The 288,358-nt window shown below is 39.0% G+C and overlaps 11 protein-coding genes, 3 long non-coding RNA genes and 1 pseudogene across 16 annotated transcripts in view; 10 read left to right on the top strand and 5 right to left on the bottom strand.

The window, feature by feature from the left end:
- Positions 1–84,545, bottom strand: part of LOC146673743 (uncharacterized) — an 88,269-nt gene extending 3,724 nt beyond the window's left edge. Inside the window, exons 1-23 of the mRNA XM_085401009.1 lie at positions 84,422–84,545; positions 75,252–75,345; positions 74,601–74,942; positions 74,172–74,465; positions 73,947–74,072; positions 73,765–73,859; positions 70,096–70,182; positions 54,152–54,247; positions 52,906–53,072; positions 52,523–52,590; positions 50,058–50,156; positions 49,670–49,782; positions 49,166–49,255; positions 48,045–48,113; positions 47,616–47,717; positions 25,725–25,799; positions 25,402–25,458; positions 23,261–23,333; positions 18,500–18,594; positions 16,904–16,996; positions 4,337–4,411; positions 3,914–4,003; positions 2,750–2,848 (exon numbers count right to left, since the gene is read on the bottom strand). Of these exons, the coding sequence (XP_085257135.1) occupies positions 2,750–2,848; positions 3,914–4,003; positions 4,337–4,411; positions 16,904–16,996; positions 18,500–18,594; positions 23,261–23,333; positions 25,402–25,458; positions 25,725–25,799; positions 47,616–47,717; positions 48,045–48,113; positions 49,166–49,255; positions 49,670–49,782; positions 50,058–50,156; positions 52,523–52,590; positions 52,906–53,072; positions 54,152–54,247; positions 70,096–70,182; positions 73,765–73,859; positions 73,947–74,072; positions 74,172–74,465; positions 74,601–74,942; positions 75,252–75,339 (2,493 nt within the window). The 5' untranslated portion in view covers positions 75,340–75,345; positions 84,422–84,545. The remainder of the gene's footprint in view (positions 1–2,749; positions 2,849–3,913; positions 4,004–4,336; positions 4,412–16,903; positions 16,997–18,499; positions 18,595–23,260; positions 23,334–25,401; positions 25,459–25,724; positions 25,800–47,615; positions 47,718–48,044; positions 48,114–49,165; positions 49,256–49,669; positions 49,783–50,057; positions 50,157–52,522; positions 52,591–52,905; positions 53,073–54,151; positions 54,248–70,095; positions 70,183–73,764; positions 73,860–73,946; positions 74,073–74,171; positions 74,466–74,600; positions 74,943–75,251; positions 75,346–84,421) is intronic.
- Positions 41,278–42,536, top strand: LOC146673744 (uncharacterized). The gene is made up of 4 exons (XM_085391476.1): positions 41,278–41,476; positions 41,792–41,880; positions 41,994–42,154; positions 42,318–42,536. Exons 1-4 carry the CDS (start codon positions 41,421–41,423, stop codon positions 42,345–42,347), a joined length of 336 nt encoding a protein of 111 aa, XP_085247602.1. The 5' UTR covers positions 41,278–41,420; the 3' UTR covers positions 42,348–42,536.
- A 5,408-nt stretch (positions 84,546–89,953) lies between the features above and the next one.
- On the top strand, positions 89,954–93,414 carry LOC146673742 (low affinity immunoglobulin gamma Fc region receptor II-like). Its single transcript, XM_085401007.1, has 4 exons — positions 89,954–90,017; positions 91,681–91,935; positions 92,370–92,615; positions 92,789–93,414. Exons 1-4 carry the CDS (start codon positions 89,954–89,956, stop codon positions 92,923–92,925), a joined length of 702 nt encoding a protein of 233 aa, XP_085257133.1. The 3' UTR covers positions 92,926–93,414.
- Positions 93,415–108,286: 14,872 nt separating this feature from the next.
- LOC146673741 (butyrophilin subfamily 3 member A2-like) lies at positions 108,287–119,790 on the bottom strand. Of its 2 annotated transcripts, XM_085391234.1 has the most exons (11): positions 119,751–119,790; positions 115,434–115,527; positions 112,320–112,661; positions 111,691–111,984; positions 111,472–111,597; positions 111,096–111,214; positions 110,017–110,112; positions 109,567–109,683; positions 108,984–109,142; positions 108,667–108,774; positions 108,287–108,573 (listed from the first exon to the last, which is right to left on the bottom strand). In XM_085391234.1, exons 2-11 carry the CDS (start codon positions 115,519–115,521, stop codon positions 108,421–108,423), a joined length of 1,602 nt encoding a protein of 533 aa, XP_085247360.1. In that variant the 5' UTR covers positions 115,522–115,527; positions 119,751–119,790; the 3' UTR covers positions 108,287–108,420. The 2 variants fall into 2 exon arrangements, with proteins under 2 accessions (XP_085247360.1, XP_085247368.1); XM_085391242.1 differs by lacking the exon at positions 110,017–110,112.
- Positions 119,791–123,982: 4,192 nt separating this feature from the next.
- LOC146673740 (low affinity immunoglobulin gamma Fc region receptor II-like) lies at positions 123,983–128,841 on the top strand. The gene is made up of 5 exons (XM_085384694.1): positions 123,983–124,040; positions 125,743–125,997; positions 126,432–126,677; positions 126,851–126,935; positions 128,772–128,841. The coding sequence occupies exons 1-5, from the start codon at positions 123,983–123,985 to the stop codon at positions 128,839–128,841; spliced, it is 714 nt and encodes a 237-aa protein (XP_085240820.1).
- Positions 128,842–132,576: 3,735 nt separating this feature from the next.
- Positions 132,577–226,663, bottom strand: LOC146673737 (uncharacterized). The gene is made up of 25 exons (XM_085384683.1): positions 226,624–226,663; positions 172,636–172,669; positions 172,066–172,168; positions 170,799–171,140; positions 170,183–170,476; positions 169,963–170,088; positions 169,781–169,875; positions 166,435–166,521; positions 164,111–164,206; positions 151,663–151,845; positions 147,065–147,127; positions 146,576–146,638; positions 146,339–146,413; positions 145,914–146,012; positions 143,012–143,080; positions 142,666–142,722; positions 142,050–142,124; positions 141,209–141,301; positions 140,068–140,160; positions 137,792–137,866; positions 137,369–137,458; positions 135,962–136,036; positions 135,584–135,673; positions 132,938–132,991; positions 132,577–132,774 (listed from the first exon to the last, which is right to left on the bottom strand). The coding sequence occupies exons 3-25, from the start codon at positions 172,157–172,159 to the stop codon at positions 132,577–132,579; spliced, it is 2,586 nt and encodes an 861-aa protein (XP_085240809.1). The 5' UTR covers positions 172,160–172,168; positions 172,636–172,669; positions 226,624–226,663.
- On the top strand, positions 188,806–191,189 carry LOC146673739 (uncharacterized). The gene is made up of 7 exons (XM_085384671.1): positions 188,806–188,836; positions 188,932–188,991; positions 189,200–189,469; positions 189,607–189,852; positions 190,048–190,185; positions 190,285–190,338; positions 190,824–191,189. The coding sequence occupies exons 1-7, from the start codon at positions 188,806–188,808 to the stop codon at positions 190,973–190,975; spliced, it is 951 nt and encodes a 316-aa protein (XP_085240797.1). The 3' UTR covers positions 190,976–191,189.
- Positions 202,350–208,659, top strand: LOC146673738 (uncharacterized). The gene is made up of 7 exons (XM_085384658.1): positions 202,350–202,393; positions 206,812–206,894; positions 206,992–207,103; positions 207,419–207,507; positions 207,620–207,792; positions 207,954–208,131; positions 208,447–208,659. Exons 1-7 carry the CDS (start codon positions 202,350–202,352, stop codon positions 208,581–208,583), a joined length of 816 nt encoding a protein of 271 aa, XP_085240784.1. The 3' UTR covers positions 208,584–208,659.
- A 10,773-nt stretch (positions 226,664–237,436) lies between the features above and the next one.
- On the bottom strand, positions 237,437–241,901 carry LOC146673736 (uncharacterized). 2 transcript variants are annotated; one of them, XR_014910606.1, is made up of 6 exons: positions 241,837–241,901; positions 241,033–241,101; positions 239,321–239,391; positions 239,165–239,202; positions 238,921–239,082; positions 237,437–238,490 (listed from the first exon to the last, which is right to left on the bottom strand). It is a non-coding gene; the product is annotated as an uncharacterized LOC146673736 (long non-coding RNA). The 2 variants fall into 2 exon arrangements; XR_014910605.1 differs by lacking the exon at positions 241,837–241,901 and adding an exon at positions 241,602–241,708.
- A 5,555-nt stretch (positions 241,902–247,456) lies between these two features.
- On the top strand, positions 247,457–251,736 carry LOC146673735 (high affinity immunoglobulin epsilon receptor subunit alpha-like). Its single transcript, XM_085384647.1, has 4 exons — positions 247,457–247,487; positions 248,442–248,705; positions 249,572–249,847; positions 251,483–251,736. The coding sequence occupies exons 1-4, from the start codon at positions 247,457–247,459 to the stop codon at positions 251,734–251,736; spliced, it is 825 nt and encodes a 274-aa protein (XP_085240773.1).
- A 2,751-nt stretch (positions 251,737–254,487) lies between these two features.
- On the bottom strand, positions 254,488–259,594 carry LOC146673734 (butyrophilin subfamily 1 member A1-like). The gene is made up of 6 exons (XM_085384637.1): positions 259,578–259,594; positions 258,034–258,152; positions 257,434–257,772; positions 256,935–257,216; positions 256,530–256,655; positions 254,488–254,531 (listed from the first exon to the last, which is right to left on the bottom strand). Exons 1-6 carry the CDS (start codon positions 259,592–259,594, stop codon positions 254,488–254,490), a joined length of 927 nt encoding a protein of 308 aa, XP_085240763.1.
- A 6,515-nt stretch (positions 259,595–266,109) lies between these two features.
- Positions 266,110–266,696, top strand: LOC146673733 (uncharacterized). The gene is made up of 3 exons (XR_014910604.1): positions 266,110–266,238; positions 266,325–266,442; positions 266,571–266,696. It is a non-coding gene; the product is annotated as an uncharacterized LOC146673733 (long non-coding RNA).
- A 2,874-nt stretch (positions 266,697–269,570) lies between these two features.
- Positions 269,571–270,821, top strand: LOC146673732 (caspase-8-like). Its single transcript, XM_085402314.1, has one exon. It carries the CDS (start codon positions 269,571–269,573, stop codon positions 270,708–270,710), a length of 1,140 nt encoding a protein of 379 aa, XP_085258440.1. The 3' UTR covers positions 270,711–270,821.
- Positions 270,822–275,224: 4,403 nt separating this feature from the next.
- LOC146673731 (uncharacterized) lies at positions 275,225–277,958 on the top strand (annotated as a pseudogene).
- Positions 277,959–277,964: 6 nt separating this feature from the next.
- Positions 277,965–287,381, top strand: LOC146673730 (uncharacterized). The gene is made up of 5 exons (XR_014908756.1): positions 277,965–278,101; positions 283,377–283,550; positions 284,516–284,663; positions 284,798–285,941; positions 286,384–287,381. It is a non-coding gene; the product is annotated as an uncharacterized LOC146673730 (long non-coding RNA).
- Positions 287,382–288,358: the final 977 nt, after the last annotated feature.

The raw sequence follows: 288,358 nt of genomic DNA, 5'->3' as shown, positions 1-288,358 counted from the left end.
CGCGGATGACACCACAGTGGTTGGACTCATCTCAAGGGGGGATGAGTCGGACTACAGAGATGAGGTCAACAGACTGACTGAGTGGTGTTCAGTTAACAACCTCCAACTGAACACCACGAAAACTAAAGAACTTATCTTGGACTTCAGGAAGGGCAGAGCAGACCCGGCCCCACTTTACATTCACGGGAGCTGTGTGGAGAGGGTACACTCCATGAGGTTTCTGGGCGTGCAGATATCTGATGACCTCTCCTGGACTGCAAATACTACAGCGGTGGTTAAAAAGGCCCAGCAGCGTCTCCACTTTCTGAGAGTGCTTAGGAGGAACAACCTGGAGGAGAGGCTGCTGGTGACATTTTACAGAGCCACCATAGAGAGCATCCTAACGTACGGCATAACAACATGGTATGCAGGGTGCTCAGCTGCGGACAGGAAAGTACTGCAGAGGGTCATCAACACAGCCCAGAAGATCACTGGCTGCTCTCTGCCCAGCCTGGAGGTCACTGCAAACTCTCGGTACCTCAGCAGAGCTGGCAATATCATCAAGGACTACTCTCACCCCAGCAACCAACTGTTTGAACTATTACCGTCAGGCCGACGGTACAGGTCACATAAAACCAGGACAAACAGATTCAGGGATAGCTTCTTTCCCAGAGCTATCACAGTAGTAAATAAGCACAAAAACAATTGAACCTATTCCATACCGTCACTGTCATTATATTATACTGCTATTCATACTGTCATTATATTAATGCTGCTATCCTGTATATATTGTACATACTATTGTTTGAGTACTTACGATTGTTTTTTTTGTTTTTTGTTTTTTTTTGTACTTTTTATATTTTACATTTATATTTATTATTGAAACTTGCACCAAGGGAGTGGCACTCCAATTTTGTTGTACTCTGTACAATGACAATAAAGGCTATTCTATTCTATTCTATTATATTCTATGACAGCAGCACCATCACACAAAGCAAAGAAATCCTGCATGTAAGTGAAACAGCAGTGCTTTTTGTCTTAATGAAAAGCTGGAACAGAGCTGATCCTCTACATCAGACATCAGGCAGAACGGGTCTGGACCCAGTGTTGAGATTTCTCTGTAAAGTTGAGACTGTTCAGTCGGGATTTAAACCGAAAAGGAACAATTCAAGCGTTTTATCTCTTTAATGAATTTTTCTGAAGTTAAGCACTTGATCTAAATGTGGGCAGTTTTCATATTTATATGGTGAGAATTTCAGCAGGCACACATACATATCTGTTCATATTGTGTCACCAAAAACTGTTTTTGAATTATTTGTTAAAAGGTTTTGAAATGAACAATCATGTGAAAACATCTGGGAACATCTCTCCCTGCATAAAAATTCACTCTTCATTCAACAAAAAGATAACAGCAGTATGTATTTCATTTCCTCCTCATTTCCTACATCTGAGTACTGGAGTGTTTCACAAACATCTATTTTTAGTGAAGCAGTATTTAGACGTACAGAATGGAGTTAGTTGTAAAAGCTGGCTGTGCAACAATTTGGGTATCGTTGTAATTTTACTGATTTGAATGCAAACTGTTCAATACTGATTACTTGCAACACTAAATCAGTTGGATTAGCTTGTTAATCCTTGAACTTTATAGGCAAGCATGTCCAATCATAAGAAAATGTATTTAAGGTGGAAACTTTCAAGTTGTGCTTCTCTTAGACACTGAACACTGACAGAACTGGATCCTCAAAGTAATTCTCAAAAAATCTGAAAACAAAGATTGTCAGTACTGTGGTTCAGGGGAAGGCTGCAAAAACATCTCTCAGAGGTTTGAACTCAGTTTCATCTAAAAGGACAGTAATCAGGAAATAGAAGAGCACAGGCACAGCTGTGGTTGAACTCAGGTCAGGCCAAGAAAATTACAGGAGCTTCATATGCAGTGGACTGTCAGAATGAATCACCTCCAAAACCCTGCAGAGCATCTTGCTGAAGATGTGTATTTGTACATATGTATGGGAGGCTAATGAAAAGAAGGCCTTTCTGCACTCACACCACAAACAGAATCGCTTGTTGTATAAAAGCTCATTTAGATGAGAAGGATTAACACTGTGCTGTGGAAGAATAACACCACATTCCCCTGACTTGGATGTCATTGAAATTTTGTGGGATGATTTGAATCAGGCTGTTGATGCTTTTCTGCTTTTTTGTATGGAAGAAGGATCAAACATGCCTTCATCTATCCAGACACTCATCAAAGGCTATCTGAGGTGTCTTGAATTATATTTGCAAATGAAGCTCAACTAAGTGTTGATGCAATATCTCTGTTGGCTCCTAAATTTATGCACCGTCTAACTTTGTTATAATTGTTGAAATTTTGTTGTTGTAATTGTTGTGATTTTTTTCTGATACATATTATCTGTAAATATAATAAACTGTCACTGTTGAAATGATACAGTTTCCATAATGACAGATCAGCCAACAATAAACCAAAATCCAAAAACTGAACTTTATCTATGACTGTGTGTTTACACTAAATAATGAGACATTATGATCATCTGGATCTTTGCATCAAGACGTTTTTTCTAACTGGACTCAATAATAATAATAATAATAAATCAGTGTGTGGTGGGATAATGTTTATTTATATTGTATAGTTTGATGTAAATACTGACACTAAATGTTCTGAATGACAATAATGTGGCTATTCTGTTCTATTCTGTATTACCAAAGAGAGTCGAGTCAGCAAATTCTGATTGTTTATAATGGAAAGACAAACCTCCCAATTTTTGGACTCCATCTGCTTCTTCAGCTTCTCTGCTGTTTCTTTGTCCTGCTGAAGCTGTTTGATGATTTTACTGTCTGTCTTACCCTGGAGCTGAAATGTTACATGAAGAAAGAGCAGAAGAAAGAAATGTTCATGTTTAAGACACAATATTAAATAACACAATAAGAGTTCAATTAAAGCTGGAAAGAAAATCTGTATTATGTAAATATAAACTGGATAATATAAATTAATATTTGTAAATAACACTAATGAAATATCTTTCAATGTAGAGTCTCTAAAACTAAAACTTACTTTTACTTCCATTACTAATAATAGATATAGAAGAATAAACATGATATAAAAATTATATAATTCCCATAACACACAGCCCATTGTTCATCAGTTCTGCTGATTTTTTTAATTAATTATATAAATCTACGGTTTATAAGGTTGGGGAAACCTGCAGTCAGCTGAAACTGAAGAAGTTGGATGAGTGACAAAACGTTTCTCCCACTGAAAACGCTACGTCCAGATGGACAGAATCAACCTTTTGGGATTATGCATGCACACCGTTTTTTCTGATATTCTTACATGTATATATCTGGGATTTATTATTTTTTTTTATAATTGAGATGCTAAGATGCTAGATTTATTGATTCATTTATACTGTATACTGATGGTGAGTAAATATTGATGTGTGCAATTACTCTGTTCATAAAGAGGCAGCCCACCCCACCTCGCCCTCCAACTCACTCCCCACACTCTCATTAACATAACGATCATGGATACATACATCTTTTATAAAAAGATAAAATAATTAAGAATGGGATACAATATAAATATAAGAAGAGAAAGAAGATAAAAAATGACCAAGAATAAAATCAATAAATATTAGGTAAAACCTAAATTAATAATATAAATAGAATAACAGGATAAATAAGCATAAAATAAATAAACGTTAAGTAAAAGCTAAATTAAAAAGCTTAATTTTTAATTTTTAAGCTAAATTTATTATATCTGGGATTTTTAAAAATAATTTAGATGCTAAGATTTTGATTTATTGATTCATTTATAATGTACAGTCTGATGGTGAGTAAATATTGATCTGTGCAATTATTCTATTCATACAGAGAGTTGGCTCAGTAAATTCAAAATGTTTATAATGGAAACACAAACCTCTTGATTTTTTTTCTCCAGCTGCTCCAGTTTCTCTGCTGTTTCTTTCACCTCCTGGAGCTGATTGATGATTTTAGTATTCTCCTTCCACTGCAGGAGAAATGTTACATGAAGAAAGAGCAGAAGGAAGAAATGTTCATGTTTAAGACACAATAATGAAAACACAACCAGTCACATTAAAGCTGCATTATGTAAATATAAGGGAGCTGATGTAGCATGATGCTAACAACATTAAGTGTTGTGGGATGATGTCAACAATCTTGCAGTGGTAGGATTTCAAAGTTGTGTTTGGTTAATGATACAGAAGCTGCTGCTGGACAAAACTGCAGGAATATAAGTGCACAGGTCTGTGATCATTGGGAGGATGACAGCATCACATGTGTCCATGTTTACCTCTGTGTGCTGAGAGATGCTTTCACTGACCTTTGAGTCCAGTGCAGGAAATGTTTTCATCAACTCCTGAATGATTTCATCCTTCTTCCTCTCAGATTTGATCATCTGTCAGAAAAAAAGACAGACATATGTTGATGTTTCTGCAGTGCTTCGTTTATAAAAGTGACAAAATTATCGAAGCTTCACACTGTGAGCAACATGTTTCCAACCATTGTGTCCTCTCACTTTAATGATACAGACTGTACATGTTTTATTTATTATTTGTCTTAAAAATGCTAACTTCCTGTTTGTATATGATCACCAAACACCCCTGGCTAAAAGATCTTCTTATTTAAAACCTGTTTATTGCAGTCGTGGATATCAGGGAACCTTCTCCCCACAATTCCTATCAGGAGTTCCAGCTGGTCTCTGTTTGAGGGGGTAATACTAATAAGTGTATATTTCTGCCTACTCCTTTTCAAACAAATGAATGGAATGGTATTTTGTGATGATTGTGAATGCACATGTATGAAATAAAAAATGAACTGAACTGTACTTCAACTGAGAGGGCGTCGCAGATGCCGTGGAAAATGCATTGGCTTATTGGCTGTCAGTTGGCTGTCATTGGCTTATCAGTTGGCTTATCAGTTGGAAAATGCATTGGCTTATTAGTGAAAATGAAGGCTACCTTGGCATGATGTGCAAAACACTTCATGCTATCCCGACTGGATTCGATTACTGGTGTTCTCTGTATATGGCTTACACCTCTTGTTGGGTTTACTACAATAACCCCATGCCAGCATCCTCCCCTTCCTCACAGGGTGAAGTAAACCCTCAGAACCTGCGGCTGATAGGTCGGGCATCCACATCAGCCGCTGAGCCACTGGTCCCACTAAGTCTCGTTAATGCTTGATCGCTAGCAAAAAAAACGTAAAAGTTTTGTTAAAAATAAATTCTTAAGGACTTCTTCACTAATCAGGAACTGGATCAAAGCTTGTGAGAGCCGGTGAGTCCAGCTGTTTTACTGAACTTTTACCTTCAGACTGTGAATATCTTAACATGCTGACAATGAGTAGATGTGGTGGTGGAGTGGCTGCTGGTTTTAGGAAGAAGCTCACCTGCAAATAACTCTTAAGTGACTCTTAATAAAGTTTTGAACTTCTGATGTTGCAGCTGTATACACACCTTCAAAATATCACAAGGATTTTATTCTACACTTTTCAACCTTTTTAGCTGCTATCGTGCCAACAATAATTGGAACAATTTTCTATTACTTAAAAAAAAAATCAATAAGATAAAAAACTGCAAGAAAACTGCAGTTCTGACATCTCAAGGATTTTTAACAGCAGTTAACTTAGTTCAGGTGTTGTGCCAGCCTGTTTTAAACAAGCTGTTGTAAAGCCTGTACTTACAAAAACTAATCTCCATTCCTCTGTCCTCGCAAATTTCAGGCCTATTTCAAAGCTTCCTTTCCTATGAAGAATTTGGGAAAGATTGTATTTGTTCAGCTCCAATCTTTTGTAAATGGACACTATGTTCTTGAGAGGTTTCAGTCTGGTTTAAATCCTCCTCACAGCACTGAAACTACAATTTTAAAAGTTCTTAATGATCTTTTATTAACCACTGACTCAGGAGACTCGGCTCTGTTTTTGCTTTTGGATCTGACCGCTGCCTTTGATACTGCTGACCACATAATCTTGATCTCACAGTTGGAGCATTGCAGCATCAAGGTCCTTCCATCAGAGTGGTTCAGGTCTTACCTGTCTGACAGGACTTTCTCTGTGAGCTTTGGAGATTTTATCTCTTCCTCAGCTCCCCTTACTTGTGGTGTTCCCCAGGCATCTACACCAAGGCCAATTTTATTATCTATTAATATGCTGCTTCCAGGTCTATTTTTTGGAAAATATAATATTGTTTCCATTCATATCTCAATGACACTCAGATCTTTCTTCAACTGAACTGAAGCTGCTCTGCCTCACTAGAACCCTTACTTCAGTTTCTCTGTGAAGTTAAAGCCTGAATGGCCTTTAACTTCCTGAATTTTAATGAAAACAAAACTGAAATCATAATTTCTGGACTATGTGGCAATCCCAGAAACTCTCCTTTTAACCTGCACAGTTTTTAGCCTTTTATTAAATCACATGCCAAAAATTTTGGGGTTGTATTTGACAGTAATTTCACCTTTGAAAACAGATCAGCTCAGTTGTACAGCAGCCTTTTTTCAAACTTAGGCTTTTATCTAAGATGAGATCATTTTTATCTTTTAAAAACTTTGAAAGGACGATCCATGCTTTTGTTAGCTGGAATAGCTGGAACTCCTTAAATGTTTGAGTTAACCAGACCTGCCATGTAAGACTGCAGTTGGTCCAGATGCTGCAGCTCGTCTTCTGACACGAACTAAAAGACTTGAACATATTTCCCCGGCGCTTGCCTCTCTTCACTTGCTCCGTGTTCACTTCAGAATTCATTTTAAAATTTGATTGTTAACTTACAAAGCCCTGAAGGGACAGGCTCTCAGGTATTTATCTGACCACCTTCTAGGTCTCTTAGATCAAATGATCTTTTGCTTTTAGCCATACAAAGGTCAAAACTGGTTCACAGAGGTGATTGAGCGTTTGGGGTCATAGCTCCTAAACTGTGGAATAATCGACGCCTACACATCAGACAGACTCCTACTGTCAATCTTTTAAATCTTATCTTAAAATACATTTATATTCACTGGCTTTTAATAGAGTATGAGAGTTATTTGGTATTTGATGTTTGGTACTAATATTACAAGTTATTTTACCAGTTATTTTGTATTTTTGTAAATCACTTTGATCAACATTGCTGTTGGGATGAAATGTGCTATAGAAATAAATAAATGATAAAATGTAAAGAATCTAAATTATGTAAAGTCACAAACTCATAAAAACTAAACTCAACTAAAACTGCTGAGGGTTGGTGCTTCAGCTTATGAGCTGCTACTCTGCTTCAACTGTAATCAGAACAATAAATAAAAACATAGTGGAAAGAAATGTTATTATTGCTGCCAATATAAAGTTTATAGAACCAAATTTCAACAACACAAAATGCTGTCAGTTTAAGAAAAACCTACATTAGACCAAATATTCAGCTCTGGTAGATTCTACATATCAAAGTTAGAAAACACTCTGATTTGATGGAAAAACATTTTCTACTTTACCGAAGAGTTGATTGTAAAGTGTTTCATCCTCTTTCATCAACATCTAAAAATCACTTTACAGGGAGGAAGGTGACTGTTCCTCATCCTGAGATCAACAGCAGCATGTATAGCTTCTAAATTTGTATTTAAAATATATTTTATACCTTTACATTTAGTTTTATTTATTTATTTATTTATTTATTTATCTAAATAGTCTGTTAGTGTGTAAATACTGATTTGGACTATTATTTTATTCATAATAATTCATCAGAGCTGAGTCAGCAATTTCAGAATATTTATGATGAAAAGACAAACCTGCTGATTTTTGGACTCCAGCTGAATCTTCAGGATCTCTGCTGCTTGTTTCAACTGCTGGAGCTGATGGATGGTTTCAGTTTTCTCCGTCCACTGCAGGTGAAATGTTACATGAAGAAAGAGAAGAAGGAAGAAATGCTCTCTACTGAGATCAACAGGAGACTTTCCAAACTGGAAAACTGAAACTTGTTGCTTCTAACACGTGAATGACAATCAGATCAGGAACGATCCTTTTACACAGCAGTGAGTCTGCTCCTCTCCATCAGCCTATGAGAGCAGCACCATCACACAAAGCCAACAAATCATGTACGTAAAGTGAAGCAGCAGCTTTAGTTTAATGAGAAGCTGAAACAGAGCTGATCCTCTACATGATCACAAACACCAGAAGTGAAGTTGCTGCTTTGACTGTCATGGTCCTGAGTCAGTGACACAGTGGTTCCAGGTCTCTGGACTTTATAATGTTTGAATATTCTATGTTGGTTTCATTTATTTTATGCTTTAGGTGTGTTTAGGTTAGAATAAGCCCTCCCTCTGTGTTCCCCGTCCTCTTGTGTCTAATTCTGTTTGTTATTTGTGTCTCAGTCTTGTCTCCATGCTTATTTGCCTTTCTGGTCCCCAGTCACGTCTCTCCGTCTCATTTGCACTCAGTGTGTCTCAGTGTGTGTTTCTCATGTTTCCTGTTTTATTTCAGTCTCCTGTCCTGTGTGCATCATGTCCAGCTGTGTTCCCCGAGTGTCTCCTCTCTGTCCTGATGTCCTCTTGTGTATATGATGTCTGTGTCTCCGTCTATTTGGTGTTGTGAGCTCGGTCTAGCTGTGTGTCTTGTCTGTTTAGAAAGTTTCTGTAGTAATATTTCAAAGAGTTAGTTCCCAGTTCATGTTCACGTCACCTGTTTTCTGGGAATTTAGCAATAAAACTATTTCCAGCACAGTTTTGCCTGAGAGTCCACAACTCTGCCTCCCACAGAAAATTTACCATGACATTGACTGAGGTTTGGTTGTAGACTGCCTCAATATCATGTATGGATGATATATTTAGACCCTTAGATTTAGATTTCTTTATTTTTCGTTTATACTGTAAAGTCTGCTGGTGAGTAAGTACTGATGGGCGTTCTTAAAGTCAGCAAAGAGGTACAGAAAAGAAGACCAGACACCAGCGAGGGAGGATAAGAAGGACAGACGCAACAACATTGTCATCCCCTATGTAGCCGGTGTATCAGAAAAACTCAGGAGAGTTTTCTCCAAGCATGACATCCCGGTGCATTTCAGACCCAGCAACACGCTCAGACAAAAACTGGTTCACCCGAAAGATAAAACGCCAAAACACAGACTTAACAATGTGGTGTATGCTGTACAGTGCAGCGAGGAATGCCCAGACCTCTACATTGGAGAGACCAAACAGCCACTTCACAAGCGCATGGCACAACATAGAAGAGCCACCTCCACAGGACAAGACTCAGCAGTCCATCTGCATCTTAAGGATAAAGGACACTCTTTCGAGGATGCCAATGTTCACATTTTGAACAGAGGACACCTTCACAGACATACTGATGTGCACTTTTATTCTATTCAATTATAGAGAAATGGAAAAACAAACCTCCTGAGTTTGGGGCTCCAGCTGTTTCTTCAGGCCTTCTGCTTTTTGTTTCACCTGGTCGAGCTGTTTGATGATATCAGTGTTCTTCTTCCACTGCAGGTGAAATGTTACATGAAGAAAGAGCAGAAACTCTCATGATTAGGAAACACTGATGAAACACAACCAGACTCACATTAAAGTTGTATTGTGTAAACATAAGGGAGTTGATGTACAGTGGGGCAAAAAAGTATTTAGTCAGCCACCGATTGTGCAAGTTCCCCCACCTAAAATGATGACAGAGGTCAGTAATTTGCACCAGAGGTACACTTCAACTGTGAGAGACAAAATGTGAAGAAAAAAATCCATGAATTCACATGGTAGGATTTGTAAAGAATTTATTCATAAATCAGGGTGGCAAATAAGTATTTGGTCAATGACAAAAATACAACTGAATACTTTGTAACATAACCTTTGTTGGCAATAACAGAGGTCAAACGTTTACTATAGGTCTTTACCAGGTTTGCACACACAGTAGCTGGTATTTTGGCCCATTCCTTCATGCAGATCTTCTCGAGAGCAGTGATGTTTTGGGGCTGTCGCCGAGCAACACGGACTTTCAACTCCCGCCACAGATTTTCTATGGGGTTGAGGTCTGGAGACTGGCTAGGCCACTCCAGGACTTTCAAATGCTTCTTACGGAGCCACTCCTTTGTTGCCCGGGCGGTGTGTTTTGGATCATTGTCATGTTGGAAGACCCAGCCTCGTTTCATCTTCAAAGTTCTCACTGATGGAAGGAGGTTTTGGCTCAAAATCTCACGATACATGGCCCCATTCATTCTGTCCTTAACACGGATCAGTCGTCCTGTCCCCTTGGCAGAAAAACAGCCCCATAGCATGATGTTTCCACCCCCATGCTTCACAGTAGGTATGGTGTTCTTGGGATGCAACTCAGTATTCTTCGTCCTCCAAACACGACGAGTTGAGTTTATACCAAAAAGTTCTACTTTGGTTTCATCTGACCACATGACATTCTCCCAATCCTCTGCTGTATCATCCATGTGCTCTCTGGCAAACTTCAGACGGGCCTGGACATGCACTGGCTTCAGCAGCGGAACACGTCTGGCACTGCGGGATTTGATTCCCTGCCGTTGTAGTGTGTTACTGATGGTGACCTTTGTTACTTTGGTCCCAGCTCTCTGCAGGTCATTCACCAGGTCCCCCCGTGTGGTTCTGGGATCTTTGCTCACCGTTCTCATGATCATTTTGACCCCACGGGATGAGATCTTGCGTGGAGCCCCAGATCGTGGGAGATTATCAGTGGTCTTGTATGTCTTCCATTTTCTGATGATTGCTCCCACAGTTGATTTTTTTCACACCAAGCTGCTTGCCTATTGTAGATTCACTCTTCCCAGTCTGGTGCAGGTCTACAATACTTTTCCTGGTGTCCTTCGAGAGCTCTTTGGTCTTGGCCATGGCAGAGTTTGGAGTCTGACTGTTTGAGGCTGTGGACAGTAGGGGTGCAACGATACACAAAATTCACGGTTCGGTTCGGTTCGATACTTTGGTGTCACGGTTCGATATTTTTTCGATACAAAAAGAAATGTTCATGCCTTTTTAATTTGTCATTTATTAAAATTATAAATATATATTTTAACTCAGAAGTACAGTTTTTAAATTTAACCCTAACCCTTGTGCGTGTTTTTTATTTTGACAGCGAATGCGCACCTGCGGACCACTTATGTGCACCCCTGGTTATATAGCTCATCATATCACAGCCACAGAAATTATTTTGTTCATGAAACCATAAAGCTGCACTTTCTTTTTGCCTTATAGTCTGATTTGTCATAACTTTTCCGTTTTGTGGTAAGCTTTTCTTTGGCTGTCACTTCTTCACCCTGACCTGTCTTATTTGGCTCAGCAGAACTAAAATATATATCCTGCTGCTTTTACACGCGGACTCACATAACGCTCAGCGATTCTCTGCGCGATCAACCTCTCACATGTTTAAGCTGCGGGAGATTTCACTTGTCATGTTTGCATAGTAAGCTAACGATTAATAAGACGATGTCAGAGGAATTGGTGCACAAATTATCACCACTCACCAATCAGTGTTGTCGCTCTCTATACACAGTTCGGGCGATTGCAAAGTGAAAGCAAAAAACAAGCGCAAATTCAAACGCGATTTCAATATGTCACATATTGACAGTTGCTCACCGATGCCAATGACATAATTACCCAGCTACATTTCCGAAAGAATGCAAAAGCATTGACATATATAGATTTTGGTAGCCCGACTGGAAAAATCGCTAGCCCCGGGACGTTGGGCTAGCGATATTGCGAGCCCTGTATCTGATTGAGGAATCACTCATCTTTGGAAAAGAGAGTTTATTACAGAGAAATGTCTCTTTCCAAAATAAAAGCTATACTATACGCTTCTTCTGGGCTATATTCTCAGCAGCATATTAAACATATCAGGTCCCCATAAGGAGAATCATGTGCTAACGGCTGTCTAAATGACTCGGGTAAAGTTTGTAGCATGCTTGTTGTTTTTGTCTTTGCACTAGGATGATGTCGGCGTAAATGTGCAGTCATATTCGTTCTGTTCCCACTAGTGCTTTCAGGTTAATCTCGTTGAAATGACCTTAACGCCACAACACGGCAAATCTCCGTTAACGAGCTACCCCTGATAGCCCTGTGCATGGGGCTAGACGGCCAACACGTTAACGAGCTAACTGCGCTAACACACTAGCTCCCACCCATGTTAATTGAGCATTGCGTGGCACATCCAACATACTGTTTTACTTTAGTCCATGACGCGCTTACCTTCAGGGTCATACGTCACATGAAAACCAAAATAATTCCAAACGCCAGATCTGAATGAGGGTGGGGGAGGTTCAATTTGACATGTTGCAAGGAGAGCTTAACTTCTGTCTCGCTAGCTTGCCCTGTGCTCTTCCTTCTGACTATGCTGTCTGTGTTGAGCGCTCAGTGGATCTGCGCTCGACAGTGCAGCCTAGGCAGAGTAGTCGAACGCAGATTAACTGAGCGCTCAACACAGACAGCATCGTCAGAAGGAAAGTTGATAAAATAAATTACAAATGTTGTATTGTTCATACATATGCGTACCAAACCGAAAGCACTGTATCGAACGGTTCAATATCGATACGAATATCGTTGCACCCCTAGTGGACAGGTGTCTTTTATACAGATGATGAGTTCAAACAGGTGCCATTCATACAGGTAACGAGTGGGGGACAGAAAAGCGTCTTACAGAAGACGTTACAGGTCTGTGAGAGCCAGAGATTTTCCATGTTTGAGGTGACCAAATACTTATTTTCCACCCTGATTTACGGATAAATTCTTTACAAATCCTACCATGTGGATTCATGGATTTTTTTTTCACATTCTGTCTCTCACAGTTGAAGTGTACCTCTGGTGCAAATTACTGACCTCTGTCATCATTTTAAGTGGGGGAACTTGCACAATCGGTGGCTGACTAAATACTTTTTTGCCCCACTGTAATGGTAAATGGTAAATGGCCTGTATTTATATAGCGCCTTACTAGTCCCTAAGGACCCCAAAGCGCTTTACATATCCAGTCATCCACCCATTCACACACACAATCACACACTGATGATGGCAAGCTACATTGTAGCCACAGCCACCCTGGGGCGCACTGACAGAGGCGAGGCTGCCGAACACTGGCGCCACCGGGCCCTCTGACCACCACCAGTAGGCAACGGGTGAAGTGTCTTGCCCAAGGACACAACGACCGAGACTGTCCAAGCCGGGGCTCGAACCGGCAACCTTCCGATTACAAGGCGAACTCCCAACTCTTGAGCCACGATCGCACTGTAGCATGATACCAGCCATTTGGCTGGAAGGCGGGTTTTAAAGGTAGAAAGGTAGAAGCCTGGCAGTGCCAGTGTTAACAACATTAAGTGTTTTTATTTATTTTTTTACTTATATATAAGGAGCCCCATTAGCTTCCACAACAGTGATTGCTAATTGCTGTATTTCATATGATACAATGTGTTGTGTTTAACAGTGATGCTTTCTTTATAAATAAAAAGAAGCCAAAGTGTAATATAGTTTGTACTGGAAGCCAAAAACGTTTATTATCTATTCGATCGTGCATTAATAACATCTTATTTAGAAGGTGCATTTCCTAACCACAGCTATGGTCTGTCTCATTTTCTTGATGACAGAGTCTCTATGCTGAGAGGTGGTGATTTATAGTAACACCAATTAGTTTAATCTGGGTGACCTGTTCTTATACTGATCCAGCTTTGGAGAGAATTCATTGTGGACTGTTGACTAAACATAGTCTACTTCCAGTTAACATAGATTTAGGTTTAGATTAACTAGAATCATGTTATTTTTACTCATCCAGTAAAACACGTTCAGCAAGTCTTGTTGTAATAAGCTGGACAATTCGAAGTTGTCACTAGATGAATTAAACATGGTGGAAACATCGATGTAGATTACAAGATGAGATTTGCCCAAGACATACGGCAGATCGTTCATGAAAACTGAATAGAGAAGTGGAACGAGGCAGCTGCCTTGGGATGGACCACAGTTCATATTGCAGCTATCTGAGAAATAATCATTATAATAAACCTTTTGGCTTCTTTCAGAGTTGTGTTTGGTTAATGACACAGAAACTGCTGCTGGACAAAACTGCAGGAATATAAGTGCACAGGTCTGTGATCATTGGGAGGATGACAGCATCACATATGTCCATGTTTACCTCTGTCTGCTGAGAGATGCTTTCACTGAGCTTTGAGTCCATTGTAGAAAATGTTTTCTTCAGCTTCTGAATGAATCCATCCTTCTCCTTCTCAGAGTTTATCATCTGTCAGAAAGAAAGACAGATGTTGATATTTCTGCAGTGCTTTGTTGATAAAAGTGACAAAATCACTGAAGCTTCACACTGTGAGCAACATGTTTTGTGGTGATCAGTGATGGACATTAGACCAACTGTAAAAAATTGGATGCGGTTGTTCGCACTAAACCAAAACAACCAGATCTTCCCTCATGCGGCTACCCCACTGGAGCCAGCTGGAGGCCTGCCAAGGTCACACAAATCTCCCATGATAACAGCACTGCTGTTGGAACTCCTTGTCCTCATCCTTGAAGGCCACCTGAGACGACTGAAGACTGTTGACTTTCTCTGAAGAGACACTTTCTTCACATGTGACAGCCTCTTTTTAAAGGGACCAAAGGGAAGTGGACAAGTGACTCAAAGGCTATTTGATGGATAGGTGTGGACAATTCCTCAGGTATGACATCATCAATTAAACAGATGAAAGCCCCCACCACCACCAGTTTAAAAAACAAACAAACTAAATATTCATTCCTATTCCTGTGGTAGATTTCTACATATATGACTAAGAAAATACTCAGATTTGATGGGAGACTTTTTTCTATTTTTCTGTTCAGCATTCAGTGTTTTATCCTCTTTTACCTAAAGAATGAGTGAAGATTTAAGACAAAAAATATAAACTGTGTTCATAATGAAGAGAAAAACTGTATTCATACAATTGCCATAAGGAGATGTTAATATTTATAAGTGCAAGTAGCTCATGTTGTATTGGTCCCTTTGCAAAGGTTTGAACTTTCTTTTCATAAATCTCAGAAATCAGTTTTACAGTCAAATTATTTTCAACAGAGAAACGTTCTGTTAACACAGCTGGTTTGGGCTGATCGCCAGAGGGCAGATGTTAACAACATTGTGGGCGGCATAAGTGACGACTTACTGGGAATGAATTCACAGTAGACACTGGATGAGATTAAGGTGAACAATATGGGGAGCTTAAAGTCCAAAACAGAAGTTTTATATTAACTAGTTCAAATCTCCAGTTTATGAAAACCAAACATGGTGAAATATTGCACTCCAAAAGACCCCGGGCTTCTGAAAAAACAACCCGGGCTTAAGCCCAGTAAGTAGCTCTGTCCCAGAATTCATAGCGCGGCCCTGCTCAGTTTCCAACAATGTCGGCAGCTAGTCAGTTTTAATATTACTCTTATTATTCTTTCTGGGTCACAAAATAAACGTTTAACATATTTTCAGGCGAGAATGTAGCTGTGTAAACCTCAAATATCTGCTCAGTTTATCAAGACACCACATATTTTCAAAAGCGCTCCGACGTTTTCGGAGACGTCTGTTACCCACTAGCTTGGTAGTTCGATAGTTAGCCGGGGTGCAAGGCTCACTAGAGCCGGTGAGAACACCGGCCTCCCGGCAAATCGTTTTCAAACCCACCGCCGTCTTTCGCTACTCAGGTTAAATATATATAAGTCACTTAGATAACTTAAAAATGTTATTGTTGGGCTTTTTTTTGGCAGTTCTATCATATGTTCTTTAGTTCTTCATATGAGCCTGTGGGCCATTCTTTGTAGAGCAGGGGTGGGGCCTGTAGACTTGTGAAATGGGACGGTCTGGCCTCCATTGCGCTGCCCAGGTTGCCTAGCAACCATGATACTAACAACTGGAAACGTTTCATACAGCTTTGTTTCACAGAAATGAATGAGAACATATTTTTTTCATTTGTTTGTTTGTTTTTACATGAGCTCTGCGTGATTTAAAGTATCTGAGGCTGAGACCACAGGACTGTAAAACATGATTGTTGGGCTTCATTTCTGTACTGAACAGTCATTTTAAGATTAGTTAGTAAATAACAAGTAGCTAATGTTGTTCATGAGGCTAAAGTCATCTAACTTTGGTAATGTAACTATAATATGGCAAATATTATATTTATTATATTAATCATTATTAGTTATTTCAGCAGTGAGTGTGAACTCTGCGTCAAATACTGAGCTTCAGTAAAGATTCAAGTTGCAGTTATTTATATTTCCTATCACCTGCACTTTTATTCTACAAATTCAGTCAACAAATTCATAATGTTTATGGAAACACAAACCTCACGATGTGCTATAGAAATAAATAAATGATAAAATGTAAAGAATCTAAATTATGTAAAGTCACAAACTCATAAAAACTAAACTCAACTAAAACTGCTGAGGGTTGGTGCTTCAGCTTATGAGCTGCTACTCTGCTTCAACTGTAATCAGAACAATAAATAAAAACATAGTGGAAAGAAATGTTATTATTGCTGCCAATATAAAGTTTATAGAACCAAATTTCAACAACACAAAATGCTGTCAGTTTAAGAAAAACCTACATTAGACCAAATATTCAGCTCTGGTAGATTCTACATATCAAAGTTAGAAAACACTCTGATTTGATGGAAAAACATTTTCTACTTTACCGAAGAGTTGATTGTAAAGTGTTTCATCCTCTTTCATCAACATCTAAAAATCACTTTACAGGGAGGAAGGTGACTGTTCCTCATCCTGAGATCAACAGCAGCATGTATAGCTTCTAAATTTGTATTTAAAATATATTTTATACCTTTACATTTAGTTTTATTTATTTATTTATTTATTTATTTATCTAAATAGTCTGTTAGTGTGTAAATACTGATTTGGACTATTATTTTATTCATAATAATTCATCAGAGCTGAGTCAGCAATTTCAGAATATTTATGATGAAAAGACAAACCTGCTGATTTTTGGACTCCAGCTGAATCTTCAGGATCTCTGCTGCTTGTTTCAACTGCTGGAGCTGATGGATGGTTTCAGTTTTCTCCGTCCACTGCAGGTGAAATGTTACATGAAGAAAGAGAAGAAGGAAGAAATGCTCTCTACTGAGATCAACAGGAGACTTTCCAAACTGGAAAACTGAAACTTGTTGCTTCTAACACGTGAATGACAATCAGATCAGGAACGATCCTTTTACACAGCAGTGAGTCTGCTCCTCTCCATCAGCCTATGAGAGCAGCACCATCACACAAAGCCAACAAATCATGTACGTAAAGTGAAGCAGCAGCTTTAGTTTAATGAGAAGCTGAAACAGAGCTGATCCTCTACATGATCACAAACACCAGAAGTGAAGTTGCTGCTTTGACTGTCATGGTCCTGAGTCAGTGACACAGTGGTTCCAGGTCTCTGGACTTTATAATGTTTGAATATTCTATGTTGGTTTCATTTATTTTATGCTTTAGGTGTGTTTAGGTTAGAATAAGCCCTCCCTCTGTGTTCCCCGTCCTCTTGTGTCTAATTCTGTTTGTTATTTGTGTCTCAGTCTTGTCTCCATGCTTATTTGCCTTTCTGGTCCCCAGTCACGTCTCTCCGTCTCATTTGCACTCAGTGTGTCTCAGTGTGTGTTTCTCATGTTTCCTGTTTTATTTCAGTCTCCTGTCCTGTGTGCATCATGTCCAGCTGTGTTCCCCGAGTGTCTCCTCTCTGTCCTGATGTCCTCTTGTGTATATGATGTCTGTGTCTCCGTCTATTTGGTGTTGTGAGCTCGGTCTAGCTGTGTGTCTTGTCTGTTTAGAAAGTTTCTGTAGTAATATTTCAAAGAGTTAGTTCCCAGTTCATGTTCACGTCACCTGTTTTCTGGGAATTTAGCAATAAAACTATTTCCAGCACAGTTTTGCCTGAGAGTCCACAACTCTGCCTCCCACAGAAAATTTACCATGACATTGACTGAGGTTTGGTTGTAGACTGCCTCAATATCATGTATGGATGATATATTTAGACCCTTAGATTTAGATTTCTTTATTTTTCGTTTATACTGTAAAGTCTGCTGGTGAGTAAGTACTGATGGGCGTTCTTAAAGTCAGCAAAGAGGTACAGAAAAGAAGACCAGACACCAGCGAGGGAGGATAAGAAGGACAGACGCAACAACATTGTCATCCCCTATGTAGCCGGTGTATCAGAAAAACTCAGGAGAGTTTTCTCCAAGCATGACATCCCGGTGCATTTCAGACCCAGCAACACGCTCAGACAAAAACTGGTTCACCCGAAAGATAAAACGCCAAAACACAGACTTAACAATGTGGTGTATGCTGTACAGTGCAGCGAGGAATGCCCAGACCTCTACATTGGAGAGACCAAACAGCCACTTCACAAGCGCATGGCACAACATAGAAGAGCCACCTCCACAGGACAAGACTCAGCAGTCCATCTGCATCTTAAGGATAAAGGACACTCTTTCGAGGATGCCAATGTTCACATTTTGAACAGAGGACACCTTCACAGACATACTGATGTGCACTTTTATTCTATTCAATTATAGAGAAATGGAAAAACAAACCTCCTGAGTTTGGGGCTCCAGCTGTTTCTTCAGGCCTTCTGCTTTTTGTTTCACCTGGTCGAGCTGTTTGATGATATCAGTGTTCTTCTTCCACTGCAGGTGAAATGTTACATGAAGAAAGAGCAGAAACTCTCATGATTAGGAAACACTGATGAAACACAACCAGACTCACATTAAAGTTGTATTGTGTAAACATAAGGGAGTTGATGTACAGTGGGGCAAAAAAGTATTTAGTCAGCCACCGATTGTGCAAGTTCCCCCACCTAAAATGATGACAGAGGTCAGTAATTTGCACCAGAGGTACACTTCAACTGTGAGAGACAAAATGTGAAGAAAAAAATCCATGAATTCACATGGTAGGATTTGTAAAGAATTTATTCATAAATCAGGGTGGCAAATAAGTATTTGGTCAATGACAAAAATACAACTGAATACTTTGTAACATAACCTTTGTTGGCAATAACAGAGGTCAAACGTTTACTATAGGTCTTTACCAGGTTTGCACACACAGTAGCTGGTATTTTGGCCCATTCCTTCATGCAGATCTTCTCGAGAGCAGTGATGTTTTGGGGCTGTCGCCGAGCAACACGGACTTTCAACTCCCGCCACAGATTTTCTATGGGGTTGAGGTCTGGAGACTGGCTAGGCCACTCCAGGACTTTCAAATGCTTCTTACGGAGCCACTCCTTTGTTGCCCGGGCGGTGTGTTTTGGATCATTGTCATGTTGGAAGACCCAGCCTCGTTTCATCTTCAAAGTTCTCACTGATGGAAGGAGGTTTTGGCTCAAAATCTCACGATACATGGCCCCATTCATTCTGTCCTTAACACGGATCAGTCGTCCTGTCCCCTTGGCAGAAAAACAGCCCCATAGCATGATGTTTCCACCCCCATGCTTCACAGTAGGTATGGTGTTCTTGGGATGCAACTCAGTATTCTTCGTCCTCCAAACACGACGAGTTGAGTTTATACCAAAAAGTTCTACTTTGGTTTCATCTGACCACATGACATTCTCCCAATCCTCTGCTGTATCATCCATGTGCTCTCTGGCAAACTTCAGACGGGCCTGGACATGCACTGGCTTCAGCAGCGGAACACGTCTGGCACTGCGGGATTTGATTCCCTGCCGTTGTAGTGTGTTACTGATGGTGACCTTTGTTACTTTGGTCCCAGCTCTCTGCAGGTCATTCACCAGGTCCCCCCGTGTGGTTCTGGGATCTTTGCTCACCGTTCTCATGATCATTTTGACCCCACGGGATGAGATCTTGCGTGGAGCCCCAGATCGTGGGAGATTATCAGTGGTCTTGTATGTCTTCCATTTTCTGATGATTGCTCCCACAGTTGATTTTTTTCACACCAAGCTGCTTGCCTATTGTAGATTCACTCTTCCCAGTCTGGTGCAGGTCTACAATACTTTTCCTGGTGTCCTTCGAGAGCTCTTTGGTCTTGGCCATGGCAGAGTTTGGAGTCTGACTGTTTGAGGCTGTGGACAGTAGGGGTGCAACGATACACAAAATTCACGGTTCGGTTCGGTTCGATACTTTGGTGTCACGGTTCGATATTTTTTCGATACAAAAAGAAATGTTCATGCCTTTTTAATTTGTCATTTATTAAAATTATAAATATATATTTTAACTCAGAAGTACAGTTTTTAAATTTAACCCTAACCCTTGTGCGTGTTTTTTATTTTGACAGCGAATGCGCACCTGCGGACCACTTATGTGCACCCCTGGTTATATAGCTCATCATATCACAGCCACAGAAATTATTTTGTTCATGAAACCATAAAGCTGCACTTTCTTTTTGCCTTATAGTCTGATTTGTCATAACTTTTCCGTTTTGTGGTAAGCTTTTCTTTGGCTGTCACTTCTTCACCCTGACCTGTCTTATTTGGCTCAGCAGAACTAAAATATATATCCTGCTGCTTTTACACGCGGACTCACATAACGCTCAGCGATTCTCTGCGCGATCAACCTCTCACATGTTTAAGCTGCGGGAGATTTCACTTGTCATGTTTGCATAGTAAGCTAACGATTAATAAGACGATGTCAGAGGAATTGGTGCACAAATTATCACCACTCACCAATCAGTGTTGTCGCTCTCTATACACAGTTCGGGCGATTGCAAAGTGAAAGCAAAAAACAAGCGCAAATTCAAACGCGATTTCAATATGTCACATATTGACAGTTGCTCACCGATGCCAATGACATAATTACCCAGCTACATTTCCGAAAGAATGCAAAAGCATTGACATATATAGATTTTGGTAGCCCGACTGGAAAAATCGCTAGCCCCGGGACGTTGGGCTAGCGATATTGCGAGCCCTGTATCTGATTGAGGAATCACTCATCTTTGGAAAAGAGAGTTTATTACAGAGAAATGTCTCTTTCCAAAATAAAAGCTATACTATACGCTTCTTCTGGGCTATATTCTCAGCAGCATATTAAACATATCAGGTCCCCATAAGGAGAATCATGTGCTAACGGCTGTCTAAATGACTCGGGTAAAGTTTGTAGCATGCTTGTTGTTTTTGTCTTTGCACTAGGATGATGTCGGCGTAAATGTGCAGTCATATTCGTTCTGTTCCCACTAGTGCTTTCAGGTTAATCTCGTTGAAATGACCTTAACGCCACAACACGGCAAATCTCCGTTAACGAGCTACCCCTGATAGCCCTGTGCATGGGGCTAGACGGCCAACACGTTAACGAGCTAACTGCGCTAACACACTAGCTCCCACCCATGTTAATTGAGCATTGCGTGGCACATCCAACATACTGTTTTACTTTAGTCCATGACGCGCTTACCTTCAGGGTCATACGTCACATGAAAACCAAAATAATTCCAAACGCCAGATCTGAATGAGGGTGGGGGAGGTTCAATTTGACATGTTGCAAGGAGAGCTTAACTTCTGTCTCGCTAGCTTGCCCTGTGCTCTTCCTTCTGACTATGCTGTCTGTGTTGAGCGCTCAGTGGATCTGCGCTCGACAGTGCAGCCTAGGCAGAGTAGTCGAACGCAGATTAACTGAGCGCTCAACACAGACAGCATCGTCAGAAGGAAAGTTGATAAAATAAATTACAAATGTTGTATTGTTCATACATATGCGTACCAAACCGAAAGCACTGTATCGAACGGTTCAATATCGATACGAATATCGTTGCACCCCTAGTGGACAGGTGTCTTTTATACAGATGATGAGTTCAAACAGGTGCCATTCATACAGGTAACGAGTGGGGGACAGAAAAGCGTCTTACAGAAGACGTTACAGGTCTGTGAGAGCCAGAGATTTTCCATGTTTGAGGTGACCAAATACTTATTTTCCACCCTGATTTACGGATAAATTCTTTACAAATCCTACCATGTGGATTCATGGATTTTTTTTTCACATTCTGTCTCTCACAGTTGAAGTGTACCTCTGGTGCAAATTACTGACCTCTGTCATCATTTTAAGTGGGGGAACTTGCACAATCGGTGGCTGACTAAATACTTTTTTGCCCCACTGTAATGGTAAATGGTAAATGGCCTGTATTTATATAGCGCCTTACTAGTCCCTAAGGACCCCAAAGCGCTTTACATATCCAGTCATCCACCCATTCACACACACAATCACACACTGATGATGGCAAGCTACATTGTAGCCACAGCCACCCTGGGGCGCACTGACAGAGGCGAGGCTGCCGAACACTGGCGCCACCGGGCCCTCTGACCACCACCAGTAGGCAACGGGTGAAGTGTCTTGCCCAAGGACACAACGACCGAGACTGTCCAAGCCGGGGCTCGAACCGGCAACCTTCCGATTACAAGGCGAACTCCCAACTCTTGAGCCACGATCGCACTGTAGCATGATACCAGCCATTTGGCTGGAAGGCGGGTTTTAAAGGTAGAAAGGTAGAAGCCTGGCAGTGCCAGTGTTAACAACATTAAGTGTTTTTATTTATTTTTTTACTTATATATAAGGAGCCCCATTAGCTTCCACAACAGTGATTGCTAATTGCTGTATTTCATATGATACAATGTGTTGTGTTTAACAGTGATGCTTTCTTTATAAATAAAAAGAAGCCAAAGTGTAATATAGTTTGTACTGGAAGCCAAAAACGTTTATTATCTATTCGATCGTGCATTAATAACATCTTATTTAGAAGGTGCATTTCCTAACCACAGCTATGGTCTGTCTCATTTTCTTGATGACAGAGTCTCTATGCTGAGAGGTGGTGATTTATAGTAACACCAATTAGTTTAATCTGGGTGACCTGTTCTTATACTGATCCAGCTTTGGAGAGAATTCATTGTGGACTGTTGACTAAACATAGTCTACTTCCAGTTAACATAGATTTAGGTTTAGATTAACTAGAATCATGTTATTTTTACTCATCCAGTAAAACACGTTCAGCAAGTCTTGTTGTAATAAGCTGGACAATTCGAAGTTGTCACTAGATGAATTAAACATGGTGGAAACATCGATGTAGATTACAAGATGAGATTTGCCCAAGACATACGGCAGATCGTTCATGAAAACTGAATAGAGAAGTGGAACGAGGCAGCTGCCTTGGGATGGACCACAGTTCATATTGCAGCTATCTGAGAAATAATCATTATAATAAACCTTTTGGCTTCTTTCAGAGTTGTGTTTGGTTAATGACACAGAAACTGCTGCTGGACAAAACTGCAGGAATATAAGTGCACAGGTCTGTGATCATTGGGAGGATGACAGCATCACATATGTCCATGTTTACCTCTGTCTGCTGAGAGATGCTTTCACTGAGCTTTGAGTCCATTGTAGAAAATGTTTTCTTCAGCTTCTGAATGAATCCATCCTTCTCCTTCTCAGAGTTTATCATCTGTCAGAAAGAAAGACAGATGTTGATATTTCTGCAGTGCTTTGTTGATAAAAGTGACAAAATCACTGAAGCTTCACACTGTGAGCAACATGTTTTGTGGTGATCAGTGATGGACATTAGACCAACTGTAAAAAATTGGATGCGGTTGTTCGCACTAAACCAAAACAACCAGATCTTCCCTCATGCGGCTACCCCACTGGAGCCAGCTGGAGGCCTGCCAAGGTCACACAAATCTCCCATGATAACAGCACTGCTGTTGGAACTCCTTGTCCTCATCCTTGAAGGCCACCTGAGACGACTGAAGACTGTTGACTTTCTCTGAAGAGACACTTTCTTCACATGTGACAGCCTCTTTTTAAAGGGACCAAAGGGAAGTGGACAAGTGACTCAAAGGCTATTTGATGGATAGGTGTGGACAATTCCTCAGGTATGACATCATCAATTAAACAGATGAAAGCCCCCACCACCACCAGTTTAAAAAACAAACAAACTAAATATTCATTCCTATTCCTGTGGTAGATTTCTACATATATGACTAAGAAAATACTCAGATTTGATGGGAGACTTTTTTCTATTTTTCTGTTCAGCATTCAGTGTTTTATCCTCTTTTACCTAAAGAATGAGTGAAGATTTAAGACAAAAAATATAAACTGTGTTCATAATGAAGAGAAAAACTGTATTCATACAATTGCCATAAGGAGATGTTAATATTTATAAGTGCAAGTAGCTCATGTTGTATTGGTCCCTTTGCAAAGGTTTGAACTTTCTTTTCATAAATCTCAGAAATCAGTTTTACAGTCAAATTATTTTCAACAGAGAAACGTTCTGTTAACACAGCTGGTTTGGGCTGATCGCCAGAGGGCAGATGTTAACAACATTGTGGGCGGCATAAGTGACGACTTACTGGGAATGAATTCACAGTAGACACTGGATGAGATTAAGGTGAACAATATGGGGAGCTTAAAGTCCAAAACAGAAGTTTTATATTAACTAGTTCAAATCTCCAGTTTATGAAAACCAAACATGGTGAAATATTGCACTCCAAAAGACCCCGGGCTTCTGAAAAAACAACCCGGGCTTAAGCCCAGTAAGTAGCTCTGTCCCAGAATTCATAGCGCGGCCCTGCTCAGTTTCCAACAATGTCGGCAGCTAGTCAGTTTTAATATTACTCTTATTATTCTTTCTGGGTCACAAAATAAACGTTTAACATATTTTCAGGCGAGAATGTAGCTGTGTAAACCTCAAATATCTGCTCAGTTTATCAAGACACCACATATTTTCAAAAGCGCTCCGACGTTTTCGGAGACGTCTGTTACCCACTAGCTTGGTAGTTCGATAGTTAGCCGGGGTGCAAGGCTCACTAGAGCCGGTGAGAACACCGGCCTCCCGGCAAATCGTTTTCAAACCCACCGCCGTCTTTCGCTACTCAGGTTAAATATATATAAGTCACTTAGATAACTTAAAAATGTTATTGTTGGGCTTTTTTTTGGCAGTTCTATCATATGTTCTTTAGTTCTTCATATGAGCCTGTGGGCCATTCTTTGTAGAGCAGGGGTGGGGCCTGTAGACTTGTGAAATGGGACGGTCTGGCCTCCATTGCGCTGCCCAGGTTGCCTAGCAACCATGATACTAACAACTGGAAACGTTTCATACAGCTTTGTTTCACAGAAATGAATGAGAACATATTTTTTTCATTTGTTTGTTTGTTTTTACATGAGCTCTGCGTGATTTAAAGTATCTGAGGCTGAGACCACAGGACTGTAAAACATGATTGTTGGGCTTCATTTCTGTACTGAACAGTCATTTTAAGATTAGTTAGTAAATAACAAGTAGCTAATGTTGTTCATGAGGCTAAAGTCATCTAACTTTGGTAATGTAACTATAATATGGCAAATATTATATTTATTATATTAATCATTATTAGTTATTTCAGCAGTGAGTGTGAACTCTGCGTCAAATACTGAGCTTCAGTAAAGATTCAAGTTGCAGTTATTTATATTTCCTATCACCTGCACTTTTATTCTACAAATTCAGTCAACAAATTCATAATGTTTATGGAAACACAAACCTCACGACTTCTGCCCTCCAGCACATCCTTCAGGTTCTCTGCTGCTTGTTTCACCCCCTGGAGTTTTTTACATTTAAGACACAATAATGAAACAAATATAAGGGAGCTGATGTAGCATGATGTTAACAACATTAAGTGTTGTGGGATGACATCAACAATCTTGCAGTGGTAGGATTTCAAAGTTGTGTTTGGTTAATGACACAGAAACTGCTGCTGGACAAAACTGCAGAAATATAAGTGCACAGGTCTGTGATCATTGGGAGGATGACAGCATCACATGTGTCCATGTTTACCTCTGTGTGCTGAGAGATGCTTTCACTGACCTTTAATTCCAGTGTAGGAAATGTCTGCAGCACCTTCTGAATGAATTTATCCAGGTCCATCTCAGATTTGATCGTCTGTCAGAAAGAAAGACAGACAGATTTTGATGTTTCTGCAGCGCTTTGTTTATAAAAGTGACAAAATTATTGAACCTTCACACTGTGAGCAACATGTTTTAACCATTGTGTGTTCTTATTCAATCTGATTGGTGCAGTTATTTTAATGATTAATATAATTATGGTCACAAACTCACTAAACTAAAGTCAATTTAATAGCACTTCCTTTAAATATAACAAATGAGAGTTGGTGCTACTCTGCTTCAGGTTATGACCTTGAAAAATAATTGCAGACTGATGCCTGAAAAAAATCTTTATTATTTCTGTCAATGTGAATTTTATAGAATAATTAAAGATTTAAACAGAACCACAGCTTTTACAAGGATACTTTAGTACACAGGTGAAACCAGATATTTACATACACTTCATAAAAAAAATTTTCTTTACTGTCAAAGATCAAACTGTTTTTTGTTCGGTTTTAGATCAATAAATATTAACATTTTTAAAAAAAATTTGTATTTGTGTAATGTCAGTATAAAGACAAAGAACATGTTTTTTTTCATTACTTTCATGCACTAAGTTTATTGTGTCTTTATCTAACAAGACTTCAGGAATACAACTGTGGACTTCCACATGTGCGGCTCATCTACTGGTGCAATTTCCAGATAACTGAAGGTCCCACATTCATCAGTTCAGACAATAATACACAAGTATAAAAACATGGGAACGTACAACCATCAAACCGCTTGGGAAGGAGACGGATTCTGAGTCCCAAAGAGGAAAATGTTTGTGTGAAATGTGCAAAACAAACCCAGGACAACAGGAAAAGACCTTGTGAAGATGTTGACTGACACTAGAAAAACAGCGTCACCATCCACAGTAAAATGAGTCCTTTACCACAGCGGTCCCCAACCTTTTTTGCGCCACGGACCGGTTTATGCCCAAAAATATTTTCATGGACTGGCCTTTAAGGTGTCGCGGATAAATACAACAAAATAAAACTAGTACCGGTACCGAAAAAAAGAAGATTTATTCATAAAGATCCAGGAAAACAGAGTTAACGATAAAAACGATAACAAAATAACACTGGAAACTGATAAAATCCCTGAAAACTATACATTTCACACCTGAGCCTCAACTCTCGCGGCCCGGCACCAAACGACTCACGGACCGGTACCGGTCCGAGATCCGGGGTTGGGGACCGCTGCTGTACCATGAGCTGAAAGGTTACTCTGGAGGAGAAAGTCATCACTTCAAAACCATCATAAAAAAGTCAGACTACAGTTTGCAACATGGGGACGAAAGTCTTAATCTTTGGCGACATGTCCTGAGGTCTGACCAAACAAAAACTGAACTGTAATGATAAACTGTATATTCGAGGAAAAAGGAGGAAGCTTTGAAGCCTCAGAACATCATCCCAACTGTGAAGTGTGGGGGCGACAGCATCATGTTGTGGAGCTGTTTTGCTGCAGAAGGGACTGTTGCATTTCACAAAATAGATGGCACGTACATGTTTAGGCAACATCTGAAGACATCAGCCACAACGTTGAAGCTTGGGTGTAAACTGGTCTTCTGAATGGTCAATAACCCCAAACATACCTGGAAATTAGTTATAAAGTGTTTTAAAGACAGCAAAGTCAGGGTGTCAGAGTGGCCATCACAAAGCCCTGATCTCAGTCCCAGAGAAAATTTGTGGGCAGCACTGAAAAGGTGAGTGACAGCAAGAAGGCCTACAAACCCGACCCAGTTAGACCAGTTCCGTCTCTCAGTGAGCCCAGATTCAAGAAAACTGTTGAGAAAGTTTGTGGAAGGAAATCTGAAACGTTTGGCTGAAGTGAAACAGTTTGACAGTAATTCTACTAAATACTAAGAAGTGCATGTACTGTATGCTTCTGACTCTGATGAAAGTAATAAAAAACCCACAACAAATATCTTTCTCTATTCGGACATTTCACAAATACAAAAATATGTTAATATTTATTGATCTGAACAAAAATGTTTACTCTGATTTGATGTTTGACAGTAAAGAAAATTTTTTTTTTTCCTGAAGTGTCTGTAAATATCTGGTTTCAGCTGTATCTTTAATAAAATGAACATGTGCAATATTCTCACTCCTGTCTTTGTCTCTTCACACACAGTTAATCACATCAAACGTAACAAGAAACAGAAGCTTTAAATCTCACTTCCAGTTTCACTATTTGATCCGGTGTGTGATAAGGTCAATATTTAATAAGGAATAAGTTCAAATTTCAACAGCACAAAATGCTGTCAGTTTAAAAAAAAAATTTAAAAATCAAACTTTCTACTTTACTGTGGAGCAGGTTTTACAGTGTTTCGTCCTCTTTTACCCTCGTTGTGCTTTTGGTATGTGGCTAAAGTTTGTTAAACAAAAAATGAGTGAAGGTTCTACATCCTGCTTCCTACAACTGAACAGATAAAGACTGTATCCACACGATGGCCATAAAGGAGCAACATGTTCTTATCCCAAAGCGTAACATATCGACACTGTGACAAATCGTCGGTATGTTGCGCTTTCGCCCACTCAACATGTCTGTATGTTACACGTTTGGAAACATGAGAACCGTGTGGAATGAATCTACACATGTACATTTATTTTACTTTCTCATCGCTTTGAAAAACACTGTCTGACACGATTAAGGCTGTGGTTCGAGTTAGGCCTGGAATAAACAGCTGGATCATGTCTTACCACCAGGAGCGTATCATAGGGACACTGAAGGTTTGTTGTAGAACGTGTTGGGATTAAGAGATTCTTTTATTGCTACCATATAATTTGCCTTATGAAGAATGTATTAATAACATGTTTCACAGTATCATTTATCAGTAATATTTCCTACAGGGTTTATATTGCATTGAATATGTCTGTCATCACATTGACCTTTCTATTCTTACAGGTTGAGTTCATTTTATACACAATGCATAAATGTGCTTGGTTAGAGTTGATGTTCCATTCTAGAAGGTTTTAAGCTTCACTGGTGAGAGTGTCCAGATGATACATGCGGAGGGGAAATGAGAACATAGCAGGTTAATTGCATGCATGCTTACAATACACATATTAATCTAGTAGCAGGTCTGAGTGGAGGCCTAAGCGTCTTCTACTTCAGTTTGAGACTGGCTGCAAAGTACTCTACTTAGTGATTAATGATGAGGGTCGATTATTAGCTCTTAGAGATGCTAAGACCTGAAGTTATTACCTTAAAAGGCAAGTAATGTAGAAAGGAGAAGTTATATGTCGGTGTAAGGTTATTAGAAGTGTACGTGATGTACCCTTGTTTGTACGGGTTGAACTTTTGCCCGTCTGTCACCATGTATTTTTGAACTGTATTGACGTAGGTGTGATATTTTATCCTATAAAACCAGAACCCAGTGTATTCTTGTCAGAGCAACACATTCCGTATGCTGATGGTTGGTTGTTCTCCTGTGATAATAAAACTCATCGTTTGATTGCACTTTTCCGGAGCCTCCGTCGTTTGTTGTCTGGTCTAAAGTTGATCGATTTCACAGTATTTGGTGGAGGATGCGGGCAACTGAAGATCAGTAGAACGAGGTTCAGGTGTTTGTTGTCGGCGGAGGTTGAGGCCGGATCAGTGGATCAGACGGCAGACGTCACGGTGATCAATTTGACTATTGGGCCCACAGAAAAAAAGGTAAGGCACAAACCTCTTAAACAGAAATTGTGCTCTATTGGAATATAATTCTAAAACAAGTAGTCAAGTGGTCATCCGTTGATCTCTGTTTTGAGTTTTGTTTAAAATAGAAATCTTTATTTGCAACGAAAGTGAAACTTGAGAGAATTGTTGCATTCACGGTTGACTAGGAAAAAGCAGTACTGAGCTAAAAGTAACTTGAGACGTCGTTGTTGAAGAAATAGAGAAGAGAGACTGATTTGTGTAAGGAATAAAAGGATTAAGAAGTGTCTAAAGTCACGGAACCGAAGGATTCCACCCCCGGGAAAGACGTTTCCTGGGTATTAAACTAGGGGTGGGGCCCCGCTGAGACTTTGTGGCCTCAGATATAGCCCTGGTGATCGCAGAGGATCATCTTGAGAGACACTTAATAAATACATGTTTTAAGAGTAAATGCCGGACAGAAGCTCTGAGGAATTGTGACATGTGTTGAGAATAAATACCGGACAAGAAGTCCGAGGAGTTGACATATGATTTAACAGACTCAAGCCAGCCGTGAGCTTGAGGGGCACAGTAAATTGAGTTTGAAGCAAGTCTTGGTTTATGTGTTGAAGTAATTTTGATAATAATGCTGCAGGGGCTGTAGTAGTTGCATCCGTACCTAGAGAAAGGCATGCTCATTTCGGGATTGTGCCAAATTGAATATTCACGTACAGGGGATCTTCTTTACATGAAATGTATATGTTGTGGTGAAACGGAAGAAACGCCTTATGGTTTTACAGTGGCTGCAGAAATAAGACGGTCAGACTTACCTAGCTTTTTGTTCCGGTGTTTCCTTATATTTAGGTGCTTGGTAATATATAGTGGGAGACCCGGAGAAGATCCGCGTGAGGCAGAGCGGGCGTTTTCTTCCTTCTGCGAGCGTGCATTTGATGAGTTTGAAATTCAGTATTATTGGACAGGGTAGATTACGCGTTCCCGCATCAGAGAACGATTAGTAGCGTCTGAGGGGAGCTCCGCCGCTCCATATCCGGATCAGCTGTAGAGATGGCACGATACCACTTTTTTATGTCCGATACCGATACCGATATCATAAATTTGGATATCTGCCGATACCGATATGAATCCGATATAGTGTTTTTTAATCAACAAAACTGTTTTTTAAAATATCTTGCTGCATTTTGCAAGTCTGCAAGTTCATACTCAAGTTTAAAACAACAACTACACTAAAGCTATTCTGTTATACCTGTATACAAAAAAAATATTTCATAGTTCAGCAATACTGATCAATCTAATAAACTTAAACCTACACCATCCTCCCTATTCTGGTATTTTAAAGAGTACTTAGCGTAAATATTAAGCAACCTAACTAATAGGGTTCCAACTCCCAGCAACAACAAAAATAAATAAATAAAAAATAGGGAACCACCCCTCACGCTCCACCTCATGATGCTTAATCGACGTAATCAACCTTAATTTGATGCAGTGTGGAAAAAATACACAGAAATCAATTATTTTTCAAGAAATATTAAATAGATTCAACATCTTTCTTCAACAAAATTGCAGACTGCACAGATGGTACCTTCCCAAAGTAAAAAGTACTATAGCTTACTAGGGTATATATATTAGACTTAATAGGCACTATATACAGTAATTGACTTCTATTCATTTTACATCAAATTAAAACTTTGGGTGTCAGATAATTATTTATTAAAAGCTCGACATTTTAAATGAGAATAAGAAAGAAAAGTATGTCTTTGTGCCCCCTTTTCCCTGTTCATGCCCTATCGGCCCCCCTGGCTAAACTTTGCTAGATCCGCCCCTGCACAGTTACCAGCCGTCAGCTACGTAGAAAAAGATCCTGGTGTAGAAAGTAATATTAAATAAATTCTAACAACAGCTTATCAAGCTTAAACGTGCTGCTGTTGTTCAGCCGCTGGTTTGCTCTTTCTGGTGCAAAGTGGACCAAAAACAAACAAGAGAGACGGACTCGCGACAGAAAAGCCGATCAGCTGATCAGTTTCACGACTGAAGTAGCAGCCGGAGAGCGAGAGGCAGTCGCTTGTTAAGCTTAACGCAGGAATGCTTTACAAACATTCAGAGATGGACTTACACACTTGCTTTACTTCTCTCGGGGATAACTTTGTCGGAGATGAAATGCCAGGTTGCTAGCGAAGCTCCAAATGCTATCCAGACCACGACAGGTCCCGCATGCCACAGCCACTGCTCCGACGTGCTAACGTTCTGAGGCGAGTTACGGTGTGTTGCAAGTTTTGTGAGGTGCTTTCGTGATATTTAATGGATCGGATTACATTTTTTATTTTTCTCCGATATCCGATCCAGTAATTTAGGTCAGTATCGGACCGATACGTAATATCGGATCGGTCCATCTCTAATCAGCTGTGATCCACGAGTTAAAGTTGAAAACAGTGACGTAAGAAACCGTCTGAAGTAATTAAAGTGCTGCTGGCTGCAGGCTGGGTGAGAGGCTTTGAAGTCTCTTTTCCTTTCTCTTTTCGGGTTGAGAAAGTGCGTAGTTAATATTTGGGTGCGGCCACTTCCCCTTTTAAGTTTAACGGAACAGGCACGTTGATCAACCAGAAACGTGTAGTAATAAATGAAGGAGTGAGTGCACAGTGAATGGAGGAAAGGTTCCCCTATCAGACGTTTGATTCTAGGACATTAACTGGTTTTACCTTCACTATTTTGCTGACACCTGTCACTCATGGGGAGCTTGGAGAGGTGTTAGTGGAGGTGTTTGTTTGTTGTGAAACATCAGATAGAGAGTTTGATTTTTCTAGAGCAGAGATTTTAACCGAACCAGAGTTTCCCAGCTTTCTGGCTGATTGTGTAGAACTACGTGAAGGCTTAGCCCAAGTTCTGGCACAGCACAGTTAGTTAGAAGAGTGAGAGTTTCCACAGTGGGTTGGCCCGCACTTCCTCTTTTTACTGAGGATCGGTCTACAAGTTGCATGAAGTATAAAAGCTCTGTGCTTGGTTTTTAGAGCAAGAGTTGCAGCTGGTGTGGTGTGTTTATTTTGTAGCGCTGATAATTGTGGCTGTTTTGAGAATTTATGAAGCAAATGTTGTTCTGACCCAGTGCTGGTTATATCAAGCAGGGTACGAAAAGAGGAAGTGACTGCTCGGGCTGCCACAGCGCTTCTGACGGAAGGAGGAAGTGACTGTTCGGTGGCTGCAGGACATCTGATAAAGAAATAGGGAAGTCGCCTCAAGGAGGAGTCATATAGCAGCCATTTTGGGGAAATCTCAGAGGAACCAAAATGAAGAGCTCAACTATGACATCTAGTGAACCAACGCTATATAAGCCACTAAATGATCAGCTGGAGGAGCTGAGCAAAGCCATCCACATGTCTTGTCCAAGAACAACTAAAGCAGCAGATAAAGAATTCAAAGCTGTAAGGAAATATGTGGAGAAATTATGTGCTGCCCAACAAAAACTTTGCAGGACAGACACCCTCTATACTTGATCTTCAAAGAGGAAGTCCGACAGAAAACACCTGGTGCTGTCAGGATGTTTAAGTGACACAGAAGTTCAGAAAATCGAGTCAGAAATGGTTCTGTGGCTCTTGGTAAACTGATTTTGAAGGAAAATCAGTCTTTATTGTGCTGAAGTAACAGATCCGGCGCGGTCTGATGGGAAGAATCAGCTGTACAATTCTGAGTGTGCAGCTTTGTTGATATTAACAGATCCGACGTGGTCTGAGGAAGAAATAAATCGGTGAATGGTTGATATACCTACATGAATTTTGGTGGATCCGCTGAGGTCCAGAAAAATAATCAAGGCAGACTGTGTTGGTTTGGATGTTGATAAATGATCCAGGAAGGATTGCCCTGGGTCTGGGTCTGTGTGTTGTTCAGTAACAACATGCGCAGTGAAAGTTGGGTGCTCTTCCTTACTCTTTTAGTTTCAAAACACGAAGGGTGTTTGTATCACTTTAAGGTTGGATTAAGAATTACTGTGTGAGGAACGGTTTCACTTTTGACTAGGGAGATAACATGCTTACTTTTGGGTCTATGAGAATTGAATTACAGTGAGAAGGGGATCTTCTGAATGCGCAGGCTGTTTGCTACTGTGAGACAGTGGAGAGAACTTACGAAGTTACCTTCTTTCACCAAGTAAGAGTGGAAGATCTCGTAACATTCTGGTGGAGATGCCGGGGTAAAAAGAGTGAGCTCAGACAAGGAAGTCTGAGAAAAGGACACCTTGAGTTGAGCAAGGTGTTTAACTGACTCAAGATTCAGAGAATCGAGTCAGCTGTGATCTTGAGTTCTAATGGTAAATTGATTTTAAAGGAAAATCAATGTTTACTATGATGAAGTAATTCTGAAGATATTACTAGATGTGCTGTGATACAAGTGAAGATTAAGTTGTGTACATGAGGATACACAATTGTGTCGATATTGCTGGATCGGCTGCGGTCCATTTGATAAGTGAATGCTGATAAGAAACTGTTTTAAATCCTCACTGGCGGCGATGAGATACATGTGCTGAAGATTACTGGACCCGGCGAGGTCCATTTGATGAAGTTCTTGGGCAGATAAATGACAAACAGTTCTTCAAGTGTGTGGAGAATTTAAAAAAGAAAAAACTGAACTTGCAGGTTTTCTGTACTGTGTGGACTCATATCAGAATTATAAGTCCAAAGGTTATGCCCTGGAGGCCAAGAGTTGTGTATAGAGAAGAACATAACTTAGAAAAGGACATTTAAGGTCACATTTTGTCTAAGATGGGGAGAATTGTCCCATATGTGTTTATTTCTCTTCTCTTTTAAGAGGACGGACGCAGTTACTGAGTGTTGTCTACTTCCTCTTTCTGATTCTTGAAAGCATGTTTGATAAAATACTCTTAGGAAAGCGTATTTTGAGTGATTCTAAGTGTGTGAATGCTGTGAGTACTCGATTTGAATGATTCTGTGTGATTTGTACAAAATAATAAATAACTAATAATAACTCATAGGCGAGTGTGTGAACAGAGGAAGTCTGAGAGAGCCAGTGTGTGCGTAGGCAAACTGCAGAGTGTGTGCGTGAAAGAGGGGGTATTGTTTTTACATCAAGATTTAGTAGAACTAAAGTAGAACGTCACAAACAAACAGATAAAGAAAAAAGTAAAATAAAGAGAGAAAATAACTGACAATTACATTAATGAATAGAAAACACACATACACAAAGTGCCATATGTGAAATTATTCTAGGAAAGAATCAGAAGTGAGATAGTTTAATATAAGATGCAATGAAGGAAGCAGCTTACACTCCTGTAATTTCCAGAGCCAGTGTGTCCCCTCCCCTCATAGCACCCCTGCTCACTTGGCCCCCGCATCAGGCGAGTATGGAAGGCTGGATAGCCCATGACGGGTAAGATCCCACCTCGAAACCCTGGGACAACCTAAGGCAGGCACAGTCACGAGTACTCGGCCTCAGTCCCTGTGAGCTCAGACTCACTGGTGAGATGAAGTGAAGAAGACGGGACTTCAAGGGTAAAGCCGCTGGGCTGAGGCAGAGGGGGAAAGGTCATTAACAATGACCAGTGATGAGCCAAAGAGAGAAAACACTCCTTCTCTTTCTGGTTGAATTGTTCACAGCGCCATGTCTCCATAAACCTGACAAGTGGAGCCCTAACTTCTGGCTGAGGACAAGGAATGCTGTTATTTAAGGTGGGAAATCAGAATTTGGGTTAGCAAATTTGGGAAGGAGAAAACTGACTGTTTAAGTGGAAAATTGTGAAGGAGTCTGAAACACTGCAAAGCAACACATGCAAAATCACACACACAAACAGAAAATGCATTAACCTTACAAAGACAAGACAAGCTCATGATGATTAATGCATAGACATTGATTAAACCTGGCTTAGAACACAAACATACGCAATGAAGAACAGCACGCTATTTGTATGAATGATAGAATGGTGTGAATGTTTAATAAAATACATTTGAGTTTGAAGTTGAGGAATAACTCAAAGAAGCTTTATGACAGAGGGAGTGAGTTATGGGAAAACGAAGAGGTGATTAAAGTAGTTTAAAAAAGTGACTTAGGAGTGCCCTGGTACTGAGTGATCAACAGTAGTGATCACTGTAGAAAGAAATAAAATAATTTAATAAGGTGGTAATGTTTGAACATGTATTTCTCTTGTCACGGCAACTTCTTGAGAGATGACTCAGTATGCAAAGTAGTTGAATGACTCGGGACAGGAAAAGAAAAAGAGGAACTTGGGTTTCCTGTCTGACTGTGTGAGTGAAGCTTGCACTGGAGGAGACACTGTGACTGTGGCGGTTAACAACACTTTCTGTGTATTGAGCAGGTGAAATTATGTCAGTTGACTTCGGAGTGACAGGACCCTGAAGAACTTGTGGTAAAATGTTCTGTGTTTAGGATTTTTGAGGTTGTTGTTGTAGTGATGGATTGATTCGGTCAGTTTGCTTTGGAATGTTCTTGTTGTTTTAATATAGGGAGTTTGATTAACCATGGACATGTCTGAGAGGGGCCCATTATTTTTGTAACAGTGCACTTAGAGAAAACCTGTCAGGTGATTTTGTTTTGTGCTTTGATGAGCTAATAATCAGCTCTCTTTTTTCTCATTTTTGTTCTAAGCAGGCCTGCAACAGTGAATAACAGCGCTGAAAATTCTCGGGAGAGCAAATATAAGGTGGGCTTTCCAGATTTCAACTGGCTGAGGAGAAGCCTACCTGTGATCAGGTCTAAGTCCCTGTCTAAAAGGATTGTAGCGATTTAATCCAGTCCAAAAGCATAAAGAACTATTTTACTGTGACAAAATGAAACAAATGAATGAGCTCATTTTGCTGAGGGTGGAGAATCTGATCACTTGCGCGGGAGGCTCCACTATTAGCAAATATATGGTGTGAATTCAGGTGAGTGAATGTGTGACTGGATGAAGGTGGGGATGAATAAATATGGACAAACAATTTGCTTTTACCAGAGAAAATTTCTGTTTTATTGACTGGGGTTAGATTATGGTATTATAGTATATTGTTGGGAGAATGCCAAATGCTAAAGGGGAAACGTTTTTTTGATGTAACTCATGTTACTATTAATTGAAGAAACACATGACTGATAACTGTTCTGTTTTAAGTTTATTTTTATGACATAGATTTATTTTTAGGATAAAGGGGAGAGATTATAAATAGAAATGATTTTTATACATATTGCATTTTGTGCCTTTAAAGGAGTTGTGGCTCAATTCGTCTCTTGAGGGTCACGAGCCTTTGGCTAGCGCTATGATTAGCCAATCTACTGTGAGGATGATATGAGTTATTAAAGGATTGCACACGCTTACAGACACAGAGTCCAGAAACACACATGACAGTATTAATTCCAGGCAAAAGGCCTCAAATTCATTTAGCTTTTAACTGAACTTAAAGAAGGACCAAAGGAAGGAAAGCATATGTTTTGATTAAGTCTGATAAACTAGAATTAGAAGGTATTGTTACATTAAAATGAGCAAAATGAAATAAAAAGGCTAAACCAAAAACAGGTTATAACATAGGAAATGTGAGGTTTTAAAATGAAGTTAGTGTTAACACACAGGAGTTGTTTCTAGGCAGCATTTAGCTATGATGAAATGTATGCAGGAGTAATTGCTCATATGCTTAAACTTAATTGATTAAAGTGGTTGTTTTCTTTTGGATCTTTTAGTAGAATAGGCATCTATAATGATTTTCTTGTTAAAAAAGGTGACTTAAGATTAGAGTGAAGGCACTTGCAGCAGCGACAGTTTGTGTACAGGATGTTGATGATCAGATAAGGGAAAATAGAGCGAGCAACCGGACGTGAAAGCAGCGCTTTAAGAGTTTTAAAGTGATGAGTAATGCTGAAGAATATATATAAATACAAGTCTATAAGTCAAGAACATAATTAGGATCAGGCCTCTGATTACAGAGTCCCAAATAGGATAAGTTAGTGTCGCGCTGACCTAGTAGGTGTGGCTGTTATTCCTCTCTTCCTCCTCCTGCCCACTACCTGTTCGGTGCTGCTGCTTGCGCATGGCCGCTGTTTAGACCTTGGGTGCAATCAACAACTAAGCGCGGCCTGGTGTGCGCCGCCCTGCCAGGTGAGCCACATTAGAGCAATCAAGGGTGGGCGTGCCTAGTAGACCTTAAAATGCATGCAGCAGTCATTTGACCCGTGTGCAACATACTGAGAGGACAGCAAACAAAGTACGATCCACTTTTCCACTGTGAGGAAGACTTTGAACAAGACGGGCTATCGGTTCTTTACCTGCTGCTACCTACCTATCTACCTGGTCAAAATAAAGTTGAGTGAAATTCAAAGTCTGGTCTTTGTCAAGTGTGGGCACCTCACAGTCAGAGAACACTTGACAGTAAAAAACCGGCCTGGCCAGTAGAGAAACCGGCCTTGACCAGTGAAGACTCCACAAAGACGGAGAAGACTCCACCTGGGGGCCTGGAGGAAATCGCAACTTGCGAACACTTGACAGTTAGGGAGGTGCAGGAAAAGGTGTTTTGTTTCCTTTGCAGAAGATCTCGGCGACCACAAGAGAGGGACTGAGAAAACCTAATCTTACGCATGGAGTGTTCTCGAGTGGGAGCTGGTGTTTATTACTGGACCAATTGGATGACATGAGGTTGTCTGATTTGCTGAGCCAGAGGATGGCTAGAGAGGGTCAGAGCGAGGACACAATGTATTGCGACCTCTGGTGTTCCAGAGGTCGAGAGAGGGAGTGTGGAGCAGGGAAATTATTTTACTGCTATTGGTAAATAATCATCATCATTACTATTGCATTAATAATATAATCTGCAGCATTGATATTGCATTCAGAGGTTTAAACAGTGTGTGTCTTTCAGAAAGACTAAGTTGCAGAGAGTGCATTAATGAAAGCAGAGTCTAAGTTATTCTGAGGAGCAGGTTAGACGAGGCTATTTGATGAGCCTCTGGTCTGGTGAAAGGTCAGAAGTGCAACGGGTGAGATGAGAGAGCATTTGAGGACGACATATACACACACACACTCAGTTAGAGAGAATCATTTATAGGTGAGAGGTTAGTTATGTTTACCTGGTGTGAATACGTATGAATGGATGTGTGTAAATGGACGGTGACTGGACGGACGAGGTGAACTAAGGTTGGACCAACTGGACACTGAGGTTTCACGCCTTACGAGCTGCTGACGGGGAGACAGTTTCCAGCACCCTGGACGGTGGTCCCGGTGGAGCAGCCCAGGACAAGCAACAGGTCTCATGCAGAATATTTTAATGAGTTGAAAGCTCTTGTGTCCAGCTTTACAAAACAGGTCACTTGTGAGAGACCCACGGGGAACGGAGAGGTCCCGGACGCAAAGGCAGTGTGGCTAAAGGTCATTAAGCAAAAGTGGAAGGAGCCACGCTGGACTGGTCCATACGAGGTCGTTGCCAGGACAACTACAGCAGTTCAACTGAAAGGGAAGGGCGACACCTGGTATCACTGGTCGCAGTGTGCACCAGCACATGAGAGCTTGGTTGAGAAAGAGGCTTCAACCAACACAGGTGTCAACAAACAGAGGCAGAATAAACCCTCTCACCTGTGCCACGGGCCATCCAGTAGTCTACCTGGAAGGCCAAAGAAAGAAGAGCAGCAGCCGAGAAGGTCGCCACGCCATCAGAAAGGGGCAGTGATAAGTTAAAGGCTCCACAAAGAGGGGAGTTCCACTCCAGAATCTAAAATTTATACAACGATTCTAGAATACAAAGTTTATATAACATGATGCAAACAAACGAATCAGAGACACGTAATGGGAAGAAACTTATTAAAAGGTTCCTTACAACTACATGTTTATTATATGCAATAATAGTAACCATGGCTCTGTTGTTTATTGTCTGTATTTTGCAAGGCACTCCGGACCCCTTGTCTGAACACGGAGGCCAGTCCAGCCCAGCAGTTCCTGAGGCTCTAGGTCCTAAAACAGGATCGCTAGAAAGACAAAAGCGCGAGGGGTCAGGTAAAGGTGATGAATGTCTCAGCAGAAATAATGGCATAGAGTTGAACTATGTTAAAGGGTCTACCAGCTCATTGATGTTTGATTTGTGTGACGTCATTAAGTGTACAGGAGCAAGTAGTAGATGGAAAGCGTCAGACAACAGTGGGACCATTTCTGCCAAAACAAGATAACATGTTTTAAGTTCTCTGCTGATAATGAAAAGTACAAGGTGGGAGAGATCGACCCAACTTGGTGTGCCGTCACACTTCAGGGACGAACCACCAACAATGTAAGTGGCCCTAGCACGGTAATTGGAACCTGGGCAAGAAGTGGGCTCTATTATTATTGTGGGGAGAATACTCTGTTGGTTCGTGTTCCTATAGGAAGCGTAGGGACATCCCAGATAGCAAGGAGACATTGAACAGATGTTGATTTTCCATCTGAACCATCAGAATCGTCAGGATTGAAATGTCAACACAAAACCAATGTTGAAACAACATTGAAATACTGATGAAACCTTACACTGACATTGAAATAACATTGATTCACTGTTGTTCTGTCATCGTTGATTGTTGATCTATTTATAGTTGACAAGGTGACAACAATCACGTTGAAAAACCATCGATTTATGGTTGAGCGGGAAATTAAAGCTGCTACCACTTGGACTATTCCGCAGCACCCCTATCACATTGGTACATCCCTCCAGGTAACCATTGTCTTGGTTGTAGAGCTTGTAGAGCGGGACATTAGATTTACTCTCAGCGGAATTGACCGGAGAAGGCATCAGTTCATGCACTGCACTGGCCTGCACCACGATTAGTATAAGGTAAGAATGAATGACTTTTGTTCTATTAGTTATTTCCACGGTTGCATTTGAATAACAGTAAAAAAAACAAAACAAACTTGTTAATGTAAAGTTTCGGATAAAATGTGGGAGCCCGAAATTGTGTCTACTTTCATCTTACAATCCGGCAACAAATAAATTGCACTGCAAACAAAGTCTATCAACAAAGAAAACATTTTCGTTTCATACTTTTCCGTTATATTCCCTTACAAAGCTAGCTTTAACGCTTCGAGGGTTCCTTTGTTCTTGCCGTCGCCTCGGCGCTTGACCCAGACTTTCGCTCTGTAGTTGCTTTTTAGCATAGTACTACAAAAAATTGTAAATCTGTGATATATGATTGATAAACGTAAAGGTAACTGTATAAATGTGTTCAATGACTTTGTTACTTTTAATGATTGGTGAGCACCCGCTTCGATTCGCACGCTCACCTAACTTTATGTTGCACGCTCACCTAACTTTATGTTGCACGCTCACCTAACTTGCGTTTGCACCTTTTGTCCACACGTAAACTGCGTTTAGCATCTACGTGTGGACGAGGAAGACGGAGAAAACGCAGCGTCAAAGGTGTGCGCCTATTTTGACGCCACACTGTGCGCCATGTTTTTGTCTCGGTGCCATGAATTCCTACAATGGCAGACTTAGACAAAATACTGTTAATTTTATTATCTTCAGTGTTTAAATGCTTACATATACGGGTTTGCTTGTAATTGTTGCCTATATACATTTTAAGCTATTATTTATTATTTAGTTCAATCAATAGATCAAGTTTTGTAGTGACTATGAAATATATTGTAATTATCTGTTTCCTGTTTATCCTAGACAGGGCAAAAAAGGACTCCAAATTAAAAAAAAGATAAAAATGAAAGACTGGTGCATTGTGCAGTTTAGCACTGGTGGTACAGAAATAGTCCCTAGATCATGGATAAATGGGGAGAAATTGTCATGGCCTCCATATCCTCCGTGAGACACATTCAGGATCCACGACACAGTAAAGAGGAGAGTTCATCCTGGTGCAACATGGCTCACCTATGCACCAGTCTGACTTCTAATAAGCCATGGTGGGTATCATCTGGATTGGTGTTGTATAAATGTAACAATAACAAGTTTTTCGTGTCCTAATTTATGTCTGGCCATACATTGTGTTTGTACTTCCAGACACATTTCACGAAGCAGAACGCAGTCTTCAGAAATATCTAAGTGAACACTGTGATATGTCTGACCTTCAGTCCGAAGCTGAAACTCAGACCAGTCATAAAAGAAAGCACAAGTAAAACTTTTTTTTTATTTCACAAACATATCTTTGATTGCTAAGAATTTATGATCTTGTCTTTTATACATATCTGTGGTGCTTGCATACTGCAATATCACCACATAATATAGTCCAAAAAGTGGAAGCTTGTAAACTTTTTATAAATGCAAAGCCGTGTACACTTGTGCACTTCAAAAATTCCTTGTATACTGTACCTTCTTGCACATCTGTTTCCTGTGTGTGTTGTTATAAATCAAACTGTAACTTTAGGAAAAAATATTCCAAAAGCACATTTGTAATTACTTATGACCGTTTTCAACTTTTTTTCTTTAGACCAAATCCCCTGTACACATATAGTGACTCAGAGGATGAGCAGCCCACCAAAAAATGGTTTCCCCAGGCCCCTCGAGTGAAAATACCAGGTAATAAAATACTGTCTAGTGTCTTTGTACATATCTGTGTGTGACACAAGGAAACGTTTGACAAGTTGTCTGTATTCTTAAATACTTAAAAAAAAATTATCTTTTTCTGTCAGACCTGACGAGAGCTGTTAATGAACTCCGTGAGGAGGTCAGAGCCATCCGCAATGAATCGGTAGATGCTGGGGTACTGCCTCTGGATTTGCCCTTGCACAACATTGAGGAGCTAAACAATGCAGAGCCAGCTCTTCAATCACAAGAGGCAAATAAGGCAATGGTAAGTATATAAAGGTTATGTACACTTTGTAACTATAAATTGTAATAGCTGTCAGATGTGATTTAAATACATAACAACGGCCTGTTGATTAAACACACAAGCACTTGCCTACACATTTAAGACATGAGACACGCTAATTCCATCTCTTAAAATGTGTCTATAGGTGAGACGCTTTGCCTTGATTGGAGCCTGACGCAGCAGTTAGGGGCAAACTCTATGTCCGAGTTTGTCTTTGCACAAGCAGTGCAGAAATGGCTCCGATACGCCCCAGATCGTTTGGGTGGGTGCAGGACGCACATCATGCAAAAAAATTACAAACTTCTGTGAATCATATAAACGTAAATAGGAAACTGTCTTTTAATAAAGTATTTAGCAAACGAAACATGCCTATTGACCTTTTTTTGTTTATTTTTTTTCTCTCTTACATCACATGCAATGCTTTCTTATTTTAGGATATTAATGTTGACATGATACATTGTGAGACATTTGGGTTTTTTTTATAAAGGGTGTCCAATTTAAGGAATAAGTACAATTATGTGTTTAGGTGGTTTAAGTATTGATGGAAACATGCAGTAGTTTAGTATTGGTTAAAATACCTATAAAGAAAGGTAGATTTCCAGTCATGATTTAACTGTTGTTTTAATAAAAAGCAACTGTGCGAAAGAGGTGGAAAATCAACACCATAGCTCAACAGTGTTTCAATATCAGAATCTGACATTGTTTCAATGTCAGCAGTATTAGAAAATATAACGTTGAAACAACGTCAGGTTTTGATGTTGAATCAATGTTGAAACCTGACGTTGTTTCAACGTTAAAAAAGGGTGCAAGAGTGACGTTAGGTCAACGTCACACTTCAACGTTGATTCAATGACACAGCCTGATATTAACTCAACATTGTTTCAATGTTTCCTTGCTATCTGGGATGTGCGATTAGGAGCTCCGCTCATGCTGATTGGGAATCAGGTAAAGGCTATTCCACAACGCAACACACGTACTCTAGCCGCCAGACGTCAGAGACATGTTTTGGTCAAAAGAGGGACCCAAGGTACACATGCTTATGATCCTCGCCTGAACTCGCCGACTTGGATAGACTCCATACGAGTGCCTAGGGGAGTTCCAGACGAGTATAAGCTGGTGAATCCGATAGCTGCAGGATTTGAGAGTATATTCCTTTGGGTAACACCTAATAAGAATGTTGACCGCATTAACTATGTTCATTACAATCTGCTGAGACTTTCTAACCTAACCAGGGACGCCATGATGGGGTTGACAGAACAATTGGGTCCAAGTTCACTGATGGGAGTCCAAAATAGGATGGCGCTTGACATGCTATTGGCAGAGAGGGGAGGTGTGTGCTCGATGTCTGGAGACATGTGCTGCACTTTTATCCCTAATAATACTGCCCCAGATGGCTCAGTTACTCGGGCTCTGGAGGGCCTGAAAACTTTGTCTAAAACCATGCATGAGCACTCAGGTATTGAAAACCCGCTGGCATCCTGGATGACATCTGTGTTTGGACAATGGAAAGGTGTGGCTATATCAGTGATGTGCTGATTGGCTGTATTTTTGGGAATATTGGTCATCGCTGGATGTTGTATCATTCCTTGTGTCAGAGGATTGTTGGTAAAGATAGTGGCGAGGGTTGCGAACCCTGGCTGGGTTGGGGGCATCTACCAGATGAACCTGGAACCCATAGAGTGGGGCAGGGAGTGATACAACATGAAGTATGGTGACATTCCTGTTGGAATGTCAAAAGAGGGAATGTTGGGATTCAGAGATTCTTTTATTGCTACCATATAATTTGCCTTATGAAGAATGTATTAATAACATGTTTCACAGTATCATTTATCAGTAATATTTCCTACAGGGTTTATATTGCATTGAATATGTCTGTCATCACATTGACCTTTCTATTCTTACAGGTTGAGTTCATTTTATACACAATGCATAAATGTGCTTGGTTAGAGTTGATGTTCCATTCTAGGAGGTTTTAAACTTCACTGGTGCGAGTGTCCAGATGATACATGTGGAGGGGAAATGAGAACATAGCAGGTTAATTGCATGCACGCTTACAATACACATATTAATCTAGTAGCAGGTCTGAGTGGAGGCCTAAGCGTCTTCTACTTCAGTTTGAGACTGGCTGCAAAGTACTCTACTTAGTGATTAATGACGAGGGTCGATTATTAGCTCTTAGAGATGCTAAGACCTGAAGTTATTACCTTAAAAGGCAAGTAATGTAGAAAGGAGAAGTTATATGTCGGTGTAAGGTTATTAGAAGTGTACGTGATGTACCCTTGTTTGTACGGGTTGAACTTTTGCCCGTCTGTCACCATGTATTTTTGAACTGTATTGACGTAGGTGTGATATTTTATCCTATAAAACCAGAACCCAGTGTATTCTTGTCAGAGCAACACATTCCGTATGCTGATGCCGACCAAATGCCCGACCAGAGAGGAGAGGACATTAGACCACTGTTACAGCACGATCAGCGGGGCCTATCGTGCGGTGCCCGCGCTTCACTTGGACTTTCTGACCACGTCATGATCCACCTGATCCCCGCGTACAGACAGAGGCTGAAGCTCTCCAAACCTGTCGTGTGGACCAAAAAACTGTGGAGCAACGAGGCTGTGGAGGAGCTTCGCACGTGTTTGGAGTCTACGGACTGGGACACAATGAAGGCTGCTTCTAACAGCTTGGACGAGTTTACGGACACTGTCACCTCCTATATCCACTTCTGTGAGGACAGCATTGTGCCATCACGCACCAGGGTGAGTTATAACAATGTCAAACCCTGGTTTACTCCTAAACTCAAAAAGCTGTGGCTGGAAAAGAGAAAGGCGTTCACAAGCGGAGACAGGGACTGCTACAGAGAGGCCAAGTACAGGTTCACTAAAGAAGTGGACATTGCTAAACATCAGCACTCTGAGAAGATGCAGCAGCAGATCTCAGAGAATGACTCGGCCTCTGTGTGGAAAGGTTTTAGGAATATCACCAACTACAAGCCTAAAACCCCCCACTCCACTGATGACTTGCTCTTGGCCAACACCCTTAACGACTTTTACTGCCGTTTTGACGAGCCATCAGGCAGCCTTCACACCTCCAACGGCCCCAACAATAGAGACACTTTGGACACTCATTCCCCCACCTCTCCCCCCCTCCATAGAGCCATCACCACCTTCAATCACTTCACCTACAACACCCCCCTCCTCACCCCACACAAAAGAGGATTTCACACCACCTCCTCCCACCACAACTCTTCATATTCATGAAGCAGATGTGAGGAAGCAGTTTATGAGTCTGAATGCTCGAAAAGCTCCCGGCCCAGACGGTGTGTCTCCTGCCACCCTCAGACACTGTGCAAATGAGCTGGCCCCAGTGTTTTTTGGCATTTTCAACTCCTCACTGCAGGCATGTCATGTGCCTGCATGCTTCAAGTCCTCTACCATAATCCCTGTCCCCAAGAAACCTAGGATCACTGGACTAAATGACTACAGACCCGTGGCTCTGACATCTGTGGTCATGAAGTCATTTGAGCGCCTGGTTCTCTCCCATCTCAAGACCCTCACGGCCCCCCTCCTGGATCCCCTGCAGTTTGCATACAGAGCCAACAGGTCTGTAGACGACGCCATCAACATGGCCCTACACTTCATCCTGCAGCATCTGGACTCCCCAGGAACCTACGCCAGGATCCTGTTTGTGGACTTCAGCTCTGCCTTCAACACCATCCTTCCAGACCATCTCCGAGGCAAGCTTTCCCAGATGAATGTGCCTGATCCCATCTGCCGGTGGATCACTGACTTCCTGACGGACAGGAAGCAGCATGTGAGGCTGGGAAAGAATGTCTCGGACTCCCGGACCATCAGCACCGGCTCCCCTCAGGGCTGTGTTCTTTCTCCTCTGCTCTTCTCCCTGTACACCAACTGCTGCACCTCCACCCACCAGTCTGTCAAGCTAATCAAGTTTGCAGATGACACCACCGTTATTGGACTCATCTCGGACGGGGATGAATCTGCCTACAGGAGGGAGGTTGAACGTCTGGTGTCCTGGTGCAGCCACAACAACCTGGTGCTGAATGCCCAGAAGACAGTGGAGATTATTGTGGACTTCAGGAAGCACACAGCTCCACTCCCCCCCCATCATCCTGTCTGACACCCCCATCACCTCTGTGGACTCATTCCGCTTCCTGGGTACCACCATCACCCAGGACCTGAAGTGGGAGCCCACCATCACTTCCGTCATCAAGAAAGCCCAGCAGAGGATGTACTTCCTGAGGCAGCTGAAGAAATTCAACCTGCCAACACGGACGATGATGCAATTCTACACTGCAATCATCGAGTCCATCCTCACCTCCTCCATCACTGTGTGGTACGCTGGAGCAACTATCAGGGACAAACAGAGACTGCAGCGTGTTGTGTGCTCTGCTGAGAAGGTGATTGGCTGCAGACTCCCATCTCTGCAGGACCTGTACACCTCCAGGACACTGGGGCGTGCAGCTTGGATCTCAGCTGACCCTTCTCACCGTGGACACAGTCTGTTTGACCTGCTCCCCTCAGGCAGGAGGCTCCGGTCCATTCGCACCAGAATCTCTCGCCATAAGAACAGTTTCTTCCCCTCTGCTGTCGGACACATGAACAATAACCGTATGACTGTTCCCACCACTAACACATGACCCTACGCTGTGTTCACTGCATCATTCCATGTTTAGCACTGATCACCACCTGCACTCATGTATATATCATGTATATATCTATCTACTTAGCACTTTTAATTCTTATTCTTATTTTATATTTTTATGACAGTATGTTTGCACTGAAGCACCGCAGCAATTTCCTAATGTTGTAAACCTGCTCAACATTTGGCAATAAACCCTTTCTGATTCTGATTCTGATGGTTGGTTGTTCTCCTGTGATAATAAAACTCATCGTTTGATTGCACTTTTCCGGAGCCTCCGTCGTTTGTTGTCTGGTCTAAAGTTGATCGATTTCGCAGCAAACGTTTCACCTCAGGATGTGACAAAACGCTGGCATGTTACTCGTTGGGAAAGAGAGCGGTCTCAAATGAGTTGTTATTATTTTGCTTCTTTGTCACTGCTTGTAAGAACCCTGTTCATGCTGTATTGATCCCTTTGCAAAGGTTTCAACTTTCTTTTAAAAAATCTCAGAAAATCACTTTGATTTATTTTTTCCACAACATCAACATCCAAAAAATCTCTGTACAGAGAAGTTTCTGCTGTGACTGATGTTTGGCTGTAGACTGCCTGAACATGCAGATCTTAAACTGAGTGGGGAGGGTTAGGACAATGAGACTCTGAGATCCAGCACATATTCTTAGATGTACACATCCTGGATTCGTTTTTTAGATTTGGCCTTCAGATTTGGTGAGTAAATATTGATGTGCATTATATTCATGAAGAGAGTTGAGTCAGAACATTTTGAATGTTTACAACTGAAAGACAAACCTCGTGAGAATTCTTCTCCAACTGATCCTTCAGTTTCTCTACTCTGTCTTTCACCTGCTGGAGCTGCTGTTTGATGATTTCAGTTTTCTTCTCTGACTGCAGGAGAAATGTTACATGAAGAAAGAGGAGAAGGAAGAAATGTTCATGTTTAAGACACAATAATGAAAACACAACCAGTCACATTAAAGCTGTATGATGTAAATATAAGGGAGCTGATGTAGCATGATGCTAACAACATTAAGTGTTGTGGGATGATGTCAACAATCTTGCAGTGGTAGGATTTCAAAGTTGTGTTTGGTTAATGACACAGAAACTGCTGCTGGACAAAACTGCAGGAATATAAGTGCACAGGTCTGTGATCATTGGGAGGATGACAGCATCACATGTGTCCATGTTTGCCTCTGTGTGCTGAGAGATGCTTTCACTGACCTTTGAGTCCAGTGCAGGAAATGTTTCCGTCAGCTTCTGAATGATTTCCTCCTTCTCAGAGTTGATCATCTGTCAGAAAGAAAGACACACAGATGTTGTTTCTGCAGCACTTTGTTGATAAAAGTGACAAAATTATTGAGGTTTCACATTGTGAGCAACATGTTTATGTATAGTGTCACGGCTGCACAGCAGTCGTGTGGTGAATTGAGTAAAGGATTCAAGATGCAGGCACTGACTGGGGTGCGAGTGAATATTTATTTGCAGAGGTGATAAGGTGACAAAAACAGGAGGAGCAGAGCGGGGAGTAAACCAACCTAAACTGGGGAAAACTAAAGAACTCAACTTAAACCAAACACGCACAGGGGGAGGAACAAAATACACAATGAAAGATGGCGGAGAGACGCAGGTTACACAGAATGATGCAGACGGACACGGAGTTAAACAGACGACACGACAGAGAGCACAGGAAAACACAGGGCTTAAATACACGGGGAGTAATCAGGGAATGGGCCACAGCTGGGAGCAATAAGGCTAACGAGACAGGGGAGAGGTAAAACTGAACACACTGACATGAGACATGAACTTTCAGAATAAAACAGGAAACTAACAGACACAGAGAATCAGACTGAACACTGAACATGACAGGCAGACTCATGAGCAGACACAATAACACCATGGACAGACAGAGGGAACACAGAGAAGTGGGAGCAGGCAGGCAAAGAACAGAAACCTAACAAATGGCAAAATCACAACAGAATACACACTCGGAATGAACAAAAGCATAAGGAAACACAAAACACTGAGTCCTCAGACTCAGGACCATGACATATAGAAATACTTTAACAGACAACAAATAAACAAAATAATTTTCCTTCCTTACTCTGCAACTGCAACAATGGAAGGCAAAACACGTGTGTGTGATTACACAATGCAATCACACATTCATTCATAAAAAGTTAATAAATTAAGTTTTATATAGAAATAAGAGAATGAGAATTAATTAGACATTTGGTGTCAAATAAACAAAATAACATCTAAAGTTTCCTTCATAACTCTTTACAATACAGAGATAAAGAGAATTTTGTCAGCATATTAAGAATGTTTACAGTGGAAGAACAAACCTCGTGACATTTGGACTTGAACTGATTCTTCAGTTTCTCTGCTGCTTGTTTCTCCTGCTCGAGCTGATTGATGGTTTCAGTTTTCTTCTTCTCTGACTGCAGCTGAAATGTTACATGAAGAAAGAGCAGAAGGAAGAAATGTTCATGTTTAAGACCCAATAATGAAAACACAACCAGTCACATTAAAGCTTTAAATAACAGCTGAATATTGGAAATATAAGTTGGTTCATATAAATAAGTAACGATGAAAATTTAATTTAAATGTTTTATTGGAATTATCTAAATAATTTAATTAAATGAAGGCCCAAAGGATATATTTGATTTTGAATGTAGTGTCTCCAAAAATAAAAGTAGATTTTACTTAAACACACTCACACACAAAATATAACATTTATAAAATTTGATTTATAAAACGAAACAACTACACTGTTTTGTGTTTGTTGGTAAAATTTAACAGCATCAGTGTCAGAATTAAATGTAAAAACATAAAAGTATCTCCTTTACTTTTTCCTTTGTTTCTTCATTCCTCTTTTCCTCATCCTTGAGTTTATTTTCCAGCTGCAGACAGGACGAAGAAACATCACCGTTTTTAACAGAGAAACAATGTTGTTTTAGTACTTTATGCTTTTCTCTTATTTCTCTTTTCTCTTATGCACAAATGACATATAGGATTTATTTATTTATTTATTTAGGAGAAAGACCTGATTGACTCTGGATAAAGCTGCTACACTGGCAACACAAACGGAATTTGCAGTTCAACAAACTAAGTCCATAGAAAGAGCACTTCAGCGATACACCACTACAACCACCTGATCTTCAACTGGTTACATACACAAAGAAAAGAATTCCTGTGTTAGGCTGAACATCACCCTTTTAGGCAACACTGTTCTACCTGCTGCTCCTACTGCTTCTGTCATGTCTACAAACACATCACCTGCTTCTTGCATCCCTGCTGCCCAGATATTGACTGTGTGCATAAAGTGAAACAACTCTGACAAACAAGACAAGGGATAGCTCAGTAGGTAAAGCGGTTGCCCCATGATCGGAAGGTCAGGGGTTCGAATCCCCTGAACGGCTACCCTGAGGTACCCTTGAGCAAGGTACCATCCCCACACGCTGCTCCCCGGGCGCTGCACTGGTGGCTGCCCACTGCTTCACTGAGTGAATGGGTTAAATGCAGAGAAGAATTTCCCCATGGGGATCAATAAAAGTGTACATCATTATTATTAAACAACTCTCATGCCTCCGAACGAGGCAAGATTTTCTTGTAAAACAAAGGGGGCCTGGCAAAAAACATTTGGGAACCACTGCTCTAGCCAAACACCAGGGTCCTCTCTGACGATGGCCGCCGCCCTCACATCTTATATACACACACAGACACAAAGATGTTCCACAACTCTTACATGTTGCCTCACCTCACAGGCCTATACCTTCCCTTCAAGGAGAGACATTTACAACTGTTTTTCACTAAGCTGTTGCCTCCCTTCTTCCACAGACGAGCAGGAGAGCCCCACTCTATCTATCTAACCCCCCCACACTCTGACTTACTGCCGCGGCCGCTGTGTGTGTCTGTGTAGAACACATGTGATAGAGCATAAGACACGTTAGTGAAGCTAACCTAAGTGACAAAATGATACAACTGTTACTAAAGTGATACGGTTAAAAAATGTGAACAATACATAAAATAAAGAAATTTCCACCACATGGCACAGAAAACCTGCAGCGTTTGCTTCCCCCAAACTGTCTGCAACAGAACAAACATGTTCTACTGTTGAAAAAGAAGCTCTTGCTGGTGTGTGGGCTGCAGAGAAAAGGAGAACATATTTGTGAGGCTGATGTTTCACTCTGCAGACAGACCACCAAGCTCTGACAATGCTGCTGAGCACCAAAGGAATTCATAGGGCGAGAATGAGTATCACCCGCTGGTCTGCTGTTATTTACCGCCCAGGGTCTCTGAGTCATGCAGCTGACTGTCTATCTCATCTGCTTCTGCCTGTTTCTTCACATCTCACTTTGGATGCAGATCTTGAAATGGTAGCTCAAATTTCTGCTGCCATGTCGTCACTTCCAGTTGCTGATTTTCATTCTGCCTGTTCGACTTGACCTGAACTGCTTGCTTTGCGCTCACAAAGTGTTTTGTCTGCCTCAATCAAATCACTTGCATCTTACTACAAAACCCATAATGAACTCTCAACTCTAATTAATTCTGTTCACAGATGCTCAAGACTCACTGCACCATGTTCAGTGAGACCTAAACTGATCGCACTAGAAAGTGAAAGTCACCAAAGGATTGTGAACACAGAGCAAAGATTAAGAGACCTCTACTGGTGGCATCGACTGACTCCTACTCCAAATGGCCTGAGCTTATTCAACTCCTCTCGTCTGTATTTAGTTGTCACGGCAACTCAGAGAACATTAATGTAACAGACAAAAGTACACAGTTTACCTCTGAAGCATTTGACCCATTCCTCCATAATACAGGCATCTCTCACAGCAGAACATCTGTCTACTACCCAGCTGCAAAATGGAGCAATTGAACGGTTTCTCCGTGACCTCTGCACCTGCATCCAGACAGCAATCCAGCCGTCACAGCCATGGAAGGAGACTGTGCTGGACTGGCTTCAAGTTTACTGTATAACACTTCCCTCTCCCTATGAACACCTTCATGGCAGAAAGATGGGTAATAAACTGGACATACTCCCTTTGCCTTCTACTGTAAGAAATATCAGCTGAAGAGGCAACATTACACTGATGCTAAGCGTCATGAATGGAAGCCTGCTTTTCTACCAGTAGAGTGAGGATGAGGAAACCACATCATTCTGTTAAAGGACCCCAGATTTACTCCTCCTGACCTGGTAGCACGCAACTCAAGTTTTTAAGTTAGATAAATAAATAAATGAAGCAAGTATGTGTGACAACAACACACACTGTCTCTGTACATTTTCGATAAACAACAACACCCTGCAATAAAAGACAGTCTTCACCCTGATGAGAAAACACTGAATCTCAGTATCACTAATGTCTGTAAAACTCTGAGGAGAGTGAATGTATGAAAGGCAGTGTGCTGAGCAGCTAGCACACGTCCTTACAGACATCTTTAACACCTCGCTGCAGCAGAACGTTGTTCCATCATGTTTCAAATCTGTCCCCATCACATGTTTTGTTGACACCTGCCCTCTGCATTAACTCCCTTAATAATGAAGTCCTTGTAGAGTCCCTTCCACGTCAGTCTTCGTACTGGCCAAACGGCTCCACAGAGCGATGTCCTCTGCTCGTTACCTGAGCTTTACGAGAACAGTCACGTATGAATGCTGTTTGTTGGTTGATCATCCCCCAGAAGCTGGTGAGAAAACTGACCCCTCCCATAGGTATCAGCACCCCCATGTGTATCTGGCTGCTGGTCTTCCTCACTGACAGAACTCACTCTGTGAGAGTGGGAAACAGAATCTTAAGCTCCACCTGTCTCTCCATTGGCTCCCATCAGGCTGTTTCCTGAGCCCACTGCTGTTCACGCTGCTGACACATGACTGCAGCGCTGAATCTGCCTCTAATCGCATGATTAGGAACGCAGATGACACAACAGTGGTGGGTCTCATTATGGACAACATAGATCTGTCCTATACAGGATGTGAAACGACTGGTGCAGTGTCAACAATCTAATCCTGAATGTCAAGAAGACCAAGAAGTTGATCATCAAGTTCAGGACAAAACAGTCCAGTTATTCACCACTAATCACTCACAACAGAGCTGTGGAGGTAGTCAGCAGTGTCAACTTTCTGGGGGTACAGATAACTAAGAAGTTAGACTGGTCACCAAACACATGAGCACTGGTTAAAAACTCAGCAGTGTCTGAGCTTCCTGCATCAGATGAGGAGAGCACACCTTTCTCCTCCAGCATCTCCACTTTCTACTGAAGCAGCATTAAAAGTGTGCTGAGCAGCTGTGTCTCCATCTGGTTTGACAGCTTTAAGGCCGCAGAGAGGAAATCACTGCAGAGAAGATCACCAGGACTTCTCCTCCATCCATCCAGGAAGTCGAGCACAGATGCTGTCTCAGCAGAGTCCATAACATCATCAGAGACTCCGCCCACCCCCATCATGCACTGTTCTACCTGCTGCCCTCTGGAAAGAGGTTTAGCAGCATCAGGACCAGGACAGCCAGATGTTACAATAGTTTCATTCTCCAACCATCAGCACACCAACCACCCACCCTGACTGCCTCCCCCCTCCCCTCTGTCCCCCATGACTGTATATTTACAGAAGTGTCATTTCATGGCTGAACGATGATTGTGCACTTTTCTGCTGCTGTTACTGCTGTTCGATATATTTAAAGATCCTGAACAGCTTTTCCTTACTAATAAAAGTATTTCATAATCCAAATAATATTTCTTTTCCTATATTCTTACACGTTTATCCTTTTTATATTTTAAACCTTTAGACTTTTTATAGATTTATTTATATTTAAAGTCTGGTGATGAGTAAATGCTTTTCATTTTGATGTGCACTAAATGTTCTGAATGAAAATAAAGTGGTGATTCTATTCTATACTATTCGCTTTACGCAAAAAGATTAAATAAAAGCTATTTTATTTTAAATATCAGGGAGCTGATGTAGCCTGATGTTAACAACATTAAGTGTTGTGGGACGATCTGAAAAATGTGTATAGAGGTGGATTTATAAGTGCTTGTGTAGTTAATGATACGGAAACTGCAACAATGGAAGGCAAAACGTGGGTGATTGCACAATACAATCACACATTCACTCAAAAAGTTAATAAATTAGGTTCTATATAGAATTAAGAGCCTGCTATGACATAAATTACAAAAGGATGATCCCAAAGAAACACATTTATTTGCATTTCATTATTAGTTCATAATTGATCAAATAAACAAAATAATATGTAAAGTTTCCTTCATAACTGTTTACAATACAGAGATAAAGAGAGTTGGGTCAGTAAATTCTGAATGTTTATAATGGAAACACAAACCTCCCAATTTTTCTCCTCCAGCTTCTTCTTCAGGTCTTCTACTGCTTTTTTCTCCTGCTGGAGCTTATTGATGATTTCAGTATTCTTCTTCTCTGACTGCAGGTGAAATGTTACATGAAGAAAGCGCAGAAGGAAGAAATGTTCATGTTTAAGACACAATAATGAAACACAACCAGAGTCACATTAAAGCTGTATTATGTAAATCAGGGGTTGCCAACTCCAGGCCTTGAGAGCCAGTGTCCTGCAGGTTTTATATGTGTCCTTGATCCATCACAGCTGATTTAAATGGCTAAATTACCTCCTCAACGGCTGTGTCCCAATTAAGATACTGCACGCTTGAAGTACGCATTTTGAGTGCGATTACGTCACCGCCACGCGACAACGATTGGATTGGATTTATATAGCGCTTTTCAAGACACCCAAAGCGCGGCGGTGGGTGTGGATAATTTTGCCGCAACATACGGCAGAAGGGAGCGGCCGAAGAGTGAACTGTCAAAAGTAAGTACTGAATATTATATCACTTATTTATGTGCAAATGTTTAATAATGAAGAACATTAAAACATGAATGTCGGCAAAGTTATGTGACATTAGTGATGTTTGTACTTTCAGCGTTAACTTGGTTTTAAAGCCTTTTCTTCTAAATATATATATATATATATATATATATATATATATATATATATATATATATATATATATAGTTGACCTTAATCTTACAGAGAATGTGATGATTTTATGGATAGTTAAAGTCAGTCATATATCCACAAACACAACAAGCTGAAAGTCAGTGATGCTGCTCGGTTCGCAGTCATGAATATCACGGCACAAGCAGGATCCACTGCACTGTTAATGTTAGCTATGTTATATTGCTGCCTCTGTTCGGTGGTGTCGAGCCAAACAGACTTTAACGTGTGTTTGAACGAGCTGACGGTTCACTCGTTAAGCTGAAAGAAAGATGCTTTAATCACAGGAGTCACACATGTGTCCACTGTACCATCTGGGAACTCTTCTTGTTTAGCACTCGTAATAACACAAACACTAAATCCTCCTGTTTGTAGCAGTGTATACACCTGAGACTGTCACCTGTCTGTCTGTCCTGCACTCTCTCTCTGTTTCTTTCTCTCTGATTGTGGAATAAAAGTATGAACATTCTGACTGAGGGACCCACTGCTGCACATCATCTGTGAGGCTGATGATCCACCAGGACAAACTCAGCAGTGTGTGAGGAAGAGGAGGAGGAAGAGCCAGCAGCAGCTCACAGATGGAGAGAATAGACAGACTGTTCCCTGTTTGTGAAGGACTGCTAGAAAAGTTTAACATAACTAATTGTCTGTCCTGAATCAGTCTTATTAGGTAATGTTCAAATAATTTTATCATTCCAGTGTTTTCAGTGTGGGAGAAAGTACTCAGGGCCTTCAAGTTACACACTATGAAAGGCAGCAACAAGTTTAATGTTCAGAAACCTAAAGTATGTATCAGCAGCAGAATGGACCTAAAAATAAATGTTTGTTTCAGTTCTATGAAGCTTTGAGTATTTTGGATTAGTAGCACTGCTGTGTTTGTTGCATCATATTGCTGTAATTGTTTATATGCTTTATATATTCTGAGCTAAGTTGATCTATAGTGTTACATCATATTCTATAAGGATGTTATGTGTTTGTAGACTTTCTGCCCAGTTTGACCCATTTAGCAGAAGTCAGCCTGTTTAAGGCTCTGATATCTATTCTGTATGACTTAAAGCAGTTATGACATGGTCTGATTTTCTCACCCAATAAAGGAATATTTAATATATCAGTCTACTCTTCATTTTAGCATTGAGCCAAATTTAGTAATGCCAACATATCAAACAAACAATATGTCTCTTATATATAATACATCTGTATATACACTGTCAAAGATACTTGAGTGTCTTTGAGTGAAGATTTAAGGTGATAGGAAATATAAATAACTGCAACTTGAATCTTTGACACAGAGTTCAAGCTCACTGCTGTAATATATATATGTGTATCATAATAATCTGACAATACATATAATATTGGCCATATTATATTTACATTACCACAGTGAGATGATTTTAGTGTCATGAACAACATTAGCTAATTGTTATTTACTAGCTAATCTTAAATGACTGTTCAGCACAGAAATGAAGCCCAACAATCATGTTTCACAGTCCCGTGGTCTCAGCCTCAGATACTCAACTAATCAAAGTGATGTCATGACAAAAATGAATGACCAACAAAACATTTTTCTCCTTCATTTCTGTCAAACAAAGCTGTATGTAACGTGTCTCGCAGTTAGTATCATGGTTGCTAGGCAACCTGAACAGCGCGACGAAGGCTAGACCGTCCCATTTCACAAGCCTCTCACTTCCGCACTTCTCGTACTTATAGTACGCACCGTACGTAGTACGCGTAGTGCGCGTACTTCAAGCGTGCGGCCTCTTAATTGGGACACAGCCAACATGTCTTGAAGTTCTCCAGAGGCCTGGTAATGAACTAATCATTTGATTCAGGTGTGGTGACCCAGGGTGAGATCTAAAACCTGCAGGACAGCGGCTCTCGAGGCCTGGGAGTTGGCCACCCCTGATGTAAATATAACTTGGCTGATACAAAAAAGCAAATAAATAAAGACCCAAAGGATATACTTGCTTTTGAATGTAGTGTCGTCCAAAATAAAAGTATTTTTTGCTTAAAAAGATCCATTAAAAAAATATAACATTTATCAAATTAGATTTATAAAACAAAGAAAAGTTCAAAATATTCACAGTTTTTTTTTGTATCTTTTACTTGAGTGCAGCTGGGTTTCAGTGTCACTAAAAGGTTTTTGGTGTCTTGTGTTGGTCAGGAAAGTTTAACAGCATCAGTGTCAGAATTAAGTGTAATGCACCTTACTCGGATCTACAATGTATTTTATATCTGTGTGTTCAATATTTTGTCAAGCTCATGTTGTCTACGTCCCCTTTTTGTCGCCCCCCCCCCCGACGTTCAGGTTCATTCAGGTTCATTTTTGTCAGCTGTGTTTTCCCCAAGTATTCTCACTTCCCTCTTTACTCTACTGCATATTTAAGTTCTCTGTCTTCCTCTGTTCAGTGTTGGGTCGTCTGTCCGTCTTACTACAAGTTCCGTGAGTCTAAGCTCTTCATGTCTTGGGTTTCCCTGATGTTCATATTCAGGCTATATTCATGTCATAGTTTTTCATGTCTTAGTTTTAGTTTTTCCCAGTTCAGGTTTCAGGTTAATTTTTCCCTATTTCACCTTGCCTGGTTTTTGTTTTTGCTCTCAGCCTAGTAAACGGCTCACTTTTTGTTAGTTTTCCTCTCCTGTGTCTGCTTTTGGTAAACACTGCAAACACACCCACCCGGGGGGCCTTAACATATCTATTTCTTTAATTCACAAGTTTCTTTTTTAAAATCCTAGATTGATTAATCTCTAATATTTGTTAGATTTATCGAATGGATTTCCTTTTAATATTCTCTATTTATGTCTTCTTACTGATCATTTTGGAGCTGACTTCCAGTATTTTGTGTGTCAGGTTTATTTCATGGTTCAGTCACACTAGGACGTCAACCTCATCTGAGAAAAATTATTCTTTGCCAGTTATTGCTTTGATTTGTTTTCACTTTTAGTAACTGAAAAATATATACCCCAGAGGATGATTAAACAATATCTAGGCAACAACATTTGATTGCAAGTGTTATGGAATAAACATATATTCTTAGTGCTTATTTTCTGAATATATTGTTTTATGTATTTTAATAATAAAGGCTTGTAAACCAAGCCCACTTTTGACTCACAAACTAAGTGCTCAGCCACACTGAAAAACAGGAAGTTACTGTAGAGCTGTACAAGCATATAAATAAAAACAGGAAACCAGACAGAAAAAAGAGGAACTAGTAACATATAAGCAGTTGTTTGTATCGAGGCTGTGTGTGTGACGTGTAAAGTACCAAAATAACACCTATATGAGACACATTTTTAGCTTCTAATGTTAGAGTTTCTGCAACTGGCTTTGGGCTGTGCAGGATTCTCTCTTCCAGAAGATGATTGAATAAAGAATTAGAAATGTTTTGACCACTCCTGAGTCGGGTTTTCTCTGTTCTATCAAGGGGATCAAAGAATCGGGTTTAATACAAGGCAGTTGCACAGATGACCTGGTAGCAGGCAATCAATCAATGGGTCGATCCAAAGTTAGCAAATCGGTCACAGATGTGCATCAAGTTTAAGCATCATGTCGGCTCAGTGACATATAATTGGAGATCAACATGTTCCTAAATAAAAAATAAATAAAGAACAAGGTGGCAACATGCTTCTGTCATTCTGCAGTTCAATTTTGTCCTACAGCAACTATGATGAAATTTGTGGACAAATTTCTGAGTTTATGTTTCAAATCTATGAGGCACCGCCTGGGAAATAAATGAAATAAACACTTTCAAGCACGAAGAATAGAAAATAACAATGATTGTTGCAAATAAATGACAGTTAATCACATTATCATTACAAACAGCAGATGAATCAGCCTAGAAAGTTTCAATCAGTACAGCTCTGCTTATGTTCAATTAATTATATAAAATCTGAATTTCTTAATGTTTCTTCAGAGTGTTTCAATCACCAGAGAAAGAGATCTGATTAAACATGACAGTCATGTAAATGCAGGAAGTTAGTGTATAAAAAATGAACCTGTTGTTTTGTGGAGTCGAGCTCATTGTTCAGTCTCTTCATTTCTCTCTCCATCTTCTGTTTCTCTCCCTGGACTTGACTGATAGTTTCACAAAGCTGCAATTAAAAAGAAACAAAAACATAGAAGACAAATATATATTTTTATGTTTTTTGTTATAGCATTTGGGTGATTACACAGAGTCAATAAATCAGTTACTATATTGAATTAAGAGCTTGATATGATATAAATTTTAGAATGGAGAACCTGAAGAAACAACTGTATTTGAATTTCATTATAACTAAATTATTTAAGCTTTGTCTTAAATTAAGAGTTTTCATATAAGAAGCAAGTATGTGTGACAACAACACACACCATCTTAATGAGGTCAACACATTTCTCAACAACACCCTGCAATAACAGACAGTTTTCACCCTGATGAGAAAACACTGAATCTGAACGTGACTGATGTCTGTAAAACTCTGAGGAGAGTGAATGTTTGGAAGGCATCAGGACAACATTCAAGGACGAGTCCTCAGAGAGTGTGCTGACCAGAGATGGGTAATAACGCGTAATCCGATTACATTTTCAAGTAACAAGTAATGTAACAGGTTTACTTTTTTGGAGAAGTAATCAGAAATTACTAACCAATTACTTTTTTCAAGTAACGTGATCAACACTGGTGCTAACGAGCATTCACACGTCCTTACAGACATCTTTAACACCTCGCTGTGGCAGACTGTTGTTCCATCATGTTTCAAATCTGCCACCATCACATGTTTTAATGACACCTGCCCTCTGCATTAACTCCCTTAATAATGAAGTTTTGGTAGAGTCCCTTCCACGTCAGTCTTCGTACTGGCCAAACAGCTCCACAGCGCGATGTCCTCTGCTCTCTCTGCTCTTCACCTGAGCTTTACACATCTGGAGGACACAGTCACGTAGAAGTGCTGTTTGTTGGTGGATCATCCCCCAGGAACTGGTGAGAAAACTGACACCTTCCCCAGGTATCAGCACCCCCATGTGTATCGGGCTGCTGGTCTTCCTCACTGACAAAACTCACTCAGGCTACGTCCACACTAATGCTTTTTTGTTTGAAAAAGCATCTTTTTCTCTCCGTTTCGGCCTCCCATCCACACTGAGACGGCGTTGTCTCAGGAAAAACGCAGTACTTGAAAACCCTCTCGAAACCTTCCTCCATCATCTCCACTTTATCACCCCCCACCACCACCACCATTCTTCTGAGTGATGCTTTCACTGACCTTTGATTCCAGTACTTACTTTTGACAGTTCACTCTTCGGCCTCTCCCATTTTATAATAATTCCAGTGTAGACAGTGAAGACAAAAACCGCAGTAAAATTAGTAACGAAATAATACATTTAATAAAAGTTTAAAAGGGTATTAACTGGTCAGGAAAGCCAAGTCAAATAGATATGCTTTCAATCTTGATTTAAAGGATTGGATAGAGTCCAAGGCTCGAATAGAAGCAGGGAGGCTATTCCAAAGGTTGGGTGCAGCTGAAGCAAAGACATGATCGCCTCTGGTCTTCAGTCTAAACTTAGGTTGGGCCAGGAGTAATTGATCTGATGATCTTAATGCACGACAAGGAGTGCACAGATTGAGGAGGTCAGTAAGGTAGCTGGGCGCAATGTTATTCAGGATTTTAAAAGTGAGTAACAAGATTTTAAACTCAATGCAATATTTGATAGGTAACCAGTGTAGATCAACAAGAGCTGGAGTAATAGGATCAAATTTCGGCGAGCCGCAGCATTCTGAACGAATTGCAGCCTTCAAAGAGAGAAGGCTTGTAGACCACAGTAGAGAGAATTACAATAATCTAACCTGGAGGTCACAAAAGCGTGGATAAGTTTTTCCAGGTCCCTGTGTGGTATATAATGCTTAGCTTTAGAAATCTGCCGCAATTGAAAAAACAAAACAGATTTAACTACAGATGACACTTGCTTATCGAGCTTAAAGGAGCTATCCAAATAGACACCCAGGTTACGCATAGAATCAGAGAGAGAATTAGCTAGGGGCCCCAGCAGGGCAACAAGCTGGTCTCGAGGAATATAGCTGTCGAACACCATAACGTCAGTTTTTTTCTCATTTAAAATGAGAGAATTATCTGACAGCCAATCTTTAACCTCTCTCAGGCAATCGAACATGGAGTGCAGTGATGCTGACAAATCATCAGTCAGTTGAAAATAGATTTGAATGTCATCAGCGTAAAAGTGATAGGAAACATTGTATTTTTTTAAATATGGAGCCCAAGGGTAGCATATACAAAGAGAACAATAAAGGGCCCAATACAGACCCCTGGGGCACACCACAGCAGAGAGGGGCAACAGAGGAAGCGTATCCTCCCATCACAACAGAGAAGGATCTATCGGTGAGGTAAGAATTAAACCAGTTAAGGGCAGAACCCTTGATGCCTACAACATGCTCTAGCCTCCTCAAGAGTATATTATGATCAACCATGTCAAAGGCTGAAGACAGATCCAATAAAACTAAAACGGCAGGGCGACCAGAGTCAGCAAATACAAGAAGATCATTATAGACTCTTAGCAGGGCCGTTTCAGTGATATGGTGTGGCTTAAAGCCAGACTGGTATTTGTCAGTAATATTATTTGCAACTAAGTAAGCATGTATTTGGAGAAAGATGGCTTTCTCTAAAATTTTTGATAAAAACGGAAAAGATTGGCCTATAATTTGCAGGGTCTTTCTGATCGAAATTACTTTTTTTTTTTCACAATAGGGTGCACTACCGCATGTTTAAAAGCAGTCGGGACACAGCCCACAAACAATGATAAATTCATTAAAAATAAGATGTAAGGCCCTGTTTCCTCAAAACCTTCCTTGATAAAACGGGAAGGAAGGATATCATGCACAGAATTTCAGTTTCTTAATTTTTCAATTATTCCCTTAAGAGTGGGGAGTGATAACAGCTCAAAGTGAGAAAAGGTGGACAAGCATCCTAAAACCGCAACAGGATTCAACACAAGTGAGTGAGAGTGTGAAGCCTTCAGTAATAAAACTTTTCCAGTAAAATGATTAAGAAATTGCTCACAGAGAGCCTGGGAGGCCGAGCTCGAAGAGTCCGGACAGGGATTTATCACTGAATTAAAAATTTTGAATAACATTTGAGGGTTGTGGCTATTAGTCTCAATAATATCTGAGAGGAAAGCTGCTTTAGCTGCCTTTACAGAGTTCTGGTATTCCTACAAAGCCTGTCTTTTTTCCACCTCCTTTCAGATTGACGGCAGACACGACATAAGGCTCGTATAGTGTCATTTAGCCATGGTTGATGAGAAGTTCTGGGACGTTTCATCTTTATAGGGGCCACAGTATCCAAGATGGAGCAACAGGTGGATAACAGATAACATAGCGTTGGCAAAATCATCAACCAAAGGAGGTGTGAAACAGTTAGTATCCGTACAATCTGGATCAAAAAAGGCAGAGTTTAAAAAGGCTGTAATGAAGTCAGCCACAGTCTCAGAGTTAATGATATGTACAGGGCGATGACAGCCTTTAGAATTTAATTCAATAGCACGTAGCTCAACATCAAACATGACCAAAAAATGTTATGTGGAGATACAGAAATTCTTTTATTGCTGCCATATAATCTGCATCATTATAACTGCATTAGTAACATTCTTTACAGCATTATCTCATTTAATAATATTTCTTACAGTATTGATATTGCATTTGAGGATCCTTTTATTATGTTTACTTTTATTACAGGTACAGCCAGAAGTATTTTATACACATTGCATAAATATTTGTGCTCATTTAGAGTTGTTGCATTAGTCTACAGAGGGTCCAGACAGTTTATTGTGAAAGGACTAGTGCATAGAAGGATAACTGCAATGCATGCTTACAGTACATATAATACATATAATCTAGGAATGTGTCCGGCCTGAGGCCTTAACTCATTTGGTGTCTTACTATATTTTACTCTACTTGGTAGCAGATGATCAGAGTCAATAATTAGCCTCAGAGACCCTGAGGGCTTAAGATTATTACCTTGTATGGAAGGTGTTATCAAAATGAGAAGTTCTATGTCTGTTTATAGCTATTAAAGATGTACAAGATGTACGATTAACTGTGACTAATGTCTGGAACCTATTTTAATCTGTCATTGACGCCATGGGGGGGGCGTGTACCCCACCGCTCTATAAGTATCCACAACATGTATTTTGGTCAGAAGACATATGTTGATGTTTTCTCCAGGCTGTTAATAAACTCATCGTTTGATTGCACTTTTCTGGGGCTTCTGTGGTTTGTGAAACTGCTCTACATTGATCGATTTCGCGAGTTATTTCTTCAGCATTTTATTTGAATGCAGTTACTGAAGGTTTGCACTACTCTGCTCCAGCTTATGACCTGGAACCACCAAACAAATAAACAAAAATAATAGCAGACTCGAATTCTCTAAAATCTGATAGCACATTTATTGTTACTGTCAGTTTAAGGTTTGTAGAATAATGATGAAGTTAAACATAGCCACAGCTTTTAAAGGATCCTGTATCTTTAATGAAATGAACATGTGCAATATTCTCACTATTGTCTTTGTCTCTTCACACACAGTTAATCACATCAAACGTAACAATAAAAAGAAGCTTTAAATATCACTTCCACTTAGTGGAATTTGATCTTTAATATAATAGACATTTGTTGTGAAATAAACAAAATAATATCTAAAGTTTCCTTCATAACTCTTTACAATACAGAGATAAACAGAGCTGGGTCAGTAAATTCTGAATGTTTATAATGGAAAGACAAACCTCACGATTTTTGTCCTCCAGCTTCGTCTTCAGGTCCACTGCTGTTTCTTTCTCCTGCAGGAGCTGATTGATGATTTCAGTATTCATGTAAAATGTTACATGAAGAAAGAGCAGAAGGAAGAAATGTTCATATTTCAGACACAATAATGAAAAAACAACCGGAGTGAAATTAAAGCTTGTTCATGTTCATGTTTAACAGACAATAATGATAACACAACCAGAGTCACCCACAACCAGTGGGTAAGTTACTTTAAAATAGTAACTTAGTTACATTACTAGTTACTTCTCTCAAAAGTAACTCATTTACTTCAAGTTACTCGTTACATCTCCAACCTTCCTTTCATATCAAAAATCCTTGAAGAGTAGTTGTCAAACAGCTAACAGATCATCTGCAGAGGAATGGTTTATTTGAAGAGTTTCAGTCAGGTTTCAGAGCTCATCACAGCACAGAAACAGCTTTAGTGAAGGTTACAAATGATCTTCTTATGGCCTCTGACAGTGGACTCATCTCTGTGCTTGTCCTGCTAGACCTCAGTGCAGCGTTCGATACTGTTGACCATAATATCCTATTAGAGCGATTAGAACATGCTGTAGGTATTACAGGTACTGCGGTGCAGTGGTTTGTATCATATCTATCTAATAGACTCCAGTTTGTGCATGTAAATGGAGAGTCCTCTTCACACACTGAGGTTAATTATGGAGTTCCACAGGGTTCAGTGCTAGGACCAATTCTGTTTACATTATACATGCTTCCCTTAGGCAGCATCATTAGAAGACATAGCATACATTTTCACTGCTATGCAGATGACACCCAGCTCTATCTGTCCATGAAGCCAGATAACACACACCAATTAGTTAAACTGCAGGAATGTCTTAAAGACATAAAGACCTGGATGGCCGCTAACTTTCTGCTTCTTAATTCAGATAAAACTGAGGTTATTGTACTCGGCCCTGAAAATCTTAGAAATATGGTATCTAACCAGATTCTTACTCTGGATGGCATTACCTTTATGTTACCTCCAGTAACGCTGTGAGGAACCTTGGAGTCATTTTTGACCAGGACATGTCCTTCAACGCACATATTAAACAAATATGTAAGACTGCTTTCTTCCATTTGCGCAACATCTCTAGAATTAGAAATATCCTGTCTCAGAGTGACGCTGAAAAACTAGTTCATGCATTTATTACTTCCAGGCTGGACTACTGTAATTCATTATTATCAGGATGTCCAAAAAACTCCCTGAAAAGCCTTCAGCTAATCCAAAATGCTGCAGCAAGAGTCCTGACAGGGACTAGAAAGAGAGAGCATATTTCTCCTGTTTTGGCTTCCCTTCATTGGCTTCCTGTTAAATCCAGAATTGAATTCAAAATCCTGCTCCTCACATACAAGGTCTTAAATAATCAGGCCCCATCTTATCTTAATGACCTTGTAGTACCATATCACCCTATTAGAGCGCTCCGCTCTTGCTCTGCAGGCCTACTTGTTGTTCCTAGAGTATTTAAAAGTAGAATGGGAGGGAGAGCCTTCAGTTTTCAGGCCCCTCTTCTGTGGAACCAGCTTCCAGTTTTGGATTCGGGAGACAGACACTATCTCTACTTTTAAGATTAGGCTTAAAACTTTCCTTTTTGCTAAAGCATATAGTTAGGGCTGGACCAGGTGACCCTGGATCCTCCCTTAGTTATGCTGCAATAGATGTAGTCTGCCGGGGGATTCCCATGATGCATTGAGTTTTTCCTTTCCAGTCACCTTTCTCACTCACTATGTATTAATAGACCTCTCTGCATTGACTCATATCTGTTATTAACCTCTGTCTCTCTTCCACAGCATGTCTTTATCCTGTCTTCCTTCTCTCACCCCAACCGGTCGCAGCAGGTGGCCGCCCCTCCCTGAGCCTGGTTCTGCCGGAGGTTTCTTCCTGTTAAAAGGGAGTTTTTCCTTCCCACTGTCGCCAAAGTGCTTGCTCATAGGGGGTCATATGATTGTTGGGTTTTTCTCTGTATCTATGAAGCGCCTTGAGGCGACTTTTGTTGTGATTTGGCGCTATATAAATAAAATTGAATTGAATTGAATTGACACGCTGGAGAGATTATATCTCTCGGCTGGCCTGGGAACGCCTTGGTGTTCCCCCGGATAAGCTGGAGGAGGTGGCTGGGGAGAGGGAGGTCTGGGCCTCTTTGCTTAGGCTGCTGCCCCCGCGACCCGGCTCCGGATAAAGCGGATGAAGATGGATGAATTGAATTGAATTCGTTACTTTCAAAGTAACTAGTTACTAGGGAAAGTAACTTTGGTTTTACTCAGAATTCTCTTGTTAATGTGTTGCTTCCATAACTTTGCCAGTCTTCTAGCTTGCTTACTTGCCACAAGTGCACTGTGCCACCTACCAATAGAAAGGAAAAGATAATGTGCATATTTCCACGAGAGAAATCCCACGCCTGGACCGTCATTGACTGCTGCCATGATTCTAGCCTACGTCACAGCGTCATGTGCGCCTTTTACATCCAACACAAAAACTGCAGTCGTGGTGCTTTCGATTGTACTCAGAACTCAGAAATTCTGCCTTCTGAATAGGAAGATGTAGGTAACACCAGACTGCACATGAGCTGCATACATGGCTGAACTGGGACAGAAAATTGGCCCGGGCATTTTGACTAGAGACCGGCCCACCATTATAGGAAAAATCATAAAGCCTTTGAATGAAAATAAACAGTTGTGACAGTGATGTACACTGTTCTGATGGTATATATGTATCAATCTATCAATCGTTTGTTGTAAGATTCAGATAATTATTTTTTAAAAGCTAGACATTTTAAATGAGAATAAGAAAGAAAAGTATTTCTTTGTGCCCACCTCTCCCTGTTAATGCCCTACATGCCCCCCTGGCAACACTTTCCTAGACCCACCCCTGCACAGTTACCAGCTGTCAGCTACCTAAAAAAGGATCCTGGTGTTATTTGTCCCTCAGAAACAGTTCATAACTTCCCTTCAACTCATTCATGTCACCTAAAAGGTAAACCTGTTTCTCCATCACCTGTTCAGCTCTGATGATTCAGTAAGGACATCTCCTGGTTTCATCTTCATGTTTCCCTCTCACCAGATAACCAAACCATATCATGACCAGCAGCTTTTTTGCAGCTGTGGCTCCAGCAAACATCAGCTGATACTAGAAATTAATATTAAATAAATTCTAACAACAGCTGATCAAGCTTAAACGTGCTGCTGTTGTTTAGCGCGACATCCGCTGGTTTCCTCTTTCTGGCCAAAGTGGGCGATAAACAAACAAGAGAGAAAAGCCGATCAGCTGATCATTGATCAGTTTTCATGATTGAAGTAGAAACGGGAGAGGGAGGGAGGGGGGGGAATGAGAGAAGAAGAGGCAGCTGTGCAGCAAAGACACAGAATAACTCCAGCTTTGTGCCTTTTTCATTGTAGCTGAATTACGGGACAAACTGTTCCTTTTCACCTCAATAAGAAACGCGTAATATTTTCTCTGAATACCAGACGGGACGGTTGGCAACTCTAATAACTTATGAACAAAATAAAGTTCAACATCATTAACTTCATAGCACCCACCCAGCTGTGTAGAAACTCCGTCATGCTAGCTAGCACGCAGTACGGAAAAAGTCAGAATAAAGAAAATAAACTCCACCTAAACTTGGTTTATATCTGACCCAGAGAGACTGCAGGTCATAACTTCTTACCTGAAGTTCAGTTCACACTTGGACCAGCGGCCGCCTCGGGTCTCTTTTCTTTCTGCGTCCCCTTTTGGCCTCCACCACTTGCTAATGTTACTGAATCTGTGGAAGCTCCGCGATAGCCACCACACGGAGTAACGAGTAACGACCCTATCTAAATCCCAGTAACGACTAACGCGTTGCTGATTTTGGCATAATAACTAGTTACCGTGCTCGTTACCACAATAATAACGTAGTTACTGTAACGCGTTACTTAATAACGCGTTAGTCCCAACACTGCTCTTCACACACAGTTAATCACATCAAACGTAACAATAAAAAGAAGCTTTAAATCTCACTTCCACTTAGTGCAATTTGATCTTTAATATAATAGACATTTGTTGTGAAATAAACAAAATAATATCTAAAGTTTCCTTCATAACTCTTTACAATACAGAGATAAACAGAGCTGGGTCAGTAAATTCTGAATGTTTATAATGGAAAGACAAACCTCACGATTTTTGTCCTCCAGCTTCGTCTTCAGGTCCTCTGCTGTTTCTTTCTCCTGCTGGAGCTGATTGATGATTTCAGTATTCATGTAAAATGTTACATGAAGAAAGAGCAGAAGGAAGAAATGTTCATATTTCAGAAACAATAATGAAAAAACAACCGGAGTGAAATTAAAGCTTGTTCATGTTCATGTTTAACAGACAATAATGATAACACAACCAGAGTCACATTAAAGCTGTAAATAAAAGCTGTATTATGTAAATATAACAGAATGATATTTAAAAACTAATACATGAACAAGTATTTGTAAATAAATTGAGACCCTGGAGAGGTCAACAGTCTATCGCAGGGCTAACACTGTATGAAAGTCTCTGAGATTTTATGTTCCTAAAATATTGTTATGAGTGAGGTTATAGGAAATGACATATGCATAAGTTTGATGTGCTGCGCTGCTGCTCCAGAGGGAGAGAAAGTACTTCCGGGTCAGTTTTTTGTTATTCCCTCATCGTGTAAGCTGTGTTCCTGTTTGCAATCTTTCACAGTGATGCTCCGAGTGTTAAGTTAATGTCTGAACGTAAGTTACCTTTAATTTGTTTAGTTGCAAACTCAACTTTCTACCGAGTCATAGCGGCGCAATTTCACGTGGTGATTAAAGGCTTGTGCCGCCAACTGCTGCCATAGTGTAGTAATTTCATTCAGCCACACAATGGCGCCTTGAATGATGGTTATAGCCGGTGAATGTCTCTGTTTGTAGTATGACATCACCACTGTGTTTAATCTGAGTTCTCTGTATATTTGAACCAAGTAATGTAATATTTACATAATTTGAGTTTTTATATATTATGTCATGGACATTATATGCATAGATGGATGTGTAACTTTATCTTACTTTATAGTTTGAGTTTATATTAGTTGAACCACTGTTGCTGTAATATATTTGGTCTAACAATAACTTATTATTTACTACAGACTATTGGCTACACTGAGCTTTGAGGTGACAATAAACCAGCTGACTGTGACAGTTCAGCAATGTGGAAGCCCCGTGTCCTCTTTCCTGTGTTCTGACCGACACACCCTCTTGTTAGCTGCTGAACCTAAAATAACTAGCCCTGACCTATTACTCCTCAATAAAGACAGAGACAGACAACCATCACATCTATGGGCAATTTAGAATCATCTGTTAACCTAACACCACTAACATGTCTTTGGACTGTGGTGGGAATCTGGAGAGAACCCGTGCAGACACGGGGAGAACACGCAAATCCAGTCAAGATGGGGGATTTGAACCCAAGACCTGCTTGCTTCTTGGAAATGGTGTTAACCACCATGCCACAGTACAATGTTTCAGTGTAGGCCTTAGATAACTGACAGTCTGGACTAGTCATTAAACAGCACTGGTTGAACAGTCTCAGCAGTGTCGGCGCTTTGCATTTTGGATGAGGAGAGCACAACTTTCTCCTCCAGCATCTCCACTTTCTACTGAGGCAGCATCAAAGTGTGCTGAGCAGCTGTGTCTGCATCTGGTTTTACAGCTTCAGGGCCTCAGAGAGGAAATCACTGCAGAGAAGATCACCAGGACTTCTCCTCCATCCATCCAGGAAGTCGAGCACAGATGCTGTCTCAGCAGAGTCCATAACATCATCAGAGACTCCGCCCACCCCCACCATGCACTGTTCTACCTGCTGCCCTCTGGAAAGAGGTTTAGCAGCATCAGGACCAGGACAGCCAGATGTTACAATAGTTTCATTCTCCAACCATCAGCACACCAACCACCCACCCTGACTGCCTCCCCCATCCCCTCTGTCCCCCATGACTGTATATTTACAGCAGTGTCATTTCATGGCTGAACGATGATTGTACACTTTTCTGCTGCTTTTGTTGATGTTCAATATATTTAAGATCCTGAACAGCTTTTCCTTATTAATTTCCTCACTAATAAACTAAAATATTTCTTATTTTTTATTCTCACATGGATCTTTCTTGCATTTTATGCCTTTAGACATTAATTTTATTTATTTATTTTTATATTTGATGATGAGTAAATGCACTGGAATTTCATTCTGATGTGCACTAACTGTTCCGAATGACAATAAACTGGCGATTTCATTTAATTCTGACACATTTCTGCAAGCCAGTCCTTTCTTTGAATTTCAACGTGGATTATAAGTCTGTTTAATATATAGAAACAGTTCCTTTTTTAGACATTTGTTACAAAATAAGCAAAATAATCTCCTTCATAACTTTACAATACAGAGATAAAGAGACATTTAATAGGGACACACTCACACACATGACAAATATATACCAAATAACAAATACGAACCTTTTCTTTAATGTCCTGCAGATTCTTTTCAGCTTTCTCCCTCCTCTTTTGTTCCTCCGGAAGTTTCGACGTCCAAGTTATTGGCCACTAAGAGATGGCAGACAAACAAAGTACAAAGACTTCGTTACTGTACTTCAGTATAATTTTTTAGTATCTTTACTTGAGTATTTTTCTGAGATCCTTTTACTTGTACTCACATTTTTAAACAAATATCTGTACTTTTGACTAATTATATTTTCAGAACAGGCCTGTTACTTTTTTTTTTTACGCAATGCTAAGGAGTCATTATTTTACATCACTGTGAGCCTTCAAATATCAAACTGATTTGAGCCAGGAGATGTCGCATAAAAAGAGATGACATGTGCCAAAGTCAGAGGTTAAAGTGGACCCCTAGTGTGGCATCTCTTCATCTGAGCATCTGCTTTTTCCTTGCCACACATTGACCTACTTTGATGGGATTCAGTAAGAAACTTACTTATATTTGTGCTGTGATTTGCTTGTAGCGGCCGTTATGTTGTAAAACAGCGCTGATGGCAGCAGCTGGTTGCACAACTTGGTACACTCGGCCAGAGGAGGAAAAATCAGTTTGTGTTGGTCCCGTGACTCAGAGTTGCTCTCCACACAGTGCTCATTTATAAAGTGCTTTAAAAACCCAAACGTTTGAGTGCAGCTAGACAAAAAACAAACAGCACAAATGTAGTCAAATAAACTGATTTTTAGTTTTACTGTAGTTATTTTCCTCTCAGTTCTCGATTCTCTCACTAGTTAGCTAATGTTAGAGAATTGTGGATCAATATGATTGTCATTGTGTAAGATGATTACATCTTTAGGATGAATACTGACTTCTGTTTCCTACACAGACACACACACACCACTGATCACATCACATGCTCATAGAGACACACACATCAGATGTTCTCTGTTGCAGACACACATGACACATGTTCACATGTGAGTGTTTTATCTGTTGCATGATTAATGAGATGTTTGTGTGACCACAGAGTTAATAAAAGGCTGTAGGGGAGGCTGGCTCTTGGGAGTTGTCTGGGATCAGGTGAGGAGCTTGCAGCTCCAAGACCCTGGTCCAATCAGCTCCCCTTGCAAGTTCAAATGGATCGAGCTCTGTCTTGCTTTGTTCACAGGAATAAGTCTAAACCAGCAAAGCGCAGACCTAACAGCTAACAACATAAACTAATGTAAGTCTATCAGCCGCAAACAACCAACCACATGACGTCATGTACCAAATTGACAGAAGATGGCGCTAAACATGTTTTTAAAACTTTAAGCCCTTGTTTCTTAAATCCAGCTTCACAGTTACATCTATGTCAGTGTTTGAGGGCTCTGTGTGTAAATTAGCCTTTATATGTGCAGCTGTCAAGTCATCTTAAAGGTCCAGCTGCTGTTTTTCACAGGGAGAGAAAAGAAAGAGATGACTTCACTCAGAGATGGAGAAATCCCACTTTAACCTCTTCTATTCTCATCTTCTGTTTAGAGGAAAAGTCAAACCCTCTACAATGGAGACAACAGAAAATAGAGTTTTAAATTTTTTTTTTTTGTCTGCTCAATCTCTTCTTAAGTAATTCAAGCAAATTAAATATATTAGAATTAAAATTTATACTCAACTTATATTTGTATTCCCATTTACTGATATTATTTCATTATTATGTAGCTTTGAACAAAACAGCTGGTAACAATGCCCTCCAAGGAGCTGCTTTTACTTTCTTACTTTGAGTAAATTTCAGTCTGTATTTTTTACATTTACCCGTTTAAATAGCCTGAATCAGTAATTTAACTTTTACTGAGTATTTTTCTAACACAGATCTCTGTACATCTACTTAAGTACAGAATATCTCTACTTTTGTCACCTCTGGTGCCATTATTAGGATGAAGATTTGTGTCAGTGTGTGGGATTGTCCTCCTAAGGTTTTTCTTGTTAAATGGTGATTATGGGTAAGTGCATGTCACGGACTGCCGGGGCAGACCGTGTGGAGTGAGTAGAGGACCCAAGAGCAGACAGAGGTGAGGACACAAAACTGGATTTCAAACGAAAAGCGAGCCTTTATTGTGGCTGAGGACAAGGAGTGCAAACAAGGCAAAAGCGTAGTGACAAAACTAAACTATAACTAAACTGGGAAAGTGATACCAGGATAAACTATGAAGACACAGGAAACCATAACTATGACTACAAGGACTGGCTGTGACAACATGGAGGGTGGGAACACAGACGACGCGACACAGACTGTATGAAACACAGAGACTAAATACACATGAGGGATGATCAGGGGAAGTGGCCACACATGGGAGCACAGCTGACACACATGAACCTAACGACAGGACAGGAGAAGTGAAACTGAATACACTGACAATGAATACAGACTTACAAAGTAAAACAGGAAACATGGAGATTAGACATGACAAGAACTAAACATAACCACGCAGACATGACACATGAACCAGGCGGACTTAGTACAGGGGAGATGACATAAACAACTAAGGAACAAAACTAAACTGCAATCTGGAAATTAACTAGGTGAACTAAGCTAGGTGCAAATGAATACAAAAGATACATGAAACTCAAATACTGGGTCGCTCGACCCAGGACCATGACACCGCATTTTGGGGTTTGTTATGGAGTAATACAAAACTAATATAACACACAGTGTAATGGATTACTTACTGCGGGTAATAAATAATGTAACACATTAGTTTAAAGTGTAATGTGAATTACAAAATGAGCGCAACACTGATTAAAGCTACAGTTAATAAATATGAGATAAAACGCAATCATGAGGTAGTGTCAATGGAAAATTGTACTGAGTAGTCAGTATAAGCTTTTAGTGATATAAGTTTATTGATGATAGAATACTGCATGATGGCCTTTTCCTTGTTCAGAACTGATTGTTCTTTATGAAACGTGTTCTGATATTTGTATCTGAATCTTTCCACAGCGATAGTAAGAAGTTGAACAAGCAGTTCTGACCTCGCACACACACACACATGCTCATGTCACTGAACGAATGTATTCATTTCGCTTGTATAAATAAAGAACGCAGACGGTGACAGAGCGCAAGTCTGTGAGTGTCTCTTACGTGTAGGAGCGCTCTGTCACTTGTCCTCGCGAGTAAAGACAACTGCAGTGTTTGTGTTTTCTAACTCAAGTGTCTCAGCTGAAGAACTGCGGGGTGACTTTAAGAAATCCCCTGTGAGGTAGAAAAACTTGTTTTTCATTGCTGGGTTGTATTTTTAAATCAATATGTTTCTTTTATGTATGAGCACACCTACTGTCTCTGTTGGTGATGTGTGAAGTCCAGGAAAAGCTTGATTATATAAAATAATTTCATCAGTAGCAACATTTTTACCAAAACAGAGACTGGTGTGACATTACTGAAGTAGTAATCTAATAATGATGAATGAAATCACACTGATGTTTTCACATTGTTTCTGCTTCATTCCTTTAACATCAATAGAGAGTTCTTTCTACTCAACCTTAGTAAATGCCCATAATGCACATGATGTCTGTGTGGTAACCGTGTGCAGTTTTTTTTTTTCTTTTTTCTGTTAAGCATTATTTCAGATAGTTTTATTTTGAAATTAGGATTAATATTCCATTTCATTTCTGAAAAACAATGAACATCTTGATATTTAACTTGTTCGTGTTTATCCACTCACGAATGAAGTCTTATTCTTAGTTTTGGGAGAAGAGCCTCTCAGAGGAACTTCAGCACCTCCCACATCAGTCTGATCCTCTGGGCTTCTGTTGTTCTCTTTTTGAAATTAAAAATAAATGAGAAGGAATGAAAATGAAAACATTGATTTATAGTAGAGGTAGGAAAAATTTATCAGTGACTCACTGTGTTTCTTCATTCTACATAAAAGGACAGCAGCTGATGAAATTAACAGCATGATGCAAAGAGCCAAACAAACAGCCAAACCGATGATGACAGAGGGAGAACTGGATGGGACCTCAAAGAAATCCTCTGAAATGGTAAAAAAAACAAAAAACAAATAAACTAGAAATCTGGACTTCATATGTTCAAAAAGTGTTTCTATCATGAATGCAATAATATAATTTGAACCTGGAACATGTATGTGTGTCTCTCTGTTCTGGCTGATTTTCTTCTGTTGGACTCTGCAGGTGATGTTGTTGCTGTGTCTCTTCTCCACAGTCACTCTGCTGCTGACAGTATAGAGGTCATCAGGACCTCTGAGGGTCTCTGTAGGTCCAGCAGAGAGGAGGTTTCCCTCCCCGTCCAACCACAGCAGCTCAGGCTCTGGATACCAGCCTGCAGACTCACACTGTAACACCACTCCTCCTCTGTTTTTGTCAATCCCTGATAAACTGATGACAGGTGAGGTGGCAGCATCTGATGCTGAGCAAAGAGTTTACAAAAGATGTTAGTGGGTGAAAAAACTCCTAATATGGACAGTAATTCACAATCATTAAATTATTAATATTACAAAATTCTGATGCATTTAGCGTGTTCTCTTTTCTGAAGTCTACTTACCAACCACAAGCTTAACAAAAGATTTTTTCTCCATTAAAGGAATGCTGCATTCATATGTTCCTTCATCAGAGAGTTTTACTCTGGAGAGTTTCAGTGAAATGTTTCCATGCTTCAGTTCATTGATGAACAGTGATGATCTTCCCCTGTATGAAGGATTTCTTGTATTCACCAGATCCTGACCGGATCGCCACACATGGACAAATCTTGGGTTCAAGTCAGATCGTGTCCACTCCAATATCTCAGCTGTCACATCCTCTGCAGGCTCCACGTGACATGGTAAAATAACATCATCATCAACTAATGCAACTACTGGTTGATGTGGACCAACCACCTGAGACTCCGCTGTAGACAGGAGGAAAAGACAAAGAACGAAAGAAAAAAAGAAAGATAGATGTGTTTTTTCATTTCTGCAGCAGGTGTGAATGTATATATATAGTTAAAGATGACACTCAGAGCATTATTTTTCTTTCTCGTTTTAAAAATTTTGATGAAGAAACCTGTTTCACTAAATAATTAAATAAACACTTGCGGGCAGGCAACAAATCATAAAAATCAAACTATTAACTACTGTTTGTACCAAATGTAACATATTTACTATTTTATTTATATGCACTGTAATAAAAAATATTACGCATGTAACATCAAACTTACCTCGATTTAAGTGTATTAGAAGATGGAAAATGAAAATACTGAAGACTTTGGCTGGAGAAAGGGAGAGTCCATCTTTCTGTGGAAGCATCCTTCTCTGAAAATACATCAAAATAAATACAAGTGTGGCCACAAGAGGTCATTAAAATCAACTTATTCAAGACTAAAAACATATTTTACATGTTACATGTTTTAATATGTCAAGTACTGTCATGAGGCCTTCAACATGCACTTAGCACTATAACTTTCCATTAACTCCAGAGTTAAGGCACCAGACATTTTGTTACTGATTAAAGTGAACACATTACTTCACATTACTTCACATTAGTGCTAAATTGCAGCCTAGAGAATAACTTTTGGTCAGTGTCATCTTTAGCTTTGAGATGAACTCTGTCTGCTGCTGATTGTTTTGATTGTGTAATGGGCCTCAAAGAAAGCTTAGCTATCAGATAATAAGGTTTCATAAATAGGTACTGTATTGATCCACAAGGGAAATTGGTTTGTTACAGCAGCAGGGTAAAGAATAAAAATAGTGCAATATGCAATAAACAACAAATAAATACAAAGTGATCGGATCAAAATCTGTGTTTATAGATTACAAGTTCAGAGTTGGATAACCATATCTGATGTTTGCACATGTTCTCCTTTATTTCAAAAGATATCCATAATAAAAGTATTTTAAATTTTATTATTTATTGTTTTCCATCTCATAATTTTCTGCACATGGACAAAAGCTGGCCTCACCATAAAATCCATAAAATGGCCATTTATGAAAAGTTGGAATCACAACTGGTAAACTTCAGCCAACAGAGACAGTTTGCTGTGAGTGTAGACTGCAAATTGACTTTTTAGCTGCTTGACTGTGCACAGCTGCTGTAAATCAGTCAAATATAAAATATTTACAATGTTTTAATGCCTTCAGTTTTCTTTACACAAACAGAAGAAAAAATACTTGGAAGAATGACTCTGCACAGACCTCTACAGTATACTTTCACTTTCAAAACTTTCTTTTCTGCTTTCAAATGAAATATTTTAAACCTGTGTCATTCGTTTGTAAAATGTTTAATTACATTTACACGGATTTATTTATGTCAGTGAAATAAATTATACTATAATCAGACTTTATAACTAGACATCAGAAAAGCACGTAGAACTTAAAAATAGACAATTTGAAAGAGACTTACTCGTGGAAAGTTGTGTGAGCCTACAAGGGTGACGTTTGAAAATCATTAACCTGCTGGCCTTAACTTTATTAACTCCAGATCCCTCATATATGCTCAGAGTTATGCAAAAAATAAACCGTGTTAATCAAAGTGTAATGCTCGAAAAATCCATTTAACATCTATTGTTGATCCTGGTTAGTTGTACAGTGTGTCAAATGCTGAACTTTGAGCCTGTATAAAATAATCAAGATGAAACCATATCCGTCTTTGCAGTGTTCAAAAAGGGGAAAGCATTCACATGGTAGGTGTTATCTCAGCTATCATAATGAAGGTGGCAGTAGAGGACTAAATGCACACTGATCAGATACTCAGGTTTACCAATGACCAAATGAATCTTTCTGAAGCTTGTATTGAAAAACGGTTCATTACTGAAAGCTTTTCTAAACAGTCCTCTTTGGTGACATCTGTTGACCAAAAATATGAAGAGCAGCTTGCGTCTACAACTTGAAATAACTGCTTCTTTGTGATTGCCCACTCTACAGAGCTGAGTTGCCAGCTTCTGTTTAATTCCATGTGACATTTTTGTGAACTATCAGGGTACTGTTGTGGTGTTTTGAACATGTATTTTTAGGGGTGAAAATATACATGCTGTGTTTATTTGATTAATAAATGATTTTGATAAATAAATATGTTTAAACATGTGCCGTGCTGTGTTCCCATTTTGCTTGTGACTTTTTTTTTCTTTTTTGTTAATCGATATTAAAATAAAATACATTGTATTGTATATTATTATATATAGTCTTATAATAGGTTGGGAGTATGCTTGCGCTGTGAGGTCTTTGCCTCTGATCATGTAATTAACCATGTTAATTAACAGGTTTGTTTATATATACCGTATTTCCCGGACTACAAAGCGCACCTGAATATTAGCCGCACAAGCTAAAATCAGGGGAAAATCCTGTTTTGTACATACATTAGCCGCACCTGACTAAAAGCCGCAGGTGTTTCAATGTTGACTTATCATATGTAAGAGAATATGCACAAACGGAATTGTCAGGAAAGAGATGGCTGTTTGGAGACACACCCCTTTTATTAATATTTTGAAAAACAAGTTATGGGTACATATTTGCATATTTGTAGTGCTACTTTGAAGTTTTTTTTCGTGCTACTTGTACAGCACTATGTTGCCTGGCGGATGGACATGTGACCAACATACCACTCTTGAACCCCGATACTGTGTGTCTGATCACATGCCCTTCCGCCAGGCAACGTAGTGCCGTACAACAGCGGAACAAACAAAACAAATCGTCTTAGGATATGACAAAAATCATGAACAATCCATAGAAAAGCCGCACCTGACTAAAAGCTGCAGGGTTCAAAGCTTGTGCAAAAAGTAGTGGCTTATAGTCCGACAACTACAGTAATAAAACTCATATGTGTAGTGTATTTTTATGTTTGTTTTAGACCTGTCTTGCATACAGTGCCCTGCAATGATATTCAAGGGATATGCTACTTGTAATCAACTCTTCACATTTGTAAACCTCATTTCAGTTGGGTACATACTATGTTACCTTCAACAGCAACTTAAATAGTTGGATGACCTATTGCAGTGTCTAAGAGTAATTCTGAATCACATATTTTAATATACTGTATGTTTGGACCATAAGGCCACAGGATTATGAGGCGCGCTGTCGATGGATGGCTTTCAACGATCATTAAACATGACTGAGCCGATTATTAGCCCCTCCCTCATTTATCCGCGACACCTTAAAGGCTGGTCCGTGAAAATATTGTCGGGCATAAACCGGTCCGTGGCGCAAAAAAGGTTGGAGACCGCTGATTAAGAGGATCGAAGGAAGCTCGGAAAGCTAAGCAGAAGTTATTTGGAGAGGAGAGAGTGACTGCCATTGGTTGAAAAGAGAGGTAAAAAAAAAACTTCAGTGGTGTTGCACACTATTTTATATTATTTTTTTAAAGTCATTATTCAATACATTGCTATTGTTAACCCTTTAAAGCCGGTCAGAGCAGCACCCTCCGTTTTGTGTAACTGTTTTTAAATCCCTGTAGAACCTGAACCACATAAGCTAGCGCAATAATTTGTTTTGCATATGAAACCTGAGGAGTTGTACTTACATCTCATACCATCAGCTTGTCCTCGGTCACAGTTTCCTTCCACATAAAGCTTTGCAAAAATTGCATAAAAAGCGCTTGCAGCAACAAAAACATAATATTCCAGAAACAGGCTTTGCCGATCTGATCAGCTGTTTGTAACACTTCCCACAGTGAAACAGACATCAGCATGAACTATTGCATGTCCGCCATTTCCTGCCCAAAACCGGAAGTGCTGGAAATAGTTTATTTTGATGCACCTGCTGTTTTCTTTGCAAATTTGCATCATAGGATTGTTTTTTCGTTTTTCCTGCAGTATATAAAAATTGGTGTATCTCCAAAATAAAACTATGAAGACACTCAAAATAAATTTCCTGTTGTTGTAAACAATTTTTTGCAACTTTTTGGTATTTAAAGTTTTGAGGGATAAACCTCTTAAATTTCTCCAAGTAGAAATATATGTAAAAAACAAAAAAAAAAACGATTTTCAATTGTTTTGTAATTTATTGCACTTTTTTGCAATTAATGTAGTTACTATGGACTTAATGCCTACATATTATTAAAATATGGGCTATAACAGTTGTATTGATGTATAGCAACTTGAAATGCTCCCACAAATGGCACTACAACATGTAAAAAAATATAAGCTCTGGCGGATTTGGTTCTATAGTAGGTCTTAAAGGGTTAAATAAATATCGTCAAATAATCGAGATCTCAATTTCAGTGAAAATAATCGTCATTATCATTTTTGCCATAATCGAGCAGCCCTACTAGCAATCACATAGCACATCATTATATACCAGCTAGTCCAACTTCAGTAACCGTACAAAAGTCACTGCTGTCTAGTTTTCTGTCTTCATTTATGTTGTAAGTGATAGCAGAACTGTACGTTTTAATTTCTTCAGAAATCTCAGTCAGAACATGCTATATTGTGTTTAGGTGGAAACTAGCGAGCTAACCTCCTGCTAACTTCTAACTCTGCTAAATTTAATAAATTCTGTTTTCATGGATGCCTGGATGTTAAACTGAATTGTTACAGCTGGAAAAGCAGCAACGCTGATCATTTTATTGAAGATGAAAGAATTTGGACAGTTTTTTAACTCTCAGTGATGCTGCAGTGTTCGTTTGACTTTGGGACCTGAAGCGGACTGAGTTTTGGACCCAGATTACTCAGAGTCCGCCAGGCTCCTGACTATGGTAGCCGTAATGCTCCGACAATCCATCAAGCAGTGTGGCTATGTAGCTTACCAAAGTCGTACTAAAACATTTTTTGACAGATTTTTGAGCGCCATGTACCACATAAAATCAGTTCAAGGTCAGTAAGCACAACCAGAATTCATGTACAAGGCGCACCGGATTATAAAGCGCACTGTCGATTTTTGAGAAAATTAAAGGATTTAATAGTTTTTTAATAGTGTGCCTTATAGTGCGGAAAATACGATAATACACCAATTTAAGGGTTGAGTCTTGAGTTATCAAATCTGAGGTAAAGGCTTAATCATCTTGACCAAATTTTTCAAAATAAGTTGTTTAACAATTTGGGAGGAAGAAGAAGAAACATGCACAACATTGTTTCAGTCTCTTAAGCACAAAGTAGAAGAAGTAGAAATCAACAAACACGTAAAGTAAAGTAGCATTATTCAATAAAGAAAGTGGAAAATCACACTGTCACGACACACACAAGAAGCAAACTGGTAAGAGAGCTCCTTTTACATTAAAATTTTTTTTATTCTACCAGCCCTTTCGTTATCGTGCAGACTCAGCACAGAGCATCATCACTTATCCTAAAGCCAAGAGTGGAAAATAGATTTGTAGTCTTTCACATTAACATACAGTAAAAGCAGCCATCATGTTTAAGCCATGTTCAGAGCGATATGAATCCTACCAAACGCTGCAGTTCATAATAAAATAATTTATGGCTTTCCTCTGCTAATCTAGTAATGCTTAAAATAATTCTGCTGGTGACATGTTCAAAATAGCTTTACCTGAAAAGGGGGAGAGTAAGTTAGAGAGGTTAAAAAACATTTTACAAGGATTCTGATTAATCTGTTAACATCTTGTGCTGTTTCTAATTTTCAGGTGCAGCTATTCTTCATGTGTCTCCTAACAGACTCCAACACTTTCAATATCTAAGTCTTTATCTTTTGATTGTGAGAGCTCTGGTGGTTCTACTGAACTGAGAGGAGTCAGAACCACTGAGGAAAAGTTAGAACATATTAGTACAGTACGTAACAGTAAAAGAACTTTGTCTTCATGCACAATTTTTCAAACTTATGTAACAGACAGCGCAGAGTACTGGTGTGAGGTTAACGGGGGTCAGAAAAGCAGCAGTGTCAACATTATCACAACTGGTAAGTTTATCATGGATGCCCCTGCGGGCGGTTTATCCTTCAAGCTCGGGTCCTCTACCAGAGGCCTGGGAGCTTGAGGGTCCTGTGCAGTATCTTAGCTGTTCCCAGGACTACGCTCTTCTGGACAGAGATCTCCGATGTTGTCTCCAGGATCTGCTGGAGCCACTCGCCTAGCTTGGGAGTCACCGCACCTAGTGCTCTGATTACCACAGGGACCACCGTTACCTTCACCCTCCAAATCCTCTCGAGCTCTTCTCTGAGCCCTTGGTATTTATCCAGCTTCTCGTGTTCCTTCTTCCTGATATTGCTGTCATTCGGAACCGCTACATCGATCACTACGGCCGTCTTCTTCTGTTTGTCTACCACCACTATGTCCGGTTGGTTAGCCACCACCATTTTGTCCGTCTGTATCTGGAAGTCCCACAGGATCTTAGCTCGGTCATTCTCCACCACCCTTGGGGGCATCTCCCATTTTGACCTCGGGACTTCCAGGTTATACTCGGCACAGATGTTTCTGTACACTATGCCGGCCATTTGGTTATGGCGTTCCATGTATGCCCTGCCTGCTAGCATCTTGCACCCTGCTGTTATGTGCTGGATTGTCTCTGGGGCATCTTTACACAGCCTGCACCTGGGGTCTTGCCTGGTGTGATAGACCCCAGCCTCTATGGATCTTGTACTGAGAGCTTGTTCTTGTGCTGCCATGATTAGTGCCTCTGTGCTGTCTTTCAGTCCAGCTTTGTCCAGCCACTGGTAGGATTTCTGGATATCAGCCACCTCCTCTATCTGCCGGTGGTACATACCGTGCAGGGGCCTGTCCTTCCATGATGGTTCCTCGTCTCCCTCCTCTTTCTTGGGTTTCTGCTGCCTGAGGTATTCACTGAGCACTCGGTCAGTTGGGGCCATCTTCCCAATGTATTCTTGGATGTTCGTTGTCTCATCCTGGACTGTGGTGCTGACACTCACCAGTCCCCGGCCCCCTTCCTTCCGCTTAGCGTACAGCCTCAGGGTGCTGGACTTGGGGTGAAACCCTCCATGCATGGTAAGGAGCTTTCTTGTCTTTATGTCAGTGGCTTCTATCTCCTCCTTTGGCCAGCCTATTACCCCAGCAGGGTACCTGATCACGGGCAGGGCGTACGTGTTGATACGTACGTGTTGGTATATACCCATTTCAATTATTTATTTTTACCAGTGAAACCAATATAACATCTCCACATTCACAAATATACATTTCTAACATTCAAAAACAAAACAAAAACAAATCAGTGACCAATATAGCCACCTTTCTTTGCAAGGACACTCAGAAGCCTGCCATCCATGGATTCTATCAGTGTTTTGATCTGTTCACCATCAACATTGCGTGCAGCAGCAACCACAGCCTCCCAGACACTGTTCAGAGAGGTGTACTGTATTCCCTCCTTGTAAATCTCACATTTGATGATGGACCACAGGTTCTCAATGGGGTTCAGATCAGGTGAACAAGGTGGCCATGCCATTAGTTTTTCTTCTTTTATACCCTTTCTTGCCAGCCACGCTGTGGAGTACTTGGACGCGTGTGATGGAGCATTGTCCTGCATGAAAATCATGTTTTTCTTGAAGGATGCAGACTTCTTCCTGTACCACTGCTTGAAGAAGGTGTCTTCCAGAAACTGGCAGTAGGACTGGGAGTTGAGCTTGACTCCATCCTCAACCCGAAAAGGCCCCACAAGCTCATCTTTGATGATACCAGCCCAAACCAGTACTCCACCTCCACCTTGCTGGCGTCTGAGTTGGACTGGAGCTCTCTGCCCTTCACCAATCCAGCCACGGGCCCATCCATCTGGCCCATCAAGACTCACTCTCATTTCATCAGTCCATAAAACCTTAGAAAAATCAGTCTTGAGATATTTCTTGGCCCAGTCTTGACGTTTCAGCTTGTGTGTCTTGTTCAGTGGTGGTCGTCTTTCAGCCTTTCTTACCTTGGCCATGTCTCTGAGTATTGCACACCTTGTGCTTTTGGGCACTCCAGTGATGTTGCAGCTCTGAAATATGGCCAAACTGGTGGCAAGTGGCATCCTGGCAGCTGCACGCCTGACTTTTCTCAGTTCATGGGCAATTATTTTGCGCCTTGGTTTTTCCACACACTTCTTGCAACCCTGTTGACTATTTTGAATGAAACGCTTGATTGTTCGATGATCACGCTTCAGAAGCTTTGCAATTTTGAGACTGCTGCGTCCCTCTGCAAGATATCTCACTATTTTTGACTTTTCTGAGCCTGTCAAGTCCTTCTTTTGACCCATTTTGCCAAAGGAAAGGAAGTTGCCTAATAATTGTGCACACCTGATATAGGGCGTTGATGTCATTAGACCACACCCCTTCGCATTACAGAGATGCACATCACCTAATATGCTTAATTGGTAGTAGGCTTTCGAGCCTATACAGCTTGGAGTAAGACAACATGCATGAAGAGGATGATGTGGACAAAATACTCATTTGCCTAATAATTCTGCACTCTCTGTATATGAGACAAATGGATTCAGAGAGCTCGTTACTACCCACCTCTGCGTTTCACATAGGTATACATGTGGACAAAGAATACCTTGTCTGTGTGTCATATATATATATATATATATATATATATATATATATATATATATATATATATATATATATATATATATATATATATATATATACACTACCAGACTATACAGCAATGACATTGGAATGTCGTTCGGACTGTTAGTCCTTATGTTAAATTAACCTGCTCCATAGCAGTGTAACTTAAGTAGTGTCTGTTGCTCCAAGTATATTCCGGACCCTTCTTGGACCTCTCCTCACCCGGACCCCTTGGACACCCTCATCGCATGCCACTTTCAGGTGCTACACATAAGCCATATCCATCATAGTCGAATCCACCGACAGAGATTCACTAGACTGCCACTGACTGCCAGTCTCTTCTCGTAATAGTGACTCTGTGTACCTCCACCCAGGCCACTGCCCCTTTTCCTTCCCAGGATCCAGTCAAGAAATCTAGCATCCAGTCATAGCGCACAGTCTGAGCTTCATGTTCATAGCCTTCACAGTTCATAGGCTACATTTTTTCCTGCTCTGTAATTAAATTAAGCGTCACGCCAGCTTTCCCTCTTTGTTTGCATTTGAGTCCACACTCACCGCCTGGCCCTCTCGGCCGTAACAAGCACATAACTAAAACTGAAAGCTCAGAGTTTCTTTTAAGTCACCTCGATGAGAAAAAGTCCTGCTTTAAGTGCAGGTCTCTGATTCCAAGAACAGTTCTTTATAAACATAAATACAGCTTTTTTCATACTTTGCTGCTACAGTTCGAGCTTTGTGGGAGCTTTTAACAACTGACAGACATTTGTCATCTTGTATGTGCTCACAGTTTCACAGAGAAACAACACTCTGACTTTATTCAGAGTTTATTCAGTAACTTGTAGAAAGAAATCCCTTTGTTGTTGTTTTTTACCACAAATTGTAGTGTAAGCTTCTTTTTTGTTTGTTCTCTGACTGAAAAACAACCCCCAAAACAAACAAATAAAAGAAGACTTACCACAGATAGACCCCAGACTATCACACAGTAATCCAAACTGTCAAAGTGAAACGAGTCACTGGAGCCGAGCAGGAAAGAAAAACTCAGTATTAATGAGTCACTGCAAAACAGACAATCCGGTCGGATCGGTTTCTAACGTTCACTGCTGCACATTCCTTGGTATATCAGATAAACACTGAGCATGACGAACACAGAGATGGTTTCACTTTAACACATTGTCAATGGAAAATTGTACTTAGTAGTCAGTATAATCTTTTAGTGATATAAGTTCGCATATGGTAGAATACTGCATGTAGTTATTTGTATTAGGTAATATTTAACCATGTATGCTTAGAGGCATATAATCAATTGTGTAGTGACAGGATGTGTGATCTCTAGCAGGCTGCAAAAGGCTTGGTGTGCACTCCAGGAATGCACCCCCACGTCCTGGGAGCATGAGAGAGGTCGTACTTTGTTTTATTGTTTTAACGTAGCTATGTCTGTTTTAGTTTAAGTGCTTCTTTACATATAGATGAACTGCTGGAATTCCTCACCATGTTATAGAGGGTGAAACATCTAGGGTGAGGGGGAGACTACCCTCTTCCTGACCAAGGATGTTTCCTTTTGTGTTTTCATGTTATATGACCCTTTGATCAGCAGGACCACACACACACACACCCACTGAAGTATAAATAAAGACCGGGGCAGTTTCTTAGCGCGAGCCTCAGTGCTGGAGGCTGCCCTTGTTAGCAAGAAGTTCTGTGTGTTTCTCTTCTCTGAGTCTTTACTGAAGAAGTGTTTTAGAGTATATTTCTTAACACACACACTGCATCAGATCAGTACAGATCATGTGTAAAGAGGAGCTCAAAATGGTTTCAGCAGTTTCTTATTAGCTTCAACAAAGAGCTCATGTTTTTGGTAGGATTTGCATTTCATTCTGTCTGTAAACACAACAGCTCTAAAAGTTTTCGTATTCTCATAAAACTCTGTAGTTTGTAGAGCAGGATCATGTTATAACAATCCATTAAAATCTGGCTTAAATTCACCGAGGTCTTCAAGGGAGACTTTATGATTTGTTTGTGGAAAACTGACAAAAATCCTTAAAGCTTAGAAACTATGGTTCTTAAAAGTGTGCTGGGTAATGTCAACATTTTCAAAACATAAACGTTTTAAAAAAAACATATCAGATTTGACCTTTGACCTCTCCCTAAATCCAACAGATCAACCTGAAAGTCAAAATAACGATAATGCTATATAGAGCCGATTATATGTCATCATTGGTATACAAATACAGGCCATTTACCATTGGTACTGAAAGCATGTAGGGAATGATACATGGGGATTGTCAATATCAAGTTACTTTGGACCTCTGATGTCTTCTTTAGGGTCAAATAAAGTCAAACTTTCATAAGATGTACTTCATCTATGCTTCAAATTCTGCTGCCTTTATATTGGTGAAATGTTTCGTGCTTTTGTTTTGTGCATTGCAGTAACCGGTTACAACACTTAAATAAAAAACAGTACATGTACAATGTTCCTGAACGTTTTTTGAGATAAATTGTTTTTTATCAAAACCTTTTTTTTCACTTGATGTTTGTTTTTTGTTTTTTTTTTTATATGAATTTCACTAAAAACCAAATCAGTGCCTCACATATACTATATCCACATAAGTGGAAAATAATCATACTCAAAAATATGTCACGTATGTAAGATTAGTTTTAAAACACTTAAAAATTCACTCATCCATCTTTTGCAAACAGTTTGTTTGGCGCCCTCTGCAGGCCTGGAGGACATTTACAGTAAGAACTTTTATTCTTTGACGGAGGTCTCGGGTAGAAAAGGACAAGGTAGGAAGTGGGGTGAGAATGAAAGTTTGTAACAGGGATTCCAGTGGATAAGGATCTTGAAAAACTAAAACGGAGCATTCAAGGTTTGGAAGTGAGTCGAGTTAAAAGACTATTAAGATCAGTCAGTGGGGAAAGAGTTGATAGAGTTGATGATATTGAAGTTTCAAGATCTTACCCTCCAGAAAAAGTCAAAATAGGATGCTATGTGTTTCATAGTTAGACCATATATCCGTCCCCCTCTTAGATGCTACAAATGTCAGCAATATGGGCATCTAGCAGCAGATGCAGAGGACAGCAAAGGTGTCCTAGGTGTGGGGATAACCATAGGTATGAGGAATATGGGGACAATGCGCAAGATAAATGTTGTAAGTGTGGGGAGAGCACAGGGTGACATGTGTGGGATGTGACGCTAGGAAGAAGACCATTGAGGTTGAGCAGGTTAAAGCAGGTAATAACATGGACTATTCGGAAGCTGTTAAACTGTGTTTCATTGTTCTTGTAACAGTTAGAATAAAGATCTATTCTAAAAGGGTGCAAGTACAGAAAGGAAAAACTGAGATAGGAAGGGTTCAACAGGTATCATCGTCAGGTTTGACTCAGGTAGAGAGAACAGGTATTGCAATCACAGAGGAAAAGATAATGTTATTCAATGAATAAGTATCAGTTGTGCAGATCAAGTAAAATACAAGACAGAAAAAATCAAAATGAGTGTGAGCAGAGAAGTGTTTTGGTATGAGAGAAATTTCATAGGAACATATACACAATAGACCAGGGGAGATGGGAAGCCAGGAACATCAGGAGAGAAGATAATGTGATCATTTTGAAATAGAATTCCAGAAGTTTATTAGCAAATGGACAAGAGTTTAAAGGATTCATAAAAAATCTAATAAGACACCTGATATAATTTGTATCCAGTAAACATGGCACAAATCAAATTTAGATTGTAATTTGATTTAATTTGTATTCAAAGTTTATAGCAGTATACATAGAGTTTGGAACGAAGGTAAAGGAGGAAGATGTGTAATTTTTGTAAAATAAAGTATTCAGTATAGAACTCTAGCAAAAGGTATGCAGTTGGAATATATTATGATTGAAACATGGACAAAGAAAGGAAGTGTTAAAGTTGGATACATCCATAAAGTGGTATGTGTGGAGACTTTAATGCTCACAGCACAGTATGGGGGTAATTATAAGGATGAGAATGGAAAATGTAACCGAGGAATTCATGGAAAACTAAAATTACTAGGGGTGCAACGATATTTGTATCGATATTGAACCGTTCGATACAGTGCTTTCGGTTCGGTACGCATATGTATCGAACAATACAACATTTGTAATTTATTTTATCAACTTTCCTTCTGACAATGCTGTCTGTGTTGAGCGCTCAGTGAATCTGCGTTCGACTACTCCGCCTAGGCTGCACTGTCGAGCGCAGATCCACTGAGCGCTCAACACAGACAGCATAGTCAGAAGGAAGAGCGCAGGGCAAGCTAGCGAGACAGAAGTTAAGCTCTCCTTGCAACATGGACCTCCCCCACCCTCATTCAGATCTGGCGTTTGGAACTATTTTGGTTTTCATGTGACGTATGACCCTGAAGGTAAGCGAGTCATGGACTAAAGTAAAACAGTATGTTGGATGTGCCACGCAATGCTCAATTACATGGGTGGGAACTAGTGTGTTAGCGCAGTTACAGTGGGGCAAAAAAGTATTTAGTCAGCCACCAATTGTGCAAGTTCCCCCACTTAAAATGATGACAGAGGTCAGTAATTTGCACCAGAGGTACACTTCAACTGTGAGAGACAGAATGTGAAAAAAAAAATCCATGAATTCACATGGTAGGATTTGTAAAGAATTTATTCGTAAAGAATTTCAGTAAAGAATTAAATAAACACATGCAGGCAGGAAACTAATAAAAGCTCTCCAATAACTCCAGAGTTAAAGCAACAGGTATAAAGTTATCGATTGAAGCAAACCTATTACTTTACATTAGTTCCAAATTGCAGCCTAGAACAAACTTTTGATCAGTGGTATTTCTATTCTTGAAATGACCTCTGTATGACTTTTCATAGACACGTACTGTTTTGATCCACAATAGAATAACTCTGCCCAGACCTCTACAGTATGCTCTAACTTTAAAAACTTTATTTTCTGCTCTCCAGTCAAATATCTAAAATCTCGATGATTCTTTTCTAAAACATTTAATTACATTTAAAAGATTTATGTATGACAGTGAAATAAATTATACTATAATCAGACATCAGAAAAGCATGTAGAACTGTTGTGCTCCTAGCCTAGGCATGTAGAGACGCACATAAGATTTGGGGGGGAGAAGCAAGTACCCGCCCTGGTTCCCAATCCAAACAACCAAACGTGGTTATGAGTTTTAAAAAAAGGTGATTTTATTCAGTGTCAAGAAGCATAGCTCCTGGGTGGACCCAGGCCAAAATAATAAACAAAACCAACTAAGTCCCGCCAGTGAAACACTCACTAAACCCTAAGAAAGAAACAAAACAAACAAATGACAATGACTATCCCTCGCTTCCTAGACCAGAAACAGGAGAAAACAGTTCAAAACAAAAACGCGGCTCACCGCTTCGCTTCAGCCTATGCACACATAAGCACTGGACTCATATCTACACATTTGGCGGCTCTCAGGGAGCACGCTTACACATATACAAAATTACACAAAGAATTTTGAAGCCAGGTCTGAGTCTGCTGTCAACTGGTTCACTCTCGCTCACTTATCTCTCTCCCGGCAGCTGTCAGAGCGGCTTTTTGAACCCAGTCACATGATCCGTGGTCCAATCAGCAGCCCACTGCTCTTCATTGGAGGAAGGACCTGCAGAGATTCTTAAAACACAGTAAAGAAACACAACACAGCAGCTAACACAGATTTCCTATGGCCACAGGCCGTAACAAGAACCTAAAAATAAACAATTTGAAACAGATGAAACTGTGGAAAGTTGTGTGAGACTACAAGGTGTCTGAAAATACTTAACCTGATGGCGTTAACTTACGTTGGCTTATCAACTCCAGATCCATCATATATGCTCAGCTTTATGGAAAAAAAATTCAAAGTTCTTGTTAATCAAAGTATAATGCCGGAAAAATATTAATTTATCAGGTTAACACTCATTGTTGAATCTGGTTAGATCAGGTATACAGTGTGTCAAATGCTGAACTTTGAGCCTGTTATAAAATAATAGAGCTGAAACCATATCTGTCTTTATGGTGTTCAAAAAGGGGGAAACATTCACATGTGATGTGTTATCTCAGCTATCATACTGAAGGTGGCAGCACAGGACTGATCTTTGAAGTACACACTGATTCTCAGGATTGTTTTATATCATCTGTGTGAAATGCACTTCACACACGTACACACACACACACACACAGATTTCTTTATCGCCAGATGCCACGTTTATTTTTAGTTTTCATTTGTTGTGACAGTCCACAGTCTGACAGCTCCGGTCTCAGCTGATTCTCAGCTTCCCCTCTGCTTAAATAATATTACGTACTGGCAATTATAACTAAAACAATTGTTTGTATATCAGATTTCAAACAAAGTATAGGCAACAAAAATATGTCTCTGTCCTGAGACCTAGTGGAGCTCAAAGACAGAGATCTAAAAATTATTTTTATTCATTTGTTGACATAAAACAGCTCATCAACTTCTTCAGGTATCAGTGGTTCAGTGTACGGAGTATGCAGATGGGAGTTGAACAGCTGAGCCTGAAGAAGAGGTTTGATCTGTTTGACCTGGCAGCAGGTCGGCAGATCAGTGATTTCGTAGACTTGCAGTATACGTACAAAGGGTCTGCCTGCACCAATTACACGTTTGCTAAAATAACACAAACACATTCTTTTCTGTTAGAAGTGAAGTGAACTATCTAATACTAGCAAAGTCAAGCAGTTTCTTTTATGTGGACCTCACTACGAGTTTCATTTCCACCCATCTCCCTTTCTTTTTAAACTTAGGCTCCTATTATCACTATTAACAGAAGCATCCTACCATCTTACTGCTCAGCATCAGCTAGCAGCACCTGGACCAAACCAAATCATGAAATAAGGAGGGGGAGGCGGGGTCAGAGTGACTGGATTTATTGTTTGCTGCAAAAAAACAAAACAAAACTAATGCTAGGAAACAAAACTCTTTCTAAGTACCTCGTGAAGCAACAATAAAAAAGACTAATTGAATGTTCACCTGTGTTCTAGATTCCAGTCAGTCACAGGCCCTTAGAATCATCATCACTCAGTGTTTGAATACAAACAAGGCTGAAAAACGGTTATGTTTGATTTGTCATATAGGAAACAGCTAATCACATGTAATAAAAACAATAGAGTATGTGGTTTAAAGAGACTTCACATGTGAGACATTTATAAATACAGTTTATACTTTGAATAAATATAGATGATGCATTCTCAGTCTTTCTTACTCTGACTGAGTGCTCATAGCTGTTTTTACTACAAGTCTCATTGATACAATCACACAGACGTTCATAGAGCATTTGGTGTTTAAGCAGTTTAATATTCACTCACACTCTGGTGGATGCATTTGGGCAACATGGCGTTTAATATCTTTCTTAAGGACACTTTGACGTGCAGACTGCAGTAGAGGTCGATATTAATCTTAAACTGCTGTTTGATCTGCAGATTGAATTTAAAGGAAGCGATAAATACTCAAAACCTAAAACAAAGACACAAATATATTGTAACTCATCTGTATGTAAAGAATAGTTTCAGCTGGACTTGTTTTTGCAGTTCATGGTCAGTATCAAACTTCTAACTGCTCTCTTTGTCCTTTACCTGCTCTCTGGTAGAACCACAGTGAGTCAGGCTTCATGTTATTAAAGTCAAACTGCAGGAAGAGGAAGTTTTCATCTGCAGTACAGAGCAGCTGTATTTCAGGCTCAGACATTCATCTGCAGGACAACATGAAGGTTACAGCTGTCGGCTTCACAATGTGTGAGTTCTCTGGTTTTACATATTTCTGTGTACTTGAATAAAACTTCCACAAATTGTTTTAACAGCATTAACACTGGAAACTTATTCAATTACAGTGTTTCTGTCAATCTGGTCGTTGTCATGTTTGTCAGTATGTTCACAGTTTGCATTAAATAAAACTCACTGAAGGTCTGACAGATTAAAATGTCATCATTTATAAATATTCAGCAGGAGGTCGTGTGCAGAAGATCATTTGTAACTGAGTTTATATTTGCAGTAACAAACTCTTTGGCTGATAATTTCTTTAATTTTTCAGTGTTACTTGTATTTATTCTGCTGGCCGCACATGTTGAAAACAGGGGTAAGCAGCTGAGCAAGTTTCTCTCTTAAATCAGACGATTTTTTCAACAAACCTTTGTTTACTACAAAATTGATTGATTGTTCCTTTACTCTATACAGTAACTTCATTTGATCTCTTTCTGGTTAAGATGCTGTGTTTCGCATCGTCCCAAAAAGACTGCAGTTCTTTGAGCTGGAGTCTGTCTTCTTTCACTGTGAGGGTCTTGATGGAGCTTCTCAGTTAAAAGGGATCAGAAATACTGAGGCCTTCATTTCAGTGTGTGATGAGAGCTCACCAACACTACTGTGTGCGATTCATCGAGCCTATGCAACAGACAGCGGTGAATACTGGTGTGAGACTGGAGCAGGAGAGAAAAGCATCAGTGTCAACATCACCATAACTCGTATGTTTAACACTCGAGTGACCAAAATATTTTATTATGAATAGATGACGTCATTTATAACCTGATGGATTTATGTCATTCAGAAACATTTTATAACATAAAAATGTTCTATTTACATCTATAACTATAGTATTCGGAACTATTATTAGTATTATTTATTATAAACAGCATTTAACTTACTTATTTTAATGAATCATAATGATTCCATTCAAATGTTGCCACAATATTGATGAGTCAAGCCACAGTATTTGTTCAGTCTTATGTACCATTAATAAAAATTAACATTAAAATGAGTGACTAACAATGAGTCCAAAACGTCGTTACCATGGCAGCTGTTAACTTAAAAAATTGTTCCACTTATTATTTCAGTGTTTTGCTTGCTTGGTTTGAAATGTTACAGATTTCTGTATCAGATAAAAAGTCTTTTTTTTCAGCTGGTTCTGTCGTCCTAGAGAGTCCTGCTGTCCCCATCGAGGAGGGAAACAATGTGACTCTGCGCTGCAGGAACAAGACAAAGACTTCAAACCTCACAGCTGATTTCTATAAAGATGGCTTCCTCATCGGGAACAGCTACACAGGAGAGATGAGCATCCACAAAGTTTCCAGGTGTGATGAAGGACTCTACAAGTGTAAGATGTTTGATGCTGGAGAATCACCAGAGAGCTTGTTGACTGTCACAGGTACAAATTCAGTCATTTTAAATCAGAAATTAAGAGCTAGAATAAATGATAATTTTAGAGTGTAGCTAAATATAATTAAGTGGAGACAATCAGTTTTCCCATTCTGTCATTTAAAGGTAAACCTTATTTGTTTTACAGCAGATGTATTTTTATCATTGCAGCACTTCACAGAGAGACCTGCTCATCTTCTTGTTCTGCCGTCCACGTGTTCCTAATGTTGAGGACTATTTTCACCATTGTGATGGTGGTTCTGCTGCTGTTGTTAGTGGGATTACTTCACTTTGGAAAACTCAGTGTTACACAGACATAAATGGTATCTGTATATAAAGATGACTGATGGAGAATGTTCTGGAAGTTTTAACATTTAGATAATAAAACAGTGCAGTAAACTGGACAATTATAAGAGTTACACTATGATGGGTGATTGCAAATATTGTAAAAAATACTTCGACTTCAGTTTTTTTTTTACTATATACTTTTTTCCTTTTTTATTGCTTTGACTTTGTTGGTTGCTGTTAAACTTGTCATGCACAGAAGAGTTTAAAACCACAGGCCTGCTGAGCATGTTTAAAGACCTCTCAGTATCTCAGTTTACTCGACATATAGTTATTTTAGATGCTGCAGACGCTCCAGTAATTTTAGCTTCTTAGATACAAACCGCATGAGAAAATGTTTGTTCACAGTAGAGTTAAAATACGTCAGCGTGATCATTTCAGTGCCAGCTTGTGGCTTAAAAAAAGCCTTGTAGCTGCAAACATGTCAGTGTATCTTCTGCAGCTAAATAATAAGCATGGCAAGAACAAAAACTTATATATATATTAACATATTTTAAAATAAAATGACCCAATAGAGGGGTGTGGATGTCAGTTACTACTTTCATTTCATTCATTCACCTTTAAATTTGTTAACTGTTTTAAAATAATTGACAAAAATATATATATAAAGACAATCCCAGTGTCACCCGGATCAGCCGATCCAAGCCTCACCTGGTTTTCTCCCACGCTGTCGCCCACCTGTAAGGACATCTGCGGCTCTTCACCTGCTGGAAACTGCCCTTAACTACCTGCCCTCGATCCACAGCTCTCCTGCCCCCCCCGCGCTACAAGTAAGGCAAACCCCATTCTCACTGTTTAATCTCTCGTCGTCACAAACCTTGCCATTCACTAATTCCACTCTCTCTCCCATTTCAGGCACTTTGCCCCGTGAAACTCCCGCCGTGAACTTTCACTACTTTGTCGCAAATAAACTCACTGCAAACTTGTGGCTGTTGAGCATAGTGTCTGCTTTTGGGTCCATTTATGTGACACCCAGTGAAAATATCATCTATGAAAAAAGAAAGAAACAAAATATATGTTTACATACAGAAAAAGAAAAATGTGAAACATGTTTTGGAACTTAAAAAATTTAATATTAAAAGATCAAGATTGTTTTTTCCATTTCTTACTTCACTTAACTTCATTTTTTTTATTATATATAAATGTTTCTGAAACACCATAACACAGATACAGCAACATCACAGTTCTATTTGTCTGACACAGAAAAATGAACACAATATTAACCCTATTAAACACACAGACACACAAACGTTCCCAGAATAGTGCTTTAGCTCATGAGTGTTACCTGATCAAATAATTGATTGGTTGCTTAACTAGCTTAAAATAAGTTCGAGAAAATATTTCAAAAAAGAAAATTGACTTAATAAATCAGACACAGCAGTGAATTATCAACATATTCTTTGTTGATAAGATTTTTTGCATTTTCTACTTAATTAAACAAAGACTAAACCAATTTTAGTATTTGGGAAATTTAGATGGATGAGAAGAGCTTTTGCTTCACTTAACTGAGTCTTGATTGAATAAAGTGTTACAAGTTGAACAACTGATTATTTAAACATGAATCAGTGACATAACAGACATCAAGTCTCTCTATTATGAAGTGCTTTGACCTCAAGCACTCTTCAGTTACATGTTGAGCAACTTCTGGGTTGTTTTTGGTCAGATCATCTCATAAGAAATGACAGAAATCCACGGCTGCTGTGGGAAATCTGTTGGCAGAGATCAGTTGTTCTTCTTTTGTGCTAATAGAATTCATCAGAGCTATAAAATCTACAGTCAATAAACCTGGAAGACAGATTTCAAGTTTTGGTCTCAACACCCTCAACAGCCCTGTTATATTAGTTTGGTTTCTATAGAGCAAAATATATAGTTCAGTGATTATAAGATTAAATGTTTATCACAACTTCATCAGAATATGTTCAAGTGCATAGTGTGGAGGATGTCATAAGGCCTTGAGGCAATCAGATGTAAAACACAATATTTATAAGTGTTCATCCATCCATTCGCTTCCGCTTATCCCTTTCAGGGTTGCGGGGGGCGCTGGAGCCTATCCCAGCTGTCCTAGGGCGAGAGGCGGGGTACACCCTGGACAGGTTGCCAGTCTGTCGCAGGGCCAACACACAGGGACAGACAACCGTTCGCACTCACATTCACACCTAGTGGCAATTTGGATTATCCAATTAACCTATCCCCACAAGCTGCATGTCTTTGGACGGTGGGAGGAAGCCGGAGTACCCGGAGGGAACCCACGCAAACACAGGGAGAACATGCAAACTCCACACAGAAATACCCCGGCCTGATGGTGGAATTGAACTCGGGACCTTCTTGCTGTGCGGCAACAATGCTAACCACCGTGCCACCGTGCTATTTATACGTTTTTTAAGTTGTAAATCAGTTAGATGAGACCCGAACATGACAGGAAGGGTATGTTCACTGTTAGTTTTACTGGTATATGCAAGATCACACGGGTAACTTATCATATGTTTAACATGGGTAGATGCACAAGTAATCAGACTTCTAATCTGAAACATTTTTCCAGTTTGCTGATGAGAAAAGTGTGTAGTTTTACTTGTATTTTGACACCTAGTGTAGTTGCCACACTGGTAATTTCCATTTGCATGAGGGTCTGATGTGGCTGACTGTCTTGTTTTCCTGGACGTGAAATCTGCATAAACCAAGTAGCAGTTGGTGAAGTGCAGGGTAAAATTGTAGGTCAAGGGCTGGAGACTGAGGGAGGCTGCAGGTCTGGTGATTGAAGGCAGTTGTGAAGTTTGTGATGAACTTTGTCATACTTTTACAGTAATTAATTTACTACAATGCATTTCTTACTTTGTTGGAGCCAACTGTGAGGTTAGTTTTAAAATGTAGACAATTAGCCGTTCAGTCCAGTTTTCATGTCAAAAATGTGATAAAATCAGACTAATCAAACACCTCAAAATTCATCTTGAATACTTTTAAAATTGTAACTGGTAATTTTAATTAGAAGTATGAGGTGACAATTAACCCGTCCTTTAAGAAAGGACTGCTAATACTGCTGATGTTGCAGGGTGGGATAAAAAGGACGCCCCTTGGTGGTTTGGAGGTTTGGCATTCTGGTGGTTCTACACTACACATTTCAATAAATTGCTCTGCTTATTTCCAATTTCCTTAGTAAAATATAAAGGAATGTGTGGTGGCTTAAGCACACCAGCTGTTGATGTAAACATAAATGTAAAATAATTCTTTAAAAATAAAAATCAAATCAGAAAGGACAGCACTGATTTTGGGGCTGTTCCTTGACTTCTTTCTAAGGCTCCTTCAGTCTCTTTTTCTTCTGCTTGTGAAAATGTGACTACAGGGATTTTCTTAAAACCCCGTGACAAATCACTTTTCTGTACTACAAATATGGAGTAAGCCTAATCGTTGAGTCACTTCCGGTATTTCAGACAATCCCTTTCCGCCAAGAGCCACTTGTTAATTTGTTGCAGACTTGTTAAAGTGTTTTCTGAAATGTCATTTTGTAATTCTTCTATTGCCTGTGTAACTACCTATCCAGGTACAGGTATTGAAACTCTACAGGTAGCACAAATATGATCAGATAAACCTTGTGATCAACTATAAATGGATTTCACTGAACTAATACCATATGGAGGTAAAAGTATTGCTCCAGGTTATTGACATGTTCTCAGAGTGGGTAAAAGTTGTCCCTTGTAGGTTGGCTGCTTCTGGTGTTACCACAAACCTGGAAAGGTACTTAAAGGCAGTTAATGTAACAAACCAGGATTTATTCACAGGTTAAACCACAGGCACTATCCCCTCATGATAGGTTTAAATGTTCCAAGACATCTTTGAAGCTGACTCCAAAGTGTATATACACACCATGGGTCTTTCTCAAGGGGTCACTGATAAGTATAAAGCACACAATTAAATTGCCTCAGAATTGACATCATGGCTGTTCTGTTCTGTGATAGACAAGCAACAAATTACAGATTTTATAAGCAGAAAATTTCACTAGACATGCACTTAAAGCTGTATGAGAGCAAATTCTAGCAGCCGGTCTGATGATCAAACAGCTCCAAAGTCTGTGCGTGATGTGTGGTGATTGTTATGGCATGCATAGGTTCTTTCTCTTCAGCACCCTCTGCTGGTCATAATGGGAATTCTCACCTGCTTTTATTTTGGTGGGGTTTTTCTGTGTTCCTGTGGGTAGAGGAAACAGGAAGCTGGTCGCTTGTTAGCCTGCAGAATATGTTGTCGCTCTTTAAAACGTTTCTGCCTTGGAGAGTTATTGCTTGTGAGTATTAATGTATAACATGTTTACAAGTTTATTTGGTGCATTTCTATTACATAGATCTGTTTAGGAACCAGTTATTTCATGTGCTATGTTTATCTTTGAGGAAGCTAAACTCTCTAAGTTGTATTGTGATCAATACTGAGTCGCTGTTGATTACACATACTATATAACAGTATAGTTCATATCCTAGAAGTGTGTGTAAAGAGGAAAAGACATCTTGTGACATTTACTTTGTGTTTGTTTTTAGTTTTACGGGAAGAAAAGGATGTCAATCATTGAACTACTGACGAAGTAAAAAGCCTTAAACTTACTTCCGCCTCCAATGTTCATTGAAACCGTTAGCTGTCTGTCAAGTTGGGCAAAGGGACGCACAATAAGGACAGAACAGTGATAGATATAGAAACTTTATTCCTAACAATGCTTCTGCTGATGATTGTTTTCCACATTAGAAACATTAGCTGATGGATTTACAGATGTCTGACACCGAATGTTTTCCTTACTTGAACAACAATCACTCATTTAAATCAAGTTTTAAGTCTTTCTTTACAGTTAAACCACTAATGGTCATGTATAATTCCAGTTTATGATGTGTTCACTTAAACTGCAGAACTGTAATCTGTCATTGTTAGGTTTTGTATTGTTGATTGTCATTTATGCTTAGAAATATTTAACCATTAACCATAACCATGCTTAGAGGTGTATAATCGATTGTGTAGTGATAGGATGTGTGATCTTTAACAGGCTGCAAAGGCTTGGTGTGTATTCCACACTGGAATGCACACCTACATCCTGGGAGCATGGGAAGAGGTCGTGCCTTGTTTTATTGTTTTATGGTAGGATAAACGTGACTATATCTGTTTTAGGCTAAGTGCCCTTTGTTTAGATGAACTGTTGGACTTCCAGACCAGCAGGTTTAGGGAAGTCATTTATGGAGTCACACTCTGACCCCCCCCCCACACACACACACACACACACAGGCAAGGTACTCTTTGTTTGTATGTAAGACGTCATATGTTAATGACCCTATGCATATTCATGTAACCACAATAGAAGGAGTGCTATGGGGAACCTGGCTGAGAGTCTGATGGGGGTCAAGTGGTGGAACGACACTTGGCTCCAGGCAGGTCTCCCTCATGCATGAGTAACACGAAGAACTTTGCCTACTTCGTGTCTTGCTTGCTGTGTAATTATATTGTCTTCAACGTTCCAGCGAATGGGTTCAAGCTACAAACCTATCATTAATGCTTTTGGAACTTTCTTTTTTTTAATATTTTAAAATATTATAATATTATTTTGCATACACATTTTATACTACACTGTAAACCCGAATCAGTTGACTGAACTTAAAACATTTGTGGAAACTGATTACCTCAAAAGTTTTAAGCACACAAACTCATCTTTTCTAAGTATGGGGGTACTCAAAATTTGTATTTATTGTTAACTTAAAAATTTTAAATTATATTTTTATTTTATTAATTGAGCTTTATATACTTTAATTTTAATATTTTTGTGTTTTTTGTAGTTTACTATTTTGATCCAACACAATGCAATTATATTACAAACTAAACGCAAATTATATGATTATTAATTAAAAGATATTTATTTTTAAATGTCTGAGTGTAGACTAGTAAAAAAAAATAGAGAAATTCATTTACTTTACATTTTGTTTATTTAAATTTTTTTATGGAAATGTAAAAACATCTCAAATGTTTTTATAAAACCACTAACATGGACACTGGCACCATAAAGTGAGCATTATAAATTCAATGTAGAACATCTATCTTTTTATAAAATCACAAAGGACAACATCAGTCCTAATTGCATCTTTCTCAAAATACATAAATTCAAAATAAAAAGTCAAATACTAATCACTTTCGTTTGAAAAAGAAATGAAAAGCCAATGCTTCCAAATGTTCATCATTAACATCCTCAAGGGCAAGCTCACCAGTGCTTTCCACAGGGCTGCTGTTTTCTGTTGACACAAGGTCATCACAAATGTCCAGACTACCTGTGTGTGCTCTACTTTTGTGTGTATTAAATCAAATCAAATCAAATCACTTTTATTGTCACATCACATGTGCAGGTACATTGGTACAGCACATGTGAGTGAAATTCTTGTGTGCGAGCTTCACAAGCAACAGAGTTGTGCAAAATACAATAATGTACACAAGCAAAATACAAGAATGGCTACATCTGAAACTAATAAATATATGTACAATATATAATAGTATATGCATTTCTGGATGCGCATACTAAATATTTTCCTACGTGTGTGTGTGTGTACACATTTTTTACAAATTAAATAGAGTAAACAATAATAAATATATAAAAATATACAGAGTTGAGACATGTGCAAAACTGGCATTACTGTACAGTATGTAGTGCATAATGTTGAAGTTCCAGTAGTGAAGCTGAGGTGTCTATGAAGTGTTCAGCAGTCTGATGGCCTGATGGAAAAAGCTGTCTCTCAGTCTGCTGGTACGGGACCGGATGCTGCAGAACCTCCTTCCTGATGGAAGTAGTCTGAACAGTTTATGGCTGGGGTGACTGGAGTCCTTGATGATCCTCCCCGCTTTCCTCAGGCACCGCTTCCTGTAGATGTCTTGGAGGGAGGGAAGCTCACCTCCAATTATCCAATCAGAGCACCGCACTACTCGCTGGAGAGCTTTGCAGTTGTGGGCGGTGCTGTTGCCATACCAGGTGGTGATGCATCCAGTGAGGATGCTCTCAATGGCACAGTGATAGAAGGTCCTGAGGATGCGGGGGCTCATGCCGAATCTTTTCAGTCTCCTGAGAAAGAAGAGGCGCTGCTGCGCCTTCTTCACTGTTTTGTTTATGTGCTATATAAATACAGGCCATTTACCATTTACTGACCACGTAAGATCCTCAGCCAGATGTACACCAAGGAACCGGAAGCTGCTCACTCTCTCCACAGCAGCGCCGTTGATGGTGATGGGGGTGTGTACTTCTCTGCTATTAAAGGATGAATACACATTTGTGAGGTAACTACAGTTTTTATAAGGGCAAGCAACATTCTCATGTTTTTTTAGGTGTTTTCGTAAATGACTGAATAATGCGGTCTCTGAGAAAGGCTGCTTTAATTTGCACAAGGGACATGTAAAAAACACAAGAGCTTCTTGTGCACCTTGACTTGCACCAGTTTTCAATGGCTCATTGTGAATCCGTGACAAATGGATTTTCCATGCATTAAATGATTTGAATGTACAAATGCAAGACTCATAGAGACAAGGCGAGGGACTAACCTTAGAATAAATGCTGTGGTTCAAATGGTAATGCTTAAATAACTGTGCCCGGGTGTCTGAGGTGACTGCACACAATTTGCACTTCCAATCCATTGGCTTATTTGAAAAACTTCAGTGAACATCAGTATTCCAGTTCTTAAAGGAAAAAACAGATTACACAATTTCAAAGTAATTACAATTAATGCTCAAACTTTCAATCACTGCATGGTGACTGTAAAAGGTGAAATGTTGTCCAACATTCTCAATTGGATCCTAAAGATAAACGTAGAAAAAAAAATGAGCTCAGTTTTTAGTTTCAAATACTTGTAACTAGAGGGCACATCCTTAGTGTTTCCCCTTTCAAGAACAATTTTAAAGTGCAAATCACACCTGCTTAGATGATCTATTACTTTACCATGCAAATAATTCTAGTTCTATATTTATATAATTGCCAGTTTCTTGACAAACATTCAAGGAGATCTACCGTTTTTTGCAACGTGAGCCTTATGGAATGCAAAATGTTCATTTACTCACTCACACAACTTAGGTGCTATTTTGAGTCCTTTGAGAAATATTTAGATCAATTCCTGACCAGCCTATATCCATATAATGAAAGTTGTTGGGGCACTAAACACTGCAGCTTTTACATAAAGCATAACCTGCCACAAAACGCCATTATTTTCCCACTGTTTTGTTATGAATTCCAAGCACTTGGTAGCATCTTGGTTGTGCTTTGTTGTCATCATCCGCGGACTTTTACAAACGTTTAGTCACACTAGTTGGAGCTCAACTAGATAGTTTGGAAACCAACACGTAATGACTGCACGCCATTGGTGCAGTCATTACGCCATCGGTCTTCAGCCTTGGAATAAAAAATAAAAATACTGAAAACCTTATCAGCACACTAAATATACAACACCTTGCTATATTTCAATCTGGGTATTACTTTTAATTGTTTAAGATAGAAGTTGCCACTGCTAGCTAAGTCACTTTTGAACGATGCTAATGAGAAGAGAAAAAAAACCCGGCCGAACAATGAGGCTGCTGTTGTAAAAACGCCAACATTCTTGCGTTGGCAATGGGTCGTTAAAATATCACTAAGACACTTTCTTTATGTGCAATTCTTATTAAAACTGTGTTTTAATCGGTTAAAACTGTAAAACTGACGACATCATCGGTTTGAAAAAGAGCGCGAACAACAGCGAACAACAATTCACTACCTGGGTCTGTGCTGTTTAACACAGCGGCGCATTCGAAAACAAGTTAATGGCTGCAACATATTAATATACTTGCTTTTTTACGGAAAAAACAAACATAACGAAGGTTCAGTTTTACTTACAAGGCAAGGCAAGGCAAATTTATTTGTATAGCACAATTCAACAACAAGGTGATTCAAAGTGCTTTACAGAGACATTAGAAGCAAAAACAAATAAAAAGCATGATTTAAAAGTTTCTCCAAATGTGCTCTCCAGTCGCTCGAGAAGGGCAGCCATGTTGAACAGAATTTTCTGTCAACTTCGTTCAGGTTAGAGAGAAAATGTCATGACGTACTTGACGTACAAATGCGGAGCTCGAAAAAAAAAACATTTACTCAAAAATCATAATTAAAAAAGCAGTATTTACTCTTAACTTCTAAGCCATGTACAATTATAACTGTTTGAATCATTAAGAGAACAGAAAAGTTTTAAGTTGTTTCAACTTTGTGACGCATTTCAATTGTTGTATCCACAAACTTTATAAGTCTGGTAGACTGTTGGGGTTTGCAGTGTATTAAACATTCTTAATAATACTCAAAAGTGTAGAAATGTAATAGAAAATTTATGTTTTTGTATGTGGCTGTAACTTTCTTGAACTAATGATCAGTGACGATTTGAAAACACACTAATTGTAAACTGTGTTCAAGGTTATTACTCTGTGTAAATAAATGTCAGAAAATCATTTTGATTTATTTTTCCACAACACAATGTCAGTGTGGTGGACGATAAGACCCAAAGATCCAGCACAGTTTGTATCTCATAGTTTCCTAATAGTTATAATAATATATAATAATTATATAATTATATAGTTATAATAATTTTTATATTCTTAAATGAATATATCCTAGATTTTTTTTCTACACATCACAGTCTGGTATCATGCAGCCACTAAACAGGACAGGAGCAGACTGCAGCGGACTGTACGAGCAGCAGAAAGGATCATCGGCGACCCCCTGCCCTCCATCCATGACCTGTACCTCTCAAGAACCAGGGAACGGGTAGGGAAAATCATCACAGACCCCTCACACCGTGGACACAGACTTTTTGAGCTGCTGCCCTCTGGCAGACGGTACAGAAGCCTGCAGACCAGGACCACCTGACATAGGAACAGTTTCTTTCTCCTCGCCATCTCCCTTCTTAACAGTTGACCTGTCTGTCATTCCACCTCATTTCATTTCTGTCATCCTGTATTCTATGTATATAAGTTTAGATTGGTTATTTATACTTGGTTTACACAGCATTGTGTATGTTTGTGTATGTATATGTATGCATGTGTAATGTATATATAGACATGTGTGTGTGTGTGTGTGTGTGTGTGTGTGTGTGTGTGTGTGTGTGTGTGTGTGTGTGTGTGTGTGTGTGTGTGAGATTTACATTGCCGTGTTTGAGAGTCACCATCTACCAGAGCCAAATTCCTTGTATGTGTCTGCACATATACATGGCCAATGAAAACGATTCTGATTCTGATGTCCGACAATATTGTCATGGACCGGCCTTTAAGGTGTCGTGGATGAATACAACAAATAATAATAATAATAACTTTATTTATAAAGCGCTTTCAAACAAAGTGCTGTACAACTGTTTAAAACAAAAGAGATAAAAAAAAAATAATAATAATAAAAAGCGATACATAGCAATACACGTAAAAGACACAATACAAGTTAAAAACAGTAAGAATTTAAAAACTAAAAGCCATAGAATTAAGACTTGTAAGATAAGGTGAACAAATGTGTCTTCAGCTTAGTTTTAAAAACCTCCACGGAGCATGCCTGCCTAACATCTTCTTCCACAGAAACGGGGCACGAAAAGGAAAAGCACGCTCTCCAATTGTCTTTTTTCTGGCTCTAGGAACCTTTAGAAGGCCAGAGTCCTGAGATCGGAGAGCACGGGATGGAACGTAAAGATGTAAAAGGTCGGAGAGGTATGAAGGTGCCAGTCCGTTTAAAGCCTTGTAGGTGAGCAGCAGGACCTTAAAATCTGCTCGAACCTGACAAGGTAGCCAATGCAGAGATCTCAGAACAGGGCTAATGTGCTCAAATTTCCCAGTTCTTGTTAAAATGCGAGCAGCTGCATTTTGCACCATCTGTAGACCTCTAAAACTTTTCTTTGGTAGCCCAGAAAGAAGAGCATTACAAGAATCAATACGTGAGGACACAAATGCATGGACAAGAACCTCTGCAGTGTCGCTTGACAAAACTTGTCTGATTCTGGCTATGTTCCTCAAATGATAAAAGGCGGTCTTTGTTATCTCTTTTACATGAGACTCGAAAGAGAGCACCACGTCAAACCACACGCCCAAGTTTTTTACCTTGTCCCTACAATTTATGACACTGTCATCAATTCTCAAGATTAAATAAACAAAATAAAACCAGATAATAAAAATGATAAAAGCCTCAACTCTCGCGGCCTGATACCAAACAGCCCGGGGGTTGGGGACTGCTGCTTTAGCATACAAGTGAAATCAGATATTTACATACACTTCAGAAAAAAAACAAATACATTTTTTTTTATTTACTGTCAAACATTAAATCATAGTGAACATTTTTGTTTTGTTTTAGATCAATAAATATTAAAATATTTTTTGTATTTGTGTAATGTCAGAATAAAGACAGAGTTATGTTTTTTTTATTACTTTATAATAATACTAGTTTATTGTGTCTTTATCAAACAAGACATCAGGAAAAGAACTGTGGACTTCCATGTGTGTGGCTCATCTATTGGTGCAATTTCCAGATAACCGAAGGTCTCACATTCATCAGTTCAGACAATAATACACAAGTATAAAAAACATGGGAACGTACAACCATCAAACCGCTTGGGAAGGAGACAGATTCTGAGTGCCAAAGAGGAACATTTTTTGTTTGAAATATGTGAAACAACCCAGGACATGATGAAAAGTCCTTGTGAAGATCCTGGCTGACACTAGAAAGACAGCGTCACCACCCACAGTAAAACGAGTCCTGTACCACCAGGAGCTGAAAGGTTACTCTGGGAGGAGAAAGCCATTACTTCAAAACCACCATAAAAAAGTTAGACTACAGTTTGCTGCTGCACATGGGGACAAAAATCCTAATTTCTGGAGACATGTCCTGAGATCTGACCAAACAAAACTGTTTGACTATAACGATAAACAGTATCTTTAAGGAAAAAGGGACTGCAGAAGGGACTGGTGCATTTCACAAAATAGATGGGATGATGAGAAAAAACAATCATGTGTACATGTTTAAGCAACATCTGAAGACATCAGCCACAACGTTGGATCTTGGGTGTAAATTGTATATATTCTAGATTCTTTTATTATATTTCAGACCTTCAGATTTGGTGAGTCAATATTGATGTGCATTCCATTCATGAAGAGTTTTGAGTCAGCAAATTCTGAATGTTTAGAACTGAAAGACAAACCTCATGCTTTTTTTTCTCTACCTGATTCTTCAGTTTCTCTGTTGTTTGTTTCACCTGCTGGAGCTGATTGATGATTTCAGTTTTCTTCTCTGACTGCAGCTGAAATGTTACATGAAGAAAGAGCAGAAGGAAGAAATTCTCATGTTTCAGACACAATAATGAATCAAATTAACTCAAAAACTGCAAGCAAGTGAAACTGTACAGCACTGTACAGTACCTTTCCAAGCTTGTGTTTTAAAAATATATTTATGTCCAAACTGTTTTTTAATTACTGCATGAATTGAAATGTTTTGCTACACAACACACAACCATATAACTTTGCTGCTGTCATAATTTAAATTTGTGCTGTCAATTTTTAATCTGATCAACAGGAGGAAAGATCATGGGGACAACAGAACTCCTCAGTCTGTGTGCAGACAGGAATAGGACCCAAGGTGCAGACTCCGGAGACAGAACTTAAACCAAAACAGCTTTAATGCTGAATGCAAACATAACATAACTGGAAAAAAACTCAAAATAAACTAACACCGGTGGATTGGCAAAACACACAGCAAAATAAACTGTAGATCACGACACGGACACAGAGAAACACAGGGCTTAAATACACAGAGGGAGCAATCAGGGAATGGGTAACAGGAGGGAAACACAGCTGGGACAAATCAGGCCTAACAAGACAAGGGGAAGCAAAACCAGACACATTAACATCAGACATGGACTTTCAAAGTAAAACAGGAAACATAACACAGACTCACGGGCAGGCACTATAACAAAGGAAACAGAGACGTGGGACCGGGGCAGACACAGACACTGACTGGATGTGGGGATACAGCAGAAAGGGAAGACAGCAACTATGGAACACAGACAGAAAACCAGAACACTAAAACTCTAACCAAACCCCACCCAGAGAACCTAAACTAAGAATGATCCTAAAACCCATAAGACAAAGCTAGAATATAATGAAATAACAAAATCAAAGAACCAAAAAACACAAAACACTGGGTCAACGACCCAGGGACCCTAACACCATCCCATGTACATAATCACACCTCGCCCTAGTTACACAAATGCGCAAGTCAATCAATTTTTCCAAAATTGTATTTATATCATTCACACAAACATTTATTATACTCAGCCCATGATTTTTAAGACACTGTTGTATTTGTGCCTTTGAAATTTAACTTAGAGCACATCACTGCAAAGACTGGACATGGCTCTAACTCAAAAATAACTACAATACTACTTCTAGGTGAAGACCTATCAATTAAGTACAAAGGAATTCATAATAGACAGGTCAAGTTTAGCATCTATCAGGTAAAATCATGTTATCTATGTAAGATTTGTCAAACCACTTTAGCTCCTCTCTTTTATGTTGTATCTGGGTTAATATCTGTTGTTTATGATGTTTTCTCTTTTGTCTTCTCAGTCAGTCAGCAACAACTCAACATGGAGGTTAGAGCTCTCTGCAGTACACTAGTATTAGTGTTTGCTGCACAAGTTCCTTTATTTATTTCTTCTTTTCATGTTTTAATTATTTCAAGTTAAAACTACACTTTTAGTCTAATATACTGTTATTATTTTTTTCTGTTTTTTCTACCATTGTCTGTGCAGCCATGCTCATATTCATTCTGCTGAGTGCACATGTCCAGGACAGCAGTAAATAGTTTTTCCACAAATTTTTATACTATACAATTTTTTTTATTGCTTTTGTCAATTGTATTGTTCTTCAGGTTTACAATAGAAATTAATGTTTTTGTTCGTATTTTCATTATATCACATTTTTTGCTTTCTTTGTGTTTCTGTTTAGATGCAGGTTTTCACATCACTCCAGACAGACAGCAGCTGTTTCAGTTTCTTTTTTTCACTGTGAAGGTCTTGATGGCTCCACTCATTTGCGAAGGATCAGGAATACTGACGGATTTCTCTAAGCCTGTGACATGAAACAGAAATCTGCAAAGTACTGGGGAGACACAATGCAGTAGTGACTCGAGACTTTAATGGGAATCTCGGCAGTATTGAGCATGGCGGGGTGCTACTGGTTACATTTTGCTCATTAGTTTTCTCAACCAGTTTATTTTTAGAGAGCCTATAAGGCAATAAAATATATTCTAGCTAAATTTTCCACTACCTTCAGCACTCTGCTGGGCAGTGGCGAAGATCTGGACAGTCTGCAACTTTATATTGAGGAGTGCTTCAAGCAACGTGTTATCAAGAAACCCAACAAAACATTAACTGAATTGGTACAACAGTATATTGCAGTATTCAAGTAACCTATCAAACAAACAGTGGAAAATGTTTACATGTGACAAAATTAGGAGAGACAGAAAAATCTCTGTCAACTTTACTTTCACTGGAAAGTTTCTGTAAAAAGTAATTTTATTCAATCTTTGAGAACATGACTGGAAATGAAAACATTTGTCTGTCAGTTGGCTCTGTGATCCTGCAGAGGCCTGTTTTTCCTGGGCTGGAGGGTAACTGCGTGAGTCTGAGCTGCAAAAACAAGAACACATCCTCCCACCTCCTCTCTGATTTTTATAAGGATGGACTTCTCATAGACAACAGAATAACAGGAGATATGGTGAGCCACAGTGTTTCCATATCTGATGAAGGATGGCACAAGTGCAGCATATCTGATGTTGGTGAACCACATCTTAAAACAGTGCTGCCTTCAAAGAGTGCTTTACTCAAATGCAATTATCCTGAGCACTGTTTTAACTGTTACTTTAGGATATTAGCTGTATGATGTTATGATGTTGGATGATGATATCAGGACTTGAAGTGCTCGGCCAGTCATCAGTCCAAAGTACAACAACCTGTTGTTTGTTCTACTTTGGATTCAGCGCTCTTGTCTTGATGACGTTAACTATGCTAATTACAAACCACTTCCTGTTCTATAATCTGTGCTAAAGAATGGAAAACAAAAAAATTACGTCTCTAATGCAAATAGTCAACTAGGGAGTGGTCGCTGTGACTTATGTTTTAAAAAAAATAATAATAAAGTAAAACAGAAAAAAAGATCTTGAGATCTTGTAAGATTTTCTCTTTGTGAAGTTCTCACTCATGTACCTTCAGCTTTAAAACACACAGCAAAGTCTCACCTTTGTCCACATCATTGCAGTTAAACTATATTTGTGTTGCACCTCTAAATAATAAAGACTCCTTTTTAAAGATATTTTTATTTACATATTTTTAATTCAATAAAAACACAAAATGTTTACCTGACATAAAATAATATGAAATATATAAAATGTAATAATGCTCTTATTTAATTTATCCCTCAGAAAAGTTACTCTGATTATTTTACATGATCTTGTTTTTAAACAGCATCTGTTCTTCTCCAGTGTTGCTGATGAGGTCGATCTTCACGTCGTCTCCGATGTTCCAGTTGACCATGTTCATCCACAGCAGGACAGCATCAGTTTTAATTGGCTTCTTGATAGCATCTTGCCGTAACTGTAAATGTAACCAATAAAAAGGTCACAGATGTCCAAGTTAAAAGTAACAAAAGAGAGACTGAACGAAAAATCTAGTAACACAGAGACTCACAAGGAGTGTCTTTCCAGCTTTCAGTATAAAGTTTTCTTTAAATTCGTATGTGGCACTTTCTCTGTTGTTGATCTGTAGTTTTAACTTCCAACCTGACAAAAGTTTATTCTGTAAAAGGAAAACAAGAGAATAAAAAAGGGGGAAAATGAATGAGGCAATAATAAAGTTCAGTGTGTGTTAAATCCAAAGTGTTTATAAATGAGTGTGTTACGTCCACATAAGTGAAAAGGACCTTTTTAAAATATTTCTGAATACATGGAACATGTTGTTTGTGTTTAGGTAGTACTCATTGTTCATCAGCATGCAAGCAGCAGTACCTCACTGGAAGTGTTTTTCAGACAGATATAGCTGCCATTTGTCTCGACCTCGACCAACGTGATGTCACCTGTCTTTGAGCTGTGATTGGCTGAGTCGCTCTTATTCTGTTCCTCAAAACTGGTCTGAGATTTCTCAGGAGGTGGTTTGCTTGTGTCTGGCTGAGAGAGAGACGACATAAGCAGATTAGTGTGTGCGAGAGGGAGAGATGGACAAGATATTTGAGCCTATGAGAAACAGTGTTTGCTAAACACAGTAAAAATATTTTGAACATTTAAAAAAATTTGATCTCCAGTTTTTATTCACTGTCCAGTTTCTCAAGAAGACGACACGACATTGGTTCTTGTCGTCTTCTTGTTTTTTCTTTAGATAACAGAAAGTTGAGTCTTTGTCTGTGTTTTTAATATAAATCTGTTTTTACACACTGAGTTTGGGTTTTTGTTTTCTTTTTAAGCATTAATAAAGTGTAAAATACATGTAAATGTGCTGCATGTTTGTTTGTTTATGGTTGAGGACAGAGCGAGGTCCCAGTAAATAAATGTGTTTGTCCTGAAGTGTTCAAAACAACAGTCTGTGTGTGTTTACTTCTTTCTTCATGTTGCTGATCTCTGCATCTTTCTTCTCCAGTTCCTGATGAGCCGCTTTCAGTTTTTCATCTGCCTCCTTCAGCTTCACTTTAGCTGCATGTTGGTTTTTCTCACACTAACAGACAAACAGATCAACACAACGGTTTAGCCTTAACTTAACTATGGGTGTGGTCGAACAGTGAGTGCTGCTGTCATTAGGAACATGAATGTTTCCAGCTGTAGCACATTGTGTCTGTTGTTTGGCAGTGTGTTTGTTCATCACTCATTTCAATGGATAATAAATCTGCTTTTGCCCGACTGGAGTTTGGATTACTTTCTTTTGAGGACAAAATAGAAACTAATGCATACATGTAAATCTGTGCATTTGTTTGTTAGTGTTAGGATAAGGTTTCTGTTAATGAATATGAGTCAACATAATGGAAATGTGGATGTTTATCTGTGTGTTTACTTCTTTCTTCATGTTACTGATCTCTGCATCTTTCTTCTCCAGTTGCCGATGAGCCTCTTTCAGCTTCTCCTCAGCTGCATGATGGTTTTTCTCACACTAACAGACAAACAGATCAACACAAATGTTCAGCCTGAAAAGCACACCAACATTTTTTGCATTTTTTAAATGTTTTACTCATGCTCATATTTTTTTTATAACATCTTTAAGGACTGTTAAACCATAGCAGTCTGAAAACCATTGAGGCACTTGTGTTTTGTTTCAAATCTCTCTTTCTTAAAAGAGCTCGCAAAGAGAATCTGACCTCTAACTGACCCTAAACTAAGGTAACTGTATATGAGAGCAAGAATAAAATATTAAAAACAAACTGAAGACTGACTGAATTAATGTTATTATCTCTCATCTATAAAGTGTCAGTGCTTTTATCAAATGTTCTCTTTAGCTTATGACAAAATATGCAAACTTTAACAGTTTTCATTTAAGAAATTAACAGTATGAACCCAGGACTGTGTTGTTGCAACTATGCTAACCACCATCCTGCCTCTATAGCTTAAACATGTTAACATTATGTAAGGTTTTAATTTAAAAGTGAATACATGTGATTTTAGTTGTATCTTTTGTGGATTTGTGGAAATATGGCTTTTTAGTTACAGAAGAACTCTGGACTCTTCTTCATGAGCAACTGTGGAGATTAAGAGTGATCAGTTGCTGGGTTTTGGGAAGTGCTCCAGACTTAAGAGAAAATAGAAAAAGTTCTGTTGTGAGATCCTGCATAACAAACTGCACAATGACACATGACAAAACAAAAGATGTGAATATCAGGACGGCAGAAAAATATCATCTATTCTTATAACAGAAGATGGTAACTATTTCTCTGTCATGTATAATTGCTCTAAAAGATTTATTTCACTGTTAGCTAACCCTGGACATGCTATTCATATATTCTTTTTATTTGTGCCATTTTCATTTTCTCTCTTTTCTTTCCACTCACACTCTTTCTTCCCCATATACATGTAACATCCTGCTTATTTTTCAAAATTTTCTGTCTGTTCATTTTCTTGTGTTTCGTTCATATCACTCACTGCAACGATGTCCTGTGACATGAGCTTATCTTGCTCTTGGTCTCTTTCAGTTTTGTCACTTTCAGGGCGGTTTGCTGGTTCTTGTTCTTTACATGCATCACAGTGAGCTCTCCTGACATCTGTTAAAAGCATAGACAAGATTACAATATGATGTTCTCTTGAGCTAAAATGATAACGCAGCATATAATCATCTCATTTTAAACTAAATGATGAAGTGCATATATTGTGCCTTATCTCATAACACACAATGATGTTTAGCTGCTTATAAAAAAAATAAGTGTAATTTACACAAATGTGTCTTTCTGTTGCTTCAAAACTTGTTAGAATAACTTGAGATATTAATTTAGACAGCATGGTGAATCAATTTGTATCTTACTTGTTTTGTTTTGTCTCCAGATGAAAAAGACTCCAATCAAAATCAAGATGATGCTTACAGCCAAACTAACAGCCAAACCAATAACAATGGGAGCAGCAGAACAGGATGTGAGCTCAAAGAATTCATCTGAAACAATAAACACAGAATTACATGTTATTTCAACAGATTTTGATTTAGGCTGAAATTAAGCATATCATACATTTTATAACCGATATTTACCTGGAACATGTTTGTGTGTCTCTCTGCTCTTGCTGATTTGCTTCAGTTGGACTCTGCAGTTGATGTTGTTGCTGTGTCTCTTCTCCACAGTCACTCTGCTGCTGACAGTATAGAGGTCATCAGGACCTCTGAGGGTCTCTGTAGGTCCAGCAGAGAGGAGGTTTCCATCACCGTCCAACCACAGCAGCTCAGGCTCTGGATACCAGCCTGCAGACTCACACTGTAACACCACTCCTCCTCTATTTTCGCCAGTTCCCGATAAACTGATGAGAAGTGACCTGGCAGCATGTGATGCTGAATAAAATGAAGAGTTTAGAAAAGTTCTTAGTGGGTGAAAAAACACATATTATGGACAGTAATTCCCAATTATTAAATTATTATTATTAAAAAATTCTGATGCATTAGGTGTGTTGTTTTTTCTAATGTTAATCATAAATAATAACACAATGCTAAATTAATAAACATTTCTGTGATAAAATATTTCCTCAACCTACAGAAATATGAACTTTCACTGGAACTAAATATGAAAATCTCACCATTTGTTCTACCAAAATCGTGTTGGCTGGATTTATGATTTATATCATATCATAATCCACTACACCATGAACATATGACGTGTATCTACTTACCAACCACAAGCTTAACAAAAGATTTTTTCTCCATTAAAGGAATGCTGCATTCATATGTTCCTTCATCAGAGAGTTTTACTTTGGAGAGTTTCAGTGAAATGTTTCCACGCTTCAGTTCATTGATGAACAGTGATGCTCTTCCCCTGTATGAAGGATTTCTTGTATTCACCAGATCCTGACCGGATCGCCACACATGGACAAATCTTGGGTTCAAGTCAGATCTTGTCCACTCCAATATCTCAGCTGTCACATCCTCTGCAGGCTCCACGTGACACGGTAAAATAACATCATCATCAACTAATGCAACTACTGGCTGATGTGGACCAACCACCTGAGACTCCGCTGTAGACAGGAGACAAAAGAAAGAATGAAAGAAAGATGCGTTTATTAATTTTTGTAGCCAGTTTGAATGCATATATATATATATATATATATATATATATATATATATATATGTGTGTGTACAGCAAGCTGTCCATACCTGAGGCCTTGGAAACTGCCAAGCAAAGACTCACAGCCTTGGCCAGCCACTTGAGGAGGTACACCAGAGAGATAGAAGGCAGGAGAATAAACCAGCTGTTCTCCACAGAACCAGCAAAGGTGTACTCTCAGTGGCAAGGGAACAATAAGAGAACAGCACCACCAAGGCTGGAGACGGAGCAATACTGGAAGAGCATATGGGAGAAGGACGCAACCCATAACGGCAATGCTCAGTGGCTAGTGGATCTGAGGGCAGACCACAGCGACCTCCCTGAACAGGGTCCATCACAGTGGCAGATATCCAAGAAAGGGTCTCCAGTATGAAGAGTTGGACAGCACCAGGGCCCGACATGGTTCACGCCTACTGGCTAAAGAAGCTGACTGCACTCCACGAGCGTCTGGCAGCACAAATGAACCAGCTGCTAGTTAACGAGAGACACCCAGAATGGCTAACCGAAGGTCGGACGGTCCTGATCCCCAAGGACCCCAAGAAGGGACCGGTTCCCTCCAACTACCGACCAATAACCTGCCTCAGTACTACATGGAAGCTCCTGTCAGGCATCATATCGGCTAAGATGAACAGGCACATGGGCCAATACATGAGCGGGACACAGAAAGGAATTGGCAAAAATACCAGAGGCGCAAAACACCAGCTACTGGTAGACAGAACAGTCAGCCGAGACTGCAAGACCAGACTGACCAACCTGTGCACTGCCTGGATTGATTACAAGAAGGCCTATGACTCAATGCCCCACAGCTGGATACTGGAATGCCTAGAATTGTACAAGATCAATGGGACCCTAAGAGCCTTCATCAGGAACTCAATGGGGATGTGGCGTACAACACTAGAGGCCAACTCCAAGCCCATAGCACAAGTCACCATCAAGTGCGGGATCTACCAAGGAGATGCTCTGTCCCCACTGCTGTTCTGCATAGGCCTGAACCCCCTCAGTGAGATCATTAACAAGACTGGCTACGGATACCGACTACGGAACGGAGCAGTTGTCAGCCACCTCCTGTACATGGATGACATCAAGCTGTATGCCAAGAGTGAACGAGACATCGATTCACTGATCCACACTACCAGGCTATACAGCAATGACATTGGAATGTTGTTCGGACTGGAGAAGTGTAGTCGGATGGTAACAAAGAGAGGGAAGGTAGTCAGAACTGAGGGGATTGAACTACCAGAAGGCAACATTGCAGACATAGAGGACAGTTACAAGTACCTGGGGATCCCGCAGGCGAATGGGAACCATGAAGAGGCCGCTAGAAAAGCTGCAACCACCAAGTACCTGCAGAGGGTCAGGCAAGTCCTGAGAAGTCAGCTGAATGGTAAGAACAAGATCCGGGCCATCAACACCTATGCCCTGCCCGTGATCAGGTACCCTGCTGGGGTAATAGGCTGGCCAAAGGAGGAGATAGAAGCCACTGACATAAAGACAAGAAAGCTCCTTACCATGCATGGAGGGTTTCACCCCAAGTCCAGCACCCTGAGGCTGTACGCTAAGCGGAAGGAAGGGGGCCGGGGACTGGTGAGTGTCAGCACCACAGTCCAGGATGAGACAACGAACATCCAAGAATACATTGGGAAGATGGCCCCAACTGACCGAGTGCTCAGTGAATACCTCAGGCAGCAGAAACCCAAGAAAGAGGAGGGAGACGAGGAACCATCATGGAAGGACAGGCCCCTGCACGGTATGTACCACCGGCAGATAGAGGGGGTGGCTGATATCCAGAAATCCTACCAGTGGCTGGACAAAGCTGGACTGAAAGACAGCACAGAGGCACTAATCATGGCAGCACAAGAACAAGCTCTGAGCACAAGATCCATAGAGGCTGGGGTCTATCACACCAGGCAAGACCCCAGGTGCAGGCTGTGTAAAGATGCCCCAGAGACAATCCAGCACATAACAGCAGGGTGCAAGATGCTAGCAGGCAAGGCATACATGGAACGCCATAACCAAGTGGCCGGCATAGTGTACAGGAACATCTGTGCCGAGTATAACCTGGAAGTCCCGAGGTCAAAATGGGAGATGCCCCCAAGGGTGGTGGAGAATGACCGAGCTAAGATCCTGTGGGACTTCCAGATACAGACGGACAAAATGGTGGTGGCTAACCAACCGGACATAGTGGTGGTAGATAAACAGAAGAAGACGGCCGTAGTGATCGATGTAGCGGTTCCGAATGACAGCAATATCAGGAAGAAGGAACACGAGAAGCTGGAGAAATACCAAGGGCTCAGAGAAGAGCTCGAGAGGATGTGGAGGGTGAAGGTAACGGTGGTCCCCGTGGTAATCGGAGCACTAGGTGCGGTGACTCCCAAGCTAGGCGAGTGGCTCCAGCAGATCCCGGGAACAACATCGGAGATCTCTGTCCAGAAGAGCGCAGTCCTGGGAACAGCTAAGATACTGCGCAGGACCCTCAAGCTCCCAGGCCTCTGGTAGAGGACCCGAGCTTGAAGGATAAACCGCCCGCAGGGGCGTGCTGGGTGTTTTTTTTATATATATCGGCAACAAATCATCAAATCATGAAAATCAAAATATGAACTACTGTTTGTACCAAATGTAACATATTTAATGTTTTGTTTATATGCACTGTAAAAAAATATTATGCAAGCAACATCAAGCTTACCTCTATTTAAGTGTATTAGTAGATGGAAAACCAAAATACTGAAGACTTTAGGTGGAGAGAGGGAGAGCACATCTATCTGTGGAAGCATCTTCCTCTGAAAATACATCAGTGATACAAGATGTGATGCAAGAGGTCATAGAAATAATAAGAATTTGTTTATTTCATATCTAAAATCAACTTATTCAAGAGTAAAAACATATTTTACATGTTTAATATGTTTTAATATGTTAAGTACTGTCATGAGGTCATCAACATGCACTTAGCACTATTGTGTTCCATTAACTCCAGAGTTAAGACACCAGACATTTTGCTATTGATTAAAGTGAACACATTACTTTACCATGGTGCTAAATTGCAGCTTAGGGAATAACTTTTGGTCAGTGGCATCTTTATCTTTGACGTGAACTCTGCTGCTGATTGTTTTGATTGTGTAATGGGCTGCAAGGAAAGCTTAGCTATCAGATTATTACTTTTCATAGATAGATACTGTATTGATCCACAAGGGAAATTGGTTTGTTATAGCAGCAGGATAAATAATGAAAATAGTGCAATCTGCAATAAACAACAAATAAATACAAAGGGATCTAATCAAAATCTGTGTTCATAGATTACAAGTTCAGAAATGGGTAACCATACCTGATGTTTGCACATGTTCTCCTTTATTTCAAAAGATATCCCATAATAAAAGTATTTTAAAATGTATTATTTATTGTTTCCATCTCATAATTTTCTGTACATGGACAAAAGCTGGTCTCACCATAAATTCCATAAGATTTCCGTTTATGAAGTTGGAATCACAGCTGGTAAACTACAGCCAACAGAGACAGTTTGCTGTGAGTGTAGACTGTAAAGTGACTTTCTAGCTGCTGGACTGTGCAGAGCTGTTGTAAATTGGTGAAATATGAAACATTTACAATGTTTTCTTTATACAAAGTAGAATATTGTAAAAACAGAGAAAAAAAAAAACTTGGAAGAATAACTCTGCCCAGACCTCTACACTATACTTTTACTTTTAAAACTTTCTTTTCTGCTTTCATATCAAATATTTTAAACCTTAGTCATTCACTTGTAAAATGTTTATTTTTATTTACACAGATTTAATTATGTCAGTGAAATAAATTATACTATAATCAGACTTTATAACGAGACACCAGAAAAGCATTTAGAACTTAAAAACAGACAATTCGAAAGAGACTTACTCGTGGAAAGTTGTGTGAGACTACAAGGTGAGGGTGAAAATCATTAACCTTCTGACATTAACTTACTTTGGCTTATAAACTCCAGATCCATCATATATGCTCAGAGTTATGGAAAAAATAAATAGGCTCTTAAGATTCAGAGTTCTTGTTAATCAAAGTGTAATGCTGGAAAAATCTATTTAACATCCATTGTTGATTCTGGTTCAGTTGTACGCTGTCTCAAATGCTGACCTTTGAGCCTGTTATAAAATAATCAAGATGAAACCATATCCGTCTTCGCAGTGTTCAAAAAGAGGGAAGCTTTCACATGGTAAGTGTCATCTCAGCTATCATACTGAAGATGGCAGTACAGGACTGAAGCTTGTATTGAAAAAGGTTTCCTTACTCAAAACTTTTCTAAACAGTCCTCTTTGGTGATATCTGGTGACCAAAAATATTAAGAGCAGCTTGCGTCTACATCTTGAAATAAACTTCTTCTTTATGATTGCCCACTCTACAGAGTTGAGTTGCCAGCTTCTGTTTAATACGTGACATTTCTGTGAGCTATCAGGGTGAAGTTGTGGTGTTTTGAACATGTATTTTATGAAAAAAGCAGAGAAAAATATTTTTGTTTGAGGATTTTATGTCAGATTTTGTGCATGTAGATTTTGAAATTCAAATTCAAATTTTATTTGTCACACACACACAACCATACACAGTATGACATGGGGGTGAAATGCTTGTAGCTGTACAATGCCCGACCATTAAATGACAGAAGAAAAAGTATTTCAATATTTACAATTTACAGGTTACTATAAAAATTTACAATTTAACTTAGGAATTTACAGTAAAGAATGTGCAAATAGCAGAAGAGATTATAAAGATTATAAATTATAGGAATTATAGGATTATAGGAAATGTGTGGTGGTGCGTGTGGTGACGTGTGTGAGAGTCCAGTCTTATAGTGACGTGTTTGGGAGAGTCCAGTCCTACACCTGGTTCAGGGCCCGAATAGCCTGGGGGAAGAAGCTCCTCCTCATTCTCTCTGTTTTGGCCTTAAGGGAGCGGAAGCGCTTCCCAGACCTCAACAGTGAGAAGAGTCCATTGTTGGGATGGGAAAGGTCCATCATAATCTTCCTAGCTTTGGACTTGCACCGCTTGGTGTAGATGGACAGCAGGTCAGGGAGCTCTGATTGAATGATGCGTTCGGCCGAGCGCACCACTCTTTGCAGACCTCGTCTGTCCTGCTTGGTGCTGTTCCCAAACCAGGTGCAGATGTTTGCCGTCAGGACGCTCTCGATGGTGCAGGAATAAAAGTTCTTGAGCACCTTCAGTGGCAGATGGAAGTCTCTAAGTCTTCTGAGGAAGAAGAGACGCTGACGGGCTTTCTTAACCAGGGAGTTGATGTGACAGGACCATGACAGGTCCTGAGTGATGTGGACACCCAGGTATCGGAAACTGTCCACTCTCTCCACTGGCATGCCACTGATGATGAGGGGTTTGTAATTCCTCGCCTGCTCAGGGGCTGAGCCTTGTAACAGTTCTTGAACGGGGTGTAGCAGTGGTCTAATGTCCTAGTGCCCCGGGTGGGGCAGTTGATGTGCTGGTGAAGGTTGTGAAATGTCCGTTTGAGATTCACTCTGTTAAAATCTCCCATAACAATGAGTGCAGCATCTTGGTGAAGTGTTTGTTGATGTGTGAGAGCCTCATGTAGCTCACATAAGGCAGTGTCCGAGTCCCCGTGAGGCGGAATGTAAACAGTGCAGGCAATGACCGCAGTGAATTCCCGAGGGAGATAGAAGGGGCGACATTTAACAATCAAAAGTTCCAGATTGGGCGAGCTGTCGCACCATCTGTTGTTCACCATCAAACACACTCCACCACCTCTTTTCTTCCCCGACTCCATTGTCCTGTCCATGCGGTGAACCGAAAAGAACCCCGTCGGCTTCACGGCGTGGTCTGGTATCGCTGGGTTCAGCCAAGTCTCGGTGAAGCAGAGGAGGTTGCAGTCCCGAATGTCTCTCTGGAACTTGATTCTGGCTCTGAGGTCATCAAGCTTGTTCTCGATGGATTGAACATTGGCTAACAGGATACTGGGCATGGGCATGTGCGCGAGCCCGTAGCCTGTTCCTGATGCCAGCTCTCTTACCTCGAGGCCGTCGCTTAGGGTCGCGTCCTTTGTTCTCTTTCAGGATCTCCTTTGGCCAGGTTGGGTCCGAAGTTAAACATGGTGAAATGTTCGTGTATTGTAGAGCAATAGAAACCAAAGTGTCTCTACTGTAGCGAATTTGTGTGTTTTGCATGATGCCCATGCAAGATTATGGCAGATATAGCAAAAAGTGACGAAAAACTGCAAAAAGTGGAGAAGTCGGGGCAGAGCATCCAGCACGGCAGCCGACCTCACCGGCGTCATTTTTGTATATAAAGGAGTAGAAATGGTGCAAAATACATCAGCAGGCTATGGATGACATGCAAGACACACGATTTCAAAAATTTGACTAAAAAGAAAAACATCCCTATCAAAAGCTGTAACACAGCCAAAATCAAAAGTCCTGAGTAGGGCATACGTGTTTTGACAGTGTAGTAAACAGTAGTCACACCCCTGTGTTTTATCTCTATTTGGCAAATATATTAAAGAAAAGCACAAAGTCTCAGCCAAGGCTGGAGGTGACCAATAGAACACTCACCAGGAACACAGATCAGCTCAGATTATGAGCTTTGATTTTGAAATGAACCTGCTTCAGTGTAGCAGTGTAACTTAAGCACATGACTAAAACTGAAAGCTCAGAGTTTCACCCGGTCACCCCGATGAGACAAAGTGCTGCTTTAAGTGCAGGTCTCTGATTCCAAGAACAGTTCTTTATCAACATAAATACAGCTTTTCTCACACTTTGCTGCTACATTTGGAGCTTTTAACAACTGACAGACATTTGTCATGTAGTATGTGCTCACAGTTTCACAGAGAAACAACAGTCTGACTTTATTCAGAGCTTATTCACTAACATGTAAAAAAAAAATCCCTGTTTTTTGTTTTTGTTACCACAAATTGTAGTGTTTTGTTACAAGTTTATTTTTTTTTGTTCTCTGACTCAAAAACAACCCCCAAAACAAAACAAACAAATAGAAGAAGAAGACTTACCACAGATAGACCCCAGACTACACAGTAATCCAAACTGTCAAAGTGAAACGAGTCACTGGAGTGGAGCAGGAAACAAAAACTCAATATTAATGAGTCATTGCAAACCAGACATTCCTGTCGGATCAGTTTCTAACGTTCATTGCTGCACATTCCTTGGTCTGTCTATGAAATTTCCCACTCGTGGGACTAATAAAGGTATCTTATCTTATCAGATAAACACTGAGCATGACAAACACAGGGGCAGTTGACCTTGATTGCATATGGCATCAGATCAGTTCAGATCATGTGTAAACCAAAAAGGTCCTCAAAATGGTTTCCGCAGTTTCTTCTTACCTTAAACAAGGAGCTCATGTTTTTGGTAGCATTTCATTCTGTCTATAAACACAACAGCTCTAAAAGTTTTGAATGTATTCTGATAAAACTCTGTAGGGTGTAGAGCAGGATCATGTTATAACTATTCATTAAAATCTGGCTTAAATTCACCAAGGTCTTCAAGGTAGACTTTATGATTTGTTGGTGGAAAACTGACAAAAAGCCTTAAAACTTGAAACTATGATTCTTAAAAGTGTGCTGTGTAATGTCAACATTTTCATAGCATAAAGATTTAAAATATCATATCAGATTTGACCTCTGACCTCTCCCTAAATCCAACAGATCAACCAGAAGGTCAGAGTAATGATAATGCTATAGCCGATTATATAAACCTCTGTCATCATTGGTACTGACAGCATATATGGAATGATACATGTGGATTGTAAATATCAGGTTGCTTTGGACCTCTGACCTCTTTAGGGTCAAATATGGTCAAACTTTCATAAAATGATTTTCATCTATACTTCAAATTCTGCTCCATTTATATTGGTGACATGTTTCATGACTGTTTTGTGCATTACAGCAACAGGTTACTGTAATGCACAAAACAATACATGTGCAATATTGCTGAATGGTTTTTTGAAAAAAAAAAAGAAGTTTTTTTATCAAAACATTTTTTCAATTGATGTTTGTTATTAAAAACTTATATGAATTTCACTAAAAATCAAATCAGTGCTGCACATATACTATATCCACATAAGTAGAAAATTATACTCAAAATTATGTCACGTATGTAAGATTAATTTTAAAACACTTAAAAATTCACTGCATCCATCTTTTCCAAACAGTTTGTTTGGCGCCCTCTGCAGGCCTGGAGAACATTTACAGTAAGAACTTTTATTTTTGACAGAGGTCTCCCGTAGAAAAGGACAAGGTAGGAAGTGGGGTGTGGATGAAAGTTTGATTCGAACGCCAAGTTGGAAACTGGCGATAGGAGAAATTAGTTCAAATTAAATAATGTATATTGAAAGTATATGTAAAAAAGGGCAAAATAAAACAAGGGGAGTAATATAAGGGATTCCAGTGGATGAGGATCTTGAAAAACTAAAACGGAGCATTCAAGGTTTGGAACTGAGTCGAGTTAAAAGACTATTAAGATCAGTCAGTCAGAGGCAGATGTTGTCCAAGATAAAGACAATCATGGATAATACCTCCCACCCACTCCATGACATGACATGCTGGCTGGTCACAGGAGCAAGGGCGTAGATTTAGCATGGACAGGATATGTCCCCACCAATATCCAGCGATTATTGAATTGTCCCCACCAATAATTTGATCTCTTCGAGTAAAGAAAAACAACAATGATAGAAAGAAAAAACGATCTGTCAACGTCTCATTCACCCAGCGGTGCAGAAAGAGTTAAATTACGTCCTCTACTGGAGTCCTGCCTCATGTGACAAATATGGTCAATCTGATTGGCTGTGCCTTTCAGGGAGCTCTGTTTAGTTTTAGCTAGTGATGGGATTTCCGGCTCTTTCAGTTCGGCTCACTAAAAAGAGCTGGCTCTTTCGGCTCCGAACCGGCTCTTCAGGTTGTTTTGTTGCTATAATTAATGTATATTAACAATAATATAAAATTATGCACAAAAGGAATTACTAATGTAAAAAAAGTGGTTTTATTTATATATGTTTATATATAAATATATGCGGTGGCCCCTAGAGACAAAGCACGTACAAACTCCAAGACACATTTCTAGCATGAACTGAACTTCCTAAAGCAGAGCTACTAGATCACTTAAATTACACAATTGAAAGCATGTGTGTATTGTTTGTCAGGCACTCATATATATTCAAATTATTTAAAAAAATGTTCATTTGCCTGTTACTACCACACACCAAATCCGGTCGTTGGTACTTGCTGGCTTGTGTAGCCAGTAGGTAACAAAAGCTCAACACTGCGCCCTAGCATCCTGGAGCACTTCTGTTGTCTTTTGTACGTGTTTTGAGTTTTTATGTGCCTTTGAGTTTTTACGTGCTTTGGAGTTTGTATGTGTTTTTACGTGTTTTGGAGTTTGTACATGTTTTTACGTGTTTTGGAGTTTGTACGTGCTTCAGAGTTCGTACGTGATTTGAAGTTTGTATGTGCTTTGTCTCTAGGGGCCACCGTAAATATACTTTTATTTATTCACTCCACATAAAATGTAATAAATAAATCATATAATATAAAATCAACTATTCACATTTGAACTTTTAACTATTTAAATTTTCAGCTTTTTCCTTTTACAAATTTAAAGTGAAACAACACGAAACACTGCAAACCACAACACAATTAAATATAAATTCAAATATGAAAACAAAAAGAACATGCATATTCTCTGTCATATGGACCTGCATGAATAAACTTTCTGAATCCTTTATCATCTGCAACTGAAAATAGTTGTGGATGATTACTATACCTTTCTAATGTGACGTTGTTGTCCCTGGCTCTCTTTCTCTGGTAAACCTGGTAAAGACCTATAGTAAACGTTTGACCTCTGTTATTGCCAACAAAGGTTATGTTACAAAGTTTTGAGTTGTATTTTTGTTATTGACCAAATATTTATTTTCCACCCTGATTTACGAATAAATTCTTTACAAATCCTACCATGTGGATTCATTGATTTTTTTTTTCACTTTCTGTCTCTCACAGTGTACCTCTGGTGCAAATTACTGACCTCTGTCATCATTTTAAGTGGGGGAACTTGCACAATCGGTGGCTGACTAAATACTTTTTTGCCCCACTGTATACAAAATCACACAAAGAATTTGGAAGGGCCAGGCTGCTGTCAACCGGTTCACTCTCGCTCGCTTCTCTCTCTCCCGGCAGCTGTCAGAGCGGCTTTTTGAACCCAGTCACATGATCCATGATCCAATCAGCAGCCCACTGCTCTTCATTAGAGGAAGGACCTGCAGAGATTCTTAAAACACAGCAAAGAAACACAGCACAGCAGTTAACACAGATTTCCTATGGCCACAGGCCGTAACAAGAACCTAAAAATAAACAATTTGAAACAGATGAAACTGTGGAAAGTTGTGTGAGACTACAAGGTGTCTGAAAATACTTAACCTGATGGCGTTAACTTACGTTGGCTTATCAACTCCAGATCCATCATATATGCTCAGCTTTATGGAAAAAACAGGCCCTTAAAATTCAAAGTTCTTGTTAATCAAAGTATAATGCTGGAAAAATATAAATTTATCAGGTTAACACTCATTGTTGAATCTGGTTAGATCAGGTATACAGTGTGTCAAATGCTGAACTTTGAGCCTGTTATAAAATAATAGAGCTGAAACCATATCTGTCTTTATGGTGTTCAAAAAGGGGGAAACATTCACATGTGATGTGTTATCTCAGCTATCATACTGAAGGTGGCAGCACAGGACTGATTTGTTACACACTGATTCTCAGGATTGTTTTATATCATCTGTTATCCATTTCAGTGTCGCAGGGGTGCCACCGGTGATTTGGGGTCCTGTGAAAAAAGATTTCACTTTCGGCCCCACGGTATTAATTTTGCAAACCAGGCCAGCCCTAAAAATATAAGACTCTGCAGACATGGATCAATATTCTGCTAAGAGAAATAGATTTATTGATTTTGTGTATGACTGATGAAATATGTGCAAGACACTACATTTTAATCATTGTAATTATAACTTTATCAGATTTTTTTTTAAATAATATCAAGTACTGGCAATTATAACTAAAACAATTGTTTATATATCAGATTTCAAACAAAGTATAGGCAACAAAAATATGTCTCTGTCCTGAGACCTAGTGGAGCTCAAAGACAGAGATCTAAAAATTATTTTTATTCATTTGTTGACATAAAACAACTCATCAACTTCTTCAGGTATCAGTGGTTCAGTGTACAGAGTATGCAGATGGGAGTTGAACAGCTGAGCCTGAAGAAGAGGTTTGATCTGTTTGACCTGGCAGCAGGTCGGCAGATCAGTGATTTCGTAGACTTGCAGTATACGTACAAAGGGTCTGCCTGCACCAATTACACGTTTGCTAAAATAACACAAAAACACATTCTTTTCTGTTAGAAGTGAAGTGAACTATCTAATACTAGCAAAGTCAAGCAGTTTCTTTTATGTGGACCTCACTACGAGTTTCATTTCCACCCGTCTCCCTTTCTTTTTAAACTTAGGCTCCTATTATCACTATTAACAGAAGCACCCTACCATCTTACTGCTCAGCATCAGCTAGCAGCCTGGACCAAACCAAATCATGAAATAAGGAGGGGGAGGCGGGGTCAGAGTGACTGGATTTATTGTTTGCTGCAAAAAACCAAAACAAAACTAATTCTAGGAAACAAAACTCTTTCTAAGTACCTCGTGAAGCAAAAATAAAAAAGACTAATTGAATGTTCACCTGTGTTCTAGATTCCAGTCAGTCACAGGCCCTTAGAATCATCATCACTCAGTGTTTGAATACAAACAAGGCTGAAAAACTGTTTGATGTGTCATATAGGAAACAGCTAATCACATGTAATAAAAACAATAGAGTATGTGGTTTAAAGAGACTTCACATGTGAGACATTTATAAATAAAGTTTATACTTTGAATAAATATAGATGATGCATTCTCAGTCTTTCTTACTCTGACTGAGGGCTCATAGCTGTTTTTACTACAAGCCTCATTGATACAATCACACAGACGTTCATAGAGCATTTGGTGTTTAAGCAGTTTAACATTCACTCACACTCTGGTGGATGCATTTGGGCAACATGGCGTTTAATATCTTTCTTAAGGACACTTTGACGTGCAGACTGGAGTAGTAGAGGTCAAAAAATGTAAAATTTGTTTGTTAATGTCAAATTAAAACACGATATTAATCTTAAACTGCTGTTTGATCTGCAGACTGAATTTAAAGGAAGCGATAAATACTCAAAACCTAAAACAAAGACACAAATATATTGTAACTCATCTGTATGTAAAGAATAGTTTCAGCTGGACTTGTTTTTGCAGTTCATGGTCAGTATCAAACTCCTAACTGCTCTCTTTGTCCTTTACCTGCTCTCTGGTAGAACCACAGTGAGTCAGGCTTCATGTTATTAAAGTCAAACTGCAGGAAGAGGAAGTTTTCATCTGCAGTACAGAGCAGCTGTATTTCAGGCTCAGACATTCAGCTGCAGGACAACATGAAGATTACAGCTGTCTGCTTCACAATGTGTGAGTTCTCTGGTTTTACATATTTCTGTGTACTTGAATAAAACTTCCACAAATTGTTTTAACAGCATTAACACTGGAAACTTATTTAATTACAGTGTTTCTGTCAATCTGGTCGTTGTCATGTTTGTCAGTATGTTCACAGTTTGCATTAAATAAAACTCACTGAAGGTCTGACAGATTAAAATGTCATCATTTATAAATATTCAGCAGGAGGTCGTGTGCAGAAGTTCATTTGTAACTGAGTTTATATTTGCAGTAACAAACTGTTTGGCTGATAATTTCTTTAATTTTTCAGTGTTGCTTGTATTTATTCTGCTGGCCGCACATGTTGAAAACAGGGGTAAGCAGCTGAGCAAGTTTCTCTCTTAAATCAAACGATTTTGTCAACAAACCTTTGTTTACTACAAAATTGATTGATTGTTCCTTTACTCTATACAGTAACTTCATTTGATGTCTTTCTGGTTAAGATGCTGTGTTTCGCATCGTCCCAAAAAGACTGCAGTTCTTTGAGCTGGAGTCTGTCTTCTTTCACTGTGAGGGTCTTGATGGAGCTTCTCAGTTAAAAGGGATCAGAAATACTGAGGCCTTCATTTCAGTGTGTGATGAGAGCTCACCAACACTACTGTGTGCGATTCATCGAGCCTATGCAACAGACAGCGGTGAATACTGGTGTGAGACTGGAGCAGGAGAGAAAAGCATCAGTGTCAACATCACCATAACTCGTATGTTTAACACTCGAGTGACCGAAATATTATATTATGAAAAGATGACGTCATTTATAACCTGATGGATTTATGTCATTCAGAAACATTTTATAACATAAAAATGTTCTATTTACATCTATAGCTGTAGTATTCTGAACTATTATTATTATTATTCATTGCAAACAGCATTTAACTTACTTATTTTAATGAATCATAATGATTCCATTCAAATGTTGCCTCAATATTGATGAGTCAAGCCACAGTATTTGTTCAGTCTTATGTACTATTAATAAAAATTAACATTAAAATGAGTGACTATCAATGAGTCCAAAATTTCGTTGCCATGGCAGCTGTTAACTTAAAAAATTGTTCCACTTATTATTTCAGTGTTTTGCTTGCTTGGTTTGAAATGTTACAGATTTCTGTATCAGATAAAAAGTCTTGTTTTTCAGCTGGTTCTGTCGTCCTAGAGAGTCCTGCTGTCCCCATCGAGGAGGGAAACAATGTGACTCTGCGCTGCAGGAACAAGACAAAGACTTCAAACCTCACAGCTGATTTCTATAAAGATGGCTTCCTCATCGGGAACAGCTACACAGGAGAGATGAGCATCCACAAAGTTTCCAGGTGTGATGAAGGACTCTACAAGTGTAAGATGTTTGATGCTGGAGAATCACCAGAGAGCTTGTTGACTGTCACAGGTACAAATTCAGTCATTTTAAATCAGAAATTAAGAGCTAGAATAAATGATAATTTTAGAGTGTAGCTAAATATAATTAAGTGGAGACAATCAGTTTTCCCATTCTGTCATTTAAAGGTGAACCTTATTTGTTTTACAGCAGATGTATTTTTATCATTGCAGCACTTCACAGAGAGACCTGCTCATCTTCTTGTTCTGCCGTCCAGGTGTTCCTAATGTTGAGGACTATTTTCACCATTGTGATGGTGATTCTGCTGCTGTTATTAATAATAATGGATTGGATTTATATAGCGCTTTTCAAGGCACCCAAAGCGCTTTACAATGCCACTATTCATTCACTCTCACATTCACACACTGGTGGAGGAAAGCTAGGGTTGTAGCCACAGCTGCCCTGGGGCAGACTGACAGAAGCGAGGCTGCCATATCGCACCAACACCAGTAGGCGGTGGGGTAAAGTGTCTTGGCCAAGGACACAACGACCAGAACAGAGAGCCTGGGGATCGAACTGGCGACCTTCCGGTTACAGATACGCTTCCCAACCCCCTTAGCCACGGTCGCCCCAGTTAGTGGGATTACTTCACTTTAGAAAACTCAGTGTTACACAGACATATCTGTAAAATGGTATCTGTATTAGTGATGTTCGATTCGTGAACGAATCATTCAAAACTCGAGAATCACTTTACTGACTCGGAACAAATCATTCAATACACGAGAATCACTTTACTGACTCGTGAATCATGATTCACAAGCCCAACTGACTCACTGACTCATCCCTGTGCTGTGGGCAAACTAATTCCATTAGTAGAAATATATCTAGCTTATAATTAAAATCGTGGGGGGGGGGGGGAAACAACAGCCAGTTTCGTAACAAAAGCATTTCTGCTCTGAACTGGAAGAAAAAACCCTGAGTAGAAGCTCACATCAAGAAAATAGCTCCTCGGTTCACAGTAGCATCGCGCTGCTAACATGCTAGCAGCACATTTGAGCTACTCACCCCCTCCCTTCCTGTGCTGAATCGTAAGCATAAGCGAATAACTCAGGACTCACTCACCCCCTCCCTCCTGGCTCACACCTTCTTCTTCTTGGTTGGCAACCAATGTTGAGGCGCATTACCGCCCCCTGGCTCACAGCGCAGTGGACATTTAGATAAGAAAATATATAGTTGACACACTTAAGGAAAATACTAATAAAATACAAATAAACGAAATAAATGTTTATTAAGCAATTTGGATAGGAAATTGCTTAATTTTAGAAATGTTTTTGCTCTTTTTTTCTCTATAAAATAGTTGTTTTGGGTTTTTTTTTTAATCATTCATCTTTGCAGTGGGATTTACATGAAAAGGGAAACAAATTAAGTTTGAGTGAAAAAGTAAAATTTTTGCACTCTCTGGTCAACTGACTCAGTGAATCAAATAACTCAAAACACCCGATTCACTTTGGTGAGTGACTCATTAACACTCGATTCAGTAAAAAGAATCTAATTTACCATCACTAATCTGTATATAAAGATGACTGATTGATGACTAATGGAGAATGTTCTGGAAGTTTTAACATTTAGATAATAGAACAGTGCAGTAAACTGGACAATTATAAGAGCTACACTATGACAGGTGATTGCAAATATTGTAAAAAATACTTCGACTTCAGTTTTTTTTTTACTATATACTTTTTTTCCTGCACTATTCTGTTGACTTTGTTGGTTGCTGTTAAACTTGTCATGCACAGAAGAGTTTAAAACCACAGGCCTGCTGAGCATGTTTAAAGACCTCTCAGTATCTCATTTTACTCAGCGTGTAGTGATTTTAGATGCTGCAGACACTCGAGTAATTTTAGCTTCTTAGAGATAAACCGCACGAGAAAACGTTTGTTCACAGTAGAGTTAAAATACTTCAGTGTGATCATTTCAGTCTCAGCTTGTGGTTTAAGATGTGAATAATACACGTATGTATATATATTGTCACGGACCCGGTTCTGGGGACTCGGGGTCTGTGGGCAGTGGGGACCATGACTGTTGTTATTATTATTATTGTCATTATTATTATCATTTGGTGTGTTGTCTGCACTGCCTCTTATCTCTGTCCACATCCGTATGTAGGCAGTTGTGTGTGTTGCTGTTTTCTGTGGCCATGTTACAGGCACCTTCAGGCCTGAGGGGCGTGGCCTAGCTTGAGGACTGGCCACACCTTAAGTCCTTGCCACACACCTGCTTCTCGTCTGGGCTCGTCTGGGGAGCTATTTAGAAGAGCGATGGAGCTTCCACCAGCGCGGGATTATTGCAGTTGACTTCACGTCAGTCTTCAAGCACAGTCAGAAAGTGTGAGTGTATGCCTGCTGGGATACGTGTGTAACGGCTGCCTCTATTGTTTTCCCTCAGAGTGTATATATATATATATACATATATACATATATATATATATACACATATATATACATATATACATATATATATACACATATATACATATATATATATATATATATATATATACATATATATATATATATATACATATATATATATATATATATACATATATACACATATATATACATATATACACATATATATACATATATACACATATATACACATATATACACATATATATATATATATATATATATATATACATACATACATACATACATATATATATATATATATATATATATATATATATATATATATATATATATATATACATACATACATACATACATATATATATATATATATATATACATATATATACATACATACACATATATATACATACATACACATATATATACATACATACGTGTGTTTATGTGTGTTATGCACTCGGGCTTGGCTATTGTTTGCCTGACACCCAGTGAAAATGTAATGTATGAGAAAAGAAAGAAACAAAATATGTTTATATATAGCACAGGAAAAACTAGAACTATATTTATTTTAGTAATAAGTTTGAAATTTAGCGTTAAAAATCCAACATAGTTTCTTCCATTTCTCACTTTAATTAACATTTGAACTCAGACGTATATAAACATGGTTTTGAAACACAATAACACAGGTACAGCAACATTACAATTCTATTTGTCTGACACAGAAAAATGAACAAAATATTAACCCTATTAAACACATAGACACAAAAATGTTCCCAGAATAGTGCTTTGGCTCAGGAGTTGTTACCTGATCAAATTTTTATTGATCGGTTGGTTTACTAACTTAAAACAAGTTTAAAATCTTTCAAAAAACAAAATTAAGTTAATAAATCAGCAGTGCATTTTCAGCATATTTTTAGTTGATAAGGTTTATTAGTTTTTCTGTACAACTGAACAAGGACTGAAAAACTTTAGTATTTGGGAATTTTAGATGGATGATAAGAGCTTTTGCTTACTTCACTTAACCGAGTTTTGACTGAATAAAGTTTTTCAAGTTGAACCACTGACTATTTAAACACGAATCACTGACATAACAGACATCAAGTTTCTCCATGATGAAGCACTTTGATCTCATGATCTCCTCAGTTACATGTTGAGCAACTTCTGGATTAGTTTTGATCGGATCGGATCCCAAGTTTGGACAGGAACCGAGATCCAAGGGATTCCTGTTGGCAGAGACCAGTTAGTGTTCTTTGTTTGTAAATACAATTCATCACATCAGTAAAAACTACAGTCTCTAAACTTGGAAGACAGATTTAAAGTGTTTGTCCCAACACCCTCAGCTGCCCTGTAATATTAGTTTGGTTTCTGTAGAGCAACATATAAAGTTCAGTGATTATAAGATTAAAGGTTTATCATAGTACTTCATCAGATTCCTGCTTTTAGAATGATGAGAAAATAAAAGAAACAAAGTAACACAGGCTGCTCAGATGTTTATTCTGAAAGCAAAAAGAACCAAGTCTGCATGAACTCCAAGTCAGTTTTTAAAATAACAAATTGTTAGATCCCCCCCAGAGTATGAGGAAGTAACAACAATAAGTATGGAGATAAGAAACAAACCCGACCAGAATTCTTAAAATAATGTCCAACCATCCTTCTTCTGCTTATCTGGGGCCACGGGATAAACAATGGTTTAAAAATCTAAGTAGATGGCTAAGATGCTATGGCTAAAGAAAAGAAATTAATGGATGTTGGAAAGAAAATTAATCTTTAGCAAACAAACCAAAGAACGTCTAAGGTGAGTGTAAGATGATGAATGTAAGTATTCCCAATCATGCTTCAGTAAGAAATGTACCCATGATGCACATGTAGGAACCTGTTACATAAAACATGTAGAAAAGAGAGATGATAGCAGGTGTTTCATTTGACAAAGATTTACCTCAGTTTTCTCCTCCTCGAGCTGCTTTACCAACTGGAAGACAGAAGAGAGATAAAAACAAAGATCACAGCTATGAAAAGGAAGTGAAAGATATTTTTTGGAGGAAAAAATAATTTTTGTGACGAACTTCCAGATTTGCACTATATTTTCCACACTTCACTAAAGCTCCAGTTACAGCTCCAATTTATTTAAATACAACTGGCTTAATGTAAATAAACAAAAACTCCAGAGAATCATTTGAATGTAACTCCTCCCAACAACAGTTTAAAGTCTTGTCTGTTTATAATTTCTCTGTTTTATTACAGTGGAGTTGTAATATGTTTTAGTTTCTTATGACCTGAATATTGCCTAAAATATTGCTGCTCACAGCTTGTGAACATCTGCTCTGCCACCTCATAGCACCTCTCAGTCTGTAAACCTGAGCCCACCAAGAAAAATCTAAATCAAACAGGTTACAGTGTCAGACTTTAGCTGTTAGTCAGGTGAACCACCAGTGCACCTAACAGCTTCTTCTCCACACTCCATAAAGTGTTCTGCAGACCTTAAAGCTAACAGGTGGAGTTTCGTTTTTCATCAGTGAAGAACCACTGACTGCTTCAGAGACAGACAGTGAAACTGGGAAGTATATGCTTGTTTTTCTTTTCAGCATGAAACTCATTGTTGCAGCTATATTTCGCTAACAACCACTAATGTCAGTCTATTAGCACCAACCAACCAAACCAGTGATGTCACGTATTGTACTCATCCGGATTGATCTACACACATTCTAACAAACTATAACAGAGAACACTTATTCCTTAAATCCAGCCTTACAGACAGAGTTAAATCTGCTTTAACACTGTCTGCAGTTTTTGAGAAGATGGCTCAATGGTTTAATATTTCATGTTTACATTAAAGTCAGAGTTTTCTGTGTCACAAATGTGTCTCTCTTTTTACCTGGTAATCGTACCTTACTAAAACCACTGAATGGTCAGTGTGCATCCATTAATTGTGTGATGCAAAAAAACATATAAATACTGCTGAGTCTCTTTTACACTGCAGCTATTAGAACACAAGTCACACAGCAAGAATATTTGTTCAGTCTAATTAAATTCACTTGTGTGAGCAATTTCTCTTTTATCGGACAGTGGACAGTGACCTTTATTGTTTAAATGGATCCAGTACAAATCTAATGTGCAGTCGTCACCTTAGACAGAAACACAGAGAGTGCTTAGAGATAAAATAATGAACTGGAATTAAAACGTTTCTTTGACTGGTTTGTGTGGTAAATATCCAAGTTAATAGTTTTTTGTATTTGTGTTTGAAACACTTTTGCATTTGGATTTTATGTTTTTTATGTTCAGAAGAAAATTCAGGAAGATTATAACAGAGAGATAAAATCACTGATTTCTGGACTTTAGTTCTTTCAGCTGATTGTATAAGTCTTAATACTTTTCCTTTGACATCAGTTGAGAGGACACGTGACTGGAGACGTGCTCTTTTATAAGACATGACATAACAATACATTCACAAACTTCACTAAAGAAAAAAAATCTGTTTAAAATAAATTAAAACGTGTGTTATGTAAATATAAAGTGTTTGATGACGTTTTTAAGTTTCAAGTTTGAAAGCAGTGAGAACAAACTTGAGCTTCTCTAACAGTTATTTGGTGTCTGAGGTTTGTTCTCATGTGTGATTGTAACCTGAACACGTAGAAAACAGAGATAATAGCAGGTGATTGATTTGGGTGACAAAGATTTACCTCATTGAGATTTTTCTCAGTTTTCTTCTTCTTCTCCTCGAGCTGCTTTACCAACTAAAGGACAGAAGAGAGATGAAGAAAAAGATCACAGCTATGAACTGAAATATGTTTTTGTGCTGGAAAATTAATGTTTGTGAAGAAATTCCAAATTTGGATTGAATACAAAGAGATAAAAGAGAGATGACAGCAGCGAACTGCTTTGGGTAAAAAGATTTACCTCTTTGAGTTTTCTGTCACTTTCATCATTCCTTGTCTTCTCAGCCTGGAGCATCTTTTCCAAATAGCAGAGAGAAATGAAAACATCAGTATATTTTTAATGGAAATATTCTTCTAATTACTTTTGCAATATCCTAATTTATTTAGATTAGTTTATTTCTTAATGTAGTAAAACAGCTGTCATTCTTATGTAGATCACCAGTCAAAGGTTTTAGAACACATCTTATTTTTAAGTGTTTAACTGGTCCCTCAAATCCTACATTTTCCTCTCAGCATCTCGTCTTCTCTTTGTCCTGATGAAGCTGATGCTAATTATAGAATCATTTTTCTCCGACTGCACATTAAAAGACATGAAAAAAGTCTCATGCGTTGACATTTTGTGAGCGCTTTCTGTCATTTTTCAGGCCTGCTTATAGAAAAATATGACTAAAACAACTCGTGTATTTGAATTTCAATAAATGTCATTTAATTAAAAACTTCCCATCTATCAATTTTCTTACACTAATCCAATTTACATAAATCAATTCATCAATCAATAACTAAAAGTATTGGGGCTAACACTACTGTGTTATGGGGTATTTTTGAACTTGTGTTTCTTGTTTCTCAATAAAAAGTCAAAAATTAGCAGCTTGGTCACATCAAACAAATCATATCAGCATCATAATTTCATAAAGTCCATGTTTATCTGTCTTCTGAGCAACACTTTCATATTGAGTCTTCACTATTGGGGTTGGCACAACTCCGCTCTGTGTACTTTGAGTTCAATTTATGAACTTGAACCACAACAAATAATGGTCCCATTTACTTTGACATCTGATAGCACATTTCTTATTACTGTCAACATTTATAGAATAATTATGAATTTCAATATAACCACAACTTTTATAAGGATACTGTTTAAATGAAATGAACATCTGCAATAGTCTTACTCTTGTGTTTATCTTTTCACACACAGTTAATCCAATCAAACGTAATAATAAAAGAATAAAATCCCCCCTCCTCTTGAGTCTACTCGTTTCTGTCAACCTATGACAGCAGCACCATCACACCAAGCAAAGAAATCATGCATGTAAGTGAAACAGCAGTGCTTTTTGTCTGAATGAAAAGCTGGAACAGAGGTGATCCTCTACATCAGACATCAGGCAGAACGTGGACCAGATCTGGACCCAGTGTTGAGATTTCTCTGTAAAGTCGAGACTGTTTAGTCAGGATTTAAACCGAAAAGGGACAATTCAAGCGTTTTATCTTTTTAATGAATTTTTCTGAAGTTAAGCACTTAATCTAAATGTGGGCAGTTTTCATATTTATATGGTGAGAATTTCAGCAGGCACACATACATATCTGTTCAGTTTTATGTTGTGTCACCAAAGCTGTTTTTGAATTATATGTTAAAAGGTTTTGAAATGCACAATCATATGAAAACATCTGGGAACCTCTCTCCCTGCATAAAAATTCACTCTTCATTCAACAAAAAGATAACAGTGGCATGTATTTCATTTCCTCCTCATTTCCTACATCTGAGTACTGGAGTGTTTCACAAACATCTATTTTTAGTGAAGCAGTATTTAGACGTACAGAATGGAGTTAGTTGTAAAAGCTGGCTGTGCAACAATTTGGGTATCGTTGTAATTTTACTGACTGAATACTGATTACTTGCAACACTAAATCAGTTGGATTAGCTTGTTAATCCTTGAACTTCATAGGCAAGCAGGTCCAATCATAAGAAAATGTATTTAAGGTGGAAACTTTCAAGTTGTGCTTCTCTTTGACACTGAACACTGACAGAACTGGATTCTCAAAGTAATTCTCAAAAGATCTGAAAACAAAGATTGTCAGTACTGTGGTTCAGGGGAAGGCTGCAAAAACATCTCTTAGAGGTTTGAACTCAGTTTCAACTGTAAGGACAGTAATCAGGAAATAGAAGAGCACAGGCACAGCTGTGGTTGAACTCAGGTCAGGCCAAGAAAATTACAGGAGCTGCATATGCAGCGGACTGTCAGAATGAATCACCTCCAAAACCCTGCAGAGCATCTTGCTGAAGATGTGTATTTGTACATATGTATGGGAGGGTATTGAAAAAAGGCCTTTCTGCACTCACACCACAAACAGAATCGCTGGTTGTATAAAAGCTCATTTAGATGAGACAGATTGAAACTGTGCTGTGGAAGAATAACACCACATTCCCCTGAATTGGATGTCATTGAAAATTTGTCAGACAATTTGAAGCAGGCTGTTGATGCTTTTTTGCTTTTTTGTATGGAAGAAGGATCAAACATGGCTTCATCTAAGATCCAGACACTCAATCAAAGACTATCCGAGGTGTCTTGAAGTATATTTGCAAATGAAGCTCAATTAAGTGTTGATGTGCTTAAGTGTTAACAAAAATAATGAGACATTATGATCATCTGGATCTTTGCATCAAGAAGTTTTCTCTAACTGGACTCTCTACATTTCAGTTTAATAACAATAATAATAATAAATCAGTGTGTGGAGGGGTAATGTTTATTTATATTGTACAGTTTGATGTAAATACTGACACTAACTGTATATGTTCTGAATGACAATAATGTGGCTATTCTGTTCTATTCTGTATTACCAAAGAGAGTCGAGTCAGCAAATTCTCATTGAGTATAAAGGAAACACAAACCTCCCAATTTTTGGACTCCATCTGCTTCTTCAGATTCTCTGCTGTGTCTTTCGCCTCCTGGAGCTGATCGATTTTACTATCTGTCTCACCCTGGAACTGAAATGTTACATGAGGAAAGAGCAGAAGAAAGAAACAATCATGTTTAAGACAATAATGATAACACAATCAGAGTAAAAAAAAAGCTGTATTATGTAAATAGTGTTCATCAGTGCTGCTGATTTAATGAATTATGTAAAACGCTGCGTCCAGATGATTTAAATTTAATATAAATTTATTCATTTATATAGAAGAGTCTGACGGTGAGTAAATATTGATGTATGTAATTATTCAGTTCAGTAAAGTCAGTAAATTCAGAATCTTTATAACAGAAAGACAAACCTGAAGCTGCTTCAGCTTCTTTGCTGTTTTTTTGTCCTGCTGGAGCTGATTGATGATTTCACTGTCTGTCTTACCCTGGAGCTGAAATATTACATGAGGAAAGAGCAGGCGGAAGAAATGTTCACCTTTAAGACACAATATTAATAACACAATAGGATTTAAATAAAGCTAGAAATAAAATCTGTATTATGTAAATATAAGCTGGATAATATAAATTAATATTTGTAAATAAATATCTTTTGTTCAATTTAGTTTCTAAAACTAAAACCAGCTTTTACTTTTTCCTTACTAATAATATGCACAAAGGTGAAACATATTTTGCTTTATGCTTGCTTAGCAACTATTGATGCAGAAGGTGTTAAAGATAAGCATGCCATGAATAAGTCGACAGGAAGCATCTGGAGGGTGAGACAGCCATATAGGGTAAAATGTTGTTGAACATGGAAACGTGTTTAACTGTCATTAATTATAACTTATGCCTGTTATATTCTTTATTGACGCAAAAAGGGGCGTGAACCCTGACATAATAAAACTATTTTAAAAGTATGCTTTGAGCGGAGATCTGTGTTGACAATGTAGTGCTGCGTATCTTCCCACACATGTGTTTAATAAATTGAATAAATGCTTAAATAAAAAGGATATCGAAGAATAAACATGATATAAAAATTATATAATTCCCACAACACATCAGTTCTGCTGATTTTTTTAATTGATTATATAAATCTACTGTTCATAAGGTTGGGGAAACCTGCAGTCAGCTGAAGCTGACGAAGAAGTTACTTGGATGAGTGACAAAACGTTTCTCCCACTGAAAACGCTACGTCCAGATGAACAGAATCAACCTTTTGGGAATATGAATGCACACTGTTTTTTCTTACATTCTTACATGTATCAATCAGTCAATCTTTATTTATAAAGCACTTTTCATACAAAGTGCTTTACATGGTTAAAGGCAGCCCACCCCACCTCGCCCTCCAACTCACTCCCCACACTCTCATTAACATAAACGATCATGGATACATACATCTTTTATAAAAAGATAAAATAATTAAGAATGGGAAACAATATAAATATAAGAAAAGTAAGAAGATAAAAAATGACCAAGAATAAAATCAATAAATATTAGGTAAAACCTAAATTAATAATATAAATAGAATAACAGGATAAATAAGCATAAAATAAATAAACGTTAAGTAAAAGCTAAATTAAAAAGCTTAATTTTTAATTTTTAAGCTAAATTAATTATATCTGGGATTTTTTTAAATAATTTAGATGCTAAGATTTTGATTTATTGATTCATTTATACTGTACAGTCTGATGGTGAGTAAATATTGATGTGTGCAATTACTCTATTCATACAGAGAGTTGGCTCAGTAAATTCAAAATGTTTATAATGGAAACACAAACCTCCAGATTTTTTTTCTCCAGCTGCTCCAGTTTCTCTGCTGTTTCTTTCACCTCCTGGAGCTGATTGATGATTTTAGTATTCTCCTTCCACTGCAGGTGAAATGTTACATGAAGAAAGAGCAGAAGGAAGAAATGTTCATGTTTAAAACACAATCATGATAACACAACCAGTCACATTAAAGCTGTATGATGTAAATATAAGGGAGCTGATGTAGCATGATGTTAACAACATTAAGTGTTGTGGGATGACGTCAACAATCTTGCAGTGGTAGGATTTCAAAGTTGTGTTTGGTTAATGACACAGAAGCTGCTGCTGGACAAAACTGCAGGAATATAAGTGCACAGGTCTGTGATCATTGGGAGGATGACAGCATCACATGTGTCCATGTTTACCTCTGTGTGCTGAGAGATGCTTTCACTGACCTTTGAGTCCAGTGTAGGAAATGTTTCCATCAGCTTCTGAATGAATTCATCCTTCTCCCTCTCAGATTTGATCATCTGTCAGAAAAAAAGACAGACAGATGTTGATGTTTCTGCAGCATTTTGTTTATAAAAGTAACAAAATTATTGAAGCTTCACACTGTGAGTAACATGTTTCCAACCGTACTCAGTCTGATTGGTGGTTTTCTATTTTTTAAATGATACACACTGTATAGAATAAAATTTCTCTACTTTGTCTAAGAGAAACCAAGATTGCGTCAGTGTGTACAGCCTCTGCCGGAGGTTTCTTCCTGTTAAAAGGGAGTTTTTCCTTCCCACTGTCGCCAAAGTGCTTGCTCATAGGGGGTCATATGATTGTTGGGTTTTTCTCTGTATCTACTGTACAATATAAAGCGACTGACTCAGGAGACTCAGCTCTGTTTTTGCTTTTGGATCTGACCGCTGCCTTTGATACTGTTGACCACAGCATCTCCATCTCATGATTGGAGCATTGCAGCATCAAGGTCATTCCATCAGAGTGGTTCAGGTCTTACCTGTCTGACAGGACTTTCTGTGTGAGCTTTGGAGATTTTATCTCTTCCTCAGCTCCCCTTACTTGTGGTGTCCAATTTTATTATCTATTTTTATGCTGCTTCCAGGTCTAATTTTTTGGAAAATATAACATGTTTCCATTCATATGCCAATGACACTCAGATCTGTCTTCAACTGAACAGAAACTGTTCTGCCCTACCTGAACCCTTACTTCAGTGTCTTGGTGAAGTTAAAGCCTGGATGTCTTCTAACTTTAATAAGAACAAAACCAAAGTGATAACTTTGGGACCAAGTTGCAATCCCAGCACGTCTCTTGTTAACCTGCACAGTATTGAACCTTTTATAAAATTGCATGCCAAAAATGTGGGGGTTATAATTGACAGAAAGTTTGCATTTGAAAAAACAGATTAGCCCAGCGGTCTTTTTCCAACCTTATATCTATCTCTGAAATAATTTTTATCTTTTACAAACTTTGAACAGGCGATCCATGCTTTTATTACATCCCAGCTGGACTATTGTAACTCCTTATATGTTGGAGTTGACCAGAGCTGCCTTGTAAGACTGCAGTTGGTCCAAAATGCCGCAGCTCATCTTCTGACACGAACTACACATTTCCTCGGTGCTTGCCTCTCTTCACTGGCACACTGTTCACTTCAGAATTTATTTGAACATTTTATTGTTAACTTACAACGTTAACTTACAGCGGCCTTTTTTTAAACTGAGGTGAAATCATTTTTATCTTTTAAAAACTTTGAAAGGATGATCCATGCTTTTATTACATCCTAGCTGGAGACCAGCTGCAGTTGGTCCAGATGCTGCAGCTCGTCTTCTAACACGAACTAAACGACTTCCCATATTTCCCCGGTGCTTGCCTTCACTTCAGAATTCATTTTAAAATTTTATTGTTAACTTACAAAGGCCTGAAGGGACAGGCTCTCAGGTATTTATCTGACCACCTTCTAGGTCTCTAAGAGTAAATGATCTTTTGCTTTTAGCCATACAAAGGTCAAAGCTGGTTCACAGAGGTTATTGAGCGTTTGGGGTCGTAGCTCCTAAACTGTGGAATAATCGACGCCTACACATCAGACAGACTCCTACTGTCAATCTTTTAAATCTTATCTTAAAATACATTTATATTCACTGGCTTTTAATAGAGTATGAGAGTTATTTGGTATTTGATGTTTGGTACTAATATTATAAGTTATTTTACCAGTTATTTTGTATTTTTGTAAATCACTTTGATCAACATTGCTGTTGTAATGAAATGTGCTATATAAATAAATAAATGATAAAGAATCTAAATTATGTAAAGTCACAAACTCATAAAATCTAAACTCAACCAAAACTGCTGAGGGTTGGTGCTTCAGCTTATGAACTGTAATCAGTTAGAAAAGTTAGAAAACACTCTGATTTGATGGGAAAAACATTTTTCTACTTTACTGAAGAGTTGATTGTTTCATCCTCTTTCATCAACATCTAAAAATCCCTGTACAGGGAGGAAGGTGACTGTTTATTTACTGAGATCAACAGCAGCATGTGTAGCTTCCAAATCCGTATTTAAAATATATTTTACACCTTTACATTTAGTTTTATTTATTTATTCATTTATTTATTTATCTAAATAGTCTGTTAGTGTGTAAATACTGATTTGGACTATTATTTTATTCATAATAATTCATAAAGAGCTGAGTCAGCAATTTCAGAATATTTATAATGAAAAGACAAACCTGCTGATTTTTGGACTCCAGCTGAATCTTCAGGATCTTTGCTGCTTGTTCCAACTGCTGGAGCTGATGGATAGTTTCAGTTTTCTCCTCCGACTGCAGGTGAAATGTTACATGAAGAAAGAGCAGAAGGAAGAAATGCTCTCTACTGAGATCAACAGGAGACTTTTCAGATTGAAATCTAAACTGGAAAACTGAAACTTGTTGCTTCTAACATGTGAATGACAATCAGATCCTTTTACACAGCAGTGAGTCTGCTCCTCTCCATCAGCCTACGACAGCAGCACCATCACACAAAGCCAACAAATCATGTATGTAAAGTGAAGCAGCAGCTTTAGTTTAATGAGAAGCTGAAACACAGCTGATCCTCTGCATGATCACAAACACCAGAAGTGAAGTTTCTGCTTTGACTGTCATGGTCCTGAGTCAGTGACACAGTGGTTCCAGGTCTCTGGACTTTATAATGTTTGAATATTCTATGTTGGTTTCATTTATTTTATGCTTTAAGTGTGTTTAGGTTAGAATAAGCCTTCCCTCTGTGTTCTCCGTCCTCTTGTGTCTAGTTCTGTTTGTTATTTGTGTCTCAGTCTTGTCTCCATGCTTATTTGCCTTTCTGGTCCCCAGTCATGTCTCTCTGTCTCATTTGCACTCAGTGTGTGTTTCTCATGTTTCCCGTTTTATTTCAGTCTCCTGTCCTGTGTGCATCATGTCCAGCTGTGTTCCCCGAGTGTCTCCTCTCTGCCCTGATGTCCTCTTGTGTATATAATGTATGTGTCTCATCTATTTGGTGTTGTGAGCTCGGTCTAGCTGTGTGTCTTGTCTGTTTAGAAAGTTTCTGTAGTAATATTTCAAAGAGTTAGTTCCCAGTTCATGTTCACGTCACCTGTTTTCTGGGAATTTAGCAATAAAACTATTTCCAGCACAGTTTTGCCTGAGAGTCCACAACTCTGCCTCCCACAGAAAATTTACCATGACATTGACTGAGGTTTGGTTGTAGACTGCCTCAAGATCATGTATGGATGATATATTTAGACCCTTAGATTTAGATTTGTTTATTTTTCGTTTATACTGTAAAGTCTGCTGGTGAGTAAGTACTGATGTGCACTTTTATTCTATTCAGTTATAGAGAAATGGAAAGACAAACCTCATGAGTTTGGAGCTGCAGCTGCTTCTTCAGGTCTTCTGCTTTTTGTTTCACCTGCACGAGCTGTTTGATGATATCAGTGTTCTTCCTCCACTGCAGGTGAAATGTTACATGATGTTAACAACATTTTTTTTATTTTATTTATTTATTACTTATATATAAGGAACCCCATTAGCTTCCACAACAGTGATTACTGGTCTTCGTGCACAATGCATAAAAATCAAAAACCCTCTTACAATATTTACAATAATCAAAAACTGTGTAAATAGATTTTTATTTTTTTTAAATTAGGAATAGTAGCTAGTTCTCTAAGGCAGTTATAAGGCAGTTTATTCCTCTTAAAATATGCTCTCAATATAACGATTTTTTAAAAAAAAAATTGCTTTTGGATCAAGGAATTTCTAAATTGCAGTTTGTTACACACCGTGTAGCATGATTGTGTATTTCATACAATACTGCAGCTGAGCAGAGAAAACATGTGTTGTGTTTAACAGTGTTGCTTTCTTTATAAATAAAAAGAAGCCAAAGTGTAATTTAGTTTGTACTGGAAGCTAAAAATGTTTATTATCTATTCGATCGTGCATTAATAACATCTTATTTAGACGGAGCATTTCCTAACCACAGCTATGGCCTGTCTCATTTTCTTAATGACAGAGTCTCTATGCTGAGACCATGAGGTGGTGATTTATAGTAACACCAAGTAGTTTAATCTGGGTGATCCAGCTATGAAGAGAATCAGTTGTGGACTGTTGACTAAACTCTACTTCCAGTTAACATAGATTTAGGTTTAGATGAACTAGAATCGTGTTATTTTTACTTACTGAGCGATGCTTCCACTGACCTTTGTTTCCAGTGTAGGAAATGTTTCCATCAGCCTCTGAATGATTTCATCCTTCTCCCTCTCAGATTTGATCATCTGTCAGAAAGAAAGACAGATGTTGATGTTTCTGCAGTGCTTAGTTTATAAAAGTGACAAAATTATTGAAGCTTCACACTGTGAGCAACATGTTTTGTGGTGATCTGTATGAAACAAAACCTACACACAATATTCGAAGCACATAGTGCACACTGTGGGAATTTACAACTGTGTGTAAGGCTCTGATATCTATTCTGTGTGACTTAAAGCAGTTATGACATGGTCTGATTTTCTCCCCCAATAAAGGAATATTTAATATATCAGTCTACTCTTCATTCTATCAGAAACAGTTTTCTGGTTGTAAACTGTCTCAACACGTTTAAACTCAAAGATCCAAAGATTCTGTGATAATATGCATATCATAGAATCTTTGTCATATGCTAATAATAACTCACTAATAATATGCAGAGAGACTTTTTAATGTTCTTAAATAAATATAGCCTAGAATTTTTTTTCTACACATATTGTAGAAAAATACTGGTGTGCACTTTTATTCTACAAATTCAGTCAACAAATTCATAATGTTTATGGAAACACAAACCTCACGACTTCTGAACTCCAGCTCAGCCTTCAGCAGCTCTGCTGCTTGTTTCACATCCTGGAGCTTTTTTAACACAATAATGAAACAACCAGAGTCACATTAAAGCTGTATGATGTAAATATAAGGGAGCTGATGTAGCATGATGTTAACAACATTAAGTGTTGTGGGATGACGTCAACAATCTTGCAGTGGTAGGATTTCAAAGTTGTGTTTGGTTAATGACACAGAAGCTGCTGCTGGACAAAACTGCAGGAATATAAGTGCACAGGTCTGTGATCATTGGGAGGATGACAGCATCACATGTGTCCATGTTTACCTCTGTGTGCTGAGAGATGCTTTCACTGACCTTTGAGTCCAGTGTAAGAAATATCTGCATCAGCTTCTGAATTATTTCCTCCTCCTCAGATTTGATCATCTGTCAGAAAGAAAGACACACAGATGTTGTTTCTGCAGCGCTTTGTTGATAAAAGTGACAAAATTATTGAAGCTTCACACTGTGAGCAACATGTTTTAACTATTGTGTCCTCTTACTCAATCCGATTGGTGCAGTTATTTTAATTATTAATTTAATTACGGTCACAAACTCACTAAACTAAAGTCAATTTATTTCATCAGCACTTTATTTAAATACAACAAATGAGTGTTGGTGCTACTCTGCTCCAGGTTATGACCTTGACAATAAATTGTAGACTCTGATGCCTGAAAAAAACCTTTATTATTTCTGTCAATGTGAATTTTATAGAATAATTAAGGATTTAAACAGAACCACAGCTTTTACAAGGATACTTTAATGCACAGGTGAAACCAGATATTTACAAACACTTCATAAAAAAACTTTTTTCTTTACCGTCAAACTTTTTTGTTTTGTTTTAGATCAATAAATGTTAACATATTTTTGTATTTGTGTAATGTCAGTATAAAGACAAAGAACATGTTTTTTCATTACTTTCATGCACTAAGTTTATTGTGTCTTTATCTAACAAGACTTCAGGAAAACAACTGTGGACTTCCACATGTGCGGCTCATCTATTGGTGCAATTTCCAGATAACTGAAGGTCCCACGTTCATCAGTTCAGACAATAATACACAAGTATAAAAACATGGGAACGTACAACTGTCATACTGCTCGTGTAGGAGACAGATTCTGAGTCCAAAAGAGGAATTTTTTTGTGTGAAATGTGCAAAACAAACCCAGGACATCAGGAAAAGACCTTGTGAAGATGCTGACTGACACTAGAAAAACAGCGTCACTGAGTGAGTCCTGTACCACGAGCTGAAAGGTCACTCTTGGAGGAAAAAGACATACTTGAAAACCATCATAAAAAAGTCAGACTACAGTTTGCAACATGGGGACAAAAATCTTAATCTTTGGGGACATGTCCTGAGGTCTGACCAAACAAAAACTGAACTGTAATGATGAACTTTATATTTGAGGAAAAAGGAGGAAGCTTTGAAGCCTCAGAACATCATCCCAACTGTGAAGTGTGGGGGCGACAGCATCATGTTGTGGAGCTGTTTTGCTGCAGAAGGGACTGATGCATTTCACAAAATAGATGGAACGTAAACAGTACACGCTTAGGCAACATCTGAAGACATCAGCCACAACGTTGAACCTTGGGTGTAAACTGGTCTTCCGAATGGACAATGACCCCAAACATACCTCCAAATTAGTTACAAAGTGTTTTAAAGACAACAAAGTCAGGGTGTAGGAGTGGCCATCACAAAGCCCTGATCTCAGTCCCACAGAAGATTTGTGGGCAGCACTGAAAAGGTGAGTGACAGCAAGAAGGCCTACAAACCCGACCCAGTTACACCAGTTCTGTCTCTCAGTGAGCCCAGATTCCAGAAAACTATTGAGAAAGTTTGTGGAAGGAAATCTGAAACGTTTGGCTGAAGTGAAACAGTTTGACAGTAATTCTACTAAATACTAAGATGTGCATGTATGCTTCTGACTCTGATGAAAGTAATAAAAAACCCACAACAAATATCTTTCTCTATTCTGACATTTCACAAATACAAAAAATATGTTAACAAAAAATTTTACTCTGATTTGATGTTTGACAGTAAAGAAAAATGTTTTTTTTCTGAAGTGTCTGTAAATATCTGGTTCCAGCTGTATCTTTAATATAATGAACATGTGCAGGATTCTCACTCCTGTCTTTGTCTCTTCACACAGTTAATCACATCAAACGTAACAATAAACAGAAACTTTAAATCTCACTTCCACTTAATGCTATTTGATCAGGTGTGTGATAACATCAATATTTAATAAGGAATAAGTTCAAATTTCAACAGCACAAAATGCCCTCAGTTTAAAAAATAAATAAAAAAATCCAACTTTCTACTTTACTGTGAAGCAGGTTTTACAGTGTTTCATCCTCTTTTACCCTCATTGTGCTTTTGGTATGTGGCTAAAGTTTGTTAAACAAAGAATGAGTGAAGGTTCTACATCCTGCTTCCTACAACTGAACAGATTAAGACTGTATCCACATGATGGCCATAAAGGAGCAACATGTTCTTATCCCAAAGCGTAACATATCGACACTGTGACAAATCGTCGGTATGTTGTGCTTTCACCCACCCAACATGTCTGTGTGTTACACGTTTGGAAACATGAGAACCGTGTGGAATGAATCTACACATGTACATTTATTTTACTTTTTCATCGCTTTGAAAAACACTGTCTGACACGATTAAGGCTGTGGTTCGAGTTAGGCCTGGAATAAACAGCTGGATCGTGTCTTACCACCAGGAGCGTATCATGGGACACTGAAGGTTTGTTGTAGAACCTTTTGCCTCAGGATGTGACAAAACGCTGGCATGTTACACGTTGGGAAAGAGAGCGGTCTCAAAGGAGATGTTATTATTTTGCTTCTTTGTCACTGCTTGTAAGAACCCTGTTCATGCTGTATTGATCCCTTTGCAAAGGTTTTAACTTTCTTTTAAAAAATCTCAGAAAATCACTTTGATTTATTTTTTCCACAACATACAAAAAATCTCTGTGCAGAGAAATTTCTGCTGTGACTGATGCTTGGCTGTAGACTGCCTCAACATGCAGATCTTAAACTGAGTGGGGAGGGTTAGGACAATGAGACCCTGAGATCCAGCACATATTCTTACTTGGACACATCCTGGATTCTTTTTTATATTTCAGACCTTCAGATTTGGTGAGTAAATATTGATGTGCATTATATTCATGAAGAGAGTCGAGTCAGCACATTTTGAATGTTTACAACTGAAAGACAAACCTTGTGAGAATTCTTCTCCAACTGATTCTTCAGTTTCTCTACTCTGCCTTTCACCTGCTGGAGCTGTTTGATGATTCCAGTTTTCTTCTCTGACTGCAGCTGAAATGTTACATGAAGAAAGAGCACAAGGAAAAAATGTTCATGTTTAAGACACAATAATGAAACACAAACAGTCACATTAAAGCTGTATGATGTAAATATAAGGGAGCTGATTTAGCATGATGCTAACAACATTAAGTGTTGTGGGATGATGTCAACAATCTTGCAGTGGTAGGATTTCAAAGTTGTGTTTGGTTAATGACACAGAAACTGCTGCTGGACAAAACTGCAGGAATATAAGTGCACAGGTCTGTGATCATTGGGAGGATGACAGCATCACATGTGTCCATGTTTACCTCTGTGTGCTGAGAGATGCTTTCACTGACCTTTGAGTCCAGTGTAGGAAATGTTTCCATCAACTTCTGAATGATTTCCTCCTTCTCCCTCTCAGATTTGATCATCTGTCAGAAAAAAAAGACAGACATATGTATGTATGTTTCTGCAGCACTTTGTTGATAAAAGTAACAAAATTATATCTAAAGTTTCCTTCATAACTCTTTACAATACAGAGATAAAGAGGATTTTGTCAGCATATTAAAAATGTTTACAGTGGAAGAACAAACCTCGTGACATTTGGACTTGAACTGATTCTTCAGTTTCTCTGCTGCTTGTTTCTCCTGCTTGAGCTGATTGATGGTTTCAGTATTCTTCTTCTCTGACTGCAGGTGAAATGTTACATGAAGAAAGAGCAGAAGGAAGAAATGTTCATGTTTAAGACACAATAATGAAAACACAACCAGAGTCAGATTAAAGCTTTAAATAAGAGCTGAATTATGGAAATATAAGTTGGTTCATATAAATAAGTAACAACTTATTTATTTAAATGTTTTATTTGAATTATCTAAATAATTTAAATAAATGAAGGCCCAAAGGATACATTTGATTTTGAATGTAGTGTCTCCAAAAATAAAAGCAGATTTTACTTAAACACACTCACACACAAAATATAACATTTATAAAATCTGATTTATAAAACGAAACAACTGTTTTGTGTTTGTTGGTAAAATTTAACAGCATCAATGTCAGAATTAAATGTAAAAACATAAAAGTACCTTTTTGACTTTTTCCTTTGTTTCTTCATTCCTCTTTTCCTCATCCTTGAGTTTATTTTCCAGCTGCAGACAGGACGAAGAAACATCACCGTTTTTAACAGAGAAACAATGTTGTTTTAGTACTTTATGCTTTTCGCTTATGCACAAATGACATATATTTATTTATTTAGGAGAAAGACCTGATTGACTCTGGATAAAGCTGCTACACTGGCAACACAAACGGAATTTGCAGTTCAACAAACTAAGTCCATGGAAAGAGCACTTCAGCGATACACCACTAAAACCACCTGATCTTCAACCGGTTACATACACAAAGAAAATAATTCCTGTGTTAGGCTGAACATCACCCTTTTAGGCAACACTGTTCTACCTGCTGCTCCTACTGCTTCTGTGATCTCTACAAACACATCACCTGCTTCCTGCATCCCTGCTGCCCAGATATTGACTGTGTGCATAAAGTGAAACAACTCTGAAAAACAACTCTCATGCCTCCGAACGAGGCAGAATTTTCTTGTAAAACAAAGGGGGGCCTACCAAAAACAAGTTTGGGAACCACTGCTGTAGACAAACACCAGGGTCCTCTCTGATGATGGCCGCCGCCCTCACATCTTATATACACACAGACACAAAGATGTTCCACAACTCTTACACGTTGCCTCGTCTCACCTTCCCTTCAAGGAGAGACATTTACGACTGTTTTTCACTGAGCTGTTGCCTCCCTTCTTCCACAGATGATCTATCTATCTATCTATCTATCTATCTATCTATCTATCTATCTATCTATCTATCTATCTATCTATCTATCTAACCCCCCACAAACCTGAACGTCTCTGACTTACTGCCGCGGCCGCTGTGTGTGTCTGTGTAGAACACATGTGATAGAGCATAAGACACGTTTGTGAAGCTAACCTAAGTGACAAAATGATACAACTGTTACTAAAGTGATATGGTTAAAATATGTGATCAATACATAGAATAAAGAAATTTCCACCACATGGCACAGAGAAACCTGCGGCGTTTACTTCCTGCAAACTGTCTGCAACAGAACAAACATGTTCTACTCTTGAAAAAGAAGCTCTTTCTTGTGTGTGGACTGCAGAGAAAAGGAGAACATATTTGTGAGGCTGATGTTTCACGAGGACAGACCACCAAGCTCTGACAATGCTGCTGAGCACCAAAGGAATTCATAGGGCATAATGAACTCTCAACTCTAAGTAATTATGTTCTCAGAGGCTCATTGCACCATGTACAGTGAGACCTACATTGATTGCAGTAGCACATGAAAGTCACCAAAGGATTGTGAACACAAAACAAAGATTAAGAGCTCTCTGCTGGTGGCCTCAGCTTGCCTTTTCACCTTCTGCTACTACTAATGATGTTGTTCAGCTCCTCTCGTCTGTCTTTAGTCGTCACAGCAACCCAGAGAAAATTAATGTGTAGCCAGGTGGAAGTTCGATATTATGGGACATGCCACTGGATGGCGCTGTTTCTTTTGGGGTACCCCTGAGAGCGCAAGGGATCATGGGGATCTACAAAGACATTCACGGGAGTGCTAGCTTGCATTGGTGTTATGTGGGTGTGCAATGCCTTTTTTCGCTGTGTGATCTGTTTTGAATGCAAAGTGTGCAACAGTTAAGGCACCAGGAGTGGCTGCAACCAATTTCGCCGTTCATCTCAGAGGGATCTATGTTCCGTTTTCTGCTGAATTAATGCACTGTATGTATTTGAGTTCACACTTGTATTATACTATCTCTGTGGATAAGAGGGAAATGTACCTTGTTAACTGTTTAATCTTGGCTCTGTGTCTTAGCAGAAGCCACTACAGTTATTTTTGCACTGCTAAGTTTGTTTTATTTATGTATGGGTTTATATCAGACACAAAATGACACTAGACGTCCTTGAGTTCCAGATGCTGAGAAAGTTGGGGAAATAACCTGCAGTAGCAGTGGGTTACCAGTGCACGAAGCTGTTACTGGATAAGAACTGTCTGTAACAATTTTATTTCTTTATTTTTACAACCTTTTTATTTTCTTCTGAGTGCTTACTTTATCATTCAGATTTAAAGAACCCCAAAGATAATCTGTGTTCTGGGCTGGTTAATTTAGCCAGGCTACACAATTTGGTACCAGGAGTGGGGTATCTGCAAAAGTGCAGCTCAGTGATTTTGTTTTTTATGGGTTTCCGTTTAAGTAGGTCATTTTACGGTAGAGCTGGGCGATATGAGATTTTTTCATATCACGATATGTTTTTTTCATTTCAGGCGATAACGATATCTATCACGATATAAGCCAAATAACTATATTTGTAAGATTTAAATGTGCTGTTGCTCACAAGTAAAATGTGAAATAATCAGCAGCTTGTTTTTATTTAAATATTTATTTCCCATAATAAGTTCAACAGGGTAGATGTACTTAAGGAACATGAGACTTTTTCAGATAAATAAAGGCAAATATTGCAAACTACACAAAAGACAGCCGCTAAAGCGTTTAAGTTTCAAAATAGAACAAACGAAACAGACTAAATTGTCAATTCCACTTAGAAACAAAATATTAATTCTAAAAATAAATCTTAGTTTGTTTTACAGAAGAACAGACAAAACTGACTAACTTTTGTCAATATCAAATAAACTGAGAACTAAAAGGAAATTCTCAATCTCTCCTTGTTGTATAGCTTAGCTTTTCAAACAGTTTTAACAGTTACTTTAGTCTGACAAAAGCCGAATGACGAATTAGCGCTTCCAGTCAGAGACTGAGGCTATGTCCACACGTACACGGGTATTTTTGAAAACGGAGATTTTCCGTTTTCGTTTTAAAAAAATAATCCCGTCCACACATAAAGGCAGAAATGAAGGAAAACGCTGCTATGAACATGCCAAAGCAGCAGGTGGCGCTAGATTCCTAACCGTGTAGAAATGTTGGCCAATCAGAAGTCTAGAAGCCTCGGTGGGAAAAAGTAAACAAAGCTGGGGCATAGAAGCAGAACCGAGTCGTATGTGTGGAGGGACAGTAACTGTGTGTATATGTAAGCATTTAAACACTGCAGAGAGTAGAATTAACAGTAACAGTATTGTAGAAATTCATTTCACCGAAACAATAACGTGGCGCACAGTGTGACGCATGCACCAGTTTATTGTATTTCCAGACTTGCTTTCGGCACAATTTACAGTGCACGCTACTCTGTTTTTTGTCAGACTTGAAATAGCCGAAATACCTTCACACTACGGAACTTCTATGGCTCTTCCGTTCGACAATCTCTCCGGCATTGGAACCATCATCTGTTTTCTCTTCGGTCACGCTCGGTTGATTTTTCTAGTCGGCACACTCATTTCCTCCATTACCCGCTGGCTGCTTCCCAAACAAACACACGTGCGGCTTGGCACTTGTGCTGTACGTAACAAGTCACGCGACGTGAAGCTGCGGCTGTGATTGGTTCGGCTCTGCGCTACTTAATTTGGATCGGCCGACCTTTTTTTTTTTTTTTTTTTTTTTTTTTAAGAGGACAAGAGCGGCGAGGTCTATCGCGATAGCTTAATTTCTCTATCGAGTAAAAGTTATATCGCGATAGATATCGTTATCGTTCTATCGCCCAGCTCTATTTTACGGTGCAAAAAAAAAACTGTAGTGGTGGTCACCCGCGGCGCGAGGGATTGGAAAGGACCTGACGATTGGGGCCATACCAGAGGTGTGCAGAGGAGCAGTGGCCAGTCTGTCCAGAAGAAGCCGATTTCGATCGAGGGAAGGATTCTTTCCAGAGGACAAGAGGACATCAGTGGCACCTAGCTGAATAGACTGCTAAGGCAATTTCTGCATCCTGACCAAAGACTAATCTGGACACAGACATTTCATTATGTCAGACACAAACAGTGACGATGACCAGGGTTTGGCGGTGGCCGCTGCAAGGGACCCTGTCACTGAGCTTCAGGCAAAATTGTCAGAACTGAGTAACAAATATGACCAGGCTATGGCCAGGGTAACTGCTTTGAGTGACGGTAAGTAGGTCATATGTATATCTGCCGCGAGAGCGACCTATTCAACCCTTTAGAGGGGATGCAACCGTAGATGGACGTCCTGTAGAGGAATTTATTGATGAAGTACAGAGGGGTATCATAACTAGAGGCTTGGGTAATGATGATCAGGTTGACTTCATTTTTTCCCTCCTCAGGGGTTCTGCACTTGAAGAGATCAAGTTATGCACTGGGGGAGAGCAGATTGAACCCGAAGAAATTTTTTGTTTTCTCAGAGAAGCTTATGGTGAGAGGCGCAGTGTAGCACAGTTACTGCAAACCTTTTTTAGCCGTTTCCAGCTAGAAGGTGAAGATTTCTTTGAGTACTCACACGCTCTGTCCCAGATCCTCCGCTTAGCCCTTAAACAAAGGCCTGACACAAAGATGGCAGTTAGAGACCAGTTTGTGGAGGGAGTAAGAGACTCCACTCTGCGAAGGGAGCTTCGCAGATGGTGAGGGAAAAGCCAGAGTCTATGCTTTTTGATGTATGTCAGGAAGCAATTGCTTTGTCTATGGAAGAAAAACCTAGTGGCACCAGAGTTGCCAAGAGCAGGCCCATTTTAAGTGACAGTGCGGTTGCAGGGGATCAGAGTACCCGTGGAGCTCCAGATAGGTCATCTGCAACTCTAGATGAAATCCTTAAGGTGGTTTCTGAGCAGGGCAAGGCTATTGGGGAGTTACTCAGTGTGGTTCGGAAGAGTGTTACATCCGAAGAAAGGGCCCCTAAACGTGGGATTCCCAGATCAAAGTTCCAGTTCACTGATGATGAGAAGCCCATCTGTTTCAAGTGTAAGGGAGTTGGACACATTGCTGGGGAGTCCAAAACCCTTAAGCAAGGAGCTTCTCCAGTTTCTTTTCCTGCACCTGCTCAGGGAAACTAGCTACCTCGGTTGCCAAGAGCCGGGCAATTCGAGGGGAGACTACTGGCTCAAAGACCCTAACTCGTGAGAGATTTTTTGACAGAGCAGTTGGTAAATGTCCTGAAGTTGAAATTGAGGTGGGAGGGATTAAGGCTAGAACCCTTTTTGATACAGGGAGCCAGGTTAGCACCATCTCAGAGGCATTTTTCCGACAACACCTAATGGGTGAAGATGATGATGTAACCCCTACAGCTAAATGGCTTAAATTGACTGCAGCTAACTCATTGCCAATTCCTTATATAGGTTACATTGAGCTGGATGTGCAGGTCATGGGGTTAAAAGTGCAGGAGTGTGGGTTTTTGGTATTCAGGGACCCCGCCCCAGAACCCGGAGGGCCACAAGACCAAGAGCTAATGTCAGCTAAAGTTAAGGTGCAGGAAAATGATGTGGAACAGCAGGTGGAAAAAGGTGCCAGCAGACTAGAGGGATTCCCCCCTGTTCTTGTTGGAATGAACATAATAAAGAGATGTAAGGAGCTAGCCATTGCTAGTTTTGATTCAACTCTCGGAGGAGAGTTAAATGCTGCTTGGGGAGAAGCTTTTCAGGGGGTGCAAGCCTGCGAAATATTAGAGAGGTCATCCACCGCCCGGTTAGCTGGTAAAAATACTGTACACGTGCCAGCATCATCCGTGGCCACAGTATTTGCTAGAGGGCTTGGGAAAGTTTCAGATGACCAGACCTTAATGTTACTTGAGCCAACCAACACGCTCGTTCCCAGCGGTTTGGTTGTTGTTCCTACTCTTGTTGAAACTGACAGGCACGTGTTTCCAGTTCAAGTTGTGAACTTCTCTCAGGAAGATGTGTGGTTGGCTCCCCGGACCAGACTTGGTGTGCTTACTGTAGTGGAGTGTGTTGAGAATGCAGCTGAGGTGCAGTTTAATCGTATTTCTGCTGACCACGAGGAAGTGTCACTGAATAAGAAAGGGACTTTTCTCAGTTCATGGGCAGTTATTTTGCGCCTTGGTTTTTCCACACGCTTCTTGCGACCCTGTTGACTATTTTGAATGAAGCGCTTGATTGTTCGATGATCACGCTTCAGAAGCTTTGCAATTTTGAGACTGCTGCATCCCTCTGCAAGATATCTCACTATTTTTGACTTTTCTGAGCCTGTCAAGTCCTTCTTTTGACCCATTTTGCCAGTGGAAAGGAAGTTGCCTAATAATTATGCACACCGGATATGATGTCATTAGACCACACCCCTTCTCATTACAGAGATGCACATCACCTAATATGCCTAATTTCGAGCCTATACAGCTTGGAGTAAGACAACATGCATGAAGAGGATGATGTGGACAAAATACTCATTTGCCTAATAATTCTGCACTCCCTGTAGTACGTACCGTACGTAGTACGTGTAGTGCGCGTACTTCAAGCGTGCGGTCTCTTAATTGGGACACAGCCAACATGTCTTGAAGTTCTCCAGAGGCCTCGTAATGAACTACTCATTTGATTCAGGTGTGGTGACCCAGGGTGATATCTAAAACCTGCAGGACAGCAGCTCTCGAGGCTGGGAGTTGGCTACCCCTGATGTAAATATAAGTTGGCTGATACAAAAAAGCAAATAAATAAAGATCCAATGGATATACTTGCTTTTGAATGTAGTGTCTCCCAAAATAAAAGTATTTATTGCTTAAAAAGATAAATTAAAAAAAATTATAACATTTATCAAATTAGATTTATAAAACAAAGAAAATTTCAAAATATTCACAGGTTTTTTTGTATCTTTTACTTGAGTGCAGCTGGATTTCAGTGTCACTAAAAGGTTTTTGGTGTCTTGTGTTGGTCAGGAAAGTTTAACAGCATCAGTGTCAGAATTAAGTGTAATGCACCTTACTTGGATCTACAATGTATTTTATATCTGTGTGTTCAATATTTTGTCAAGCTCATGTTGTCTACGTCCCCTTTTTGTCACCCCCCAATGACGTTCAGGTTCATTCAGGTTCATTTTTGTCAGCTGTGTTTTCCCCAAGTATTCTCACTTCCCTCTTTACTCTACTGCATATTTAAGTTCTCTGTCTTCCTCTGTTCAGTGTTGGGTTGTCTGTTCGTCTTACTACAAGTTCCGTGAGTCTAAGCTCTTCATGTCTTGGGTTTCCCTGATGTTCATATTCAGGCTATATTCATGTCATAGTTTTTCATGTCTTAGTTTTAGTTTTTCCCAGTTCAGGTTTCAGGTTAATTTTTCCCTATTTCACCTTGCCTGGTTTTTGTTTTTGCTCTCAGCCTAGTAAACGGCTCACTTTTTGTTAGTTTTCCTCTCCTGTGTCTGCTTTTGGTAAACACTGCAAACACACCAGCCCGGGGGCCTTAACACCTCTATTTCTTTAATTCACAAATTTCTTTTTTAAAATCCTAGATTTGATTAATCTCTAATATTTGTTAGATTTATCGAATGGATTTCCTTTTAGTATTCTCTATTTATATCTTCTTACTGATCATTTTGGAGCTGACTTCTAGTATTTTGTGTGTCAGGTTTATTTCATGGTTCAGTCACACTAGGACGTCAACCTCATCTGAGAAAAATTATTCTTTGCCAGTTATTGCTTTGATTTGTTTTCACTTTTAGTAACTGAAAAATATATATACCCCAGAGGATGATTAAACAATATCTAGGCAACAACATTTGATTGCAAGTGTTATGGAATAAACATATATTCTTAGTGCTTATTTTCTGAATATATTGTTTTATGTATTTTAATAATAAAGGCTTGTAAACCAAGCCCACTTTTGACTCACAAACTAAGTGCTCAGCCACACTGAAAAACAGGAAGTTACTGTAGAGCTGTACAAGCATATAAATAAAAACAGGAAACCAGACAGAAAAAAGAGGAACTAGTAACATATAAGCAGTTGTTTGTATCGAGGCTGTGTGTGTGACGTGTAAAGTACCAAAATAACACCTATATGAGACACATTTTTAGCTTCTAATGTTAGAGTTTCTGCAACTGGCTTTGGGCTGTGCAGGATTCTCTCTTCCAGAAGATGATTGAATAAAGAATTAGAAATGTTTTGACCACTCCTGAGTCGGGTTTTCTCTGTTCTATCAAGGGGATCAAAGAATCGGGTTTAATACAAGGCAGTTGCACAGATGACCTGGTAGCAGGCAATCAATCAATGGGTCGATCCAAAGTTAGCAAATCGGTCACAGATGTGCATCAAGTTTAAGCATCATGTCGGCTCAGTGACATATAATTGGAGATCAACATGTTCCTAAATAAAAAATAAATAAAGAACAAGGTGGCAACATTCTTCTGTCATTCTGCAGTTCAATTTTGTCCTACAGCAACTATGATGAAATTTGTGGACAAATTTCTGAGTTTATGTTTCAAATCTATGAGGCACCGCCTGGGAAATAAATGAAATAAACACTTTCAAGCACGAAGAATAGAAAATAACAATGATTGTTGCAAATAAATGACAGTTAATCACATTATCATTACAAACAGCAGATGAATCAGCCTAGAAAGTTTCAATCAGTACAGCTCTGCTTATGTTCAATTAATTATATAAAATCTGAATTTCTTAATGTTTCTTCAGAGTGTTTCAATCACCAGAGAAAGAGATCTGATTAAACATGACAGTCATGTAAATGCAGGAAGTTAGTGTATAAAAAATGAACCTGTTGTTTTGTAGAGTTGAGCTCATTGTTCAGTCTCTCCATCTTCTGTTTCTCTCCCTGGACTTGACTGATAGTTTCACAAAGCTGCAATTAAAAAGAAACAAAAACATAGAAGACAAATATATATTTTTATGTTTTTTGTTATAGCATTTGGGTGATTACACAGAGTCAATAAATCAGTTACTATATTGAATTAAGAGCTTGATATGATATAAATTTTAGAATGGAGAACCTGAAGAAACAACTGTATTTGAATTTCATTATAACTAAATTATTTAAGCTTTGTCTTAAATTAAGAGTTTTCATATAAGAAGCAAGTATGTGTGACAACAACACACACCATCTTAATGAGGTCAACACATTTCTCAACAACACCCTGCAATAACAGACAGTTTTCACCCTGATGAGAAAACACTGAATCTGAACGTGACTGATGTCTGTAAAACTCTGAGGAGAGTGAATGTTTGGAAGGCATCAGGACAACATTCAAGGACGAGTCCTCAGAGAGTGTGCTGACCAGAGATGGGTAATAACGCGTAATCCGATTACATTTTCAAGTAACAAGTAATGTAACAGGTTTACTTTTTTGGAGAAGTAATCAGAAATTACTAACCAATTACTTTTTTCAAGTAACGTGATCAACACTGGTGCTAACGAGCATTCACACGTCCTTACAGACATCTTTAACTCCTCGCTGTGGCAGACTGTTGTTCCATCATGTTTCAAATCTGCCACCATCACATGTTTTAATGACACCTGCCCTCTGCATTAACTCCCTTAATAATGAAGTTTTGGTAGAGTCCCTTCCACGTCAGTCTTCGTACTGGCCAAACAGCTCCACAGCGCGATGTCCTCTGCTCTCTCTGCTCTTCACCTGAGCTTTACACATCTGGAGGACACAGTCACGTAGAAGTGCTGTTTGTTGGTGGATCATCCCCCAGGAACTGGTGAGAAAACTGACACCTTCCCCAGGTATCAGCACCCCCATGTGTATCGGGCTGCTGGTCTTCCTCACTGACAAAACTCACTCAGGCTACGTCCACACTAATGCTTTTTTGTTTGAAAAAGCATCTTTTTCTCTCCGTTTCGGCCTCCCATCCACACTGAGACGGCGTTGTCTCAGGAAAAACGCAGTACTTGAAAACCCTCTCGAAACCTTCCTCCATCATCTCCACTTTATCACCCCCCACCACCACCACCATTCTTCTGAGTGATGCTTTCACTGACCTTTGATTCCAGTACTTACTTTTGACAGTTCACTCTTCGGCCTCTCCCATTTTATAATAATTCCAGTGTAGACAGTGAAGACAAAAACCGCAGTAAAATTAGTAACGAAATAATACATTTAATAAAAGTTTAAAAGGGTATTAACTGGTCAGGAAAGCCAAGTCAAATAGATATGCTTTCAATCTTGATTTAAAGGATTGGATAGAGTCCAAGGCTCGAATAGAAGCAGGGAGGCTATTCCAAAGGTTGGGTGCAGCTGAAGCAAAGGCACGATCGCCTCTGGTCTTCAGTCTAAACTTAGGTTGGGCCAGAAGTAATTGATCTGATGATCTTAATGCACGACAAGGAGTGCACAGATTGAGGAGGTCAGTAAGGTAGCTGGGCGCAATGTTATTCAGGATTTTAAAAGTGAGTAACAAGATTTTAAACTCAATGCAATATTTGATAGGTAACCAGTGTAGATCAACAAGAGCTGGAGTAATAGGATCAAATTTCGGCGAGCCGCAGCATTCTGAACGAATTGCAGCCTTCAAAGAGAGAAGGCTTGTAGACCACAGTAGAGAGAATTACAATAATCTAACCTGGAGGTCACAAAAGCGTGGATAAGTTTTTCCAGGTCCCTGTGTGGTATATAATGCTTAGCTTTAGAAATCTGCCGCAATTGAAAAAACAAAACAGATTTAACTACAGATGACACTTGCTTATCGAGCTTAAAGGAGCTATCCAAATAGACACCCAGGTTACGCATAGAATCAGAGAGAGAATTAGCTAGGGGCCCCAGCAGGGCAACAAGCTGGTCTCGAGGAATATAGCTGTCGAACACCATAACGTCAGTTTTTTTCTCATTTAAAATGAGAGAATTATCTGACAGCCAATCTTTAACCTCTCTCAGGCAATCGAACATGGAGTGCAGTGATGCTGACAAATCATCAGTCAGTTGAAAATAGATTTGAATGTCATCAGCGTAAAAGTGATAGGAAACATTGTATTTTTTTAAATATGGAGCCCAAGGGTAGCATATACAAAGAGAACAATAAAGGGCCCAATACAGACCCCTGGGGCACACCACAGCAGAGAGGGGCAACAGAGGAAGCGTATCCTCCCATCACAACAGAGAAGGATCTATCGGTGAGGTAAGAATTAAACCAGTTAAGGGCAGAACCCTTGATGCCTACAACATGCTCTAGCCTCCTCAAGAGTATATTATGATCAACCATGTCAAAGGCTGAAGACAGATCCAATAAAACTAAAACGGCAGGGCGACCAGAGTCAGCAAATACAAGAAGATCATTATAGACTCTTAGCAGGGCCGTTTCAGTGATATGGTGTGGCTTAAAGCCAGACTGGTATTTGTCAGTAATATTATTTGCAACTAAGTAAGCATGTATTTGGAGAAAGATGGCTTTCTCTAAAATTTTTGATAAAAACGGAAAAGATTGGCCTATAATTTGCAGGGTCTTTCTGATCGAAATTACTTTTTTTTTTCACAATAGGGTGCACTACCGCATGTTTAAAAGCAGTCGGGACACAGCCCACAAACAATGATAAATTCATTAAAAATAAGATGTAAGGCCCTGTTTCCTCAAAACCTTCCTTGATAAAACGGGAAGGAAGGATATCATGCACAGAATTTCAGTTTCTTAATTTTTCAATTATTCCCTTAAGAGTGGGGAGTGATAACAGCTCAAAGTGAGAAAAGGTGGACAAGCATCCTAAAACCGCAACAGGATTCAACACAAGTGAGTGAGAGTGTGAAGCCTTCAGTAATAAAACTTTTCCAGTAAAATGATTAAGAAATTGCTCACAGAGAGCCTGGGAGGCCGAGCTCGAAGAGTCCGGACAGGGATTTATCACTGAATTAAAAATTTTGAATAACATTTGAGGGTTGTGGCTATTAGTCTCAATAATATCTGAGAGGAAAGCTGCTTTAGCTGCCTTTACAGAGTTCTGGTATTCCTACAAAGCCTGTCTTTTTTCCACCTCCTTTCAGATTGACAGCAGACACGACATAAGGCTCGTATAGTGTCATTTAGCCATGGTTGATGAGAAGTTCTGGGACGTTTCATCTTTATAGGGGCCACAGTATCCAAGATGGAGCAACAGGTGGATAACAGATAACATAGCGTTGGCAAAATCATCAACCAAAGGAGGTGTGAAACAGTTAGTATCCGTACAATCTGGATCAAAAAAGGCAGAGTTTAAAAAGGCTGTAATGAAGTCAGCCACAGTCTCAGAGTTAATGATATGTACAGGGCGATGACAGCCTTTAGAATTTAATTCAATAGCACGTAGCTCAACATCAAACATGACCAAAAAATGTTATGTGGAGATACAGAAATTCTTTTATTGCTGCCATATAATCTGCATCATTATAACTGCATTAGTAACATTCTTTACAGCATTATCTCATTTAATAATATTTCTTACAGTATTGATATTGCATTTGAGGATCCTTTTATTATGTTTACTTTTATTACAGGTACAGCCAGAAGTATTTTATACACATTGCATAAATATTTGTGCTCATTTAGAGTTGTTGCATTAGTCTACAGAGGGTCCAGACAGTTTATTGTGAAAGGACTAGTGCATAGAAGGATAACTGCAATGCATGCTTACAGTACATATAATACATATAATCTAGGAATGTGTCCGGCCTGAGGCCTTAACTCATTTGGTGTCTTACTATATTTTACTCTACTTGGTAGCAGATGATCAGAGTCAATAATTAGCCTCAGAGACCCTGAGGGCTTAAGATTATTACCTTGTATGGAAGGTGTTATCAAAATGAGAAGTTCTATGTCTGTTTATAGCTATTAAAGATGTACAAGATGTACGATTAACTGTGACTAATGTCTGGAACCTATTTTAATCTGTCATTGACGCCATGGGGGGGGGCGTGTACCCCACCGCTTTATAAGTATCCACAACATGTATTTTGGTCAGAAGACATATGTTGATGCTTTCTCCAGGCTGTTAATAAACTCATCGTTTGATTGCACTTTTCTGGGGCTTCTGTGGTTTGTGAAACTGCTCTACATTGATCGATTTCGCGACAGTTATTTCTTCAGCATTTTATTTGAATGCAGTTACTGAAGGTTTGCACTACTCTGCTCCAGCTTATGACCTGGAACCACCAAACAAATAAACAAAAATAATAGCAGACTCGAATTCTCTAAAATCTGATAGCACATTTATTGTTACTGTCAGTTTAAGGTTTGTAGAATAATGATGAAGTTAAACATAGCCACAGCTTTTAAAGGATCCTGTATCTTTAATGAAATGAACATGTGCAATATTCTCACTATTGTCTTTGTCTCTTCACCAGTGTTGGGTAAGTTACTTTAAAATAGTAACTTAGTTACATTACTAGTTACTTCTCTCAAAAGTAACTCATTTACTTCAAGTTACTCGTTACATCTCCAACCTTCCTTTCATATCAAAAATCCTTGAAGAGTAGTTGTCAAACAGCTAACAGATCATCTGCAGAGGAATGGTTTATTTGAAGAGTTTCAGTCAGGTTTCAGAGCTCATCACAGCACAGAAACAGCTTTAGTGAAGGTTACAAATGATCTTCTTATGGCCTCTGACAGTGGACTCATCTCTGTGCTTGTCCTGCTAGACCTCAGTGCAGCGTTCGATACTGTTGACCATAATATCCTATTAGAGCGATTAGAACATGCTGTAGGTATTACAGGTACTGCGGTGCAGTGGTTTGTATCATATCTATCTAATAGACTCCAGTTTGTGCATGTAAATGGAGAGTCCTCTTCACACACTGAGGTTAATTATGGAGTTCCACAGGGTTCAGTGCTAGGACCAATTCTGTTTACATTATACATGCTTCCCTTAGGCAGCATCATTAGAAGACATAGCATACATTTTCACTGCTATGCAGATGACACCCAGCTCTATCTGTCCATGAAGCCAGATAACACACACCAATTAGTTAAACTGCAGGAATGTCTTAAAGACATAAAGACCTGGATGGCCGCTAACTTTCTGCTTCTTAATTCAGATAAAACTGAGGTTATTGTACTCGGCCCTGAAAATCTTAGAAATATGGTATCTAACCAGATTCTTACTCTGGATGGCATTACCTTGGCCTCCAGTAACGCGGTGAGGAACCTTGGAGTCATTTTTGACCAGGACATGTCCTTCAACGCACATATTAAACAAATATGTAAGACTGCTTTCTTCCATTTGCGCAACATCTCTAGAATTAGAAATATCCTGTCTCAGAGTGACACTGAAAAACTAGTTCATGCATTTATTACTTCCAGGCTGGACTACTGTAATTCATTATTATCAGGATGTCCAAAAAACTCCCTGAAAAGCCTTCAGCTAATCCAAAATGCTGCAGCAAGAGTCCTGACAGGGACTAGAAAGAGAGAGCATATTTCTCCTGTTTTGGCTTCCCTTCATTGGCTTCCTGTTAAATCCAGAATTGAATTCAAAATCCTGCTCCTCACATACAAGGTCTTAAATAATCAGGCCCCATCTTATCTTAATGACCTTGTAGTACCATATCACCCTATTAGAGCACTTCGCTCTCGCTCTGCAGGCCTACTTGTTGTTCCTAGAGTATTTAAAAGTAGAATGGGAGGGAGAGCTTTCAGTTTTCAGGCCCCTCTTCTGTGGAACCAGCTTCCAGTTTTGGATTCGGGAGACAGACACTATCTCTACTTTTAAGATTAGGCTTAAAACTTTCCTTTTTGCTAAAGCATATAGTTAGGGCTGGACCAGGTGACCCTGGATCCTCCCTTAGTTATGCTGCAATAGATGTAGTCTGCCGGGGGATTCCCATGATGCATTGAGTTTTTCCTTTCCAGTCACCTTTCTCACTCACTATGTATTAATAGACCTCTCTGCATTGACTCATATCTGTTATTAACCTCTGTCTCTCTTCCACAGCATGTCTTTATCCTGTCTTCCTTCTCTCACCCCAACCGGTCGCAGCAGGTGGCCGCCCCTCCCTGAGCCTGGTTCTGCCGGAGGTTTCTTCCTGTTAAAAGGGAGTTTTTCCTTCCCACTGTCGCCAAAGTGCTTGCTCATAGGGGGTCATATGATTGTTGGGTTTTTCTCTGTATCTATGAAGCGCCTTGAGGCGACTTTTGTTGTGATTTGGCGCTATATAAATAAAATTGAATTGAATTGAATTGACACGCTGGAGAGATTATATCTCTCGGCTGGCCTGGGAACGCCTTGGTGTTCCCCCGGATAAGCTGGAGGAGGTGGCTGGGGAGAGGGAGGTCTGGGCCTCTTTGCTTAGGCTGCTGCCCCCGCGACCCGGCTCCGGATAAAGCGGATGAAGATGGATGAATTGAATTGAATTCGTTACTTTCAAAGTAACTAGTTACTAGGGAAAGTAACTTTGGTTTTACTCAGAATTCTCTTGTTAATGTGTTGCTTCCATAACTTTGCCAGTCTTCTAGCTTGCTTACTTGCCACAAGTGCACTGTGCCACCTACCAATAGAAAGGAAAAGATAATGTGCATATTTCCACGAGAGAAATCCCACGCCTGGACCGTCATTGACTGCTGCCATGATTCTAGCCTACGTCACAGCGTCATGTGCGCCTTTTACATCCAACACAAAAACTGCAGTCGTGGTGCTTTCGATTGTACTCAGAACTCAGAAATTCTGCCTTCTGAATAGGAAGATGTAGGTAACACCAGACTGCACATGAGCTGCATACATGGCTGGACTGGGACAGAAAATTGGCCCGGACATTTTGACTAGAGACCGGCCCACCATTATAGGAAAAATCATAAAGCCTTTGAATGAAAATAAACAGTTGTGACAGTGATGTACACTGTTCTGATGGTATATATGTATCAATCTATCAATCATTTGTTGTAAGATTCAGATAATTATTTTTTAAAAGCGAGACATTTTAAATGAGAATAAGAAAGAAAAGTATTTCTTTGTGCCCACCTCTCCCTGTTAATGCCCTACCTGGCCCCCCTGGCAACACTTTCCTAGACCCACCCCTGCACAGTTACCAGCTGTCAGCTACCTAAAAAAGGATCCTGGTGTTATTTGTCCCTCAGAAACAGTTCATAACTTCCCTTCAACTCATTCATGTCACCTAAAAGGTAAACCTGTTTCTCCATCACCTGTTCAGCTCTGATGATCCAGTAAGGACATCTCCTGGTTTCATCTTCATGTTTCCCTCTCACCAGATAACCAAACCATATCATGACCAGCAGCTTTTTTGCAGCTGTGGCTCCAGCAAACATCAGCTGATACTAGAAATTAATATTAAATAAATTCTAACAACAGCTGATCAAGCTTAAACGTGCTGCTGTTGTTTAGCGCGACATCCGCTGGTTTCCTCTTTCTGGCCAAAGTGGGCGATAAACAAACAAGAGAGAAAAGCCGATCAGCTGATCATTGATCAGTTTTCATGATTGAAGTAGAAACGGGAGAGGGAGGGGGGAGAATGAGAGAAGAGGCAGCTGTGCAGCAAAGACACAGAATAACTCCAGCTTTGTGCCTTTTTCATTGTAGCTGAATTACGGGACAAACTGTTCCTTTTCACCTCAATAAGAAACGCGTAATATTTTCTCTGAATACCAGACGGGACGGCTGGCAACTCTAATAACTTATGAACAAAATAAAGTTCAACATCATTAACTTCATAGCACCCACCCAGCTGTATAGAAACTCCGTCATGCTAGCTAGCACGCAGTACGGAAAAAGTCAGAATAAAGAAAATAAACTCCACCTAAACTTGGTTTATATCTGACCCAGAGAGACTGCAGGTCATAACTTCTTACCTGAAGTTCAGTTCACACTTGGACCAGCGGCCGCCTCGGGTCTCTTTTCTTTCTGCGTCCCCTTTCCCCTATCCACCTGCTGCCTCCACCACTTGCTAATGTTACTGAATCTGTGGAAGCTCCGCGATAGCCACCACACGGAGTAACGAGTAACGACCCTATCTAAATCCCAGTAACGACTAACGCGTTGCTGATTTTGGCATAATAACTAGTTACCGTGCTCGTTACCACAATAATAACGTAGTTACTGTAACGCGTTACTTAATAACGCGTTAGTCCCAACACTGCTCTTCACACACAGTTAATCACATCAAACGTAACAATAAAAAGAAGCTTTAAATCTCACTTCCACTTAGTGCAATTTGATCTTTAATATAATAGACATTTGTTGTGAAATAAACAAAATAATATCTAAAGTTTCCTTCATAACTCTTTACAATACAGAGATAAACAGAGCTGGGTCAGTAAATTCTGAATGTTTATAATGGAAAGACAAACCTCACGATTTTTGTCCTCCAGCTTCGTCTTCAGGTCCTCTGCTGTTTCTTTCTCCTGCTGGAGCTGATTGATGATTTCAGTATTCTTCTTCTCCAACTGCAGGTGAAATGTTACATGAAGAGAGACCAGAAGGAAGAAATGTTCATATTTCAGAAACAATAATGAAAAAACAACCGGAGTGAAATTAAAGCTTGTTCATGTTCATGTTTAACAGACAATAATGATAACACAACCAGAGTCACATTAAAGCTGTAAATAAAAGCTGTATTATGTAAATATAACAGAATGATATTTAAAAACTAATACATGAACAAGTATTTGTAAATAAATTGAGACCCTGGAGAGGTCAACAGTCTATCGCGGGGCTAACACTGTATGAAAGTCTCTGAGATTTTATGTTCCTAAAATATTGTTATGAGTGAGGTTATAGGAAATGACATATGCATAAGTTTGATGTGCTGCGCTGCTGCTCCAGAGGGAGAGAAAGTACTTCCGGGTCAGTTTTTTGTTATTCCCTCATCGTGTAAGCTGTGTTCCTGTTTGCAATCTTTCACAGTGATGCTCCGAGTGTTAAGTTAATGTCTGAACGTAAGTTACCTTTAATTTGTTTAGTTGCAAACTCAACTTTCTACCGAGTCATAGCGGCGCAATTTCACGTGGTGATTAAAGGCTTGTGCCGCCAACTGCTGCCATAGTGTAGTAATTTCATTCAGCCACACAATGGCGCCTTGAATGATGGTTATAGCCGGTGAATGTCTCTGTTTGTAGTATGACATCACCACTGTGTTTAATCTGAGTTCTCTGTATATTTGAACCAAGTAATGTAATATTTACATAATTTGAGTTTTTATATATTATGTCATGGACATTATATGCATAGATGGATGTGTAACTTTATATTTTGAGTTTATATTAGTTGAACCACTGTTGCTGTAATATATTTGGTCTAACAATAACTTATTATTTACTACAGACTATTGGCAACACTGAGCTTTGAGGTGACAATAAACCAGCTGACTGTGACAGTTCAGCAATGTGGAAGCCCCGTGTCCTCTTTCCTGTGTTCTGACCAACACACCCTCTTGTTAGCTGCTGAACCTAAAAGAACTAGCCCTGACCTATTACTCCTCAATAAAGACAGAGACAGACAACCATCACATCTATGGGCAATTTAGAATCATCTGTTAACCTAACACCACTAACATGTCTTTGGACTGTGGTGGGAATCTGGAGAGAACCCGTGCAGACACGGGGAGAACACGCAAATCCAGTCAAGATGGGGGTATTGAACCCAAGACCTGCTTGCTTCTTGGAAATGGTGTTAACCACCATGCCACAGTACAATGTTTCAGTGTAGGCCTTAGATAACTGACAGTCTGGACTAGTCATTAAACAGCACTGGTTGAACAGTCTCAGCAGTGTCGGAGCTTTGCATTTTGGATGAGGAGAGCACAGCTTTCTCCTCCAGCATCTCCACTTTCTACTGAGGCAGCATCAAAGTGTGCTGAGCAGCTGTGTCTGCATCTGGTTTTACAGCTTCAGGGCCTCAGAGAGGAAATCACTGCAGAGAAGATCACCAGGACTTCTCCTCCATCCATCCAGGAAGTCGAGCACAGATGCTGTCTCAGCAGAGTCCATAACATCATCAGAGACTCCGCCCACCCCCACCATGCACTGTGCTCCCTGCTGCCCTCTGGAAAGAGGTTTAGCAGCATCAGGACCAGGACAGCCAGATGTTACAATAGTTTCATTCTCCAACCATCAGCACACCAACCACCCACCCTGACTGCTTCTCTCCCCTCTGTCCCCCATGACTGTATATTTACAGCAGTGTCATTTCATGGCTGAACGATGATTGTACACTTTTCTGCTGCTTTTGTTGATGTTCAATATATTTAAGATCCTGAACAGCTTTTCCTTATTAATTTCCTTACTAATAAACTAAAATATTTCTTATTTTTTATTCTCACATGGATCTTTCTTGCATTTTATGCCTTTAGACATTAATTTTATTTATTTATTTTTATATTTGATGATGAGTAAATGCACTGGAATTTCATTCTGATGTGCACTAACTGTTCCGAATGACAATAAACTGGCGATTTCATTTAATTCTGACACATTTCTGCAAGCCAGTCCTTTCTTTGAATTTCAACGTGGACTATAAGTTTGTTTAATATATAGAAACAGTTCCTTTTTTAGACATTTGTTACAAAATAAGCAAAATAATCTCCTTCATAACTTTACAATACAGAGATAAAGAGACATTTAATAGGGACACACTCACACACATGACAAATATATACCAAATAACAAATACAAACCTCTTCTTTAATGTCCTGCAGATTCTTTTCAGCTTTCTCCCTCCTCTTTTGTTCCTCCTGAAGTTTCGACGTCCAAGTTATTGGCCACTAAGAGATGGCAGACAAACAAAGTACAAAGACTTCGTTACTGTACTTCAGTATAATTTTTCAGTATCTTTACTTGAGTATTTTTCTGAGATCCTTTTACTTGTACTCACATTTTTAAACAAATATCTGTACTTTTGACTAATTATATTTTCAGAACAGGCTTGTTACTTTTTTTTTTACGCACTGCTGAGGAGTCATTATTTTACATCACTGTGAGCCTTCAAATATCAAACTGATTTGAGCCAGGAGATGTCGCATAAAAAGAGATGACATGTGCCAAAGTCAGAGGTTAAAGTGGACCCCTAGTGTGGCATCTCTTCATCTGAGCATCTGCTTTTTCCTTGCAACACATTGACCTACTTTGATGGGATTCTCGATTCCAGATTGTGCTTCAGTAAGAAACTTAGTTATATTTGTGCTGTGATTTGCATGTAGCGGCCGTTATGTTGTAAAACAGCGCTGATGGCAGCAGCTGGTTGCACAGCTTGGTACACTCGGCCAGAGGAGGAAAAATCAGTTTGTGTTGGTCACGTGACTCAGAGTTGCTCTCCTCCACACAGTGCTCATTTATAAAGTGCTTTAAAAACCCAAACGTTTGAGTGCAGCTAGACAAAAAACAAACAGCACAAATGTAGTCAAATAAACTGATTTTTAGTTTTACTGTAGTTACAGTGGGGCAAAAAAGTATTTAGTCAGCCACCGATTGTGCAAGTTCCCCCACTTAAAATGATGACAGAGGTCAGTAATTTGCACCAGAGGTACACTTCAACTGTGAGAGACAGAATGTGAAAAAAAAATCCATGAATCCACGTGGTAGGATTTGTAAAGAATTTAACCGTAAATCAGGGTGGAAAATAAGTATTTGGTCAATAACAAAAATACAACTCAATACTTTGTAACATAACCTTTGTTGGCAATAACAGAGGTCAAACGTTTACTATAGGTCTTTACCAGGTTTGCACACACAGTAGCTGGTATTTTGGCCCATTCCTCCATGCAGATCTTCTCGAGAGCAGTGATGTTTTGGGGCTGTCGCCGAGCAACACGGACTTTCAACTCCCGCCACAGATTTTCTATGGGGTTGAGGTCTGGAGACTGGCTAGGCCACTCCAGGACTTTCAAATGCTTCTTACGGAGCCACTCCTTTGTTGCCCGGGCGGTGTGTTTTGGATCATTGTCATGTTGGAAGACCCAGCCTCGTTTCATCTTCAAAGTTCTCACTGATGGAAGGAGGTTTTGGCTCAAAATCTCACGATACATGGCCCCATTCATTCTGTCCTTAACACGGATCAGTCGTCCTGTCCCCTTGGCAGAAAAACAGCCCCATAGCATGATGTTTCCACCCCCATGCTTCACAGTAGGTATGGTGTTCTTGGGATGCAACTCAGTATTCTTCTTCCTCCAAACACGACGAGTTGAGTTTATACCAAAAAGTTCTACTTTGGTTTCATCTGACCACATGACATTCTCCCAATCCTCTGCTGTATCATCCATGTGCTCTCTGGCAAACTTCAGACGGGCCTGGACATGCACTGGCTTCAGCAGCGGAACACGTGTGGCACTGCGGGATTTGATTCCCTGCCGTTGTAGTGTGTTACTGATGGTGACCTTTGTTACTTTGGTCCCAGCTCTCTGCAGGTCATTCACCAGGTCCCCCCGTGTGGTTCTGGGATCTTTGCTCACCGTTCTCATGATCATTTTGACCCCACGGGATGAGATCTTGCGTGGAGCCCCAGATCGTGGGAGATTATCAGTGGTCTTGTATGTCTTCCATTTTCTGATGATTGCTCCCACAGTTGATTTTTTCACACCAAGCTGCTTGCCTATTGTAGATTCACTCTTCCCAGTCTGGTGCAGGTCTACAATACTTTTCCTGGTGTCCTTGGAGAGCTCTTTGGTCTTGGCCATGGCGGAGTTTGGAGTCTGACTGTTTGAGGCTGTGGACAGGTGTCTTTTATACAGATGATGAGTTCAAACAGGTGCCATTCATACAGGTAACGAGTGGGGGACAGAAAAGCTTCTTACAGAAGACGTTACAGGTCTGTGAGAGCCAGAGATTTTCCATGTTTGAGGTGACCAAATACTTATTTTCCACCCTAATTTACGAATAAATTCTTTACAAATCCTACCATGTGAATTCATGGATTTTTTTTTCACATTCTGTCTCTCACAGTTGAAGTGTACCTCTGGTGCAAATTACTGACCTCTGTCATCATTTTAAGTGGGGGAACTTGCACAATCGGTGGCTGACTAAATACTTTTTTGCCCCACTGTATTTTCCTCTCAGTTCTCGATTCTCTCACTAGTTAGCTAATGTTAGAGAATTGTGGATCAATATGATTGTCATTGTGTAAGATGATTACATCTTTAGGATGAATGCTGACTTCTGTTTCCTACACAGACACACACACACATATCACTGATCACATCACATGCTCATAGAGACACACACATCAGATGTTCTCTGTTGCAGACACACATGACACATGTGTGTGTACAGAATATCTCTACTTTTGTCACCTCTGGTGCCATTATTAGGATGAAGATTTGTGTCAGTGTGTGGGATTGTCCTCTTAAGGTTTTTCTTGTTAAATGGTGATTATGGGAAAGTGCATTTTGGGGTTTGTTGTGGAGTAATACAAAACTAATATAACACATAGTGTAATGGATTACTTACTCTGGGTAATAAATAATGTAACACATTACTTTAAAGTGTAATGTGAATTACAAAATGAGAGCAACACTGGTTAAAGCTACAATCAATAAATCTGCACATATGACATAAAACACAATGATGCGGTAGAAAAACTTGTTTTTCATTCTTGGGTTGTATTTTTAAATCAATATGTTTCTTTTATGTATGAGCACACCTACTGTCTCTGTTGGTGATGTGTGAAGTCCAGGAAAAGCTTGATTATATAAAATAATTTCATCAGTAGCAACATTTTTACCAAAACAGAGACTGGTGTGACATTACTGAAGTAGTAATCTAATAATGATGAATGAAATCACACTGATGTTTTCACATTGTTTCTGCTTCATTCCTTTAACATCAATAGAGAGTTCTTTCTACTCAACCTTAGTAAATGCCCATAATGCACATGATGTCTGTGTGGTAACCGTGTGCAGTTTTTTTTTCTTTTTTCTGTTAAGCATTATTTCAGATAGTTTTATTTTTAAATTAGGATTAATATTCCATCTCATTTCTGAAAAACAATGAACATCTTGATATTTAATTTGTTTGTGTTTATCTACTCACGCATGAAGTCTTATTCTTAGTTTTGGGAGAAGAGCCTCTCAGAGGAACTTCAGCACCTCCCACATCAGTCTGATCCTCTGGGCTTCTGTTGTTCTCTTTTTGAAATTAAAAATAAATGAGAAGGAATGAAAATGAAAACATTGATTTATAGTAGAGGTAGGAAAAATTTATCAGTGACTCACTGTGTTTCTTCATTCTACATAAAAGGACAGCAGCTGATGAAATTAACAGCATGATGCAAAGAGCCAAACAAACAGCCAAACCGATGATGACAGAGGGAGAACTGGATGGGACCTCAAAGAAATCCTCTGAAATGGTAAAAAAAAAAAAGAAAAACTAGAAATCTGGACTTCATATGTTTAAAAAGTGTTTCTATCATAAATGCAATAATATAATTTGAACCTGGAACATGTATGTGTGTCTCTCTGCTCTGGCTGATTTTCTTCTGTTGGACTCTGCAGGTGATGTTGTTGCTGTGTCTCTTCTCCACAGTCACTCTGCTGCTGACAGTATAGAGGTCATCAGGACCTCTGAGGGTCTCTGTAGGTCCAGCAGAGAGGAGGTTTCCCTCACCGTCCAACCACAGCAGCTCAGGCTCTGGATACCAGCCTGCAGACTCACACTGTAACACCACTCCTCCTCTGTTTTTGTCAATCCCTGATAAACCGATGAGAGGTGAGGTGGCAGCATCTGATGCTGAAGAAAAGAACACATGAAATTTAAAAGTCAAGGGGCATTAATGAAATTACAAGATGCAAAAATATACTTGTGTACCTGTTAAGCTAACAGAGTTCTGAATTCATACATTTGGTCACTTACAAAGAAATGAAGAGTCTAAAATGTTTATGTTAGCTTAATTTTAATGGCGAGAGACTATTGAAAAAAAAAATCCAGAACAAAAAATTTGTCTACAGAATCAATTTATTCCATTTCGACCTCTCCATCATGGGCAAGAACAAAGAGCTCTTAAATGATACTAGGGACAAGACTGCACAATACAAGACGAGAAGCTACTTACCAACAACTAGCTCGACGAAAGCTTCTTTTTTCATCTCTGGAATAAAGCATTTGTATGTCCCTGTATCATCAAATTTCACTTTGGAGATTTTCAGTGAAATATTTCCATACTTGAGTTCATCAACAAACACTGACGTCCTTCCTTTGAAAGAAGGATCTTTTAGTTTTTCAATTTCCTGACTGGCACGTGAAACGTAGACAAATCTAGGGTCAAGTGAAGATCTTGTCCACTCCAGTGTCTTTGTAGAAACATCGTATGCAGGTTCCAGATGACATGGCAAAATTACATCATCACCAGCTCTTGCCACCAGTACCTGAGATGGACCAATCAACTGAGGTTGACCTGAAAACAAGTAATAATAATTCTTAAATAAGAAATCGCCAGAAGGAGGGATTTTTTTAGCATTATCTCACAATATTTTTTTTAAATTACTAAACCTAAAGGCCATGTCTCTAACAAGCATCTTCTCTGATTCTAAAACTATTAGCATTATTGTTAGTGTATAGTGTTTGTTAAAATATAATACTATATAGCTATCCTATTTAAATACCTCTGCTGACAGAAACTGAAATGTGTTGGTTCATAAAAATAAAACAGTTTTGTATCCCGCCAGTGTTGTTTTGACTTCTTAAAACATGGCTCTTAATAAAGGCACATTAAGAGCACAAATATAAATAATTAAAATATGAAAAAAAACAAACATTTATTTATGTCATGTTTCAGCTGTATGCAGGCAGGAATTGGACCCAAACGCAAACTCATTGGAAACAGGATTGAACTCAAAATGGCAGCTTTTATTGCTGAATACAAAACTCTACAAAACCTAAACTGGGAAGAATCTAACAAAACACACACAGGAAGCCACAGGGAGAAACACACAGCATGAGGGAGATCACGACACTGACACACAGAAACACAGGGTTTACACACAGGGGGGGCACCGCTGGGAGAAATCGGACATAACGAGACTCAAGGGAAGCGAAACTCAATACATTCACGTAGGACACAGACCTTCAAAGTAAAACAGGAAATGTAACATAGACGCAGACTTGACTAGGGGAGACAGAGCAACTAAGAAACACAGAGGGCGGCTAACTAAATACTCAGAAAACTAAAGAGAATACAAGAAAGCCAAACTAAGACACTAGACTAAAGAATAAACTGGGGCAACAAAGAGAACTAATATCATAATACAAAAACTCGGACACAAGAAACTCAAAACACTGGGTCACCGACCCAGGACCGTGACAATTTATGTATTAATTACCATTACAGACATCCTTTAGGAGAATGATGAAGATCAGAACACTGAAAGCTTTGAGCAGTGATTGAGGAAACAGTCCATCCTGCTGATGAGCCATCCTGCAGCTCTGAAAACAGACAGATAACATTAATACAATGGAAACCACTGCTGTCTGGACAATTCTGATTTGTGTTTCAGTAACATAAGTTGTACAATTATCACTAAATGAATTCTTGGGGGGGGGGGGGGTAGAAGTGCTTCACAGAGTGTAGATCAGGGGTCCCCAATCCCAGTCCACGAGGGCCGGTGTCCCTGCAGGTTTTAGATGTGTCCTTGATCCGTCACAGCTGATTTAAATGGTGTAGATCATGCTATCTATACTGTCTTCTACAATTACAGTAGTGTCACCTGCTGTAAAGGTACAGAAAAATCTAGTTCATAGATTCACCTTTTCCACCCACATAAAAGCTTTAGAACAACTCACACTTGGACCATATTCTTCAAACCCAGTTTGACTCCAACAGTTTTAACAGTTTTTTAGACAGAAGCTACATGTCACATTAATAATAACATTAAATTTAATAGACAACATACCTGTTGACTGCTCTCTCTGCAACTCACTGAATGACTGTTAAAGAAAAACGAGTACAAATGATCAGTGATAGTTTCACTTACAGTGTGAACTTTGAGCCTGCTCCTAAGTAACACTTAAGTTTCATAAACACTGCAGCAACAATTAAGAAACCTGTTGGTGAGGACTGTTCCTTTGTTTCTGGTTATCTTATCAAGTTCATAAAGAGTTTGTAGCTGTTTGGTGTATTTTTTGCTGCAGGGAGCAGATTTGCTGATATATCTCCTACAATCTTATAAAAATGTAAGTGAAAGTAAGAGTTAAACAGTGAAAAACAAAAGAAAGAAAGCTCTTCCTGTTTTACCAATTTGATTTACCATAATACAGATTGCTCACAGAAAATCCTCTTTGTTCTGCATGTGGCTTAGTCCATGGCCAATCAGCACTTTCATTACAGTAGGTGTGCAAACATAGATACACCTATTTGGGTCCTGCTTGATATAATTGCAAGTTTGGCCTCCCCACACAGCTCCACCGTTCTCAGTGGTATATGGAGCAATGTTCCATATTTGATACGAGTTAGTGGCAGTAATGTACTGAGGAGGTGTGGTCCTTGGCTCAGCTGCAGGGGAGGAGTGGGTCACATCAATAAATGCTTCACAGTAATAAAAACATTTCAGTGTGTCGGGTCCACTTTTATATGTACCATGGTTCATTGTACCATGTGTTCACTGTGGAGCACGGGTGGGCAGCCAACTGTGGGCCTTGGTATCGATGTAACATGTGAGACAGTGGGGCCCTGCGCAGTGGAATTCCAGTAGGGCAGTCCACACCCAGAGCATTTGCATACTGTTTGTGTATGCTGTGGACAAATATACCCTACATTTCATGCCAGTATATGCGGTAGTCGGCTGCCCACAGTGTCCATGTCTCCATGGAGGCATGTTTGCTGAGGATGAGCTTTAGTTTACTTTTGTTAATCTATTTATTTATTTCAAACCTCAAACAAAAAACTATTGAACAGAAAACAATCATGGAAGGGATTGCCAAATGATTAAAATGCCTCATTTTAGCATTATGCAATTCTGTTATTCCATTTAATGTATTTAAGTTGGACCAACTTGGACCACTCAATTAACTGATGAATTAACTTATTTACTACAAAGTTCATCCAACCCAGAGGTTCCTAAAGTGTGCTTCAACTGCACAAGTTTGGCTTCAACTGCACAAGTGCCGAGGTAGGTCTCTGCAACAGTATTAGTTACCCCTGCATGGGTACACACGCTGGGCTCTCCAAATCACAGAAAAACAGTATCCCACATTCTTGATTTTAAGTTTACAAACACTTCTTATAATGACTAACTACTCCTGACATTTTGGAGATGTTAGCTCTTTATACAGTAAAGTTAGAGTGGGATACAAATAAGATCAGGCTGATCCTGCCACGATTTGTCCCCCGGTTTAAATCAGGGACAAACAGTATCCCACAGCTGTTTATGTTTTTGAAGCCCTTTTGCACAGAGAGGCATTTTTTTAAATGTATTGATAGCAATGTTGAATATTATTACACAGGGAAAAAAAACAACTACATGTAAAATAATCACACCGTGATGCCTCTGCCTTTCTCAATGGAGGGACAGTAACTGCATGTGAATGTAACCGTGTAAAACCTGAAGTTAGTAAGATTAACAGTATTTTGTCTCTATCTGCCATTGTAGAAATTCATCTCATGTAAACAATAACGTGGTGCACAGCATGACGTGAAAAAAGGCACACACCTTTGACGTTGCGCAGCGAACTCTGTTTCCTCGTCAACAACGGAGTGGTGGGGGGAGATTTTTCATGTAAAAGAAAGGGGGGCCTAACAAAAAAGTTTGGGAACCACTAATCCAACCCATGGAAGTTCATTTCTAGAGTCTAGATAACATAAAACGTGTTATGCACACCGTTATTTTCTCCAATTTATTGGATTTATAACAAATTTCACATAGCTGTCACTCCATCCATACATCCTCTTCCACTTGTCCTTGTCAGGGTCATGGGGAGGCTGGAGCCTACCCCATGTGTTACAGGGTGAGAGGTGACACACACCCTGGACAGGCTACCAGTCTATTGCACAGCCAACACAGGCAACCATTCATACTTACAGGCAATTCAGAATCACCAATCAACCTAACCCCACAAACAGCATGTCTTTGGACTGTGGGAGGAAGCCAGAGTACCCAGAGAAAACCCACGCAAACACAGGGAGACCATGCAAACTCCAGACAGAACTTTTTGATTTGAACTCAGAGTCTTCTTTCTTTGAGGCAACAATGCTAATCACCAGGCTATTGAGCAGTCTCTCTATACTTAAAAAAAAAATAGGAAAGCAATAATTACAAAGCTCGATACAGAATTATCTTTACTTTTTTTTGTCCTTGACAAGTTAAACTACAATAAATAACAACAGCATATATGTGGAGTGTGTATTCTTCTCTTCCAATTATAACCCCACTGATTTTCCTGTGGTTTGAAATCTCATGTGAGTCTGTGATATCACATGTGCAGGCAACTAGTTAGACTCTTGTAAATGTACTAACCACCTAATTTCCTTTTTTTGAGTAAACTAGAGGAACAGGTCCAACTCCCTGTTTCAGACTATGTGAGTAATTGTTCTTAGGTTTCTCTTTATATTTTAAGATTTACTGTATATATGTTTATACATCAAATAATTTATGGCTTCCCTGTGCTAATTTAGTCATGCTTTTAGTTATTCTGCTGGGGACACATGTTCAAAATAGCTTTACCCGACAAATGGATGAAAAAGTTAGAGAAGTTAGAAAAACAATTTAATCAGAATTTTGATTAATCTGTTAACATCTTGTGATGTTTCTAATTTTCAGCTGCAGCTACTCTTCATGTGACTCCTAACAGACTCCAACACTTTCAATATGAGTCGTTATCTTTTGATTGTGAGAGCGAGAGAAGTTAGAACATTTTAGTCCAGCGTGTAACAGTAAAAGAACTTCATCTTCGGAGCCCCGCAAGGGACATGGGAGAAAAAAAATTACGATGAACTTTTGCGAGATACAATACAAACTCGGGATCTTGCAAAAGTTGAATCCCAACAATGGCGGCAGCTACTTACTTGTAATATTACTCTTTCTGGGTCACAAAATAAACTTTAAAGATATTTTGAGGCGTGAATGTAGTTGTGTAAACGTCAGATATCTGCTCGGTTTACAAGACATCACATATTTGCAAAAGTGCTCAGACGTTTTCGGAGATCTGACACCCACCATCTCGAAGCTAACGGGAGGTCGAGACCTACTACAGCCGGGAGGAACACCGCTTTCCCGGCACATTGTGCCTCGACCTCCCGGTCGACTTCAAGCTGACGGCCTCCGAAGAATGCGGCTAAAACTTTTGCGAGATCCCGAGTTTGTTTTGTGAGATCACGCAAAAGTCCGTCTTAATTTTTCTTCCTCCCATGTCCCTTGCAGGGATATTCATATACGTAAATTCTACAAACTACAAACATGCTTCGTCTTCAGTCATTTCAGACAGCTGGGCTTCTGAGTTTGTATCAAGCAGTCATTTTCACAGGAGAAACCGAAACAATTCATGTGAGTTGACTCCACCCACTCTGTAACCAGCAGAACAATCAGCAGCAGTGTTTTATCTCTATTTGGCAAATACATTAAAGAAAAGCACAAAGACTCAGCCAAGGCTGGAGGTGACCCATCAAACACTAACCAGGAACACAGATCAGCTTAGACTATGACCTTTTATTTTGAAATGAGCCTGCTCCATATCAGTGTAACTTAAGCACATAACTAAAACTGAAAGCAGAGTTCCTATAAGTCACCTCACCTCACAATGATGAGTTTATTTTAAGTCACCTCGATGACACAAAGTCCTGCTTTAAGTGCAGGTCTCTGCACGACTCCAAGAACAGTTCTTTATAGACGTAAATACTGTTCTTCTCACACTTTGCTGCTACATTTGGAGCTTTGTGGGAGCTTTTAACAACATTTGTTATCTTGTATGTGCTCACCGCTCACATTTTGACGGAGAAAAAACAGCCTGACTTTATTCAGTAACATGTAGAAAAAATCCCTTTGTTTTTTTACTACAGTTTTAGGGTTTTGTTATAAGGTTCTTGTTTGTTTCTTCTCTGACTCAAAACCAAAACAAACAATAAAGAAATGCAATAAACAAAAAGACTTACCACAGATAAAGACCCCAGACTCTGACACAGTGATCCAAACTATTGCTCTCAAAGTGAAACGAGTGGCTGGAGCCCAGCAGGAAACAGGAATTTAAGGAAGTATGAACGAGTCACTGAAAACCAGACACTCTGGTCGGATCACTTTCTAACATTCATCGGTCTATTTATCAGATAAACACTGAGCATGAAAAACACAGGGACGGTTGTCCTTTGTTGCATACTGCAGCAGATCAGTACAGACCATGTGTAAAAAAGAGGAGGAGCTCAAAATGGTTTCAGTAGTTTGTTATTACGTTCAACAAGGAGCTTGTGTTTTGGGCAGCATTTGCATTTCATCAAAGTACATCAAAGTGTAAATACCCACAATGTGTAATTCCTGTCAGTGTTTGCCAAGTCCTTAAATCACCTGCTCGATTCATCTTATCTACCTGTCAGACTATGAAAATCTAATCTTTTTTAGAGCTATACAAAGCGGTCCTTTTTTGTATTCTGGTGTAAAATGTCTTCAGGTACACACTTCAGGTGTATGCACTGTTTTCTGAACCGGATAAGTTGAGTATCACAAACATTACTTTAATGCTGAATAAGGAAACATTACTCATCAATGCTTAACTTAATAATAAAGATCAATCTCACTGTAATTGTCATGTCACTTAACAGTTTAACAACATTTTCAAGTATATTATATGTGCATGTGTTTGAGTTATTTTTTTCTCTTTCTTTTGTTCTTAGCTCCTTCTATAATGGATTACATATAAATAATAGGCTGTACCTTGATCCTCCTGCCAGGCAGCTGATCACCACAGTTATAAAATTCTGCAGCCATGCACCAGTGAACTGCTTTATTAAACTCTGGCCTTATATAACCTTAAAACATGACAATGTTTACTGGTCAGAAGGGGGCACCATAGGACCTGTTCATGCTCACACTACTATATAATGCTTAATCTCATGTATAGTTTCACTCCTTGCTCTTTTTTCCATCACCATCTCATTTGTCTCTGCTTTAATAACTGTAATAGTCTCTCCAGTGATCAAAACACTGAATTGTCCAAACAACATGTTTTCCTTAGCTTTTCTTATTGCCGTGTTTTTAAATTCCTGTGAATAATAACAACACCATGCTTTCCTATTGTGGAAATTCTGCTGACATATTCAGCAACAGAAACTCTCAAATTCTGCAAAATTCTCCCATTTCTCTGCATATTTTTAGTTGCACAGGGATAAATTCAACATAATGTCACAAAGCAGATGCATTAATGCCAGTTATAGTTACATACTTTGTGGTACCGAAATTTAAAAATAGGATTTTTAAAAACAATAATGTAAAATTTAAATCATCATCACATCAATGGCATTCACTAAGGTTTCACAAACAGGCAGAGATGGGTTGTTTCTTGTTTGTAGAAGGCTCTTCATTAAGAGGTGATGATATGCACATGAGGCGTGGCTAAAGTTTGGGAAATTACAAAGAAAATTGTTGTTTTTATAATAGTGTTCTGTAAATGATCTCTGTCTGATTCCTGTAATACCGTTTACATATGTTACACTGACAACCAGCCTAAAGAGGATATTGGGGACCATGAAGAAATTATTGAAGGGGCGTGTGCTCAAAGTTAAAAAGGGGCACATAGAACCAGACTGAAACCCACATCTATCAAGAATCTAATATGGAATCACATCATACTATATGACTGTCATCAGTCGGGGACAATGCAAAGCGAAGCCAGACAAAGAGCGATTCAAGAACCCCTAGGAGTGAAAGATCCAGGGAACAGTTCACCCTGCTCAGGCCTGGAGAGGATGCCTGATAACAGATTAATCAAACTTTTTTTTTTAAATTGCTGTCCATACAGACAATATTAATTCGTAAATGAATGGCTAACTCTTCTCTTTTACATTGCCTCAGTTTATTGAAGTTTGTGGGAATTTATGCACAAATGCAATGTCCAGTCTATGTATTTCAATCAGGATGAGGTTTGGACTTTGAGTGGACCATTGCAAAACCTTAACCCTCTTCTTTTTTAGTCATTCTGGTGTAGATTTGCAGGTGTGCTTCGGTCAAATGTCCTGTTGTATTACTGAATTTTCAAATCAAATCAAATCACTTTTATTGTCACATCACATGTACACTGTTACAGTACAATTCTTGTGTGCGAGCTTCACAAGCAACAGAGGTGTGCAAAAATACAATAACATAAGAACAAGCAAAATATAAGAATGGGTAAATCTGAGAATTATATGAATAAATATATGTACAATATAAGAGTGTATGCGCATTACTGAATGTGTATACTAAATATGTATATCTACATGTGTGTGTATTTATATATATATATATACATATTTTTTTAAAAATTAAATAGAATAAACGATAAAATAAAATATACAGAGGTCGGCAGTTGGAAATGTGCAAAACAAGTGGCATTTATATACAGTGTGGAGTGCATAATGTTGAAGTTCCGTTAAGTGAAGCTGAGGTGTCTATGAAGTGTTCAGCAGTCTAATGGCCTGATGGAAAAAGCTGTCTCTCAGTCTGCTGGTACAGGACTGGATACTGCAGAACCTCCTTCCTGATGGAAGCAGTCTGAACAGTTTATGGCTGGGGTGACAGGCACCGCTACCTGTAGATGTCCTGGAGGGAGGGAAGTTCACCTCCAATTATCCGTTCAGAGCACCGCACCACTCTCTGGAGAGCTTTGTGGTTGTAAGCGGTGCTGTTGCCATACCAGGTGGTGATGCATCCAGTGAGGATGCTCTCAATGGCACAGTAATAGAAGGTCCTGAGGATGCGGGGGCTCATGCCGAATCTTTACAGTCTCCTGAGAAAGTAGAGGCGCTGTTGCGCCTTCTTCACTGTTTTGTTTGTGTGTACTGACCACGTAAGATCCTCAGCCAGATGTACACCAAGGAAGCGGAAGCTGCTCACTCTCTCCACAGCAGCGCCATTGATGGTGATGGGGGTGTGTACTTCTCTGCACCTCCGGAAGTCCACTATCAACTCTTTTGTCTTTGTGACGTTGAGGGTAGGTTGGTTGTCTTGACACCAGTGGGTCAGGGCGCTGACTTCCTCCCTGTAAGCCGTCTCATCACTTTTGGTGATAAGACCCACCACTGTAGTGTCGTCCGCAAACTTCACAATGATGTCGGAGTTGTTAGTGGCCGTGCAGTCGTAGGTGTAGAGTGAGTACAGGAGAGGGCTCAGTACACACCCCTGTGGAGCACCAGTGTTCATTGTGACAGGGGATGAGGTGATGCTGCCCAGTCTGACCACTTGGCGTCTGTCAGACAGGAAGTTAAGTTAAGGATCCAGCTGAAGAGGGAGCTGCTCAGTCCTAGATCCTGCAGTTTCCTGTCCAGCTTCAAGGGAACGATGGTATTGGATGCTGAGCTGTAGTCTACAAACAGCATTCTCACATATGTGTCTCTCTTCTCCAGGTGCGAGAGAGCAGTATGTAGTGTCAGGGCTATGGCATCATCAGTGGACCTGTCGTGGTGGTTTGCAAATTGTAGAGGGTCCAGTGAGTCGGGTAGTGCCGACCAGATGAAGTCCCTGACCAGCTTCTTGAAGCATTTGCTCACGATGGGGGTCAGGGCTGTGATTGTGGTTAGTCCCTGCCACATACTCTGAAGGTTGTCAAACTGTTGTTCCGGGACAGCTAATTCGGCTAATTTGTTGAACAGATGACTGTACATTTAGCTCTAGAAAACTTTGGTGTAAGGAGTTCATGACTGCAAGGTGCCCAGATCATGTGGCTCAAAACAAGTCTAAATCATCACCATACTTAAAAGCCCATACGAGATGTTTGTGCTGATATGCTGTGCGTGGTTGAAAAAAGTGGCATGGGGCGTTATGTAAAAACCATATTCACTTAGGTCTCGTCCATCTAAAGGACATTGTTCCAGCGCAAAAGAAAAGAAAATTACCAAAAAAGCATCATGTTTGGTAATACAGTGGGGCACAAAAGTATTTAGTCAGCCACCGATTGTGCAAGTTCCCCCCCCCCAAAATGATGACAGAGGTCAGTAATTTGCACCAGAGGTACACGTCAACTGTGAGAGACAGAATGTGAAGAAAAAATCCATGAATCCACATGGTAGGATTTGTAAAGAATTTATTGGTAAATCAGGGTGGCAAATAAGTATTTGGTCAATAACAAAAATACAACTCAATACTTTGTAACATAACCTTTGTTGGCAATAACAGAGGTCAAACGTTTACTATATGTCTTTACCAGGTTTGCACACACAGTAGCTGGTATTTTGGCCCATTCCTCCATGCAGATCTTCTCGAGAGCAGTGATGTTTTGGGGCTGTCGCCGAGCAACACGGACTTTCACCTCCCACCACAGATTTTCTATGGGGTTGAGGTCTGGAGACTGGCTAGGCCACTCCAGGACTTTCAAATGCTTCTTACGGAGCCACTCCTTTGTTGCCCAGGCGGTGTGTTTTGGATCATTGTCATGTTGGAAGACCCAGCCTCGTTTCATCTTCAAAGTTCTCACTGATGGAAGGAGGTTTTGGCTCAAAATCTCACGATACATGGCCCCATTCATTCTGTCCTTAACACGGATCAGTCGTCCTGTCCCCTTGGCAGAAAAACAGCCCCATAGCATGATGTTTCCACCCCCATGCTTCACAGTAGGTATGGTGTTCTTGGGATGCAACTCAGTATTCTTCTTCCTCCAAACACGACGAGTTGAGTTTATACCAAAAAGTTCTACTTTGGTTTCATCTGACCACATGACATTCTCCCAATCCTCTGCTGTATCATCCATGTGCTCTCTGGCAAACTTCAGACGGGCCTGGACATGCACTGGCTTCAGCAGCAGAACACGTCTGGCACTGCGGGATTTGATTCCCTGCCGTTGTAGTGTGTTACTGATGGTGACCTTTGTTACTTTGGTCCCAGCTCTCTGCAGGTCATTCACCAGGTCCCCCCGTGTGGTTCTGGGATCTTTGCTCACCGTTCTCATGATCATTTTGACCCCACGGGATGAGATCTTGCGTGGAGCCCCAGATCGTGGGAGATTATCAGTGGTCTTGTATGTCTTCCATTTTCTGATGATTGCTCCCACAGTTGATTTTTTCACACCAAGCTGCTTGCCTATTGTAGATTCACTCTTCCCAGTCTGGTGCAGGTCTACAATCCTGTTCCTGGTGTCCTTGGAGAGCTCTTTGGTCTTGGCCATGGCGGAGTTTGGAGTCTGACTGTTTGAGGCTGTGGACAGGTGTCTTTTATACAGATGATGAGTTCAAACAGGTGCCATTCATACAGGTAACGAGTGGGGGACAGAAAAGCGTCTTACAAAAGACGTTACAGGTCTGTGAGAGCCAGAGATTTTCCATGTTTGAGGTGACCAAATTGTAACCCACATACAATGAGGGTACCACTTTAAGGACTGATATGAAGAGAGATGGACAGCCTGCCCAACCAATCGAAATGCACAGGTCCCAGTATGTTTTGACCAATGGGAGAGCAGCCTGCCGCTGTATGTCCCACCTACGTGCTCTGTCTTTGCTGCTATGTGTGGAGGTAGTCGCGTGCTGGCAGGAGAAAAGAGAGACCGAAGCTTTTGAGCTGGGAAAAAGTACTAGATATAAGTTGCAACCAACTGTGTTGCACATAAGTTCACTGGTTATCAGCTACCTTTCATGTTAGAAGTAGCCGCAGTGAGTAAACAGGCAAATGCTGCATTTTTCTGGTGACTTTAGAAAGTACCGCGTGGAGCTAAACTGTTAGCCTTTGTTAGCTCTGGTTGCTATCAACTGCCTGGAAGTTCGTCTCAATCTGCTTCCAGAAGTAAGGTAACACTTGAAGCGCAACTTATGTTTATTTTTCCTTCATGTCGTATTACGGTTAGTAAAGAGAAAACAACATGTCCTGTTACGTTATTTAGAGCCCTGCATTTTCCGACCGAGAGACACTATGCCATTGTCTTCAGCCGTGATGCACTGAGATCGGTGAGCACATGTTGTATGTCTCAGTTAGTTCACGTCTGTTTCATATTTTATCGTTGAGACACTGAATTAATCTCAATTGTTTGATTAATAATTGTCGCATATGCGACATATATGCATATGCACTGACTTTACTCGGTTTAATGTATAGTTTGTGTAAGAGAAATGTTTTATTTTTGCAAATTTGAGCATTTTTATTGCAAATTTATGTTGAATGTGATTTAAACAAAACCCTAAGTTGTGAATTATAGCTAGAACAGCATAATTAATATTTGAATTGCTCTTCTGACCCTGTCTGTTGACAGGTCAGGTTTTTTTTGTATGCCGAATTGTTCCTGAGGTGGATTCCTCCGGTGAAATAGATGGCGAGCCTTCCCACCTGGACTTAGAGAGACTGAGATTCGCTTCTTTTCCACTTGATGATCTGCTGCACCTTGCGGTGTGGTAGGACTGTATCACTCACACTTTCACGCACAGCTGGTTATACATAAGACCACTGACTGACATTCTCTCATCCCTATTTTCTTTCACACCCTGGGAATTTTTTGGACTTTACCCCTTGGACATTTTTTATTTGGGACTTTAAATAATGAGTTGTTGTGTAGAACATTCTCCACATGTGAAAAGAGTGTGAGGTTTTCATTTGAATGTACATTGGATTTGTGTAATCTGTTTCTATAAAAGTTAAGGAGTCAGGTTACTAGGGTGAACCCGATCATTGAAACTCAAGCATTGAAACCCGAACATTGAAAAACAAAAGTAACACTTGGCCAAGTCATTGCTTTAGTTGTTTGTGTTTTACTTTTCTTTTAATTTTTGTAAGTTTCCTTTCTACCATTGTAAAATGTCTTTAACCTGTGCTTGTCAACCTTATGGTTTATGTCACTAAAGTTGGCTGGTTCTTTTGAGTTACATTCTTGTCTCTGTGTCTCATTTGAACACACCCCTGTGCTCCTATAGTCGAGCCTATCGGCCCATTGATATAGTCTTTTCAATAATTCCCCTTACTGTGTTACAAAATACTTATTTTCCACCCTGATTTACGAATAAATTCTTTACAAATCCTACCATGTGAATTCATGGAATTTTTTTTCACATTCTGTCTCTCACAGTTGAAGTGTACCTCTGGTGCAAATTACTGACCTCTGTCATCATTTTAAGTGGGGGAACTTGCACAATCGGTGGCTGACTAAATACTTTTTTGCCCCACTGTATAGATGCATTTGTTAAAATAAGCTGGTCAGGGCACTACTAAGAATGAAAGAGAATGTATCAGTGTTTGGTCAAATTTGATAACTTGTTGAGTTAATTAGGTCCCTATCTAAGAGTCCATAACCATTACTCTAACCATGCCTTTCCTATTTCAGTAGCTGCTGGGGTTTGGAGAAGAGAAGAGTAGTGGAGGCAGCTGCAGCTGATGAACGCTGGGCTGCAGAGGGGGAGCTGAAAAGCTGCCCACATAGGCACTGTTACGGCTGTGGCCATGAGGACATTGTGTGGGCTGTTTTCTGTCTGTGTTTCCGTACTGTGCTTAAGACTTTTTCCAGGTCCCTCCCCTAATGACGAGTTGTGAGCGACTGATTGGACCATGGAGCGGTTGACTTCCTTCAAAAAGCCGCTCTGACAGCTCCGAGAGGAGAGAGAGAGAGAGAGAGAGAGAGTGGAACGAGCGAGTAGCCTGACAGCCGTCGCGGTCCGGACCCTGGTTTTCCCAGCCTGTGTTTATATTGTGTATTTGTGTGAGTGTGAATTGTGAAAGCCGCTCCTAGTGCAGTAGCTGAGAGCTTAGGCACTCTTGGGCTGAAGCGGAAGGGGTGAGCTGCCTTTTCTTTTGGAATCGTTTTCTCCTGCTTTCCGGGTCAGGGAGCGAGGGATAGCTCTGTCATTTGTTTGTTCTATTTCTTTCCTAGGGTTTAGTTAGTTTTCTGCGGTGGGACTTAGTTGGTTTTGTTTGTTATTTTGGCCGGGGCTCACCCTGGAGCTATGCTTCTTTTCCTTAAATAAAATCACCTTTTTACTCACAATTGGGTTTGGATGTTTGGCTCGGGAACCAGGGTGGGGATTTGTCTCTCTCTCCTTCAACCTTATGTGCGTCCCTACCCGCCTAGACTAGGGGCGTAACAGGCACTCAAAGAAGAAAGGATCCGGCAAATAAAAGACACTATTACCACACTGTCAAGCATCTGGTCATTTCCCGCTAAAGTGCTGACATCTGGGCTCAGCATGATGATCTGCCTGGCGCAGTCAGTGGACGCACTGGCTCAAATGGTAGCAGAGGTGGTAGCAATGCATCAGGAGCAGGCAGTGGTGACAGTGAAATGTAGCCTGACACGCTCTTCGACATGTGCAAAAATTTGGGGGGGTGTAGAGGAAGAACATTATGTATATATATATATATATATATATATATATATATATATATACACACATATAGTATATACACTGGGTGAATATGCAGTAGTAGCAGCAAGCAGGTGATGCATTGGCAGTGGTGCATTGTGAGGAGGCTGATTAACTGATGGACCAAGCTGAGGATTGGACTGCGGGGTTGGCACGACTTGTCGCTTGTTCCTATTTCTCGTCAGCACTGAGATTGATGCTCTACTTGATGTGGGAAGGGGATGCCACAAGGCTTTATTAGACATTTGTAAGTGACAGACAGAAATGTGCGACATTTAGCTCCTCACTGACTCGTTTCTTAATTCTGGGGACAAATTGGCTGGGGTTTCACAACCTGTTGGAGCTGTGTGTGGGGATGCATTTATGACTTATAATGACATGTAGTGTCTGCACTGTACTCATTGGTGACGTGAGTTGACTAGACCACTGACTCTGGTGAGGTGGAGACAGCAGGGCCTTCTTAGGAGGCTCCGCCGCTTCCAGCGGTTCACTTCATAGGAGATTTCCCTGTAGAGCAGTCTTGTAACAACACTCTATGCTCAGCCTTTGACCAAGTTATGGAAATGGTTATGAAAATGGTGCCACATATACATTTGGTGCAATTAGCAGGCAAGGAGCATTGGGCTGTGGACGGGGGAGCTGAAAAACTGCCTACATAAACACAGAGAGAACAAAGCAGATTGTAAATACACTGTTACTGCACTGACAAGCGTTGGTTCATTTTTCTGCTTCAGCATAATTCAAGCATAAATATTTATGCAAAGTTAAATAAGTGTGTAATTGCCAAAATTATCAAAAAAGACAAAAAAAGACAATGAAGGAATTATTAAAAGAATTTAATTTAATTTAACAATATTGCACACAAAAATGAACATGCTGCAGACTGAATGAGAAACACAGCAAGGAGTTGTTAAAAATTTTTGTTGATGCAATTGTAAGGTGGTTTCCTAATTACTCCAAAAACCGTCCAATACAACAGGTAACAACTGCTTACATGAGAAATGACAGGAGGATGCTTTCGTAAATTGTTAGAAAGTTTTTATTTTCTGTAATACCTAAAACAATCACAGTAGACTCACTTTTAGTGAGCACTTTCAGATTACCTTGCTAAAAAGGAGTATAACAAAACAATAACTACGCATTCATCAGTCTAAGGAGCTTGTAAAGAAAAGCTTCAAAACATTTCACCTCTCATTCGACAAGCTTCTTCAGTTCTAAAAGTTTGAGGCAGGTAAAACTAATGAGTACCACGTGTACGTGTCTATTCAATAGAGTGCCACACCCTGTGTGCAAAAGAGGGTATTACAACATATTTTAAAGAAGAGTGAGTTAGTGCTAACTAGTGGTAGGATTGAGATTGTCACGGTCTGCAGAGACAGGCCGTGCGGTGGTGTGTGTAATGGACCCAGGTGCATACACAAGTGAGCAGACGGGAGTGAGCTTAACAGAAGGCGAGCCTTTAATATGGCTGAAAACAAGGTGTACAAACACAGCAGGGATAGCGTGGCTAAACAGAAACCTAAACTGGGAACAAACTATGGTGAGGCTATGGCTTGGAAGACAACAGACCGGGCATGGAAACACGGAGGGTGGTAACACAGACGACGCGACACAGACTGTATGAAACACAGAGACTAAATACACATGAGGGATGATCAGGGGAAGTGGCCACACATGGGAACACAGCTGACACACATGAACTTAACGACAGGACAGGAGGAGTGAAACTGAATACACTGACAGTGAATACAGGCTTTCAAAGTAAAACAGGAAACATGGAGATTAGACATGACACATGAACCGGGGAGATGTAGTACAGGGGGAGGTGACAGACGCGACAGCATGAACTTGACAATACAAGACACACAGACATAAACACACGAAGGGCAAGGGAGGCTTGATACAAGGGTAACATAATTACAACTGGGCTGGACTACCTTAAAGAACCTAAACAAACAATAAACATCAAAATAGGTTAAACACAAAACACTGGGTCGCACGACCCAGGACCATGACAGAGATACAGTGGCTTGCAAAAGTATACGGCCCCTTTGAACTTTTCCACATTTTGTCACATTACAGCCACAAACATGAATCAGTTTTATTGGAATTCCACGTGAAAGACCAATACAAAGTGGTGCACACGTGAGAAGTGGAACGGAAATCATACATGATACCAAACATTTTTTACAAATAAATAACTGCAAAGTGGGGTGTGCGTAATTATTCAGCCCCCTTTGGTCTGAGTGCAGTCAGTTGCCCATAGACATTGCCTGATGAGTGCTAATGACTAAATAGAGTGCTGTCCACTCCTTCATGTTCAGGTTTTCTGTTTAGTTTTAGTTTTTCCCAGTTCAGGTTATCTTTAGTTTAGTTTATCTTTAGTTCTGTTTTTGCCATCCTCGCCTTGTGTTCCATTATTTACAATAAATCTCCCTCACATCTCAATAAGTGCCTGCATTCGAGTCCTTTTCCCACACACCACACGACTGCTGCTGCAGCCGTGATAAAAAGACGAACACGATAAGGTGGCATGGGAAGAAAGAGGAAGAAAAACTTGGGGCTCAAGGAAAACTGAAATGAGTAAAACAAGGTTTTTGGAGAACAATAACAAGAGTGTGTCAAACTATGGTTAAAAGTAAGAGACATAATCATTTGACACAAAGCCAGAGTTTCAAGGCAATTAAGGTCAGACTGTCAGCTACAGAGGCCACACCTATGGTTTGTGGGTCTTCCCACAGTGTCCCTACATGGGCTCCATTCACCATTCACATCTGTGGGCAATTTAAAAACAATAATCAGCCTAACCCCAGCATGTCTTTGGACTGTGGAAGGAAACCAGATTACCCAGAGAAAACCCACACAAACACATGGAGACCATGCAAACTCCACAAAGAACTCATGTTGTGGTTTGAACTCAGAACCTTCTTGCTTTGAGGCAACAGTGCTAAGCACCACACCAATAGAGCAGTCTCTCTGTACTTTAAAAAAAATAGAGAAGCTATGATTTAGTGCTGTCAGCGTTAATCTTGTTAAAATGACGTTAATATCATAACTGCATTAACGCAGCAAATCTGCGTTAGCGGGTACTGCGGATCACCCCATGTGTGGGTCTGCACGGCCTCAACCCGTTAGCATGGTTAGCTCATTAATGTGTCATTTTTAACGAGATTAACACTGACAGCACTACTATGATTACAAGGCTTGATACAGAATTATCTTTTCTCTTTTGTCCTTGACAGGTTAGACCACAATAAATAGCAAAAGCATTTATGTGAAGTGTGTATTCATTTTCTGCCTTGTTATAACCAATTATTATAACTGATTTTCCTACGGTTTTGAGATCTTGTGTAATTTTTTTTTTTATATTGCATGTCCAGGCAACTAATTACACTTGTAATGTAAATGTAATAACCACCCCAATTTTTTTTTTTCAAGTGATCTAGATAAACAGGTCCAGGAATGATGGAGCTCCTTTACAGCTGAATTCTGTCAGACTCATATATGTTGAAGAATTATGACTAAATCAACTGCACAGGAACAGGAAACCTGCCCTCCCCCAATGATATTCTTCAGTTGTATTTTAGTCTGTTACTCAGTCAGTCAGCAGTAAGACAACATGGTGACTACAACTCTCTGCTTCAGACTATGTGAGTAATTGTTGTTAGGTTTATTTTTATATTTTATATTTACTGTATATATGTCTGTACATCATATAATTTAAAGTTTTCCTGTGCTGATCTAGTAATGCTTGAAGTTATTCTGCTGGGGACGCATGTTCAAAATAGCTTTACCCAAAAAATGGGTGAGTACGTTAGAGACGTTAATAAAATAAAAAATCTTTTTTTACTTTTTTGGGGGGTGAGTAAGTTGGGTTTGACTTAAACATCTTACAAGTCTGTTGATGATGTTTATTAAAATCCTTTTAATTTTAATCATCTTTTACTAACACATTTTATAAGAATTTTGATTAATCTGCTAACTATTAATCTTGTGGTGTTTCTAATTTTTAGGTGCAGCTGCTCTTCGTGTGACTCCTAACAGACTCCAACACTTTCAATTCAAGTCTTTATCTTTTGTCTGTGAGAGCCCTGATGGTTCTGCTGAACTGAGAGGAATCAAAACCTCTGAGGAAAAGTTAGAATCTTTTAGTCCATTATGTAATAGTAAAGGGAATTCCTCTTCATGCACAATTACTCAAACGTATGTAACAGACAGTGCAGAGTACTGGTGTGAGGTTAAAGGGGGTCAGAGAAGCAACAGTGTCAACATTACCATAACTGGTAAGTTCATCATATTTGTGAAATTAGTAAAGAGTTTTATTTTAAAATTAGGTGAGATTTATTGTCCACTTTGTCCTGTATGGTACAGAATGTATTTGTATTTGTATTTGTCATTTAACATTTTGCATTTTCTTCAGACGGTTCTGTGATCCTAGAGAGTCCAGTTTTCCCTGTTTTTGAAGGAAACAATGTGACTCTCCGCTGCATAAGCAAGACAACTCACACCAACCAAAGTGCAAATTTCTACAAAGACGATGGCCTCATAGACCGGAGCCCTTCTGACAACATGGAAATTAACAGTGTTTCCAGGTCTGATGAAGGACGATACAAGTGCAGCATTTCTGGTGTTGGAACATCACCAGAAAGCTGGCTTCATGTCAGATGTAAGACTAAAACTATATTTACTTATTTCTGTGTCTGAGCTTCATAGAGAGAGAAATGTGACTCCATCAATTAGATTTTGGATCTTTTGGTCCTGATGAAAATGTTTATTTTATAAAAATGATGTTACATTTTTTTATGTTTAAAGTCAGAAAAATTACAAATACAATGCTATTTATAAAGTTGTACCATTGCAGCATATTCTTCAGGAGAGAACGTGTCTGATGACTTCAATTCCACTCCTGACTTATTCCTGCTGTGGATTGTGTTGCCTCTTTTAGTGATAATATTGACACTGCTGGTAGTCGGATTTCTTAATACTTGCAAACACAGAGGTAATTCCGTTTTTTTCAGTTTACATAATTTCTAAGAATAATCTTCTGTTCCCAATTTAATTTTTTTCTAATGCTGGGTTTTTCTTTTCTATTCATTAGTTTCCTCAAAGACATCAACAGCAGCATCAAACTCAGATGAAGACCATCCAGGAGGTGAGAGAGAAATAATTATCACAATTGTATTACTCTATTTCATGCTTGTTACCAATTTTATGGCCTTCTATCTATTTATCAAATTTGTTAATCAGTCCAAGTCAAGGTCACAGTGGGACTGGACGACTTTTATCTTAATCAATTTAAATCGATTAAAAGTGTATCGCATGTATGAGAGACTGAATGATACAATTTCTGGTAAGTTTATATATAACAAAATTAAAATGAAAGCTTAAAGTGAAGTGTGGTATTTTTATGTGACATATGTTGCACCGAGGGATTCTTTTTGTGTCTGCTCGGTATGTCGTATGTGGGTTTTTTGTTTTAGACACTGCTGATGCTTCGATAATTTAAAACTCTGTCTTAGGTCAAACCACAGCACAAAGCCTGAAAAAGAAAAGCGTGAGGGCTACCAAAGAACAGCTTTATTGTTTAAATATATATATTCTAATACATACATGCATAATAACCTCTCTTGCCTACAGATGATTCTTCCCCTTCAGACGATATCTCAGAACAACCTGTTTACACCACTGTGATCATAAACAAGACAGAACAAACTCAAGAACTGGGTTCGTTTGTTATGAACATGTGGTTATTTTATTGGATTTTTTTCTTTATTTCCTTCCTTTTATGAATTTATGCCAGAACAGTTAAGTCACATTTCACAAATATTTACAGATATCTTATATTAAAAATGTAATCCTTGTTTCCTAAAAGAAAACATATATTTTCAATTTCAATGGCAGAATCAGGATTATCATGCTCCACACTGCCCCCGAGTCCCCCAGCAGTTGAAGAGTCAAGTTCTCCAGAGATGGTCATTTATTCACCCATCCAGACAGTAAGACTATTTTTGCCTACAGTGAGCTACATTTTAGAATTTACTAAATAATATTTTTAATGTAAATACATATTCAATTTTATTAATGTAAACCATATTTTATGGTCCCCTTAAGTTTCTGTGATTTGCTCTGGTATTATCATTAGACCAAAGTTATATAGTTTTTGTTTATTCCATGTTAACTTAATGTGATGAAGTGATCAAAGAAGTTAAAACAATATTATGCAGGTTATACGATGCATGACTGAGGAAGATGGCCTCCAATACTAATATATGTGTAATTGCATTTGTTAAAATAAAAATTAAAAGAATAAAACAATAAAAACTTACCGTGGCACAGCCTATTCTGTAACAGTGTCCTAAATTTAAAAAAGGCACCATATATTGAACTGGACTTACCAGTAGCTGAGGACCATAAAAGAAGAAAATCAAATCTACACCCTGTGCTGTACAACACAGGTGTGGAAAACGACCCACCACCGAAGGTCCCACAGCTACCGTTGTGTCCTCAGTTCACTGCAATAAAAACAAAACAAAAAAACATAAAGGTTCACAAAAACCTAAAAGGACACTGATATTTAATTCAACATTTAATGCAAAGACACACACACACACACACACACACACACACACACACACACACACACACACACATTTAAAACAGAATAAAAACATACACAGGCCTAATAACTTGAACCACACAAGTGAACTGTGGCCTGTACAAGTTATAGTTGTTGTGATATTTGATCGTATTGTACCCCAAAAAGGAATTCACACAGCTCTCTGTGGCATGTGGAGCAAGTCAGCTGGGCAGGTACAAATGTCATCATAAACAACCATTGCCGCTATATGAACTACTTTCAGTGACTTCAGAATGCTCTTAAAAGGAAAATCGTGTTTCCACAGGATAATTGCAGTTCATATCAAAAGTATACAACCTGACAGGTATACCATGTCAATATCAAGTCAGGCTGATTTATTTTGTCTTCCAAAATAACAGCCCTTTGAAATTGCCCATATATAACTTTCAATGACTTAGGAATGCTCTTAAAAGGAAAATTCATCAAAAGGAAAATTCATCAAAAGGAAAATTCATCTTTCCAGAGACTAACTGAGAGACTAACTAACCTGAGCCACAGATGCAAGTTACAGATGCGCTGAGCCACTAACCTGAGCCACGGGGCAACCGTGGCTCAGGTTAGTGGCTCAGCGCATCTGTAACCGGAAGGTCGCGGGTTCGATTCCCGGGCTCTCTGTCCTGGTCGTTGTGTCCTTGGGCAAGACACTTTATCCTACCGCCTACTGATGTTGGCCAGAGGGGCCGATGGCGCAATATGGCAGCCTCGCTTCAGTTAATCTGCCCCAGGGCAGCTGTGGCTACAACTGTAGCTTGACTCCACCAGTGAATGAATGAATAGTGGTATTGTAAAGCACTTTGGGTGCCTTGAAAAGTTCTATATCAATCAATTATTATTATAACTGCAGTTTATATTGACAGTATAAAACCACACAAGGATTCAATGTCAATTTCAAGCTGCTCTGATGTTGCCTTTTAAAGTAATGGCTGTTTGCAGACCCCACCCTTTGATTAAAGTGCAACCTGACTAACCTGACTAGCATCCCTACAGAAAGTGAGAGCATGAAAGAGAAATGAACAGTAGCCTATCTGGCTACATTAAGTTAAAAAAACGAGCGTGAACATCAGGGCAATATCCTGTAAAAGCTAAGTGTTATATTATAGTGGGTTTTTTTCTGTCTTACAGGCCACAAAAAAGCAAACTTCAAACACCTGAACAGTAAACTGCAGAAAGGAGGCAAACCTGTCATGGTTCCTGGGTCGTTGACTGAGTGCTTTGAGTTCATTTCTCTTCATTCCCACTTAAGAGTTTTCTTAATTATTTCCAGTGTTCTCAAAATTAGAGTTCTAAGGTTATGGTAATGATCTACTCCTTGAGTTTTAGTTAATATTTATTTGTGCCTTGAGGCTATTGTTGTTGTGATCTTGCGCTTTATAAATAAATTGAATTGAATTGGTTTTTTTCATTTAGTATTCTGATAATCTTGGTGTTGTTTCTTGTTATATTTTCACACTCTCTTCCGTGTTTCCTGTGTGCAGCTAAATTAGGTGTTCGCATGTTATGTTATGTCCCATCTTATTTTGCCAGTATCTCTGCTTCCCCAGCTGTGTCTCTCTCCCTGATTACCTCGTGTGTATATTTAAGCACTCAGTTTTCCTCAGTTCCCTGTTGTGTTCTTCCACATATGACATTTTTTGTTATTATTATCTATTGCTGTGTATTGGGATTTTGTTTTTGCACTTTTGGCTCAAGCCCAGCTTTGTTATATATTTTCGTGTGAGTTCCAGTAATAAAGCAGTCTTCTCGAGTTTGCCCTTTGTCTCTGCAGTCATGCATATTGGGTTTAAAATCTGCCTGTCACACAGTGTATCCTGACAAAACCCACTTGAAGCCACACTTGATATGTGCAGAAGATTAAGAACATTTGCTTTGTTAAAATTGCAACTTTCTAATAATTGTTATAGTGTTTGTGTAGTGTCTATACACACTATCATCCACTGTCAGTTTTATGTAAATCAAAGCTTTCACATGTTATAAAAGGGTAATTACATGTTGCTTATCTTTGCTTGGCGTGTGTCTTTCTACTAAAACAAAGTTAATGCAAAATTAAGAAATTATAATTTGGTCTGAAACAGTATTGACAGTAACGCAACTTTGACATTTTGTGTCTATAGCTATCAAGGTGGTGGAAAATAAAGAGCTGTATTTTTTGTTTGTTTATGTTAATATTCAATAGTTAAGTATACTTAACTTAACATACTTAAATCCCTTCAAATGTGGGATAATGATATATGACATGTAAAATTTTTGGTTTAACTCGATGTCATTTTATCACAGTTTAACACTCTTTGAAGTTTGACTTTACTTTTGGTATCAGACTTTTTTTTTTGTCTCTGTTGTTATCTGCAAGTAATCTATTGTCTATTGTCGTGGAAATTTTAACAATAACCTGCAACACACCCAGTGAGCGTTTTGAAGTGTATTTAACAAACACATTACAATGTGGGGAGAGCATCCCAGACAAGCACTCGGATCATCATGGCCAGGCTTTTATACACAGACAAAGACATTCCACAACTCTTATATGTTGGCCCAGCTCACAGGGGATATACCTGCAGCCCCATCCTTAGCCCCTCCTTCCTCACAGAGAGAATTATGACCTTGTCACCTGAAGATTTACATCCCTGATAAGTAGAAGGAGTCTCACTATCTGTTTAACGTATCACGTGAACTTAAAATGGCCCCACTGTGTTTGTAGAACTCACGTGATAGAGCATGAGGCCCAACTGTAGTGCACATGCATACAACTAAGTGAGAAAGTGATATTACTACTACTAATGTGATATGGTTAAAATATGTGATTAATACACGAGAAAAGAAAGATGTAGGATATGAGGTAACTATTAACAAACCTAGGATTTAAGGTTTCATTAATATATAATCATCATATGTATGGTTAATAAAGCATTATAAAACAGTACAACCGAGTTAAAGGAAAGTAAGAATATGCTCATTTCAAGGTTGGACACCATATGTAATACATTTAAATACTGATTTATTATTATTAGTACTAGTATTAGTAGAAGTAGTCATATATGCTATAACTTGTTTTGCTTAAGAGCTGAATAATACAGCCTGCGTCAGCAGTATTATAATTTGTTCTTAGAGTATTCTGAACAATACAGAATAATATTTTGGTACAAAGTATGACAGAATCTTTCATTTTGCTGGTTTACGTGTTTTAGTTATGTTCCATTCAAAACTAAATTTTAATTCATTTTCCAATAAAAGTTTTGAAACTTGTGAAATGCTCATGATTAGTATTTTTACTAAAATTTGTCATGCATGTAAATCCTTTACTGCCACTTGAAGTTAGATAATGCAACTTTCATCTCAATCATTTTTATAAAAAGAAAAAGTAACAAAAACAAGAATAAACTTGTTTCTGGTTGGTGTGGTTTGTGGCTCAACTGCAGGGGAGGAGTGCACACTCAAAAAAATCTGTTGTTGGATGAACACAATTTAATCATGGCACCCTTTTTGCAAACAATTTAACCAAGTACAATAAACCGTTTTCGATTATGTCAAACCAACACATTTAGCATTTGGTGGTTTAATGTAATCAGATTACGTTGGATCAACATAGTATACTTACATTGATTTGAAGTGATTTATTTAAGTATGTAGAGTGAAATTTGTTTTAATTCATTCTACACTAGTTAAAAAGTTTAGGAAAACACAATTAAATCTTGTTGTTTCAACAACTACTTTGTTAATCAAGGCAATTACTGCAAGTCTTGCTTAATAAACCAATATGGGGGTTGATGATGTCACTCATTTCAATTGAATTATTTCAATTAGATTTGTTTACATTTGTTACACATTTACAAACCCACTACTTTACAAAAAAAGTCACAATCAGATTATGATAACATTAACTTTATTAACTGGATTTAGTGGACAATATAAAAGCTTACCATTTTTGTACACCTGCAAGCATTATGCCACTTCAAAAGGTAAAACATAAGAATACTTATTTACATAGGTAATATGTTGGAACCAAAGCTTCCACAACTAAAAACAGATGCAAAATTTGCTCAATATATCAACTGTATTTTAAAAAATTAAACTAAAAGATAAAAATACATCTCCCACTTGGCAAGTTAAAACATGTAACAAAATAGAATTACTATTGTGTGAATTTGGAAAAAAAAAATTAGAGATAATTTGCGGGCAACACAACAAAAAAAATCCATAGGTAAAAAAAAAAAAAAAAAAAAAAAATTTAGGAAGTAAAACTAAAATAGAAACAGAAGGCTTAACATCAAATTAAATGACAGATGACAATTAATTACTTGAAATGAAAATCTATATTTGTTTGGTTTATCTCATTGTAATAATTATTAGTTTGACCAATTTTTATATTTCTGTATTTATTTTTTAATTTTGGTTGCAGTCCTCCACAGCTAGCAATATAGTTTTGCTGTGTCTTAAAACATGCTAGCAAGCAAAATGGACACAATAATACAGTGAACTTAACAGGTGGCAGTGGTCTTAAACTTTACAGACCCTTGACACATAAACACAACATAGAAACAGTGCAGCTAAAAACAATGAACATTTCTTTGGGAAAACCCCTCAATGCAGTTTCTGTAAAATGTTGACTTTGTTCTACAAAGGAGAAAAAAAAAAAAAAAAAAAAAGAGGGGGGCACTAAAGCACTCCAATGATATCTTCATTCAACACATGACAGCATTATGGTATGTGTGAATTAGTACCTATACTACAAACTCAGAATTAAATGAAAAATAATTAACAGAACAGTACTTCCGTCAGTACCTCTGATCCATTTTGAGCCATCTATATAAGGACAAACAAAAATCATCTGCAGTGCTGTATAAAAGGTGAATTGCCCAACAGAGAGAATCCAAAAACTTAAAAAAAAAAATTTTAAATGAAAGAAAGAAATATAAACAACTCAAATATTAACATTATATATTGGAAATCACCATTGCACCAATGAACCATTCAGGACCTATCAGTCATTTCCAAGTGCTCTCACTCCATAAGCTTGTTTTTCAGAAACTGTGCCTTTGAAGAGAGCTTTTGTCCATCAAGATTTAAAAGTATCTTCTGGAGGACTTCAAAGGTGCATTTAAGTTCTGGTGGGTAGCTCAGGTTCAAACAGTATATGAGTCCAAACAACAGAGCACATGCTTGTGCAATGTTACCCAAATCAGTGAGAGCCTCCACACCCTCAATCAGGACACCAATGTCCTCTGGGTCATCTTCAGGTTCAGCACCCTCCTTCTGGATGACGTACACCCCCATCACAGTTTGCTCCATGCAGCTTTTTGCCTCACTGTCCGTATCCTACGTGACAAAAATATAAGACAACAAAGTCAAATTTAAGAGATTGTTTAAACAACTGTTTCTATGCTGTTCATAAAATCCAAGTAGTCAAAGTAATAAACAGAAAATTACACCACTAAAGCAGTTGTTAATAATTACTCCAATACATAAATGATAAAATACACCTCTCATGTCAAAAGAGGTGGCATAATTGACCTCTCACCAGCCCCTCCCCCGAAAGGGCCATTGTCCAATTACACATTATAGCAACCGTTACTGTGTCTGACAAACATTAACCTCAAGCAAGATGGAGAAGCGGTGTGCCCACCGATACTCCGAGAGATTGTGTCTGGAGGAGTTGTGTTCTTTCCATTCACAAAGTCAAAAACAACGTGAATGGATTAAACAGTGTGGATGGCCCCACTCCCAGGTAAATGTACCGAACATTATGAATCATGTGTGCTTGCACATTTGGGTACCCGTTGGTGCGCAGAGGGAACCATTTGTTTGTCGGACGTAGCAAGAGTAACTTAGGGGGACAGGACTTGAGAAAAGGCTAATTCAGCTGCTAAAATAAAACAGGTATAGAAGTGTTAGTACTAAACAGCTCAAAGTTCATAGACATTTCTATTTACAAATACTGATGACCATAGCAATGAAAAAAAACAACAAGACTTATTTTAATCCAAGTACAGATTCAAAAGCAATGTTGTCTTGATGCATGTTAAATGCATTGTATGTTTGTGTATCAAGTTTAACTACGGTATGCATAAATTTCTTTCCTTCCAATACCAAATTCCAGAAATTCTTTATTGCAACGCTTAATACTGTTTGGTATTCAAGACATCCTTTCCCCAATACCAGGTGTCTTGTTGCTAATCTCAAAATTTTAATTTTAACGATTTGCATTTGAGGCAAGGTCATAATGTATGTATGAGAATGTTACAGTCAACATGCTGTCACAATGACTCACCAAGTACTCCTTTATTAACTTCTCATAGTCTTCGTTTAGGTAGATGCACAAAGATGCATGCTCGTCTGGTATGGATGTTGTCATGCTGGAGAGGAGGAGGAGATAATATGAGCCAAAACCAGGCTGTTTGTCTTAAAGCAAGGGTAATCAGTTAACTTGCATAATTATTCTTTAGGTTAGAACCTGGCATGTACCACTTATTAAGCCGAAACAAAATTGACAACTTCATCTCCAAATAAAAGTTATTTTTGCTGCCTATGACAAAGTCTACTCAATCCTAATACAAACCTTGGAGATGGCAAGCATGAGACCTCTTATTTTCTTTCCAGGTGTCCCTCCTTTGCTCAGAAAGATTTCCATTAAGTGTGGTGCGTATTGGTCAAGCTCGGCAAAGAAAGTAGATAGCAGAGGCTTTGTGGTGATTCGTAGAAACTCCTTGTCAATCTGCAATACAGAACAAATACATTGATTAAAAACTCAACTGTATATTTCACTCACTTCACATCCAAGCTGACTAAAGCTGCCTTTAGAAGACCATGCAGACATCAGTACTGTCATTGATAACGGCTTCTGAGAAGCTTTTGGTCAATTATAAGATCTTAGCTGTGGCTGCAATATGCTGCCATCAGATGCTTTTCACAAAATATTAAGCCATGACGGGATAAAGAGGGGTCTAGGGGCGGCGTCCGGGCTGTGACGTGCAGGGTTGCGTATACAGCGTCAGACGGAAGAGACCGGTAAACAGGTCTATAAACATTCAAGCAATAACCTATAATCATTTCTAATATGATGCACTAAATTAAAATCACTTTAGGTTTAAAAACTTCAATAAATACAGATATTAAGAAACCCTCAGAGGAATGCGATCCACATGTTTGCGATACTGCTGCGCATATGTTTAACCATCGAGCGTGTTTTCGAAATTTATGCTGCTGCTCAAATTAACCCGTTAGTTATGAGCTGGAGAAAATGTGCAATGAGCTGTCTGTGGCGAGGAGCTGCAGTAAGGAAGGCAAGAGGCAGACGGACGCAGCGCCTGCTTTAAAACACGACGGAGAATAGTCCCTCTTTTCTTTCGGGACCACTCTAAATAATGGTAGCTTAGATTAAACTCCAGCTGTCTGACAATAAAGTGTGGAGGATTCTCCGTTTTAGCACAACGCCTGTCTGATTGGTCATACAGTCATGCCTCTGTTGCATTCACTGAACCCAGGAAAAGTCATAGTACTCAATTAGACTGATCCCTTCAGGGTAAAAAACAAATAAAATTTTAAAAAAAAATTAACTGGTTGATAAACGTTTGTGGGTAAAGCTGAGAATGTCCTGGTCAGCCGAGGCCAGCACACATTCCATATGTCATCAGAAGACCTCCCTCTGTAGCGCAAAGACTTCATTCACAAGTCCAGCATTGAAGCAAAATTGTGGTAATATTACTATGAAGCTTGCAGGCACAGAATGCAGCAATATCTCGTTTTGCCAAGGCATAGTGGCACATTTAGAAGACACACCATTGCGGGAATATTACTCTGATATGCCGCTACGTTGCGTCTTCTAAAAGAGGCTTAAAAAACAAATGCACAAATGTCTCTTCAATGTAGACCTGTGAAAAAGCAGACCAGAGTACCTGTATAACAGTAGAGGTTTTGGTTTAAGTGTTAACAGAATGCCATCTGAGGCTGTATTTACAACATTTTATGACGAGGTAGGATCCGGATGATTCTTATGTCCTGATACATAAAAACTACTAAATTAAACGGTACTTACTTTTTCACATTACTATTTTCAGTGATACAGGAACCAACAACAGATAGTACTTTTAGTTTTGGACTACAAAACATAAATTACATGCAACATCCAAATGCATTTTAACCACACTTGCCTCTCTCGCAGTGAACAGAGCTGGCCATCTGCTTTTGAAGTCTGCAACCATCGGCTGACCCTGAAGAACTTCTTGCCTTCTGTATGAGAAAGTCCTCTCCATTTTCACACTCACAACAGAGTCATTATTTCTTTTAGTCAACTCAGAAAGAATTGCAACTCTCTCCTGTTCCAGACTTTCTGATGTCTCTCCTTTTGGATGCTGTGGACAATAGTTAACTTCAGCTCTTTTGGGTTTCTTCACATTGAAGGCTGCCTGACGGTTGTCACCAGACTTGTTTTTGATGGAGTTTATGGTCACCTCTGTACATCCAAGGCCTCTCAGTTTGGTGTGGAGGTTAGCTATTTTATATTTTAGGCTAATCTTCCACCCATAACAGCCATTGAAAGACCCCTGCTCTCTAAGGCAAGGATGCTTTTTCACAAGAGCTTCTGCAACGTCAGTCAGATCATTGTCTGTTGGGTAGGCTTTGAATTTGTATATTTCTTCAGCCAGTCGTTCCAGAATTTGGGATTTCAGTTTTGGTGAAGGGTTCAATAGAGTTCCCCCATTGGCGCAGGCAGTATTGGCCTTCTCGAGTTCAAATTCTGCCTCATAGCTAAATTGAGGTACAGTGAAGACACTTGGCCAAACCCAGTGCCTTGAGGATGGTGAAGAACCTGAAGATGAAATAGGCTCTGTATCATCTGTGTCAGCAGAGGAGATGGATACAGACTCTGTTGCTTGGCTTTGAGAAGTTCTTGCATCTTCCTCCTGTGGGCTTTGCAAAAATATCACCTTAAGGGTGCCTTTGTCCTTTACTTCTGAGACATCTGACATATTCATGAACTCATTTCCAAAGTCCTCATCTTGATATTGAAGTCGAATATCTTGCTGTAATCCAAAACTTGTCTTTACTGTGTGGCACAAATCTTCAATTGAGACCGGTGTCCCTGCAGGAAGAATCAACTTCCTGGCATCATCTTCACCCAGGATTATCCGCAGTCTTAGGGGTGACGTCATTTTGAAGATCTGAAAAATATCAGCAATTCTTTTAGAAAAAGACACCGTTTGGCATATCAACAAGCAACAATTAGGGACCCTTGTGCACTTCTGTGCAACTTTAAAAATACAATTTTTTGTTGTGAAAACAAAGCAGAAATACACAGGTTAAAACACAATTTCTCTTATCTGTTTAGACTAGAATGTAAAAAGAGCTTCCTGGGGCTACATCAGCCCAGAGACATAAGCAGTAGAATGAATACTTTAATTCTAACTAAAAAAAAAAAAAAAAAAAAAAAAAAAAAACCCACAGCAAAAGAAGTTATGATGATGCAATACTGTAGAGGATGACAGACGCTGGCAGGTAATTACTTAATATATTGAAAAATTCACTGTACTTTAAAAGCAGATTTTTGGAAACAACAGGAATATCATCATCATCCATCCATTATATATTCCGGTTATCCTTAATATCATCATCCTGCAGTAAAGTACAAATGAGAGACGACGCATGCTATGTGTAAACATTATATACTTTCATAATTATATGGACCTGTCTTAAGTCTGGTGACAAGGTTAGGCAAGGGCACAAATCATTTGGTAAAATTTGGGTGGCTCAAACTAAGTTGTAGGGAAGGAATTATTTGCTGGAGACTATCTTGTGTTTATGAAAATCAGTTCACAGTGAAAACAATATGGTGGAATTAGAAATTCTGTAACACTTTAATCAACCAAATCATAACAGGTTTCACTCAGAAAATGTAATTTTCAACAAATCTGTAGTTTTGATTTGTTGTGTTTTGAAATAAAAAGCTTAGGTTTTCTAATGCATATATAAACAATTCATTTTAAAATAGTTTTATTTTCAACAGCTGACAGACCAAATCAAAAGCATGACAATTTCACAAATGCTACAGGGTAAGAAAAATAATAAAAAAATACTTACAAGTATTAATTTTGTTTTCCAAGAAAACTCACAGATCTCTTTAGAGTAACCAGACGCAGTCCTCCAACAGAGTAGGCAGCTAAGGGATAGTCATCAACCAGTTCCTCATGTGCAATGACAGCCACCTCACTCACATGTGACGTGCTCAGTTCAAAAGCTCTAAAGTGCTCCCTATACCAAGCAGATATCTTTCTCACAAAGAAATGCAACTTCCCTTCCAAAACACAGAGCTGCAAAATTTCAGCAAACTCAGGCAGACCAAATGACTCTCCATGGATAACAATCATTCCTTTGCTGTAGTTCATACCATTGTATGACACATTCTTCGCAATTTGAACATCAGTTTCATCTGGAAGCCTTTGGTTAAATGCAGCTGCAATGTCACTTTGGAGCACATCAATAGGCACTGATGAAACATTAGTTACCACCAACTGTTTTTTCTCATCAGACATATGCAAATGGTGAGCAATGACAAGCTGGTGTTTCCTGGCAAGTGTGAGAGGTATGTTTTTAAAACAGTTGGTGTGGCGAGCAACCTGTTTAAAAAAACTATGCTTGGCCTCAAACCTCATTGTCCACTTATGAACGAGAGGTCCAAAGAGACGTATCATGACAGGATAGTGCTCTACAAAATGGTGTTTAGGAAGAATACGGCTGTTTGGAAAAAGTTCTTTGTATCTCTGCCGATGCTCTCTGATTTTGAACTCAAGATATGATATTGACTCATCACAGTGGATAGGGGCAACAACAAGTTCCACTATATCCTTGAGAGCCAAAAGAACATGCCAGGCCTGTTCATCTTCAGGAACAAGGGGACCAATAATAAAAGGCAACAAGCGAAGCAGAGCCCAATTTTCGTGTGCATTCCCCCCTATATGTTTTTTCCTTGAGTAGGTATGTGGTATGACGTGAGGACGATTTGTCTTATCGCCCCATTTGTAGTCAAAACTTTGGATTGAACTGTTAAGTTTTTCTAAGGTGAAATACTTTTTGGAGATCAAAACAGCCAAGCATTCTGCTAGTTTTACAGGTATAATGCCCTCAAAAAAATCGTGTACTATATCCGGGGGAAAGCCTGAAATAACATCAAAATGAGAGAGACTTTTAGACAAAACACAGTCACGTTTAACCCCACAACACAAGCTTGAGGTTTCCAATGCAGATTTTAAGTGAGCCAAATGGAGTTCACGTGTTCTACACTCAAAAACGTCTGCAGTCAAAAACTGAATTTCAGTTTTCTTTGCGACACAGAATCTACATATGTGTTCCCCAGAAAAATTTGCAACAAAACCTGCAAGCCCGTGAGCAGCTAGGTTATCAGCTATTACACAATTTACAGTGCCTTTAACGAACTCATTTAACTGAGCAATAAACACACCGTGTTGTTCCAAGATCACAAGATCTTTTAACAGGGGTTCCAACACCTTTTCAAACCCAAATGTCTTTAAATCGTCACTTTTACAAAGAACAGCTAGGTAAATGGAGGAGAGTGCTGAATGAGAGCCTGGAGGCAAATTATCCAAGACCCAATAAATACCACAAAGCTTGTGTTTTTTGCGTGAGGTTCCAAGAGGATTGCAAACCTCAAAATCATCAATGTAAAGTGTAATGGAGATTCTCAACACGTCAACAGCTAAAAAGCTATTGGTTCTAAAGTGCTTGCCATCTCGGAAAGACCTGTAAACACTCAGACCATTAGCCAAATCCTCACTTTTTTCTTGTCCTATATGTTGCTCAATCACTCTATCAAGTATGTGATTATGACTCAATAATTCTTGCAATAACTTTAATAAAGGAATGTACTGAAATGACTTTCGTTGATCAACAGATAAAATGTACTCAATAGGCTCTACGACCCTAAAGTTATGCTTATAGTATTGTTTTCTTTTAAATGAAGTTCCAAGAGGACCACACTTAGCTAAAATTTTTGATACAGGGTTAGAAATGCACACTGTATTGGCAAGCTCCTCAACAACAGCCTGACCAATATGAAGGTTATGGCTCTTGAATACCTCTTCAACAGTTCGTTTTGTGATTGAAGTACAAGCAGAACTTAACAAAAAACTCAACTCCTCCACCAAGCCATCTACTGCTGTAGCTGGAATTTGAAATATATGTTCCAATTCTAACAATATCCCAGCTACTTTCTGTTCAACAAGATCTGTCAAATTTTCAGTGGAATGATTACTTCCTGACACAAACTCAGTTCCAACTTCAGGATCTAAAAAATCAGAGCAACTAGCACCTACACCTTCAGGGTCATCAGAATGTTGTGCTGGGTCAAAACACACCACTAAACCTACCTTGAAATCTTTAAGTGAATCTGAATGATGCTTCCTCTTTTTGTGTGAATAAAATGTACCAAAGATATTTGTCTTGAAAGAGCAGCCTGAAAATACACAAGTTACTGTCTCACTATTTCGTAAATGTGATCCAATGTGTCCAAAATAATCTCTCTCTGTGGTAAGGTCACCGCAGTCACATAACTCACACCTAAAAGTGACTGAACTAACAGCTGTCTGTTTAAAATGAGAAGAATGACATCTGTAAACATGTGTTTTTAGTCCACACCAAGTCTTAAATGTGCATGGACAATTTACATATATACAAAGATAACGCTGGCTGGGTCCATAATGGTGATGTAATCTACAGTGTTTCAATAATTTGTACCTACTACTCTCCCTGATGGAACAACGCTTGCACTGCCACATGCAAGTCACTGAAAGAAAAAAAGAGAAGCAGTTTTAAGGATGGTTTTATTGGCACCTTTTTTTCACTTTGATTAAATCATAACAGTATCATAAAAAATGTATGATGGTAAAAACTTACCATGTATTAAAGAGGAGGCACAAACAATCAGAAAAAGGGGGCAGCTTTCTTTGTGGTGTTACTATGGTAAAGAAAACATACAATTATTTTATAAAAATTCCACAGTGGATTTTTTTTTAACTTTGTTGGAAATGTATAAAAAAAATACAAATACATATAAATACCTCTTGCAATATAAAATTCACAGATAAATATCCAATCTGTTGCCAAATGTAATAGCAGTGTTTCACACTATGCAATAAAGATGCTGGTAGTTGCGGTAAAGGTCCGACAGGCAATTTTCATAACTATCCGCCATTGCCTTTTCCTTTGACCTCGTGTTCATGCTCTTTTCCCCATGCACTAGTATTCAAGTCAATTCGAAGGATGCGGCCCCTGAATTTGGACACAGCTAATATTTAGCAACTCCCACGCTAGTTTAACTTGCATTACCGCGAGAGGCCGAATGCTTAAAAAAAAAGGAGAGAGAAAGAAAGAAGAAATGCAAATAATAAAAAAAAAGTGAAGAAAGACCATGTCTTGCAATAACCGTCATTTAAAACCAAAGTGAATGCTAACAGAGCTAGGTAAAAGTTCAATGAGACAACCATTGAACTTTTACCTAGCTTTAGCTACCCAGATAGCAAGGAGACATTGAACAGATGTTGATTTTCCATCTGAACCATCAGAATCGTCAGGATTGAAATGTCAACACAAAACCAATGTTGAAACAACATTGAAATACTGATGAAACCTGACACTGACATTGAAATAACATTGATTCACTGTTGTTCTGTCATCGTTGATTGTTGATCTATTTATAGTTGACAAGGTGACAACAATCACGTTGAAAAATCATCAATTTATGGTTGAGCGGGAAATTAAAGCTGCTACCACTTGGACTATTCCGCAGCACCCCTATCACATTGGTACGTCCCTCCAGGTAACCATTGTCTTGTACAGTAGAGCGGGACATTAGATTTACTCTCAGCGAAATTGACCGGAGAAGGCATCAGTTCATGCACTGCACTGGCCTGCACCACGATTAGTATAAGGTAAGAATGAATGACTTTTGTTCTATTCGTTATTTCCATGGTTGCATTTGAATAACAGTAAAAACAAACAAACAAACTTGTTAATGTAAAGTTTCGGATAAAATGTGGGAGCCCGAAATTGTGTCTACTTTCATCTTACAATCCGGCAACAAATAAATTGCACTGCGAACAAAGTCTATCAACAAAGAAAACATTTTCGTTTCATACTTTTCCGTTATATTCCCTTACAAAGCTAGCTTTAACGCTTCGAGGGTTCCTTTGTTCTTGCCGTCGCCTCGGCGCTTGACCCAGACTTTCGCTCTGTAGTTGCTTTTTAGCATAGTACTACAAAAAATTGTAAATCTGTGATATATGATTGATAAACGTAAAGGTAACTGTATAAATGTGTTCAATGACTTTGTTACTTTTAATGATTGGAGAGCACCCGCTTCGATTCGCACTCAATTCAAACTATACGTTGCACGCTCACCTACCTTGCGTTTGCACCTTTTGTCCACACGTAAACTGCGTTTTCGTTAACTGAAAACTGAGATTTTTAAAGACGCCTGCCAGGGCGGATATTTTCGAAAACTCCGTTTTAGCATTTACGTGTGGACGAGGAAGACGGAGAAAACGCAGAGTCAAAGATGTGCGCCAAGCTTTTGTCTCGGTGCCATGAATTCCTACAATGGCAGACTTAGACAAAATACTGTTAATTTTATTATCTTCAGTGTTTAAATGCTTACATATACACACGCAGTTGTATGTTTAAAAAAAAAAAGAGTTTGTTTTATTGGGTTTGCTTGTAATTGTTGCCTATATACATTTTAAGCTATTATTTATTATATAGTTCTATCAATCGATCAAGTTTTGTAGTGACTATGAAATATATTGTAATTATCTGTTTCCTGTTTATCCTAGACAGGGCAAAAAAGGACTCCAAATTTTAAAAAAAGATAAAAATGAAAGACTGGTGCATTGTGCAGTTCAGCACTGGTGGTACAGAAATAGTCCCTAGTTCATGGATAAATGGGGAGAAATTGTCATAGCCTCCATATCCTCCGTGAGACACATTCAGGATCCACGCCACAGTAAAGAGGAGAGTTCATCCTGGTGCAACATGGCTCACCTATGCACCAGTCCGACTTCTAATAAGCCATGGTGGGTATCATCTGGATTGGTGTTGTATAAATGTAACAATAACAAGTTTTTCGTGTCCTAATTTATGTCTGGCCATACATTGTGTTTGTACTTCCAGACACATTTCACGAAGCAGAACGCAGTCTTCAGAAATATCTAAGTGAACACTGTGATACGTCTGACCTTCAGTCCGAAGCTGAAACTCAGACCAGTCATAAAAGAAAGCACAAGTAAAACTTTTTTTATTTCACAAACATATCTTTGATTGCTAAGAATTTATGATCTTGTCTTTTATACATATCTGTGGTGCTTCCATACTGCAATATCACCACATAATATAGTCCAAAAAGTGGAAGCTTGTAAACTTTTTATAGATGCAAAGCCGTGTACACTTGTGCACTTCAAAAATTCCTTGTATACTGTACCTTCTTGCACATCTCCCTTTCCTGTGTGTGTTGTTATAAATCAAACTGTAACTTTAGGAAATAATATTCCAAAAGCACATTTGTAATTACTTATGACCGTTTTCAACTTTTTTTCTTTAGACCAAATCCCCTGTACACATATAGTGACTCAGAGGATGAGCAGCCCACAAAAAAACGGTTTCCCCAGCCCCCTCGAGTGAAAATACCAGGTAATAAAATACTGTCTGGTGTCTTTGTACATATCTGTGTGTGACACAAGGAAACTTTTGACAAGTTGTCTGTATTCTTAAATACTTAAAAAAAATTATCTTTTTCTGTCAGACCTGACGAGAGCTGTTAACGAACTCCGTGAGGAGGTCAGAGCCATCCGCAATACCGGCTGCAATGAATCGGTAGATGCTGGGGTACTGTCTCTGGATTTGCCCTTGCACAACATTGAGGAGCTAAACAATGCAGAGGCAGCTCTTCAATCACAAGAGGCAACTAAGGCAATGGTAAGTATATAAAGGTTATGTACACTTTGTAACTATAAAGTGTAATAGCTGTCAGATGTGATTTAAATACATAACAACGGCCTGTTGATTAAACACACAAGCACTTGCATACACATTAAAGACATGAGACGCTAATTCCATCTCTTAAAATGTGTCTATAGGTGAGACGCTTTGCCTTGATTGGAGGGACCACACTGGAGGTGCGAGTCCGCCGTGTAATGGCTTATGCCATTACAAACGAGCTGGCCTTGGTACTAAACTGGGCAGGGAAAAAAACCAAGGACCAGACAAAGCAAAAAAGGGCATTTAAAGATACAGCGCTCTGCAAATGCATATTTGGTAAGTTTTACCGTTTTTTTGCTATATTACTTTGTCCTTCTTAATAACAAGACTTTCATGTCCGGTTAATCTGGAGATGGAGTCTTTGGTCTTTGGCTTGTTTAGTCCTCGGGTTGTAGTTTGTACAGCCCAAGGACCCCATGTTTATTTTGTTTTAAAGACAGTTAACAAGAGCTTATTCATGTGCTCTAATTCACTTTTTTTGTTTGTGTGTGTGTATGTGTGTGTGTGTGTGTGTGTGTGTGTGTGTGTGTGTGTGTGTGTGTGTGTGTGTGTGTGTGTGTGTGTGTGTGTGTGTGTGTATTTTTGTCCTAGATGGCCTGACGCAGCAGTTAGGGGCAAACTCTATGTCCGAGTTTGTCTTTGCACAAGCAGTGCAGAAATGGCTCCGATACGCCCCAGATCGTTTGGGTGGTGCAGGACGCACATCATGCATCCCCATCCCAGAGTAAAAAATTACAAACTTCTGTGAAACATATAAATGTAAATAGGAAACTGTCTTTTAATAAAGTATTTAGCAAACGAAACATGCCTATTGACCTTTTTTTGTTTAGTTTTTTCCTCTGTTACATCACATGCAATGCTTTCTTATTTTAGGATATTAATATTGACATGATACATTGTGAGACATTTGTTTTTGTTTTTTTTAAAGGGTGTCCAATTTGAGGAATAAGTACAATTATGTGTTTAGGTGGTTTAAGTATTGATGGAAACATGCAGTAGTTTAGTATTGGTTAAAATACCTATAAAGAGAGGTAGATTTCCAGTCATGATTTAACTGTTGTTTTAATAAAAAGCCACTGTGCGACAGAGGTGGAAAATCAACACCATAGCTCAACAGTGTTTCAATATCAGAATCTGACATTGTTTCAATGTCAACAGTATTAGAAAATACAACGTTGAATCAATGTCAGGTTTCAACATTGATTCAACATCAAAACCTGACATTGTTTCAACGTTAAAAAAGGGTGCAAGAGTGACGTTAGGTCAACGTCACACTTCAACGTTGATTCAATGACATCACCTGATATTGACTCAACATTGTTTCAATGTTTCCTTGCTATCTGGGTAACTTCATTTACTTTGAAAGTGAATTACAAATGTGTTAAATATTGAACTAAACATATCAATAACCGCTAAAAACACTATAAAACTGCAAAAACGGGTAACAAAAAAAAGCAATTAAGTGGAAATGCTATTAATAATATAAATATAGCCGGAGCGGATTAGAAATCAGGTATTAGAGGGTACCGATTGGCACCGTCTAATACCCGATTTTCACAGTATTTGCTCCACTCCCGCTGTCTAATGACAACTTACACATTTGGAATTAAAAACATTGTTAAACAATTAACCGACGGAACAACTTCGTTTGACTAAGATATTTTCAGTTATTTATCACTTACCTGTATTGTGGAAGATTCCGCAGAGAGAAACGGCAGTTCACTGAACACATATAACTTTGTCCGCGTTCCCGCCTCTTCACTTCTGGGAAGTTTGAGCATGCGCACTAGGCATCGGTTTTAGAGTTGTTGATTTAAAATAATTACATTTAATTGAACTGAAGAATGCAAATCTAGTTCATTAAACTTTTTGTTATTTTATGTTAAACCAACAACTGATAATGATTTAAAAACCTAAATTCAATATGTTCATGTTAAATAGACAAATGTCTATTGAATTAATCAAACAACTGCCTTAGTTGACTTTTTTGAGTGCAGAGAGCTGATCCGAAACACAGCTGGAGTGGCATATGGAGATAAACTGAGCGATCAGCTCTGAACATGCAAAAAAACGTTAATAGAAAGTGAAACCCTGGACTCTGTGTGTGCCAGGATCCCACTAATATTTCTCAGGTTTTAGTGTAGCTTACCTGGTATTTAGATTTTTAAAAATGTATTTATTATTTTTTGTTTGATTGAAGTATTTATGCTGAATACACAGGTGTGGATTCTCCATCAGCCCTTTAGCTGAATGCCCCCCCCCCCAACAACAACAAAGTTAAAAATAAATTTAATAGAAATCTGATGATCCATCGTCTAAAATCCATCTTAAACTCCAGAATACATCAGCTAACATCAAAATATTTCATGTATTTTTATTATAAGTTGTACTAGTAGTATGTGAAAAGACATTAGAATGAGTGTTTGAATATGAGGCCCAGACTAAAGGATTTAGAGAAATATTTAAATTTATTTTATAAACATGAAACAGTTTAAATAATGAGTGAGATTTTTTTTTTAAATTAATACACTTACTGTACATAAAATTAAAAGTTTTACACACACACACACATACACACACACAAAAGCTTTTGGCAGACCCTGGAGATAATGGGGATGTGTTGTTGTTGGTCTGTCACACATATGGAAAACAACAAATTTATAGCATACAAAGACCTGAAGTGACACTGCGGGCTGAAAACAATGAAAAGTGTACACTAAAGCCGCTGTCTGCTGTGTTTGTAAAATTTTCAGCTTTTCATTTTTCTTTTATTTCCAGTGATCTCAGTACTCAGTGTTGCGGAGTAACGGAGTACCACAGCTACGTATTTAAAATACAAAATATAAGTAATTGCATTCCGTTACAGTTACTGTTTAAAAGGGTGGTATTCACTTACTTTGTTGAAATAAATGGATCACACGGTGGTCTTTTCCTGTATCATATGCTAGTCTATGCCCTATCTATTATCTATATTTATTTATTATCTATTTTTGGTAATTCCACGCTGGTAGAAACCCAAACAAAACACCCAGTAAGAGGCTCTAATGGCTGTATCTCAATCTCGTGGCCCATGTCACCTCTACTCGCAGCCCGCATAATGATGTGAAGAAATATTTTTTCTGTCCATTATGCTCGCAGTGTCCAAGCATTTTTTTTCTTTTCATACTATTTTTAAAATATTGTCTGATTCCATTTGCAATTGGTGTTGCTGAACTGTGGACTAGCAGTGATGCACAAAATATTACCATTCATCGGTATCCGTCAGTACTAGTAGTAGAGACTAGGACAACAGCATCAGTCAAAGGGTGGATTTACATTCTAACACTCCAGGGCTGACTTTGGTTATCTGAATATCAGCTTCTGAAAACACATAAAATTGTGACATAAAGGATGAACAGTAACACAATTTGTATCTATAGCAGCATATGCAGTTTTTCCACTTACCGAAAACAACAGGGTTGAACCTGAAATCTGCATTCAGTCCAGGAATGAAGCACCTGTATGTTCCTTCATCTTACAGACAGTGTTCTTTGCTCAAACGCAGTTTTGCAAATTTAAAGTGACACTGTCAAGGTCTCTTTAGAAAGAACATGTTATCTCCTGGCAATCCCTTCAAACAAGCCAGAATATTTTTTTTTTTATCCTATTTTGAATTGTATTGTCATGAATCTGAACATTTAAAGCAGTGAAAATATCTGTGTTTGGTCAAATTTTATAGCTAGTTGAGTTCATTAGGTCCCTATCTGAAAGGAAAATTTCTCAGTTCCTTATTAACTTTTTGTCTTTCTTTAACCCTTTAGAACCGGTCAGAGCGGGCACGCTCCGTTTTGCGTAACTATTTTTAAATCCCGGTAGCACTGTAACCACGTGAGCTAGCGCAATAATTTTTTTTGCATATGAAACCGGAGGAGTTGTACTTACATCTTATGCCATCAGCTTGTCCTCGGTCACAGTTTCCTTCCACATATAGCTTTGCAAAAACTGCATAAAAAGCACTTGCAGCAACAAAAACATAATATTCCAGAAACACGCTTTGCCGATCCGATCAGCTGTTCATAACACTTCCTACGTCCATCAGCGCGAACTATGGCATGTCCACCATGACCTGCCCGAAACCGGAAGTGACGTCATTTTCGCAGAAATGTAGTTTTTTTTTTACCATCAAGGCCTCATGAGCTTATACTGGTGTTTATAAAAGTTATCTTTGACTTTATGACTTTCTGTGTCGTTTCTGGGATGCTTAGGACTCATATTGCACTGCTGGAAATAGTTTATTTTGATGCATATGGAACTGGTAGTTGACTTCAGAAGGAGGAAGTCCGAGCTGCAGCCTGTCAGCATCAACGGGGAGTGCGTGGAAAGGGTCTCCAGTTTCAAGTTTCTGGGTGTGCACATAGACACAGACCTCCAATGGAGCTCTAACACCTCTGCGGTTTTAAAGAAGGCCCAACAGCGTCTCCACTTTCTGAGAATCCTCAGAAAAATGGACCTGAAGAAGGAGCTGCTGACCGTCTTCAACCGCTGCTCCATTGAAAGTGTGCTGACACATTGCATCGGTGTGTGGTTCTTCAGCTGCACCACAGCACACAGAAAGGCACTCCAGAGGGTCATCAATATGGCCCAAAAAATCATTGGACATCCTCTTCCCTCCCTGAAGGACCTGTACAGCACTCGCTGTCTCAGCATCCTAAGGGACTGCACACCGGGTGTTTAAGCTGCTGCCGTCTGGCAGGAGGTTCAGGCTGCTGAGGTCCCGAACAAATAGACTCAAGAATAACAATAATAATATTTATATTTATAACAAGGTGCAATAATAATTAATGTGCAATAATATCAGTGTGCAATACACATACACTTATTCTTCTTTTTTATACTAAGTTAATATACTGTGTTGTATTGTTTGTTGCGTTGTGATGTGTCATATCGTGTCGTGTTGTGTTATATGTAGTGCCGACGTAGGACAGTTTTCCAATTTCATTGTACTACTGTACTATGTATGACTGTGCAATGACAATAAAGAGTTATCTTATCTTATATGCTGCTTTTTTGCAAATTTGCACTATAATATTTATTTTCGTTTTTCCTGCAGTATATAGAAATTGGTGTATTTCAAAAATAAAACTATGAAGACACTCAAAATACATTTCCTGTGGTGGGAAACTATTTTGTGCAACTTTTTTGTATTTACAGTTTTGAGGGATAAGCCTCTTAAATTTCTCTAACTTGAAATATATGTTAAAAAACAAAAACGATTTTCAATTTTTTTGTAGTTTATTGTAGTTTATTGCACTTTTTTGCGATTTATGTAATTACTATGCACTTAATGCATGCATATTATTAAAATTTAGGCTGTGATGGTTGTATTGATGTATAGCAACTTGAAACGCTCCCAAAAATGGCACTACAACATGCAAAAATATAATATAAGCTCTGGCGGACTTGGTTCTATGGTAGGTCTTAAAGGGTTAACCTACTAAAATAGCTATCTTTTATTACTTTTTCAGGTCTACCTAAGAGTTTACTGTCTTTACATTTTCTGCAAAACTATGGTTAAACTAGTTAAACTGGTGATATTACTTCTACATTCAAAAGGTCTTGTGCTACACAATTTGTAGTGGAAAACAAAACAGTCCATCAGCACAACAATTTTAAATGCAGTTATCACCCAAAGAATATCCAAATGCATATTTGCCAGTGTGTGGTTAGCGGTTCAGCTGCAGACAGGCAGGGAACACAGCTGACTCTAATCAGACAAGACTGGAAGGAAGCAAAACAGCAAGCATGAACATAGACCCAAAAACACTAAACACAACACAAGGAACAGAAGGGAGGCACAGAGAACACTAAAACACTGGATATTAATAAACACAAAACATAAACACGGAGTCCACAGATTCCAGACCAGTCCAGTTTTCTCCTGGCAATCCTTCCAAACAAGCCAGAATTTTTTATCCTATTTTGAACTGTACAAATTATCATGAATCTGAAGATTTAACACAGAGCAAAAGAAGAGAAAACTAACAAAACAGTCACGTTTGGTAATATAGATGGATTTGTTCAAATACGCAGGTCAGGGCACTACTAAGAATGAAAGTTAAAATGTCTGTGTTTAGTCAAATTTTATTGGTTGTTGAGTTCAAATGTCCCTATCTAAGAGTTCATAGCCATTACTCTACCCACACTTTCCCTATTTCAGTGGCTGCTGGGATTTGGAGAAGAGAGGAGTAGTGGAGGCAGCTGCAGATGAGGAATGCTGGACTGCAGAAGGGGAGCTGAAAAGCTGCCCACATAAACACTCCAAGAAGTAAGCACGCTGCAAATAAAAAACACTGTTGTAAAGGACTGCCAAGCATCTGGTCATGTCCTGCTACAGTGGTGTTGGTATCCAAGCTCAGCATGATGATCTGCCTAGTGCAGTCAGTGGAGGCACTGGCTCACATGGTAGCAATGCACCAGGAGCAGGCAGCTGTGCATCGTGAGGAGCTAGAGAAACTGCTGGACTAGTCCAAGATGGTCCAGCAGATGGAGGTGTTGGCAAATCGTGTTGCTTGGTCCTGTTTCGTGTCAGCATTGGGAGTGATACTCTATCTGATGGGGGTACGGGACGCCCCCAGGCCTTATTAGACATTTCCAAGTGACACCAGAGACGTGCAACAGTTAGCTCCTGACTAACTCATCCCTTAGTTCTGGGGACAAATTTGCTGGAGTTCCACAACCTGCTGGGAAGGTCCAACGCTGACTCTGGTGAGGTGGAGACAGCAGGGCCATGTTGGGATGGACCACTGCCTGAAAAAGTTCACTCCATGGAGATTTCCCTGTAGAGCGGTCTTGTGACAACACTCTAGGGTCAGTATTTGAGTTATAAAAATTTATGGTCAACACATACACATGTTGTTGTATATCTATCTATCTATCTATCTATCTATCTATCTATCGTTGGGAAATCAGTTTTCATTACCCGGGCCTCCAGAGATGCACCGGACTCAGTAGTCATTTTCACAAAAACTTTATTCATCTTTACTCATCTGTATTTATCCTCATTTAAGCATGCATTCTTCTAGAAGGGAAGACTTGCCAGGCCGGTGTTATTTAGTTACCAAAGTTATTTAGTTACAAACTTTGAGACTCCCACCCAGGCATGCCCTGAGGAATTTCCACTCAACATTAACCTCTCTTTGTCTCACTTTCACAGTTCAAACTGGGGGAGGGTCTCCTAGAAATCTACTCTTAAATTCCTGACACACTCAGGCCTTTATTGCATCGAGGGCAGTGTCAGTGTCTCTACAATAATTCTACATTCTAACACATTTCTAAACTCTAAAATAGGCTACACATATCTATCTATCTATCTATCTATCTATCTATCTATCTATCTATATGGTACTAGTAATGGGCAAGAATTGCTGATATTGCTTCTTTCTATTTATTACATTTTGACAAACTGCAGACAAAGGTCCAGCTGCTGTATTAATAAGAAAGAGAGCTAACAGTGATAGAGAGATAAAGAAGACAAGACAGGAGAGGGAGAAGAGATGTTAGACAGGTAAGGACCACTTACAGGGAGTGCAGAATTATTAGGTAAGTTGTATTTTTGAGGAATAATTTTATTATTGAACAACAACCATGTTCTCAATGAACCCAAAAAACTCATTAATATCAAAGCTGAATGTTTTTGGAAGTAATTTTTAGTTTTAGCTATTTTAGGGGGATATCTGTGTGTGCAGGTGACTATTACTGTGCATAATTATTAGGCAACTTAACAAAAAACAAATATATACCCATTTCAATGATTTATTTTTACCAGTGAAACCAATATAACATCTCCACATTCACAAATATACATTTCTGACATTCAAAAACAAAACAAAAACAAATCAGCGACCAATATAGCCACCTTTCTTTGCAAGGACACTCAAAAGCCTGCCATCCATGGATTCTGTCAGTGTTTTGATCTGTTCACCATCAACATTGCGTGCAGCAGCAACCACAGCCTCCCAGACACTGTTCAGAGAGGTGTACTGTTTTCCCTCCTTGTAAATCTCACATTTGATGATGGACCACAGGTTCTCAATGGGGTTCAGATCAGGTGAACAAGGAGGCCATGTCATTAGTTTTTCTTCTTTTATACCCTTTCTTGCCAGCCACGCTGTGGAGTACTTGGACGCGTGTGATGGAGCATTGTCCTGCATGAAAATCATGTTTTTCTTGAAGGATGCAGACTTCTTCCTGTACCACTGCTTGAAGAAGGTGTCTTCCAGAAACTGGCAGTAGGACTGGGAGTTGAGCTTGACTCCATCCTCAACCCGAAAAGGCCCCACAAGCTCATCTTTGATGATACCAGCCCAAACCAGTACTCCACCTCCACCTTGCTGGCGTCTGAGTCGGACTGGAGCTCTCTGCCCTTTACCAATCCAGCCACGGGCCCATCCATCTGGCCCATCAAGACTCACTCTCATTTCATCAGTCCATAAAACCTTAGAAAAATCAGTCTTGAGATATTTCTTGGCCCAGTCTTGACGTTTCAGCTTGTGTGTCTTGTTCAGTGGTGGTCGTCTTTCAGCCTTTCTTACCTTGGCCATGTCTCTGAGTATTGCACACCTTGTGCTTTTGGGCACTCCAGTGATGTTGCAGCTCTGAAATATGGCCAAACTGGTGGCAAGTGGCATCTTGGCAGCTGCACGCTTGACTTTTCTCAGTTCATGGGCAGTTATTTTGCACCTTGGTTTTTCCACACGCTTCTTGCGACCCTGTTGACTATTTTGAATGAAACGCTTGATTGTTCGATGATCACGCTTCAGAAGCTTTGCAATTTTGAGACTGCTGCATCCCTCTGCAAGATATCTCACTATTTTTGACTTTTCTGAGCCTGTCAAGTCCTTCTTTTGACCCATTTTGCCAAAGGAAAGGACGTTGCCTAATAATTATGCACACCTGATATAGGGTGTTGATGTCATTAGACCACACCCCTTCTCATTACAGAGATGCACATCCCCTAATATGCTTAATTGGTAGTAGGCTTTCGAGCCTATACAGCTTGGAGTAAGACAACATGCATGAAGAGGATGATGTGGACAAAATACTCATTTGCCTAATAATTCTGCACTCCCTGTAGTTTCACACCTTGGCTCAGGCGATTAGAGGATCATCAGGGGGTCCTTTTGTCCCTCTTTGGGGGGATACGCACTGGGCTTAAATCTGGGACTCTGCCATTTGACCTTAGAACTGAAGAAGCTTCTCGGATGAGAGGTGAAACGTCTTCAAGCAACTTAAAGAAGTCCAGACGCTTTTCTTTGCAAGCTCCTTTGACCACCTCAAGTGCTGTTCGTTCCTCCGTTCTCTACAATAAATCACCAGTCCTCACCTATCAGCGAGTCCTGCATTTGGGTTCTCTCTTCCTCACCTTCACACACGACAACCTGACATATGCTGCAGTTAAATGTTCAAGGTTTCCAGGATTTGCTCTAAATGAGGTTTCTCTACATTGTGTCTTTCTGTTTGTGTATCTCAGCCACGTGCAAACTGATTTTACCCTCTGTTCCTTTACTTCGGTTTTCCTGCCTGTCATTTTGACATTTACTTGCTAAGTATAAAGCAAAAGTTCTTCAGTGGCCATTTGAAAATTTGCATAGTTTGCAAATTTGCAAACTATGCACAATTTGCACAATCTTTTCCCTAAAAATTTGTTTCTGCTTTACATTATTATGTTTTCCAGATCCATGTATCCCTTTGGTCTTTGCACTTTCTGTGTTCTAGTGACTGAAGCTCACTGTCAGCACCCTCCATCTCTACCCTCTTCCCTTCCCTCTTTCCTCTTTCTTCTGTAATTCTTCAAACTTCTTGCTTCCTGTAATGAGCTGTTCTTTCTCCTTTCTTTCCAGACTCATCCTTCATATGCTTCGTTCTCTCCGTGTAAATGCAAAAATACCTATTTTGGTGAAATTGTCAGAAAAAATAATCAATACCTTAATTAAAATTGTCTAATATGGTCTTAAGAATGATTATAGAAATTTAAAAAAGAAAAAAAAATATTTTTGACAAGGTCAAAAGGGGGGACAAAAACTCTGACACAAATCTTTTTTTTGTCTTTATTTTTTTTTTACTATGCCTCCAGGATCAGAGGGCTTTTTTGAACACGTCTCAATGTATCATGATAAGTACACTGGAAATGTTACTTATGCTTAGTTACTGTAGTTAAAGTAAATGCCTACACAAACAAATAAAAATGCAGTATCAAAAATACAGGTATTATTGATAAGGAGGTCCAACAGCAGATTACACATGTAACACAGTTATTTTGTGATCGCTTCTGAATTTTCATTTTTTTGTCTTTTTTTTTTAAACATCTCCATGTTAGTCTTGTCCCCTTTCTACTGGTTTTCTTTTTCTTTTTTCTTTTTGGCAGGTGGACTCTTGTCTGCCTCCAGTTGCTCCACATTTTCCACCCGGTCAGTATTTTATCTTTCATCCACTCCACTAGCAGATGTTATCAACCTCTGTCCTTTATACTGCTGTTAAATTGGGTGTAGATTGACTTTCCATGTCTGCATTTCCTTTCGCCATATTTAAAGTCGACTTCTTTTAGTTTGTTCCTCCTCTGGCTCAAGGTGAGGTTTTCTTGTATGAGTCTTCGTCCTCAGTCAACTGTGTGGATACACATATATCACATAGTTAGTAAACACATCCAGACAAACTGTGCCTGAAATGCTAATTGTCATATATTTACCGTTGCAGTAGTCATTATTTTCAATGTAAACTTTGAAAAAATAAAATAAATAAATACAATAGCAGTATAAAAGCAGGTTACCACATAAAAAATATGGTTATTTTTACATCCCAGAAAACAAGGGGAAAGAATCATGAGAGTGATTTTGTGTTGCTTCTCTCATGCAGTCCTTTTTTGCAATGAGGAGAGTGCACAAAAAGCCCCTAGTGGAGAATGGAAACACTATCAATTGATTCCAGAAAAGGCTTACTAGCCGATTAGTAATGTACAGATCGCAGTTCTCTTAAATAAAATGACAACCATTAATGCAACACTAAAAATAACAATTTTTTAACAATTTAGTTACTGTATCTACATTGTTTTTATGCTTATGTCAACTAATATGAATTAGTATTAACTATATACCTTTTTATTATCAGTTGAGAACCTTTTTTTTTATTGTCAACTCTTTTAGTATGGAATCAACCCATGAATGACAGCTGCATGGAGTCTTTTAGTACTGCCTAGGGCGTACAACAGTATCTTCCAACCTATCAAAGTTAGATGTGGCGTGTCATTAGTGTGACCCCATTAAACATAATATTTATTTACCAGGGTCAGACTAATTAATTTTAGTTTTACTCAAACTGTCAGAATATGTTAAATACTAAAAATATTGGCATTTTTTACATATTTGTCTAACAAATTTTAGAAAATTGAAATATCCCCATCTAATCAGTGTCACATTGGAATGAAAAGCCTGACATTCATAAATAATAGTGATGCAAAGATGTCAAAAACAAATCCTGACCTTCTGTGTCTTGAGCTTCTTCTGCATCATTTTCTATTTCTCCTCCCTCTGTGGACAGTTCTTGTTGTTCACTCTGATCTTCTGTTGTACTTTTTCCTGACTGAATTTTTTCCACTGAGGTGAGACCTTTGCCAGGCGTCTTTTGGTTTGTTGTACTGACTTCTGGATCTGAAGGCTGAGCACCGGCTTTTGAGTCGCTATCTTTCTCTGTGTTTTCCTTTGTGTTTCCTCCCTGACTTGTCTTTTCCTCCATGTCTTTGTTAGCTGAATCTGCTGTTTCATTATTTGTAGTTTGTGTTTCATCTCCATTCGAATCCTTTTTCTCGTCCTCTGGAACACTTTTTGCATCACTTGATTTCCTCAACTGTTCTTCTTGTTGACCTCCTTCCATTGGACTCTGATCTGCTGTTTGAGTATTTCCTGACTGTTTTTCCTCAGTATTAAGCTGTGTTTCACTGCCTGACTGCTCTTGGTTTGTTGTAATGCCTTCTGGATCCAAAGGCTGAGCTTTGTTTTTTGACTTGCAAACTTTCTCCCTGTTATCCTTTGGCTCTTTTCCCTCTGATGGATCATTTTGACTTGTGTCTTTGTTATTTGAATCTGCTGTTGTAGTTTGTGTTTCATCTCCATTTCCATCCTTCACATGTTTTTCTGAATCCCTTTTTGTTTCTTGTCCTTCTCTGGGCTGTTGTTGTTGTTGATGATCAACACCTGTTAAAATCTGATCTGTTGTTGGATTATTTCCTGGCTGCTTTTCCTGAGTATTACTATCTGACTGGTCTTGGTTTGTTTCATTTGCTCCAGAATGTGAAGGCAGGGTTTTGTTTTCATCAGGTAGATCTTGCCTTTCATTATATCTATTCTGTTTGTTATTAATTGCTGGATTGATGATTTTCCCTCCAGCTTCTTCTTCTTGACCTTCACTCATTACAGTTGTTTTTTCTAACTGGCTTTCCTCAGAATCAGGCTTCTTTGCGGGTGTTTCTGATGCATTTGCAGCAACATCACTACCAATCTGATTTTGGTTTGTCCCACTTTCTTGTGATGTGGGAGGATTTTTCTCACCATTTATATAAACATTCACACCACTATTGCTGTGTTGGCATTTCATTTCTTTGCCCTCAGAATGAGTACTTTGTTTCCCTTCTTCTGCACTTGCACTCTGAGGTGCTGTTTCATCATTTATAGTTTGTGTTTTATTTTTGTTTTCTTCAGTGCTGGTATCATTCTTTGCTTCTTGTCCTTGTTTAGGGTGATGTTCTTGTCCACTGTCATCCATCAGACTCTGATTTGGGATTTCATCCTTTCTGCTCTTGGTGTTATTCTCAAATTGCTCAGGTTGTGCTTGTCTCCCATTACCTGATTGGGCCTCGTCATTTCTGTATAGATCATTTGCTGTCTCTCTTCCTGGTTGGTTATTATTTTGTTGTGTGCCACTTTTTGTTGTCTGAGGAATATTTTTGTTGGCAATATCATACTCCTTTTCCACCTCATTTTGACATGAAGATTCAGGTTCTGTACTGACATGTGCAGTGTCATCTTGCTTCATCAGAGGTTCCTTTTCTGATTCTATAACTGACGGGCATGATTTATCCATGCTTCCACTCTGTGATTCTCCATCATTAGAGCACTTTTTGGTCTCTGTGTGTAAGTACAGATGATAAAAGTTACAATTTTAAATACCTTATAAGAATTTATAGTATTATTAAAATAATAATAATAATAATAATGATAATAATATGTTTCTGACCAATTTGAAACTAACTTAAAATGTCTTCTAATATTAACAACATTTAAAAAAGTAAATAAAATATTTAAAATATTCATTTTAACAGTGAATTAAATAAAACTTTATAGGCATAAGTCAGATGAATATATAATGCAAACATACACACATCACATTGTAACAGTAACATAACATGTGCATAATGATATGTTACTGGTATGATGTTTGTATTGGTTGGATTCAATTTTAAATAAATCTGCAACATACACCAGCATATGTAAACATTTAACAGCTGCAGCTAGACTTAGACATGAACCATTGTTTGGAACACCAACATCAAACCTTTAATATTTTCAACACTGGTGGGAAACCAGTGATGCATTTTACCACAAAATGATGGTTTTCATAGACAAAAATAAATTGCTATGAACTTTGTCGGTTTTATCTGACAAGATAGGAAACAGTATATTGGCAATATTATCTTAATCTTCTGCCATCAGTGGTGTTGAACTGTGGACTTTAGTTAGTTGTGATATATAAACATCATTGCCAGAACCATCAATAATGTCGTTATAGAAACTAAAGACTCCTAGAAGAAACTTCAAGTAATTGTATAAAATGATGAAATTTGAAAAGGAATATAACTTCAACTAAACAAAGAAAATTCATTATCGGTATCCATCAGTACATTTAGACCACGACAACAGCATCAGTCAAAGGCCTTTAAAATATATCAGAGTCTCACCCATATTGTATTTTCTCCACTTCCAAACAAGAAAAGCAACAAAAATAATAAACACGACTCCAGCAATCAAACCAGCAATGGTAGATCTAGCTGATAAAGCATCTGAAATGATAAAGTACATAAGATATGACAATTATTAATAAACAGACATATGCTTTGTCAAGGTTGCTAGGTTGGAGCTTAAATATGGATCACATCACACAATAAAAAAAAAAACTCGGGGGTGGGGTGCCCCCGACCTCTCGGCCTGGGGCTCGGTCACTCAGGCACAGCTGGCTGCCGGCGGAGCTCACGGGCGCGTCACTGCAACCCCCCCTGGCTTCTGCTCCGCGGCTGCTGAGTGAACCCTCATCTGGGACTCTCCTCAGCTCTTTCTGGGACAGTGGCGCGGCTGCCCCTCTGTTGGTCTTCCTTGGTCTCTTGTGTTCTGGGGGCCTCTGGATGTCTGGAGTTTTGATCTCCTCCATACCTGCTTCACACCCTGGAGGACGGGGCTGTGGCCCCCCCACACCCTCTAGCAGATCATGAAGGAACCTTTTAAATACAAGTGCGTCCATGATCACAGGTGTACACACGGGTGATCACACCCACAAACTACACCCTTTTTGGCTCCTACCTCAAAGCACACTGTGTTCTGTTGATCTTATGTGCTGCACAATAATGTTTAATATTTAGTATTTACTGTCATATTCCCATATATCACTGTGATGTTGTTTATTATATTACTCTCATTTTCTTGTGCTTGTCTTCTTTTCTCTTTCTCAACAGGTGATCCAGGTGATCGATATATTTATTTATGTATTTTATTTTTTTGTCTGCTTATTCTGTTGGTTTTTGTTTTTTGCCCTTCTCCCCCGTCCCTCTTCTCAGCTGTTTCTCTTTCCCTCTTTCTTTCTCCCCTTCTTTCCCCCAGTCAAGTCTGTCCTGTATTCAGCAAGTGAAAATAAAATAAACAATAAAAGGTGAATCAAATGGACCATTACGGCAAGGCTGGGATGGTAAATTTGGTAAAGTAAATCCGTTGGGCATCTTTCTTTGCCTTTAGACAACAATTCTGATGGCAAAAGAGCCAAACGGGACAGGCAAAAAAAAAAAAAAAAACTTAACCTGGAACATGGATCTTGGCTTCTCTGTACTGGTTGTTTTGTTGGATTCTACAGGTGATATTGTTTCTGTGTCCTTTTTCCAGAGTCAGTCTGCTGCTGAGGACATAGAGGTCATCGGGACCTCTCAATATCTCTTTAGACCCAGCAGAGATGATCTTTCCCTCGTTCTCCAGCCAAAAAACCTCCGGCTCTGGATACCAGCCTTTGGATTTACATTCTAGCACTCCAGGGCTGACCTCAGTTATTTCAATATCAGCTTCTAAAAACACATAAAACTGTGACATAAAATATAAACAGTAATCCAATTTTTAACTGTAGCAGCATATAGAGTTTGTCCACCTACCGACAACAAGTTCAACACTAAAATCTGCATTCCGTCCTGGAATGAAGCACCTGTATGTTCCTTCATCTGACAGCCTCACTTTGGTAATTTTCAGTGATACATCTCCTGTTTTCAGTTTCTCAGTGGACACTGACGTTCTGTTCTTGTAGGATGGGTTTTGGCCAACCAGATGATCTTCACCTGACCGCCACACGTGGACAAATCTGGGATTCAGGTCAGATCTTGACCACTCTACCATCTCATCCACGACATCTATAGGATGATCCAATTTGCATGGTAGGATGATGTCTTGAGTCTGACCAATTACTGCGAACATTCGATACTGACTGTTTGTCAGAGATTCACCTGTGAAGCAAAAGGGTTTCATTCTTTTCTTTTTTTCTTCAATAACTTGAAGTTGCTTCAAAGAATAATTTTCTATACTTTACTAGTTTCTCACATTGTTGTAGAACTATTTGGCTCAGTGGGATTTGGTGGGATTTGGCGCAAAGGTGTTATAATGTCCAACCACTGAATTTTAGTCAGGATAAGGTCAGACCTTATCCTGACTAAAATTCAGTGGTTGGACATTATAACACTGACTGACCTAATTTATGCTAATGTCAGGTCATGTGGCTGTAAAACAAGCCCAAATCAACGCTCCACAGGAGCTCTCCAAATCTCTGCTTTTGCAGAGTTGGTCATGCTTGTTGATGAATTAATTTAGTACATTTTATTAGCAGTGCCTGGGAGATAGTTGCCGTCTTAATTGTACTCTTAAGTGTATCTCCGCATTTTGGCATAGCTGTTGTTGAATAAATAATAACAGTAGAAGATATTATGTTCTGACATTTTTTTGAGGTTGTTTTTACCTAATTTGTTAACATGTGTAAATACTTAGAATTGAATGTGGGTGTAATATATTTTTATCATGAAACATAGATGAGTTGAAGAATAAAAATCTTTCCTGTCTGTATTATGGATGTTTAATCAAGTCCTCTGAGGGTGCACACAATACGAGGTTAGTCATTCATATACTGCTGCATGGGCTGGGCTGTAGTTACATCCTAAGGTTTTAAAAACTGAGCTTAAATAAATGATTAGCGGTAATAAAAGCCGAGGGAGGTCAACAGTGATCACTGACTGTTTTAGGAGCTTTTTGAGATTAAATAGAAGAAAATACATAACATTAAACATGTTGACAACACAAAAGCCATATTAAACGCAGACTACTTTAGACCCGGAAGTAGGATTCGTCGCGTCATCACTGAACAACCGGATTGGAAAATGTAACGATGGTAAACTGTTAGGAAGATTTGGAAAAGTAATAAATGGCCGTTATTTTATTAGGTTACACACGTGGAAAACTCCCCAAAAAACAACTTAGTCATAAACTCTGACACTTCTCTCTTATACAAGACCTTTTTAACCTTAACATGTTATAAAATATGACTAATCTAAAGAGACACTTTCACTTTCATTCTTAGTAGTGCACTGACCTGTTTGTTTGAACAATGGCGCCGCCAACTATTGTTAAACCGTAACCATTGATATTATTTCAACATTTGAAAGACCTTGAGTTAAAAAACATTTTGTGATGGAATCCAAATGTTCTTAGCACATCTGGTTGCAATTTCAAATGCACTGTTGACATTCATTTTTAAGTGTTCCTTCTTGATTGATTCCTCACTTGTTCTCTAGTTACAAAACACTTTTGAATACAATATTACAAACTAATATTTGTGTAATGACATTTTGCCATAAAGTATAATGCAACCAATGCAATTTAGAAACACCCTCGTTGCTTCAGTAAATCGTACACAACATTACATTTAAAGCATGTGTATTTCATAGTTTATAGTATTAATATAACTACTAATTTAATTTTTTTAATGCAACCCAAGAAAATACTTACACCTGCTGATAAGTTCTTGTTGAAACTGTCATCCATATGACAGTGCTTATTTAACAATGTCTTCATTTACACAGAGGTGTTAATAAATCTGTACTTTGTGCATATCCTGAGCGTACATATCAAAAGTATATTGGCTGTTGTCATTAATTGTGAGGATACATTACCTGCATTGATCTGTGTCAGTTGAAGAATGATAACAGAGTGGAAAAACACTATAGTCCATACACTGAGTTGAGATTTAGAGGATCGTCTGTCCTTGTGTTGAGGCATTGTGTGCTGCAAAAAAATTCAAATACACACAGTTGTAAGACATTTTCTTTCACACTGGAAATGAAATTATGGTGAGAAAAGTTGAGGATATCTTACTGTTGGCTCACTTTTCAATCAGCAAGTTCAAAGTCAAGTCCTTAAATCAAATAACCTGTCCTGCACCTGCTCGATCTGTCTTATCTACCTCGCAGTCTATTAAAATCTACTCTGTGCAAAAACAAACCACACCTGTTGTCTGATATAAAATGTTGTTCAGGGACAGACTTCAGGCATGTACACTGTGTTCTGAACTAGATACGTAGAGTGTCACATATGCGTTAAGAATACATTACTCATTAATGATCAAGTTTACACTAAAGAGAAATCTTACTGTAGTGTTTTAAACCAAGTTAATAGTTGAACTAAAATCATAAATATATATGTGTTTTTTTTTCTTTATTCCTTGTTTTTAGCTCCTTCTATAATGGGTTACATATAAATAAATGGCTGTACTTTGACCCAGTTGCCAGGTAGCTGATTACCGCAATTATAAAGCACCTGTGAGGCAGTGATATGAGCTGAAAGTGAACTGTTGTGTCGAGAGGCACTACACAAAAAATAATAATGCAATCAAATCAACATTGTTTAGATATTTGTACACAAAGGTGTAGAAATGATGCAAAATGCAGTCCTGAGGAGGGCATGAGGGTTTTAACAGTGGAGTAAACAGTAGTCACACCCCTGTGGTTCAGTCACAACAGTAACATTCCTGACATTGTACTAATGCCTGACTAAATCTGAGAAACCTGCTGCTGCAGTCAGCTCTGTGTTTTATCTCTATTTGGCAAATACATTAAAGAAAAGCACAAAGGCTCAGCCAAGGCTGGAGGTGACCCATCAAACACTCACCAGGAACACAGATCAGCTTAGACTATGACCTTTTATTTTGAAATTAACCTGCTCTCACACTTTTAACAACTGACAATCATTTGTCATCTTGTATGTGCTCACAGTTTGACAGAGAAAAAACAGTCTGACGTTATTCAGAGTTTCTTCAGTAACATGTAGAAAAAATCCCTTTGTTTTTTTTTACCACATTTTTTAGTGTTTTGTTATAAAGTTCTTATTTCTTTGTTCCCTGACTCAAAAACAAACCCAAAACAAAAACAAACAAATAAACACAAAGACTTACCACAGCTAAAGACCCCAGACTCCGACACAGTGATCCAAACTGTTACTGTCAAAGTGAAACGAGTCGCTGGAAGCTAAAACAAAACAAAAACCGAGACAGGTATTAACGAGTCACTGCAAACCGGACACTCCGGTCGGATCACTTTCTAGCATTCATTGGTCTATTCATCAGGTGAACACTGAACATGACAAACACAGGGACGGTTGACCTTGATTGCATACTGCATCAGATCAATACAAATCATGTATAAACCAAAGAGGAGCTCAAAATGGTTTCAGCAGTTTCTTTCACCCTCTTTGGGTATTATTAGCAGAAATCAGCCCGTAGATATGGGCCATTAGGGGCCTTCTCAACCAGCCGAATTGGGTGATTATAAAATGCTACAGCGAGCCACCTGTGAGGCAGTGATATGAGCTGCTTTATTGGACTCATAACCAGAAAACATGATTGTGTTTACTGGTCAGAAGGGGGCACTATGGGAATGCTGCTGCTGTGCTAAGGAACAGTAACTGTCAAAATGTGTCAAAAGTCCTAAAACGCTGGCACCAAACCTTTTTGCCCCCAGTTTAACATATTCACTGTTCTATATTTATTATTGTGACGCTCTTGCAACAGTCTTCATTAAACTTACACAATAAAGTCTGCTCAACACAAGAAGTAAAGTGACCTGCACAGGAAGAGGAAGACCTCAGCTGTGTATTTAGATTTAATGTTGCTTGATACTCTCAGTGAGAAAGAAGAATGGAGGTCATAGCACTCTGTAGTAAACTCTGTGAGTACAGCATTTGCCTCATGCCATTTGCTTACATATAAAATCTTTTTTTTATATTTTATGCAGTAGTCTGTTCCTGTTCTACCCCAACATGTTTTATTTTAAAGTTGTCTTAATACATTTAATCTGTTGGGTAGTTATGCAAATAATTTAAATGTAATGTTTAATAACACCGAATTTACAAATTATGTATTACTTTTTAGCACTCGTATATTTGCACAAGTAATGAACTGTTATATGTTGATATCAGTATAATGGAGATGTAAATGTTGATCTCTTGCACAGAAAGATGATTAAACATGCCTTCATACTGACTGTGTCATGGTCCTGGGCCATGTTGGCCCAGTATTCTTAGTTTTCTTGTATGTTTGTATTTTGTTCCCTATTTAGGCCATGTTTCCTGAGTTGCCCTGTTGTGTTGTTCCCTAAGTGTTTTCCCTTCGTGGCTTTTACCCCCTGTGTGCCCCTCTGTGTATCTGTGAGCCCTCGTCTCTCCTTATGTTTTATTCCATGTTTCCCCTGCCCGTTATGTCTAAGTTCTCCCCGTGCTCTCTCTCCCCCCTGTGTGCCCTCTGTGTACAGTGGGGCAAAAAAGTATTTAGTCAGCCACCGATTGTGCAAGTTCCCCCACTTAAAATGATGACAGAGGTCAGTAATTTGCACCAGAGGTACACTTCAACTGTGAGAGACAGAATGTGAAAAAAAAATCCATGAATCCACATGGTAGGATTTGTAAAGAATTTATTCGTAAATCAGGGTGGAAAATAAGTATTTGGTCACCTCAAACATGGAAAATCTCTGGCTCTCACAGACCTGTAACGTCTTCTGTAAGAAGCTTTTCTGTCCCCACTCGTTACCTGTATGAATGGCTCCTGTTTGAACTCATCATCTGTATAAAAGACACCTGTCCACAGCCTCAAACAGTCAGACTCCAAACTCCGCCATGGCCAAGACCAAAGAGCTTTCGAAGGACACCAGGAAAAGTATTGTAGACCTGCACCAGACTGGGAAGAGTGAATCTACAATAGGCAAGCAGCTTGGTGTGAAAAAATCAACTGTGGGAGCAATCATCAGAAAATGGAAGACATACAAGACCACTGATAATCTCCCACGATCTGGGGCTCCACGCAAGATCTCATCCCGTGGGGTCAAAATGATCATGAGAACGGTGAGCAAAGATCCCAGAACCACACGGGGGGACCTGGTGAATGACCTGCAGAGAGCTGGGACCAAAGTAACAAAGGTCACCATCAGTAACACACTACAACGGCAGGGAATCAAATCCCGCAGTGCCAGACGTGTTCCGCTGCTGAAGCCAGTGCATGTCCAGGCCCGTCTGAAGTTTGCCAGAGAGCACATGGATGATACAGCAGAGGACTGGGAGAATGTCATGTGGTCAGATGAAACCAAAGTAGAACTTTTTGGTATAAACTCAACTCGTCGTGTTTGGAGGAAGAAGAATACTGAGTTGCATCCCAAGAACACCATACCTACTGTGAAGCATGGGGGTGGAAACATCATGCTATGGGGCTGTTTTTCTGCCAAGGGGACTGGACGACTGATCCGTGTTAAGGACAGAATGAATGGGGCCATGTATCGTGAGATTTTGAGCCAAAACCTCCTTCCATCAGTGAGAACTTTGAAGATGAAACGAGGCTGGGTCTTCCAACATGACAATGATCCAAAACACACCGCAACAAAGGAGTGGCTCCGTAAGAAGCATTTGAAAGTCCTGGAGTGGCCTAGCCAGTCTCCAGACCTCAACCCCATAGAAAATCTGTGGCGGGAGTTGAAAGTCCGTGTTGCTCGGCGACAGCCCCAAAACATCACTGCTCTCGAGAAGATCTGCATGGAGGAATGGGCCAAAATACCAGCTACTGTGTGTGCAACCTGGTAAAGACCTATAGTAAACGTTTGACCTCTGTTATTGCCAACAAAGGTTATGTTACAAAGTATTGAGTTGTACTTTTGTTATTGACCAAATACTTATTTTCCACCCTGATTTACGAATAAATTCTTTACAAATCCTACCATGTGGATTCATGGATTTTTTTTTTCACATTCTGTCTCTCATAGTTGAAGTGTACCTCTGGTGCAAATTACTGACCTCTGTCATCATTTTAAGTGGGGGAACTTGCACAATCGGTGGCTGACTAAATACTTTTTTGCCCCACTGTATTTATGAGCCCTCGTCTCCCTTTGTGGTTGTTCCATGTTTCCCCAGCCCGTTATGTCTGTGTTCTCCCCGTGCTCTCTCTCCTCCTGTCTGAACCTCTGTACTTCCTGTTTGACTCTGCCCGTCTCCCGTCAGTGTTATGTTCAACCTGCCCTGTCTCGTTATGGTTATCTGTGTCAGCTGTGTTCCCCGTGTGTTCCCACTTTCCTCGTTAACCCTCTGTGTATTTATGTCTGCGTCTCCCTCTGTTCGGCGTCGCGTTCTCCCTCATGTTGTGTGTGTTCCTCCCTGTGTCTCTTGGCGAGCTTTGTATTTAGTTTTCCCAGTTTAGTTTTGCATTTCCTACGTTCTGCCTCTCCAGCATTAAAGCTGTGATTTTTTGAGTTCATCCCCGTGTCTGTGAGTTTTGCATTTTGGGTCCTCCTCCTGCCTGCCACACAGCGATCCATGACAGACTGTAGCTCAAATCTGATTTAACTTACATGTTGGTGTGAAAACAAACTGTTTCTGCAGGGTTGTTGCTGCTGTTTGCGGATGTGCAGAAAAGTTATTCTAAGATCTCTTGTAAGTAGTATTTGTCCTTTATATTCATATCATGTTTTCCAACCCCTCTGTCTAAATCCTTGTTTTCCACCACTCACCATGAATTAGCATGGGAATTACTTCTTGAATCTCTGGGAACTCAGTCGTTGTTTTATTGCATCCTTCTTTCTCAGATTCACCTTTTTCCATCATTCCATCCAGACTGCAGCTCTTTGAATATGAGTCAGTCTCTTTTACCTGTGAAGGGTTTAACATTTCAGCAGGATGGAAAGTGAGAAACACTCTGCAAATCTTTTCAAAATGTTCCAATAGCACCGTGATCAAGAATTGTGGGATCAATTATGCCCTTGCTTCAGATAGTGGAGAATACTGGTGTGAGAGTGGAGCAGAGAGAAGCAACACTGTCAATATCACTGTTTCAGGTATGTTATTATCAGAATTAAAATCTGAAATGTGAAGGTTATAATGACTAAACCATTGCACATTTGTAACATTTATAAATTTCTTTGCATTTTCAGCTGGTGCTGTGATACTGGAGAGTCCTGTTCGTCCTGTGATGGAGGGAGATGCTGTTATTCTGCACTGTAGAAAGAAGGCAGACAAACAAGACTCAACCTTCACAGCTGATTTCTACAAAGATAGCTTCCTCATGGGTACCAGCTATGATGGAAAGTTAGAAATCCAAAATGTTTCAAACTCTCATGAAGGATTTTATAAATGCAAAATACATGGAGTTGGGGAATCACCAGAGAGCTGGCTGGCTATCAGAAGGAAATCCAATGCAGAGGATGGTATGCAACATTTTTGTTGTTTTTGTTATAGTAATCCTGAGTCAGTAAATCCCAGCAATACTGACTAGCATAGACTTAAATAAAAAATAGCCAGATAGTTGTTAAAAATGTAAAGTTAAGACAGCTTAAAGGGCTTATTTGGCAGATGTGAATGTTTCAGCAGTGCTGCCTGAACTTTGGAATTGAAACTAATTACATATGTCAATTATTAATGCACACCCTTGCCTGCATGAAAATACATGCAGGCAGAGCAGGACTTTATTTTGACCAAGACACCATGCTGCCAATCACAGGCAAAGACAACTCTTGAAAGGAAGTGGGGCAGAAATTCCATATAAAGACAGCAAGTTTAGTGGTACAGGCCAGGTACATAGAGAGTTGGGGGAGCCTGATTTAAATGCAAGCATGTCAGGGAAATTTAAGAAACTAACAAAAACATAAAATGAGGAGCATCTGGCTGCAAAGCTGAGTGCACTGAGCTGAATAAAGTAATACCTGTTTTTTTTCTCCAGCCATTTTTCATTGTTGAGGACAAAAGGCTTCCTTATTTCCTTATTGTGTAGAAAAAACAGTTATGTAACTTCTTTACCCCGACAGAAAGGGGAGTTTCACTGGTGTGGCCCAGTTAAGTAAAAAGTGGGGTATATGTGGAGTGCAAAGTAAGATGAGTGTGAAACCCCTGATGTATAGCCTTAAAATCAATATTTGGCAGTAGAGTTTCTCTGTTTGAAAGGATTATATCTCTTCTAGAAAAATATGATGGCAGAAGAAGTAGCCAGAAATGTACTGCAAGTATTGATGAGAAAATGTGCACTGAACAATTACAGTCATTGTGTATGTGTTGACACAATATCTAGCCACATTTCTAAAGAACTGTCAAGTTTTGTAGTAAGTTACAGTTTAGGATTTCAAAAGGGTTTGTGGTTATGGCATACCTATGATGTTGTTCTAACAGACACATATTCATTCTTTTGCTGACTAATAAAGGTCATCTTATCTTATATATTATAATACAGTTATGTGGGTTCAAATTATTTTTTGTCAGTTGAAGGCAGAGCTGTGACCCTTAAGAATTCTGCTGATTCAGCGACTGAAGGTAAAGCTTTCAGGCTTTACTATCTTTATTAACTTCATATCTGATATATTCTTTATAGGCAAGTTGGTCAATGCATGCATGTTGCAATGCATGAAAATACAGAAGGCCTCACATTTACATCTACAATGTTTTTTTCATATTTATCATCAAAGTTCCAATCCAACTTTATTTATATAGCACAAACAACACAGTTGACCAAAGTGCTTTCCAATAATAAAACCATACACTAAGCAGACAAAGAAAAACATATAAATAACAATAAAAGGCAATTCAGCTTGCCACAGAGAAACTGGTAAGGACTAGTGTTGATGGACAGGACTTTTTTCCACCTCCACAATTGGATCAGTCACTGCAAAGTGCTCAGATCCTGTGATTGCAATACAAGCCCATAATTGCACCCCTCTATCTCAATGCATGACAGCTGTTAAATGTGTTAGTTTTTGCCAACTCCTGTGTTGTGCATTATTGCAAGATACTTTCACTTTGGTCTTTCCACATGTTTTCTGGATTCTTCAGGTGCAATTTTACACAGCTAATCTATACTGCCATATACTTCTTAGACAGAAGAGGCTTTCTTCTGGCAAACCTTTTAAACAAGCCGTATTTTTCTAATTGCATTCTCATGATCTTTAAGATTTAACATGTTAACTGAAGCCTGTAGTCTTTGAGATGCAGTTATTGGAATTTTTAGAATTTCTCTGACCATTACAAGGTCTGACCTTGGGGTGAATTTGCTCAGATGTTCACTCACAGGAAGATAATGGCATTGTATTGATATACATCTGAATGCTCTAGACCAACACACAATCAAAACTCCTCTTACAGAGTTGGCTACAGAGATCAACTAATCAAGGGAATTATCACCTGTCTGCTACTTACCTTATAATTCCTATGAAAGCAGTGACTGTGTACTTAGTTTTTCACAGGATTGCATAGTCTTCTCAATTGTTTTCATTTTCCTTTGTAATATATGTATAGTTTATTGTAACAGTATTGTACACATTAGTCAAATAGTTTGCTTTCCTGTTTTGTAGCAAATCTGTAATAACTTAAACAACAACCGTAAAGAACTTCTTTCTTTCTCCATTTCCAGTATTAGCTGTATTTCCACTATCTCATGAAGAAATTCCTTCAGCACACGTTTACTACACCCTGCTGTGGGTTGTTCTCACTGCTGTGTTGGCACTGCAGTTTCTGGTGTTGGGACTACTTTACTGGAAGATGAAGCTAGGTATAACATGTTATGTTTTTAAAAATATATATATGTAAAATACACAACATGTTGATAATGAAAATTCTCTTTAATGTTTTAGTGTTATTACAGATCAAAATGAATGATCAAAACAAAAGGCAGTGTGGTGTTGCCAAGAATCTGAAGAGAGGTAGGATCTCAGCCACTTTTTTTCCTCTTACTATTTTCATTATTGGGAGATACATGTATACAGATACACATATACACACATACATATATATTTAAAAGCAATGGAAGGATGTGATGTTGGTATAAGCCAGTGGTTCCCAAAGTGGGGGGCACACCCCCTGGAGCACAGTCTGGGCTGTCCAAATCACTGACAAACAGTATCCGACATTCTTGATTTTTAGTTCAAACACTTCTTATAATGAAATTTTGGAGATGTGAGCTCTTCATACAGTAAAGTTACAGTGGGATACAAATAATATCAGGCCGAACCTGCCATAATTTGTTCCCCTGGTTCACTCAAGATTTTCTTGTAAAAAAAAAGGGAGGCCTAGCAAAAAAAAAACAAAAAACTTTGGGAAACACTGGTATAAGACATTATACAATTATGCGAAAATGTACATGGACCTTTCTTACCTGTTGAAAATCAAGTGGGGGAAAAAGTGGAAAATTTAAAAATATTAAAACACTTAAAAAGTCATTTTGCCTTACCAAAGCACTATCTGTAATGAGACAGAGAGCCTCCTTGCATGTCTTCACCCTTAAAAACAGTTTACCTCCCTCCACACATCAGTTACCAACTTATCCATGAGGGCCCCAGATTACCAAAACATAGTTCTCAAAAACTATTGTTGGAATATTTTTCTATGAAAGCCAGTTTTAATTTTCTCTTCTATGCACACCTTCATATCATATCACACATGACATAACATCACTGTAATATGCTCAGTAATAGCATTAATTTGTAAATGAGAAATAGTTGTAAAAATATATTGTTGTTTTGTAGTTGTTAGAAGAAATGCTTTATAGCCATTCTGCTTGAAGTTCACATAGTCTCTGGCATTTTCTTTTAGACACTGAAACTGCCGCTGATAATTTGAGCCTCGAGACAAACAAAGTCACAAACCCACAGACACAAAAAGGTAAGTGAGTTCTGTGAACGTGTTAGTCTGCAGTCTGAGGCTGCTGCATGCGATATTTATACCTAAATAGCAATCTGCTGTTAAACCAAAATTGACCTGTGGTAACAGCTAGATGATAAGTTAACTCTTAAAATGCTACTCTACAATATATAATGTGTATATGCTACAATATATGTTCTGTTAGTTTCTTTTCCAGATAAAGATGAACCCGCCTTTCACACATTACACTCTACTTTCATTGACAACAATACTCTGCAGCCTATATATGGTGACTATTCATATTTTAATTCTTTACTATATTATATTGTATGAAGTATTTTACACACATTTTCTCACACAAGTTTGAAACGTAAATTAAAGCTGACTGTTATGAGAAATTGGCAAATACAATTCCTCTGTTGCTTCAGACAAACTATTTACCTGCAAGCAACATCAACCTGCTTAAAAGCCTGTTTTTCACTTTTGTTCAGTGTTTGTTCCACTTGTCCAGATTTTTACATTTTTGCTTTTCAACCCTATATGAGCAGGACCTTGGCTTGTAGTTAGTGCTTCTGCCTCAGTGCAGGAGGATGTGCACCTTAGTATCCAATCCACTTTATGCAGCTATTTAAAACACATCCTACACTAATGCTGCATAAACTCCACAACAGTTTTCCTGATTAAGCTAAAACTTTATATATGAATATGTGTTTTAAAAATAGAATCTGGATGTTAGTGTGAGAGACTGAAAAAAATAACTTACTCTAATACTTAGCCTCGATAATAAAAAACTTGGCATCTCAAGTGTTAAGCATCATATCAATGCTTAGCACAAAGAAAATATTCTAGAGGTTTAAGTACCACAAGTCCTTTCCCATTAGAAATAAAAATGTTTCCATTGTCAACTACCAGTGACTGAAGTAAGCCTGTTCCCGTTAGGGAAAGGGAAAAAAACCTAAGGGGCTTGGAAAGAAAGGTGTTTTTTTAAGTTACTTGAAGACATTTTTGACACCCGTTTCCACACCTTGGCTCATGTGATTAGGCAGAGCATCACTAGGGGGTCATGACCCTCTTAGGGACACTCCCAATAGGGCTTAAACATCTGGGACTCTCCACTAATTGCTCTCAGAACTGAAGAAGCTTCTCGGATGAGAGATGAAACGTCTTCAACAAACTTGAAGAAGTCCAGACGCTTTTCTTTCCAAGCTTAGGCTACGATGACCTGGATGACTGAGAACCTTCACAGACATGGTTCAAATGTTAAAAGTGTATATAAAAATGTATGCATGTTCTAAATAATAGGAATCAAATATCAGTTTTATCCTACGTTTCGTAACATAATTTCAGTTTTTTAAATATTATATATACAAAGGTTTGTAATTTTGGTTATTTCCATAGATTCTGTAGATTCAGGAGAATGCAGCTTCATGGTGCAAGCTACTCTGTCAGATCCAGCTTTCACTCCTCAGGAATGCCAATATTCTGCAGTTAAGTGGTGAAGTATGAGATTCTTTTGATACTTTGGTTGTTGTTTCTTTTTTAGTCCATTTCATGATTGTAAACCCAAAGAAGTCAGCAGAACTGATTAAGGCAAACAATTTCCTTATTTTTTTTTCTAAATTGATGAAAATTATGTGGTTCTGTTGGCTTCATTGTGTGCTAGCCTACAGCTACAGCTTGCTATGGAACGGTGGAGGCGAGTGTGAAGCGGTGGGAATGAGAATCAGCACCTCCAAATCTGAGGCCATGGTCCTCAGCCGGAAAAGGGTGGATTGCCCACTCTGGGTTAGGGATGAGTTCTTGCCCCAAGTGGAGGATTTTAAGTATCTCAGGGTCTTGTTCACAAGTGACGAGAGGCAGGAGCAGGAGATTGACAGACGGATTGGTGCAGCGGCTGCAGTGATGCAGACGCTGTACCGGTTTGTTGTGGTGAAGAGGGAGCTGAGTGTAAAAGCGAAGCTTTCAGTTTACCAGTCGATCTACATCTCTACCCTCACCTGTGGGTTTTGACCGAAAGAATGAGATCACGGATACAAATGGCAGAAATGAGCTTCCTCTGAAGGGTGGCTAGACTCTCTCTCAGAGATAGGGTGAGTAGTTCAGCCATCCGACAGGGGCTCAGAGTAGAGCCGCTGCTCCTTCACATCGAAAGGAGCCAGTTGAGGTTGTTCGGGCATCTGATAAGGATGCCTCGTGGGTGAGGTGTTCCGGGCATATCCCACCAGGAGGAGGCCCCGGGGCAAACCCAGGACACACTGGAGAGATTATATCTCTCGGCTGGCCTGGGAATGCCTTGGTGTTCCCCCGGATAAGATGAAGGAGATGGCTTGGGAGAAGGAGGTCTGGGCTTCTCTGCTTAGGCTGCTTAAGCGGAAGAAGATCGATAGATAGATGGAGATAAATGTTGAAGGCTGTCAGCACTTCAGTATTTTAATTACATTTGACAATGTACTGTCTGACTAAAAAATAGAAATGTTTCATAATTAAATTTAAAAATATTCAGTAAATTGTAATTAAAGTTTTCATTCATATCCCCCATTTAAAGATGACACAACTTAAAAGGAATGAGTACAACAGAGTCACTTTTTTAGTATAGCAAAACTCAATATTGTAATCATTTTTAAATAAACAACAGTCAAACATCAAATTTGAAAAAGTGAACAACATGTCACATGAAACGTCAAAAAATAAAAAATAAAAAAATAAGGCAACTAATTGCCTCAAGTACATTGAGTACTACACTGTAAAACCTGACAAGTTAAGTTAACTCAAATGATTTGGGGAAACCGATTGCACCAATTGATTCAAGTTTTATAACTTAAACAGTTTGGGGTTATTTAAGTACTTTATTAGAGTCCCAAGAACCCAAAGCAAATATGATAATGTAACTCAAATGCATTATGTTTATTTACTCATTGTATTTAGTATGTTTCAACTTAAACCATTAAATTTCTTGTACTAAGATGCTGTATTTATTCAAACTTATTTAAAGTGTTACATGCTCATATTCAAATTAAGTTAAATTAACTTAAATAGTTGTATTTAAACAACTTAATCCAATTGGGGAAACCGATTGCACCAAATGGTTCAAGTACTATTAACACAAAACCAAGCTATTATTCTTTCCATTCAGTTTTTATTAACTTTAACTGCAGAGAAAATACAGAATGAATACAACCATACTTTCAGTCATAACCTATGACTGCTAAAGCCATTATCAAATAACAAATAATTAGGCATTTTAAAACTTGCACTTTTAGGGAATTTTGAATGTTTTTTGTAGCATTTTGAAAATCGATTAAATGTACAAAACACAAATTTAGTCATGTAGACCTGATACATAGGTGTACATCATAAAAAAACAATAGTCTAGAGGCAATTAGAGCCATAACAATCACAATTTTAAGTAACATTTAGTATAATAATGAAATCACATGCACTACAGCAATGCAACTATAGAAAACAGCTGAACTAAGGATGTCACTAACAAAAAGTATTCTCAAAGGTATTTGTGGCTTCGCAACAGTTTTGCCCAGACCTCGAGTGAACTGGCACTCATCACACAATTAAAAAATAAAGCATGAAAGTATACTGTACATATTGACTAATTATCAGTTATCTCGCAAAAGATTTCCATGTAACTAAAATATGTTTTTAGAAATAAACTTAAGATTACACACTATGTGAAGATTTTTTTCAATCACAAACAAAACGTCAAATATGGATTTTCTCCTTATTCTTAGCTTTCTCCACATTGCCTTTTAGAAAGCTAATTACCCAGAACAAATAAAACTATTGAAGCCATTCACAGATAACTGAAAAAGCACGAATATAGTGACCAGTGAAAAACAAACATCATCTGCACAAGCTCATTTTTTAGTGTCTGCAATTTTGGTTTTAGTTGCTTTCTCTCATCGTCTAGCTTCAGCAACACTACTTGAATGAACTCAAAAAAGCCAGTATACTTCATAGGATAGCTCAGATGCAGAGCATAGATTAGCCCAAACAAAGACACCAGGACATCAGTCCATGAGTGATGAGTCATAACAAACTGATCTTCAAGTTCTATGAACACTTGGCGTGGTGAGAAAGGAACTCCTCCAGGCACCTCCTCTTCATCGACATCAGCAACCAGAGCAATTCTATGGCTTCATAGAACTCAATTTCACCCTAAGATATAATACAGAGTGCACAATTATTCATCTGTAATATCTCTGTTAAAAGCATAAATACAAATGTTCAGGCACCTTTCTTCAGTTTTTCAAATTCTATATATCATAACATGTTTTAAGTTGACAGTGAAGGTTCATTTTTCATTCATCCAGGTAGTCAAATCAAGGATGAAAGAAGTTTATAAGTCATTCAACTTCACGTCTTCAACTTTCAACCCAAGTCCAGATGACTTATAAACTCCAAAGTACCTTGCATGTTTTGAAAATCTCTGAGGTACATTGGTAGGCCGGCCAGAACTGCTGTTCTAGTTGCATAGATGTCGTTTGTGTCCTTATATATCCATATATATATATATATATAAATAAACAAACACATAACAATGGCAACTGCCAAGCAAGCAGAATAATAATTAGTATCTTTTAAATACCTGTTTTCCATATGCCGACAAAAGCTGCTCCATCCTTTCACCGACCCGTCCAGTTTTCCTCTTTTTGTAAAGTCCAGTCAGCTGAGGAGCATAATCATCCAGCGCAGCATAAAACACATGTGGCAGATTCTGATTGGTGATCCGATGAAATTCAAAGTAGAGCTGAAGAGAATTCCAAAAATATTATAAGCAAAACACAGCATACTATATGAGCAGCAAATGTTATATACATAGTTGTACTTACCTGTGTCTCATGAAAGAGTGCTGGCCATGGTCCCTCACCTGGCAAAATTTGAGGTTATTGGATGAGGGCGATTAACTTTGTCAGAATGTTAGTATGGAAAGTGCAGAATTGCTCTGTTTAAGTCTTCTAAGTTAAAATATCTCTTAGAAATCAAACCTTTAAACAATGTGCCAACTCCACTGAAATGACACCTTCAAACAGGTCGTGTAGGAAGTCAGGTGGGAAGCCTGTGACAGGATGAAAGAAAGAGAGATGGTCAGAAGGAACACAGGTGTTTTTAACACCATAGTTTTCCTTAATGTCATCATTCTGAAGCTCTTGCACAATAATTATCATGAGCATCTTTTGTTCTCATTACATAATTCCCTGTAAAAGCATTTTCTGTTTGCATTTCTGTTTGGGTGGCATGACAAAACCTACAGAAATATGTAGACCTGAAACTCTCATTGAAACCAGCAAGTCCATGGGCAGAAGGTTGTCTGCCACAACAGAGTAGACAGTGCCTTTAAGACATTCACCAAGAGTCTCAATGTAGGCACCTACTTCTTCAAGAGTTTTCAGATCATTTAAGAGTGGTGACAGCATTTCCTTACACCCAAACTGGCGTACATCATTGGAATTGCACAGCAGAGCAAGCTGGGTGCAGTGTAGAGCAGAACAAGATTTAACTGGAAAGTTTTCCAGTGTCCAATAAACTGCAAAGACTTTATGTATTTTCTTTGAGGTACCAAGTGGGTTTGTGATCAAAATCATCCACATAAAGTATCATTGACAATTTCTGTCCCTCTTGTGACAGTAGAACATTTTCCTGGTAGTAGGATCCATCACAAAATGACATGAAATGTCCAGGAATCTGTGTGGGTGCTTGTTTAATTTCTTCAAGCACATCATTTTTTTTTCAACAACAATTGCAAAGATGTGAGAATAGGCACATACATATAAGTGTGCTTTGACGATTCAATTAAATACTCCACAGGTTTGACATATGGAAAATTTTCTTCATAATATGATTTCCTCCTCTTTGCTGTAGATAGTGGTCCTTCAGATGTGACACATTTATGTAAAACATTACTATCAGAAACTGCCTGACAAATCTCATCCACCAGTTTGTCCGTATATGTACAGTTGTGCTTTTTCAGTATATCTACAACTGATTTTCTAACCAAAGGTTGTGATAACAAAAACAACTGATCAATATGCTCAATAATCTCCTGTGTTGCTCTCTGGGACACATGGAGAAGGGTCTGCATTTTCAAGAAAAATCCAGCCAGATTGTATTGCAACTGCTCTTCTAAACCCTCAATTCCACTGATTTCACTGGTGGATGCCACTTGATTGTCATCTGATGACTCTATTGAATCAAGCTGCATGTCATCTTTTTGTTCTACATTTATAACACTTTGCACAATGCCTTCATCGTAACTTGTTGAATTTTGGTGGTCTCTGCATTTGTGGGCATTGAAGGTTGAGTAGACATTGGTTTTAAAATTGCAGTTCTTGAAAGGACATGGAACAGTTTCTTTTCGTTTTAAATGCCCCCTCAGATGGATAAACATTTGGCTTTCAATAAATGGCTGCTTAAAATTACACATAGAGCAACAAAATCCATAATTATTCAAATCTGGATAAGAACCGTCTTTTCTTTGCGTGGGAGTGTGCATTGTTGACATGTGTATCTTTAATGAATTAAATGTATTAAATGTACACATGCATGTGTTGTAGAGACAGGGTAAGGGTGAAATTGTGGAGTACTGACCATGGTTGAGCCGATAATGCTTCAACAACATGACTTTTATGGCAGTAGAAAAACTAGACAAACTACACAACTTGCAATTCCACATTTTGATACCAAATCGTTTTAAAATCACCTTTACTGGTTGTCTTTAGTGCAGTGCTGGATGATCTCTCGGCATGCTACTGCTCCTTCAATCGTCAGACTGTAATAACACAAAAGCCATGAGGACAGAAAGCTAGCAGAACAGTTTTTACTTTTACTTCACTTAAAAACAGTCAATCTGAATAACACAAGCTTGGAAAACAGTAAGATTTATTCTTGCACTACAGTTCATTTTCAATTCAGGTTGGTCAACTACTCTATACGTTATAAAATAATAAAGCAATTTTACACAAGTGAAGTACACAATAGGCTAACCCTTGGAAAGTACAGAGTCAGAAACGTTTAGGTTTGGTGCAGTGCAGCTTTGAAAAGGTAAATTATTTCGCGACTAAAATGCCACTAACCATCATATTCAAAATTTGTGAAGGCGAACTTGTCCGTTAAACTCTTAAAATTAACACTAAATAAATTTTCTACTATTTTCACTGTGTCAAAAGTAGGCTACATTTGAACTTGATAAAGGTCAGAGTCAGAAAAGCGTAAACACTGATTTTACCAAAGGTTTTGTGGCATGCAGTTTGCAAAAATCAGACTACTTACCAACTATTGATTGAAACAAGCCACCAACCGTTAATTTTTTAAATTGTGAAGGCAGACTCCATACAGCGCTAGGCGGGAATTGTGTGCTGGCAAGCTAAGTTACAAGCTACTACAACAAAGTAGTCTGATAAATTACAACGAAGTACAACTAAAACAAAGCAGTCTGATAAATGTACGTTTTGTATGCTAGAAGTAAGCATTAACAAAAAAACATAAAAATAACTTTATCTTGTACTTTCCACTCTCTTGACGAGGCTCCTGTCTCATGGCCGACAAGTCCAGGCAAAACACTGGGGGCGGGGCTGTGGATGGTGACTAATACAAATGAATTAGCACAACTTAAACAGTTTAAAGCAACAGTACTTAAAACGTTACAAAAACATAATGTGTACTTATTACAATAAAGTTATTATATCATATGTATACTTTTGGGTCTACCTAACACACTTCATGAAAGTTACTTTAACTATTTTTCAGAACTGAGTAAGAACAACTTACTTCTTTTAGTAAGATGCACTGTTGGGTTTTACAGTGTACTAAATTTAACAGCTTAAGTGCATTTCTTTCAGTTCAACAGTATTTTCTTGGCCTCTGCTAGTAACACACTATGCTGTTAATATTCAAATAATAAACTGATTATATGAACAAATAAATATTTAAAAAGAATATATTAAATGCAAAGACAACATGTACTTTTAAATATCTGAATGGCATACTTGATGGATTATACTGTCAACTGCTGAAACTCCAAAGTGAAATAAAACGAAAAACAAAGAACAGATGGGTCAAAAGCATATTTGGAAGTAACATGAATCATGTCTTTCCTACCTAGTGGTAGGAAACATAGTTGTTGAACACATGAATCTTGTACAACAAAACATGAGTTAGTTCTGGTTTAGCTCTGGTTATTAAACATACTAATCCTCTTTTCTCCCTCTTTACAGATCAGTGAAAGGAGTGTCAGCTCAATCAAGGAGACTGTGCAACCCGTTTACTGTGCTGTTTTGTTTGCTAAGATTGGGTCACATTTCTTAAATATTCATCTCGGGTTGCATTTTCAGTCTGTGTATATTTGGAATAAGAGGAGTTGAGTTAAGTGTGAGTAAAATTCAAAAAAATGCTTTACAACATATTTTTTAGCTTGGTTGTGTTATTGTCATGGTCCCTGCGGAGGCGAGGGATAACCTGTGAGGAGTGAGGGAGCAGAGCGTGTGTGGACACTTTGTATTTCCCTGACCCTGTGGACCCCTGGAACCCTTTCTCCCCCACGTATATATATGTATATATGGTGTGGATTAATAAAGCACTGTTTAACTGTATCTCTCAGTGTGCGCCTGAGTCCGTCCTGCCTGCCTTGACAGTTATAGTGAAAATATTGTGTTGTAATGCAAACAAATGAAATAAAAAAAAAACAAAACGATGCAATAAATAATTTTTCATGTAGCCACAAGACTTCGTTTGATGTAATATAAATAAATGTGGAATCACTTAACAAATTTGTCAGGATTTCTCATTTGTCATGATTTAATGTTGCAGTCTTTGCTTTGTTTCATGATTTCTACAAAAGAACATTTAAATTAATTAACTTCTAAATTTCATTTCCAGATACAAATTCTGTTTACATATTAAACCCCTTCTTTCTCTTGTGAAAAGAGATGTAATTAAATGATAATGAGGACATATTTTAAAAAAACTAATCTGTGAAAACACAGAACAATTATTTATGGCATAATGATCATTTTGTCTTCTTTTCACCATTTATGTGAAGCAATTATATTGCTCCTTTTAGAAAAAAAGAAGCTACTTGGACCATGTAGGCTAAGTGTGTCTGTTTGGTCATGTTAATGGTCTTAATCTCCTATACTGAACATAGTTACATCCACAATAAAAATCAAAAAGTAGATTTTTTTTGACTAACTGAAGTTATATTTTCTGTTTCTCAAGTAAACAAGCAAAACTTAATAAATTCATAATAAAATATAAAAATACAAGAAAAAATATTAGAAAAAAATGAATGGCTGTAACTTTAAGAAATACTGGTAGGAGCAGTACTGCCCCTCAGCATCCTAGTGGATGCACCTATGGTATTTCCAGTTCCATTTCACCAGGACTGGAACTCATGGGAGATTTTTAGTACATGCACCTATGATATGAATTTGCCTCTTCGTTCTCAAGATTCTTAGAAAAGTTGACCTCTAAACTTGGCCTTGAGGTCAAGGTCATCCGGATTCAAAGTGGTTTAAGACTTTTAGTAGCCAAAAAAAGGTAAAAAAAAAAAAAAAAGGTTTAGAACAGTTGTTTGTTTATTTCATAATTCATTTCTGACATGTATGTAATATATGTTTAAAAGCCTTTCTTCTCTGGATAATTAGAAGGGAACAGCAACTGTTAGAAATAAGTTTTTAATAAAGTTTCTTTTCAATATTGATCGCAGTGTATAATCATAATAGTTAATATACTCCTCAATAAAAGGATACAAGCATTATGAAGTGTTAACTAAGAGAGATAGAAAGAGTTGAGTGTTGAAGGTAAATTGCTAAACGCTCACAGAACACAATTTCAGACAGGACAGGCTGCTTAGCCTTGGGTGTATAATAACAGGATGCTCTAGTCAACAAGAAATAGAGACTTCATTGTGTCAGTCAAAGCTTACTTTAACATGAAAATAAAGATCCCTGGTAACAACTGTAAGAGAGTGGTTTTCTCACACAGGACAAGATCCCTGATTGGAGGTTTATGACCGTTGCCATGCAGAAGGACCTTGAGGAGTACAAATCAGGGAGTGCTAAGTGTAAACCACGGCATCCCCCTTAAAATTTATGTTCGTTTTTGTGCCTCTGAGAGTGGGATACAATGTATAAAAACGGCTGTAATTTTGGTATTCAAAAGTATTACTACAATATTCAACTACAGCTGAAAGTCTGCAATTCAATAACACATCCAATGTTTGATTTAAAATCCACTGTGGTGGTGTACAGAGGCGAAAACTACAAAAATGGCATCATTGTCCAAATGCTTTTATATACTGTACACACTGGATAGGTTGCAAGGGCTAGTAGAGGTGTGGTTTATCCATGCAAAACATCAGGTGGAAACTTCCTTTGAAGAAGTGTTCAGCTCCATATTTGTTGTTCTGAGATATATCTCTGAACATTTATTTTCTTCAATATCTGGCATGATAAGGGCAGCAGTTACTGCAGTCACAGCCCTCCGTGGCTCTGTTCAAAGGATATAGGGCTTTGGACTTGACTTAACACAAACGCCTCAATGTGCATTGTGCGAGCATGGCACCATATTGGCAGGCCACGAGTCAAAACAAACACACTGTGTTGGAAGGAAGATTGCTACGAACCATACATAAAAGGATCTCAAAAGAAAAAGGACGGTATAGAGACAAATTGCGTCTGGATGTAAAGAGACAATAAAGGCAAAAAATAGTGTGCATTGGAAATGTGGACCCATATGAAATACGGCCGTGGAGAAGAATCCTGAAGACCAACCGCTATTGACTTGCCATGATCTATTCTCGTACCTTGTCTGTGGAGTCAGGGCATACACGGTGAACCAATTTCGTAATTATAAATCTCTGGAGGCGCACATCCAATTCACCATGGATAGGATACAAGATTTGGTTATTTTTAAGCCTCTACGTTGTGAATACATCGTCATTCAAACAAAGGTAAGTAAGCTTGAGTACTGAGTACCCTGAACATTCAGATTAATTAATAAATTCATTCATGAGGGGAAATTACAGTGAGAACATGCGGAGGCTCTGTTAGATGGATAACATAGTGAGTTCAGTGCATTGATGTGACATTGTCCTGAAGGATTTAGTTATTCTCTATGGTTAAAGAAATTGAACAAATTAATTCATATTTATTATAAATAATCCTAATTATACATCTTGCTTCCTTGTTTGTGTCCTGTGTCACTAAAAATACATTATTTTTTGGTTTTATACATTGATTAATGACCTGCAGAGTCTCCTCATCATATTAGGGGTCCCTAATTGTCACTTAAAGTCAAACTTTATGCTTTCTTCATCTTGACAGTGAATACATCCTTGCATTACATACTTTAGCTTCATTTTTTGCTGGCAGGTTTAAAAAACAAAAAACAAAACAAAACAAAACAAAAAAACAGGCAGATTTAGAATATAACCAGTGATACTATAGATGATAAACTATAGATGGATACATAAAAAGAAAAAAAATTGCATGTATGTGCTTACTTTGTTACATTTATGATAAATGGATTTGAAAGTAGATAAAACACATGTCGGCCTTGCTTCATTAAAGTTCTTGTCTTTAAATTAACTTTGTCTGTGTGTTTCAGGTCCTGCTCTCTCAAAGACTCAATGAACCAGCATTGCAGCCATTGGTCATTGTGAGCATCACAGGGAAGGTTGAAGCCGACCACTGCACCTGTCACGGCCGGAGTCGCGGAGACCTGCAGCCATGTCACTGCTCTTCTGTTTAAAGTAGAAGTAACAGTGGTGATCTGTGGCACAAGGACTGTTACAGATGAACCTGCATACTGGGTTTTGCAGGGCAATATGACCAAGATACAGCCAGAGGTTGGCCATAAGATAGACTTCTACTGTTTAGCTACCCAAAAAAAAGGCTCTCGATCAAAACATAAACAGACCATTCATTGTGACAGGTAAAAGAAGCTGTCGTCAAAAAAAGAAATTCCACCTGCTACTGTGGAGGAGTTGGATCAACTGATGGGAAAATATTTCTCTGTGTTCTGAGTAACCCATGTTTTATTTAGGGGGTCTAGATTCATGCCTGAAGTGCATTGCCAAGTAAATAATTTGCATTTACTGAAAATGCACTAACTAAGTAACACTGTTCAAATGTTGAATAAAGAAACAAACAAATGTTTTTCCTTTTTTTTTTTTAATTAAAACCACTTTGTAGAACATCACATCAATGTAGAATCAATGTCATGTATAGTTTACAAATGACAAAATGCTCACATAAAATCATGACAGCATTTATATAATATCACCCACTACTAGCATTCTGTAATTTACTGGCTCTTTTGAAAACCTATCACTACATATACAGCACAAGACTTATTTAACAAGAGCATTTTTCCCTGGTTTCACTACCACACTGGGGCACATGATCACCAAAACACAGCAAACCTTCACCATCTTATCCATAAGGGTCACCTCTTCACCCTCACATGGAATGTCTGAGGTTGAAGCAGAGAAGTTAGAAGATTAATGACGCCATTGTGTTTTCTTTTCCCAACCAAGAGAGTTTGCTTTCGATCTTCTAATATAAAATAAAACACATTATAAAACACAACATTTAAAAAGAAAACAATAAAAAAAATTTAAGTAATTGTAAATGTGGCAATTGGAGCCAGGTGGGCACAATTTTCTCAGTTTTGATTGCTGTCAATGACAAATAAATAAAAGATCCTTTGTTCTAGTTTCTTTGCTAGTGTGGGTTTTTAACTTTTTACCCCCCCTAAGAGTGTATAGTTGAACCTTAAAAAAAAAAAAAAAAGGAGCCACGTTCTGGATTTCCAAACACGGGTGAAAAAAATTGAAAAAAAGATAGAGAAATTACCAGAACTAGCACAAAACCGTAGTGCATGATAACAGAATGAAAATGCTTCCACTTAAGTTAAAAGGTTACGAGAATAAAAGTAGGAAATAAGAAAAAGCTCACAAATAAGCAGAGCTGCCATGACAGGCTGCCACACAAGATGGCGCCGGAAATAACAAGACTGTTATTGACTCAAACCTACATATGTGCCAAAATAGTCTGCACAGGAAGTATGAAATAAGTTATGTCTTTCTGTAGACCTGTGATGCTCGGTCAGTCAGGCTAGACAGCATGGAGATGAAAACATTTTTCACCTGTCTGCGTGAGTACTGAGTGTACCTATATTTATTCACCAATAATTCATCAATTAATTATTATTATTTTTTATTCTTAATATATAGTTGTCATATATTATACATAAAAAATGTATCAAAGAAGAATTGTTAGAGATTAAATGTTTACAACATGGGCACTAACTTTCTTTGTGCCTGGAATTATTTAAATTTCATAAAATGGGCTTAAAAAGTGTTTCTTTGGGCCATAATATACATGATATTACAATGATATTACTATGTTAACACATATCTTTGGATCCAAGCATCAACAGCATGACTGATGTACTACTCTCTTTTTCCTCCAGTCCCGAACATGTTCTTGCTTTTGACTGCACACTGTTTTCACAGTTACACTTCAAAAACTGGTGAGAAGTTAAGTTTTGCAAAAACAGATGCATATTTGAATTTTGCTGAACTGCTTTGCAAGGCTAATTATTTCTTACTGCTCTAAAGCCACAGTCAAAACCCCTATCCTAGCTGAATATCTTTCATTATCACAGGGTTAAAAATTAATTAAAATTTTCAAATAAAAGAAATTTAGTTCATGGACATGTATTTTTTTTTTTAAATTCCAAATCATTTAATCATTAAAGTTTCTCAATAAAAAATGGGATTCACTGTTCAAAGTGTTTTAACACAAAATATATGTGTATGGGTATGTATATATGTAACATGTATTCATTATGAGGTGTTCAATGTTTTGTGTACCCATAAAAAAGTGTCACTAAGTTCTTAAACTTGGGCCGTTCATCTGAAACGGGTAGTCCAAGAATGACTGTTGTTCAAGTGAAACTGCTAATTAGACATTTGATATCAGTAAGTGTATCGAGTGATCAAAAAAATAATGACATAAAAAAATAAAAAAATGTATAACTATATAAGAATTGTGGATAATTAAATAAAAACCTTAATTTCATATGCTCTTTTTTTTCTTTTTTCAGATCCAGATATTCTCACTGTCTTCCCAACCAGACTGCAGTTCTTTGAGTATGAGTCCATCTGTTTTAGCTGTGATGGTTTAAATCACCAGGCTAAATGGAGAGGGGTAAGAAATATTGAAGATTTCATTCCAACATGTACAAATTACACAGTGACGCCAACAGTGAACTGCACCATAAATAATGCTTTTGAAACTGACACTGGAAAATACTGGTGTGAAGATGAAGAAGGATGGAAGAGCAATGCTCTCAGCATCACTGTCACTAGTAAGTTTACAGCATCTAAAGAATTTAATTTAAAAAGACCGACAATATATTCAAGAATGGTGATGGAAGAATAATGAAATCAGAAGTAAATCATCAAATAACCAACTCAATTGTGGCCAGCAAGTGATGATAAAGTGAAGGGCATATTAAAAAATTACAAGTACACATCTCCAATTGTTACATCTTGTAGGATAGCTTTATTGATTATTGAATACAGCTCCCCTTTGCCAAGTTTTACAACTTTATTACTAAATGCAGAAAAATTCAGAAAGATTCTATCAAAATTTAACCGGAACCATAAATTGCTGGTCTGATCAGTTCATTCCCGTACAATAGTATTACATTCATTAAGAATTCCAAGACATTTCCTTTAAATATTCAATCTTCCAATTTGAGGCAGTGCTAAAAATGTACTTATTTTGAATAAATTATCCCAATGTTAAGTCAAATTGCACGTTTAGTGAACTTCATTTATTGCATTTATATATATTGTTTGAATGTTATTAGTAAAGTAAGCAGCGTCAATAATCACATTTGGTTATTGACGATGCCCCAGCAATACATATTTGCTTTCTTGTCTGTGATAAATATTGTAAGTGTGATGCCAGTGCAAGAAGGCTTCTTGTGAGGTTTGTAAAGCAGATTAAATTAGACAGACTCTTAAAATACACAAATATTCTGCTTGTAAATGCTGTGAACCTATGAATAACATCTACAACAATTTATTAAACACTGTTTTTTTTTTTCATTGTACAATTAATAAGTTTGTATTTTGTTATAGCTCCTATTTTAGAACTTGTAGATAGTCTTTTTGTCACTCATGATAACTACCTCCGCTTCAATTTCTCTTTTTTTTCTTTTTTCAGTTGGTTCTGTGATCCTGGAGAGTCCTGCTGTACCTGTAATGGAGGGGAAAACTATCAACCTGTACTGTAGAAAGAAGGGAGCTTCTCTAAACCAAATAGCTGATTTCTATAAAAATGACTTAAAAATTGGGACCAGCTATTCTGGGAAAATGACCATCCACAATGTTTCCAAATCTGATGAAGGGCTCTACAAGTGTACCATCTTGGAAGCTGGAGAATCACCAGAAAGCTGGTTGATTGTGATAAATAAGACTCTGGAAGAACAAAACCAAGAAGGTAATACTTATTATTAATGTTCATCTTCTGTCGTTTATACATTAAACCAGTGGTCCCCAACCCCCAGGCCTGAGACCGGTACCGGTCCGTGAGTCGTTTGGTACCGGGCCGCGAGAGTTAGGGCTCAGGTGTGAAATGTATGGTTTCCAGGGTTTTTATCGGTTTTCAGCGTTATTTTGTTATCGTTTTTATCGTTAACTCGGTTTTTCCTGGGTCTTTTCACGTGTGTTATGAATAAATCTTCTTTTTTTCGGTACAGGTACTAGTTTTATTTTGTTGTATTTATCCGCGACACCTTAAAGGCCGGTCCATGAAAATATTGTCGGGCATAAACCGGTCCGTGGCGCAAAAAAGGTTGGGGACCGCTGCTCTAAACCCTCCTGTTAAGCCTTATCATTTCATGGTTCACATGCAGTAATTTCACTGCAAAACAATTTTGGAAAAAAAATAAAAACAAAAACAAACTCTTCATTGTTTTGTTTTGAGTTTGTTTTGTTTTTGCAAGGAACTATTAGATCCCAGGTGAGTCACAAATAGAAACATTTTAAAGTTACAGCAAATGAAACTGCCAATGAAGATTTCGGCAACGTTCTGATGATTACCCTGAATTTAGAGAGAATTTGAATCATTTTTTTACACTTCTTTTTGTCTTTTTTACACTACTTCATACATACATATCTTACCTATTTAACAAAAGAAAGCACAACCTTTACCATCTATAAAAATGCTGACTGCATCAAATTCCTAATCCACATAAAAAATTATGGAAAATGCTGTATTACATAATAGATACACTGATAATCTGTCTTGCCTCTTTAAAGATTTTCAGTGTGTTTAGTTTTGGTTTGCTGTGTCTCATAGTACCGTGTCACAGTTGTTAATTAAACAGTCATTTTCAGTGTGACGTAAATAGAGGCCAGACTCTCACTCACATGCATTTATATACAGTGAATAGCAAAAGAGTTCAAAAAAGTCAGAGCAGTTGGAAGGTCCAGTTTCCACAGGGCTTAAATTGAGACAATGTCAGTTTTCTCACAGAATCCAGTCAGTCTCACCACTTGATGTCTCATAAACTCCAAATCTTGCACAAAGTGACAGACTGGTGAAAATAACTTCACAATAATTTCAAAAAACTGCAGCAGTAGTGCTTTAGAAACTGCTTTCAGGGAAATGATCCAGAAAAGCCTGAGCCACTGCTGCTTCGTTATGAAGTTGCCAAATGAGATCATCAGGACAGGTGTTTGATCGCTACCAGCTGTCTGACTCTGAAACTCACACACCTGGTGAAAACTCCTTTGCATAGGTCTTCCATAGGCCAGTGCATACACACACACACACAAATGGGGAAAATGGAGACACAGACTTGAAACAGAAGCAGAAGCCAAAAACACAAAGAGAAGACTGAGGGAACAGGAAGAAAACTCATACAGGAAGAAGTCATTGATGACTAGACTGAAGATCTCAAATAATATAGTACAGAACTAACAGGAACAGAAGAAAATCATACACAAGAAAATAAACATAAAACATATAATATAGACACAAGCCCTCTCTTCAAAATAAAAACAATGTGTTGATAAGACTCAGTAAAAGACCCAGTGACTATGAAATATTCATAAACTCTACTTTAATCAGATATCACGGTGACCCTGGAGAGCCCTGCTCATCCTGTGATGGAGGGGGAAACTGTGGTTCTGAGCTGCCTAAACGAGACATCTGCAAACCTTCCAGCTGTCTTCTATAAAGATGGCCTCTTCATTGGGACCAGCTCTGTGGGAAACATGACCATCCACCAAGTCTACATGAGTCATGAAGGACTTTACAAGTGCACAATATCTGGAGTAGGAGAATCATCAGAAAAATGGCTGTCTGTTAGAGGTGACACATAAACATGATTCAAAATATCAAAATAAGGATTTTGTGCTTGATTGTTGTGTCTGTTTAACCATAAATAGCTACTTACAGCACTTATATTGAACTCTTGAGTTGTATTTTGTAATACTGTTGCTTTAAAACATCAGAGAAATTTGGATAAATTGTCTACACATTTGTTGTCTGTCATGGCATACAGTTTAAGCTTTATTTTCTTAAATGACCCTATACATAAAATTAACCCTACCCCTGGGATTACAGTAAGAGAAGTTTAATGTGTCCCAAGAAGACAAAATGGTAAGAAGTAAAAAGAAAAACATGTAAATGAGTTTTGTGTGACATATGATGACGTGGTGTCGTTGCAGGGCTTCCCAGAGAGGCATGTTTTTGTTCGGACCAATTCTTTCACCTCCTCCTCCTTTTGCGGGTCATCCTAACTATTGTGATGGTAGCTCTGCTGATACTGCTTGTGGGACTCCTTCACTGTGGGAAACTCGGACCAAAAAAGAACTCATAGATTGATGAATCAATCATAATCAACAAGAAATCACCATCAAGCACATAAACACTTTTATAAGTTTGGTTACTACAGTTTTACTGTTGTTCTTTTATTTTATTACATTTAATGTATTTTTGTTTGAAATACATTTGCATTGCATTTTGACAATGCAAGAGACTCAAAAAAAATTTTATTTCTGCAACTACCTTAAAAAAGAAACAAAAAAAAAAGACTAACTTGAATATGTGAGTGAATATGACTGTGGCTGTTGATGTTTGCAAAGCAGAATATATATATATATATATATATATATATATATATATATATATATATATATATATATATATATATATATAGTCACATGCATATTTTTAAAGGTGTGCACTGAGTTCTTGGAGCATGTGTTACCCAAGGTTTTATTTAGTGGCTGCAGCTCATCAAACGCAAACCGCTGAAGTAACAGACACACAAATGACCCTCCTAGACCTAACAAAATGTTTATAGAAAAAGAAAACTCTGTCTTGGTTGATTAATATAGTTTGAGAAAACTAAAAGAATACATATATTTTAGATATATATAATTACTAGTGCTGTCAATAGATTAAAAAAATGAACTCATTAATCACACAATATTCTGTAATTAATCGCGATTAATCGCAATTACTTGATCAATAGCCTGGTTGCATTACATTTTATATTTAAGCTTGTAACTGACATTTATGCAATATAATGAAGTAAATGCAGAATAAACACAAATAATGTTAAATGCTTAAATTCAAAGATAATTTGAATAGTTTTCTTCAGTCTTTTAACACAGGTTCTCTGTGTGAAATACAACTTTAAAAAAAACTATATACACTAATATTAAGCAAGAATAGACTAATATATAATATATATTAGTGCTGTCAAACAATTCAAATGTTTAATCAGATTCATCACAGGGTTACAGTGGATTCATTTTGATTAATCATGATTAAATATCATTCATTTTTATTCTACATTAATTGCTTTTCATTTTGCATAAGCAAACAGACTTGAGAAAAAAGAAAATATACACACTTAACATGTTTATTGAACATCTTGAACATTCATGTTAACAAAAAACATGTATCCACTCGCTCTCTGTCACTCGAGGAAGCTAATGCTGGTTTAAATGAAATGATCAGTCTGCCTATAGAAATATCATCCATACATCAGCCAGAATACTGTAGATAGATATTCAAACCTAATGGAGTGGCCTCTGTGCTCTAATGACCATATATGCGATAAAATGCAGTATTCTTAGAATACTGCATTGAACGTGAAATAACTTGTTAATTACTTCCCAGTGATTTGCTTTGGTATGGCTGAGCTGTTAACATAGATTAAAAACACACTGATAACGTAAAGGATGTTTATTAAGGAAATAATGACAACGATGACCAGATGGACTTTCCACTGTGATAGATGTAGAAACTGTCGCACATCTGTCCTAGCCTATAATACATAGTCATAATGTTTTGATTAAAAAACATATTTGGATGAATAAAAGAAAGAATTTTATTAAGTTATTTATTCAACATTGTGCACATCACGACTATTAAACAAAACTGTACAACTAAAAAAAACAGAAAGTTAAAAAAGACACCAAAAGACCAATTAACTTCTCAAAACGATTATTCGTTCTCTGAATTTTTACATTAAAAATCTCTTCATGGTTACCACTTAATGTTTATGATATGGTCTGTATCTTACAGGATGTACTGCCTTTTCGTCCTTATGTATAGCAAATACCAAAGCACATTTAACTGCTTAAATATTTTTCTATATGTATTAGCAAGAAAATAAATCAAAACTCAAATAAACTGCTGTTTAAGCATGCAGTCTACTGAGTGGTGGTTTTTACTTTCATAGTAAATTATATGGAAAAGTATTGAGCCACAGCTCTTACTTTTTGAATTCATGTGTTTTCAATCCCATTGCTACAGATGTGTAAAGTTTGCCTCAAGAAGTATGTCAAGTAATGGGTCGGACGAAATAGCTCACTGAATTAGACAGAGAAGATTTATGGATGTAGCGAAGGTGGATGTGCAGAAGGTTGGTGTGACAGAGTAGGATAGAGACAGAAATAGATGGACACAGATGATCACTCCCTAAATGGTGCAGCTGAAAGACGAAAGGTTCTGAAATAAACACACTATATGAAAGCATACTGTCACTGATTAATTCTCTTGTCTTCTCTTTTCCAACATCTTATGAGTCTCCATTTCTTCTTTTGGCTCTGCTTGTCTCAGTCTTGTTCCATCTGAGCTACAGCGTGGTTTGTCTGAATTCCTGTGCACAGAGAAAGGATATTTACTTTAGCCATCAGATGAATTCTGATGGCAAAAGAGCCAAACGGGACAGGCCAAAAAAAAAAAAAAGTTTGCAGATGACACCAAGGTGACTGGCCTCATCAGTGACAACGATGAGGCCGCCTACAGGGAGGAGGTGGATCGTCTGGCTGAGTGGTGCGACACAAACAACCTGCTGCTTAACACCGAGAAGACCAAGGAGCTCATTGTGGACTACAGGAGGAATGCTGACCCACATCCACCCATCTACATTAAAGGGACGGCTGTGGAGCGTGTGAGCAGCTTCAAGTTCCTGGGAGTCCACATCTCCGAGGATCTCACCTGGACGACCAACTGCTCCAAGCGGGTCAAGAAGGCTCACCAGCGCCTCTTCCTCTTGAGGACTCTGAGGAAGAACCACCTGTCCTCAGACATCCTGGTGAACTTCTATTGCTGCACCATCGAGAGCATCCTGACCAACTGTATAACAGTTTGGTACGGGAACTGCTCTGCCTCGGACCGGAAGGCGTTGCAGAGAGTTGTGAAAACTGCCCAGCGCATCGCCGAAGCACCACTTCCTGCCATAAAGGACATCTACAGGAAGCGGTGTCTGAAAAGGGCTGGGAAAATCATCAAAGACCCCAGTCACCCATCACATGGACTCTTCACCCTCCTGCCCTCTGGGAGGAGCTACAGGAGCCTTCGGACTAAGACCACCAGGTACCGGAACAGCTTCTTCCCCAAAGCTGTCAGACTCCTGAACTCTGCCTCCTGACATCTGACCCACATTAAACACATGGACTGAACATACACACGCCCACAATGGACAAAAACAAATAATGGACAACTGTACCCTCATACACACAATAATAACATGGACTGAACCACCACTCACAACCACTAGCACTTTATATAGCCTCTGCAGGAATTATCCACATATTTCACTTATCTTACCTGCACTACTGTATAATTCTGTATAAATAATCATTCTGTACAATACGATAATTTTAATTCTACAACTGTTTATAACTTGCATAGTTCACATTTCTGTATAGTTTTTCATATTTATATCCTGTTCATGGCCTCTACATAGCTTGTACACCACTACAGCCTGCACATACTTATAGTTATAGCATATAATGTGCACGGTACCTTCATACCGTGTACATTATAACATACCCATAATAGGCCCATATTTTGTACCCTCATACCTACAACAGACCCATTTCTGTCTATATTATTGCTAATATATATTGTAATATATCTATATCATGGCTAAAGCACTTCTGGATGGATGCAAACTGCATTTCGTTCCCTTGTACCTGTGACACGACAATAAAGTTGAATTCTATTTTATAAAAAAAAAAAAAAAAGGATATTTACTTTAGATTAGTCTTTACTTTAAACAATAGTTACTTGTATGCTGTGGCATTTGAGCCGCTCCTCATTCTCCAGGTTTGCCTTTGAAAAATACCTTTGGTCTGCCTTTGTGATAAATGCTACTACAACAAAGTATATAAAATGAGTCATTTTGCAAGAGCAGCTTGAGCTGACAGGAGCAATGGTTTATGACAAGAGGAAACAAAGTATTGTAAAGAGGAAGGCAGAAACCTCTTTCTTCCTGTATAAGAAAACAGGACATTTGGTGGTGTAATAAATTTGTCAGCCTCTTTTTTTTCACTTTACTGCTTGTTGTTTTAGAAAAAAATCTGTTTGGGTTGATAATACACAATCTGGTCATCCACAACGTTAAGACTCACAAAAGACATCTTAAAGTATATTGCATTCAAATGTGATCCTAAGAAGACATGAAAAACTTCTTTAATTGGCCAGTTCTGAGTGGACTGTTTTATTATTGTGTACTACTGCAGCATCATGCTGAGATTTTCTTGATACTAAAGAACAGGTCTGAGCACTCTTATTCATCACTTCACTGTAAATCAATCACTGAACTGCGAGAAAAAAAAACAATTTTTAAATTATTTTGCATACAACTTACTGATCTTTTTCCTTCTCTGTATCCAGCAAACAAAGATCACCAGAACAATGCAGAAAAGTGAAATAACAAAGAGAGTAAGCAGACTGACACAAACTGCAGGATTTGGCGGGGTCGTGAAAAAATAATCTGAAACAGTAAAACAGAAAATAATGAATCACATCCCAATAACACAATCAACAGTTGTATATGTGTATTTGATTTCTTTTTTATATGACCTATATTTTTGCCAATATTTTAAAGAATAAAGACAATAAAAGGGATTTGCTTCAAATATCACCAAAAGCAGGACCAAAAATTGTGTTGCCTTTCTAGTCGCATGTTCTGAGTAAACATTGTGTTTGGACATGACCACACTGTATGGATGTGCATGTTCACTATGTGACCTGAGTTTCATCATGTTTTTACCAGAAATGTGGATGTGCGTCTCTCTGGTCTGGTTGGTGTTCCTCTGTTGGACTCTGCAGGTGATGTTGTTGCTGTGTCTCTTCTCCACAGTCACTCTGCTGCTGACAGTATAGAGGTCATCAGGACCTCTGAGGGTCTCTGTAGGTCCAGCAGAGAGGTGGTTTCCCTCACCGTCCAACCACAGCAGCTCAGGCTCTGGATACCAGCCTGCAGACTCACATTGTAATGCAACTCCAGTCTTGGCTTTTTGAACACGCAATATTACAGGTAGGGATACAGCCCCTAAGATGAAGCACACAATATTCCTTTGGCAGAGTGCACCATGATTTCATTAAGAGGAACTCCAAATAAGAGATCGATTTGGCTGCACATTTACAGACTTTTTTAATATGAATAGAAACTACTTTTCGGTTATATAATGCTAATGTCTGGCGATACTTTGTATTTGAGTTTAAGCTTAAACCACTTCTTTGATTGATAAATATCAGATATTTCTTACCAACAATGAGCTCCAGTAAAGTTTCACCCATATCTGGAAGGAAGCATCTATATCTTCCCCTATCAGAAAGTCTCACTTTAGACAGATTCAGTGAAATGTCTCCATGCTTTAATTTATGAAGGGATACCGTTGTTCTTCCTTTGTAGGAGGGATTCTTTTTGCTTTCCAGTTCACCACCATCACGCCACACATAAACAAATCTGGGATCCAGCTTGTATTTTGTCCACTCCACCGTCTTGTCTGAGGCACTTATTGAGGAGTTCAAATAGCATGGCAGTATGATGTCATCACCCACTAAAGCAACTATTGGGTGAGATGAACCAATTACCTGAATGGTACCTGAGACAGGAGAAAGAAAAATAATAATTTTTTTTTTTGGTTTAGAGACTGTAGAGTTAGAGTTGGGTGACAGAAAGTGTGCGATCATGAATAGTTATCTTTGAAGATTTAAAATTAAATATGAGAACAGTGGAATGTGATAACAGTGGCCTGGTAGCCACTGCTTTGCAAATGAAACGAATCTAAAAACTGCGACTGACATTCATATTTGCCTTTACAAACAAAATGCTTCAAGATAACTTTGTGGATTCATTTAGTTACCTTTAGTAAAGGAAGAAGGTAGTTGGGCAAACACCATCAATAACAGCACCAAATGGGTGTTTAAAGCAGAATTCATTCTACAGAAAACACATTCTGGATTCTGAAAAACAAATAAATTCCTTTTTTTAAATTTTAGAAATAGGCAAATATTTATTTCAGAAAAGGGAGATATATATATATATATATATATATATATATATATATATATATATATATATATATATATATATATATATCTCTCAAAGCATTTCTGATAAGGATATTTAACCCTTTATGTAATTAGAATTTACACCATGTCACAGTATGGCTGAGGCAGACTGTATGTATAGTAAAAAAAAAGGACTGAAGTGCAGACCAAAACAGAATGTGAAACGTAACGTGGATTAACAAAAAACGAGCCATTTATTAAGGCTGGCAAAAATAGATACAAACAAACGTCATGTGTGAAACTAAAGAATAACCTTAACTGGGTGAACTAAAATTAAAACATGAAAAAACCTTGAACATGAAGACCTTGCATGGATACCTGGAAACACGACGTGGACTAGCAAACAACCTGACAAGTAATGACTGGAAACACACGGACTAAATACATACAGGAGGATAATGAGGGAAGTGGGAACACATGGGGAAAAGAAACAGCTGACACAGAACATCATCACAGGGGAACCGTAAAACTAAACACAACACAGGAACACAGGACCTCTTCAAAATAAAACAGGAAACATGATGAAACGCAGACATGACAACATGAACTTGACAACAAAAGACATGAAACACATAAAGGACAAGGGGGACTTAACACAGGGGTTGAAAACACAAGGGGGAAGTTAAAAAACAAATGAACTTAGAAAACCCAGTGAACTTAAACATAAACCATAAACCTCCAAATAAACTTAAACTCAAAACGCCTGGTCAAAAGACCCAGGATCGTGACACACCATTGGGTTGTTAGAAACAAGAAAATAGTTTAGCCATGTTTATATACAACTATGCAGCTTAAAGCTTGAAAAACTATCTTAAAGTGTTTCATCCATCTTAATCTATCTGAATATAGCATTTTACAACTATTAAGTAACTTTTACTGCATTCCATATGCAGTGTCCTATATACATCCATGTGTGCTTACTTGCAATTGTTTGACAGATCAGACACAAATTTTGAGTTGGGCAAAAGTTGGTAAAATTTGGTTGCTACAAATTATAATGTTTAGTTAGAAATGAACAGTTACTTACCCACTGCAGTCCTTCCAGAGTCCTTCTTTCAACTACATCACTTTTTGCAGTTGGTTTAGTTTAAGATAACCACGCATATTTGCATGTAACCATGACACAGTAAAATAATGTAGAAGCATCACCTTCAAGTTAAAATGTAACCATTAAACCGGATACTAACTTTAGCTTTTGTTATATTCTCTCAGACTTATAAATACAAAATTTACAAATGCAGAATACACAATATCCAAATTTAGGGATGAAAAAAAAAACATATTATAGATCTAAGTGTACATGTCAATAAATGAGCTCAAACAGAATACGTCTTACAGTAAGACCATATCCATATAGTTCAAATGGCAAATGCTTTGAATTTTTAATTTTATTTATTTACAAAGTTAGAATATAAAGTTGTTAAAATGCTTTTGAATTGTCCTGTCCAAACTGATATGAGTGACATTAATTGGTAAGTGACTGATGAATAAATGTGTACTTTAGGCATACATACAGTTCAAAAAAGCAGCAAAGCAAAGAAGTCGTGCACCATTTAAAATCATGTTTAGCAACCAGTTTCACAGTTGTCATTTTAGTAGGAACCCCAGAAAGACTGTTGTTAAACACTATGCCCTGTAGAGGTCACTGGATCATTTTGTATGTTATTAACAGCACGAATCCACTGTGAGCTATAATGTATGAGCTATGACAACCAAGTGACATGATATGATTTGCAATTACACATTGAATTCAGTACTAAAGGATTATGATGCTTTAGTTAGTTTGTAGTACTTCAGCCCTTTAAAGGCCTACTGAGGTGATTTTGGGCTGAACAGGTATAAGTACGAGATCCAACCACAGGATAAGGCCTCATAAGTAGAAAGATAACGCCTCTATACTTCAGCAGTCAAACAGGAAGAAGTGGTCTTCAGTTATGCTAAACACTTTATTGGTCTGAAATTCTGTCAGCAAGACAACATGGAGGTTCCACTTTTCTGTGTTCGACTGTGTAAGTATTGAGTTTGTTATACGTTCCAGTTTTCCTTTAGCTGAGGGAAAAGTCAGTGTCATGAAAACCTGAGTTATGTTTACAGAAGGAAGCATCAGTGATATTGAAAACATTTAAATTACAATACAAAAATTTAAATTACTCGGCGGATTCGCCAAACTGTTGTTCCAAAGTATATAACAACTTATGCCTACTAAATTTTACAGGCGTGCTAAAGCTGGTTTTATCTCCAATACCTTCAATTTTCCTAAAACTATTAAAATATCCACAAGAAAATAGTCAGCAATGTAGAGTAGTATGATTTTACCTGACTTTACAAACTTGACAAAAAGCATTTGATATAATTTTTGTTTGTTTTTTATTCATTTTATTTGGAGTTCAGGGGGTGCAGCTGCTTTTTCATGCATGTTATCTAGAAGCTGTAATTATTTCTGGTGCTGACAGCACTTTGATGAATCATCATGTTGGTATTAAATGTAAAGTTTCACCAGAAGAGTTTCAGTATTCCTTCGCATTAATTTTACAAGTATCAGAATCTCCAAATGTGAGCTAAACTCTAATTTTTCTAGAAAAAAAAAGGCATTTAGATGATTTTGGTGAAGACTCCTGTCTATTGCAGCATTGAGACTAAATGCAAAGCAGAGTATGATAGCACATAAAGTCTGATATGAAGGGATGCAAATTTGTGTGGTGAGCACATTGTCAGAAATGCTAGTCAAGACCTTTGCAAAGTTTCCACACCACACACTGTCTCTATATTCATATTACTATACTCGTTCAATCTTTTTTAATGTTAGTGTTTCAGCCTGAGAAACTATCTGCACTATAACCACGATACTGCCAGAGCTGTGTGAAAAGAGGCTCTGAAATTGCTTTAGTAACAACTATTCAATGACTACCAGGGTCATGACTTTTTAAATCCTGTAGAGTCTAAAATTTAAATATGTCTTAATATAGATCAAAGTACAAGTGTAAAGAAAGACAAGAATAAAGATTCAGTAAGGTAATACTAGTAGTTATCCATCCTACTCCACTTATCCAACTCAGGGTCATAGGGGTGCTGGAGCCTGTCCCAGCTGTCTTAGGACAAAAAACAAAGTACACCCTGGACAAGTCGCCAGTCTGTCGCAGAGCTAACAAAGAGAGACAGACAACCATTCACATTCATGCCTATATGCAATTTAAAATCACCAGTTAACCTAGCCCCACTAACTACATGTGTTTGTACTGTGGAATGAAGCCGGAGTACCTGGAAAGAATCCACACAAACACAGACAACAAGCAAACTCCACACAGAAAGGCCCTGGCCTGATGATGGAACTGAACTCAGGCAACAGTGCTAACCACTGCATCACTGTGCTGCAATACTAATTATCTATTCATTATTTTCATTTATTAATATTAGTTTAACAAATCCATCCATCCATGTGTATCCGGGTCAAGGACATCAGTCTAAGCGAGCAACACCTCCTTTTCCTAAACCATTTCCTCTAGTTCCAAAACCAGCTATGGAACATGATTGCTACAGTATGACTGAAACATCTCATCTATCTACCTCATCTAGATGCACTGATATGATCAGCTTAATAAATATATTTATACTTTAAATTTTATACGAGTGGTTCCGAAAGTGTGGGCGGTGCCTGCAGGTGGGCTGTGGAGGTACTGCAGGTGCTTACTGTTAAAACAGTATAAAAAAATAATCTATTGTTACTTATTTAACATAAGCCATAGCATAAGATTTTTTTTTCCCTTTTTCTGATTCCTAGCAAAGAATATATTCAAAATGCCCTCCAAAGTGTAACAAAGCCACAACATCATCTTACTGAAGGGATCAAATTGAGTTTTCCTTATCACTTATTTTTAATGCATTTTTTTTTCGTTTTTTCTTCAGTGATAAATATGTGGCTGCTGCTGGTGACACAAGTTTGGGATGTTTGTGATGCTCAAAGAGTTTGTAAGTGAAAATAAATGTAATTATTTTGCATGAATAACATTAGCCGGGATTGTGGGTTTTGGTTTGACAATTTTCACTTGGTGCATATTTAATGGTCCTGTCTCCCTCGTTGTTGTTCAATGCAGCTTTTCCTCATGTTGTTCCAAACACTTCTCAGCACTATGAATACAGCACATTGTCTTTTAACTGTAAGGAGTTTGACGTGTCTCCTGGATGGAGACTAATGAGGAAGGTGCCAACCGAAAGTACAGCATGTGGGACTAGTTGGGGAGTTTTCAGTGGGTACATTTGCATCTTCAAACATGTTTTTATGGGAGACAGTGGGCAGTACTGGTGTGAGAGCAGAGATGGAAAGAAAAGCAACACTGTCAACATCACCATTACACGTAAGTTTACTGTACCTGCGTTCACTAACATGCATATTTAAAGGATAGAATAGAATAGTCCTTTGTCATTGTATATGTACAACGAAATTCTGAGTGCTTCACACCAACTATGTTGGAATAAAATATTAATAAAATATATTGATGAATAAATTACTGAATTGGATTGCAAAAAGTATATTCTTATTAGTACACCACTAAACAGAAGGCTTGTTGAGAAATCTGCTAAACGTTCTGATTATTATGTGATATCTGTTAAATGCTTGTAAGTGACATAATTAAATGCTGGTAATAGTATTTTTCCTCTGCCCACAAAAGTGCTCAAAACCTATAAATTACATGACAAAGGATTATGTCTTTCAAACACACGATTTCCCAGGGTGCTGTAGTAATTATACCATATGTTATAATTATACTAGCTGGTCCTGTGATCCTGGAAAGTCCTTTACTTCCTGTGATGGAGGGAAACACTGTGAGTCTGCGCTGTAAAAACAAGACAGCTTCTACCAATGCGTCTACTTCCATATCCTTCTATAAAAATGGCCTCTTTATCAAAAACATCTCCACCAGCACTTTGATCATCCACAATATCAACAAGTCTCATGAAGGACTCTACAAGTGCAAAATCTCAGGAGTTGGAGAATCACCTGAGAGCTGGCTGGCTGTCAGAAGCAGAGACAACACAGGTGAGAGCACTTTTTTTTGGATGTATTTTTTAGAGGCATTTTAGATGTGAGACTTAAACTGTATATAAAATAAGTACTTACTGCCCTCATTGAATGTCAATATCAAGATAGATAAACAGTTCTTCAAAATGAGATTTTGTCTCTCTAAAACTGCAAAACACGAGAAATGGCATAAATTGTGGTCTTTTATATTACACAACATAGTTTAAAACCTTATCTCAATGTCAGGTTAACATAACTGTCAGAAAATAGTAAAAAAAAGTTGGCTTTTTTTCCAGTCACTAAATGCAAACACATTATGGAAATTCCTATTCCTGTCATCAGCATTTGCAGCCTGACAACATGACAGTCCAAAAATCTACTTTATGTCCCTTATTTAACATAAACTCATAGTATGCTAGAGGCATATATTCTCCATGCTTTAAGAGAAAATAACTTTAGAACTTTTAATCTGCCCACTGCTGCCATTCTAATTCTTATTGTTTTAACTGCACACACTTGGGTTAACAAGCCCAGCTCCTTCCCCTAGTGGGGTGGTGGAGCTACTACACACCAGCAGTGACAGCACAACATAGCTTCTGGGTCTGGAAAGAGATGCAGAAGAGCCTTTGAAGAGCCAATAGTCATGTCCTATTGGCTACACAAATGTTAAGGCCATCTTTGGAAAAACAAAACAACAACAACAAAAACAAACAAACACAAAATTGGACATTTTGGAAATATTAAGTACGAGTGTTGTTGTTTTTACAGATTATCACATGGTGACGCTCCTTTGTTATGATCAGCTTCCTGTTCTCCTCTACCTCCTCATAAGGACTGTTGGCACAGTTTTATGGGTCGCTCTGCTGCTGTTAGTATTAAGAAAAGGTCAGCCTTGGAACAACTGAGGAAGAAAATGTCCACAAGTGCAAATTGCAAAGGGAATAACAACTGTTGCATCAATGTATAGAATTTTCAAAAAGTAGAGGGAAGGAAAACATTTTTTGTTGTCACCAAGGTTCTGTAGCAAGACAATTTTTTTTTCTAAGAACATATTAATTACTCTATTGATGCTTGGTGAGAAAGTCTTAATCAGTCAATACCGTAATGTGATTTCTCCCCCGTCTATATGATATATTACAATAAAAGCCTTTGAAAGTTATTTCTACAGATAAGTGAGGGGGGGGGGGGGGGGGGAGTGTACCTCTAGTTATCAAAGTCATAAACTGGCACTCCCTTCAATGTCCAGTGTGGAATTAAAGACATTATTTTACTGTTACTATTCATAATCATCATAATTAATTTTGTAGTCATTATCATTAATCATTGCATTAATTCTTATTCTCATCAAAAACATTGATTGAAGCTGTTGCCATTATGTTATAATTTGTGTTACTGGTGTTATCATAATCGCGTACTAACCTTTTCATTACAGGTGTAGTTGTAATCATTTTATATACACTTTGCTTTTCTGTGCTTATTTAAAGAGTTGAAGCTCAGTTAAGTGGTTGAAGGTCGTGAACTTTGTTTGGCGCTATGATCAGACAATACATGGTGTAAGGGATGTTGAACTATGGAAAGAACACGCTTACACAACACATATTTTACATTCTTTTATTAAGCCTTGAGTAGGGGCATTTTGGTAAAACATTTATTCAATAGATCACACATACTTTTAGTTAAGATTATTTAGAAGCGCCAACGGGAGGGGTGAGGCTGAGTGCGTTGGAGGTCGACACACACACACACACACACACACACACACACACACACACACACACACACACACACACACACAGAGACAATAGTTGGGCTCATGTTTAGGCTATGAGTTCGAATAACAGTTTGCAAATGCCTGTAGCTGCAAAAGTATGCTCCAGGAGATAAGTGAGAGTCGGCATCTGGCCTCGAGACGGAGAGAAGGCTCTTTCCATTCATGTCGAAAGTCGTCAAAAAACATGATAATTTGTTAGTTTGAACCTGAGGAATAAGATCCAGTCTGATAGGGTCGGAGCAGGGCATATCTAGGGGATTCCCAAAAAAGGGTGATTTTTAAAGGGAAAACAGATTGTTATTTATGGTGATTGTTATGAGGTGAGGCCCTCTCACCGGTTTTCTTTTCCTAACCTTAATTTCAATTGCTTTCCTTTTCTTTTGTTTTTGGCTTAACTCATTAAATACAATTTTTGCAACAAACCTGTAATAATTTGAATTTACAAACATATAGAACTACCTTTCTGTATTTCTATTGTTCCAATATCTCAATAAGAAATTATATAGTTACCACACCCTGCTGTGGGCTGTTATCACTGCTGTGTTGACTCCGCAGTTTTGGGTGTTGGAATTTCTTTACTGGAAGATGAAACTAGGTATAACATGTCATGTTTGAAACAAAAATAAAATGTTTACAATTGTTACATCCCCCCCGAAAGGCTCTAGGCATACGAGTGAGGGGACCAGTAACAAATGAGTCCAGAACAGAATGAAAGGAGAACAGACAGGTGTTCTTAGTAAATAAAATAAGATTATCTATAATAAAGACTAACATAAAGAGCCGGCATTGCCGTTTTACCGATAACACTTGGAAAAAGGTTGCAACTAGTGATGGGATGTTCTGTATCGAGGCTTCGGAGCGTGTGTCGAGTAATGGAGGGGGCGTTTCCGCGAAGCGCGTATCAAGGCTTGCTTCATTTATGGGAGGAGCTGAAAATGATGACGTCCGAAGCCTCGCTGCCCGGCTGTACCACGTGACTGGTTCATGAAGTGGTTCGAACTTTGCCGCGAGATATGACAGCGATATAAACCCTCAGACTTCATTCAAAATGTGGGTGTTTGATGGAGAGTTGCGGTTAGAGAGAGTTTGGAGACCGTTTGGAGGTTTATGAGAGTGAGGAGAGAAAGTCAGGAGAGAATGGAGCCAGCTAAGAAGAGGAGGATGTCCTCCCCTGTGTGGGAACATTTTGATTTTATTCCTCCCAACAAGGTATGTAAATTTCTACAGAAGATGTATTTTCATGATACTGATGGTGCAATACAATTTATGTTGAGCTGTCTTGACTTTTGTACAAGGTGAAGTGTTTGCTATGTGCCAGGGAGCTGGGATATAACAACAACACCTCATCCATGCTTAGGCACAACAGAGCTTTGCATGAGAATAAGGGGAACACCGATTGTGGAGCAAGACCAGGTGAGCCATCAAATGCAATGATAATATAGCATGCAGTAATGTTACTAAATGATATAACAATATTATACAACTGTTATAAGTTACGTGTGTGATATTTATATTTGTGCTTTGTCTTTGTCTTTCCTGAGGAGAACAATCTCAAATAGATGAAGACCTGGTCAGCATGGTGATTGAGGACTCCCAGCCATTTAGCATTGTGGAGGACAAAGGATTCAAAAGATTTGTTAAATCATTAAATCCCAGCTATGTTCTCCCCACTAAAAAGGACGTAAAAGCAGTGAAAATTTAGTTTTTACAGAATAAAATGTAAACAGGCAGGACTGAGGCTCAAAGCCTCAGTGTGTAGCTGTCCATACCTCAACGTTACAAAAGCACAACTACTGTCCACACCCCAACCACACCTCACCTCACAGTAAATGATCATTTCCATTTCAAGCATTTCCAAATAATCATTTCCCATACTGCCAGTATAAATATACACAGTATACTGCCATCACTACAATATAGATGTTTTACACACTCCTTTTGTTGTTGACATTTACAGGCTGTGTGCAAAATGCCACACTCTTCAAATTCATGCCAGCTATTATTTTTACGTCCAGTAGGTGTCCTGCTAGAGCAAATGAAGCTTCATGAAGCTTCGCGTTGAGGTGAACCAATTAGATGAAAAGCTTCAGTGCTTCATGGGGCTTCATCTGCCCATCACTAGTTGCAACAACACAGAACACAACAACCAAACAAAAACTCCACACCATGAGGAGGCACTTCCAGGGGCCCACAAGCTCACCCTGTCACTAGCAGCAGCTAGCTTTACTGCTGCCGAGGCCCACAAGCCCACACTACTCACGTGAAGCAGTTACACTGCACACTGCTTCCACACTATAAGATTTCTCCCAACAACTTCGACACCCAATGTGGGAACACCAGAGAATAACCCCCTGCTCACAGCTCATCCCCAGCTTAGATAGCCTCAGAGGCGATTGCTGACTGGATTCAGGTGGGAAACGAGGCTAACCAAGAGCAGCTGTCTCCTGGGGAGAGAGGAGAGTGAGAGAAACAGAGGGGGTAGGAGTGGCAAGAGAGGAGGAGGCGGAGAAAAACGCCACGCCCACACAAGGGCAGTTTCAGGAGACCCAGCTAGGGCCGTAACAATAATGAAAATCCTTATTAGTTAATACAGCTAAATACTGACTAATTCAAAAAAGAACAATGTGGTGTTATCTAAAATCTCAAGAAAAAGAGAGGTACTGACTCACTTTCCTACCACACATCAGTTTTCCAGCTTCTCTTACCTTAAGTTACCAATAGTAGAAATTATGTTCATCAGTGCTGTTTGTCTGTTTGTGCTGATGGAATCTAGTTGTATGAGATTCAGTTTTAATTTTCTCATTACGACATGAAACTGCACACCTTCATACATATCACACATAATATTACTGTAGTATGCACAGTATTAGCATTGAGTGGGATAATTTGTAAATAAGGAGCAGTTGTAAAAACATATTTTGTAGTTGTTACAAGAAATGCTTGACCGCTGTTCCGTTTGAAATTCACATCATCTCTGGCATTTTCTTTTAGACACTGAACCTGCCGCTAATAATTTGAGCCCTGAGACAAACAAAGTCACAAACCCACAGACACAAAAAGGTAAGATGAGTTCTGTGAACAGTCCTCTGAGGCTGCTACATGTGGTATTTATACCTAAAGAGCAATCTGCCGTTAGACCAAAATTGACCTGTGGTGACAGCTAGATGATAATTCTTAAAATAACACTCTCAAGGGTACCTAGACCCGGTTTGTAGAGTACGCTTGGGGAGTGTGATCGTGTGTACAGCGTCTCTTTATGTCTGTCTCCACGTTGGTTGAGTGTGGAGTAAGTGCATATGAGAGCATGAGGGTGGGGATGGATGTTTGTATCTGTGTGTGCCTGTATGTCTGTGTCTATATGTCAGGTTGGGTGTCAGGCGCCACCTCTCTGGGGACATCTCAGGCCCTCCAAGGTTTGGAGGCCTATCTCCCCCTACCACCACTTCCCCTGCCAGTGGCGGACTCCCTCAGACATCGGTGCGTTGGTGGTTCTTTGTGTCCGGGGATGGGCGTCCAGGTACACACCGGCTCACTCCTTGGCGGCCGCTTATCGGGGCCTGGAGCCTGGGGCTCGCTCGGGCCACTTCGGAGGTGGGGTGCCCCCGGCCTCTCGGCCTGGGGCTCGGTCACTCAGGCACAGCTGGCTGCCGGCGGAGCTCACGGGCGCGTCACTGCAACTCCCCCTGGCTTCTGCTCCGTGGCTGCTGAGTGAGCCCTCATCTGGGACTCTCCTCAGCTCTTTCTGGGACAGTGGCGCAGCTGCCCCTCTGTTGGTCTTCCTTGGTCTCTTGTGTTCTGGGGGCCTCTGGATGTCTGGAGTTTTGATCTCCTCCATACCTGCTTCATGCCCTGGAGGACGGGGCTGTGGCCCCCCCACACCCTCTAGCAGATCGTTACATGAAGGAACCTTTAAAAAAAAGAACAAAAAACAAGCGCGTCCATGCTCACAGGTGTACACACGGGTGATCACACCCACAAACTACACCCTTTTTGGCTCCTACCTCAAAGCACACTGTGTTCTGTTGATCTTATGTGCTGCACAATAATGTTTAATATTTAGTATTTACTGTCATATTCCCATATATCATTGTGATGCTGTTTATTCTATTACTCTTGTTCTCTTCTGCTTGTTTTCTTTTTTTCTTTCTCAGCAGGTGATCCAGGTGATCGATATATGCATTTTTTTTCTGCCCGTCCTGTTGGTTTTTGTTTTTTGCCCTTCTCCCCCGTCCCTCTTCTCAGCTGTTTCTCTTTCCCTCTTTCTTTCTCCCCTTCTTTCCCCCAGTCAAGTCTGTCCCGTATTCAGTAAGTGAAAATAAAATAAACAATAAAAGGTGAATCAAATGGACCATTACGGCAAGGCTGGGATGGTCAATTTGGTAATGTAAATCCGTTGGGCTTCTTTGTTTGCCTTTAGACAACAATTCTGATGGCAAAAGAGCCAAACGGGACAGGCAAAAAAAAAAAAAAAAAAAAAAAAAAAAAAAAAGGAACGAGGCTTCGTTTTCAAGGACAGCAGAAGTTCCAACTGACCATTCAGCATGTCGGCCCAAAATGCAATAAGGAGCAATAAAACAGCCATTCATGAGATTCTGTCCGGAGACCACAGGCTAATTCTCAACAAAGTTTATGAGAATAAGCTGATCTCTCAGCGGGACAATCTTAAAAGCATCAACAGTGCAAATGCGGAGACACACGTCATTGAGCTCGTGGATAAGATCATGAATAAAGGAGAAGATAAATGCAAAGACTTCCTGAACCTCCTGCAAACCGATGGCGCCATTAAAGAAACTTTCCCTCAGCTGGCGAGTTTACAGCTGAGTTGTACCCCCCTTTTATCCGAGCCTGTCCAAGTGTCTTCATGTCAGCACGATGGGAATATGTCACAGGATGTTTATCAAATCATTAGCCGGCCCGTCGGCCTCTGCGTGATCATAAACAATAACAACTTCAAGGATGGTTCACAGAGAAGAGGGACAGATAAAGACGCCCAAAGCTTGGCAGAGGTGTTCAGGTGTCTGGGCTTCAGAGTGCTGATGTTTGAAGACCTGAACAAGGATCAGATGGATCAGGCACTGACGTTTGTTGCTTCCCTGGCAGACATGTCTCAGCTGCAGAAGTTCAACTTTAAAGAGTGGGATGGCAGCAGCTTTGTTGATCCTCAGCAGGTCCTTGAGCACGGTGATGCTTTCATCTGCTCTATTCTGAGTCACGGAAAAAAGGGTGTAGTTTTGGGAACTGACAGGAACCCCCTCCCCATTAAAGAAATTACCCGAAAGTTCAGGGGGTGTGACCAGTCTGTCCTCATCGGTAAGCCCAAAGTGTTCCTGATCCAGGCCTGCCAAGGAAGTAACATACAGCGTGGAGTGCAGATGAACGATATGGAGATTGATGATGATACTTCACCATTGACCATCCCCGAGGAAGCTGATGTTCTGGTTGCCATGGCCACTGTTGAAGATCATGCTTCACTTAGACATATAGTCGATGGAAGCTGGTTCGTTCAGTCTCTTTGTGAGCAGCTGAAGGAGCGCTGTCCCAGGGGCGAAGACATCGTCTCCATCCTCCACTACGTGAACGATGATGTAGCACATCGAGAGACCTCCTCGTTGGCCAAGCAGATGCCTGAAGTGAGATTCACCCTGAGAAAGAAACTTGTGCTGCCACCTCAGTGCACCTGAAGTCATCATGGAAATACAGCACATCTTACTGTGCAACTAGGGATGCATGATTACTTATCAGAGTTACTTATTATGTTTCTTAAAATGTTTCCTTTATATTTTCCATCTTTCTGTCATCATTTTAAATCTTTTATTTTTCTAAATCTGAATCTCGCATTGAAGTGTTGCATTTTATACTGTAGCAGTTTTATATCAATGAATAAATCTCAGACTGGGAACACAAAATAAATAAATAAATAAAATAAAATAACACTCTTCAATAAATTGTTTGTTTCTTTTCCAGATAACGATGAGCCCTTGCCTCACACTCTACTTTCACTGACAACAATACTCTTTAGCCTCTTTAATATTGTGACTATTCATATTTTAATTCTTTACTATATTATATGAAGTTTCACACTAATTTTCAGGAGGCTTTAAGGGTTTTGGTTGATTTGGACAGGCGGGAAAGCATTGTGAGACTACTTCATTCGTACTTTAACAACCTGAGAACACTGGTCTCATGGCAAGAGACGTAGAAACCTGATTTCAAAATGAAAGCCAACTTTAAATGAATTTTAAGGCCTGCTAATTAGATAATAGCAAATTCATTCAGTCTTCCAAATGACATAACCTTGTAATCTAATAGTGCCCTCTCAATATCAAGGCCATCTTATTTGGGGATTTCAAAGTAAAATCCCTCTGAATTTTCTTTTTTGAAGAACTCTTTCAATGACTTCACAATGCTCTTAAAATGTAAATTGCCATTTCCATAGAATTGCAGTATACAGTATACAACCACAGAAAGGCAAAATCAGACTGCCTTGATATTGACATGGTATCACTAAGTAATGGCCCTTTCAAATTGTTGAAGTTGCCGACATAAGACCCAGTCTTTTAAATCCATTCCCCCCCCCCCCTTTCTGTTACCTACATATGTTTTGATGTGCAATTTTATCATTTTGACTCACATCTTCAAGGTCCTTTCATTTCTAAAGTTTTTTGTTTTTCATTTTTATTGTGTTAAAGTATTCCCCAGAATCACAAAAAAGAAAAATAATTAACTTTAAAATTAGTACAGATTTGGAGAATAAACCCAACCTGGGAGTCTATCGTCTTAGGTAGTCAGGGAGATAATTGAGTGTTTTCCTCTGAGGTGGGGTTGGGTGTGCTGCTAATATGGGCTCCTGTCTGGATGGGCCCGGGCCCCCTGCCCTTGGTGGATTCTATGGAACAGGGGTGCCTACTGGGGTCAGCGGGGAGCTGGCCCCATGGAGAGTGTACTTTGCCTTGACATCCCTCCCCATCTCCAGCTGCCTCCCTCTTCCCACCACCACACATGCAGGGCCTTGGGGTGCAGGGGAGGCATTCCTCCTATGTCCCCTTCTGACCACCTGTGCCAACCTAGATATCAACATTACTCACTCTCATAATAGATACACGTAGAGCCTTGGGGCTGGGCAGACTGAACCGCATCCAAGGGATGGTCTGTGTATTCAACCTCACCTCTGTTGCCGGTTCCCACCCCTCAATTTTAAATACATGTAGACTGAGGTTTCTCGGGAGGGGCTGTGCTGATACCAATATTTATTATTTACCGTTACTTATACTTATCTAGGTTGTGGCTGTGGTCTCCCTACTGCATTGCTCTCTTTTGCTTGTTTTCTGTTTTTTCTTCCAGCAGGTAATCCAGGGAATTTCATTGTGTTTTCTCACTGTCCGTCATCCCCTCTGTTTTTTCTCCTCTTGTTGAACGCCTCTTGCCTACGTCTTTACCTTCCTATCAAGCATTCATGGCTGTTCCATTGATAATAGCTGAAAATGTAAATATTAAAATAGAGTTATTAAATAAATACTTCCATTGGGCATTTTCTTCGTCTTCAGACAAGAAGTCTGATTGCTACAGTGCCAAACGGGTCAGGGGGGGGAAAGTACACAAGCCTATACCACCCACTACTGGACATTACATTTACTGTCTTTTTCAGGCTATAAGCCACTACTTTTTTCTCCACACTGAAGACTGTGGCCTATACTATGGGGCGGCTAATGCATGTTTTTTTTCATGCCGCCAAAAACATTGTCTGGTAACTGCAGACCAATAAAACTGATAAGTAGTTCACAGAGGTCCAAGGAAATTGTGCAATAAATCCATTGCACTTTTACAATTTTTGTAAATCAGTAATTTGTACTCGTCCTCCTTAACATGGAAAACACTCAAAGAAAAGCATCATGCAGCTTTTAAGTTAAAGGCAATCAATCTGGTGGTTCAAGAAGGAAATCTAGTTGCTGCACGTTGTCTTGGCATAAATTAATCGATGGGGAGCCAGTGGAGACGCCAGCGTGAAGAACTGAGTCAATGCAAGAAGACAACAAAAGCTTTCACAGGTAATCATAGCAGATAGCCCAACCATGAAAACTTTCACGAAGGCTGGGTGAACACTCAGAGAGAAGTTGGCTGCGATGTTACAGTGCAGATCAGACTGAAGGCTAAAGCAATTGCTACCGAAGTGAAAATTGAAGATTTTAGAGGTGGGCCATCGTGGTGTTTTGATATGAGACGAAAAGGCCTGTCCGTCGGGGCACGCACAGCTTTGTGTCCCGACTACGAGGAAAAACTTGCTAACTTCTGCACATTGACTCAAACAAAGACAGTGGAGAATTCCATTGAGCCAAATGATATTATAAATATGGATGAGTACCTTTGACGTTTGACCTGCCTCTCACTCTGACTGTTAATAAAAACTTGTCCATCACATTGAAAACAAGTGGCCGTGAGAAACGCATTTTACGTGTGTTCTGAGCTGCACAGCATCCAGACTAAAGCTTCCACCAACTGTGATTTTTAAGTGGCTGACAATATCAAAGGAAAAATACCCAAAATAAATCGTGGTGATAAGTCAATAAGCAAGGCTGGATGATGGAGAGCCTAATGAAGGATTGGCTCAGAGAGTGTTACGCCAAGCATCCTGACGGATTTCACGTGTTTCATTTTATTTTGAAAAATCTCAACTGGACCTTTAGCTTTATTGTGAAAGGTTGGCAGGGCCACATGATTGTTGTTGCCAACGACAACATATAAAAGCAGTTGCTTGCCTGTCCGTAGTGTGGTTGTTTTAAATATATGAGAAAGAGAACTTTATGAAAATAATATAGTCACTACAGTGGCCATCAAACCGATGAAAAACAATATTGCCGTAAACAGTTTATTTTGCATGAAACAAACGAGATAGATAGATAGATAGATAGATAGATCTATCTATCTAATCATATCGAACAGCCCTAATTGAATTCCACCGTGACAGCTGGTGACACAAATCTGAAGGCTAGACCGTCCCATTTCACAGCCTCGCACTTTTGGCCTTCTCAGTCTTAGGCTACGTTCACACTGCAGGTCTTAATGCTCAATTACGATTTTTTGATCAAATCCGATTTTTTTGTCTGCTTGTTCACACTTAAAATAAAATGTGACAGCAAGCGCGCTCTAGTGTGAACCCTCAAAGCGGCCCGCATGCACGTGGCGTCTGTCTTGTGTCAGTGACGTAAAAGACTGATTTAATGCGACATGACCATTCAAACAGCAATCACTTTCTAAAACATCAGATATGTATCGGATTCAGTACCACATACGAAAGTGTCCCAAATCGGATTTGAGCCGTTCACACTTTCATACCATGATCGAATATGGGTCGCATAGGGTCAAAAAAGTCGGATTTGATGCGCTTTTGCCTGCAGTGTGAACGTAACATCATCATCATAGAAGCACCCGGACCACGTAGACCAAAGGTCGGGCCCTCCGAAGGATGCGGCCTGGGAACTCAGACATAACTGATATTTAATGACAGGAATATATTGCAATAATTTATGTTGAGAACTAACTAAAATCGCTTGCTTAAAATACCTTGGTATTTCAAGCATATTTACAGATATTATAGTATATATGCAAAAAGAAAGAAAAAAAAAGTCTCTTCACAAATTTCTCTTTTTTAGTCTAACAGCAACTTGTCTGATGATGTCCCACTTAAACCTACTTTTTTTTTTTTAAGAAAGGAAAGAATGGACAAATCTAAAAAAAAAATAAAAAAAATAAAAATAAAAAAGAGAGATCACAAAGAGGATACATGGGACTAGTGGACCAGTCTTATTTCAGATGGACTGTGGACAGTGTTTCCATATTGTTATTTTGCTTTCAAAAAGGCATAGAGTCAAGGCTTTAGACTCAAAAAGAAAGGGCCCTCTCTTCTAGTGTCTGGGTTATGCAGGTTCGAGGATTGTCCAGACACTGTTGATGATGAGGAAGATCTGAAGGCGACAGTCAATTGCTAAGATCTGGAATGTGTGTACAACCACTACGAACTGAAAAGAAGACCAGTAAGAGTTGATAAGAGAGACCAGATTGGCTGTGAGTTGGAACTTCATTACTGCACCCCGATTGTGCAACATCATCATCCAAATTTGCTCAAGTCTTGAGAATCATATCATTGGAAATACAAAAGAAAAGTCAGCTTCATCACAATGACATTATTTGTCTCCAGGTAATGGTAGAAAACAAGAAAAACAACCCAAATGACGTATTGCAAAAAGTGATGTTACACCCAAAAGGTGTTCTTTTATGGTTTTAAAGGAGCATTGAAATTTTTCAGAGCCGATGTCAGGAGGACATAGTTTATTTGGATGCTACAGGCAGTATCATCAAAAAAGGAAGGGTTCGCCTCCTTTCTATGTTCATGAACTTATAGTAAGGAATCCACAGAAAACATGCTCTCCCCTACCAGTGGCTAAATATTTGACAAGCGACCATATCACTGCCTCTGTCACATATTTTCTGGAGGCACTTATGACCGATGTTACAAGGGCCTCTGGGCACAAAGCCATGCAGTCACCTGTAATGCTCATTTGTGATGGATCAATGGCCCTAATAGCTGTTTAGCATTCCCCCCCCCCCCCAAAAAAAAAAAAAAAAAAATCTGTCAGACACAATAAATCATTATTACAACACCGCTTCTGGGAAAGGAAACAAGACTTTGAGGCTCCAATTCTTCATAGATGTCTTAGTCATGTCATGAAGAATGCCAAGGAGATTTGTAAAAAGTAGTAAGTATAATCCTGTTATTAGTGTTTGCGTGGGTTTTTTTTGGCTCTTGATATGTGACATGGCATCTCATTTTTCAATTTGGGGAAACTTTTCACATTATTATTACAGTTTTGGAAAAGCTTAAAGATAATTTCTTCTTAAACTGAACTACCATCTCACAATACACACTGTTGGACTCTTCACTACTGCGACTTCCTTAAAAGACCTCACTGACATGGTTCAAAGTGCTGTAGCTGTTTTTGCAAGTCTGTATATTGGTGAGAATGCTGAAAAACATTTTCACAACCTGCAGTTATGGAGGCGGACATCCATTGTTGATGTTCATGGTAGTCTGTTTTATTTGTTAACAAGAGAATCATGTTTGCTAGCCTGCTCATTTGGGGGTTGTAGTCCGGGGTGGCTTGGGCTGCATCAACCTCAGGTTTATGCTATGGTTTAACACTCATCTTTCAAGCTAGTTTAACTTAAAAAAAACAACAAAAACAAAACACAACCCACAGGCACAGACGCTCACATATTCTCTCTCTGTCAGAGCTGTTATGGAAGTCAGGAAAGGACCCAAAATGCAGACTCAATGTAGCGGTAAAACTTGAACTCAAAATGGCAGTTTTATTGCTGGACACAAGAAAGAACTGGACTGGACTGCACTGGACTACAAACATAAACTAGGCAGGTAGAACACACAGACTTGTATGAGGGAGAGTGCAGCACTGACAAAGAGAAACATGGGGCTTAAATAAACTGAGGGATAATGAGGGAATGAGACACAGAAGGAGAGCACAGCTGGGAGTAATTAGGCCAGATGAGACTAGAAAAGCAAAACTACATACCCTGACACGGACCTTCAAAGTAAAACAGAAAACACACCAACTGAACTCTAGACATGTAAACTTAACAGAGACCGGGGAGACAAAATATAGAGACATGAAACGTGGGACCGAGAGGCACAGAGTAGACACGAGATGGAACATTTGACAAAACCTAAGAACTAAAACCTTAACAGCCATAGCTGAACCCTAGGATAATAATGATTACAAAAACAATAATCAAAACAGCACAAAGTACGCAGAACATAAGCCATAATATAAAATAATACCAAAACACAAGAGCTCAAAATGCTAGATCACAAATACCCAGAACCGTGACACTCTCTCTCTCACAGACACACACACAGCAAAACTTGGTTTGTTTTTGTGTACCAACGTCTGTTTTGTCCTTTTGGTGCTGGATATAATTTGAGTGTTTTGTTACAGATGCAGATACATTGCAGATTGTTCATGAGAGTGTGGGGAGTGAGTTGGAGGGTGGGGTGGGCTGCTTTTAACTATGTAAAGCACTTTGTGCTACATTTTTTGTATGAAAAGTGCTTTATAAATAAAGACTGATTGATTGATTGATTGATTGATTGATACATATACTTCGTTTTTTCCCAACACCCCCATTATTGTCTTTTTTTTCCCATGGGTCCCTTTTTTTTGCCTTTTCCTCTCTTTTCTTCTGATATCTTTCTAAAATTTGCTGATGGCTTGGCTGATTGTGACCTACATCTGTTTTCACACCTTGGCTCGTGTGATTAGGTAGAGGATCATTAGGGGGTCCATTGTGCCTCCTGGGGGGTTACTCCCACAGAGCTTAAATCTGGGACTCTCCACCATTTGATCCTAGAACTGAAGAAGCTTCTCGGATGAGAGGTGAAACGTCTACAAGCAAAATAAAGAATAATTACACATTTAAAAAAAAAATGACAAGCCCTATCACTAATTTGTGTACCTGGGTATGTAGTGTAGTGTTTTATTGTGAAATAAAATAAAAGTCAGCCACACTCATTAAAACACATTAAAATACATTAAAATTAGATTCTCAAAATCAGTCTTCGGATTAGACTTTTGGTTTCTATTTATGATAAAACTGCATTATACACCACAGACACCTGTAGGCCACGGCAGCACATTAACACACACACACCCAAAAAAAGTTATAGCAACTGTATGTTTATTTTCTGTGGGTAGTATTTTGTTGTTGTTCTTCTCAGATGTTTTGGGTCAGCTAAGGGGATCACGACCCCGGGAATGTTCCTGCGCTGGAGGCAGCCACACCTGCTGCTAGTTATCTGCAGCAGATTACACTCACCAAGGGTTAAGAGTGTGGCTGAGCTCCAGTTAGCACCAGATCCTTGAGTCAAAACTAATCAGTACAGCTGTGGATTATCATTGGTGTTGTGAAAGTAACTTCACTGACTTGGGATTGCCTTTGACATTTGTGTTCTGGTGTTTCACCAGGAATCCGGAGCGGAGTGTGTTTTTCACGGAGCTGAGCCACGGTGGGGAACAGGTTTTTTTTTTTTTTTTGTTTTGTTTTTTTTTACAAGCAGCCACTTATCTGTTCACCTTTTATGGACATTTGCACTGTGGGATTCTGCAATGTGTCTAGAAATGAATAACTCAACTGTATGGGGTGACTAAGTTCATCATGTTGCTGTCACAGTAGTGTGTATGAAGCCTGAAATGTATTATTTTGTTAGTACTATTATTAGTGATTTTTTTTTTTTTTTTTTTTTTTGGAGGGCGTTTTATAAGGCACAATTGCACTTTATGCTGTGGTCTAATCTATAGAAAGTTGTATACAGTCTGACATATGCACGAATTGGCCCTCGAACAAGTATCTGCCTGATTTATTTTGATCCTGTAGTTTAGTTTTTGACACAAGTAGCAACTGTGTTAAATGACAAAGCCACCAGCTACTATTCCAAAATTCTGTTCTGAGGATCAGGACATTCAATGATCAACATTTAATAATGAACTGGGTGAGTTGGACAGTATTTGAATTTCTGAAAAATGTGCATTAGTCTTTGAATATAACTGTTGTTTTTGCTTTGTTTGTATTTTTTGTGGGGTTTTTTAATAGATACAATATGACACATGTCAAAGGTGGTATAATGAACAGTGCCTTGACACAACTAACGATGACTTTAAGAAAGCAAGGGATGAAGCGTGGAATTCTCCTGTGCTGTTAAACCAGAGACGGATGTTTGCATCATAATCTCTGAAGATGTACTCTGTTGTCTCCAGCAACGTAATAATTTGAACAGCATAGTATGGTATAACGTTTTAACACTACTGCAAATTTCCGTGACATTTTCATTTACCCTATGTGCACCTTTAATGTTATCGTCACTGCACCTTTGGGACTTTAAAAGTAATGTACTCTCCTGCTATTGAGCTGTTACTTTTTTTGGTTTTCCAAGTTAAGTGGAGTTACCGGTGTTAAAATTAAAATTATTATATTTCATAACAGGAGAAATACAAGGAAAAATTTTTGAAAACATTGTGTCTTGATTCTTTTAAGACAATACTATTTCGGTAAATTTTAATAACCAAAATCAGACTGACTTGAAATTGACATGATATCAGTGTTGTCATGGTCCCCGTGCCTTGCTGGCTGACTCTGTGTTAGGTAGGGATGGGTACCGGTGTTCTGACATAAACGGTAGTAACCAGACCGAAAAGCAGCGAACATTTCGGTGCTTTATTTCGGTGCTTTTTTTCCCGAGCTGTGATACACTTTAGATTCTAGCCAATCATTTTACGTTTCCGAGGATAGTAGGCGGGTCCAGGTATGTACGTTCTTTTAGAGCATAGCTACAGATTAAAAATGCCCAAGGCGAAGCGGTCAAAGTCTATCTGTACTTCACAGCAAAAGATGCAAACTCAGCAGCCTGCAACAAGTGCTTTAAGCTGATACTGTAATACTGTCAAAGGAGGTAACACCTCAAATCCGATGAAACACCTGGCTACGCATAGCATTTTTTTTTAAAAGCCGAGAAATGCGCCATATTTGATAGCTTGCTGCGAGACCTCACACCGAGCACATCTACTGCGGGTGTGGTGCCTGTTATCGGATTCGGAGTTTGCAACATCCCCCGAGAACCCGAAGAGGAGAGTCTTGGCCCCTAGCCCTGCCAGTGTAGCAGAAATGATGACGGCAGCAGCAGCCGTTCTTCTCTGCGTGAGTAGCTTAATGTTGTTCGTGTGTAACTTACGTTGAGTAGGCTAGCCACGTTATTAAATTAATGCATGTAAGGTGAACTAGCAAACACCATCATAGCTACATGCGGCTGTCTTCTTGTTTGATGGCAGATGCTCCCTTCACCCTGGCCAAAAAGGCTAAAATGACCAAAGAAAAAGTGGAAAACAGTTAAACATGAGAAGTTTTTGGACAAAGTTTGTGTTTTTTCCATTGTTTAAGCACTGCTTCCAGCCAAGAGTGATACCATATATGCCCCATAGCTGCAGAAAAGGCTAACATTGTTATCTTTTTACAAAAAAAAACAGCTGAACATGAGAGGTTTTTGGACCAATTTTGTGGTCTCCATTCTTTAAGCACCGGCACCATTTCAAAAGTACCGGTTTGGCACCGGTATCGGATAAACGATACCCATCCCTAGTGTTAGGCGATATGTTTTGTTTTTGCTGTATTCAATTCAATTCAATTTTATTTCTATAGTGCCAAATCACAATAACAGTAGTAACAACAAGCATATGACCCCCTATTAGCAAGCACTTTTAACAGGAAGAAACCTCCGGCAGAACCAGGCTCAGGGAGAGGTGGCCGATGGTGCGACCGGTTGGGGTGAAAGAAGGAAAACAGGATAAAGACATGCTGGGGAAGAGAGACAGAGGTTAATAACAGATATGATTCAATGCAGAGAGGTCTATTAACACATAGTGAGTGAGAAAGGTGACTGGAAAGGAAAAACTCAATGCATCATGGGAATCCCCCGGCAGCCTACGTCTATTGCAGCATAACTAAAGGAGGATTCAGGGTCACCTGGTCCAGCCCTAATTATATGCTTTAGAAAAAAGGAAAGTTTTAAGCCTAATCTTAAAAGTAGAGATAGTGTCTGTCTCCCGAATCCAAACTGGCCCATATGGAAAAGATGTATATAGGGCTGGGCGATATGGCCTAAAATCCATATCGTGATATAATTTGAAGCACATGCGGTAACGATATATATCGCGATATATTCTTTTCTTCTGAATAACGTATTTTCCACATTATAAGGCACACTTAAAATCCTTTTTCTCAAAAATCGAGAGTGTGCCTTATGTATGAATTCTGGTTGTGCTTACTGACCTCAAACCGATTTTGGCGTGCAGAAATCTGTTAAAAAATGTTTTGATGGATTGTCAGAGCATTACGGCTGCCGTAGTGAGGAGCTTCACAGAGTAATCTGGGTCCAAAACTCCATCTGTTTCAGGTCCCAAAGTCAAACAAACACAGAGTTGAAAACGGTCTAAAAGTTAATGTGAGGGATTCTGGTGGTCAGGGACAAATGCAATCGCATAGCAGGATGCTATACACGGGGCAAACTTCAGTCAGGAGAACAATTGAGATTATTCATCCACAATACATTTGTCTCTAACCATCAGGAACCTTCACGCTAACTTTTATAAGTGGAAAAGTGTTAGTGTTCATCCTCCAGCTTCACTGTTTATGTTATGCTAACATAGCTGTGTTGCTAGCGATCACGTAGCACATCATTATATAGCAGCTAGCCCAACTTCAGTAACCCTACAAACGTCACTGCTGTTTAGTTTCCTGTCTTCATTTATGTTGGAAGTGATAGCAGAGCTGTACGTTTGATTTTTTTCAGAAATCTCTCAGTCAGAACATACTATATCATATATAATGATATCATGATAGCAATATCATGCTTAGGTAACTAGCGAAACTAGCTAGCTAACTTCCGCTAGCTTCCTGCTAACTTCTAACTCCGTTAAATGTAATAAATTTTGTTTTCATGGATGCCTAGAAGTTAAACTTCATAGTTACACCTGGTAAAGCAGCAATGCTGATCGTTTTATTAAAGATGAAAGAATTTAGACAGTTTTTAACTCTCAGTGATGCTGCAGTGTTCGTTTGACCTGAAGAATACGGAGTTTAGGACCCAGATTACTCCCAGATTTAAGAGCATCTTAGTCCGACAAATACGACAATAACGACGGCCCCTTGCATGTTCTGCAAAAAATGTGCTTTGTCGTGTATCTGACGGACAAACACCAAACCAGTTCCACATCACTGAAGTTGCACCATTTTTACAAACCAATTCTGGTTCATTTGTTTCACTCAACAATCGGCATGTGCGTATGAAAACAAAGGAACTGTGCATGCGCGTTTTACTCATTCTATCGCGATATTTCATTTTCCTGTCATTGCCTAACATTATACCGGTATTACCGTGAACGGTATAATATGGCCCAGCCCTAAAGGCCCAGACAGGATATTTCTAATTTTAGAGATGTTGCACAAATGGAAGAAAGCAGTCTTACATATTTGTTTAATATGTCTTGGTCAAAAATGACTCCAAGGTTCCTCACAGCGTTACTGGAGGCCAAGGTAATGCCATCCAGAGTAAGAATCTGGTTAGATACCATATTTCTAAGATTTTCAGGGCCAAGTACAATAACCTCAGTTTTATCTGAATCAAGAAGCAGAAAGTTAGGTCTTTATGTCTTTAAGACATTCCTGCAATTTAACTAATTGGTGTGCGTTATCTGGCTTCATGGATAGATAGAGCTGGGTGTCATCTGCATAGCAGTGAAAATTTATGCTATGTCTTCTAATGATGCTGCCTAGGGGAAGCATGTATAATGTAAACAGAATTGGTCCTAGCACTGAACCCTGTGGAACTCCATAATTGACCTTAGTGTGTGAAGAGGACTCTCCATTTACATGTACAAATTGGAGTCTATTAGATAGATATGATACAAACAACTGCATAGAGTTGGGTGTCATCTGCATACAGTGTTGGGGAGTAACGGAATACATGTACCGGCGTTACGTATTTAAAATACAAAATATGAGTAACTGTATTCTGTTACAGTTTAAAAAGGTGGACTGAAATAAAGGGAATACACGGCGGCCTTTTTCTGTTTCATATGTTAAGCCTATGCTCTTTGTTTTTTGGTAATTCCCCACTGGTGGAAACCCAAATAAAACACACATTAAAAGGCTCTAATTCCTGTGTCTCAATCTTGTGCCCTATGTCACCTCTACTTACATACTAAGTAAGCTATTAAGACTCGACTGTACACTGTGTTCGTGTTTTCCTCCGAAACAATAAGTTCAGTTGGAGCAGACTTTCAACGCCTCTCTCTGTCTCTCGCTAGCAAACTTGACCCAGACAACAAAGTAAAGCTAGTTTTGGCTACGAGCCCGACACGAACCCGACGTATTAGCCAGAGGTCCCTTTACTACGGTTCACAGCCAGTTTTATATACCCCTGGAATATTTTTCTATACGAGATCGCTGCAAAAAGTGCAGCCTTACCCTACCCTACCGACTGTTACTCATTTTATATTAAGATTAAAAAATAAAGTTGGTATTGGTATGGCGAGTAACCTTCAGTAATAGTAATAAATCACACAGCAATAGTACATTCATGTAGTTGTAAAAAGCATGATAATATATTAAGTAATCCAAAGTATTCCGTTACGTTACAAAATACATTTTGGGGCATGTATTCTGTAATCTGTATTGAAATGCATTTTAAAAGTAACCTTCCCAACACTGTCGCTCTCTCTCCTCTCTGCCAGGGGTGGTGCTCATTACGGGCTCCCACCCCTAGCCCACGCACCTGCGCTCACCATAACACCTGCGGCTGATTCCAGCAGATTGAAGCACTATTTAAGATGGTGGACCTGTGCTATTCTTCGCTGGATCGTTGTGCCATCAGCGTCAGTCCCTCTGAAATCTGCAAGTCAGAATCTGTGAGTTTTGTGAGACCATTTACTAACTGGACGTGTGTGTATGTGTACACTTTTCTATCTTCCTGGAAACTATGGCCTGAGATTGCAGTCACGGAAACACATTCATACTTACCTGGGGCCTCAATTTGGAGAAGAATGTGGGACTCGAGGCCATGGGGGTTGACGGCTCGTGCATTCCGTGTTCCTACCCTATGATGGGGACAGGCTTTCGTTTCTCAACCGAACCCATAACCCCTTACCCTAAATGTAAAAAAACATTTGACCAGTACACATCTCTCACAGAAGCCACAACAGTGTGCAATAGAGCCACATTTTCTGGATCTGTGTGTGTGCGTGCGTGCGTGTGCGTGCCAAGGGCCTGAGGAAGACCCTTGAAGGGTCAGAACGTTGCGCATATGGCACACCATTTTTTAACTTTTTATTAAATAAAAGGTTTTTTTATTTCATTTTTTTGTTTTTGTATTTTTTAATATTATATACTTTTTTTTTTTGCCAGATAAAGACTCCTATTAGAGTTATTTTAAAAAAATTAATTGTGATTTATTTATATAGCAAAGGTGAACCCAAACACAACAAGTACAACACTAAAAACAACAACACCAACACACCCGAGGACCCGATGGCCTCAGAAGGCTTGACCGTGGTCCTTTATGGGAAAAGACGAAGGGCTTCCCGTAACCGAAACAACCAGCAAGTTGGGTTTCCTACCGGAGGGATGACCCTAACCCTTTTCTGCTTCATGTAGATGGCAGGCTCAGTCCCCTTCCCCTAACACTAAATGTAAGAAAACATCCAAATAAAATTCATACTTACACAATTAAAAAGCAGTTTATACTTGCCTACAAAGTGTAAAAACCATTTAAAAAAAACATTCATACTTACCTGGAAAACCTAAAGGCCTTGCTGTTTAAAACAATTTTAAAAACACGTTTTTTAAAAAGTTATTTCTTACACTTACCAAACAGACCCTATATAAGGGGAGGAGTGCTCAGCTCAGTCATTCGGGCCCTGAAACTCACAGGAGCAGCGTCTCTGGATTTCTGACAACAGCATCTCGGATAACACGCACAACTTTTTTCTCTGCTGGATTTAAAGACTGTATTTACAGTACAGGTAATATTTTTGCATATCCCTAACTGTTGCAAATTGCAATTTCCTGTTCTTTACTTACCTAATTACACTGTTTTTGCGTTTCCTCGTTTGACAGGTTTTTTTAATTACCTTATTTCACTTTCTGTTCTTTCCAGAACACAACAGCCACGGAGGTCGTTGGTGTGGAAAACATGAAGGGATTGGCGGACACTTTCGCGAGATCGCAAAGTATTGAAGATTTACTCCTGGACCCTGACATTATCATTCCGCTGCAGGTGACGACCGTTGAGGACACCAGGAAACTACTGACAGTTGAGTTTGACTACGACAGAGAGGTGGTGGAACTAAAAGCCTTGGAAGGCCTGAGAATACCTTTTTCTAGGTTGAACATGGCACCCTTCAAGATGCACCAGCTGAAAAGCTCTTGGCATATGATCAAGAAACACTTTGACCGTAGTAACTTGTCTGTGGAGGCTTAAAGGTCTTGCACAAGGTAAGAGGCTTTGATTTTGCCAACCTGGACAGGGGATTCAAGTTAGAGGTAATAGTAATTCCCAAGTCCCTTGTGGTGGTAGACAGCCTTTCAAATGCCTGGCTACTTAACAAGGCACACGGTGGACCTTGTTAATGGCGGCTTGACAGAATTTGTTGAGATACTAAAAACCCTTCCACTGGAGGACCTTAGCAGACCCACGCTGCATAAGACCGTGATACAAAACAAGGGGAACATGAATATATTGCCGCAGGATCACGCATTCGTGCTCACCAAACTGGATGAAGCAAAGAGGAGCTCATTTATTTTCCTTTTGATTTTTTTTTTGTTTTTTTTTTTGTTACACAACTGATATCATTTAAGGAGACAATATCAAATAATTAACGTGTATAATACTTAGGGTTGCAAAATTCCCGGAATTTTCAAAGATGGAATCTTTCCATGGGAATTAACGGGAATTAACGGGAATTTATGGGAATAAACGGGAATTAACGGGAATTTATGGGAATAAAGTGGGAATTTTCAAAATTGAAGGTTGGCTCTTCTTAGGGAACTTAAATATAGTTGAGGAAAGTATATTTTAGCATAATATTGACAAAAACAAACAAATGCAATTCAAATACACTTGAATATCCATGCCATTCCTTAATCACATGTACAGAGCACAAGCTTGCTGCATGGCTATTGAGACCACCTACTGGCACTGTGCATGCCTCCATCACATGTACACATGGACCACACTTTTGAGCCTGAAGGACAAAGAGTATTAAAGGCACACATTTGAGCCTGTGGACTTAACAAGTGAGGTAAGTTTTGATGATATTATGGGAAAATATATTCATTAAATGTTTAAATTGTGAATATCACATAAAATGTATTAATCTGGTAGATAGCAATCTGATAAGATGCTAAATAAAATGCTAGCATCTGATAAGATGCTAAATAAAATGCTAGCATCTGATAAGATGCTAAATAAAATGCTAGCATCTGATAAGATGCTAAATAAAATGCTAGCATCTGATAAGATGCTAAATAAAATGCTAGCATCTGTTAGATGCTAAATAAGCCATAGCTAGTATAACATAAAGAAGATGCTAGCTTCCTCATTTGGTTGTTTTGTTTTGAAGATCATTCCAGTTGTTTAGCTAGCCTTACTATTTATATCTGTTTATTATCATATTGCAATTGTATTATTACGATCTCTTGCATTGCATTAGCATTTTTACAAGCTCTTGTTTTATTTTACAGAAAAATGCCACGTGCGCTATCTGATGTGTGGAGACATTTTACACCAGCTAATGTACAAGGGAAATCTGTATATATGTGTAAGTATTGTGATAAGACGTACGTGAAGAATGCCACAAAAATGCAGCAGCACATTGCAAAGTGCAAAAAAATTCCTCAAGGCCCAACACATGCAGCAGCCAGGAGTTCCACTCAAGGGGAAAATGAATCTGTTTCAGCTGTATCAGAGTCAGATACCCACTCATCAGCTCCTGGTCCCTCTGGCATCAGAGGATTCTTTGATTTTATGGATGACACTAGCCAGAAAAACGCAGATGAGTGTTTCGCTCGTGCAATCTATGCAACTGGCTCACCCCTGATGCTGACATCCAATGTGTACTGGAAGAGATTTTTGAATGTTCTCCGACCAGCATACATTCCCCCAACCAGACATGCATTGTCTACTCATCTACTGGATGAAGAGTTCAGTCGAGTTCAAGCAAAGGTGAAACAGACCATTGACCAAGCTGACTGTATTTCAGTCATCTCTGATGGATGGTCCAATATCAGGGGACAAGGAATTATTAACTACATAATCACCACTCCTCAGCCTGTGTTCTACAAGAGTGTAGACATAAAGGAAAACAGACACACAGGCCAATACATTGCAGATGAGCTAAAAGTGATCATCAATGACCTTGGACCAGATAAGGTTTTTGCACTGGTCACTGACAATGCAGCCAACATGAAGGTTGCCTGGGCACATGTGGAGGAGACCTACCCTCATATAACTACTATTGGCTGTGCAGCCCATACACTAAACCTTCTCCTAAAAGACATAATGGCACTAAAAACAATGGACACTCTGAATAAGAGAGTGAAGCAAGTTCTGAAATATGTTAAAGGCAAACAAGTAACTTCCGCTACATTTCTGTCAAAGCAAAAGGAAAAGAACAAGAGTACTACACTGAAGCTTCCCAGCATAACGCGATGGGGTGGTGTTGTTATCATGTTTGACAGCCTTCTGGAAGGAAAGGAGTCTCTGCAAGAGATGGCCATATCCCAGTCTGTAGGCATCGACAGTGACATCAAGAAGGTCATCTTGGATGATGTGTTCTGGGAAAGAGTATCTAGCAGTCAGAAAATCCTCAAACCTATTGCAGCAGCAATAGCGAAGATAGAGGGGGATGGTGCCATCTTGTCAGATGTCCAGTGCCTTTTTGCAGAACTCAAAGAAGAAATCCAGACAATTCTGCCCACTTCCCTACTACTGAAAGCAGAGGAAACGGCTGTGGTCAAGTCATTGGAACAGCGGAGGGAGTTCTGCATGAAGCCAGTGCATGCAGCAGCATACATGCTGGACCCCAAATATGACAAGGGCATACTTTCCGGGGAAGAGATCAACGGTGCCTATGCGGTCATTACAGCCATGTCTGACCACCTGGGTCTCGATAAAGGCAAAGTTCTAGGCAGTTTGGCAAAGTATCGAACAAAGCAAGGCCTTTGGAAAGGGGATGGAATATGGCAGTCATGCCAGCACATATCTGCAGCCACCTGGTGGAAGGGACTATGTGAATCTGAGGCCCTTGCACCTGTAGCCTCCATCCTCCTCCAAATCCCACCATCATCAGCCACCTCCGAGCGCAACTGGTCACTGTTTGGGAACACCCACACAAAGGTTCGAAACAGGCTCACAAATGTGAGAGTGGAAAAGCTGGTCGGCATTCGGGCAAACCTACGGCTCTTTGAGCCTGACACAGAGCCATCCTCAACAAAGCTGGAAAGTGACACTGAAGAGGAAGACTCAGAGTTGGATGCTGAGGAAGTGGACATGTTGTTGGATGATGATGAGGTCCAGGAAGAGTCTATTGACTGAGCAAAAATGAGAAAAGAGGATTGCTTGAAGGAAGATTTGAATGTTTAATGGGACGTTTTGGAGGATAAGTGGCATTTTTCATTTAACCTTTTGAATGGGACTTTGTGGAGATTTTTGGACAGG

The sequence above is a fragment of the Rhamphochromis longiceps genome, linkage group LG3 (assembly GCF_057381845.1).
Source record: "Rhamphochromis longiceps isolate RC_006_pf linkage group LG3, R_longiceps_female_GT1.1, whole genome shotgun sequence".
Classification (NCBI taxonomy): domain Eukaryota; kingdom Metazoa; phylum Chordata; class Actinopteri; order Cichliformes; family Cichlidae; genus Rhamphochromis; species Rhamphochromis longiceps.
This window is presented reverse-complemented; position numbering and strand designations above follow the sequence as displayed.

Bases quoted from the DNA above. Each gene is read 5' to 3' on its own strand.
- LOC146673744 (XM_085391476.1), top strand. From the start codon at position 41,421: ATGTCTGACCTTCAGTCCGAAGCTGAAACTCAGACCAGTCATAAAAGA. The intron at 41,477-41,791 runs GTAAAACTTTTT...TTTTTTCTTTAG, and splicing joins AGTCATAAAAGAAAGCACAA to ACCAAATCCCCTGTACACAT. The intron at 42,155-42,317 runs GTAAGTATATAA...ATGTGTCTATAG, and splicing joins AAGAGGCAAATAAGGCAATG to GTGAGACGCTTTGCCTTGAT.
- LOC146673742 (XM_085401007.1), top strand. From the start codon at position 89,954: ATGCAGATGGGAGTTGAACAGCTGAGCCTGAAGAAGAGGTTTGATCTG. The intron at 91,936-92,369 runs GTATGTTTAACA...CTTTTTTTTCAG, and splicing joins TGTCAACATCACCATAACTC to CTGGTTCTGTCGTCCTAGAG. The intron at 92,616-92,788 runs GTACAAATTCAG...CACTTCACAGAG, and splicing joins GAGCTTGTTGACTGTCACAG to AGACCTGCTCATCTTCTTGT.
- LOC146673737 (XM_085384683.1), bottom strand. From the start codon at position 172,159: ATGGCTCATCAGCAGGATGGACTGTTTCCTCAATCACTGCTCAAAGCT. The intron at 142,723-143,011 runs GTCAGTGAAAGC...AAAAAGCTCCAG, and splicing joins TTCTTACACTGGACTCAAAG to GATGTGAAACAAGCAGCAGA. The intron at 137,867-140,067 runs GTTTGTCTTTTC...TTTTTCTGACAG, and splicing joins TGGAGTCCAAAAATCAGCAG to ATGATCAAATCTGAGAGGGA.
- LOC146673740 (XM_085384694.1), top strand. From the start codon at position 123,983: ATGGGAGTTGAACAGCTGAGCCTGAAGAAGAGGTTTGATCTGTTTGAC. The intron at 126,678-126,850 runs GTACAAATTCAG...CACTTCACAGAG, and splicing joins GAGCTTGTTGACTGTCACAG to AGACCTGCTCATCTTCTTGT. The intron at 126,936-128,771 runs GTTATTAATAAT...ATCCGTATGTAG, and splicing joins GTGATGGTGATTCTGCTGCT to GCAGTTGTGTGTGTTGCTGT.
- LOC146673738 (XM_085384658.1), top strand. From the start codon at position 202,350: ATGGTGAGCAATGACAAGCTGGTGTTTCCTGGCAAGTGTGAGAG. The intron at 207,793-207,953 runs GTAAGTATATAA...ATGTGTCTATAG, and splicing joins AAGAGGCAACTAAGGCAATG to GTGAGACGCTTTGCCTTGAT. The intron at 208,132-208,446 runs GTAAGTTTTACC...TTTTTGTCCTAG, and splicing joins GCTCTGCAAATGCATATTTG to ATGGCCTGACGCAGCAGTTA.
- LOC146673739 (XM_085384671.1), top strand. From the start codon at position 188,806: ATGGTGACTACAACTCTCTGCTTCAGACTAT. The intron at 189,470-189,606 runs GTAAGTTCATCA...CATTTTCTTCAG, and splicing joins TGTCAACATTACCATAACTG to ACGGTTCTGTGATCCTAGAG. The intron at 190,339-190,823 runs GTGAGAGAGAAA...TCTTGCCTACAG, and splicing joins AGATGAAGACCATCCAGGAG to ATGATTCTTCCCCTTCAGAC.
- LOC146673732 (XM_085402314.1), top strand. From the start codon at position 269,571: ATGTCGGCCCAAAATGCAATAAGGAGCAATAAAACAGCCATTCATGAG.
- LOC146673741 (XM_085391234.1), bottom strand. From the start codon at position 115,521: ATGCTTCCACAGATAGATGTGCTCTCCCTCTCTCCACCTAAAGTCTTC. The intron at 111,215-111,471 runs GTAAGATACAAA...TGCTTTTAACAG, and splicing joins CTGGAGACAAAACAAAACAA to ATGTCAGGAGAGCTCACTGT. The intron at 108,574-108,666 runs GTGAGTCTCTGT...TTACATTTACAG, and splicing joins AAGCTGGAAAGACACTCCTT to TTACGGCAAGATGCTATCAA.
- LOC146673735 (XM_085384647.1), top strand. From the start codon at position 247,457: ATGGAGATGAAAACATTTTTCACCTGTCTGC. The intron at 247,488-248,441 runs GTGAGTACTGAG...TTCTTTTTTCAG, and splicing joins AACATTTTTCACCTGTCTGC to ATCCAGATATTCTCACTGTC. The intron at 248,706-249,571 runs GTAAGTTTACAG...TTCTTTTTTCAG, and splicing joins TCTCAGCATCACTGTCACTA to TTGGTTCTGTGATCCTGGAG.
- LOC146673734 (XM_085384637.1), bottom strand. The intron at 256,656-256,934 runs GTAAAAACATGA...TTACTGTTTCAG, and splicing joins GACGCACATCCACATTTCTG to ATTATTTTTTCACGACCCCG. The intron at 254,532-256,529 runs GTAAGTTGTATG...CTCTGTGCACAG, and splicing joins ACAGAGAAGGAAAAAGATCA to GAATTCAGACAAACCACGCT.